General features: G+C 37.8%; 1 protein-coding gene across 1 annotated transcript; it reads right to left on the bottom strand.

Annotated features, from left to right (window-relative positions):
• Positions 1-89,229: 89,229 nt before the first annotated feature.
• On the bottom strand, positions 89,230-255,677 carry KCNK2 (potassium two pore domain channel subfamily K member 2). Its single transcript, XM_060088497.1, has 7 exons — positions 255,629-255,677; positions 252,403-252,713; positions 210,858-210,975; positions 179,493-179,653; positions 176,863-177,049; positions 158,787-158,926; positions 89,230-89,547 (listed from the first exon to the last, which is right to left on the bottom strand). Exons 1-7 carry the CDS (start codon positions 255,675-255,677, stop codon positions 89,230-89,232), a joined length of 1,284 nt encoding a protein of 427 aa, XP_059944480.1.
• Between the last annotated feature and the right edge of the window lie 32,681 nt (positions 255,678-288,358).

Raw genomic sequence — 288,358 nt, 5'->3', positions numbered from 1 at the left:
TGACGCAAAGACAACTCTTAAGAACAATTAAACCTTTAAAAATAATGAGAATAAAGGTGAATTGAGCCTTCTGTTTACATTTGTTTGAAGACTAAGGAGCTACAATTAAATAGCTTATAAATCACTTGAAATCTATGCAAAATATGATTGATTAATTGATTAATATGTGTGCAAAATGTAATAGCAATTAAGTCAAATGTTGAAAGAGGCCAGTTTAACATATACACATAATCTTAGTTTCTCAAGGGTCAGGGTTGTTTTTTTTTATACGGTAAATAAAATGCTTAGCATATTTTTTAGATTCTCGTAGTACAGCGATGAAATAAATATAGAGAGTATACAGTACATTTGGCTTGGACTTTGACAGTCCAAACGTTTATTGTAATGAGAATTTTATTTTATTGCTAGCTTTATAGAATATTTGTTTTAGAAACAATTTGAAGTTGGATTTTTTTGTTTTTAACATTTTTGTCAGTGTCTTGAAAATTTTTATTCACATACAGTAAAATTTACCAATGTGAGCATACAAATTGATGATTTTTAACAAATGTATACAGTTGTGTAACTACTACCACACTTATTATACAAAACACATCTATCATCTCAAAAACTTTCCTCATTGCCCTTTTCAGTCAGTCTTCTCCAGCCCCTCAACCTCCCTGTAACCACTAATTTACTTTCTATCATTATAGTTTTGCCTTTTCTAGAATTTTATATAAATGGAATCATATGGTATGGGGTATTTATTATTGGATTCTTTCACTGAGCACCATGATTTTGATAGACATTCATGCTATGGTGTATGTCAGTAGTTTACTCCTTTCATTACATGAAAATGTGAAAAAAAGGACTACAGGAAAATGTAAAAACATCATTCTTTCTGATGACAATAAATAGGAGTCCAAAAGTGTTAACTCATAAGTTCTACTTGCAACTAAATCATCGACAGAGAAATGAGCTCATTGTTATTTCAAGGAAATAACCAGAAAATTAATTGGGCCTAAGCAAATTCATCTTAACTTCTATTACTCCTCCAGCATAGACATATTTGTTTTCTGGCACTAAATTAATTTTGTTTCCAAATATATAAAACCTAGTTCCTCTCATTTAAAAATTATACACTAGAGACTGTCATATAGAGTGAAGTAAGTCAGAAAGAGAAAAACAAATATCATATATTAACGCATATATGTGGAATCTGAAAAAATTGGTATAGACGATCTTATTTACAAAGCAGAAATAGAGGCACAGACATAGAGAACAAACGTATGGATACCAAGAGGGAAGGGGGGATGGGATGTATTGGGAGTTTGGGGTTGGCATATATACACTTATTGATACTATGTATAAAATAGATAACTAATGAGAACCTATGCACAGGGAACTCTACTCAGTGCTCTGTGGTGACCTAAATGAGAAGGAAATCCAAAAAATGGGGGATATATGTATATGTATAGCTGATTCACTTTGCTGTACAGTATAAACTAACACAATATTGTAAAGCAACTATACTCCAATAAAAAAAATGCTACTACAAAGCCAATGAATAAATTTAAAATAAAATAATATATTCAAATATACCACAACAAGGAAGGAAATGGGGAACAGAGAAAGAAAAAACAGAGGGACAAACACAAAACAAATAATAAAATGGTGGACAAAATTCCAAACTTTTCAGTGTATTACAATAAATATTAATAGACTAAATACTCAAAGGCGGATATAATCAGATTAGCTAAAACTGAAAAATCCCACAGGTTGAAAGTAAATGATTAGAAAAACAATACGCTGTACAAATGTTAAGCATAAGAAGGCTTGAGTGGCTATGTTAATATCTTTAAAAATTGGTTTTAAGACAAAAATCATTACTAGAGATAAATAGGGACATTACAGAATGATAAAAATGTCAATTCATCAAAAATACATAAGTCATAAACATGTATGCACCAAATAAGACAACTTCAAAATACATGAAGCAAAAATTGACAAAATTAAATGGACAAGTAGGCAACTCTACAATTATAATATTGGAGTTTAATGTCATTGGCCTGAAATGAATGAGACAGCTAGACAAAAATTTGTAAAGGCGTAGATGATTTTTACATTAGTATTAACCACTTTGATCTAACTGATATTTATATAGCTGTATAACAATAGAATACAGAGCTTTTTCAAGTACATGTGACAGATTTACTAAGATAGACTATATGCTGGGATTCAGATCAAACAGGGTAAATTCTCTCTCCAAAACAGATTAATGTAATATATATATATATATATATATATATATATATCACCAAATATATACATATATCACCAAATATTACATACAGAATGATAATAAAAATACAGTATAACCAATTTTGTATAAACAGATAAAGCAATGTTTAGAGGAAATTTATATCATTAAATGCTTATTAGAAACAAAAAATAAAGGTCTCAAATTAGTGACCTAAATTTCAACCTCAAAATGATAGAAAAGAGGTAAAATTATATACAAAATAAAGAAGAAATAATAACAGAAATCAATCAAATATAAAATACACAAATAGTGAAAACTCATTCTCTGAAAATATCAACAAATTTCTAAACCCCTAGAGACCAATGATGAAAAAACATGGACAACAAAATCACCATAATCATAAGTGGGAAGGGGATTATTATTATAAATCTTGTAGACATTGAAAGCATATTAAAAGAATAAAGCAATAAAATTTATGCCACCAAATTTAACAACTTAGGTTAAATGGTGAGATTTCTTGAAAAATATAATTTACCAAAGTTGACACAATGCAAAACAAAATCTGTATTTCTCTAAATCTATCAAAGGCAGTGTACCTGTTAAAAAAATTTCAACCAAGGAAACTCCAGGCTGAATGATTTTATTGGTAAATTCTATTAAGCATTCAAAAAAAAGTAACAACAGTTTTATCCAAACTTTTTCAGAAAATATAGGAAGAAGGACCTTCCCAACTAATTTCATAAGGCCAGCAAAACCTTAGTACACAAACCTGAGAATCACATTTTATACATAAAAAAGAGCAATATGTTAATGTAAACAAAAATGCTTAAGAAAACTACTAATAAAATCTAACTATATAAAAAGGGTAAATTACCATAATCAGCAGAGTTTATCTCTGGAAGGCAAGTTTAGCTTGATATTTAAAAATCAACCAACTTAACTCACCATTTAACAGAACAAAGTGGAAAGATCATATCGTTTCAATAGATGCCAAAACACACAAGACAAACTTTGACACAAACCCATCAGTGATAACAACTCTCAGCAACTAATGACTAAAGAAGAATTTTCACAATTGGATGATGAGTGTTTACAAAAATAAATCTGTAGCTATAATCTTAATTAATGATAAAATATTGAACATTTTCCTCTCTAGATAGAGAACAAGGCAACGATGATGACTTTCACCAGTTCTACTCAACAATACACTAGAAACTGACGTCTTTACAATAGGTTAAGAAAAATCCAATGCATCCAGATTTGAAAGGAAGAAGTAAAACTGTCTTGCTTGGTAGATAAAGTGATTATGATCATGTATATCATGATCATTCCATTTACAAGAAAATCCTTGTTAAAACTTATAAAACTACTTAAAGTAATAGGCAAATTTAGCAAAGTCATAAGATTCAAAACTGTAATACAAAACTCAATTGTATTTTATATAGTAGCAGAAAACAATTAGAAAATAAAAATTTTAAAATAATTCCAGTTAAAACAATGCCAAACAAACTCTGAAAATATCTTGAAATAAATTAACAAAAACTTGCAAGATGTATACACTAAAAATTACAGAATAGTCCTTGGATAAACCATAGGAAACCCGCATAATTAAAGAGATACATCATATTTATGGACTTAATATTAAGGTGACAATTTTCCTCATATTTATCTGCCGATTCAGGAAAATCCCAAGCAAAACCCCAGCAGGTTTTGTTGTTGGTTTTGTTTTAAAGAAATTGATAAGTAATTACTTAAATTTACCTGGAAACACAAAAGCTCTAGATTAGATAAGTCAATTAGAAAAAAAGAGCAAAGTTCCTAAACCTCATTAGTCATAAAAATGAAAATTAGAACCATGAGATAGTACTTACACACCCATTAGAAGAGATAAAATTAAAAAGACAATACCAAGGTGAGGATGTTGAGCAGTTGGAACTTTCATACACTGCTGGTGGAAATGTTAAATGGTATAAGCACTTTAGAAAATTGTTTGGCATTAAATGTACATAAGAATTAAACATAAACCTACCATGCAAAACAGGCGTTCCACTCCTCAGCATTTACTCAAGAGGAGAAACAGTGGATGTTCACATAAAGACTTGAACATGATTGTTCCTAACATTTTTATTCATAATAGTCCCCAAATGGAAATGATGTAAATGTCCATCAATGGCTGAATAAATTTAAAAGATGCAAACACTACTCAGCAGTAAAAAGGAAAAGAAGTGAAAGTAATACGACACAAAAGAGTACATAGTACATGATTCTGTTTATACAAAATTCTAGAGAATTCAAACTAATTAATAGTAACAAAAAGCAGGTCAGTGATTGCCTGGGAAGGGGATAAAACAGAAAGGGATGGGTACAGAGGGCCATGAGGAATCTTGTATGTGTGATGGATATATATTTTGGGGGTTTTCTTGTTTATTTTATTTATTTATTTTGAATTTTGAATTTTATTTTTTTTTTATACAGCAGGTTCTTATTAGTCATTAATTTTATAAACATCAGTGTATACATGTCAATCCCAATCTCCCAATTAATCACACCACCAGACCCACCCACCCCGATGCTTCTCCCCCTTGGTGTCCATACATTTGTTCTCTCCATCTGTGTCTCAATTTCTGCCCTGCAAACTGGTTCATCTGTGCCATTTTTCCAGGTTCCACATATATGTGTTAATATACGATATTTGTTTTTCTCTTTCTGACTTAACTTCACTCTGTATGACAGTCTCTAGATCCATCCATGTCTCTAGAAATGACCCAATTTCGTTTCTTTGTATGGCTGAGTAATATTCCATTGTATATATGTACCACATCTTCTTTATCCATTCGTCTGTTGATGGGCATTTAGGTTGCTTCCATGACCTGGCTATTGTAAATAGTGCTGCAGTGAACATTGGGGTGCATGTGTCTTTTTGAATTATGGTTTTCTCTGGGTATATGACCAGTAGTGGGATTGCTGGGTCATATGGTAATTCTATTTTTAGTTTTTTAAGGAACTTCCATACTGTTCTCCATAGGGGCTGTATCAATTTACATTCCCACCAACAGTGCAAGAGGGTTCCCTGTTCTCCACACCCTCTCCAGCATTTGTTGTTTGTAGGTTTTCTGACGATGCCCATTCTAACTGGTGTGAGGTAATACCTCATTGTAGTTTTAATTTGCATTTCTCTAATAATTAATGATGTTGAGCAGCTTTTCATGTGCTTCTTGGCCATCTGTATGTCTTCTTTGGAGAAATGTCTATTTAGGTGTTCTGACCATTTTTGGATTGGGTTGTTTGTTTTTTAATATTGAGCTGCATGAGCTGTTTATATATTTTGGAGATTAATCCTTTGTCTGTTGATTCATTTGCAAATATTTGCTCCCATTCTGAGGGTTGTCTTTTCGTCTTGTTTATGGTTTCCTTTGCTGTGCAAAAGTATTTAAGTTTCATTAGGTCCCATTGGTTTGTTTTTGTTTTTATTTCCATTACTCTAGGAGGTGGATCAAAAGAGATCTTGCTGTGATTTATGTCAAAGAGTGTTCTTCCTATGTTTTCCTCTAAGAGTTTTATAGTGTCCAGTCTTACATTTAGGTCTCTAATCCATTTTGAGTTTATTTTTGTGTATGGTGTTAGGGAGTGTTCTAATTTCATTCTTTTACATGTAGCTGTCCAGTTTTCCCAGCACCATTTATTGAAGAGCCTGTCTTTTCTCCATTGTATATCCTTGCTTCCTTTGTCATAGATTAGTTGACCATAGGTGCGTGGGTTTATCTCTGGGCTTTCTATCTTGTTCCATTGATCTATATTTCTGTTTTTGTGCCAGTGCCATATTGTCTTGATTACTGTAGCTTTGTAGTATAGTCTGAAGTCAGGGAGTCTGATTCCTCCAGCTTCACTTTTTGCCCTCAAGACTGCTTTGGCTGTTCGGGGTCTTTTGGGTCTCCATACAAATTTTAAGATATTTTGTTCTAGTTCTGTACAAAATGCCATTGGTAATTTGATAGGGATTGCATTGAATCTGTAGATTGCTTTGGGTAGTATTGTCATTTTCACAATATTGATTCTTCCAATCCAAGAACACGGCATATCTCTCCATCTGTTGGTATCATCTTTAATTTCTTTCATGAGTGTCTTATAGTTTTCTGCATACCAGGTCTTTTGTATCCCTAGGTAGGTTTATTCCTAGGTATTTTATTCTTTTTGTTGCAGTGGTAAATGGGAGTGTTTCCTTAATTTCTCTTTCAGAGTTTCATCATTAGTATATAGGAATGCAGGAGATTTCTGTGCATTAATTTTGTATCCTGCAACTTGACCAAATTCACTGATTACCTCTTGTAGTTTTCTGGTGACATCTTTAGGATTCTCTATGTATAGCAGCATGTCATCTGCAAACAGAGTTTTACTTTTTCTTTTCCAAATTGTATTACTTTTATTTATTTTTCTTCTCTGATTGCCGTGGCCAGGATTTCCAAAACTGTGTTGAATAATAGTGGTGAGAGTGGACATCCTTGTCTTGTTCCTGATCGTAGAGGAAATGCTTTCAGTTTTTCGCCATTGAGAATGATGTTTGCTGTAGGTTTGTCGTGTATGGCCTTTATTACTGAGATAGGTTCCCTCTATGCCCAGTTTCTAGAGAATTTTTATGATGAATGGGTTTTGAATTTTGTCAAAAGCTCTTTCTGCATCTATTGAGATGATCATACGGTTTTCTTAAATTTGTTAATATGGTGTATCACATTGATTGATTGGCATATATAGAAGAATCCTTGCATCCCTGGGATAAATCCCACTTGATCATGGTGTATGATCTTTTAATGTGTTGTTGGATCCTGTTTGCTAGTATTTTGTTGAGGACTTTTGCATCTATATTCATCAGTGATATTGGTCTATAATTTTCTTTTTTTGGAGTATCTTTGTTTGGTTTTGGTATCAGGGTGATGGTGGCCTCATAGAATGAGTTTGGGAGTGTTCCTTCCTCTGCAATTTTTTGGAAGACTTTGAGAAGCATAGTCATTAGCTCTTCTCTAAATGTTTGATAGAATTCACCTGTGAAGCCATCTGGTCCTGGACTTTTGTTTGTTGGAAGATTTTTAATCACAGTTTCAATTTCACTACTTGTGATTGGTCTGTTCATATTTTCTATTTCTTTCTGCTTCAGTCTTGGAAGGTTATACCTTTCTAAGAATTTGTCCATTTCTTCCAGGTTGTCCATTTTATTGGCATAGAGTTGCTTGTGATAGTCTCTTAGGATGATTTGGATTTCTGTGGTGTCTGTTGTAACTTCTCCTTTTTCATTTCTAATTTTATTGATTTGAGTCCTCTCCCTCTTTTTCTTGATGAGTCTGGCTAATGGTTTATCACCTTTGTTTATCTTCTCAAAGAACCAGCTTTTAGTTTTATTGATCTTTGCTATTGTTTTCTTTGTTTCTATTTCATTTATTTCTGCTCTGATCTTTATGATTTCTTTCCTTCTGCTAAATTTTGGGTTTTGTTTGTTCTTCTTTCTCTGGTTCCTTTAGGTGTAAGGTTAGATTGTTTATTTGAGGTTTTTCTTGTTTCTTGAAGTAGGATTGTATAGCTATAAACTTCCCTCTTAGAACTGCCTTTGCTGCATTGCATAGGTTTTGGATCATCATGTTTTCATTGGCATTTGTCTCTAGGTATTTTTTTATTTCTTCTTTGATTTCTTCAGTGATCTCCTGGTTATTTAGTAACGTATTGTTCAGCCTCCACGTGTTTGTGTTTTTTACGGTTTTTTCCCTGCAATTGATTTCTAATCTCCTAGCATTGTGGTCAGAAAAGATGCTTGATATGATTCCAATTTTCTTAAGTTTACTGAGGCTTGATTTGTGACCCAAGGTGTGATGTATCCTGGAGAATATTCCATGCTCACTTGAGAAGAAAGTGTAATCTGGTTTTGGATAGAATGTCCTATAAATATCAATCTATCTGGTCTTTTGTGTCATTTAAAGCTTGTGTTTCCTTATTAATTTTCTGTTTGGATGATCTTTCCATTGGTGTAAGTGAGGTGTTAAAGTGCCCCACTATTATTGAGTTACTGTCAATTTCCTCTTTCATAGCTGTTAGCCGTTGCCTTATGTATTGAGATGCTCCTATGTTGGGTGCATATATATTTTTAATTGTTATATCTTCTTCTTGGATTGATCCCTTGGTCATTATGCAGTGTCCTTTTCACTTGTAACATTCTTTATTTTAAAGTCTATTTTATCTGCTATGAGTACTGTTAATCCAGCTTTCTTCTGATTTCCATTTGCATGGAATATCTTTTTCCATCCCCTCACTTTCAGTCTGTATGTGTCCCTAGGTCTGAAGTGGGTGTCTTGTAGACAGCATATATATGGGTCTTGTTTTTGTATCCATTCAGCAAGCCTGTGTCTTTTGTTTGGAGCATTTATTCCATTCATGTTTAAGGTAGTTATCAATATGTATGTTCCTATGACCATTTTCTTAATTGTTTTGGGTTTGTTTTTGTAGGTCCTTTTCTTCTCTTGTGTTTCCCACTTAGAGAAGTTCCTTTAGCATTTGTTGTAGAGCTGGTTTGGTCGTGCTGAATTCTCTTAGCTGTTCTTGTTTGTAAAGGTTTAATTTCTCCATGGAATCTGAAAGAGATCCTTAGAGTAATCTTGGTTGTAGGTTTTTCCCTTTCATCACTTTAAGTATATAATGCCACTCCCTTCTGGCTTGTAGAGTTTCTGCTGAGATCAGCTGTTAACCTTATGGAAGTTCCCTTGTATATTATTTGTCATTTTTCCCTTGCTGCTTTCAATAACTTTTGTCTTTAATTTTTGCCAATTTGATTACTATGTGTCTCGGCATGTTTCTCCTTAGGTTTATCCTGTATGGGACTCTCTGCGCTTCCTGGACTTGGGTGGCTATTTCCTTTCCCATGTTAGGGAAGTTTTCAATTAGAATCACTTCAAATATTTCCTTGGGTACTTTCTCTCTCTCTTCTCCTTCTGGGACTCCTATAATGAGAATGTTGTTGCATTTAATTTTTTACCACAAGTCTCTTAGGCTGTCTTCATTTCTTTTCATTCTTTTTTCTTTATTCTGTTCTAAAGCAGTGACTTCCACCATTCTGTCTTCCAGGTCTCTTATCCGGTCTTCTGCCTCAGTTATTCTGCTATTGATTCCTTCTAGTGTATTTTTTTTCATTTCAGTTATTGTATTGTTCATGTCTGTTTGTTTTTTTTTTAATTCTTCTAGGTCTTTGTTAAACAGTTCTTGCATCTTCTCAATCTTTGCCTCCATTCTCTTTCTGAGGTCCTGGATCATCTTCACTATCATTATTCTGAATTCTTTTATTGGAAGGTTGCCTATCTCCACTTCATTTAATTGTTTTTCTGGGTTTTTTTCTTGTTCTTTCATTTGGTACATAGCCCTCCGCCTTTTCCTCTTGTCTGTCTTTCTGTGAATGTGGGTTTTTTTTCCACAGCCTGCAGGATTGTAGTTCTTCTTGCTTCTGCTGTCTGCCCTCTGGTGGATGAGGCTATCTAAGAGGCTTGTGCAAGTTTCCTGATGGGAGGGACTGGTGGTGGGTAGAGTTGGCTGTTGCTGTGGTGCGCAGAGCTCAGTAAAACTTTAATCCTCTTCTATGCTGATAGGTGGGTCTGGGTTCCCTCCCTGTTGGTTGTTTGGCTTGAAGGGACCCAACACTGGAGCCTACCAGGACTGTTTGGTGGGGCTAATACTGGCAGACTCTGGGAGGGCTCACACCAAGGAGTACTTCCCAGAACTTCTGCTGCCAGTGTCCTTGTCCTCACGGTGAGACACAGCCACCCCCTGCCTCTGCAGGAGACCCTCCAACACTAGCAGTTATGTCTGGTTCAGTCCTCTATGGGGTCACTGCTCCTTCCCCTTCCCAATGTGCACACTACTTTGTATGTGCCCTCCAAGAGTGGAGTCTCTGTTTCCCCCCATCCTTTCGAAATCCTGCAATCAAATCCCGCTAGCCTTCAAAGTCTGATTCTCTAGGAATTCCTCCTCCTGTTGCTGGACCTCTAGGTTGGGAAGCCTGACATGGGGCTCAGAACCTTCACTCCAGTGGGTGGACTTCTGTGACATAAGTGTTCTCCAGTTTGTGTCACCCACCCAGCAGTTATGGGATTTGATTTTATTGTGATTGTGCCCCTCCTACCTTCTCATTGTGGCTTTTCCTTTGTCTTTGGATGTGGGATATCTTTTTTGGTGAGTTCCAGTGTTTTCCTGTCGATGATTGTTCAACAGTTAGTTGTGATTCCGGCATTCCCGCAGGAGGGAGTGAGAGCACGTCCTTCTACTCTGCCATCTTGAATCAATCTGCTGGATATATATTTTGACTGTCCGTGATTTCATGGGTGCATACATCTTTCAAAACTTATCTGATTGTACAATGTAAATGGATTCCGTTTATTGTTTGGAAATTATACCCCAATAAAATTGAATTTGAAGTGATAAAATAGGTGACTAAACACATACTGAAACCTCATTCATGGTTAAAAAAAAGTGAAGTTCAAAAACAAGAAAAGGGAGTCTTCTTATATTAGAAATGGAGAACTCTAAACAACAGACAAATAAAACCAGGACAGAAACAGCTGGAACCCATAATGGTAATCAACCGACAGGGACAGTGGTTCAAAGCCAGCAGGAACCTATACTTGATGAATGCCAATCCTGTAACATCAGGAGTCACTCTTTCTAGGCTGAGAATCAGATGAAGTGTGAATTTGTAACACCATGTGAAAAGGAGCCAGCAGTAGTTACCTGGGAACAACCACACCCAGCTACTCAAGTTTGCAGCAAGATATAAGGCTCCATTGTACTGCAGGGAGCAGGAGCAGTATCACCTATGCCTAAGTGGGACTCAGGGCTGTGCTGCAGGTGCAGATGTACGACCCAGAGTTGTATCACCAGCAAGGAGCTAGCACTGTAAGCAGGGATACCCAGAACATGTCTGGTTTGGATCAGTGTCCCAAGCAGACTACAAGACCCACTTATAGGACAGCTACAAATGTGGAGGGGATTTCCAAAATAACTATAATTTTTTTTTTTTTTCTTTTTGCGGTATGCGGGCCTCTCACTGTCGTGGCCTCTCCCGTTGCGGAGCACAGGCTCCGGATGCGCAGGCCCAGCGGCCATGGCTCACGGGCCCAGCCGCTCCGCGGCATATGGGATCCTCCCAGATCGGGGCACGAACCCGTATCCCCTGCATCGGCAGGCGGACTCTCAACCACTGCGCCACCAGGGAGGCCCGCAAAATAACTATAATTTTTAAAAGTACAGAATGAAAGTACACAAGATTATCCCTAGGTATAGGGATGGTAATGAAGTGGATCCCTTAAAGAAGAGGAAGAAATGACCCTCAAAAAATATGGAGGAAGTGAAAATACTAATGAGTTAAAAATAAACTAAAGAGAGAATTTGTTAAGAAAGAAAAGACTGGCCAGATTTTCGTGTTTTCCTGGGCTCAGAATTGAGTAATTTTCTGTATCTGATATCCATCTCTAAGGTATGTTCTCTATTAATATATCTTTATTACCATCTACATAATGAGGATGTACATATACATAAATTTATATATATATATGTTTATATATAAATAAATTCCCATATTTATATCTGGCTTTTCCTCTGAGCACTAGACATTATGTCTGACTGCTGACCTGTGAAGTACATGTGGATATCCTAGAGGTGTTTCACACTTGCTATGTTCAAGACTAAACACTTGAGTCCTCCTACCACCATTACCCCCACCATTCTTGCCCTTCCCTATCTTAGCATGTCACCACCACTTACAAGTTTTGGAGCCCAAAATGTAAGTGTCCTCCTTGATTCACCTCTTCATTTCACCACCACTGCTACATTAATTCAACCATAAGTGATTTGAATCTATCTGCAAAATGCATCCACATTCATCCATCTCCACTGCGCTGACCTGTTTTAAGCCACCATCTCTTGACTTGACTCTTAGTCTTCTCACTAGTCTTCCAGTTTCCACTCTTGTATCCTACAATTCTCAACACAGCAGCCAGAGAGGCCCTTTAACAACATTAATCAGATATTCTCTCTCACAGGCTTATGATCCTGTCTTATTTAGTGAACATTTCCTATGGAGAAGTAATTCATTTTGAGTGTAGGAAGTTACTAACTAGCTCTCAGAAGATTAAACAAAGTAAAATTATACAAAGTAAATCCATTAGATTGAACTCAAGACTTTGAAGTAATATTCTAAAATAGCCATTTTTATATGTATGAATAGCAATTGGGGGTTATGTGAGGTAACCAGTAGAATAGCTTTTTCTGCTGTCTCTTTTGGGATTTTGGATAGGATAGGGTGGTGGGGGTGGGTGTTGTATTACTACCATTGAGAGCCCAAGTTAGAGAGTGTAGGTGGCAGTTGATTTCCCATTTTCTCTTGGTGCCAAATTCCTCTGGGTTTGATTCAATCAAAAGAGCAAGTAACTTCATTTGAGTGATAAGGTTAGCTGAGGAGGAAAGAGAAAAGGGAAGGTAGAGGTACCATCAACTTGTGTGTTTTTGGTTTTGTCTTCTGGCAAATATAGCTGTCAGAATATTTATTAGACTAAATGTTTTATTTTTGGTGTTCTTATTATTTGTAGTGGCTCTATTAGATTCGCTTAGATCTCTAGGATTTTGTGAGAGCTTTTAGCTGTGATTTACTCCTTTACAAGTTCAAGAGTGATAGGTCAATATGTCATAAAGCAGAAGACAGTTTGGTCGAATTATTCGCTTTTTGTGTTGTGACATAAGAAAAGTGTCATTTAGGGGCAGTTCATTATCCAGGAGATGCTGTTATAGGAGATTGAAGGGGAAAAAAACTAAGTGTGTTGAACTGATTGCAATAAAGGCTCCAATTTTGTAACTCCCCCATGTAACCTTGCCCTTCGGCAGCACCCTCCTATAATGACGTATGTGACTTGTTTTGACCAACAGGACAGTAGAAAGTATGACACAAAAAAAGACTTGAAAAACACAGCCTTCCCGTTCTTAAATCCTGCCACCATATGAGCATGCCCAGGTTAGCTTCCTGGAGATCAAGAGATCTTGTGAAGGAGATTCCAAGTGCCCTAGCCAACAATTAGCCAGCCTCCAGCCTAACCAGAAACTAACAGCTGACTGCAAACACATGAGTGACGTAGATCGGCAAAATTGCAGAGCTGACCCCATCCCAAATTGTTGATCTGTAGAACTGTGCATGATGATAAATAGATGGTTTAGCTGTTTCTGTTTAATCTGGGGGTGGTTTGTTATGTAGCAAAACCTAGCTATTACACTAAGGTAAAGATAACAGATTCATTCTAAGGAGAGGAAAAGAAACCAAGATCCATAGAATGTTTCACCTAATATTGCAAACCGTCAGATTAGTAGCCATCCTGTGAGTTGGGAACCAGATTTGTCTTTAGGAACATTTCAGTGCTTAGGTATTATTGTACTTCCTTCTGCAGGAGTGCTCACTAAACACCTGTTATTGACTGTGCCTGATGCAAAGGAGCAGGATAATTTCAAGGCTGTTTTTAATTAAAGTGTCTTTGTTCTTTTGAAGTTTAGTGGAAGGCTATTTACCACCAGGCTCTTTCCATTGTGGTATAATTCTTGTGTGGCCTATTTTCCGTAACAGTATTAGAAAGACTCCCTAGGAGACCCACTACAGATTGAAGAGATAGCCTCTACTGAGAAGAGGAATTGTTGAATTATAGCTAAGAATTTGCTGCAGTATTTACCAAGGGCCATCACATTTTTTTAAATCCATTTTTTCTTGGTTGTCCAATTTGTTGGCATATAATTCTTCATATTAATTGCTTATGATCCTTTGTTATTTCTGTGGTGGAAGTTTAACTTCTCCCTTTTTCATTTTTGATTTTATTTATTTGGGCCCACTCTTTTTTCTTAATGAGTCTGGCTAAAAATTTATACATTTTGTTTATCTTTTCAAAGAATGAGCTCTAGTTTTATTGATCTTTTCTATTTTAAAAAAGTCTCTATTTATTTCCACTCTGGTCTTTGTTATTTCCTTACTTCTACTAAATTTGGGGTTAGTTTGTTCCTCTTTTTCTAGTTTCTTTAGACGTAACCTTAGATTGTTTATTTAAGATTTTTCTTGTTTCTTGAGGTAGGCCTGTATTGCTACCAAATTCCCCTGAGAAGTGCTCTTGCTGCAACCCGTAGATTTTGGACGTTGTGTTTTCATTTTCATTTGTCTCAAGGTATTTTTTAAATTTTCTCTTAGATTTCTTCAATTATCCATTAATTGTTCACTACCATGTTATTTAGCCTCCGTGTATTTGTGGGTGTTTTCAGTTTTCATCTTGTAATTGATTTTTAGCTTTCATACCATTGAAGTTGAAAAAGATGCTTGATATCACTTAAATCATCTTAAATTTATTGAGACTTGTTTTGTGTCCTAATACGTTGTGTCCTAACTTGTGATCTATTCTGGAGAATATTCCATGTGCATTTGAAATGAATGTGTATTCTGCTGCTTTTGGAAGGAATGTTCTGTAATAATCTATTAAGTCTATCTGGTCTAATGTGTTGTTTAAGGCCAATGTTTTCTTATTGATTTTCTTTAAAAAAAACATTAATTTTCTTAACCATTGATGTAAGTAGGGTGTTAAAGTCCCCTACTATTATTGTATTACTGTCAATGTCAATTCTCCCTTTATGTTTGTTAGTATTTCCTTTATGTGTTTAGGTTCTACTATGTTGGGTGCATAGATATTTATTGGATTGATCCCTTTATCATTCTATAATGACCTTCTTTGTCTTTTTTATAGACTTTATTTTAAAGTCTATTTTGTCTGGTATAAGTATCACTTCCCCAGCTTTCTTTTCATCTCCATTTTCATGAAATATGTACTCTCAGTCTGTGTGTCTTTAGATCTGAAATGAGTCTCTTGTAGGCAGAATATAATGAGTCTTTTTTTTAAAATCCATGTAGTTACACTATGTCTTTGATTGGAATATTTAGTCCATTTACACTTAAAGAGATTATTGACAGATATGCCCTTCCTGTGACTTTGTTAATTGTTTTATGGTTGTTTTTGTACTTCTTTGTTCCTTTCTTCTTCTCTTCCCTTGTGATTTGATGATTTTCTTTAGTGTTATGTATTCTTTTATCTTTATTTTTAATTTCATGTTCATAGTTTTTAATTTCTCCTTCTTTCCCCTATGCACAACCATTAGGGCCTTGAGTGGAAGATAGGTTACTCCACAATCTGTTGCCATAGAAGGTGCATACATGCCACAGTCATTAGTTCTTCCTGCACTCTTCTCTCTATTTGCATTTCATCTCATGTTACAATAGTAACACTTTGAGTAATTGGGAAGCTGATCTGGCAGTCAAGACTCTTGGGTAAGTTACTATAATAATTGTATAATCCAGCTACTTTCTGAGGTGTCCACCTGATCAATGGGATTTTCACAAATATAGAGGGGCTAAATTACCAAACTTAGAGTGCTATTCTTAAATTTAATCAAGAACGAAAAGGTGAAAATTTAATCTAATTATAAGATATTTTAATTTATTTACCCTGAACTATTTAATAGCAGCAGTGGGATCAAATAATTTTAAAATAAACATTTATAAACTATCTGAAATTTTGAACAGCTTGGTCTTATAAAAATAAGTTAAAAAGGAACACAGAAGGTGAGTGAAACAAAACATTTAGTAAGTAAAACATAGTTATACTTAACAGTCTTTCCCATCTCACTCCCAAGGAAAAATGATTCTGGACAACATGGATCATGAGATGATTCAGGCAGTGTCTTAAATGTTACTTCCATAGACAAATCTGGGGCTCCTTTAAAGCATTGTTACAATAAGGTCAACTGGAGATGAATGTCAGGAGGAAGCATTGCTTTCCAGAGTAATGAAAACAGAAACTCAAATCCCAGATGTTTCTGGAAAGCTAGATAAAGATCACAGATTTTGTGGTTATGAAAGTGTTGCTCAGCCTCTGGTTTTGTGCTTTGCTTGTAAAAAGAAGATATCCATGTGTTCAAACATACAACTTTAGTAACTGGCTCCAAATCAAAAGGAAATGTTTTCATTAATATGTGTTCTCACTGAAGGCAAAGATTAGGCCATCTTCTTCGGCTATGAGAATTCTCAAGATGCCTAGAATTTCATCAGGAATATAATGGGTTTTTAATAAATAATGACAGAGTTGATAAGGATGGCAGGTTGTGAGTAGAGAGAGAGTTCTTGGACTTGCACTTGAGAACTAGATAGTTCAAGTGACTGTGCTGACTCCTCATGTTTTCTCTATTATGTGCTTTCCCCTCCTGGTGTTCAGGTTTTTATGAGGGTCATTCATCTCCACCCGGCAAAGGAATTTAAGACACCTTTAAGTCCTTAGCACAAATTAGTTCACGATTATGTCTCTAGTCCAGTGAAAGCCTAATAAGGCTCACCCATCCCTCTCTCCCATCTACTCCCTTTCTGTCAGAACTTATTTAATTCATATACCCCTATAGTTTCTACTGCCTGTTGCTCATCCTGTTAGTCATGCCCTTCTACTTTCTCACCCACTTAGCATTTTCAATTTGATCTTCTACTTTCCATTATAAACTCTCTAACTCATTAAATGGGCCACAGTGGAGGAAGTTCACAGTCCTGACCTATATAACCTGCTACAGCTATTATTACCCACTTGATTTGAATTTAAAATGTGTTCATTGAATTATCTGGTCATTTCTTGACTTCTCTTAGATTTGGATCTGTGACATGTTACTCCTCTTCCATCTACTTTCTTTATCTTGGCACTTCTCAGACTACCATTTACTAGCTATGTATCTTGGGAATGCCACTGCAATCTCTGTAGCTTCATCAGTAAAATGGGGACAATAATACCATGTATCGCATAAAATTGTTTTGAGGATTAAATGAGTCAATACATGTAAAATTCTTAGAAAGTTGCTTGCTATAGAGTGCTATATAAATATTAACTACATGTAAAAAGTATAAAAACTAATATATGCATACACACACATCTATGTATATATACATAGATGTGCATATGTGTGTATCTGTCTACCATGTATCTATCCATCTACCCCTGTTTTATTTAGCCCCCTCATCTTGGATATTGGGGTTTTTTTCATTCTTTTTTCCCTTTGCATTTCAGTTTAAGAAGTTTCTACTAACATATCTTTAAACTAGCTAATTCTTTCTTCGGCCATGGCTAGCGTAAAGATGAGCCCATTAAAAGCATTCTTCATTTCAGTTATAATGTTTTTAAATTCCAGCATTTCTTTTTTGTTCTTTCTTAGAGTTTCCATTTCTCTGCTTCCATTACCTATCTGTTCTTGCATGTTGTCTACTTTTTCCATTAGAGCCCTTGACATGTTAATTATAGTTACCTTACATTTCCTGTCCAATAATTCCAAATTTTTGTCATATCTACATCTGGATATGACGCTTTCTTTGTCTCTTCATACTGTATTTTTACTTGCCTTTTAGTATGCCTTGTAAATTTTTACTGAAAACTGGACATGATTGATCAGGTAATATGGTAACTGAGGTAAACAGTCCTTTAATGTGAAGTTTTATGATAATCTGGCTAGGAATTGGGCTGTTTAATTTTTGTTGCAGCTGTAGATGTCTGAGACTTCAGATTGTTCTGGTGTTCTTGTGTTTTATTTCCCCTGTTGTTTTTGAGTTTCTCTAAAAACTCCTCCTTAGGTAATGTCTTGATGCTCTTTTAGCTGTAATCCACTGTTATTATAGTAGAGCCTTATTGATGTGGTATAAGGTGTGGGGAAGGGGAAGTGTTCTGGTCTATAATCTTGTAATTCAACCTCAGTCTTTCAGTGGGCCCGTGTCCCTGGGATGTGACCTCCAGAAGCTTTTTTTTTTTTTTTTTTTTTTTATCTCCCCCTCTTCCTTAGAAAAAACATGAAGGCCATAGGGAGCTGGAGTTGGGTAACTACCCTTCCCCCAGGTGGGATAAGACTCTCATAAAGTCTTTTCCCCTGCATGGTAGGCCTTGATTATGGCAAATGCTATGGGTGTATTTCAAATATGGGATTGATTTTCCCCTCCCCTTGCCAGAAACACAAGAGAATTTTTCTTGGATCTTCATCATGAGCTCCTAATGGGATTCCTGTATGTAAAACCCATGAAAATATGCAAGGCCCCTACAACTGTGGCCCCCAGGAGTTTCTCATTCTCACACCAGATTCTCATTCTCAGCCTCTAACAGCTCAGTAAAATTACCATTAAGGTATTTCTACCAGTTTATACCTCCTGTAGATTTTGCTCCAAGTATACAGATCTCAGCTGTGATCCTTTCTATTCTGTCTCCCCAGATTTCAGGATGGCAGGTTGTCCTGTGATCTCTGTTCTCTAGTAGGTCCAAGAAAAGACATTGATTGTTGGCTTGTTAATTTTTTACTAGTTGTAAGGACAGGAGTGACAACTTCCAAGCTATTGATGTGTCAGAACTTGGTAAATGAGAATACCATGTCAATAAAGCTTGGAGGGCTCGCTCCCTCCCCTTGTTCTCAGTTTAGTGCTTCAGTCTTTTGTGATCCCTCTTCAATAATAATACCATAGTCAGTCCAACCCAGGTTTGCTTTTTCTTTTTTTCCCCAGTAAGTATTTACTGAATGTCTACTGCATTCCAGGCACTGTACTAGGTTATGGAGATACAGTGTGAACAAATAGGTGAGATCATCTATTTTTCCTTTCAGTTAGAATTCTTGCATAGCCCTGCTCTCTACCAGCTCCTTCAGGTTAAGATCTTGCCACACTGTCACAAAAATATATCACTTGTTCCTGTAATCTCCCTCCACCACAGAAGTTCCTTTCCTATAATCTTTACATTCCACACATCCCTTGGTATGCAATTCAAAACCTACATTCTCCAAGAAAACAGAATTTTTCTATTTATACAGGCGTGCCTGTTTTATTGCACTTCACTTTATTGCACTTTGCAGGTATAATGTGTTTTATAAATTGAAAGTTTGTGGCAGCCCTGTGTTGTCAGATGATGGTTAGCATTTTTAGCAATAAAGCATTTTTTTAGTAAAGGAATATATCTTGTTTTTTTCCAACATAATGCTATTGCACACTTAATAGACTACAGTATCATGGAAATATAACTTCTATGTGCACTGGAAAACCAAAATATTTATTGTGATATTTGCTTTATTTCAGGGGTCTGGAACCAAATCCTCAGTATCTCTGAAGTATGCCTGTAGTGACATTTTCCCCCATTGAATTCTTACCACTTTGTGTTTATTTTAAGCACATCAGTGGGGGCAAGATAGAGGGATGTTTGTTGAGGGCTTAATAATGTAATACCTTGAATTGGAAGTTACCTTTTTTTAACATCACCTATATTTCAGTTTTCACATAATTTGTAATCAGTTAGGATTCAAGAACCTGGTTGTCTTGTTCCTTGTTCATTTATCAGTTGACAGCTTTCATTAGTACAGAGGACATGAAGAATTCAGTCACATCCATCACTACAACACACAAAGACCAAAAACAAGAGCAAATACTTACTCTAGTAGGATCTGTGCTGCATGCTGATGGGCATAAAAGGGTGTAGCCAATTTCTCAAACACATTTGATTTCTCCACAAGCATGAGTCTCTCATTTTTCTTTGAGAGCATGTACTTTTTCAGAAACCAAGTGTAAAAGATCTTTTTGTGCAATTCCTACTGCTTTGCCACATACAATAAGCAGTTGACGGTGAAGCTATCAGATAATATCTGAAAGTGTGGGTTGTGTTACAATCAGTCATTTCATTTGTAAGGCCATTTATGCATCTGCGCTAAACAACTTCAACTCTTTCTTGTTAAAAATAACTGCGTGTTTCATAGGCATTTCTATAAATACATCCAATTTTTACAATGCTTCCTGTAAATAACCAATGTGGTTTCTGTACTATCCACCATGGAGACACATATGTGTCCTATACCATTGGCTTGGATTTGCCAAGAAGTGTTCTTGATGCATGTGTGGAATGCCCTTTTTCCAGAGTCAAACATCTGGTTTTGGCACCAGTTTTCAAGCCAGCCCCATGCTCAGCACAAAAATGGAATGTACTGGATTTGCTTGGGTAGAAGGTGCTCACGCAACCCACATTTCCAAATGCCAAAACTATTGCAAAATTCATTTAAGTTGATTTTAGGTATGACCTGGAGTCAAGAACAACACTCCTTGCTTGCTCTAGATGTTTGCTAGTGCTACTGTCCCATATAAGTCATTGTGTTACAAGTTTCCGTGTTAAGGGGAAGACCTAGTTTACCAATAATATCAAATAAGAGCTAACCAGTAATTTCCACATCAACATTCAAGAGAATACCTACAGATTTTAAAAATTGCAGCAGCAGCTAAGTTTTAAAGTTGTTATTGTTGACCTGTGTTCAGAGGTAAACATAGCATAGGCAACATTTGGGGTTTATGCTATAATAGCCAATTGTTCACACAAACCCTAACATTATTAAACCTTTGGATTATACTGTATTATGGCACTGAACTTGAGTCTCTGGAGGAGAGCTTCTGTCATATTCTAGAGTCCTGCCATATCCATTAAGTGTCATCTTCTCTTTTTTTCACAAATATTTATTGAGGACTAACTATATGTCAGTCACTGTAGCAAGTGCTAAGAATATAGCCATGAATAGAAGAAAGCCCTTATAAAAAATGAACAGGAGTGGGTAGAGATGATAAAAAATACATGAACAGGTAAATATATAATAAAGAAGTAATGTGAATCAAATTAGAGTGAGAGGATAGTGACAGGTAGGGTGACTCCTGAGTACACCTCTGAATCAAGTGAGGGAGTGAGCCAGTCATGCAACTATCTGGGAGAAGTGTGATCTGGATGGAGAAGGGGAGAGAGTGCAGAACAAATGCCCTAAAGCAGAAGCTTGTCCAGCCTGTTCCAGCAGAGGCCAGGAGAGCAGTGAGGTTGCAGCAGAGTGAACAGGGGTAAAGGTGGTAATAAAAGAGGCAGCAGTGGTGAGATTCTTTTAGATCAAAGTAAGGACTTGGATTGTTCCTAAGTGTGATGGGAAGATATTGGGGGCTCCATCCCTAGAGCCTGGCAGAGCCTAGCAGAGTCAGCCTCATGGTAAATGTTTGTTGAATGAAAAAAAAGATGAAAGACTTAATTACACACTGTACTCAATTCAACAATCAACAAAGACTTTAGCAAAACAAAATGAATACGATTATAATATCTCATTCATTGCCCTAAATCCTCTGCATCTGTATTTTTTAACATCTTTATTGGAGTATAATTGCTTTACAATGGTGTGTTAGTTTCTGCTTTATATAACAAAGTGAATCAGCTATACATATACATATATCCCCATATCCCCTCCCTCTTGCTTCTCCCTCCCACCCTCCCTATCCCACCCTTCTAGGTGGACACAAAGCACGGAGCTGATCTCCCTGTGCTGTGCGGCTGCTTCCCACTAGCTATTTTATTTTGAATATGTTTTTGCTCCTTTTATATTTCTAGTAATTTTCCTTGTCTGAATAGTCACATTACTTATTCCATCAGCTACAACAGAAGGACACAGATTTCATCTGTACCCCTCTGACCGATTTGCTATGGAAGAGCTTGGACTCTATTTCCATGTATATGTGCTTGACACTGTCTTGTTGTTTGAGCCCATTATTCCTTGTTGTTCTCTAGGACACAGCAAAAGCTCTCTGGGGTCTAAGAGAGAGCAAGCTGTCCCCTTGCCTAAACCAGAGTGTTTGCCTGTTTCCTTCATGGAATCAAAGTTGGTTTTTGAGTTTTAATTTCATTCTGGGTCTCTGAAACAGAGCAGGTAGCCAAAACATATTTTGACATCCCTACCCAACCTAGAGGGAAAAACGTAGGCTTAGAATTTAGACAGACATAGGCTGTAGTTCTGAATCATGGCCCTGGTGTGTGGGGAGGCAGTAAATGTGCAGGATCTGCAGTTACACACTGCTGCTTGCTTTATGTGACTTTGGGAGCACTGCTTACATGCTCTGTGCTCTAGCTTCCCTACTGGCAAAACATGGAAAATAAAAGTATTTTCTTCACAGACTTAATGTAATGATTAATGAGCTAATGCTATACATATAAAGTGCTTAGGAAATGCCTGAAATACAGTAAGCACAAAATAAATATTAGTTATTACTCTTATTATACTCACTGTTTACCTATAGAAATTACTGTGTCTATGACCCTCATCTGAAAATAAGGAATTATTGATACCTACATTACAATAGTCATAAGAGAAACGAAAGAAATATGTAAAATACCTAGCATAGTACCTGACACATCATGGTAATGGTAATACTGAAATTGTTATTATTTGAGGTGCTTTTTTAGAGACTGATATTCAGAACATGGTTCTTGTGGCTCCATATACAACAGTAAAGTTCTTCTGACTTATGATTTCTGCTTTTGAATATGATTAAATACTAGATTCTACAACCCTCACCATGGTCCGTTGTCCCCTTTTAATAACATATATGTTGACATGGTGACCCCCAAAACATTTGTTTGCAATTTTAAAATATCTGCTTCAATAAAAAAGCTATTACCCTCCCCAAATTGGCCATCCACAGGGGAGGTGGGGTTCAGCATTACTGTATTCTCTAGTTAAGGAAATTATCAGAGATTCAGGGTCCTTCTCTGCTCCACTTGAGTTTTTGCCAGACTTGCCCTCAGGTCAGTTATCCTCATGGTTAGAAGAGGTGTCATTATCTAGGCCAGGCAATGTCCAGAGGCAAAAAAAACAGAGCTAGGAAATATGTCTCAGAAGTCCCCAACAGACTTTCCTTTACATCTCATTGGCTGGAACCAGGTCATATGCCCTCTTATAAACTCAACATGAGCAAAAGGAAAGGGCCCACCTTGACTGGTTTATACCAACCAGATTTACCTCTGAGGTAAGGGTAGGGTTATTCTTCACTGAGTTCTATGGGGAAGTTGTGACCCCCAGAACAAAACCAGGACTCTGCCCACAAAGAAGAAAGGAGAATAAGATGCAGGGTTGACAACAGTGTCTGCTATAAATGACCAGCAAACCATGCAAAACTACTTGTACTATCCTCTAAAATGCACTCATGCTTAGATCGTCTGTTTTTATGAGTTCTAAGGACTGACTGACTGCTCGGGCAGTAGCTACACTCATGTTTCTCACCCCAGACTATTACATAAGAGATGGTTTCCAAGCCTTGGATATTTTCAAAACAACCTTGTCTTTTTACATACTCAAAGACAACCAGAAGTTGCAAAAAATCTCCCATGAACATTTCAAGGGTTCTGGGTCAGAGACTTTCTTATTGCCAGTTGAGTTGAATTTTGCCCTCAAACCAAGTTTCCACATTCCAGGATGCCAGTGGAATGTGGGATGGCCAATGTAGAAGGGAGAATTTGTTCTGAAACTTGTCCTTTTTGTGTTTGTAGTAATACTGTTACTGCTTTAAGAGGGCAGGAAAATGCTAGCTTTGCTTCTTGTTTATTGAATACAGCCTGCCATAAACTTATTTTATTTTCCACATAGGTGTGTTTGATTTTCATCTGTGTTGATGCCTCAAATAAATGTCTGGCAGGACCAGCTGGCGAGGATTTGATACCAACAGGAATCACTTTCTAAAAAAGTAGTTGAATGTAGGAGCAATGAAAAAGTTAAAAATTAAACAGCAGGGAACTCTTTTTACTGAAAGTACAAACTGTACCGTCAGCACTGACCATGCACTGCCCACAAGGACAGATTTAGCAAGTGAGAGAGAACCTCTAGTTGAAATTTCCATTATAGAATCTTTTACAAAAGGTGTTAACAAAGATGCTGAAGAAAACCCACCTCAAATAAGTGAGTTTGAATACTTAATACTGAAGTATTGAGTAGTGGGTATTGACACTTAATACTTGCTTACATGGACTTAAATTCTGTAAAAGGAGAAACTCATTCTTCCTTATCTACTGTAACTTTTCTTCTGCTATCAACACTCTAGTGTCTCTAAACATCCATTATTCATTACCAAATGTAATAATCTTTTCCGTATTATCTTTCTCAACCTCTCTGTGGTATTTGATTTATTCATTCCATTTGTTAACTATTCTCCCCTCTTGGGATCCAGACTAAATATATTCAAACTAAAAATGTCAACTCTGCATTCTAAATGAAGTGCTGGAGCCGGTGGCCACCAGAAGCCAGTAGAGGGGCAGAAATAAAGGGTAATTGTTAACTTACATATAAGCATAAATAATGTGAGTCTGTCATTGTGTCCATGGTCCTAAGAGACAGACTCTCTTAGCTCAGAGATCTAGGCAGCTGGTCTGGAATTTTGTTGGGCTCAATCCAGAGAGAAACAAATGGATCAATGTATGGATCAAGTCACCAGAGTGAAGGGTTGGAGGATGGAGGGAACGAACAGTGTCCACCAAACTGAGAAGGCATCTTGAGACCTAAAAACAAGGCAGGCAGCTCCATATAATCAATGGATCAGTTTACTATAGGGTAACTTACAGGGTGTGATGGGTATTGGGCAGACAATGATCCAGAATCATTTGCAGCTGCACTCCACACTTCTGAGGGGCCACTGGGACAATTTTATAGTTACCCTAGTGTATGTAGGGGTAGGTGCTTGGAAACAGGATGTGCATTCCTAAGTCAAGATGTACAAATGGGTAACTAGTCTAGTGAGTGCCAGGAATACATCAGGGAAGATTTTCATCATTGGAGATTAACAGGGCATATAAGCTATCTGGTCCTACTGATTATTAAGCAATATCTATTAACTGCAAAGCCACTGATGACAGAGAAGCAATTCATTGTCCAGTATAGTCCTGGGTAGGGTCAGTGAAAGGACAGGAGAAACTGTTAGGACCCAAGATGGCACAAGTTATGCTAACAGTCATATGTGAAGACACAAGAAGGATGAGGAAAGTAGATGAACCAGGGGAACTAGAGGGTAATCAGTAAAAACAGAGAGCTCTCCCCATGCAACACAGCTAGAAAGAGACATTGGGGAATTATGGTCATAGTCCATTTAATCATCATCATAATTAATTTTCAAGGGCCAGAACCAGTCTGGTGTTTGAAAGAAAGAAAATCTTCCATCACAGTCCCAAGAGTGTCCTTTCTGTTTATAAAATTGATAGCTCAAGTGAATAGGAAAGATCTGAAGAGTCCTCTTCCTGGGAAGCATAACTGGTGGAGGGGAACAGGCACAGCCACAGGGGTCATGGGATACTGGCCTCTCCTATTTTACTCTTACCTTTCTTGAGGATTATTCATTTTCTATATCCTGATTTGTCTTGTCTCACCTTCTCTCTTCTATGTCATAACAGTTGGTCTTTTCCCATCTTCTCTCCTTGGCAATTTCATTCACTTTTCTGATTTCAGATCTACATCTCTGCTCCCAACCTCACACCTAAGCTCCTAAACCACACGTCAAATATCTCCACTGAATTGTATCTAGATGTCACCAGCATCTCAAGGTGAACCCCCCTTCTTTGTCAGAGCTAAACTTCCTGATTTCCCTTTTCTTTTGTGGGTATTGCCATCTCAGACACTGTGTCTTGAAACCTCACTAGTTTTGGAATATACCTTTATCCTTCCTCTTCACGAGATCCTGCTAAATTCTAGACATTCTAACTTTTTCCATTTTCCACATCCATTTTCTACTCCATTCCCATGGCCATTACCCTTATTCTAGCCCTTACTTCTCATGTAGTCTACTATTCCAGCTCCCATTTGCTTTCCTTTCCATTCTGTCCTATACAGTACTATGATATTAAATTTCCTAAAGTATATTTCTGTTCATTTCCACTACTGTTCAAAAACCTTCACTGTTTCTCCATCACCATTGCCAATACTGTAGTCCAGGCCATCATCAATTTCTCACCTAGATTACTGCAATAGACTTTTGATAGACTATTTACCATTCCAGTTACCCTGCCTCTAATCAAGTTGGTAATATGTTGCCAGAGTGATTGTTTCTAAAATCAAGTGTGAACTCATTAGTTCCCTGCTTACAGCACTTCAGTGGTTCCCTAGTCCTTTAAAATTGTTTTGAAGGCCTTTCAAGATCTAGCCCCTATTTTTATCTCTGATCTCACCTCTTGCTATCAGTTGCCAACCGCTCCACCCCTCCACCCCTCTACCCCTCTTAGGATACAAAACAAAGAAGTAATTAATAGCAGATTTTCCTCTTATCAGACAGGGCAGCTCATGTGGGTAGACACCAGTTTACTTTATAGCAATTGGCTTGAGGCCACTGTGTAAACAAAGCCTGATGCTTTTTTTCCATGATGCCAGAAACCATGTTGGTTGAAAATGAAAAATTCAGTCAATCATCTGGAGGCATCCCAAATATCCAGATGTTTGGCATCATGTAGACAAAATAGTCAGATGATTGAAAAAGAAATTTTCACTCTTCCACTTAGAGTATGTTTTGGTCTCCAGTAGTTATCAAAGGGGCAAACATGCATGCTCAAGTGACTTTCCTGAGAAAATGAGTTCCAGGTGGAATTAAAAACACCAAAAGACAAAGGAGGAGTAAGGACCGTGGTTATTGCACTTGTAAGACTCTAAGGACCATAAAATCGTTTGAATTTTTGCAAATTGTTGTTAACAATAATCTACCTTGTTATGACCTGATGCTTCCAACTTTAACTGTGGCAATGGCTTGCTTCCATATCAAGAACTTCCACAGATACTCTGATGTGCATTAGGCACGAGCCCACATATATTACTCTAAAATGACTTGAGTGTCTTTTGTGTACAAGCCAATTTAGTTACCTGAAAGAATTAGCATTATATTAAGGGTTTTTGTGACTGAAGCTAACATTTCTGAAGGTGTACCTCAGAGCCAAGACAACCTGAAGAACCGAAGAAAAACTAATCTAATGGCATAATTAATTATATAGGTTTTTCAGTCAATTGAAGAAAAATAAGCAATGATTTAATTTACCTATCAAATTAATAGCAAAGCAAGAGAATGTGCTTCCATTACTCTGAGTATTGTAGGGAAGAGGCTTAAAAATTGTATCAAGTGAATTTATCTAGCCCAGAAAACACTGAGAAGTTAAATGTGAACAACCCCAAGGAAAACCAAAGAAGACAGTTTAGAATTTGTGTCTGAATCTATTAAAAATAAAGTTCATTTAAAATTTAAGTCTACAAAGTCTGTTGGACATACTATAGATATTTGTTAGTGATTTAATTTTATCTAGGCAAATACACACTCATAAGGGAATCAGTTGTAACCATTTGTGACCTGGAGAGCCCTTGGTTTAAAAATGGCTACTGTCTTACATGCATGCTCTCCAGGCAATGTGTGTGCAATTACTCAATGTTTAAATATGAAAAATTTACATTGCAAAATTTATCACCAGTTGGTTGAAGTTCATGGAGAGATTATTTTTGTCAAGCAGCAAATTGATGGGAAAATCTTCAAGGTAGGAGGTTAGTGATGCACATAGTGTTGAAGATCAGCAAACATGACCAGAAGAACCTATATTGTAGTTGAACAGCAATGATAACAGCAGCAACAACAACCAAAAAAAATCTCATCTCAAAGTAGAATATAATCTAAGCAGAAAAGTGGTAACTCATTATATTTTTTCTACTGTATAAATGCTTTATCTTGTTAGGTTGTGCAGGAAGTCACATTATTGTGTTGTTTAAGGGAAATTAATATTTATTTCTCTCATAGGAAAATCGGTTGAGCAAAAATATCTTGTGTATTCATTGCACCAATTGAATTTGTAGCAACATTAGTCATCTATCTTTTGGCATTCACCTGGCTAATAACAAAGTACCTTTAAATATTCCTGCAGCTCTACAATTGCATAATATGGTGGAGAATTGTCAGGTGTGTCTAGTCAATATACAGGAAAGAGCTAGGCTTCATGGGAACAGAATCCTTGGTTTTTAAATCATGACAGCCTTGACAGTCTTGAAGAATTTTGTAAATTCTAGGAAACAATATGTGGCTCTGCTTCTTAGAGGCTGATGAGGGTATTTTATTATTTTAGAGGGAAGGCAAAAGTTGATGACTTCCTGTGGATATAAGTTATTCCTTGAGAATCAGGATGTAACCCAGAGCCCTGTTAATTTCCATAGCTATATACATCCTGTCCACTCATGCACATGCATAGGAGTAATTAAGGTTTTGAGTGGAAAACTTTTCACCACATGGGATGAAAATATGATGTTGAGACCAAGGATATGGAATGCACACTCCAACATTTGGTTATGATTAGCCCCAGCTAGTATACAATAAAAATACATTAAAAAAAACTAGGGTGCGTGCTGAGCAGAAGGCTGGTAGTTCTTTAAAGTTCTGTTCTATTATTAAATTTCTTCTGCTTTCATATTAAACTTCAGTTAAATAGTCTCATCGGTTCATTGGTGTAGGTTTCCATTCAAAATGAACATTTGTCAACAGATGCATTTATAAACAGCTGTGGTTTTCTTTGGGTATATACAGTGTTATTATCCAGACCATCTGGCCATTTTACTGATGGTGTTTCTTATTTGGGCTCTGTTTCTGACATAATAATTTATTATCTTTAATCTGCTTGATTTCTTCAGAGAGGACTTTTCCTTCTCTCACACCTCATGAACCAACCCCTGCCCCCGCAAAGAAAAACCAAAAATTAAAAAAAAAAGAAGTAAACTAACAAATGAAAAAGCTTACAGGGAGTGAATAGATCTTTCTAAAGGTCACAGCTTGGCCTAGTTATTTTCTTTTCTCTTTTTACTGTAAAATGTAGTCTGATTAGAAAGAAAGATCAATTTAAAAACAATAGTGCTGGGCCTCCCTGGTGGCGCAGTGGTTGAGAGTCCGCCTGCCGATGCAGGGGATGCGGGTTCGTGCCCCGGTCTGGGGGGATCCCGTGTGCCGCGGAGCGGCTGGGCCCGTGAGCCATGGCCGCTGGGCCTGCGCGTCCGGAGCCTGTGCTCCGCAACGGGAGAGGCCACAACAGTGAGAGGCCTGCATACCGCAAAAAGAAAAAAAAATAAAAATTAAAAAAAAAAATAAATAAATAAAAACAATAGTGCTACATTAATATTTTAAAAATTAATTGCTTCCAAATATAAATATTTTCTGGGATATATTTGTTTGATTTATTGTTTCTTTAATTTTAGAAACTTTGGCCACTTCACAAATGATTAAGAAACAACAGCTTTATTTTTCCAGGGCTTATCATGCTAGCCCATGCTTTTCTTACCAGCATTTTTAGTCAGAACAATACAATCATGGGGAAAAATAAAGAGGAGAATAAATGTGTTTGCTTTAAAATACATCCATCCATGAGCAGCATCGGAACCTAAAAATATGTACCCTTTTCTTATTCAGGTATAAGGTGTAAATTTTAAAAATTCAGAAAGGTATAAGGAAGTGGCACTTTGCATTATGTGAGCCAAATATGTAATGAGTATATTGGAAGTCAAAAAATGTAGAAAAAAATGTAAGACACATTTTTATAATTACCTTATTATAAATATATAAATTATTAAACTTTGATATTAAATTCATGTGTAAATTTTAGGCAAAACTATATTGGAAAGAAAAATATTGAATATGGAATAAGAATTTGTAATTTCCAAAGTAAGGACTGAGTCTATCAATGACCTAGAAAATGCAGCAGGATAGCTTGATATTGTAAAAAGAAAAAAAAATGTAAATAAGAACATTTATTCTCTATAGGCAAATCATTCTCTGACATAAATCACAGTAATGTTTTCTTAGGTCAGTCTCCCAAGGCAATAGAAATAAAAGCAAAAATAAACAAATGGGACCTAATCAAATGTATAAGCTTTTGCACAGCAAAGACAACCATAAACAAAAGAAGAAGACAACCAGCAGACTGGGAGAAAATATTTGTAAGTGATGCGACCAACAAGGGCTTAATTTCCAAAATAAACAAACAACTCATACAACTCAATATCAAAAAAGCAAACAACCCAATCAAAAAATGGGCAGAAGACTTAAATAGACATTTCTCCAAAGAAGACATACAGATGGCCAATAGACACATGGAAAGATGCTCAAAAAGTCTACAAATAATAAGAGAGTGTGCAGAAAAGGAAACCATCCTACACTGTTGGTGGGAATGTAAATTGGTGCAGCCACTGTGGAAAACAGTACAGAGGTTCCTTAAAAAACTAAAAATAGAGTTACCATATGATCTGCAATCCCACTCCTGGGCATGTATCTGGAGAAAACTCTAATTTGAAAAGATACATGCACCCCAGTGTTCATTGCAGCACTATTTAAAATAGCCAAGACATGGAAGCAACCTAAATGTCCATCAAAAGATGAATGGATAAAGAAGATATGGCATATATATATATATATATATATATATATATATATATATATATATAATGGAATACTACTCAGCCATAAAAAAGAATGAAATAATGCCATTTGCAGCAACATGGAAGGACCTAGAAATTATCATACTAAATATACTAAGTGAAGTAAGTCAGACAAAGACAAATAGCATATGATATCACTTATATGTGGAATCTAAACTATCATACAAATGAGCTTATTTACAAAACAGAAACAGACTTACAGACATAGAAAACAAACTTATGGTTACCAAAGCAGAAAGGGATGGGGAGGGATAAATTAGGAGTTTGGGATTAGCAAATACAAACTACTATATGTAAAATAGATAAAGAAAAAGGTCCTACTGTATAGCACAGGAAACTATATTCAATATTTTATAATAACCTATAATGTAAAAGAATGTATATATAACTTGCAAAAGAATATATATACAACTTGGACAAAACCATTTCTTAGAATTGACTGGTGTTAGACTTGTAGGCTGTTTAAGCTGTTTGAGCTGTTTAAGCTGTTTAAAACTTTTTCTTTTACTCTAGAGAAAAATCTCTAAGAAATGGGATCCCACTTACCTAAATATTTTGAGGGTGACTCCCCCCATAACCCCCCTCCCCCCAGGGACCCTAGCAGATTTTTTTTTTTTTTTTTTTTTTTTTTGCGGTACGCGGGCCTCTCACTGTTGTGGCCTCTCCCCCGTTGCGGAGCACAGGCTCCAGACACACAGGCTCAGCGGCCATGGCTCACGGGCCCAGCCGCTCCACGGCATGTGGGATCTTCCCGGACTGGGGCACGAACCCGTGTCCCCTGCATCGGCAGGCGGACTCTCAACCACTGCGCCACCAGGGAAGCCCTCCCTAGCAGATTTTATTGTGTAAGAATAACAGTCCTTTTTCATGAGCATTTCTAACTAAATGGACCAACCTCACCAAAGGCAATTTAGAACATCCATGGCCATTATGGGGAACTTTTGAAATCCCCCAAATTTTACTTTTCTTAAAACTGAATTGGGGGGGGGGGCTTCCCTGGTGGCGCAGTGGTTGAGAGTCTGCCTGCCGATGCAGGAGACACGGGTTCGTGCCCCGGTCCAGGAAGATCCCACATGCAGCAGAGCGGCTGGGCCCGTGAGCCATGGCCACTGAGCCTGCGCGTCTGGAGCCTGTGCTCCACAACGGGAGAGGCCACAACAGTGAGAGGCCTGTGTACCGCAAAAAAAAAAAAAAAAAAAAAAAAAAAAACTGAATTGGCAGAAGACCTAAATAGACATTTCTCCAAAGAAGACATACAGATGGCCAAGAAGCACATGAAAAGCTGCTCAACATCACTAATTATTAGAGAAATGTAAATCAAAACTACAATGAGGTATCACCTCACACCAGTTAGAATGGGCATCATCAGAAAACCTACAAACAACAAATGCTGGAGAGGGGGTGGAGAAAAGGGAACCCTCTTGCACTGTTGGTGGAAATGTAAATTGATAACAGCCACTATGGAGAACAGTATGGAAGTTCCTTAAAAAACTAAAAATAGAATTACCATATGACCCAGCAATCCCACTATTGGGCATATACCCAGAGAAAACCATAATTCAAAAAGACACATGCACCCCAGTGTTCATTGCAGCACTATTTACAATAGCCAAGACATGGAAGCAACCTAAATGCCCATCAACAGACGAATGTATAAAGAAGATGTGGTACATATATACAATGGAATATTACTCAGCCATAAAAAGGAACGAAGCTGGGTCATTTGTAGAGACGTGGATGGATCTAGAGACTGTCATACAGAGTGAAGTAAGTCAGAAAGAGAAAAACAAATATCGTATATTAATGCATGTATGTGGAACCTAGAAAAATGGTACAGATGAACTGGTTTGCAGGGCAGAAACTGAGACACAGATGTAGAGAACAAACGTATGGACACCAAGGGGGGAAAGTGGTGGGGGTGGTGGTAGTGTGATGAATTGGGAGATTGGGATTGAAATATGTACACTAATATGTATAAAATGGATAACTAATAAGAACCTGCTGCATAAAAAAATAAATAAAAATTCAAAAAAACAACTGAATTGGAAAATCATAGCTTTAAAATTTCCCAAACTGAATGAAGCACCTATTTCAATTGGTATTTTGTGGTTTCCAACTGTTGTCAGGAGCTTAAAATTACCTCTCTGCAAAATAAGATTTTAAGATTAACTGAGGCAAACACATGATTAAAGAAAGATAAAATGGCTTCTGAAACCTCACGCTCCTCTTGCCTGTCTTCTTTGTCTCAGGCTCTGCCTCTGGTGCCATCTTCATTGTTTCCTTAGATGCCACCTACACCTTCTTGGTACCCTCAGTTCCCCCATACTAATTCTCTCACCAAACTTCCCTTTTTGCCTGAAACTCTCCCCACCTCCTTTTCTTCTATCAGAACCTTGTCCTTTAAAATTAAGCCTTCTGAGGATCCAGAGGCTATACTCTTAATTTCTTATATTCCCTGGACTGAACTGTGAGCCATAAAGATTTTCCCAAACTAACTGAAGATCCTCACAGATTTTCTGAAGGAATTGGATGTAGTCATTCAGATTTATCACCTTGGTTTCCCTGACTTACATCAGCTAATTCACATGCTTATTGGTGAAGACCAGGCCCAACACTGGATGGAAATCACTAATTTGGAAAAACCTGACAAGTTTTCTAGGATTACAACTGGCCAGCCCTACACCCTATTATATGATCAGGATCCGGGAATCACTAGGTGACTTCATCAGGCAATTCCTAGGGCTTTTCCACAGCCTGTTGATTGGAACAAAATTTAGCCTTGCACACAAACATCTGATGAACCTGTTCATGACTATTACAATCAACTTCAGATTAGTTTAAAAGAAAATTCTGGTCTTCTTTGGATATTGATTTCCCCCGGGTAGCTTTTAACTCTGTGTTTATTAATGGGCTAATCTGAGACCTTTCTTTTCTAGTAAAAAGGACCAAAATGGAATGGGAAACTGTGTCCACTCCAGGTTTGGTTAATCTAGTAAACCAGCTCTCTCATACTCTAGATGAGCCACCTAAAAGGAAGACTGCTAACATTCTTAATCTTCAGCTCTACCAAATGAAGACCCCGAAATGAACCCCAAACCCTCCTATTTTCTGCTATTATTGCAAAGATGCAGGACATTGGAAAAGAGGTCGTTACAAATTTAAGTGCTTCAGGTGCCTCCAGTGCTCTAACCAGCCTTTCCAATGTCCTCCCAATTCTCAACTACAGAGGCTCTTCCCAATCCTCCCTCTTAATCAGCTGGAGAAATATTTCTCCAGATTGGGGATGAATCTCTTCCAGTCCTAACTGACACTGGAGCCACACTCTCAGTGGTCAACGCCACTACCATAAAGCAGCCCCTGACTCAGAGTACTGAAACAGTTCAAATATTCCCTTTTGTTTATGCCCTTTGAGAGATACGCTCTTGTCCCTAGTTCCTCTGCCCCTGTTCATTTACTAGGTTGAAACTTCTTCGAAAAGTATCATGTCAGAGATTCTTTCTCCCAAAAAGAAATAATTCTAGAATTTGACCATAAATATCAAAGCAGCCAACCTGGTGAACTAAATGACACTTTGACATCTTTTATTTGCTACGTCTCTGATGATACTAGAACCGATTCTGGAAACAGTGAACATTTGTCCATTTTGAATCAGGTACCACATTCCTTACAGGCAAAGTCTCCAATTGATATTGGCAAAATTCACAGCATACCTCCCATCAAGATTCAGATAGACCCCTGAAAGCATCTTCCTGGAATTAATCAATGACCTATAGGTAATGGAGCCCTTCAAGGTATAAAGCCCATAATAGAAGATAACAAGGCTCAAGGCTTTGTTATCCCTTGTACTAGTCCCTGCAATACTCCTATTTTACTGGTGAGAAAAACCTAAGGTCTTAGGGTGGAGGTTTGTCCTGGGCCTCTGAGCAATAAACAACATTTTTATCCCTCAATACCCTGTTGTTTCCAACCCTCATGTGCCACTAACATCCATTTTCACCAGAAGCAAATTCTTTATTGTAACTGATTTATGCAGTGCATTCTTTAGTATTCCAGTTGATGAAGCTAGCCAATACCTTCTGCCTTCACTTGCAAAGAAAAATCACCTGGACAGTACTGCCTCAGGATTTTACTGAGAGTCCTTCTTATTTCTCACAAATCCTGAAGGCTGATCTCATGATGTAAAGTTCCCTAGAGTTCTACTTTGTAATAATATATGGATCATTTGCTTCTTTGCTCCCCTTCTCAAGCCTCCTCATAGGAAGACAGCATCCACTTGCTAAAACTTTTAGAAATATAGGGTCACCACAGAACAATTGGAGTTTCCTCAAACACAGCTTCAGTATTTAGGGCATCTGATATTAGACCAAGGGCTACATTTATATTCATATAGGCTTCATGGTGTTCTAAGTTTCCCAAAACCCAAAACTAAGCATCAGCTGTGAGGTTTTCTCAAGCTAGCTGGATATTGCCAGCACTGGATTCCAAATTCCTCTCTTATGGCCAAAGTTTTGTATGTTTGACTGAAGAACAATGACCCCAACACAATTTTATGGAAAGAACTGGACAACACAGCTTTTAATAAGGCCTTAAAGAAGACTTTGATAAACCCACCTACCCTTGGGCATCGCAATGATTGGATTCTCTTTTTCCTTTTTGTATATAAAGATGAAGGGAATGCCCTTGGGGTACTCATCCAAAACATTGGGACCACTGTTGACCCATAGGTTGTTACAGCCAGCAACTGGATCTCCCTTGCCTTAGAGCCATTACTGTCACTGACCTTTTGGTTAAGACCATCAAGAAAATCTTTGTGGGATCCTCTTTAACCATTTTTGTACCTCATGAAATAAACGCCCTCCTGAATTCTCATTGCATTTGTCATTTCTCAGTCAGCCACCTCACATCGTATGAAGTTCTTTTGTTAACTGCTTTTCACATAACTTTTTTATGTTGTAATAGCCTTAAACCTGCTTCTCTTCTCCCCTCCATCTCCAATGAAGTCCCTCATGACTGCTTAAGGCTGACAGATCACCTCCTGACTCCTCATAATGATCTTCAGGAAATAGCTTTGGGTAACGCTGACCTCTTATGTTTCATTTCCCAATCTGTGCACTTTCCCTCCAACATGAGACACTACACACAGTAGAGGTCCTTTCTGACATGGAGGTACAAAAAGCAACTGCAACTAGAAAACCTGACTCTTCATCAGTGATGCTTTCAGAGAAAGATCGTGATCAAAAGGGGAAAATGTGAAATATTAATAAGCAGAAACCTCTCTTACATAGAATTGAGAAAACAGAAGGGCAATCTCTCACACTCTTTGATGATAACAGAGCCCAACGGGAAGTACAAAGACTCTTCTTCTTTCTTGGCAGACACTCAGCCAATGAGAGACTGTCACAACTCAGCCAATAGAAAACCAGTATACTTCAAACTCTTAATTCCTCCAATGGACTCTTTGTTTACTATACCCCTTCCTATTTTCTTTTCCCCTCTTTAAAAGATTTCTCCACTCCTATCTGCAGAGGGAATGGCACATGACTCTTCATGGCTGCAGACCCCAAATTTCAATTCTTTGCTCATTCTGAATAAACCCTTTCTTGCTGGAGAAATAACTGGCAGTCTATTTGTTATAGGTGAACAAAGCAAAAAGGAAACTATAATAAAATTATAAGATAATTGGGTATATAAGGATAATAAGGATTAATTAATTTTGTTAGATGCAGCAATAGCATTGATTATATATTTTTTAAAAGTCCATATTTTTTAGAGATGCATACTGAAGTATTTAGAGATAAAATAATATGATGTCTAAAATTTTCTTTAATTTGTGGTGGGGAAGAGATAAAAGAAGATTGGGCATAAGTTGATACTATTCTCTCTACTTTTATATATGGAAGACATTCTCTATTAATAAAATGTTTTATAAAAAAATGATTAGTCATATAAGAGAAATACTGTTATACCATATGCTCTTCAACATAGAGTATATTTTTAAATAATAATTTAATATACAGTTAAATTGTATTCTCTCAAAACAGTATTAACATTGTAATTTTAATGACCTTGTAGGAAGAGAATTAGCTCCCTTCCTTAGAAAACCAGTACATGACTTTTCTTCTATGTGCACCACAGTGGTTCAACAAGTAAGGCAAATGCCATGAATATGAAAGCTGCAGTTTGCAATATGTCACATCTAGAACCCAGGGAAGATGAATTAGACAAAAGTGGTAGTCATTCAATTACACAATCCTGACAAGTTGGTTTGCAACAACAAAACTGTCCATTTAAGTTTCTTTTTTCTTTTTTAAAGTTTTTTTAACATCTTGATTGGAGTATAATTGCTTTACAATGGTGTATTAGTTTCTGCTTTATAACAAAGTGAATCAGCTATACATATACATATATCCCCATATCTCTTCCCTCTTGTGTCTCCCTCCCTCCCACACTCCCTATCCCATCCCTCTAGGTGGTCACAAAGCACTGAGCTCACCTCCCTGTGCTATGTGGCTACTTCTCACTAGCTATCGGTTTTACATTTGGTAGTGTATATATGTCCATGCCACTCTCTCACTTAGGTTCCATGTTGTCTTCAGTCTTTTCATTGTGTTTTGCCTGAAATCCATCACAGAATGAGAACTTTGGACCTCCAACAATGTTAGTACAAAGCTTTATCTCCCAAATCCTCCATGTCAAAAGCATGTATTATCTTGGGGTTGTCTTTCTGGATGTGAAGGTTTACCATAGATTTGCTGTGATGATACTTAACCCAAAATCTTTTGTAAGTTAGATAACCAACTGCAGCTGTCCCAGCAGCAGTGGTCACTGCTGCAATCCATTTTACACTGAAATAATGACAAATACTAAAAATGTAAAAAAAATAATTGTTTTGTTGTTATTGATGTAAAAAAAATAATAGGAAGTTAACAAAAAGTAAAGTGACATGGAACCAGTAGTAAGTTAATTATCTTCTATTCAAACAATAAATCTTAAATGGAAGAAAAACTTTTTGCTCACTAAGGCTGTAACTCTGTACATAACTGAATCATTCTTGTCAGGTAAGGCTCTCTCCTGATATGAGGCAATCATGAGCTGAGGAAATGATCTGAAAACTTTTAAAATGTCTCCAGGATGTTTCCATCTAGACTCTTCGTGACATTGTGATTTATAATACAGAATATGTATGTAGTCTTTTTCCCATTTCTGGCACAGAACTCCTAAAACCTTTGGAATTTGCAAGTGATGAGAGCAATCAAGGTGTGTTATGTTAATGAGATGACTTTTGCGAAGCACCTCAGGATGGATGCCAGTTGCCAGGAGGAAAAGCCTTGTGATTAGAGGGTTGGAACTTTCAGTCCCACGTCCTGATCTCCGGGGAGAGGAGGAGGGGTGAAGATCAAGTTCAATCACAAATGGATGATGATCTAATCAATTTTGTCTGTGTAATGAAGCCTCTACAAAAATCCAAAAGGGAGGGGTTCAGAGAGCTTCTGGGTTGCTGAACATGTGGCGATTTGGGAAGAGTGGTGCACTCAGAGAGAGCATGGAAGCTCTGTGTCCTTTCCCAGTGCTTTGCCCTATGCATCATGTCCATCTGGCTGTTCCCAAGTTATACCCTTTTATAATACACCAGTAATCTAGTGAGTCAGTTGGTTTCTTGAGTCCTGTAAACCACTGTAGCCAATTAATTGAACCCAAGGAGGGGCTGTGGGAACCTTTGGTTTACAGCTGGTGGGTCAGAAGCATAGGTGACAGCCTGGGCTTTCAAGTGGCATCTGAAGTAGAGGGCAGGCTTGTAGGACTGAGCCCTTAACCTGGCAGAACCTCCAGGTAGATAGTGTCAGGATGGAGTTGAATTGTAGGTCTCCCAGATGCTGTCAGAGAAATCTCGGTGGTGTGGGGAACACCCCTGATCAGAACTGGAGTGAGAATCATTACTACTTAAAGCTCATTTCTAATGCTTCTGTTCTATCAGTGACACCATCATTCTCTTAGTCCCACACACTTCAAATTGCGCTATAATTTTTCATCCTTTCTTTCTTTCATTGCAGTTGCAGTCAGTTAACAAGTCTTGATGAATCTTGTTTGTCAATGTGTCATGTATTGCCTTCTCCCAACTTTAATTTCCAAACCTCACATCCGAGTCCTGCTTAATAGCTGAATTTTTATACTACTGACATACTACCTCCTAAACTGCTGATTTTGTCACATCATCCTATACTAAAGAACCTCCAATCATCCCTTATTGTTTCATGTCAACCTTTATTTCTTTGCCTAACAGTCTGCATTCTCCTTTGTCCCCACATAATCTATAGCTATTCCTTCCTTCCCACCATGAAGTTTTGCTCTGGACTCCAGCTCCATTCTTCAGCTGCCTCCACTCTGTCCTCAAAGACTACCTTACATAATTCCTTGTCCTCTAACTATTAGGCTTGGTCAATAGGGAGTACTATTAAGGGATTTATGGGTTGAATAAAACCTAAAGGAGTTTAAAAGAAATTTTTCTTTAAGATAAAGTGGGAAAAAATCCCAAACAAAATTATTTTCTCTCCATCTTAATCATAATCATAGTAAATTATATAGAATCTCAGAGTAAAAAGAGATCATAAAATTTATATACTCCAACCCCCTTCCAAAGCCAAAATATTCTATAGAGTAGTCCCTAGCTTATGTTCCCTCTTTTCCAAGAAATTCTTTCCAGCCTTTGAAAGCTTTCACTTTTAGAAAGTTCTTTCTTATATCAAACTTTCTATCTCCTCAGAGTTAACATCCATTGACCCTATCTACTACAATTGACCTTTAAAGATAAATGCCCAGTGTCCATCCATGATAGCACTTCAACTATTTTATGATAGCTATCACTTTGTCTACTCTTCCCTAAGCTGGAAATTTCCAATTTTAAAAACTGTGCATGAGAGAACACGTTTTTAAGACCCACAGAGCCTGTTGACTAAGTCTTCCTTTTGGCACTCACTACCTTAAGATAACTCATTTTTGGCAGGCACCTGTTCTACTGTCTTAAATGACTGACTTTTCTGTCATAGGTGAGCTCCCTAGAATCAGCGGCTGTGTCATATTCATCCTGTATTCCCAGTGCCTTGCCCAGTTATTACCACTTTCATTTTTAAACAAACAGATAGATGGATTCACTTATTCCCCTTTAATGCTTCAAGTGTGCCTCTCCCTCTCAGAAACAGACTCAATAGTTCAAACGAGGTCTGATTAATATAGAGAGGATTAAAGCCATACTTGTTCAAATAGAATATCATACTTCCTATAATGCAGCTTGAGATTACATTAGCATCGTTTTTCCCCCTCAACTGTATACACTATTGACTCATATCAAATGCATTTTAAATTAAACTCAAAATTTTTTACATATTACATCCAAATCATTTCTTCCTAGCAAGTATTGGTGCAGTACATTTCTTTTCCTTATCTAAATATAAGAATAGTGTTTATCCAATAAACATAATTTATTCTTGCCGAACCTACTTTGAGATCATCTGGGATTCTGATACTATCATCCATTATTTTTGTTATCCCTCCTACTTTTTCTTTGTTAATTATGATAATGTCTTCATAGTTCTTTCTTCCATGTATTGATAAAAGTATCAGTTTATTTATTCATTTATTCAGTGACTATTAATTGAGCATCTAATAAATGCAAGCACTTTTTCTAGGTGCTGGAGATGAAGCTTATATTCTAGGGCAGTGATTTTCCAAATTTAGCATACATCAGAATAACCGGGAGGGCTTCTTAAAATACAGATTATTTTAATGGTCTCCAACCCCAAAGTTTCTGACTTAATAGGTCTGTTGTATGTGTGGCAGGGGAGAGATTTTGCATTTCTAACAAGTTCCTAGATGGTGCTGATGCTGCTGTCCAGGGCCCACAGTTTGAGAATCACTCTTCTAAGGAGAGACACACATTTAAATGCTAAGGGCTTAATATTATGCAAATATGAGTTCACAGGACTGAGGCTAGATCCTTGCCTATAGAATGCTCCAAGGTTTATTTTATTTTATATGTTGCTTGTAAATATAACAAAACAATAGGTTGACAATTAATTATGGTAAAAGAGATTATCCAATATTTGGGGGATGAGTAAAGAGCATACTAATAGAAAGTCAAGCTGCTCTTTTATAAATTACTCAGTTAATTCATTTGAAATAAAATATTTAATATCATACTCAGAGTCCGTTTTTAAAATAGTTACTATTACATTATATTAAATAATATTCTCCCAGGTATTTTGTTCAGAAACTAGTAAATTTCTAACATTCTATTAATGTAACTGTGAATGAATGAATAAATGATAATCAGAATGTTAAGAGATTTTTCAGGTAAGTGATCCATAAATAAGTGGCAGAATCTGGACTTGAACTCAAATCTCCAAAGGGGAACAGAGTCAACAGTATATTTAGAGCAGTAAAAGCTTATTTCTAAGTCAGTGTCAATCCCAGATAAATATATGAGTTGCCTAAAGTTTGAGCACTTATTTTCATGTGTGATTATGCTTAGGCATCTTGTGAGATGTGGACAATGATTTGTCTGAACCTCTTGGGAATCTCCCCTAATCACAGATCCTTAACTATTTCTTGGAATAAAGCCAAAGAATTGTACAACCTATACTGTTAACAGCTGTGATCTGGCAGACTGACTTTAAGGAAAATTCAAGGGCTGGGACCTATTTGCCTATTGAATATATTTCCCCTCTGAATGTATTGAACCATCCAGACACTTTAAATTGTCTCAGTTAGTGGTGTAAAATACTCAACATAAAATCGATTGCAGTTCACTTTAATTTAAATAATATAAAATATGAAGCCTCATGGGACCTATTTGCCCCAGTTGAAATGTGTGCCGAATGCCCAGCTGGAATAGGGCATTGAAGAGATGGATCGTGACTTTTAAAGGTTGTAATACAGGGCTCTTCCTATAGCCTGTAACCAGGTACCCAGATTCCAAAGTGATAACTACACCATAGACCCACTACAATGGTTTATTTGAGCCACCCATTGTGCTGTTCTGGGAATAAACCTAATAATGGATAAATCATGCTTACTACTGAACTAAAACCTGCCTACACACTGTCAACATTTTTAGCATTTAAAATGGATAGTTTTATCAGATGGATAGTTCATCAGATGGATAGTTCAGCTCTCAAACACCCAAATGGTTTAGCTTTCATTGTGTCAATGACTCCAAACTTTTTGAGGTAGAAATATCATGTTTTTGTTTGTTTTAGTCCTTGCCTATTTTGAATCCACTAATAGCTCCTACTCTATTATTTTATAGGTATTTACCTACCATGTTAGTCATTAATTTCCACAAAGATGGAGGCTTCATATTTTATATTACTTAAATTAAAGTGAACTGCAATCGATTTTATGTTGAGAATTTTACACCACTAACTGAGACAATTTAAAGTGTCTGGATGGTTCAGTACATTCAGAGGGGAAAGTAATGGTTTATATGCACAGTGACAAAGGAGGCTGCTATGGACTGAATTATGTTCCTTCTAAATTCATATGTTGAAGTCCTATCCCCAGTATGGTGGTATTTGGAGATGGGGCCTTTGGAAGATAATTAGGTTTAGAGAAGTTCATGAGGCAGTAGGAGGGTGACCCTCATGATGAGATGAATCCTTTTATAAATGGAGACACCAAAGAGTTTGCTCTTTCCCTCTCCCCATCAAGTGAGGACACAGCAAGAAGATGGCTGTCTACAAGCCAGAAAGGGAGCTCTCACTAAAACCTGACCATGCTGGCACCTCGATCATAGGCGTCTAGCGTCCAGAACTGTGAAAATTCAAACTTGTGTTGTTTAAGCCACCCAGTCTGTGATATTTTGTTATGGCAGCCCAAGTTGACTAAGACACACAGTGTTTTAAATGCAACTTTTAAATGAATTAAACCATCTCCACTAATAACACTCAGAATTAGTCTGCAAATGAAACAGACTTAGTTGGAGTTTTTAAAGACTAATTGTACTGGAACTTTGAACATTACAAAGACATGACCTGATTGTTAATTTTCATTGTATATCATTGAAGATATAACCTGTCAGAAAATAACAAGATGACTCTTAAATGACTTTTGATGCAGTGTACAAACTCATCAGCTATGAAAAAACAGTGCAAAAATACACCTTTCTCCTTTCTTTTGCAAGAAAATCATTGACATTCAGAACAATGCCCAGAATCATAACTAATTAACTTGAACGTGCCATTCTTGGGGTATATAATTTGAAATGCCACATGCACCCTCTTGAACTACAACTGTATCTTAATAGAACATGATAGCAGGCTAAGTTGTATAAAAGATTTTGAGGGCTGAGGAGGATACTGATTGGTAGAGAACCAAACAAAGCCATCCTCTGAGTCAGTCAGATGTTCAGATTTCCAGTAAAGGTCCCACAAACAACTACCTCAAGTTCATTGACAGTCAACTGCCAAAACAACAGCTTCTCTGTTTTCCAAAGCAGTACATGTATACAATCCATAAACAAACTGTCAAGGACATTGTACATCTGGACAACACAGTTGCAAGGTTAATTTTGGTTGGAAGAAAACTGTGCCCCTGGTTTTAATTTGGATGGAATTTTGATGAGGGAAAGAATCCTATCGTGGACATTTCTGATGTTTCTGTGCTATGAGCTGCCAAACCTAGAAGATTCTGGTAAATAAAACTAGCACTTTGAGTGAAGTAAAGGAGTGTCTGAAGACTTTGTCTCATGGACCAGCAACCTGGGCATTCATTATCTTATTATAGGCTTGGAATTTCAAGATTCATACTATCCAAATAGCACCAAATAGTGAATAGTGAAAACCACTAAACAGTTTCTCGTGTCTCACAGGACTATGGTGAGTTTCCCACTATTAGAAAGGGGCACCAATCATCATCAAAATGGTCAAGGTCCTCTTATACCTTTACTTACTCAGAGCATTTGGAGTTGTCTACCCAATCTGTCTCTTTTTTCCAATATTTCTGAGGTCCATATAAATCAGTGTTTCTAGGCAGTAATATCAGAGAACCAAGTATCTCTTTTCATCCCAATCTTTTTTTAAAATAAGCATATTTGCAATGACAGGACTCATTGGAGAATCTTTGTAAGCACGAGTAAGGAAGAGGGAGTAGCTTTCATGATGTTGCATAAGTGAACCCATACAAAAGTCAGATTTCTTTTTACCATGCTCTCAATCTTTTCTACTTCTCCCCTGAGTAGGACATGGTCAGCTGCATCATACAGCTGCCTTCTGTTCTGTTGTCACAGTGGACTCTTGATAGTTTCCATCTGCGGTTAGGACCACCTCTGAAGTCTACTCAGTTCAGATTACCACTAGAGGAAGTGTCTGAGGAGCACTCAACACTCAACTATCAGGTGTCACCCCTGAACACCTGTCTTAGGAGCTTTCATCACCATTCTGACAGAAGTGGCCTTCCACTTGCATGTGACTAGGCTAAAATGTTTTAATAACCTGGGCTTAAGATGTTGGCTTTTTAAATTTAAGAAAAGCCAACATACAAAATTCAAAATTATAAATAGATGCATTTTTATGAGTTGAAAATTTGGCCAAAGGATTATCACAGTTACCCTAGATAATGACAGTTCCCAGTATTAAATGTACTAGTATATAGAACTTGTTTTACCTGCAACTGCACAGGAACACAAAAATATCATTTTTGTGTCAGTATTTCATACACTCCGTGTGTTGATTCATATTATCTTAATAACAATTTTATAAACAATATAGAACAAGAATGGTGTCAATTTTGTAGTTGCAGAACCTGAGAGAAATTAAATAAGTATAAGGTCGCATGGATTGGGAATTAAAATCAAAATTCAGATTTCAATTTCAAGCCCCATGTGCTTTCTACACTACAGTGTCTACCTCTGAACCTTTGCACCTAATAGAAACATTCAGGTATATTAACACATGGTATCTACTGCTATTTAAAGATTAAGGATCAGAAATCTGAAGTATTAAGTATTATGCATATTAATTTAAAATTAACAGTAATGGTGCATCTGTGATATACATATTTTTTCAACATCATCATAACTGTTTTTTGACGTCTACATGTCTTCACTGTACTTTAAGCACAGGGGCTGGCTCCATCCCCAAATACGAAATATAATAGCCTATAGATTTTATGGTGAATCAGGAGGCAAAATTTGCTGTTAATCTCATATCAACCTGCCACTCATTTCTGATAACTGGACTTCTTAATAAATTCCATTCCTAACCCATGTTCCAAATCTCTTCCCTCTTGCCTCAGTTTCTGTCTTAATTCAATGCCAGGCACTTTGGTTCCTTTGGTTTGAAGGATTTTTCCTGTCCTGTTAGGTCTTATTTCTTCAAACAGCACTCATCACCCCATGCCCAAGAACTTTCACTCTTGTAGCAACACTTTCTCAATACTGATGTTAGTCTGCCTTCTGGGATCAGGAGGGCTGCCTGGTGGAGATACCATGGACTTTGAAGTCTGACCGTGATGGGTCTGAATCACTCATTCTTCACTTTTAGCCATTAACTTTAATCTCTGCAACTACTCCATGAAGTCGTTTTTCAATTCGCATTTTATAAATTATAAAACAAAGGCAAGTCACTTAACCTCCTGAAGTCTCAGCTTCAAAATTCATAAAATGTGACCATTACTATTATTATTTAACCAGGGCCTCTCTAATATTGACCAGAAATTGAACTGCCCTCCATCATTGCTTTTCCGGCTTTGTGGATTCCCTACAGACCCTGAAGTATGTGTCAAGGCTCCAGGTCCCCTTTCTTCCTGGTCAGCTCTATTTTATGACAATCTGGGCTTCCAAATACCCCAGGAACAGATACAAATTGACAAAGCAAAGTACTGAAATTTAGATGAACACTTCTTGTTGTGAGTTTAAGACAGCAAGCAGATGTCATATACCGTGAAATCTGAAACTCTTATCCACTTAAGTTCAGTTCATCATTGTCCCCCTTTGTACTTGGAACAGTCACATATTCACTTTATCTTGTCTTGTTTTCCCTGCAAAATACTAATCCGTCTTTGCTCTCTGGTATTATGCTGTAGATCTGTTTGCTTATTGTCAGGTTACTCCTCATGAACAAAACCTCGTCTTCATGCAAGGAAGGTTGACTGTGTTGTTCATGTCTTTTTCTCTAGCACATAGAGGAGTGCTTGGCACACAATAGTTCCTCAATAATATTTGTTAGTAAGAAAGCAAAAAAGGAAAGAAGGAGGACAAGGAAAAAAGGAAAGAAGGAAGGGAATAAGGGAGGGAGGAAGGAAGGAAGGGAATAAGGGAGGGAGGAAGGAAAGGAGGAAGGGAGGAAGAAGCATACTTGGGGTAAGGTTGGAAAGATAAAATTTTAATACTTTTGATAATAATATCTAAGACTTATTGAGCGCTTACTCTGTGTCCTGTTCTAAGAAATTGATATGTGTTAATTACTGGTGCAAATACATATTAAGAGGTAGGTAAGATTGGGAAACTGGGACAAAGAGGTTAAATAACTCGTTCATGGCCACAAAGCTCGTAATAGTGGAGTTAGGCTTCAAACCCAGGAAATTTAAGTCCAGATTCTATGCTCTTAATCTCCATGACGTATTGCTTTTTTTTAGAGTGTATAATTGATTCATGGAATAAAAAAATAAGGCTGAACATTCACTGCTCTTAAAGCAAGTGACTTAAAGAAGGGGCTCTAAGAAGGTTCTCAGTTATTGGTATTAAATTTTGTAAACCCCCCAAAAAAAATCCTTCTTACTTAGGCAAATTTACAGCGAACAGTTGAGATAAGAGAACTTGGAGAGAGAGAAGAACCAGACTGGATCACACATTTCTTGTCCAGACTCAGTACAGATTAATAAATCACAAACAATTCAGAGAACATCTTCATGCAATTCCGAAGGTACTTCAAGGAACCTTCCCATCTGGAATCTGTGCTGATTCTTTTCATATTGTATTTCCCTAAGGATGATTCACAGGAAATTGAGGTTTCAGAAATATGTTGTGTTTTTTATGGCATTTCTCTACCTTCACTGCAGAAATTTCAAAGATAAGTGATTTTGTGGTTGTGTTTTTTCCCATTAAGTTTAAAGAAAGAAACTCACTACGTTTCAACTATTTTTTATAATTTCTCTAATCATAATAGCATTTATGCTTATGTGACAACAGTGATGATAGTGATGAAAATCCTGCTGACTGTGGTACAAATATTCCAGTAAGTGAGGGTATGAAGAGGGTGAAGAAAAAAAAAACCCTGGATAATATATAAAATTGCAGCCAAAAAATAGTTGTTGGATAACCACTATGTGTATTGAGCTATGCTACATATCATGAGGCGTATGATGATATATGGCCTCATCCCTGCCTCAAAGAATACAGTCTGTTAGAAGTGTCAGAGGTAGACCAAATGTCTCCAGCAGGGGATGAAGGCAGTGTGAAATAGACACAAAATACAATGATCACACATTTACTGGCATATGATTAATTCCAGCTGGAGGATCCTTAGAGCCTTGTGGAAGGGTGGTATTTGAAATAGGTCTTGAGAGATTGTAGAATTTCTTTAAAAACACCATGAAGAGTAAGGAAGAAATTTGTAAAGGTGGAGTTGGCAGAGGATGGTGTGGGGAGAAAGCAGCCAGCTCAGTGGTCTTTCTTCCTTCTTTTCTCCCTCCCTCCCTCCCTCCCTTCCTTCCTTCCTTCCTGTCTTCCTTCCAACAGCTATCCACCACTAAATAGGTAATAGTCCAGAGGAGAGGTTCACAAATCTTCCCCCAGTATGAGGGGCAATGCCTGATGCATGTGATACTTGATAAATGTTATTGAAAAAAACTGGATATATTGTGTACAAATGGGAGCTCAGATAGGCGAACAATTCTAATTTGCAGATTAAGGAAACAATTTTGTGCTATATCACTTATCACATGGAAGTCAATTTTAAAAATTTATGAGTGTCTATATGAACCACACATTGTATAACTTCAGGAGAGGTAAAAGAATGAACAAAAATTCAAAGAGTAAAGTTAGTTTTCTGACTATCTCTTAATAGACTCTGAGACATCTAGAATGAGAACCATATCTTTATTCATTTAATAGGTATTTTATTTGATACCTACGATGTGTCAACTGCTGTGTTAAATATTGTGGTACAAAAATGAAAGATATGGTCCCTGCCAGTGCTGTGCTTACAATTGATGGGGGAGAAAGATAGCAAATACAAGGCACATGCTGCTGCTGATTTTTAGATAATATCTACTGCCAGGCACTATGATGGGTAGTGAGGGCTAATACATTATTTATTTGGTGTACCCACCCTCTTGGGCAGATATTATCTCCATTTTACAGATGAGGATTTAAAGCTTAGATAGGATAAGTAACTTGCTTGAGGCTACATAGTTGTTGTAAGTGTTAGAGCTGAGATTAAGATGTTTGAACTCTAAAACCTGTGCTGTTATCTGTTTATTACACAACTTAAGGGGTTGGCAGTACAGTTGACCCTTGAACAATGTGGGGATTAATCCACATATAATTTATAGTCAGCCTCAGTAACTGGGACTCCTCCACATCTATGGATTTAACCAAGTACAGATTGTGTAGTACAGTAGTATTTACGATTGGAAAATATCCACATATAAGTGGACCCACACAGTTCAAACCCACGTTGTTCCAGGGTCAACTATAGTCACTTCCCAAATTGGTGTCTATGTTGAGTCTTAGAAAATGATTTTGGATTTGTAAGGAAGAGAAGTGGTGGGGAGAACATTAGAGGCAAGAAAGCAAGTGTTTATTAAGACTAGGGCAGGTGGTGTATTATGAGAAAGGTGTTGAACATGTGGTTAGAGAAATAGAAATGAGACAGTTTATAAGAAGCACTGGATACTTGGGCAGTAGCTCCCCTTGGCTGAACATTAGAATCAACTGGGGAATGTTTGAAACATATCAAAGCCTGGACACCTGTCCAGACCAGTTTAAATGAAGCCCTTAGAAGTAGGGGTCAGGCATCTGTAGTTTTAAAAGTTCCTCTGGTGATCCTAGCACAGTTTTGGGTGAAAACCACCCAGCTGAAGGAAACACTGAGGGACTTTATGCAGGGAAGTGGGGTGGATGGATGAGGGTAGAGACAGGGAAGTGAGTTAGAAGGGGGTGCTGAGTAATGATGATCGTCTACATAATGTTAGGGGCAAAATGAAAGGAAGTGAGGGAAGATATGTGAGAGAGAATGATGAGGGAGGAAGTAGAATACACAGATTTTGTTACCCTTCTGGATGCTCAGGCTGGATAAGATGGGGAATGACTTCAGTTTCTAGCTTGGGTGACGATATAGAAGTTAATGCCTTTTATTGAGGCAAATACAGGGGGAAGGGCAGGTTTGGGAAAGACACGGTGAAGCCAAGAGGCTGTGAATGAGATTTGATAGAAGTCAGAGAAGCCGTAGAAAAGCCAGGGGACAGTCATACCACAAAAGTCAGGAGAAGAGAAGCAGGTTGTCAGTAGTACCAAATGCCTCTGGAATAGGGAGCCACGTGATTTATCTACCTTCTAAACAGATTCCTGTTTTGGATTTACAAAGCCAATGGACATAAGAGCAGAACTAGAAGAATCCTGTGTCAGTTAAGTCATTGTCCTCAGCTCCAGACTCACCCTTCTCTACTCGGCTTTGCGATGCCAGGGCTGAACTCTGCAAACCACACTGGCTTTGCCAGCTGCTCCCTATTAAACCCTGCCAAGAAGGGGTGCTAGAGGGAGACTGCAAGGCTGCCGGAGGAACACGCAACGCTCTTTATTGCTCCTGAGGGCAGTAGCTATGAACATCACTTCAGACTTGTTTTTTCAGCCCGTAGCAAGTTTCTTTCTTTCCTGTGGCAGCAACTGAAACCAATTCATTGTTTTTCTTACACTTGCAGAAGCAGCTTCATCATGTCCTCCATCCAGAAACACCAGCAAGAACTGTCTGACGCACCTGCCCTCCAGAGACCTGGGTCCCAAGCCCACAGGTACCTTTCTCTGAGCTCAGATATACCAGCTCTAGCTGAACAACATCTCCTCCTCAAATGTCTGTATTTCATCTCCACAGAGCCCCTATCTAAGTTTTAAGTTTTAATAATTCCAACCTCTTCTCATTGCCTCCTCAGTCCTAAGGGTGGCAGCTACTTTCTGCAGCTGGTGTGTTAGATATCTTAGCATTATACTGTTATGCTTTTCTTTATCTATTTAAGAACTTTATAACTAGTTAATCATTACTTATATGGAAATTTTTGTTCAAATAGGTAGTGTCGTGTCCATTTTGAGACTGAGCTCTTACTTACACAGAAATTACTAGTTCCAGGGGTCATTTTATGACACAGATCCTCAAAGTTATTTTGGGATTAGTTTGGTCATGTTCTTGAGCTCCTTGCCAATGGGAAATGAGATTCTAATAACCCATGGCAAGTAGTCTCATTACAATTAATCAAGTTACTACTTACAATCAACCGTTATGAAGTATTTACTGAATCAAGGGTCTTAGGGACTCAAGTGGCTACTGCACTTGACTGTTGTGGGAATAAGGATGCCTATAAAGACTGTGGTATGGGTTGGGTTTTCATGTGTGTTGGAATGCTTATAGAATGGAAATGACACATACACATCTTTAAATTTCCAGTTCAAGTCATGGTCTCATTTAGAGAACCATGAAGCTTCCATGCCTACCCTAAATGAGTCTCTCTCTCTCTCTCTCTCTCTCTTTTTTGTGAGCACAGCACCAATATTTCAAAAAGCTAAACTCAAAATATTGTGTGTTGCAGAATTACAATATGTGTTGAATTCACAGCCTCACCAAGTGTCTCACAAGAAAGTTGGGGCCTTCAGGAAGAAGGGCTCAGATATTTGAAATGGACACACCAAGTTAGAGGCAGATGAAGCTGAGAATCTTAGACCCAAGTCACTCTGAGTATCCCTTGTCAGTAGGAGCTGATTGCCTATCTGTGTCTGAAAAGATAAGCCTTCCTTTGCTTGAAAACCTTGCAGATATCTAGCCAGGGGCTGTTGCTTTGCAAGTGGAGTTCACTTTGCTCACAATTAATCTCCACCATCTCTTGTTGCCACTAGACTTAAACTAGGGTCAGATCTCAGCACGCTCCATAGGTCAAGTACAAAATCTGACCCAGAGGGAAATAGTTTATACACCAAAATAATTGTAAGATTTTGCAAAAAATCTATTGATAGAAACCTAGGCAATATGTGTAGAAGTCAGTTCTAAGGGGGAGTTTGAATAAGGAAAATGGGATATAAAACAATATCAGACCTAACTTACTGATATCAGCACAATCTTACATTTAGTTTTTTAAAACTGTTAATATGATTTTTAAAGGTTACAGTCCATTTACAGATATTATAAAATATTGGCTATATTCCCTGTGTTATACAATACATCCCTGTAGCTTATCTTACACCCAATAGTTTGTACCTCCCACTCCACCACCCCTCTGTTGCCCCCAACACTGGTAACCACTAGTTTGTTCTCTATATCTCTGAGTCTGCTTCTTTTTTGTTATATTCACTAGTTTCTTGACTCTTTTAGATTCCACATATAAGTGATATCATACAGTAGTTGTCTTTCTTTGTGTGACTAATTTCACTTAGCATAATGCCCTCCAAGCCCATCCATGTTGTTGCAAATGGCAAAATTTCATTCTTTTTTTTATGACTGAGTAGTATTCTATTGTATATATACCACAGCTTCTTTTTGTTTTTTGTGTTATGTGGGCCTCTCACTGTTGTGGCCTCTCCCGTTGCGGAGCACAGGCTCCGGATGCGCAGGCTCAGCAGCCATGGCTCACGGGCCCAGCCGCTCCGCGGCATGTGGGATCTTCCCGGACCGGGGCACAGGGCACGTGTCCCCTGCATCAGCAGGTGGACTCTCAACCACTGCGCCACCAGGGAAGCCCCACCACAGCTTCTTTATTCATTCATCTGTTGATGGACACTTAGGTTGCTTGCATATCTTGGCAGTTGTAAATAATGCTGCTATGAACATTGGGAGGCAAATCTTTTCAAATGAGTATTTTTGGTTTTTTTTGGATATATACCCAAGAGTGGACTTGCTGGGTCATATGGTAGTTCTATTTTTAGTTTTTTACAAAACTCCATATAGTTTTCCAGAGTGGCTGCACCAATTTACATTCCCACCAACAGTGTACGATGGTTCCCTTTTCTCCACATGCTCCCCAACATTTGTTATTTGTGTTCTTTTTGATGATAGTCATTCTGACAGGTGTGAGGTGATACCTCATTGTATTATAGTTTTGATTTGCATTTCCCTGATGATTAGTGATGTTGGGCACCTTTTCATGTGCCTGTTGGCCATCTTCATTTCCTCTTTGGAAAAAAATGTCTATTCAGTTCTTCTGCCCATTTTTAAATTGGGTTGTTTATTTTTTTGATGTTGAGTTGTATGAGCTGTTTATATATGTTGAATATTAATCCCTTATCGGTCATATCATTTATCGGTCATATCATATTTTCTCCCATTCAGTAGGTTGTCTTTTCATTTTCTTGATGGTTTCCTTTGATGTGCAAAAGTTTTTAAGTTTAATTGGGTCCCATTTGTTTATTTTTGCCTTTATTTCCTTTACTTTAGGAAATGGACCCCAAAAAATATTGCTGTGATTTATGACAGAGTGTTCTGCCTATGTTTTCTCTAGGAGTTTTATAGTATATGGTCTTACATTTAAGTCTTTAATCTATTTTGAGTTTATTTTGTATATGGTTTTAGAGAATATTCTAATTTAATTCTTTTACATGTAGCTGTCCAGTTTTCCCAGCACCACTTATTGAAGAGGCTGTCTTTTCTCCATTGTATATTCTTGCTTCCTTTGTTGTAGATTAATTGACCATAAGGGAAGGGCGTGGGTTTATTTCTGGGCTTGATATGGGTACAGTTTTAAAAGATTCTGGATTTAGTGTGTTAAGCCATAAAGCTAGAACTGATTCTAGCAGTTTTTTTGGTTTGTTGACTGAATTTGAACTTAACAGTGCCATATATAATTAGGTGGAAATGGCAAAACTTTCATGGCAATATGTAGTGGAAGGAATTCAAAGGCTTCCACTACAAAGATGTAGTGGAAGGAATTCAAAGGCTTAGGGAGATATGAGTGTTGGTGAAATTATAGCATATGCAAACTGTACATCAGTACTTTAACAACATCTCACAACAGGGCTCAGAAGACAATCCCTTCACTAAACTATTGAGAAACACATGCATGTGTAAAGTACCTGTAACTTTGTAAAGCTCTGTGATGACTCTCTTCTGTAAACCAGGTATGAAAATAGGAAATACCATTTTTGAGATGGAATTCCTGATTTCATTGCCACTGATGGCATTTTGCTGATTGTATCTAATTTGCATAAGTAACAAGAATTTGAGATGCTTACTCATATGTGAACGTGAGAGTGGCAGATAAACGAAGTGAAATCAGGCATCTGCCACCTCAAGTGAAGTGGTCTGGAGACTATCAAGTTAGCTCTCGACCATGAAAATCAAGTTGCTGCTCTTTGTACACCTACCAGTAAAAATTAAAAGGCACAATACTTGATGACCTTGTTTGTTTGGTTTGTTTTTGAAGCAACATATATCAAATTTGAGTGTGTTAGTTTGAAGCTTAAAAGGGTGCCTTTTTTGGAGAAGGGACCAGAGTTAAGAGAAGCCTTGGTGCTGTGCAGTGCAAACCAGCTCTTCCACTTTTACCTCATGACCCAGCAGATCCAATGATACTTGAAGAATCAGGGCAAATAGGGATGCTGTATAGAGCCACTGATAAACACCAATAGGATAATTGCAGTGTTCACCTTAAGGATTTTGTAGAAAATCTATATCCTCTTTTGCTGATAACTATTCTTCTTTTGTGAAACAGCTTCTGACTTACTACTGAACCAGGGGTAGAGACTGAACATGGAACCATGGGACTCTGAGTGGCCATGCCACCTGAGATCTCCATTATAATGAGGTGCTACTTGACTCACTAAGACATAAGTGAAGCAATCAGTTGGTAATGGCATATATGAGATTGTTCTTGAGCGGGTCCAAAAGACAAGCAAGTTGCATGAGCAGGTGCTTCATGCTTCTTTGACACTGACTTCTGCTGCATTGTCTTCTCATTTAAGGTCCCATAATTTTATAACAAGTGAGTGAGGGAAAAAAAACACTTAGTCCTAGTCTACAGATAGTTCTACACAATATGCAGACCCCACTGAAAGTGGACAGATGCAGCATTATAGCATCATTCAAGAGGAGCCCTGAAAAACTGACAAAGCATAAACCACACAGTGGTCAAACATTTAGTGGTATATTTGGTTGTCCACTTTCTCTGGACTTAGAGATAATCAGAAGGATGGATCTACACTGATTCGTGGACAGTTGCTAATGGTTGAGTTGTATGGTCACAGCATTGAGGGAAAAAATCCCATAAAATTGGAATATGAATGACAAGTCTAGGAAAGAGGTCTGTAGATGAACTTCTCAGAATGGGCACAGAGTATAAAAATATTCATGTTACGTGTGACTACTCACCAAAGAACATCTATAACAAAGGTGAACAAAATGATACATTCTATGGATGTCATTCAGCCTCTATCCCAAGGACGACCATGGATGCACACAGCAGCCAATTAGCCAATTATGGCAATGCTGATAGGGATGGAGACAATGCATGGCCTCAACAGCATGGACTTCTCCTCACCAAGGCTAGATGCCTAACCTGCCCAAAGCAGAGACCAGAAGGACTATCTAGCTACCTGATAACAGACTCATGACATTTTACTTCTTCCTACATGGCTACAGATTTGTCCTTACTGGAACAGATGCATATTCTGAACATTGATTTTCTTTGCTGCACATCATGTTTTTCCCCGAACCACATTTCACGGACTTGCAAAAGGGTTTTTATTTTTTTCATCTGTCATCATATTTCATACAGCATTTCTACAGAAATAAAAGTTAATGGAAAATTACTGCAACAACAACAAAAGACAAACTCACTAAGGATTCAGATCCTTCAGGAATGAATTTGAGGGCCCTAGCCAGGTAAATAACCTTGACCAAATGAGCCGAAACAAACAAAAAAATATGGAATGGGTATTGCAAGAAGAAAGTTACCTATATATCTTCTGTGGCTTTTGACCAGTTACAAAATTTAAAACAGTAGCCAACATGCATATTTTCTTCTTTGCTTTACTTTGTGTGTGTGTGTATCTTTATATATATATATATATCTTTGTGTGTTTATGTGTTTGTACAGATTAACTATTCTCTCTCCTCCTTTGTCATTAATTTATACAAGTCCTGTTGGAGGTTAGCTTTACTATTTAGTCTTTAAGTAACAGAATATTTGGACATGATTGTGACTGAATTTAAGGAGTAATATATATAGCCCCAAGATGTATACACTGGTTATTAGACTTTGTAACTCCTCCTTTTTGGAGAGAGGGTAATAATGTCTTCATTTGTGAGGATAGTTGCATCATCTTAGGTGGAAACAGCATATTTTGTTGTACGAAAGTAAAAATATTTGTAGGAGACCCTGCATGGATGTTAAGTAGCCAAAAGGGCAGACTCTGCCAGTTATTACATTACTGCTCCCAACTCCAAATATACACTTGTGTAATCTGTTTTGTGACGCTGGGCATGGGCTTCTGTGGACCCCATTTTGGCTTTGCCAGCTGGATCTCTGCTAAGCTCTGCCAATAGAGGGCACCGGAGGTAGATTATACAATTGGATAACGAGATGGAAGAGACTTGCTCTTTCCCATCTGCTTCCTGTGGGCTATTTCTCTGCTTGCCATTTCTGTGAGAGTCACTGCAGCAAAATTCCTTATTTCAAAGAGGGAGTTCCTGCCTAGAGCAGTAGCTGAATGCAGTTTTCAGTTTTCTCGAGGCCTGCAGAACTGGTCATTAAACTCTAGCACCTGCCAACCAGCACTTCCTCCTCAGAGGTCAGAGTTTCAACTGCATGGAGCTCCTCCTCTGGGTTTCTAAATTTTAATAATTCCACCATGATCCCTTTTCTATGTCAGTGCTGGAGGAAGAGTGAATTTTTGTGGTTGCTATGTCTACAATATCCTAAAGTTCTCTTTTTACCCTTTCATTTTTTCCTAGTTAACAATTTAAATTCTTTTTGCTCTTGTTTTTTTCTCTTGAGTGGACCTCTGCTAATACAAAACCTTAAAACGTCTGCAGTGAATTCTATTAGGAAGGGCAGGGAACCATTGGAAGAAAAAAAAAAGAAAAAGAAAATAAGATAGGAGAAGCAGAGAGAGAGGAAGAAATGTATTGGGAGAAATTAGGATAGTTGGAAGAGAGAAAGAATTGTAGGCATGGCGGGGGGGTGGATGTCATACTGTGATAAAAAGACCTTTGAGGAAGTGGGTGAATTTATGTGGTTTTGCTGAATGGCATGACATGAAATTCCTCTCCTTTCCCTGTCACATAAGATTTAAATTGCTTTACATTCATTTTGGACATTTGGATGTATACTTCCTCTGAATGCAACACTTAGCTGAGACTGAACAGAAGGCACAGCTTTATACCAGTTATATTTTGGAGCTACTACGTGGAAGTTGAACCCCAAGTCTAGTGTCTGTAGCATCCCAGGCACAACAATGACTCCAGAACTGAGCCAAGAGGGAACTTTAACTTTCACTATGACTCTCTGGCTCCTTGCCTTTTGGTGTACGGAATCAAGAATTGACTCAGCATAAAATGGGATGGTCCTGTAAATGCTAGAGGCACATTGTAAAGGCTGAATTACTGCAAGTCAGCGGTTACATGACCCGGTAAGGGTGTACAGAGAATTTGACTTGTTTCATGTTATGTGTGAGTTCAGGAAATTAATCAACTTTCAAAAGTCTGATATAAATTTTGTGGTTAGTTTTTTCACCCAGGTTCAACAGATTTATCAATTTGTTAAGAAATCAGTCCTCTCTGGAGGGGAAGAGGAGGTTTGTGGCAAACATGTTTCAATTAAGTAATTCTGAGATTATTTTTTCCTTTTTCTACCAACTGAAAATGTATCCCCTTGATTTGTGCAGCTAGTTTAGAGCATGCTGTGGATCAAACTTTGGATTCACTGATAGAGGATACCTGTTACCAAAACCTGACAAATGTGGGAGGGATACAACATGAGATGTAAGCAAAAGATTGAAAAGTTAGCTAATGGTACTAGAACCATGAAGTTCTATTACCACAGCACTTCAGTGGAGTGTTTCAGTGTCCAGCATTAGGAATTATCTGAGCCTTCAAAGCCATAAAAATCTCTGTTTGTGGTGGCTGGTATGACTGTCTTTGGAAGAGCCTAGTGCTGAGTAGAGAGTTCATAATTACACGTTGAAAAAGGCAGACATGGTCTACAAATTTCTTCCAGCATAAAGGAATTTTGGAGAGGCACATGTAACAGGAAGCCAGTCATGATGGCCAGCATTGTGTAACATGGCCACATCGATGGAATATTCTGATTGGAGGCACAAACACAATCACTTGGAATGGGGGAGGAATATTTCTCCAAAGAAAGTTGGGGTGCTGTCATGAGAGGAAGGGTGGGAAAGTTGCAGAACAGACAAAATAATGGATAGCTCCCACAAAATTGCATTAAAGCAATTATAAAAGATTCCCAGTTGCCTTGCAGCAGACTTTTTCATACAAGCAACAAAGAAAAGTCATATATTATAGGTTTGTAAGCTTTTTTATTTATTTGTTTAATAAGTCATTAGAGAAGAGTAATTTCCGGAATATTTCTTAACTCAGTTAGTGCTGTATATTTAAAAATATACTAGTTTTACTGTATTCTTAATTGTTCTGACATTTTCTGAATAAATAGTGTATTACCAAAGTAACCCTCTTAGGCCCAACAGAACCTAGCCTAGAGTTAACTGTAACTAGTAATTCAGATTTTCAGGTGTAACCTTTGGAATAAACAAGAAGAAACCTAATTATTAGAATTTTGTTTATACATTGACTTACAGCAATAGTTTTTAAAAAGTCACACTCCTTGAGACCTTTTAAGATTAAACTTGTAAACAGAGTGGTTAAAGATTCCCTAACATCAGGCAGCTTCTGTGAGGAGGCACTCTAACCCGACTGCAGGACACCCGGCAGGGCAGAAAATATCCACTAGTGATAACCCTTAAGTATCCAGACACCTTTGGAGAGAGTAACTGTAAAACAAATTAAAGAGGAAACAAGGTGCCAGTAGTAGCCTGCTCACTTTCCAGACTCAGACCTCAAGCTAAACATAATTTGGAAAGAGAATTTGTCTGGAAATCTGGATGTCTGCACACATGCAGACAACCATAAGACTTCTGAGGTGCTCCAAGATGCAGAAAATAAATGATTATTTGTAAATACATTAAGGTGAGAGAAGAATGTAATACTGGTATCAGAGTTTAATAGTTCATTTCGAGTCTCTATTGAATGTGTAACTGAATGTCTTTAATTAAGTTATAATCATACATTCAGATAGGTCATGTGTATAAAATTGATTTCCTTTCTCCTTGAAGTGCTATATTAAGAAAACAACGATGGCCAAAATACCATTAAACATCAAACATTGTCTACTGAGCCCAAACTGGGGTCCACCCCACGGGGAGACCCTCATTAACAAAGTCTCTCTGTTCTTCAGAAATCACCCTCCTTTGGAGGAACTCCAGGATGGCTATTTATTCTTAAGTCTTTCTCTAATCAGAGTTTGCAGTATATTCTTCCTTAACTGAAGGCCTTATTTGTAAAAAGAAAAATGAGTCATGAGCATAGACAACAGACTTATGGTTGCCAAGGAGGAGGAGGAGCGCGGGAGGGATGGATTGGGAGTTTGGGATTAGCAGATGCAAACTATTATGTATATGTATAACTGAATCACTTTGCTGTACACCAGAAACTAACATAACATTGTAAATCAACTGTACTTCAAAAAAAAATAAGATTTTACAAAAAGAGAAAAAAAATGCTAAAAATGGGTCATGAGAAAGGGAGCTCCTGTCTTCTGCATACATTCCCCTACCCCAAACACACTACCCACAACTTGTCCTAAAACTAAGGTTGCTACAGTTGCCACCTACAGTGGTCACTAAGTATAATCCCAGGGAACAAAATGATGATATTGACCTCCTACTACACCCATGGAAACTGATGTGCTTTCCTCCAAAGAATCCCATGCAGTTGCCAATGGTGGCACATAGCAATCCTGGACATGGAGCACTTGGAGGTATCTGCAATTCTAGCTCCCAAAAAGTTACATTTAGATTGGTTCACAAAATACGCTTAGCTTCTGGGTGAGTCAAAGTATTTGGATATGCAAAAATAGATTGGCTCCAAGGTGATCAGAAGGGTGAGTTTGAAGTCACATATATCAGTGTAATAAGGAGAAATTGAGGACAACCTATGACAGGATCAGTTACAGAAAACTGGAAAATTGACATCATAATAGAACCAGGGAAGGACCAGACCTTAATAAAAAAGCATCTCATTAATGCTTCACTCTACATTTCTTCTTCCAGATTGCAATACTTAAAAAGTCTAAATTTCAGATAAATATATAATATATATGCATACACAAAATTAATAAGGAATAAAAATGGAGAAATACAATTCTTTTCTTTTTAGCAGAGAAAAGTTGAACAATTTTAACATAGAGATTACTTATACAGTAAGTAGAAACACTAAAACTCCAAAAGATAAATGGGGGAAAGCCATTAACCGAGAAGTCACAAGAAGCTAATGCAATGTAGATAAGCAGTGTGAACTCATGGAGCCAGGTTAACTTTTCAAATGTAGAAATTTTAACACCTTTAAAATGTACCACTTAAAAATGTACAAATAATGAGGCTCAGCTCTTCTGGCTGCACCAACCATCTTCATTGTCATCATCTCCTTATATTTGTTCGCTCTCCATGGATCCCCAAAGAAACGTGTTCTTTCTGCTCCTTCTCTGGCTCAGTTCCCAAAAGCTATCATTCCTAAGGCTCCACAAGGATGTTCTACTTACCGAATACCATGGCTTTTTTCTTCCTCAACCTCCTTAGTGAAATACAATTCTTATTAGCCTATGGGTAGTTAGTGGGCATAAAGTTGATTCTTATCTCAACCAATGCTCAAACTATATTTTGTTTGAAACACAGGGGGTAGTGAAAGGAGCACACATCTTACAGTCCAAGGGCACTGGGATGGAATCTCAGTTCTTTCATTTATTATGTATATTACCTTAAGTAAATTAATTAGGGTGACTAAGAGACATAGTTTCTTTATATGCAAAAGGAGAAAAATAAAATCCACCTTCTTGAATTCTCGGGATGCTTAAATGTCAATATTCATAAAGCCTCTGATAGTGCCTAATACATAAGTGACCAATAAAATTTACTGCCTCTCTCTGGGTACAGAGGGAAACAAATAAATCTAACATGTCCCAATCTTTCCAGGCAGCCTATTCACAAATTTTTGCAATTGGTCAAAGGAATAAGATTGTATATGTCTGCCAACTCACTGTGAAAACGCTATATGTAAGTTTGAGTCTTGGCTATAATCTAATTCTTCTATTACATGTGAGCTTCCTCAATATTTTTGGAACATAATTTAAATTTGAGTATAAATTAAAACACGGGGAAGGGGTTCCCTGGTGGCGCAGTGGTTGAGAGTCTGCCTGCCGATGCAGGGGACACGGGTTCAAGCCCTGGTCTGGGAGGATCCCACATGCTGTGGAGCAACTAGGCCTGTGAGTCACAATTACTGAGCCTGCGCGTCTGGAGCCTGTGCTCCGTAACAGGAGAGGCCGCGATAGTGAGAGGCCCGTGCACCATGATGAAGAGTGGCCCCCACTTGCCGCAACTAGAGAAAGCCCTCGCACAGAAACGAAGACCCAACACAGCCAAAAATAAATAAAAAATTTTTTAAAAAAATTTAAAAAAAAAGAAAAATAGCAGAGAGAGAAGGAAGGGGGGTTGGCAAGTACTGAGACTTCCTTAAAAAAAAAAACACGGGGAAAATGACAGTCAAAATGCATTTTCTACAAAATTGTTATCCCTCCTTAGTGTAACTGCTGAGACTGGTATCTGCTGGAAATGCAAGGTTTCAAAATTCAAGCAACTTTCATGTAATAATTGCTGTAAGCAAAGCAAATGCCTCACTATCGAGGTTAAACAACATGTAGCTTAGTATGTATACTCTTGAAAAAATATATTTTAATAATTAAGAGGTAACTAGTAACTTCACCTCTATTCAGTAGTTGTTAAAATCTTCCATCTGTTTTGTTTTCACTCATATTTATTCTCTGACAACCATTTGATTACTTGGGTCCAGTAGGACCTGCAGTCTTTCTTGACTCTAAACTTCTAATCTGCTTCTGAGACACTATGGTTAGAATTGCCTTGGAGACAGATAAATAGCTACTGTATGGGAAATTAGAGGAACAAATGTCCCACTTGGCAGCATGCCAGCATGCTTTCTAAAGCTCTTCTATAGGAAAGTGACAACTAAGACATGTCAAACATGTTTACAATTTCTACTGAATGGAATGCCACTCAAAATAGAACAAAAGTCATGACACCTTTTGTCCCAAATATTGATGATCAGAGTGCCCTGGATTTTTCTCTCACAGCCTTGAATGGAAGGATCTTGCTGGCCTGAAATAAGGTTTGAAATGAAAATAACTGAGTTCTCTGCTGTCAGGATGAACTAAGCACTCATTTCTTCCATGGGTGATAGGAGTCCATGCTACTTTTCATCTCTGAATGGCTGAATTGGTCTGCCTTTGGTCCTTTTTCATTTGCATTTCTAATTCTCATCATGAAAGGTAGATCTTAATGACTCAGGAGTTTACAAAAGAAGGCACCTTGACCTTGAAGGCATTATAATATCGGAAATTTTAATCTTAAAGGGATTAGTCAATCACAGCCCTGTATTTGCAGGATGGGGAAACGGAAGCTCACCTTGCTTGTCATCACCAAGTCAGGCAGTGGCAGGATTAAGACTAGAACCAAGACTAGGACACTTTCCATTCCACTATGAACCATCCTTCTTAAGTTTAACTTAAGTACCCATTTTTCTGTGCCAATATCCCATGTGACAAGTTCCAGCAAAGACTATCACTAGACAGATTTCCTAGATTAAAAGAAATAGTAACTTTCTAAAAGGCCCTTAATTCAATTCAATTTAATAAACATCGTTTAAAGACCAATATGTCAAGCATAACATACAGAGTCTGGTTCAGAAATGATTACCTTAATTATCTTTGACTAGATCCACATAAGAAGGTAACAGATTATCTTTGGCCAGTTAAAAGGCCTGGGGGTTGGTTTATTGTGTGCAAAGGGCCAGAACATGTGCTAGCCTCCATTCTGTGTCTTAAAATTGTGATGACATGCTATTATATTTGACTCCTTCAAGCAGTCAAAATACTTCCTAGGTCAGAAGCCTCTCCCAGCTCTTTAGTGTTCAGAAACAATCATCAGTCAAAAGCTGTATAGGTGTCAGCTTGCTGAGCCACCACAGATAGGCCTTGTACCTGCACAAAATAAAGAGTTTGGACAAAAATAGAGCAAAGAAGAAACTGCTATATAATTTAGATATTACTTCAACAGCCTTTTAATTTGAGGAGAAAGCTCAGTCTTTTTTTTTTTTTTTTTTTACAGAAATTCAAGGGTCTACCTATTCTGGCCTCCAATATATTTGCCAGAGTGTATTTCTGTTTGGGGGGGGTGGGTCGGAAGCTGGGTTGTGGGTGATGATGAGTTTGCAGGAGGAAGATCACACTTTGCTGCTCCCTAGATACACATCCTGGTTACTACTATGTCTGGTGATGATAGGTGATGAGATGGATCTGGGATTAAAAGAAAGGATGATCTTAGAGTTCAAGGCTGAGTTGAAAATTGGGCTTCTTCCTTGACCTAGGGCAGGATTAGAAAGTGGCAGTAAAGCCACATGATCTGTGTTGAGTGATCCTTACATATCTGGAAAAGCCAGAGCTACCCTCCAATGTTAGGTAGTACACAGTATGCTAACATAGAAGGAATCTTGGCTCAGAAAGGAGCTGGGTGTTTCCCCAGGATAGTTCCTCTGAGGCATTTTTGTAAGAAAAGTATTGCTGGCACCCACTGAGACTGTAACTTACCACAGCAGCCCTGTGACTCTAGGCAATAGGGCTTCCTAGGATATAGCTTACATAGTGGGAAAACCAGCTGCTGTGGAGTCTGACAGATCTGACTTTAGTATGTGGTTCTCCTGGTATATTTTAAGCATTAAGTGGCTCTTATGAATATGATGGTAGCTATTCTAATGATAGAATGTAGTCCTGGGTGAAGAGAGGCAAGATAGTCTTCACCCAGGTATGGCTTACCAAGGAACCTGACCTGTAGAATCTGATGCTCATTTGTAAACTGGAGTTTCTGAGAAAATACTAAACCTGGCAGGCACTTGAGGACAACATGGTGCAGACCCCTTCCAAAGCCTCTTAAGTATAACAAAATTACAAACTTGTGTCACAACCTTCTCCTGCCGCATTATTTTTCAAAAGTCTGCTCCTCCCTCCCTCCTCTACTTCCTCCACCTGCCTGTGTCCCTCTCTTCCATGCCCCCCACAAATGTACTTTCCACATGTAAAAGCTTAAGCCACTGTGCATTGTAAATGAACAGAGTAAAACAAAACAAAAAAGTACCTGTCTTCAAGGTACAATAATTCCACACCCTAAGAAAATATGTATTATAAAAATAATATATGAACTCCCAAGTAGAGAAAAATATGTTTTCTATGAGAAGATTAGAAGATATTCCTATCTCAGGCCATCACAGGATATATATCAGTAGACCACTATTGTCTAAGATCTTTTTTTTTCCTTTTCTCTTCGTATACCTCGAATAGAAATATCTCTTATTCCCAGCGATCAATGGCTTACACACAGGAAATGCAAGCAGTCTTTTGACTCTGTTCTTGGACAAGGTTTGAGGAGTCACTACTAAGTATACTAAGATCTTAAGGCTGACTCCAGGGCATTCTGATAAACACATCTCTTTGACTTGAAGATGGGGTCACTAACACGTAATTGCTATACTTATTTTTCGCTTACCAACTTTTCCATTCAACAGCCTTGGACCAGCTTTAGGTTTCTCCCTAAATTTTCAAAAAGATTTTAGGAAGTCTTGGGACCCTGAAAATCCATGAACGAAGATAAGTTGTTGCAGTTAATCAGAAGTACGCTTAGGGATTTTTCTCTTACTTTTCCCATCTGAACATTCATTGGAGATTGTGACTTAAGTCATACCTTTGTGGTTTACTCTAATGTTGTTTATTAAATATAATTGCATAATTGCCATATGCTGTACATCTGAGCATATGAGCATACAGGTGTTTTAAGGGAGAAGAGTTAAAGAATTGAGAAGCTCTGAGAGTTTAAATGAGTTCAGAGCAAGCACAAAAATCAATGTAGTTTTATAAGTTTGCTTTAGCTTCTGAATAAAGCCCCTGGACACTTCATAATGACACTCTAGGAAGAAACAAATATTGAAGCTCGAGTCAACCCAAAGCAAAAGCAAAAGGGAACTAATGTACCCCTGGCACCCTCCTTCCATGAGTCAAGATTTCAGCTGCCCCAGGGTCATACCCCAGTGTGATGCCCCAGGGTCATCTCCCACCTTGGCCACTGTGCCCCCCATTCTCTGGACCGGAATTTCTTTCCAGGCTCTGAGACCATTTCTTTCTGCCCTCCCTTTCTCTTGGGATCTTACTGAACTTTAGTGAACTGTTCAAGTGTCGGTGGGTTACTATACGTTTCTCTCTGCTCCACACAATAATTTTGAGAAGTGCATAATTTTTCTTATATATATAATATAGTATAATATAATATATATGTACAATATATATAATACATATGTACAATGCACTATATATGCTTTTGTATGGCTTGTTTTTTCACATATGCTTATTACTATAATCCTTGGGTATATAAAATGGGATTGCTAAGTATTTTTTTTATACCTAACATTAGAGTCTATACATTTCCATATTTCCCCATATATTTGCAATGCTTTAATATTTAGCATTTATAATATTCACATTTGACTGAATTTTTCATTTTATAATCTACTGAGAATTCACTTTGTTTCTAGTTTTTTGATAATGGAAATGTAGCAAAGGTTTAAATTTGAGCCTCAGTTGAAATTTAGATAGATCTAGTCATGTCTTGCTAACTGATATCCCATGCCCAACAGAAGCCTGTCTGGATGGGAACCTGGGAAAGAGGGACAGCGTGATGATTTTAGCATAGCAACAATACACCAGGATCAGAAAGGAATACTGATTTTCAGTTCAGCATGGCAGCTGCCACTCAAAATCCATACGCAGTTCAGCCACATGGACTCATTTCTATATATGGGAGGTAAAGGGCTGTAAGTAGAAACTAACATAATTTTTTAAAAATTCAATTTCTCAGTATTGAATTGAGTACTATTGAGGTCATGAAGCAAAATTGCTTTGGGATACTCTTCATTTTGCCACCATCAGTGGCCAAACTTAAGCAATGGAAGAGTCACAGATTTCTCAGATGGAGTGTTTCATAAGAGCAGTAGAGGTAACAGCTGATGGGAGAGGCAGTGCCTGGGGGGAGACACAAAGCAAGAATGATGCTCACAGGAGACTTGTTTGTGGGCATATGGGAGACACTTCTGGAGATGCCTAGGAATACCTGGGGGAAGAGCATTTGCCAGAAGGTGAGAAAAAGACCCAAGAACTTCAAGTTCTTACTAACAGTGTGACCCCATCAGTTCTTGTGATCTAATGATAACTGGGGAATCTAGTTGTATAATCAGCACTTCTAAAACATCTTCGAATTTATAGATGTTTTTCCTCCCTAAACTTACTTCCTCAAGACAATATCCCAGAAGTGAGAAGGATTTGTAAATACTGGGTAATATTTATATCTCTTTTGAAATTACATTTTATTTCTAATGGGGTTTTCAAGAGAGTTCCTTTAGGTGACTAGTGGGAAATATATTTGGGGGCAAATGAGACTTCTGAAATCCCTAATACTCCAGGCTATATTAATCTTCATATTCTTCATTCTCAGAGGGCTGGCACTAATTAAAGTTTCCCCTTAGTAACTTTAATTGATCAAAGAAAGAAATACTGCTTCCGAATAGATGTAATTGGATATGCTGTAATTATACCAACCCATTTGACATGATTACACCTACTCTAGTTTCAGAGTCATTTAAAGGTTTAAAAGGTAAAGGAAGATTTCCTGGTATATTTGGCTTATGGTCAGCATCATCCCTGGGATATTTCAGAAACTTTCCTGCCTCTGGGTCAGTCCTGACTTGTATAGTTTTTTTTTTTTTCCTTATCTAATAATCTACTCCCTTAAGATCTGAAAGGTAAACAATTCCTTTCTTGCAACTGGGCAATGAGATCGAATAGAATATGTTTACCTGGAGAAATGATTTTTGGCACCAGAAGCAAAACTCTACAAATAACACACAGAGATTTTCACCCAGATGCACTTTAAAAAACAGTAAATAATGAAAATATTTATATTTTCTTTCATATTTAGTATTCTTTTAAAAAACAGTAGACATCATTTGTACTTTTACTTCCACAGTGAGGAGCAGTTATGATTTCTTTTTTTTTTTAATTTTATTTATTTATTTATGGCTGTGTTGGGTCTTCGTTTCTGTGCGAGGGCTTTCCCTAGTTGCGGCAAGTGGGGGCCACTCCTCATGGCGGTGCGCGGACCTCTCACTATCGCGGCCTCTCTTGTTGCGGAGCACAGGCTCCAGACGCACAGGCTCAGTAATTGCGGCTCACGGGGCTAGCTGCTCCGTGACATGTGGGATCTTCCCAGACCAGGGCTCGAACCCGTGTCCCCTGCATCGGCAGGCAGATTCTCAACCAGTGCGCCACCAGGGAAGCCCCATGATTTCTTGCCTGTAGTAAAAGGACTCCTTTTCACTGAAACCATAATAAATATTCCATAACAATTTGTAAACAATTTGAATGAAAATCCAAGAACCACAGTCTTAAGGTGTCCATGATCTAGCCACAGTTATCTTTAAAACTTTCTCACTCACTTTTTTCCTTCATATCAAATTATTACCTTTGTCACAAATACATTTTGGATCATAGATGTCAAGACGAGTCTATATGGGATCGGGACTAAGGCCAGGTCAAAATAAAAGTGGGAGAGTCTGGATTTTCTAAGAATGAGAACACAAGTTCTTGTCACCATATTAACTACATTCAATTCAATAAGTCAGTGAAGATCTGGACAAAACCAAGGAACAGGGAACCATTTGATATCTTTATTGGTGCTTGTCCTCTTGCCCACTTTCCCACTCTCCCAGTTCCCCACAGGGTTTGTAAACTACCTGTGTCTGTCATGGAGGTGCCCCATTCGGATCTCACTTCAGGAAAACCTGCTGCACGGTGTATAGCTGATGGACAGCTTCTAGTTTACACATTTTTGGATCTACCCCATAGTTCACTCCAGGCTTTGCTTTTGTAGGGCTGCTCCCAGCCAGGAGCTGAAGACAATAGGGATATTAGGACCAGACCATTCCTTCCTGAAGTGGATTCCTCCAATGGTAGCAATGGTCCAGGGTCTCCTACTCCTACAAATATTCCCAGCCAATATCTGTACATAGTGGGGTTACTCGAACAAGGCCATTTCTGCCTGAGGTGGGATTTTTTAACAGTAAACTCTGGGAATTCCCCATCAGCGTGGCCAGAACTTTTGAAAAACTGTATTGTGACTTGAGGTTCTTCCTACCCGATTTGTCCTTCCTCCCTCCTTTCATAGGTATCAGACTCACATTGAAATCAGAAGACACTCTTTGAACACACTTGCTCCCTCTCCATTTATATTTCATAAGTGTTGTTATAGGTTGAACTGTGTCCCCTCAAAAGATATGTTGGAGTTCTAACCCCTGGTACCTGTAAATATGATCTTATTTTGAAATTGGGTCTTTGAAGGTATAATCAAGTTAGGATGAGGTCATTAGGGTGGGTCCTTAATCCAATAAGACTGCTGTCCTTATAAGAAGAGGGAAATTTGGAAGACAAAGAGGGAAGAAAGTCACATAAAGACAGAAGCAGGGATTTGAGTTATGATACCACAAGCTAAGGAAAGACTGGGGCCACCCGAAGCAGGAAGAGATGAGGAAGGATTCTCCCCTGAAGGCCTTGGAGGAAGCATGGCCTTACCAACGCCTTGATTTCAGATTTCTAGCCTTCAGAGCTGTGAGACAATGAATATGTTGTTTTAAGCCACCCAGTTTGTGATACTTCATTATGGGAGTCCTAGGAAACTAACACAAGTATTTCCCCCCAAATAAATGTCTTGCATATCTAGCCCTATTTGGGGGCTATATCTGATTCCTGGGGTTCCTTAACTGTGACACATATATTGTTAGGGGATAGAAACAGTCTGACATGATGACCCATGGAAGTGGGGGGAGAGGTAAGGGGGAGAAGTGAAAAGACTCCAAAGATTTTCACTTCTTCTTAATGTCAAAACTTGTTCTTCCATGAGGTCTTCTGTGAACCTTGAGATGAATGAGATCTTACCTCCACCAAATCTAGCCAGTGTCTTTATAACTCTGGAGGCATACACCATTTTATATCTTGAATTTTTTTGTACATATCTTAATGAAATTCCAATTCAAAACTTGTACATATTATTTCAAAAGTGATATTATGGGGCTTCCCTGGTGGCGCAGTGGTTGAGAGTCCACCTGCCGATGCAGGGGACACGGGTTCGTGCCCCAATCTGGGAAGATCCCACATGCCGCGGAGCGGCTAGGCCCGTGAGCCTGCACGTCCGGAGCCTGTGCTCCACAACGGGAGAGGCCACAACAGTGAGAGGCCCACATACCGCAAAAAAAAAAAAAAAAAAAAAAGTGATATTATGTACTTATGTGAATCAGTAGATCTGATTCTTTAAAATATTTGCTGTAGAACTTAATGTGTGACATCCAGCAAAAACTAGTTTTATCTGTTTTCAAATAAATGAGAATGGCATTAATATGGGGTTCTGAGATTCTGGGATGATGAGTTGTGAGATCTTGGAACAATCTATTTTAATTTGTGGTATGATGTAGTGCATTAGATACATTAGGATATGGGGTGATAAATTTATATAGATTCTTTAAAATAAAGCATAAAGAATACATAAAATTAATGTTTCTCTCTTATCCAGTCCAGTTACGACTTGTGGTTTTTTATTGAGCTATCTACATTCTCTCACATCATTTCTTAATTATTTCAAGCAAACATCTTTAAAATCACTGGTGAGGAACACTGGACTGTGCCCATGAAATAGAGGACAACTCTTTGGCAGTTAGGGACATTTGCATTGTCATCATTAGTATGCTTTGCAAGTGAGCAAATTCACCCAAACAAAAATTAGGCTAATCATTCTTGATTTTCTTCTCTCAAAAGCCATTGTCACATATTCACCTGTAACATATACTACTATTTGGATCTACAATAGATTTGTCAGGGTTTTCACTTAAGATGCATACTAATGTCATCCAACTCTCACAGGGCAATTGATACCCATTTCTTGTTAGAAATATTGTTCATATGAAAAATATTTTCTTCTAAGAAAGTATTTGTATATATTACCATATACCATATAGACATATTATATACCACATATATATAAGCATGTAATAAAGGCATATTTATATAATGTAATAAAGGCATACTTAATTGTGCATCAAGATGGAATGTACTTCACGTATGGAGAACCAGTATAACCTATATCTCTAATAACCAGTTTTTCTTTTTTTTTTTCAAGATTTACATTTTTAAGTATGCAGAACGGATTATGAATTATCTGAGAAATAATGATCTATCCAAAAATTATGTTATTACCTCACATTGTCAAAAAGCTTGAATTCCTATGCAAAACCAAAAATGATTTTCTTAAAAATAGAATGAGCTTCAGCTGGTTTAATCAAAAGTAACAGTATCTAAAAAAAAAAAAAATTAGAGTCCTTTGTTGTAACGTTGGTCATGTTCCATAGCTGATCATAAGAAATTAGCAAACTTCAAATGCTAAACCTTAAAAATTCAGCTCTGCCATGGGGAGAGCATTCACACATTAGTAGGAAATGCATTTATTTTATATATATATATATACATATTTTTTTTTTTTTTTGCCATACGCGGGCCTCTCACTGTTGTGGCCTCTCCCGTTGCAGAGCACAGGCTCCGGATGCGCAGGCTCAGCGGCCATAGCTCATGGGCCCAGCTGCTCCACGGCATGTGGGATCCTCCCAGACCGGGGCACGAACCCGTGTCCCCTGCATCAGCAGGCGGACCCTCAACCACTGCGCCACCAGGGAAGCCCAGGAAATGCATTTTTTAATTCCTACACTGAAACTCAAAGATCCTTGTTTTGCTGAAGGAAATTGCTACTGGGATTCAGATGAGAGTAAGACCTTTAAAAGGGAGTCTACACCACTGCAGTGGACTTCCTTAGACAACATGTGGAGGAAATGTTCAAAGAGGATTTACATGACTCTCGGGGGTAAAGGGTTTTGAGAAAGGCTTATTCCCAGGCCACTAACCCCCAAATTCAGACCTAGCTTATGCAGTTTTTGGCAAGCACAGCAGATGGAACTGCTTGCCACTTATCTGACCACTTCCCTTGGTTATAATGGCTGCCCATGGATAGGCAATGTGAGAATTTCAGACCACAATGTCAAAATGGTTTTAATTCCGCTTAATCTAAACCTAATCAAGGGAACTCTCTGTTTAGCACTTAAGTCAAGTAGACTCAGAAGGAATTGCAGGCAAAGTGGCTAGCTCCCTTCATTCATTGGTTTCACTCCTTTGCTTTGAACAAATTTTCAGTCTGAACCAGTTCTCTAACAACATTCCTTAGTTTGTATCTCTCATCTGCATATATTTAATTAGCTGTCCACCTATTTCTCTTGCTAGAGTATTTCTTTTCCTCTTGGTTGATGTTACTAAACTCCTTACTATAATATATACAACTGTGTAGTTCAGTGATTCTCAATTAGAAGTAATTTTGCTCCCAAGGAGACAACCTGTAACTGGGTAGGAACCTATGGGACCTTTCCAGGACAGAACCCCCCCACCAAGTCTTCCACCTGCCTCTTGTTTGTAGAAAAACTTTAGCCTCCTAGGCCTTCCCTGAGTTCCAAAGAACAATTTTAATGAGACAAATGAGAAAATGAAGAAACAAAGGAAAACAGTCAAGCAAGACAAAATAATAATAGTTTAGCCATTAAACAAAGTCAAGGACTTTTAGTTCCTTCCCAGGGGCTATAGATAATATTCTCAGCCATATCCTTTTTTGTTGTTGTTGTTGTTGTTGTTTTTGCGGTACGCGGGCCTCTCACTGTTGTGGCCTCTCCCGTTGTGGAGCACAGGCTCCAGACGCGCAGGCTCAGCGGCCATGGCTCACGGACCCAGCCACTCCGCGGCATGTGGGATCTTCCCAGACCGGGGCACGAACCCGTGTCCCCTGCATCGGCAGGTGGACTCTCAACCACTGCGCCACCAGGGAAGCCCTCTCAGCCATATCCTTGAGCTATTTTGCAGATACTGAAACACCCAGCAGGTGGAAGCTGACCACAAGCAAGTAGACCCCAGAATGATTGGAACCAGAAGGTTGATAATGTTGACTCTGATTACCTCACCACTAACCAATCAGAAGAATGTCCACTAGCTGATCATGTACCTGTAACCCTCTACCTCACCCTGTCTTTAAAAACCTTTCTGTGAAAGCCATCAGAGAGCTCAGGTCTTTTGAGCATTTGCCCCACCATACTCCTTGCTTGGCCCTGTAATAAAGGCTGCACTTTCCTTCACCACAACCCAGAGAGTGGACCCAAGTTTGGTTTGGTAACAATATGGCAATGTTCAAGGACATTTTTGGGTGTCACAATTTTGGGGATACTACTGGTATCTCGTGGGCAGAGGCCACTGATGCTGCCAAACATCCTACAATGTACAGAATAGCTCCCAAAACAAAGAAGCATTCAGTCTAAAATATCAAGAGCACAGAAGTTGAGAAACTCTGATCAATTAGAAGCCATATTGTTTTATTTTTCTAAGTTGTTGTATTTAGCTGTTAATCTCTCTCCCTCAATCACAGTTAAAATACATGGTTGAACTTCACTAATTTAGCTATTTTATGACTGGCTTATCCAGCTTACTTCACTTTTCAAACTCTGTTGAAGCTAAAAGAAAAACTTTAAATCTCGCCAGCCTATACCACAGCTATATCACTTCAACACATCTGATAATTCTGTCTTTTTTTTCTCCCATTTTAATTTTTATTTATTTTTAACATCTTTATTGGAGTATAATTGCTTTACAATGGTGTGTTAGCTTCTGCTTTATAACAAAGTGAATCAGTTATACATATACATATGTTCCCATATCTCTTCCCTCTTGTGTCTCCCTCCCTCACACCCTCCCTATCCAACCCCTCTAGGTGGTCACAAACCACCGAGCTGATCTCCCTGTGCTATGCGGCAGCTTACACTAGATATCTATTTTATGTTTGGTAGTGTATATATGTCCATGCCACACTCTCACTTTGTCACAGCTTACCCTTCCCCCTCCCCATATCCTCAAGTCCATTCTCTAGTAGATCTGTGTCTTTATTCCCATCTTACCCCTAGGTTCTTCATGACCTTTTTTTTTTTCTTCTTAGATTCCATATACATGTGTTAGCTATGGTATTTGTTTTTCTCTTTCTGACTTACTTCACTCTGTATGACAGACTCTAGGTCCATCCACCTCACTACAAATAACTCAATTTCGTTTCTTTTTATGGCTGAGTAATATTCCATTGTATATATGTGCCTCATCTTCTTTATCCATTCATCTGTTGATGGACACTTAGGTTGCTTCCATGTCCTGGCTTTTGTAAATAGAGCTGCAATGAACATTTTGTTAAATGACACTTTTTGAATTATGGTTTTCTCCAGTATATGCCCAGTAGTGGGATTGCTGGGTCATATGGTGGTTGTATTTGTAGTTTTCTAAGGAACCTCCATACTGTTCTCTATAGTGGCTGTATCAATTTATATTCCCACCAACAGTGCAAGAGGGTTCCCTTTTCTCCAACCCACTCCAGCATTTATTGCTTCCAGATTTTTTGATGATGACCATTCTGACTGGTGTGAGATGATACCTCATTGTAGTTTTGATTTGCGTTTCTCTAATGATTAATGATGTTGAGCATTCTTTCATGTGTTTGTTGGCAATCTGTATATCTTCTTTGGAGAGATGTCTACTTAGGTCTTTTGCCCATTTTTGGATTGGGTTGTTTGTTTTTTTGTTATTGAGCTGCATGAGCTGCTTGTAAATTTTGGAGATTAATCCTTTGTCAGTTGCTTCATTTGCACATATTTTCTCCCATTCTGAGGTTTGACTTGAGTTTTGTATTTTTTATGGTTTCCTTTGCTGTGCAAAAGCTTTTAAGTTTCATTAGGTCCCATTTGTTTATTTTTGTTTTTATTTCCATTTCTTTAGAAGGTGGGTCAAAAAGGATATTGCTGTGATTTATGTCATAGAGTATTCTGCCTATGTGTTCCTCTAAGTGTTTGATAGTGTCTGGCCTTACATTTAGGTCATTAATCCATTTTTAGTTTATTTTTGTGTATGGTGTTAGGGAGTGTTCTAATTTCATTCTTTTACATGTAGCTGTCCAGTTTTCCCAGCACCACTTATTGAAGAGGCTGTCTTTCTCCTTTGTGTATTCTTTTTTTTTTATTAGTTTCTGCTTTATAACAAAGTGAATCAGTCATACATATACATCTGTTCCCACATCCCTTCCCTCTTGCGTCTCCCTCCCTCCCACCCTCCCTATCCCACCCCTCCAGGCGGTCACAAAGCACCGAGCTGATCTCCCTGTGCTATGCGGCTGCTTCCCACTAGCTATCTACCTTACGTTTGGTACTGTATATATGTCCATGCCTCTCTTTTGCTTTGTCACAGCTTACCCTTCCCCCTCCCCATATCCTCAAGTCCATTCTCCAGTAGGTCTGTGTCTTTATTCCTGTTTTACCCCTAGGTTCTTCATGACATTTTTTTTCCTTAAATTCCATATATATGTGTTAGCATACGGTATTTGTCTTTATCTTTCTAACTTACTTCACTCTGTATGACACACTCTAGGTCTATCCACCTCATTACAAATAGCTCAATTTCGTTTCTTTTTATGGCTGAGTAATACTCCATTGTATATATATGTGCCACATCTTCAATATCCATTCATCCGATGATGGACACTTAGGTTGTTTCCATCTCCAGGCTATTGTGAATAGAGGTGCAATGAATATTTTGGTACATGTCTCTTTTTGAGTTATGATTTTCTCAGGGTATATGTCTAGTAGTGGGATTGCTGGGTCATATGGTAGTTCTATTTTTAGTTTTTTAAGGAACCTCCATACTGTTCTCCATAGTAGCTGTACCAAGTCACATTCCCACCAGCAGTGCAAGAGTGTTCCCTTTTCTCCACACCCTCTCTAGCATTTATTGTTTCTAGGTTTTTTGATGATGGCCATTCTGACTGGTGTGAGATGATACCTCATTGTAGTTTTGATTTGCATTTCTCTAATGATTACTGATGTTGAGCATTCTTTCATGTGTTTGTTGGCAGTCTGTATATCTTCTTTGGAGAAATGTCTATTTAGGTCTTCTGCCCATTTTTGGATTGGGTTGTTTGTTTTTTTGTTATTGAGCTGCATGAGCTGCTTATAAATTTTGGAGATTACTCCTTTGTCAGTTGCTTCATTTGCAAATATTTTCTCCCATTCTGAGGGTTGTCTTTTGGTCTTGTTTATGGTTTCCTTTGCTGTGCAAAAGATTTTAAGTTTCATTAGGTCCCATTTGTTTATTTTTGTTTTTATTTCCATTTCTCTAGGAGGTGGGTCCAAAAGGATCTTACTGTGATTTATATCATACAGTGTTCTGCCTGTGTTTTCCTCTAAGAGTTTGATAATTTCTGGCCTTACATTTAGGTCTTTAATCCATTTTGAGCTTATTTTTGTGTATGGTGTTAGGGAGTGATCTAATCTCATATTTTTACATGTCCCTGTCCAGTTTTCCCAGCACCACTTATTGAAGAGGCTGTCCTTTCTCCACTGTACATTCCTGCCTCCTTTATCAAAGATAAGTTGACCATATGTGCGTGGGTTTATCTCTGGGCTTTCTATCCTGTTCCATTGATCTATCTTTCTGTTTTTGTGCCAGTACCACACTGTCTTGATTACTGTAGCTTTGTAGTATAGTCTGAAGTCAGGGAGCCTAATTCCTCCAGCTCCGTTTTTCGTTCTCAAGATTGCTTTGGCTATTTGGGGTCTTTTGTTTTTCCAAACAAATTGTGAAATTTTTTGTTCTGGTTCTGTGAAAAATGCCAGTGGTAGTTTGATAGGCATTGCATTGAATCTGTAGATTGCTTTGGGTAGTAGAGTCATTTTCACAATATTGATTCTTCCAATCCAGGAACATGGTATATCTCTCCATCTATTTGCATCATCTTTAATTTTTTTCATCAGTGTCTTCTAATTTTCTGCATACAGTTCTTTTGTCTCCTTAGGTAAGTTTATTCCTAAGTATTTTATTCTTTTTGTTGCAGTGGTAAATGGGAGTGTTTTCTTGATTTCACCTTCAGATTTTTCATCATTAGTGTACAGGAATGCCAGAGATTTCTGTGCATTAATTTTGTATCCTGCTACTTTACCAAATTCATTGATTAGCTCTAGTAGTTTTCTGGTAGCATCTTTAGGATCCTCTATGTATAGTATCATGTCATCTGCAAACAGTGACAGCTTTACTTCTTCTTTTCCAATTTGGATTCCTTTTATTTCCTTTTCTTCTCTGATTGCTGTGGCTAAAACTTCCAAAACTCTGTTGAATAAGAGTGGTGAGAGTGGGCAGCCTTGTCTTGTTCCTGATCTTAGTGGAAATGGTTTCAGTTTTTCACCATTGAGGACGAGGTTGGCTGTGGGTTTGTCACATATGGCCTTTATTATGTTGAGGAAAGTTCCCTCTATGCCTACTTTCTGCAGGGTTTTTATCATAAATGGGTGTTGAATTTTGTCGAAAGCTTTCTCTGCATCTATTGAGATGATCATATGGTTTTTCTCCTTCAATTTGTTAATATGGTGTATCACGTTGATTGATTTGCATATATTGAGGAATCCTTGCATTCCTGGAATAAACCCCACTTGATCATGGTGTATGATCCTTTTAATGTGCTGTTGGATTCTGTTTGCTAGTATTTTGTTGAGGATTTTTGCATCTATGTTCATCAGTGATATTGGCCTGTAGTTTTCTTTCTTTGTGACATCCTTGTCGGGTTTTGGTATCAAGGTGATGGTGGCCTCATAGAATGAGTTTGGGAGTGTTCCTCCCTCTGCTATATTTTGGAAGAGTTTGAGAAGGATAGGTGTTATCTCTTCTCTAAATGTTTGATAGAATTCGCCTGTGAAGCCATCTGGTCCTGGGCTTTTGTTTTTTGGAAGATTTTTCATCACAGTTTCAATTTCAGTGCTTGTGATTGGTCTATTCATATTTTCTATTTCTTCCTGATTCAGTCTTGGCAGGTTGTGCATTTCTAAGAATTTGTCCATTTCTTCCAGGTTGTCCATTTTATTGGCATAGAGTTTCTTGTAGTATTCTCTCATGATCTTTTGTATTTCTGCAGTGTCAGTTGTTACTTCTCCTTTTTCATTTCTAATTCTATTGATTTGAGTCTTCTCCCTTTTTTTCTTGATGAGTCTGGCTAATGGTTTATCAATTTTGTTTATCTTCTCAAAGAACCAGCTTTTAGTTTTATTAATCTTTGCTATCGTTTCCTTCATTTCTTTTTCATTTATTTCTGATATGATCTTTATGATTTCTTTCCTTCTGCTAACTTTGGGGGATTTTTGTTCTTCTTTCTGTAATTGCTTTAGGTGCAGGGTCAGGTTGTTTACTCGAGATGTTTTCTGTTTCTTAAGGTGGGATTGTATTGCTATAAACTTCCCCCTTAGAACTGCTTTTGCTGCGTCCCATAGGTTTTGGGTCGTCGTGTCTCCTGTCATTTGTTTCTAGGTATTTTTTTATTTCCTCTTTGATTTCTTCAGTGATCACTTCGTTATTGAGTAGTGTATTGTTTAGCCTCCATGTGTTTGTATTTTTTACAGATCTTTTCCTGTAATTGATGTCTAATCTCATAGCATTGTGGTCGGAAAAGATACTTGATACAATTTCAATTTTCTTAAATTTACCAAGGCTTGATTTGTGACCCAAGATATGATCTATTCTGGAGAGTGTTCCATGAGCACTTGAGAAAAATGTGTATTCTGTTGTTTTTGGATGGAATGTTCTATAAATATCAATTAAGTCCATCTTGTTTAATGTATCATTTAAAGCTTGTGTTTCCTTATTTATTTTCATTTTGGATGATCTGTCCATTGGTGAAAGTGGGGTGTTGAAGTCCCCTACTGTGAGTGTGTTACTGTCGATTTCCCCTTTTATGGCTGTTACTATTTGCCTTATGTATTGAGGTGCTCCTATGTTGGGTGCATAAATATTTACAATTGTTATATCTTCTTCTTGGATTGATCCCTTAATTATTATGTAGTGTCCTTCTTTGTCTCTTCTAATAGTCTTTATTTTAAAGTCTATTTTGTCTGAATTAAGAATTACTTCTCCAGCTTTCTTTTGATGTCCATTTGCATGGAATATCTTTTTCCATCCCCTTACTTTCAATCTGTTTGTGTATCTAGGTCTGAAGTGGGTCTCTTGTTGACAGCATATATATGGGTCTTGTTTTTGTATACATTCAGCCAATCTGTGTCTTTTGGTGGAAGCATTTAGTCCATTTCCATTTAAGGTAATTATCGATATGTATGTTCCTATTCCCATTTCCTTAATTGTTTTCGGTTCGTTATTGTAGGTATTTTCCTTCTGTTGTGTTTCTTGCCTAGAGAAGTTCCTTTAGTATTTGTTGTAAAGCTGGTTTGGTGGTGCTGAACTCTCTCAGCTTTTGCTTGTCTGTAAACATTTTAATTTCTCCATCAAATCTGAATGAGATCCTTGCTGGGTAGAGTAATCTTGGTTGTAGGGTTTTCTCCTTCATCACTTTAAGTATGTCCTGCCACTCCCTTCTGGCTTGTAGAGTTTCTACTGAGAGATCAGCTGTTAACCTGATGGGGATTCCCTTGTGTGTTATTTGTTGTTTTTCCCTTGCTGCTTTTAATATGTTTTCTTTGTGTTTAATTTTTGACAGTTTGATTAATATGTGTCTTGGCATATTTCTACTTGGATTTATTCTGTATGGGACTCTCTGTGCCTCCTGGACTTGATTAACTATTTCCTTTCCTATAGTAGGGAAGTTTTCAACTATAATCTCTTCAAATATTTTCTCAGTCCCTTTCTTTTTCTCTTCTTCTTCTGGATCCCCTATAATTCAAATGTTGGTGTATTTAATGTTGTCCCAGAGGTCTCTGAGACTGTCCTCAATTCTTTTCATTCTTTTTTCTTTATTCTGCTTTGCAGTACGTATTTCCACTATTTTGTTTTCCAGGTCACTTATTCCTTCTTCTGCCTCAGTTATTCTGCTATTGATCCCTTCTAGAGAATTTTTAATTTCATTTATTGTGTTATTCATCATTGCTTGTTTCCTCTTTAGTTCTTCTAGGTCCTTGTTAAATGTTTCTTGCATTTTCTCTATTCTATTTCCAAGATTTTGGATCATCTTTACTATCATTATTCTGAATTCTTTTTCAGGTAGACTGCCTATTTCCTCTTTATTTGTTAGGTCTGGTGGGTTTTTACCTTGCTTCTTCATCTGCTGTGTGTTTTTCTGTCTTCTCATTTTGCTTATCTTACTGTGTTTGGGGTCTCCTTTTTGCAGGCTGCAGGTTCGTAGTTCCCATTGTTTTTGGTGTCTGTCTCCAGTGGCTAAGGTTGGTTCAATGGGTTGTGTAGGCTTCCTGCTGGAGGGGACTAGTGCCTGTATTCTGGTGCATGAGGCTGTATCTTGTCTTTCTGGTGGGCAGGTCCACGTCTTGTGGTGTGTTTTGGGGTGTCTGTGGCCTTATTATGATTTAAGGCAGTCTCTCTGCTAATGGATGGAGTTGTGTTCCTGTCTTGCTAGTTGTTTGGCATAGGTTGTCCTGCACTGTAGCTTGCTGGTCATTCAGTGAAGCTGTGTCTTGTTGTTGAGATGGAGATCTCTGCGAGATTTTTGCCATTTGATATTACTTGGAGCTGGGAGGTCTCTTGTGGATCAGTGTCTTGAACTTGGCTCTCCTACCTCAGTGGCACAGCCCTCACACCTGGCTGGAGCATCAAGAGCCTTTCATCCACATGGATTAGAATAAAAGGGAGAAAAAATAGCAATAAAGAAAGAAATAGGATAAAATAAAGTTATTAAAATAAAAAATAATTATTAAGAAAAAAAAATTTTAAGTAAAAAAAATAAAAGAAAAGAAAAGAATGGACAGAACCCTAGGACAAATGGTGAAAGCAAAGCTATGCAGACAAAATCTCACACAGAAGCATACACATAAACACTCACAAAAAGAGGAAAAGAGGAAAAAATAATATATCTTGCTCCCAAATTTCACCTCCTGAATTTGTGATGATTTGTTGTCTATTCAGGTATTCCACAGATGCAGGGTACATCACGTTGATTGTGGAGATTTAATCCGCCGCTCCTGAGGTTGCTGAGAGAGATTTCCCTTTCTCTTGTTTGTTCGCACAGCTCCTGGGGTTGAGCTTTGGATGTGGCCCTGCCTCTGCGTATAGGTCACCTGAGGGTGTCTGTTCTTCACTCAGACAGGATGGGGTTAAAGGAGCAGCTGGTTAGGGATCTCTGGCTCACTCAGGCCGGGGGGAGGGAGGGGTACGGATGCGGGACGAGCCTGCGGCAGAAGAGGCCAGCGGGATGTTGTACCAGCCTGAGGCGCGCCGTGCATTCTCCCAGGGAAGTTGTCCCTGGATTCTGGGACCCTGGCAATGGTGGGCTGCACAGGCTCTGGGGAGGGGAGATGGGGATAGTGACCTGTGTGTGCACACAGGCTTCTTGGTGGTGGCAGCAGCATCCTTAGCGTCCCACGCCCGTCTCTGGGGTCTGCGCTGATAGCCGCGGCTCGCGCCCATCTCTGGAGCTCCTTTAAGCGGCCCTCTTAATCCCCTCTCTTCACGTACCGGGAAACAAAGAGGGAAGAAAAAGTCTCTTGTCTTTTCGGCAGCTCCAGAGCTTTTCCCGGACTGCCTCCCGGCTAGCCGTGGTGCACTAACCCCTTCAGGCTGTGTTCACGCCGCCAACCGCAGTCCTCTGCCTGCGCTCCCACCGAAGCCTGAGCCTCAGCTCCCAACCCCACCCGCCCCGGCGGATGAGCAGACAAGCCTCTCAGGGTGGTGAGTGCTGGTCGGCACAGCTTCTCTGTGCGGGAATCTGTCCGCTTTGCCCTCCGCACCCCTGTGGCTGCGCTCTCCTCCACGGCCCCGAAGCTCTCCCCTCCGCCACCCGCAGTCCCCGCCCGCAAAGGGGCTTCCCAGTGTGTGGAAACCTTTCGTTCTTCACAGCTCCCTCCCACTGGTGCAGGTCCCGTCCCTATTCTTTTGTCTCTGTTTATTCTTTTTTCTTTTGCCCTACCCAGGTACGTGGGGAGTTTCTTGCTTTTTGGGAGGTCTGAAGTCTTCTGCCAGCGTTCAGTAGGTTTTCTGTAGGAGGTGTTCCATGTGTAAATGTATTTCTGATGTATCTGTGGGGTGGAAGGTGATCTCCACGTCCTACTCTTCCACCATCTTCTCCAAGTCTCCCTGTGTGTCTTATGTTGCTATTTTATAACTATCCTTTTCAGAATCCTGAAAAAATGTTCCAAATGGGATGCAGAAAAGTGATCAAACATGAAGGTGAAACTGGCTCTAGGGAAAAGTTCACTATTAATTATAAACTATTAATAATGAAGATTTAAAAAATTCCTACATGAATTGTAAATATATTCATTGCTTTTTGCTGAGCACACCTCCACAGAGGATTATCTTAATGACCAGCCTCCATGTGAGCTATGTCAAACTTGGCTGACTTCATTGTTCTCAAAGAAATTCTATACCTTCATCTGCATATTCAATCTATAAAGTTTATCAATCCATACTCAGTTTACAATGACACATGCCAGAATTTTGGTCAAATTATCAGAGAATAACACCACGAATTTTCTGCTATCCAATGCTTATTAAAAACTGTGCTGAAATAAAAATTTGGGAAACCATTTCTACCTAGTCTTCTACATTAGTTTCTCAAAGTGTGGATTCTGAACAATGAGCATATGTATGAAAGTGCAATTTTCTGGGCTTCACTTTAGACCTACTTTACAAGCTTCCCTAGTGATGGGACTCAGAAAATTACCCTTTAATCCAACTTTCTGGTTATTCTTAGAGACAGTGAAATTTTTAAAACACTGCTGTGGAAATTCAAAATATTACCAAGACAGGTATCAGAAAGATGTGCACTTGAATCATGTAATTTTGACTCATGCAGAAGAAATGCTTTCACTAAACTAAAATTGGTGATATTCCATTATCTTATATCTAGAACCAATATGAAAACAGTCGTAGAACATTTTTGGTTTGAATACTGTGTTCTGTTTCTCCTGCATCTCTCTGTGTTACCTATATGAAGGCCCATATAAAATGTCTATTTTTAGAACTCAGTGCTGGAAAGACTTTGTTTTCAATGAGATGTGGATACACTTTCTCATCATGGACAATGGGAAACAAGTCATTGGTTTACTGATAAATGTTTCAGTTTTCAATGTGGCTGCCTAGAAAATAGAAGTGGAATAAGTGCTCAGAGTTATCATCTCTGTATTAAAAATTTTATTTCTCCCCATCCTGCCCTTACCTTCTACTCCAATATGTAACTTCTATAGTTGTCTTCAAAAAAGAACCTGAGGCAGGGATTTGGGTGCACGTGATATTTGGAGACTTGCACTCAGGAGAAAGGGAGTGAGAAAAATGGGAGAGAATGGAGGAAGGTGCTAAGCAAGGATGTGGTCTCAGCTGGAATCTGGCCTCAGCCTGGCTCCACAGAGAGCTCTGGAGTGTAGCACAGAGTTAAGTGCCACCTAGGGCTAAGATGTCTGTGTTTTGTTATCCCCATGTCAATTACTGGCTGTGGGTCACCCATATTGGGGAAGGGCTGGAGCTGCATAAGGTTGAGGTGTCTTCTAATCTGCATAGGGTTGCTTTCTAGAGAAGCGGGTGGCTGTGAACTGGATCATCCAAAACTCAGAGCAGCTGGGGATGGGCCACTGGCCCACTAACAGCAATGGTGTCCACTAGAGTTGTCATGTATGTTTTCGTTTCTGTTTTTCTATTTTAATGGATGACTTAGTTATACTTCTCCTTTCCAGGAAGAGAAGATGTCCTGGGAACATACATTAAAATTAACAGAACCAAATGAAGTAGTGTAAGCAGGGCTAAAATAAAGTACACACACAGGGCTTCCCTGGTGGCGCAGTGGTTGAGAGTCCACTTGCCGATGCAGGGGACACGGGTTTGTGCCCCAGTCTGGGAAGATCCCACATGCCATGGAGCAGCTAGGCCTGTGAGCCATGGCCACTGAGCCTGCGCATCCGGAGCCTGTGCTCCGCAACGGGAGAGGCCACAACAGTGAGAGGCCCGCATACCGCAAAAAAAAAAAAAGAAAAAAAAAAGTACACACACAAACATATATATATATATATATATATATATATGCTTTGCTGATAAAAACTGTTTACCACAAAGAAAATGTACACAGTAATTACTAGAATACCAGCCCACAAGTAATGCTTGATTAACATTTAGGTTGAAAATGTTCTCAGATCTTCTTATTTAACTCATATGAGAGGATTGTTCTGACTTGCATCGAAATACACCTAATCTACGTAACATTTAAAACTGGGTTAATATTTAGAAGGGGAATTTTATTTAACAATATTGACTGTGGTGACATCATTTTCAACGTGCAGACTTCTAACGCCAGTGACTCCCACATTCATTTCTCTTCCCAGGGTCCCTGACCTGAACTCATTTGAGTATTCTAACTGCCCATGGAGGGTTTTCACTTCGGTGACCCAGCAGGTGCCTTCTATTCAAAACCTTCTCCCCCCTCCTCCTAGCCCGCATCTACCCAGTGCCCTCCTGTGGTTCAGACCCAAATCTCTCTCTCAGGGACTTCCTGACATACTTCTCATCTCATTCCCCTCAGCATCTATTCCACACTTTTGCCAGAGTGGTTGTTCTAGAAGTACACATCTATTCACATCGCTCCCTATTTTAAGGTTTGAAATGACTTTCCTACTGCCAAATGCAAAATACTTCTAAAGGGATCACAGTTCTTTCTGAGGAGTCTGGCTCCAGGCCAAGATGCTATGTGTGATCTTTCAGCCCCCAGCGTAGGCAATTTCATGGTTTTGTCTGGCAGTTGTCGTCGTGGAAGCTGCCCTTCCCCCAGCCAGAGCACTGTAATCTTCTGCAGAGAGTTGTAGTCAAACACTCAGATTCAGGCACCTCTTATTCAGAGGCCTCCTCCTTGGGGCCTCAACTGAGGTACTTTTTTTCTCTACTCTGACTCAGTAACTTTCCACTGCTAGCCCTTCTCCCTTCCCTTCTGCCTCAGCCTTCCAGGACCATAAACAGGCAAGAGCCTTTTTGTTCAGGGCTCCTCTGCACCGAGACATTCCCTCCATCTGTGCTGCATGTCCATGTCCTGCCATCTCCTAGAAAGCAGACATTTAATTGGCTTAGTATTTCTAGTGACTGGCGCATTAAAAGCTCTTGAAAAATGCTGACTTGGTAAACCATGAACAGAGTAATATTTTCTTTGCGCATACAAAGTAATCACTGAAGAGATTCATACACTTGGCTAATCTGTTTGCATAGATCTAGACCTTGGCAATATTAAACTTTCTCAATGCATGCATAACCTCTTAATTGTTGCACCTGAGAAACAAAATGGGTTAGATAGATATCCTAATAGTATCTGATGCTATCTTTCCACCTCTAAAATACTTGGGTAATGATAAAATTTGAATCTGCACCAGACATTACCACTTACTAATGCTCATTTAGAATTTTTAATAAAATGCCGAAAACATAGTCTAATATCAATAACATTTAAAAGTCTAAAATGTTTTTTAAACAAAATAGGTAGTATGATAAAAATTGTCTACACACTACTCTTTCTTAATTGTATAGTATAGAAACAGATACCATCTACGAAAGTCAGGCATCAATGGGATAAAAATTAATGTTTACTCTATGAGTTGATTTCAAAATTATACCATGTAAGTGACTAATGCTCTCAGTTGGATACAGTTCAAGATGTACCCAATAATGTATTTCTTCCCAGACTGCTTATAAATTTAAGCATGAAAAAGCTGAATTTTATTTGGCAAGGATAATAAATGTGCATTTAGCTTTCTACTAATAAAAGGCACCCATTTCCTAGTATTAGCAAATATGATTTACACTTAATTTCTAAACAAATTTTGAGGATTAAATTATAATTGAAAAGCTTTGATAGTATCTATTGGAAGCCAAAATTTGAAAGTGAAAATAATGAAACCCTTGTTTAGAACAAGTAAGAGTGTATAATGACAAACTGCAAGTCTCCTTAGTTGAAGAATTGGTTTTGATTTTTTTATATACAATGAGTAACTAGTACCAGCTTGTCAGTTAATAAGAGAAATATTTGTATCCCATTTACTACTAAGCCAGTAGAAGAGGACAGATAAATGTTTGCAGAGCTGAGAAAATGTGGGATATTTATACTTAAGATGGCTACAATACTTCAGATGGTTACAATAGTTAAGTCCCTATTTTTATCTCCATTCAGTTATTCATCATGTATTTTTTGAGTACCTACTATATGTACTTTGCTAGTATTTGGAAATAAAAGTACTTTAGTAAGCAAAAACAAATGAGTTAGATTCTAGTGGGAAAAATAGATAATCAAGAGGAATAGTGATGAATCTAATCATAAACAGGGAAATAAATAAACAGGGTTTTATAGAGTGTATTATAAAGTTACCTGAATTGGAGTCAGGGAAAGCTTATCAGAGAAAGTGATACTTAAGCTGAGTTATGAAGAATGAGGACGGTTTTGTTAAGTGAAAAAAAAGTTGAGGAAAAAGAGAGCAAGCATTCCAGGCATAACTTCATGGAAAAAGACAAATCCATTGGGGCTGGGATACAGAGAGGTAGAGAGTGATACAATATGAGCTCGGAGAGGATGGTATAAGGGAGGCCAAAAGAAGACCCATTTGAAGAATTCTGGTCTTATTCCTAAAGAAATGAAGGACAATTAGTGGATTTAAACTGGACAGTAACACAATCAGGTTTGCATATGAAAAAGATCACTCTTTCATCTGGAGCAGAGAATGAAACAAAAGCAGTTAGTAGAAGGGGGAGCTATGGCGGTGGCTTGGATAAAGGTTATGGCTTTGTATAAACTCAAGACACATTCAGGGTGCAAGTCAATATGTCTTGGTGATAGGTGGGTATGGGGTTGAAGGAGAGACGATGACATCAAAGATGACTTGCCCAACCAAATGGACGGTGATGCCATTTGCTGAAATAGGTGACACCTAAGGAGGCCCAGGTCTGGGGAAAGATAATGAGAGTCCTAGTTATGCTGAGGTGCCTTTGAGAAATGGAGAAATCCAACTGGAGTTAGCTAGATGAAGATGGAGCTCAGAGAGAAATCCAATCTGAGAGGGCAAAAAAAAAGAATAAAGATCAGGCAGTGAGTCTTTGGTGAATGTACGGAAGTACTTTGGAAAAGAATGACAGATAAAAAGAAAACAAAATAGCTGTAAACTGAGACAGGCATAACACAGTGAACATATTTTATAATGCTAATCCTAGGAAAATAACAAATGGTTTTATGAATATTAGAAATAGTAAAAACTGGGGCTTAGTGAACAAATGGTGTTGAGTCAAACAAAAGAGCAGAGTCAAAAGTCCTGGTTATTGGAAATAATCCCTGTCTTTTAGGAAGGGGTAGCTGAGATCTGGGAGGGGAAGTATCATGTGTGAAACAAAAGCTGTATAATCCTTTGAGGTGGGGTGGGATGAAGGAGGCCCGTGGAGTTATGAAGATTCCCCCTTATTAAGATAGCCACAGTAAGTTACCGCCAAAAGTTTCTACCAAAAGTAACCAGGTTACTCCATGCCATCTCAGAACCAACAGATGAGCATGTGCAAGACCAGTAAGCTTCTCTGGGAAAGAACATTTAAGTAAAGTCATGCTGAAGCAAAAATCATATATTAATTTTAATGCAGTTATGAGTATTCAAAGAGACATCTTTTACTTTACACAAAAGCAAATTTATACTCACACTTTGATAAGGAACACAAACCACAAATAAGTTATGATTTTACTAGAACAGCAAACATTTTTCTTTAATGGAAAACAAAAATAGTTCTTAGGCATAAATAGCTATCTCAAGTCTTCAGAATGTCTAAATATTTTTTTCTGGTGTTCCATGTACAATTTCTCTTAGTCTGAACTTCTGGCCTTCAGAATCAGTGAATTCTACAGAATTTTTTATACAAAGTGAGGTGGGGTTTATTTCTCCTTTTATGTCATCTGTTCCTTAGAATTTGAGAAAAAGACCAAGCCTTACACCCTTCTCTCATTTTTTTTGATGGCCAAGACAAATTATTCAATTCCTTCTTGGCTTTAAAAGTTTCACTTTTTCCTGTATTCCAAGGGTGAAATATTATTGAAAAAAAAGGCAGTGTGACATGAACTATGGTACCAAAGTACATAGATTTATGTAATAAATTAATAGAACTCCAAAACAGTCATTTTAAATTTACTAGTTGTAAGGTGGATAGAAAGCCTTGTCTAGAACCCATGTCTAAGATTCCAGATCAGACAGTTCCTGATCCTTGCTGGGTTTGGTACTTTTTATTTTCCCAAATATCCTTCAGGGCAAAACTACTCATTCTTAAACTGGTCCATTGAAAAAATAAACTCATAGACTATGTCAAAACCTTTGTCAATATTCTCTCCACAAGAGGTAAACAAAATGAAACGTGAAAAAATAAAATTGATATAATACTCACACGTTTCCTTAGATTTTCCCCAATCTTAAGGATAATGCTGGGGATCAGTTTTAGGATATTTACTGAGTATCAAGGTGACTGGGAATTAATAAATAAATTTATGTAAGATACTGACAAGATATGTAGTCCAAATATTTGGGGTACGAGGTTTAGAAGATTAGTTGGCAACTACCTTCTTTAGGCTTCAACACTGCCAGGATGTTTGACTTTGACTTTTCCTACAAAAACATTCAGGTGCCCATGTTCAGCATTCCAATTACTTCAGTGTCAAGACAAGGTCTAACAATGATTTGAGATATTGATATAATATAATTTAACAGAAACCATCTTGAATTTATATGCTCTTTAAAATATCATATTTTAAAAGTGAAATTTCAGGATTTTACTTTTGATTAACAGCCACCAAGAAGACATCTGCATGTATTTAACAAGGGTAGTAATACTGCATCAAAAATATTTCTTGAATACTGTGAACAAAGGAGCCACAAAAACTCAGCATGAAAAGTGGAGTTCTGGAGTTCTGCACAGCCAGAATCAGATCTAAATCCTCAGCAGCAAGCAGGAGACTCAGAAAATGCCAACTTTAATTACAAACTTTATTTGTCAATACAATTCACAGTTTATACATGGTGCATTCCACCATATGAACTTTCAGAACAGTTATTGAGGAAATGGGTGTAGCTTTCCTTCTAAAAGAGCCTGACTTTCTAAAATTTTGGTTAGAATTTTTTAAGTTTATAAAAGTACCTTCAACAAGTTAACTGAATATTTACATTTCTAGCTTAAATTTAAATTTTGGAAAATAAGCATCTATTAAGTTTTTTTTTTTAAGATCCTGGGTTTATTTTTTAAGACCCTAATCTGAATGCCCCGTATTCAGATACACCCCTGACCCCCAAGAATAAAAGTAATGTTTTGCAATTATATTTAGGGAAATCATTTTCTTTCTGCATTTTACAAATTATATTTACAATGTACAGCAGATCTGTGTATGAAAATAAAAGAAAGAGTAGCAATCTACTAGGTAGGTGCCTTTACTGAATTTCTTCTGAATCTTGAAAACATCCAAAGAGTTGCAAGATATAAAATTAAACTAAAGAGGATTAACAGCCTTTTCTATCTTTTAAAAAAAAATCTCAAGATTTAAATTGTGCTATAACAGCTTTTTCTCTAATGTCAGAGATGAATTATGCCTGCAATCTGCATTTTTCCATGTGCAAAATCACAGTGATCCCAGTTTCAACTCTGCTCTCACACTCAGCCACAACTCCAGAGGTATACCCACAGAAGGCTAGGACTGTGCCCAACTCTGCCTCCTACATTCCCTCCCCTCATCTGGCAAAAGTTACCCAAGGAAAGAAAATCATATGAGCTTTTCATACATCAAAAAGCAAATAGATGCTGGCAGTACAATGTTTATTAGCAAATGCTTGTAACACATTGTTTTACTATCTTCTTTTCATCCAAATGGCAATTCACACCAACTGTCTAAATTCGCCTTCAAGAATATCCATTTTCATTGTTTTGTCAGATCATTTATGTATATATATGGAGATATATATATATATATATATATATATATATATATATATATATATGGCTTTTCTTCTTCCACCATTAAAAGATGTATATATAGTTAGTCAAAAATGATAAATTTTAAATACTGCCAGGAAAAAAGGGACTGATTGAGAGCAGTCAATTTTACTGGCCTGGTAATAATTACACTGTATATATGTACCATTGGTACCTGAGTCAAATAAATACTCAAGAGGGGCCGTCTTTGCACCTCATTTCTCTGCAGTGCCTTTAACGCTAGGGTTTCTGAGTGTTGCTTCAATGTCCATCTAATTTGGCATCTATTCCTTCTTCGGGCATCATCACTCCGGTCATTTTACACACTGTTTCCAGCAAGGTATGGTATTCAAACAGGAGTTGTGGGGTAAAGGACTGCGGAGTTGAGCCTAGGGGTGGGGCGGGGAAGGAGAAACCACACATTAGCTAGAGAGGTTCTGTTTCTTCGTAAGATAAGGCACTGACAGAAAATTTCTTAGGTAAAAGGCTGCATAAGAATTTCTTGCCATTTACAAAAAGAAATCTTGTCATCCATAAATGGTCCATAATCTAGGCTCAGTTAGGTAGACCCTGAAAAGTTAAGGACTGATCCCTCAAAGCTACATTATTACCGGAAACAATTATAATTCATTCTGAGGCCTTTTGGCACATTTGGAAAAGAGAGAGGAAAACAGTCTGGGCACAAAAAGGCATCAGACATTGCTTGTTTTATTCCACTGGTCAAAGAAAGTGGACCATTCAACAAGAATCATCAAAAAGATAGTGCTGGCTCAGAATTCAAATTCTCTTGATGGTAGATGACCATGATAGGTGTATCTTTTTTTTTTTTTTTTTCCTTTTTGGAGCTCATGCACAATTTAAAAAACACTACCAACAACAGTCAAAAAGAGCATATAGAAGTCCTCACCTATGGCTATGCCTAGGGCTCTTCAAAGAGAGGGCTATTTAATGTTCTCAATAACAGCAATTTCCTCGCCTGCACAGTGTGGCGTCAATCCGTTCAAATAGATACTTTCAGTTTTCAGTAAGGGAGGCAAGACATCCCTCTCGCTGGCGAGGTGGTTCACTGACAGGGTCCTCCTACAGGGAGTCAGCTCCTGGTTGTGGTTTCCAGCCAGTTCTGCGGAGAGCTTCCGCTTTATGGAGGTGGCACGCTGGAACTTGTCGTAAATCTCCACGCTCAGCCGCCTCCTGGTTTCCTTGAATTCGGCCGTGACGTTGGCTGTCCACTCAGCAGCATGGGCTCTGAACTCTCCCACCTGGAACATGAACGCAGAGAAATGACAGAGACACCAACAGGACAGTCAATGTTTTGTGTGCTTTATCTTCTGATCACTGTATTTGGGGGTTTTGAAAAGAAGATTGTAGCCTTTTGTAATATGAGAGGTCTGAGAATTGAGGTGCTTAGGCAAGTTGTGAGGAACAAGCTTCCATTTTATATAGATATGACTCTAAAAATGAATCTGTGAGCTTAAACTCTATTAACCAAATTATATTACAGGTACTAGATGCCCTTGTTTTTGGAGACAAATCGTGTCATTGAAACTTCTGATCAAAAGGCAATCTCTAACTTTTTAAAGCTCTGTTTCTTTTTTAATCTGTAATTTAAAGAAGTATTTGAATGTAGAGAAGGCAATAATACATAGGAGAAGCAGCAAAACAGAGTAAAAGAGCCTGGAGTGTGAACCCAGGTGACGTGGTTGGTTCTCATAGCAGTGATGCTGTTTGTTCAGGATATAAACAGAGATTTTAGAGAGCAGAAACGGTGTGTGCAAGAACTTTGACTCCAGCCCCACACTGGTCATTTAGGAATCCTCTATTTACTAAATAAGCAATAAAATATTTTGTTTCTGATTCCAGGGAAAGCAAATAAAGAAGGCCTGGCAAGTTCATTTTGAGGCCCATTTGGAGAAGGATTAAGTCCAAGGAATAGTTTCTCAATGAATGTTTGTGGAATTAGTGAAGTTAACCTGTCTGAGATGCCATTTCCTCAGCTGTGGAACAGGCATCTTCACAGCACACACCTAGCAGGATGGCTGGGTAATGCACTTCAACTGCAAGAGCCTATCACTGTATAGTTATCATTGTGGCCTTTGTTTGAGGTTGAAGAAAAAGACATTGCCAAGTGCTAAGCATGTGCATAATGTTTTCTTCGACCTCTTTAAAATTATATCTGCACTTTAGTGACCTAAAACAGAATAATGACCCATCCCACGGGAAACTTTATAATCTTTTTCTTAACCAACTAGAATTTAATAATCTAGGATATCTCTTAGAATAATCTCCTAACGTGGAAGAACTCCCCCATTCCCTATTGCTAGCACTTCTGCTCTCGGATTAGGGAGCCCCACAGAACTCAATTTTTAAGTGAAATGGTCTCCTTTTTACCTGGCAAGCAAATAACTACTGCTTTGTTTTGTTTTGTTTTACCTCTGTCGCTTTTTGTTTTAAATTTTGATGTGCAAAATATAATGGATGGTTTCTGCTATAGTCTGAACGTTGGTGTCTCCTGAAAATTCATATGTTGAAATATTAACTGCAAAGGTGATTATATTAGGAGGTGAGGCCTTAGGGAGGTGCTTAAGTCATGAAGTGAAGCCTTCATGCATGAGATCAGCACTCTTACAAAAGAGGTTCCAGAGAGATCCCTCACCCCTTCCACCATGTGAGGACACAGTAAGAAAGCTCTGTCTACAAACCAGGAAGAGTCCTCACTCCGTCATGTTGGCACTGTGATCTTGAATCTCTAGAACTGTGAGAAATAAATGCTGTTTCTAAGATCCCCAGGGTGTGGTATTTTGTTATAGCAGCTTGATCAGACAAAGTCTGGTTCTAAATATTTATACTGAAAATCTGATTTATAAGAGAGCATATGTATGTACCTCTACTTCAACATGATGTATACATGCACTTGGATGGTCATAGATATGTTTGTGTGTGTGTGTATGGAAACTGTTCAAATACCCTTAGAAGGTGGCACATGGCAGACCAACTCTTCCTCATCCATCCATAATCACATACATGCACACATTTGATGATCTACTTTTATTTTATAAAGGTCTTTTATTTCCCATTTGTATTGACCTAGCAAGAAATAATTGCTTGTTTTCTGGGTCTGGTTCTGAAAAAAGCAAACTGGAAAAATGAGAACTTTGTGGCACACATAACTGGCAAGATCAAGCATTCCTTAATCACTGAGGCAACTTAAAGGGAACTTGCAGGGAAAGAAGTACTAAATTTGTAGTGATTCAGCCTGAAGATTCTTACTGTTCCCATAAGGGACTGTGTCTGAATGTACTTAGCTCTAAAAGCAATTATTGAATTTTTAATTCTGCTTTGGGGGGACTCTCTGGTTAGAGAAGTATAGGCAGTATCAATCAGTGGTAAAAAATGCTGAATCACTCCAAATGTACTTATAAATAAACCCTCCAATTGTTGATATTCTTTTTCTATTTACCTAGCTGTCTTTTTGATTAGACTAAGCATTCTTGAGTTCGGAGTCTATAGTACATTCAGTGGTGTATATAAAACATCTAGTGTCTGGAATAGAGAAGGCACTGAGTAGAAACTTGATAAACTGCACTGAATTAATAAGTAAATACTATCAAGACAGTTGCAAAATAATATTTTAACATAAACAGTTAAGAGATTCAGTTGTTTCTCTACCAGTTTCAACTTAATTTTAAAGACGGAAAATTGCAGCCTGCTTAAAGATGGTGCACAAGCACAAAGAGAAAACCTGATTAATATGGTCTTGAACAATACAGTTAATCATTGTCCAACATGTTATTAAATTCTTCTACAGTACAGATAATCCTGAGCAGTGTGAAATTTGCTATTTAAAATAAAACAGTAGGAGATCTTCAAGGTGGCAGAGGAGTAAGATGTAGAGATCATCTTCCTCCCCACAATACATCAGAAATACATCTACAGGTGGAACAACTCCTACAGAACAGCTACTGAACACTGGCAGAAGACCTCAGACTTCCCAAAAGGTAAGAAACTCCCCACGTACCTGGGTAGGGCAAAAGAAAAGAGAAAAAACAGAGACAGAAGAATAGGGATGGGACCTGGACCTCTGGGAGGGAGCTGTGAAGGAGGGAAAGTTTCCACACACTAGGAAGCCCCTTCTTGGGCGGAGATGGGGGGCAGAGGGGGAGCTTCGGAGCCACAGAGGAGAGCACAGCAACAGGGGTGTGGAGGGCAAAGCGGAGAGATTCCCACACAGAGGATCAGTGCTGACCAGCACTCACCAGCCCGAGAGGCTTGTCTGCTCACCCGCTGGGGTGGGTGGGGGCTGGAAGCTGAGGCTCAGGCTTCAGAGGTCGGATCCCAGGGAGAGGACTGCGGTTGGCCACGTGAACACAGCCTGAAGAGGGCTAATGCGCCACAGCTGGCCAGGAGGGAGTCCGGGAAACAGTCGGACATGCCTAAGAGGCAAGAGACCATTGTTTTGGGGTGCATGAGGAGGGGGGATTCAGAGCACCACCTAAACGAGATCCAGAGATGGGCGTGAGCCACAGCTATCCGCGCGGACACCAGAGACAGGCATGGGATGCTAAGGCTGCTGCTGCAGCCACCAAGAAGTCTGTGTGCAAGCACAGGTCACTATCCACACCTCCCCTCCCGGGAGCCTGTGCAACCCGCCACTGCCAGGGTCCCGATCCAGAGACAACTTCTCAGGGAGAACACACGGCGCGCCTCAGGCTGTTGCAACGTCACACCGGCCTCGGCTGCTGCAAGCACACCTCACATTCCGTACCCCTCCCTCCCCACGGCCTGAGTGAGCCAGAGCCCCTGAATCAGCTGCTCCTTTAACCCCGTCCTGTCTGAGTGAAGAACAGATGCCCTCACGTGACCTACATGCAGAGGTGGGGCCAATCCAAAGCTGAAACCCAGGAGCTGTGAGAACAAAGAAAAGAAAGGGAAATTTCTCCCAGCAGCCTCAGGAGCAGTAGATTAAATCTGCACAATCAAATTGATGTGCCCTGCATCACTGGAATACCTGAATAGACAACGAATTATCCCAAAATTGAGGCAGTGGACTTTGGGAGCACTGTAGACTTGGGGTTTGCTTTCTGTATCTAATTTTTTTTGGTTTTATGTTTATCTTGGTTTACTATTTAGAGTTTAGTATCCTTGGTAGATTTGTTTATTGATTTGGTTGCTCCCTTCCTTTATATATATATATATATATATTTCCCTTTTTTCTTTTTGTGAGTGTTTTTATGTATACTTCTTTGTGTAATTCTGCCTGTATAGCTTTGCTTTTACCATTTGTCCTAGGATTCTGTCTGTCCGTTTTTGTTTTTAGTATACTTTTTAGCGCTGGTTATCATTGGTGGATTTGTTTTTGGTTTGGTTGCTCTCTTTTTTTTTATTACTTTTTAATTTTTTTTACTTTTAATAATTTTTTTATTTTAATAACTTTATTTTATTTTTTCCTTTCATCTTTCATTCATTTCTTCTCACTTTTTCTCTGAGCCATGTGGCTGACAGGGTCTTGGTGCTCCAGCCAGGTGTCAGGCCTGTGCCACTGAGGTGGGAGAGCCAAGTTCAGGACATTGGTCTACCAGAGACCTCCCAGCTCCACATAATATTAAACGGCGAAAGCTCTCCCACAGATCTCCATCTCAGTGCTAAGACCCAGCTCCACTCAACAACCAGCAAGCTACAGTGCTGGACACCCTATGCCAAACAACTAGCAAGACAGGAACACAAAACCACCCATTAGCAGAGAGGCTGCCTAAAATCGTAATAAGGTCACAGGCACCCCAAAACACACCACCAGACGCAGTCCTGCCCACCAGAAAGACGAGATCCAGCCTCATCCACCACAACACAGGAACCAGTCCCCTCCACCAGGAAGCCTACACAACCCACTAAACCAACCTTAGGCACTGAGGGCAGACACCATAAACAACAGGAACTATGAACCAGCAGCCTGCGAAAAGGAGACCTCAAACATAGTAAGATAAGCAAAATGAGAAGACAGAGAAGCACACAGCAGATGAAGGAGCAAGGTAAAAACCCATCAGACCAAACAAATGCAGAGGAAATAGGAAGTCTACCTGAAAAAGAATTCAGAGTAATGAGAGTAAAGATGATCCAAAATCTTGGAAATAGAATGGAGAAAACACAAGAAACATTTAACAAGGAACTAGAAGAACTAAAGAGCAAACAACCAACAATGAATAACGCAATAAATGAAATTAAAATTTCTATAGAAGGAATCAATAGCAGAATAACTGAGGCAGAAGAACGGATAAGTGACCTGGAAGATAAAATAGAGGAAATAGGGCTTCCCTGGTGGCGCAGTGGTTGTGAATCTGCCTGCCAATGCAGGGGACATGGGTTCGAGCCCTGGTCTGGGAAGATCCCACATGCCGCAGAGCAACTGGGCCCGTGAGCCACAACTACTGAGCCTGCGCGTCTGGAGCTTGCGCTCTGCAACAAAAGCAGCCACGATACTGAGAGACCCACGCACCGTGATGGAGTGCCCCCAATTGCCGCAACTAGAGAAAGCCCTCGCACAGAAACGAAGACCCAACAGAGCCAAAAATAAATAAATTAATTAATTAATTTTAAAAAATAGTGGAAATAACTACGGCAGAGCAGAATAAAGAAAAAAGAATGAAAAGAATTCAGAACAGCTCAGAGACCTCTGGGACAACATTAAATGCACTAACATTTGAATTATAGGGGTCCCAGAAGAAGAAGAGAAAAAGAAAGGGACTGAGAAGAGATTATAGTTGAAAACTTCCATAATATGGGAAAGGAGATAATCAAGTCCAGGAAGCACAGAGATTCCCATACAGGATAAATCCAAGGAGAAAAATGCCAAGACACATATGAATCAAACTACCAAAAATTAAATATAAAGAAAAAATATTAAAAGCAGCAAGGGAAAAGAAAATAATAACATACAAGGGAATCCCCATAAGGTTAACAGCTGATCTTTCAGCAGAAACTCTGCAAGCCAGAGGGAGTGGCAGGACATATTTAAAGTGATGAAAGGGAAAAACCTACAACCAAGATTACTCTGCCCAGCAAGGATCTAATTCAGATTCAACAGAGAAATTAAAAACTTTACAGACAAGCAAAAGTTAAGAGAATTCAGCACCACCAAACAAGCTTTACAGCAAATGCTAAAGGAACTTCTCTAGGCAGGAAACACAAAAGAAGGAAAAGACCTATAATAACAAACCCAAAACAATTAAGAAAATGGGAATAGGAACATACATATCGATAATTACCTTAAATGGAAATGGATTAAATGCTCCCACCAGAAGACATAGACTGGCTGAATGGATACAAAAACACGACCCATACATATGCTGTCTACATGAGACCCACTTCAGACCTAGGGACACATACAGACTGAAAGTGAGGGGATGGAAAAAGATATTCCATGCAAATGGAAATCAAAAGAAAGTGGGAGTAGCAATTCTCATATCAGACAAAATAGACTTTAAAACAGAATATTACAAGAGACAAAGAAGGACACTACATAATGATCAAGGGATCAATCCAAGAAGAAGATATAACAATTGTAGATATTTATGCACCCCAATATAGGAGCACCTCCATACATAAGGCAATGGCTAACAGCCATAAAAAAGGAAATCGAAAGTAACACAATCATAGTAGGGGACTTTAATACCCCACGTTCACCAATGGACAGATATCCAAAATGAAAATAAATAAGGAAACACAAGCTTTAAATGATACATTAAACAAGATGGACTTAATTGATATTTATAGGACATTCCATCCAAAAACAACAGAATACACTTTCTTCTCAAGTGCTCATGGAACATTCTCCAGGATAGATCATATCTTGGGTCACAAATGAAGCTCTGGTAAATTTAAGAAAATTTAAATCATGTCAAGTATCTTTTCTGACCACAATGCTATGAGACTAGGTATCAATTACAGGAAAAAATCTGTAAAATATACAAACACATGGAGGCTAAAAAACACACTATTACAAAGCCAAGAGATCACTGAAGATATCCAAGAGGAAGTAAAAAAATACCTAGTAACAAATGACAATGAAAACAGGATGACCCAAAATCTATGGGATGCAGCAAAAGCAGTTCTAAAAGGGAAGTTTATAGCAAAACAATCCTACCTCAAGAGACAAGAAACATCTCAAACAACCTAACCTTACACCTAAAGCAATTAGAGAAAGAAGAAAAAATAAAACCCAAAGTTAGCAGAAGGAAAGAAATCATAAAGATCAGATCAGAAATAAATGGAAAAGAAATGAAGGAAACAACAGCAAAGGTCATTAAAACTAAAAACTGGTTCTTTGAGAAGATAAACAAAATTGATAAGCCATTAGCCAGACTCATCAAGAAAAAAAGGGAGAAGACTCAATAGAATTAGAAACGAAAAAGGAGAAGTAACAACTGACATGGCAGAAATACAAAGGATCATGAGAGATTACTACAAGCAATTATGCCAATAAAATGGACGACCTGGAAGAAAAGGACAAATTCTTAGAAATGCACAACCTGCCGAGACTGAACAAGGAAGAAATAGAAAATACAAACAGACCAATCACAAGCACTGAAATTGAGACTGATTAAAAATCTTCCAACAAACAAAAGCCCAGGACCAGATGGCTTCATAGGCGAATTCTATCAAACATTTAGAGAAGAGCTAACACCTATCCTTCTCAAACTTTTCCAAAGTATAGCAGAGGGAGGATCACTCCCAAACTCATTCTACGAGGCCACCATTACTCTGATACCAAAATCAAAGATGTCACAAAGAAAGAAAACTACAGGCCAATATCACTGATGAACGTAGATGAAAAAATCCTCAACAAAATACTAACAAACAGAATCCAACAGCACATGAAAAGGATCATACAACATGATCAAGTGGGGTTTATCCCAGGAGTGCAAGCATTCTTCAATATATGCAAATCAATCAATATATGTGAATCAATCAATTAACAAACAAAGGAGAAAAACCATATGATCATCTCAATAGATAAGAGGAATAGCTTTCAACAGAATTCAACACCCATTTATGATAAAAAACCCTCCAGAAAGTACACATAGAGGGAACTTACCTCAACATAATAAAGGCCATATATGACAAACCCACAGCCAACTTCATTCTCAATGGTGAAAAACTGAAACCATTTCCTCTAAGATCAGGAACAAGACAAGGTTGTGCACTCTAACCACTAATATTTAACATAGTTTTGGAAGTTTTAGCTATAGCAATCAGAGAAGAAAAAGAAATAAAAGGAATACAAATCAGAAAAGAAGTAGTAAAGCTGTCACTCTTTGCAGATAACATGATACTATACATAGAGAATCCTAAAGAGGCTGCCAGAGAACTACTAGAGCTAATCAATGAATTTGGTAAAGTAGTAGCATACAAAAATAATTCACAGAAATCTCTTGCATTCCTATACACTAATGATGAAAAATCTGAAAGAGAAATTAAGGAAACACTCCCATTTACCACTGCAACAGAAAATAAAATACCTTGGAATAAACCTACCTAAGGAGGCAAAAGACCTGTATGCAGAAAACTATAAGACACTGATGAAAGAAATTAAAGATGATACAAAGAGATGGAGAGATATACCCTGTTCTATGGATTGGAAGAATCAACATTGTGAAAATGACTCTAGTACCCAAAGCAATCTACAGATTCAATGCAATCCCTATCAACTACCACTGGCATTTTTCACAGAACTAGAAAAAATATTTCACAATTTGTATGGAAACACAAAAGACCCTGAATAGCCAAAGCAATCTTGAGAAAGAAAAATGGAGCTGGAGGAATCAGGCTCACTGATTTCAGACTCTACCACAAAGCTACAGTAATCAAGATAGTATGGTACTGGCACAAAAACAGAAATACAGATCAATGGAACAGGATAGAAAGCCCAGGGATAAACCCACACACATATGGTCAGCTTATTTTTGATAAAGGAGGCAAGAATATACAATGGAGAAAAGACAGCCTCTTCAATAAGTGCCACTGTGAAAACTGGACAGCTACATGTAAAAGAATGAAATTAGAACACTCCCTAACAGCATACAGAAAAACAAACTCACAATGGATTAAAGACCTAAATTTAAGGCCAGACAGTATAAAACTCTTAGAGGAAAACACAGCAGAAAACTCTTTGACATAAATCACAGCAAGATCCTTTTTGACTCATCTCCTAGAAAAATGGAAATAAAAACAAAAATAAACAAATGGGACCTAATGAAATTTAAAAGCTTTTGCACAGCAAAGGAAACCATAAACGAGACCAAAAGACAACCCTCAGAATTGGAGAAAATATTTGCAAACGAAGCAAGTGACAAAGGATTAATCTCCAAAATTTACAAGAAGCTAATGCAGCACAATATCAAAAAAACAAATAACCCAATCCAAAAATGGGCAGAAGACCTAAATAGACATTTCTCCACAGAAGATATACAGACTGCCAACAAACACATGAAAGGATGCTCAACATCTTTACTCATTAGAGAAATGCAAATCAAAACTACAATGAGATATCATCTCACACCAGTCAGAATGGCCATCATCAAAAAATCTAGAAACAATGCTGGAGGGTGTGGAGAAAAGGCAACCCTCTTGCACTGTTGGTGGGAATGTAAATTGATACAGCCACTATGGAGAACAGTATGGAGGTTCCTTTAAAAACTAAAAATAGAACTACCATATCACCCAGCAATCCCACTACTGGGCATATACCCTGAGAAAACCATAATTCAAAAAGAGTCATGTACCATAATGTTCATTGCAGCTCTATTTACAATGGCCAGGACATGGAAGCAACCTAAGTGTCCATCGACCAATGAATGGATAAAGAAGATGTGGCGCATATATACAATGGAATATTATTCAGCCATAAAAAGAAACGAAATTCAGTTATGTGTAGTGAGATGGATTGACCTACAGTCTGTCATACAAAGTGAACTAAATCAGAAAGAGAAAAACAAATACTGTATGCTAACACATATATATGGAATCTAAAAAAAAAAAAAAAAAAAGGTTCAGAAGAACCTAGGGGCAGGACCGGAATAAGGACACAGATGTAGAGAATGGACTTTAGTACACGGGGAGTGGGAAGGGTAAGCTGGGACGAAGTGAGAGAGTGGCATAGACATATATACGCTGCCAAATGTAAAATAGGTTGCTAGTGGGAAGCAGCCGCATAGCACAGGGAGATCAGCTCGGTGCTTTGTGACCACCTAGAGGCATGGGATAGGGAGGGTGGGAGGGAGATGCAAGAGGGAGGAGATATGGGGATATATGTATATGTATAGCTGATTCCCTTTTTTATAAATAAGAAACTAACACACCATTGTAAAGCAATTATACTCCAATAAAGATGTTAAAAAAATAAAACAGTAACTATTGATGAAAACTAAACATTTCTATCTGACTTTTATTCCCACCTTACCAATGATCTTATTAAAGAGGAATTAATCTGTTACATTTGAGAATTTATAATTTTCTAAGTGAAAGAAAAACAAATACTAATATACTGTTTTCTATGATGAGCTTTTCTTAGTAGTAAGGTTAATATTATAAAGGGAACAGCTAAGAATCTACATTTTTGTTTAAATAAATTACTATGAAAAGTATAAGAATCAACAACTATATTCAGTTTCCTCCCATATACAAGTGGGTAATGAGAAATAATCACTTACTTAAAGGACATCCATCTGAGCAAGCCGCTCAATCATGCTTCAAGTCTGGAGGCACTGTCAGAACTTATGGACCTAAAATTAGGTCTATTATTTTTTTAAATTGATTTTTATTGGGTATAGTTGATTTACAACGTTGTGTTAGTTTCTGCTGTACAGAAAAGTGAATCAGTTATACATATACATATATCCACTCTTTTTTAGATTCTTTTCCCATATAGGTCATTACACAGTATTGAGTAGGGTTCCCTGTGCTACACAGCAGGTTCTTATTAGTTATCTGTTTTATATATCGTAGTGTGTATATGTCAATCCCAAACTCCCAATTTATCCCTCCCCCCCTTCTCCCTTGGTAAGCATAAGTTTGTTTTCTACATCTGTGACTCTATTTCTGTTTTGTAAATAAGTTCATTTTTACCATTTCTTTAAGATTCCACATATAAGCGAAATCATATGATATTTGTCTTTCTCTGTTGACTTACTTTACTCAGTATGACAATCTCTACGTCCAGCCATGTTTCTGCAAATGGCATTATTTCATTCTTTTTTATGGCTGAGTAATATTCCATTGAATATACGTACCACATCTTTATCCATTCCTCTGTTGATGGACATTTAGGTTGCTTCCATGTCTTGGCTATTGTAAATAGTTCTGCAATGAACACTGGGGTCATGTATTTTTTCGAATTATGGTTTTCTCCAGATATATGCCCAGGAGTGGGATTGCTGAATCATATGGTAACTCTATTTTTAGTTTTTCAAGGAACCTCCATACTGTTCTCCATAGTGGCTGCACCAATTTACATTCCCACCAACAGTGTAGGAGGGTTCCCTTTTATCCACACCCTCTCCAGCATTTATTGTTTGTAGAGTTTTTGATGATGGCCATTCTGACTGGTGTGAGGTGATACCTCATTGTAGTTTTGATTTGCCTTTCTCTAATAATTAGTGAAGTTGAGCCTCTTTTCATGTCCTTTTTAGCTATCTTTATATCTTCTTTGGAGAAATGTTTCTTTAGCTCTTCTGCCCATTTTTGATTGTGTTGTTTGCTTTTTTGATATTGAGTGCATGAGCTGTTTGTATATTTTGGAGATCAACCACTTGTTGAGTTGCTTCCATTAGCTTTGTTTTGGTTACCAAACTTTTACCTCCAGTAAGGCCACTGACCTTCATAGTATCTGCCTCCCCTTTTCTTTGGTAATGGTCTTCTCATATTTTTATCTTAAAAATATCATCTTATTAGATGTGGTGTGTGTGTGTGTGTGTGTGTATATATACACACACATATACATATATACACATACGTGTACATGTATATACATATATACACACATATATACAATGGAATATTAGCTATAAAAATTAACTAAATAATGCTATTTTCAGCAATATGAATGGACCTAGAGGTTATCATGCTAAGTAAAGTAAGCCAAAGACAAATTCATATGGTATCGCTTAAGTGAAATCTTAAAAAATGATACAAATGAACTTATTTATAAAACAGCAATAGACCCACAGACATAGAAAACAAGAAGGTGGGGAGGATAAATTAGGAGTTTGGGATTAACAGATACACACTACTATATATGAAATAGATAACCAACAAGGACTTATTATATAGCACAGGGAATTATACTCAATATTTTGTTATAACCTATAAAAGAAAAGAATCTGTAAAAGAATATATATGTGTATGTACAACTGGATCATTTTGCTGTACACCTGAAACTAACACAACATTGTAAATCAACTATACTTCAATAATAAAATCTTCTTATTGTTAATAATAATAGACTTTGCTTATCCAAAATTCAAATGTACATTTATTTGCTAATTTTCTATCCCCTCCAATTAGGAATGTAAGGTCTATGAATATCCTCAGCACCTAGACAGTACCTGGTATGTAGCTGACTTCTAAGAAATACCTGTGAAATGAATTAATATATCCCCCCAAATTCAAGTTCTCTGTAATCTCAATGATAACAATGAGACACAGTGTAGCACACATAACTGCCACTTGTTTTTCTTCTCTGTGCTAACCTTACTTTATTCCTCTTCCATTTTGATGATCATTAATATTTTTGCAAAAGTGGTCTTATATTAACCACATTGTTTTGTAAATGGATTTTTTTCCCACTTAACCAATTTTAGTCATTTTTCCCTTTTAGTACTCATTATACTACCTCATAGTTTCTACCAGCTGCCTAGCATTCCACAGGACGATGGATGTGGCATGCCCCTATTGATAAATATGGATTTGGTTTTTGTTTGTTTTCGCTACGGAAAATAATACTTCAGTGAACATTCTTATAACCATACCTTTGCTGATGTGTTCAAGTATTACTAGAAGTGGAAACACCAGGTCAAAAGACATGTATATTTTCAGATTTTGAGGACACTGTGAAATTTCCATCTAATCCCTACTGTTTTCAGACTCTGGGTTCCCAGTCACCCCACTATTTCCTCTTTCTGCACACTTAGGTAACCTCTGTCTTTCACAGCAAAAAGCACTAGATCATGGCACCTGCACAGAAAATTGTTTAGAAATTTTAATCATCTCTGTGTTGCGATTTGAAATTTAACTGGTCATGATAAATTGGAGGAAGAATGAAAACCTTCCTTAGACTTGATCTGATTTTTCTCCAGACACAGGTTTCACGAAGTCACCATGATCTCTCAGGTTGCACTAATGACACACACACAGCATTGTGTAGAGCCAGGTGTTTACACAAATTAGTGATTCCTGCAAATTAGGAAAAGGCTAAATGCAAGGAAAGCTCAGACTTGTCTTAATCATAACTCTTTACTTTCTTATTTTTAATTGCACTCAATTTCTGGCAGAGGCTGGTAGAATACCACTTTTGGGGACACGTTTTTTTCTAATTTCTCTGGAGTTTCCAAAGGTGGAAAGGCAGTCTCTGGAGGTCATAGGGCTGCAGCTGAAGATGTCAGAAGACAGAGGGAAGAGGGGTTAGCAGGAGGTGGGAAGAAGCCTCCAGTTCCAGCTCTGTCACTTACCTGTGTGCTTACAGGCAAGCAATTTAACCTTTTTTGAGTTTCAGATTCCTTATCTATAAAATAAGGTCGTAATAATCTATTTCACAGGAGAAACAAGTATTGTGTGTATGCATGTGTGTGTACATGTGTGTGTACATGTGTGGGGGTCTGTGTTCTTAAAATATAAAGGACTATACAATTAGTAATTATGATGATGAGGCTGGTGATGATGATATGGCTTGCCAAAGGTACTTAAAGAGCTGACAGGAGAATACCAGATACAGAATAAGTGATATAAAATTGAAAAAATGGGACACTTCTCTCTCGAATATAACTCACAGGTTCTAGGCACCCAGTGGCAGCATGGCCTGAGGTCTCTGAAATTCTCACCAGAAGTGCTACAGATTGCCTAAACTCAGAGTTCTGGTGATCTTTAAAGCATGAGGTGTTTTGAGAATGCTGAAGACATACATTAAAAATACAGCTGAACAATCATCCTGGCCAGATACATTGAATGATGTATTTCCTCAGTCAAATGAAGGTCAACGCAAGACAGTGTTTATGTTTACTCATTATTACAACTGGAATAATACTGTAAAATATAATAATGAATTCATTGTACCACTCAATAAACATATAACTCATAATAAAAAGGATTCTCATTATTAATACAGGTCTGTGTAATGAGACTGAGTAAAATCTTGTATGTATAGATAGTGCTTACTATGTGCTAGGCATTGCTCTTTTAAAAATATTAACTTATTTAATCTTTACAACAACTCTCTGGGGAAGATTCTATTTTTCACAGAAGAAACTGAGACTAGAGAGGTTAAAAAACTTAAGACACACAATGCATATGTGGTAGAGCCAGGAGCCAGGATTCAAACTTGTAGGTTTAACTATGACATATTATTTTTCCTCACCAGTAAAATCTTATTAATTCTAAAGACTAAATATCTTTAGGAGGAGTGTAAGGCAAATTCACATTATGTGGAAATCCACCCTATAGCAGGTTATATTAGGGTGAGGATCCACTGCCATAATTTCCTAAAGATACTGGAAAGAATGAAAATTTACTCATAAAAATATGCACTAGGACTACTTACCTAAATCAATAATGCTGTCTATTCACTCTCTATTGTGCCTTATTTTTCTACTATCTTTCATGATACAAGACTTCAGGAACATAGCCACTCAAACTCAAAGCTTGAAAAAAAAAAGAGAAAAATAAAGAAGAGTCCCTCAAAAACTAAACCAAGGCCATCAAAGTAAAGAAGAATTATTTATTCCCATTTCTTAAAAAAATTCATGACCTTAGAAAATTGCCTATACCAATGTAGTCATTATTCATCAAATAGCACATAGTATCCTAAAGTACAGACTCGTATCTTTGAATGGTGACAAAACTGTACATTCAAACTCTGAAGGTGCTTTTTTGTTTTCTAAGACACTAAAACATAAGGTCCAGAAAACATCAAATTTATATAAGTAAATATTTTTCTCGATTGAAACATTAATGCTTGTGGATAATTAAAATGAATCCTTATGCATTAAAACATGTTTGTTTTGTTGGATTTAAAAAAAATCTTTCAACAGTTTATTCAAATAGTATGTCATCTCCCTAAAACTAAGCAAATCGACACCACTTAGCAATAACAAAGCTGAGGACTCCAAAGTGAGCAGAAATAGCTCCTAAAGGATCACCATGAATGTGATGGTGATAGCTATGCACTTGACTCAAAGAAGAGGTCTTCCTCTGTATTCCATGTATTCTTAACTTTCACATAATTCTCACAGCCCAGTGATCTGATTTACAAGAAAAGGAAGAAAATGGAGTACTACAAACAGTCACTTGCCTTCTGAACGCTACTGGAAATGCTCTCATCCTTGTCACTAAATTCAGTGCACCATTCTCTGTCCTTCTTTTGCCTGATCTTTACAGCTGCAAATGGCATTGATGATGACTCCCAATCAGTCTCTGCTTTTAATTTCCAAATCAGTACATTTTCATGATGGCTTTTTTTTTTTAACCATTCAAGTTAATTCTTTTCCATCAACCTAATGGGATCATTTTCTTTCACCCTCTTCTTAACTACCTTTGTCCCTCAGGCTTCTATTCTTCTCATGTTCCCTGGATAGCCATATCCCTTCAATTATTTCTATTACTATTTGCTGATGACTCTCAAATACATATTTCTAGGTCAAGTCTCCCTACTGAATTCTGTATCTATACAACTGACTGCTTATGAAACATCTTCAGTTAAGATGACTCCTGGCCATCTCAAACTCAGCACTTCTCCAAATGAAATCCTTTAACTTCTTAAACCTATTCTTACTTAATTTTTTATCACAGTGAATAACACCATTAACCACTAAGTTTCCCAAGTGGAACTTCAGTATAATCCTTTATTCTTCCTCTCACCCAATCTTATCAAATCAACCCTAAGTCTTGATGATATACCTTTTTTCTCTCAATTCCTTTCACTTCTCTCCATTCACATTGCTAAAACTATAGTCCAGTCCACCATTTTGTCTCATCTATATTATTTCAGCAGCTTCCTAACCAGTCTTGCTGACTTAAGTCCATCTCCCTTAAATGCATTCACACAGCAGCCAGAGTGCCCCTTAATAAACATAAATCAAGTATTTTCCACTGCATAAAACTATTCAATTGATTCCCATTTCACTTAGTCCAGACTCTTTAAAGTGGCTCGTATGTTCTAGGGCTTACCTACTGTTTCAGCTTCATTTCTAACCCCCAACCCTCTCAAAGTCTACTCTTGGGGCCCATCCTGAACATTTATTTCCTCAAATACACCATTTCTTCTTTTCCTTCTTTCATTCATTAGTTATTATTTGCTCTGTCCAGAATACTGATTCCCTGTCCTTCTCTGGGATACTTTTTTTTTTTTTTTTCTTTTTGCGGTATGTGGGCCTCTCACTGTTGTGGCCTCTCCCATTGCGGAGCACAGGCTCCGGATGCGCAGGCCCAGCGGCCATGGCTCACGGGCCCAGCCGCTCCGCGGCATATGGGATCCTCCCAGACCGGGGCACGAACCCGTATCCCCTGCATCGGCAGGCGGACTCTTAACCACTGCGCCACCAGGGAGGCCCCCTCTGGGATACTTTTTACTCATCCTAAATTAGACATCCTTATGGAGCCATTTCCTGATCCCCTCGACAACATCAGGATCACCTGATATTTGTAGCTACATCATCCTGTACTTCCCTAGCATTACTCTCATCACAAACTTATTACAACAATTAGTTTAAATGTCTTCATGGTAATAGAAAGGGTTTGTCTGCCATGTCCCATTCGGTATTCTCAGAACCTAGAAGAGTGTACGTGTGGGAATTCAATAAGCATTTGTTAGACAAATGAATGAATGGCAGGCAAATCAATCATGTTTTGGGTACATACTCCAGTAAAAAGAGTCTGCTTCTTAGTTGACTCTGCTGGGATCATCTTGTTTCTCTCTGGAGGGAGACTTGGCCAGGCCTATTTATAGTAAAGGTTTAAAGTATGTTTCCTCAAGGTTTTTAGTCTTTGCAGAGCCTCCTCAGCATTCTAAGAAGCCTATGATGCTACTAATGCCTCATCTCAAGGTGAAGAACATCATGCCTCTTGTATAGACCCCTTAAATCAACTTCCTTTTCTTTCCCTTCTCCTTACCAGCTCCCTAACCTTTGCTATTGTTCTTACAACTCAGCATGACAATAGCTGAATAGGCTATTCCAGAACCTGGGCTTCCCCATCCTTACTGGATGTAACCTTTTAAAACTTAAAGAAAGTTTAACCCTTTCACTTTAGAAGAATCACTAACATCTTCGTCACCAACTAGGAACACTTATTAAGCATCTGATAGCTTTTCAAGGTAGCAAGACCTCATGGTTACAGAGGCCCAGTATTTTCCTCCCCAATAGTGATTCCAAACCCAAATTTAAGGGAATTTTCCTTAATCAGATAAGATCAATAGGATGGCCTAAGAAAGATGAAAGTTCACTATCTTGGAAAGTTGCAATTTAGGAAGTTTACAGGAAGCTCACTTGAAACCATAAGGAATATTTATCACTCCATTGATCCACTTAACCAACTACATGGCAGATTCCTTACGGCTAAGGATCACTGCCCTATTTCTTATCAAGCTCACCCTTACTTCCCACCCACTCCACATTGCAGAATCATGGACAGTGCTTTGAGTAGAGTCATTTAATAAAATAAGTTTGGTCTTCCCAACAAGATGGTAATGACAGAGACTATGCATCCTAGTTATTTCTTCTCATTAAAGTACCCAACATGGTAATTTGAATAATCTAGATTCCCACATCCTTTCTGACTAACTAATGAGAAATCTGTTACCACTGACTGACAGCACTCTCCCTGCACAAACACTCTCAGGGCCTTTATATGAAGCTGATATTTGCCTAAGTTCTATATCAGTGTGTTTTGGTATAGCCTGAACAGAAAGCAATTTATAAATCGATTTTTAAAATCACTAAAATGTTCATATCCTTAGATAAAAGTCAATAATTCATAGAAATTTAACCTGGGAGAGGAGGAGCTTCAAGATGGCGGACGAGTAAGACCCGAAGATCATCTTCCTCCCCACAAATACATCAGAAATACATCTACGTGTGGAGCAACTCCTACAGAACACCTACTCAATGCTGGCAGAAGACCTCAGACCTCCAAAAGGCAAGAAACTCCCCACATACCTGGGTAGGGCAAAAGAAAAAAGCAAAAACAGAGACAAAAGAATAGGGACGGGACCTGCACCAGTGGGAGGGAGCCGTGAAGGAGGAGAGGTTTCCACACACTAGGAAGTGCCTTCGCAGGTGGAGACTGCGGGTGGTGGAGGTGGGGAGCTTCAGAGCCACGGAGGAGAGCACAGCAACAGGGGTGCGGAGGGCAAAGGAGAGAGATTCCCGCACAGAGGATCGGTGCCAACCGGCACTCACCAGCCCGAGAGGCTTGTCTGCTCAGCCGCCGGGGCGGGTGGAGCTGGGAACTGAGGCTCGGGCTTCGGTCGGAGCGCAGGGAGAGGAATGGGGTTGGTGGCATGAACACAGCCTGAAGGGGCTTGTGCACCATGGCTAGCCGGGAGGGAGTCCGGGGAAAAGTCTGGAGCTGACTAAGAGACAAGAGACTTTTTCTTCCTTCTTTGTTTCCTGGTGCACGAGGAGAGAGGATTAAGAGCGCTGCTTAAAGGAGCTCCAGAGATGGGCGCGAGCTGCGGCTATCAGCGCGGACCCCAGAGACGGGTATGAGACTCTAAGGCTGCTGCTGCCGCCACCAAGAAGCCTGTGTGCAAGCACAGGTCACTCTCCACACCTCTCCTGCTGGGAGCCTGTGCAGCCCGCCACTGACAGGGTCCTGTTATCCAGGGACAACTTCCCTGAGAGAACGCACTGCATGCCTCGGGCCGGTGCAATGTCACGCCGGCCTCTGCCGCCACAGACTCGCCCTGCGCTCCGTACACCTCCCTCCCGCTGGCCTGAGTGAGCCAGAGCCCCCGAATCAGCGGTTCCTTTAATCCCGTCCTGTCTGACCAAAGAACAGACGCCCTCAGGCGACCTACACGCAGAGGCGGGGCCAAATCCAAAGCTGAACCCCCGGGAGCTGTGCGAACAAAGAAGAGAAAGGAAAATCTCTCCCAGCAGACTCAGGAGCACCAGATTAAATCTCCAGAATCAACTCGATGTACCCTGCATCTGTGGAATACCTGAATAGACAACGAATCATCCCAAATTGAGGAGGTTGACTTTGGGAGCAACGATATATATAGATTTTTTTCCCTTTTTTTCTTTTTGTGAGTATGTGTATGCTCCTGTGTGTGATTTTGTCTGTATAGCTTTGCTTTTACCATTTGTCCTAGGATTCTGTCTGTCCATTTTTGTTGTTGTTTTTGATTACTTTTCAAAAATTTACCTTAATAATTATTTTTTATTTTATTTTATTTTATCTTCTTCCTTCTTTCTTTCTTTTTTTTTCTCCCTTTTATTCTGAGCCATCTGGAGGACAGGCTCTTGATGCTCCAGGCTTCAGGGCTGTGCCACTGAGGTGGGAGAGCCAAGTTCAAGACACAGGTCCAAAAGAGACCTCCCAGCTCCACGTAATATCAAACGGTGAAAATGTCCCAGAGATCTCCATCTCAACGCCAAGACCCAGCTCCACTCAACGAACAGCAAACTACAGTGCAGGACACCCTATGCCAAACAACTACCAAGACAGGAACACAACCCCATCCATTAGCAGACAGGCTGCCTAAAATCATAATAAAGCCATAGACACCTCAAAAAACACCATCAGATGTGGACCTGCCCAACACAAAGACAAGATCCAGCCTCATCCACCAGAACACAGGCACTAGTCCCCTCTACCAGGAAGCCTACAGAACCTACTGAACCAACCTTAGCCACTGGGGGCAGACACCATAAAAAATGGGAACTACGAACCTGCAGCCTGCAAAAAGGAGACCACAAACACAGTAAGTGAAGCAAAATGAGAAGACAGAGAAACACACAGCAGATGAAGAAGCAAGGAAAAAACCCACCAGACTAACAAATGAAAAGGAAATAGGCAGTGTATCTGAAAAGGAATTCAAAATAATGATGGTAAACATGATCCAATATCTTGGAAATAGAATGGAGAAAATAGAAGAAACGTTTAGCAATGATATGCAGGAACTAAAGAGTAAACAAACAGAGATGAACAACACAATAAATGAAATTAAAAATTCTCTAGAAGGGATCAACAGCAGAAGAACTGAGGCAGAAGAACCGATAAGTGACAGGGAAGATAAAATAGTGGAAATAACTACTGCAGAGCAGAATAAAGAAAAAAGAATGAAAAGAATTGAGGACGGTCTCAGAGACCTCTGGGACATTAAACGCACCAACATTTGAATTATAGGGGTTCCAGAAGAAGAACAGAAAAAGAAAGGGACTGAGAAAGTATTTGAAGAGATTATAGTTGAAAACTTCCCTAACATGGGAAAGGAAATAGTTAACCAAGTCCAGGAAGCAAAGAGAGTCCCATACAGGATAAATCCAAGGAGAAACACACCAAGACACATATTAATCAAACTATCAAAAATTAAATACAAAGAACAAATATTAGAAGCAGCAAGGGAAAAACAACAAATAACACATAAGGGAATCCCCATACGGTTAACAGCTGATCTTTCAGCGGAAACTCTGCAAGCCAGAGGGAGTGGCAGGACATATTTAAAGTGATGAAAGAAAAAAACCTACAACCAAGATTACCCAGCAACAATCTCATTCAGATTTGATGGAGAAATTAAAAGCTTTATAGGCAAGCAAAAGCTAACATAATTCACAAGCACCAATCCAGCTTTACAACAAATGCTAAAGAAACTTCTCTAGGCAGGAAACACAAGAGGAAGAAAAGACCTACAATAATAAACCCAAAACAATTAAGAAAATGGTAATAGAAACATACATATTGATAATAACCTCAAATGTAAATGGATCAAATGCTCCCACCAAAAGACATAGACTGGCTGAATGGATCCAAAAACAAGACCCGTATACATGCTGTCTGCAAGAGACCCTCTCACACCTATGGACACATACAGACTGAAAGTGAGGGGATGGAAAAAGATATTCCATGCAAATGGAAATCAAAAGAAAGCTGGAGAAGCAATTCTCATATCAGTCAAAACAGACTTTAAAACAAAGACTATGGGCTTCCCTCGTGCTGCAGTGGTTGAGAGTCTGCCTGCCGATGCCGGGGACATGAGTTCGTGCCCCGGTCTGGGAGGATCCCACATGCCGTGGAGCGGCTGGGCACGTGAGCCATGGCCGCTGAGCCTGCACGTCTGGAGCCTGTGCTCCACAACGGGAGAGGCCAAAACAGTGAGAGGACCACGTACTGAAAAAAAAAAAAACCCAAACAAACAAAAACAAAGACTATTATAAGAGACAAAAAAGGACACTAAATAATGATCGAGGAATCCATCCAAGAAGAAGATATAACAATTGTAAATATTTATGCACCCAACATAGGAGCACCTCAATACATAAGGCAATACTAACAGCCATAAAAGGGGAAATCGACAGTAACACAATCATACTAGGGGACTTTAACACCCCACTTTCACCAATGGACAGATCATCCAAAATGAAAATAAATAAGAAAACACAAGCTTTAAATGATACATTAATCAAGAAGGACTTAATTGATATTTATAGGACATTCCATCCAAAAACAACAGAATACACTTTCTTCTCAAGTGCTCATGGAACATTCTCCAGGATAGATCATACCAAGAGTCACAAATCAAACCTTGGTAAATTTAAGAAAATTGAAATCATATGAAGTATCTTTTCCTACCACAACACTATGAGACTAGATATCAAATACAGGAGAAAATCTAAGAAATACAAATACATGGAGGCTAAACAACACACTACTTAATAACCAAGAGATCACTGAAGAAACCAAAGAGGAAGTAAAAAAAATACCTAGAAACAAATGACAAAAACACAATGACCCCAAACCTATGGGATGCAGCGAAAGCAGTTCTAAGAGGGAAGTTTATAGCTATACAAGCCTACCTAAAGGAACAAGAAACATCTCAAATAAACAACCTAACCTTACACCTAAAGCACTTAGAGAAAGAAGAACAAAAAATCCCCAATGTTAGCAGAAGGAAAGAAATCATAAAGATCAGATCAGAAATAAATGAAAAAGAAATGAAGGAAATGATACCAAAGATCAATAAAACTAAAAGCTGGTTTTTGAGAAGATAAACAAAATTGATAAGCCATTAGCCAGACTCATCAAGCAAAAAAGGGAGAAGACTCAAATCAATAGAATTAGAAATTAAAAAGGAGAAGTTACAACAGACACTGCAGAAATGCAAAGCATCCTAAGAGACTACTACAAGCAACTCTATGCCAATAAAATGCACAAACTGGAAGAAATGAACACATTCTTAGAAAGGTATTACCTTCCAAGACTGAATCAGGAAGAAATATAAAATATGAACAGAGCAATCACAAGCACTGAAATTGAAACTGTGATTAAAAGTCTTCCAACAAACAAAAGCCCAGGACCAGATGGCTTCACAGGCGAATACTATCAAATATTTAGAGAAGAGCTAATACCTATCCTTCTCAAACTCTTCCAAAATATAGCAGAGGGAGGAACACTCCCAAACTCATTGTATGAGGCCACCATCACCTTGATATCAAAACCAGACAAGGATGTCACAAAGAAAGAAAACTACAGTTCAATATCACTGGTGAACATAGATGCAAAAATCCTGAACAAAATACTAGCAAGCAGAATCCAACAGCACATTAAAAGGATCATACACCATGATCAAGTGGGGTTTATTCCAGGAATGCAAGGATTCTTCAATATATGCAAATTAATCAACGTGATACACCATGTTAACAAATTGAAGGAGAAAAACCATATGATCATCTCAATAGATGCAGAGAAAGCTTTTGACAAAATTCAACACCCATTTATGATAAAAACCCTGCAGAAAGTAGGCATAGAGGGAACTTTCCTCAACATAATAAAGGCCATATATGACAAACCCACAGCCAACCTCGTCCTCAATGGTGAAAAACTGAAACCATTTCCACTAAGATCAGGAACAAGACAAGGCTGCCCACTCTCACCACTCTTATTCAACATAGTTTTGGAAGTTTTAGCCACAGCAATCAGAGAAGAAAAGGAAATAAAAGGAATCCAAATTGGAAAAGAAGAAGTAAAGCTGTCACTGTTTGCAAATGACATGATACTATACATAGAGAATCCTAAAGATGCTACCAGAAAACTACTAGAGCTAATCAATGAATTTGGTAAAGTAGCAGGATACAAAATTAATGGACAGAAGTCTCTGGAATTCCTGAACACTAATGATGAAAAATCTGAAAGTGAAATCAAGAAAACACTCCCATTTACCACTGCAACAAAAAGAATAAAATATCTAGGAATAAACCTACCTAAGGAGACAAAAGACCTATATTCAGAAAATTATAAGACACTGATGAAAGAAATTAAAGATGATACAAATAGATGGAGAGATATACCATGCTCCTGGATTGGAAGAATCAATATTATGAAAATGACTCTACTACCCAAAGCAATCTACAGATTCAGTGCAATCCCTATCAAACTACCACTGGCATTTTTCACAGAACGAGAACAAAAAATTTTAAAATTTGTATGGACACACAAAAGACCCCGAATAGCCAAAGCAATCTTGAGAATGAAAAACGGAGCTGGAGGAATCAGGCTCCCTGACTTCAGACTATTCTACAAAGCTACAGTAATCAAGACAGTATGGTACTGGCACAAAAACAGAAAGATAGATCAGTGGAACAGGATAGAAAGCCCAGAGATAAACCCACGCACATATGGTCAACTTATCTTTGACAAAGGAGGCAGGAATATACAGTGGAAAAAGGACAGCCTCTTCAATAAGTGGTGCTGGGAAAACTGGACAGGGACATGTAAAAGTATGAGATTAGATCACTCCCTAACACCATACATAAAAATAAGCTCAAAATGGATTAAAGACCTAAATGTAAGCCCAGAAACTATCAAACTCTTAGAGGAGAACATGGGCAGAACACTCTATGACATAAATCACAGCAAGATCCTTTTTGACCCACCTCCTAGAGAAATGGAAATATAAACAAAAATAAACAAATGGGACCTAATTAAATTTCAAAGCTTCTGCACAGCAAAGGAAACCATAAACAAGACCAAAAGACAGCCCTCAGAATGGGAGAAAATATTTGCAAATGAAGCAACTGACAAAGGATTAATCTCCAAAATTTATAAGCAGCTCATGCAGCTCAATAACAAAAAATCAAACCCAATCCAAAAATGGGCAGAAGACCTAAATAGACATTTCTCCAAAGAAGATATACAGACTGCCAACAAACACATGAAAGAATGCTCAACATCATTAAACATTAGAGAAATGCAAATCAAAACTACAATGAGATATCATCTCACACCAGTCAGAATGGCCATCATCAAGAAATCTAGAAACAATAAATGCTGGAGAGGGTGTAGAGAAAAGGGAACACTCTTGCACTGCTGGTGGGAATGTGACTTGGTACAGCCACTATGGAGAACAGTATGGAGGTTCCTTAAAAAACTATAAATAGAACCACCATATGACCCAGGAATCCCACTACTGGGCATATACCCTGAGAAAACCATAATTCAAAAAGAGACATGTACCAAAATATTCTTGCAGCCCTATTTACAATAGCCTGGAGATGGAAACAACCTAAGTGTCCATCATCGGATGAAAGGATATTGAAGATGTGGCACATATATATACAATGGAGTATTACTCAGCCATAAAAGGAAACGAAATTGAGCTATTTGTAATGAGGTGGATAGACCTAGAGTCTGTCATACAGAGTGAAGTAAGTTAGAAAGATAAAGACAAATACCGTATGCTAACACATATATATGGAATTTAAGAAAAAAAATGTCATGAAGAACCTAGGAGTAAAACAGGAATAAAGACACAGACCTACTTGAGAATGGACTTGAGGATATAGGGAGGGGGAAGGGTAAGCTGTGACAAAGCGAGAGAGAGGCCTGGACATATATACAGTACCAAACGTAAGGTAGATAGCTAGTGGGAAGCAGCCGCATAGTACAGGAGATCAGCTCGGTGCTTTGTCACAGCCTGGAGGGGTGGGATTGGGAGGGTGGGAGGGAGGGAGAGGCAAGAGGGAAGGGATATGGGAACAGATGTAGATATATAACTGATTCACTGTGCTATAAAGCACAAACTAATACACCATTGTGAAGCAATTATACTCCAATAAAGTTTAAAAAAAAACATAGAGGGCAGTAGTACAAGTTGAAAAAAATAAAAATAAAAAGGAGAAGTAACAACTGACATGGCAGAAATACAAAGGATCATGAGAGAGTACTACAAGCAATTATATGCCAATAAAATGGACAACCTGGAAGAAATGGACGAATTCTTAGAAATGCACAACTGCTGAGACAGAACCAGAAAGAAAGAGAAAATATGAACAGACCAATCACAGGTACTGAAATTGAAATTGTGATTAAAAATCTTCCAACAAACAAAAGCCCAGGACCAGATGGCTTCACAGGCGAAATCTATGAAACATTTACAGAGGAGCTAAACCTATCCTTCTCAAACTATTCCAAAATATAGCAGAGGGATGATCACTTCCAAACTCATTCTACGAGGCCACCATCACTCCGATAAGAAAAACAGACAAAGATGTCACAAAGAAAGAAAACTACAGGCCAATATCACTGATGAACATAGATGCAAAAATCCTCAACAGAATACTAGCAAACAGAATCCAACAGCACATTAAAAGGATCATACACTATGATCAAGAGGGGTTTATCCCAGGAATGCAAGGTTCCTCGATATACACAAATCAATCAATTTGATACACCATATTAACAAATTGAAGGAGAAAAACCATATGATCATCTCAATAGATTCAGAGAAAGCTTTCAAAAGAATTCAGCACCCATTTATGATAAAAACCCTGCAGAAAGTAGGCATAGAGGGAACTTTCCTCAACATAATAAAGGACATATATGACAAATCCACAGCCAACATCATCCTCAATGGTGAAAAACAAACCATTTCCACTAAGATCAGGAACAAGACAAGGTTGCCCACTCTCACCACTTTTATTCAACAGACTTTGGAATTTTTAGCCACAGAAATCAGGAAAAAGAAGTAAAAGGAATCCAAATCGGAAAAGAAGAAGTAAAGCTGTCACTGTTTGCAGATGACATGATACTATACATAGAGAATCCTAAAGATTCTACCAGAAAACTACTAGAGGTAATCAATGAATTTGGTAAAGTAGCAGGATACAAAATTAATGCACAGAAATCTCTTATGATGAAACATCTTAAGGTGAAATTAAGAAAACACTCCCATTTACCACTCCAAGAGAAAGAATAAAGTATCTAGGAATAAACCTACCTGAGGAGACAAAAGACCTGTATTCAGAAAATTATAAGACACTGCTCAAAGAAATTAAAGATGATATAAATAGATGGAGAGATATACCATGTGGTTGGATTGGAAGAATCAACATTGTGAAAATGACTCTACTACCCAAAGCAATCTACAGATTCAATGCAATCCCTATCAAACTACCACTGGTATTTTTCACAGAAGTAGAACAAAAACATTCACAATTTGTATGGAAACACAAAAGACCCCGAACAGCCAAAGCAATCTTGAGAAAGAAAAACAGAGCTGGAGGAACCAGGCTCCCTGACTTCAGACTATACTACAAAGCTACAGTAATCAAGATAGTATGGTACCGACACAAAAACAGAAATATAGATCAATGGAATAGGATAGAAAGCCCAGAGATAAACCCATGCACATATGGTCACCTTATCTTTGATAAAGGAGGCAAGAGTATACAGTGGAGGATAGACTGCCTCTTCAGTAAGTGGTGCTGGGAAAACTGGACAGCTACATGTAAAAGAATGAAATTAGAACACTCCCTAACACCATACACAAAAATAAACTCAAAATGGATTAAAGACCTAAATTTAAGGCCAGACACCATCAAACTGTTAGAGGAAAACATAGGCAGAACACTCTACGACATAAATCATAGCAAGATACTTTTTGACCCACCTACTAGAGAAATGGAAATAAAAACACAAACAAATGGGACCTCATGAAAGTTAAAAGCTTTTGCACAGTAAAGTAACCATAAACAAGATGAAAAAACAATCCTCAGAATGGGAGAAAATATTTGCAAATGAAGCAACTGACAAAGGATTAATCTCCAAAACATACAAGCAACTCATTCAGCTCAATATCAAAATAACAAAGAACCCAATCCAAAAATGGGGAGAAGACCTAAATAGACATTTCTCCAAAGAAGATATACAGATTGCCAACAAACATATGAAAGAACGCTCAACATATTAATCGTTAGATAAATGCAAATCAAAATTACAATGAGATAACATCTCACACCAGTCAGAATGGCCATCATCAAAAAATCTACAAAAAATAAATGCTGGTGAGGGTGTGGTGAAAAGGGAACCCTCTTACACTGTTGGTGGGAATGTAAATTGATACAGCCACTATAGAGAACAGTATGGAGGTTCCTTTAAAAACTAAAAATAGAACTACCATATCACCCAGCAATCCCACTAATGGGCATATACCCTGAGAAAACCATAATTCAAAAAGAGTCATGTACCAAAATGTTCATTGCATCTCTATTCACAATAGCCAGGATATGGAAGCAACCTAAGTGTTCACCAAAAGATGAATTGATAAAGAGGATGTGACACATACATACAATGGAACATTACTCAGCCATAAAAAAGGAATGAAAGTTAGTTATTTGTAGTGAGGTGGATGGACCTAAAGACTGTCATACAGAGTGAAGTAAGTCAGAAAGCGAAAAACAAATACCGTATGCTAACACATATATATGGAATCTAAAAAAAAAAAAAAAAAGGTCAGAAGAACCTAGGGACAAGACGGGAATAAAGATGCAGACCTACTAGAGAATGGACCTGAGGATACGGAGAGGGGGAAGGGTGATCTGGGACAAAGTGAGAGAATGGCATGGACATATATACACTACCAAACGTAAAACAGATAGCTAGTTGGAAGCAGCCGCATAGCACAGGAAGGTCAGCTCGGTGCTTTGTGACCGCCTGGAGGGGTGGGATGGGAAGGGTGGATGGGAGGGAGATGCGGGATGGAGGAGATATGGGGACATGTGTGTATGTATGGCTGATTCGCTTTGTTGTAGAGCAGAAACTGACACACCATTGTAAAGCAATTATACTCTAGTAAAGATGTTAAAAAAATTAAAGAAAAAAAGAAGAAATTTAACCTCGGCAAGAATTTCTAGCAAAGGAAGAAGTCAGTATGAAAGAAAATATTTTCTGAACCATATTTAGAATAGCACAATATTGAGAGAAATAAATATCATTTAAGAAGTCAGTGTTTATGTGAAGTCAGTCAACTCTACTATTATGATTGTGCTACGTAAAGTGAAAGAGAAAACAAAATTGTCTTTATTCTGATTACAACTATATAAAATAATGAATATATATATAGGCAAGGATATTAAAGGTAAAAGTATGTAAACATGGAAACTGTGGATTTCAACAATCACCTAGTGAATATCTACCATGTACCAGACCTTGAGCTTACTGCTAACCTTCTGGAGGTGCAGAAATTTTGAGTAGTTTTTTTCCTTTTAACTCTCCCCTTACTGATGTTGTAACATTGCCTGCATAGATTCAGCATATAGCATACCAGCCCTGAATAAACTCTGTGAGGGCAGAGATCTCTCAGGAATACTATTTATTTGATAAATGCACATGTCAAAATTGGACAGCAATTGCCAATGGGAATCTTTGTAAATATTATCTAAATATCAAAGTAAAAAATATCTTGAAGGCCTGTAATTTTTAATGTTATAAAGAAAATAAAAAATGATTGAGAATGTTTGAGTCAATATTTCTGAACCATAACTCTGTTTACTAAAGTATAATTTTTTATACCTTACTATACACTGTGGTGTGATGAAGGATAATTCTCTGCCCTGTTTTTCATATTTGTTAATGATTCCACTTCTGAAAGTATCCTTGTCTTTATGCTTGGTCAGTCTTCATTGGGGTAGTCATTCTTAGTAACGGAAAGTATTGGGTTGGCCAAAAAGTTTGTTTGGGTTTTCATGTTCCAGAAAAACCTGAATGAATTTTTTGGCCAACCCAATACAATATGAACTTAAGAGAATTTTCAGGGTTCTCAGTTTGAAAAGTATATTTTAAATTGCAGGTCTTTTAAATGCTTGGTCTTTATCAACTGCATTTCTAAGATTATTTTCCTCCAAACAACTCTACAAAATGTCAGCGACATGTGTTTCCAAGAGAGTAAAGCTGATTTGTGAGGAGCAGTACTTCCTTATACTTTTTTCCCCTCTGATCTATTTCTGAGCCATGCTTCTGTGACAGGAAGTCTTAATCCTCCTCTGACTCTTGATAAGAGAACAGAATCCAGATGCATGTCATCTAAAATCATTCTCTCCACATGGCAAAAGTCACCATCTCCCCACCAGCTGGGGTTACCTGAAATATCATGGTCGAATATTAGCTAATGTAAAAAAGGCTTTACAATTTTAAGCCATGCTATCCCATGAGTCCTGTTTTCTACAAAATTCAACAGTCACCAAGAGGCTGAACATTATTTCATTATTTCATTTTAGATATGTTGCTTGATTTATCTAGAAGAGCCTGTGAAATTCCTCAAATTTAGAACAATTCTAACCCAAATTATTTGTTCATTCACATTAATGCTCTAGTTCACTATGACCTTCAGAACCACCCAAAACTTTGTCCTCTTGAACAAGTCTTTAGCCCTCTGTACATTTCCATTAAATCAGAAAACTGTATTTTCTGCTTCAGCTTTCCACCCAAGATCATGACTACCCCAATTTCCCTAACTACTTATTAGCTTTGAAATTCTACAATACTGTTTATAGAGTTTTGGGTTTTGATCATTTATAGATAAATAATAATCAAAAATTGCTAATATCTTAATTGTCCATTTCCAAAGATGAATATCTCAGCAATTATTTGCAGGAAGCTACTTCAGAGTGGAAATTTGTGGTGTAATTTGGAAATCTGGCAACAGCAACTCTGCTGGTCCTCCATGATAAGATAACAATTTGGATTTTCTTTCTCTCAAAGCCCCTCCCACCAGTCATTTTCCTTGAATCACTCCCTTCCCATTCTTCATGTACAAGGCCATGTTTTTGCAGAGCTAGTCTTTTCTAGTGATTTTTCCCTACAGATCTTACCCTGCCTTACCCATATTTTCTATTCTAATAGGCTTTATTTTTTCTTCTCTTGTTCACTCAATTAACTATAGATAATAATCACTCGTTACAGGTAAGCCAGCCCCTTTCATGGAGTCATAACTGGATGAGGAATTTTTACCTGAAACGCTGTAAGGTTTTTGTAAAGTTTTCACAATTACCAACAGCCAACTCAAGTACTGGATAATACTTAGAAGAGCCTCAACTTTTCTTTAAAGTAAATATTCTATTTACGTGCCGATCTAATCATTGTTTCCAGTGTGGGCAGAGTAACATGGATAGAGAACATTTCCCCAAGGAGCTAAAGCAAAGCTGAACATTTAGGATTTAATGGCCATTAAGTAACTTTCTTCACCAGGCATAGGACTACTGAGGTTCTTGTCTTTGACCACTGCTTTTTCCTGTCCCTTTTGACAATGGGATTTTAATTTACTTTTCTCAGTGCTCAGATGCTTATCTACCTTAATGACTTGAGGAAAGTTAAATATTAAAAGCAGGTAGCTGAAAGAAAAAAAAAAAAGCAGGTAGCTGAGTTGAAATCATCCCTCTGGTTAAATCTGTGAAAATAATTTGAAGCCTACTTTGCATTCCAATTTCAGAGGTTGCCTAGACTATAATTCCTGACAATTATCATTAATTCATTTTCTGAAGTATTGCCATTTCGTTGTATTGTTGAACTGTACTATTAAAAGAACAATTCAAATTATTCTCTTTACCGACCAGGTTAAAAAAAAAAAAACAACTAAAAGGATTACAAAGTGTCACATTATCTTGACAGAACAGTACATGATGTTTTTCTCTGATTTTCAGGAAAGTATATATAATATTCATACGGTCTCCTTAATCTAAACTACTATTTTTAGTTAGCAATTTCTTCACTTCTTAATACCACACATTTTAACATAACTGTGTAAAGATTAAGTACAATAGTGTCAATAAAAACAATGTCAAGAAAGATAATAATATCAATACCATGATTTAAATATCTTTAATCTAAAATTACAAAAGGATAATATATAATATTAACTGCACTAATAATGAGGTGGGGCTGCAAAATCAGACATTCACTTGTAAACTCAGCTTCTTAATTTTTGTCATTGTAGTGACATATTGGCTTTGTGTCACTGAGCACCTTTGAAATTCTCCCCCTGGAGTCAGAGCGCAGGGAGAGGACTGGGGCTGGCGGCAGGAAGAGAGCCTGAAGGGGTTAGTGCACCACGGCTAGCCCGGAGGGGAGTCCGGGGAAAAAGTCTGGAGCTGCCGAAGAGGCAAGAGACTTTTTCTTCCCCTTTGTTTCCTGGTGCACGAGGAGAGGGCATTAAGAGCGCTGCTTAAAGAAGCTTCAGAGATGGGCGCGAGCCGCGGCTAAAGGCGCGGACCCCGGAGACGGGCGTGGGACGCTGGGGCTGCTGCTGCCGCCGCCGCCACCACAAGGCCTGTGTGCGAGCGCAGGTCACTGTCTACCCCCCCTTCCGGGGAGCCTGTGCAGCCCGCCACTGCCGGGGTCCCGGGACCCAGGGATGGCTTCCCCAGGAAAGCGCACGGAGCGCCTCGGGCTGGTGCAACGTCACGCTGGCCTCTGCCGCCGCAGGCCCGCCCCGCACTGCGTGCCCCTCCCTCCCTTCGGCCTGAGTGAACCAGAGCCACTGAATCAACGGCTCCTTTAAACCCGTCCTGTCTGAGCGAAGAACGGACGCCCTCCGGCGACCTACGCGCAGAGGCGGGGCCAGGTCCAAGGCTGAGACCCGGGAGCTGTGAGAGCAGAGAAGAGACAGGGAAATCTCTCTGTGCAGCCTCGGAGGCAGCGGATTAAAGCTCCACGGTCCGCTTGATGTGCCCTGCGTCTGTGGAGTGCATGAATGGACAGCGAATCATCCCAAATTGAGGAGGTGGACTTTGAGGACAAGATTTAAGAGTTTTTCCCCTTTTCACAACGAATTTTCCCAAACTAAGGAGGTGGACTTTGAGAGCAAGATTTTCGATTTTTTTCCCTCTGTTCTCTTTTTGTGAATGTGTATGTGTATGCTTCTGTGTGAGATTTTCTCTGTAGAGATTTGCTTCCACCATATGTCCCAGGGTTCTATCTGTACGTTTTTTTTCAATAATTACTTTTTAATTTTAATAACGCTACTATATTTTATATTTTATTCTATTTTACTTTATCTTCTCTCTTTGTTTTTTTCCTACCTTCCCTTCCTCCCTCCCTCCCTCCGCCCCTCCTTTCTTTCTTTCCTTCCTTCCTCCCTCCCTTCTTCCTTTCACTTTCTTTTTCTTTCCTCCCTCCCTCCCTTCTTCCTTCCACTCTTTTTCTTTCCTTCCTCCCTCCCTCCCTCCTTTCTTTCCGTCCTCCCTCCCTCCCTCCTTTCTTTCTTTCTTTCTTCCTTCCTTTCTTTCCTTCTTCCTTTCTTTCTTTCCTTCTTCCTTTCTTTCTCTCTTTCTTTCTTTCTTCTACTAATTCCTTCTTTCTACTTTTTCTCCCTTTTATTCTGAGCCAGGTAGATGAAAGGCTCTTGGTGCTACAGCCAGGAGTCAGTGCTGTGCCTCTGAAGTGGGAGAGCCAACTTCAGGACACGGGTCCACAAGAGACCTCCCAGCTCCACATAGTATCAAGAGGCAAAAATCTCCCAGAGATCTCCATCTCAACACCAGCACCCAGCTTCAGTCAACGACCAGCAAGCTACAGTGCTGGTCATCCTATGCCAAGCAACTAGCAAGACAGGAACACAACCCCACCCATTAGCAGAGAGGCTGCCTAAAAACATAATAAGGCCACAGGCACCCCAAAATACACCACCAGACGTGGACCTGTCCACCAGAAAGACAAGATCGAGCCTCAACCACCAGAAAGAACACAGGCATTAGTCCCCCCCAACAGGGAGCCTACACAACCTACTGAAACAACCTTAGCCACTGGGGACAGACACCAAAAACAACGGGAACTACGAATCTGCAGCCTGCAAAAAGGAGAACCCAAACACAGTAAGATAAGCAAAATGAGAAGACAGAAAAACACACAGCAGGTGAAGAGCAAGATAAAAACCTACCAGACCTAACAAATGAAGAGGTAATAGGCAGTCTACCTGAAAAAGAATTCAGAATAATGATAGTAAAGATGATCCAAGATTCTATTTCCAAGATACAAAATCTTGGAAATAGAATAGACAAAATGCAAGAAACAGTTAACAAGGACCTAGAAGAACTAAAGATGAATCAAGCAACAATTAAAAACACAATAAATGAAATGAAAAATAGTGTACATGGGATCAATAGCAGAATAACTGAGGCAGAAGAACGGATAAGTAAGGTGGAAGATAAAATAGTGGAAATAACTGATGCAGAGCAAAATAAAGAAAAAAGAATGAAAAGAACAGAGGACAGTCTCAGAGACCTCTGGGACAACATTAAACACACCAACATTAGAATTATAGGGGTTTCAGAAGAAGAAGAGAAAAAGAAAGGGACTGAGAAAATATTTGAAGAGATTATAGTTAAAAACTTCCCTAATATGGGAAAGGAAATAGTTAATCAAGGCCAGGAGGCACAGAGAGTCCCATACAGAATAAATCCAAGTAGAAATATGCCAAGACACATATTAATCAAACTGTCAAAAATTAAACACAAAGAAAACATATTAAAAGCAGCAAGGGAAAAACAACAAATAACACACAAGGGAATCCCATCAGGTTAACAGCTGATCTCTGAGTAGAAACTCTACAAGCCAGAAGGGAGTGGCAGGACATACTTAAAGTGATGAAGGAGAAAAACCTGCAACCAAGATTACTCTACCCAGCAAGGATCTCATTCAGATTTGATGGAGAAATTAAATTGTTTACAGACAAGCAAAAGCTGAGAGAGTTCAGCACCACCAAACCAGCTTTACAACAAATACTAAAGGAACTTCTCTAGGCAAGAAACACAACAGAAGGAAAATACCTACAATAATGAACCCCAAACAATTAAGGAAATGGGAAGAGGAACATACATATCAATAATTACCTTAAATGTAAATGGACTAAATGCTCCCACCAAAAGACACAGACTGGCTGAATGGATACAAAAACAAGACCCATATATATGCTGTCTACAAGAGACCCACTTCAGACCTAGAGACACATACAGATTGAAAGCAAGGGGATGGAAAAAGATATTCCATGCAAATGGAAATCAAAAGAGAGCTGGACAGGCTTCCCTGGTGGCGCAGTGGTTGAGAGTCTGCCTGCCAATGCAGGGGACACGGGTTCGTGCCCCGATCCCGGAGGATCCCACATGCCGCGGAGCGGCTGGGCCCGCGAGCCATGGCCGCGGAGCCTGTGTGTCCGGAGCCTGTGCTCCGCAACGGGAGAGGCCACAGCAGTGAGAGGCCCGCGTACAGCAAAAAAAAAAAAAAAAAAAAAGAGAGCTGGAGTAGCAATTCTTATATCAGACAAAATAGACTTTAAAATAAAGACTATTAGAAGAGACAAAGAAGGACACTACATAATGATAAAGGGATCGATCCAAGAAGAAGATATAACAATTGTAAATATTTATGCACCCAACATAGGAGCACCTCAATACATAAGGCAAATGCTAACAGCCATAAAAGGGGAAATCGACAGTAACACAATCATAGTAGGGGACTTTAACACCCCACTTTCACCAATGGACAGATCATCCAAAATGAAAATAAATAAGGAAACACAAGCTTTAAATGATATATTAAACAAGATGGACTTAATTGATATTTATAGAACATTCCATCCAAAAACAACAGAATACACATTTTTCTCAAGTGCTCATGGAACATTCTCCAGGATAGATCATATCTTGGGTCACGAATCAAGCCTTGGTAAATTTAAGAAAATTGTAATTGTATCAAGTATCTTTTCCGACCACAATGCTATGAGATTAGACATCAATTACAGGAAAAGATCTGTAAAAAATACAAACACATGGAGGCTAAACAATACACTACTCAATAACGAAGTGATCACTGAAGAAATCAAAGAGGAAATAAAAAAATACCTAGAAACAAATGACAGGAGACACGACGACCCAAAACCTATGGGACGCAGCAAAAGCAGTTCTAAGGGGGAAGTTTATAGCAATACAATCCCACCTTAAGAAACAGGAAACATCTCGAGTAAACAACCTGACCCTGCACCTAAAGCAATTAGAGAAAGAAGAACAAAAAACCCCCAAAGTTAGCAGAAGGAAAGAAATCATAAAGATCAGATCAGAAATAAATGAAAAAGAAATGAAGGAAACGATAGCAAAGATCAATAAAACTAAAAGCTGGTTCTTTGAGAAGATAAACAAAATTGATAAACCATTAGCCAGACTCATCAAGAAAAAAAGGGAGAAGACTCAAATCAATAGAATTAGAAATGAAAAAGGAGAAGTAACAACTGACACTGAAGAAATACAAAAGATCATGAGAGAATACTACAAGAAATTCTATGCCAGTAAAATGGACAACCTGGAAGAAATGGACAAATTCTTAGAAATGCACAACCTGCCAAGACTGAATCAGGAAGAAATAGAAAATATGAATAGACCAGTCACAAGCACTGAAATTGAAACTGTGATTTAAAATCTTCCAACAAACAAAAGCCCAGGACCAGATGGCTTCACAGGCAAATTCTATCAAACATTTAGAGAAGAGCTAACACCTATCATTTCTCAAACTCTTCCAAAATATAGCAGAGGGAGGAACACTCCCAAACTCATTCTACGAGGCCACCATCACCTTGATACCAAAACCAGGCAAGGATGTCACAAAGAAAGAAAACTACAGGCCAATATCACTGATGAACATAGATGCAAAAATCCTCAACAAAATACTAGCAAACAGAATCCAACAGCACATTAAAAGGATCATACACCATGATCAAGTGGGGTTTATTCCAGGAATGCAAGGATTCTTCAATATACGCAAATCAACAATGTGATACACCATATTAACAAACTGAAGAAGAAAAACCATATGATCATCTCAATAGATGCAGAGAAAGCTTTCGACAAAATTCAACACCCATTTATGATAAAAACCCTGCAGAAAGTAGGCATAGAGGGAACTTTCCTCAACATAATAAAGGCCATATATGACAAACCCACAGCCAACCTCGTCCTCAATGGTGAAAAACTGAAACCATTTCCACTAAGATCAGGAACAAGACAAGGCTGCCCACTCTCACCACTCTTATCCAACTTAGTTTTGGAAGTTTTAGCCACAGCAATCAGAGAAGAAAAAGGAAATAAAAGGAATCCGAATTGGAAACGAAGAAGTAAAGCTGTCACTGTTTGCAAATGACATGATACTATACATAGAGAATCCTAAAGATGCTACCAGAAAACTACTAGAGCTAATCAATGAATTTGGTAAAGTAGCAGAATACAAAATTAATGGACAGATGTCTCTGGCATTCCTGTACGCTAATGATGAAAAATCTGAAAGTGAAATCAAGAAAACACTCCCTTTTACCATTGCAACAAAAAGAATAAAATATCTAGGAATAAACCTACCTAAGGAGACAAAAGACTTGTATGCAGAAAATTATAAGACACTGATGAAAGAAATTAAAGATGATAGAAATAGATGGAGAGATATACCATGCTCCTGGATTGGAAGAATCAATATTGTGAAAATGACTCTACTACCCAAAGCAATCTACAGATTCAATGCAATCCCTATCAAACTATCACTGGCATTTTTCACAGAACGAGAACCAAAAATTTCAAAATTTGTTTGGAAAAACAAAAGACCCCGAATAGCCAAAGCAATCTTGAGAACGAAAAACGGAGCTGGAGGAATCAGGCTCCCTGACTTCAGACTATACTACAAAGCTACAGTAATCAAGACAGTGTGGTACTGGCACAAAAACAGAAAGATAGATCAATGGAACAGGACAGAAAGCCCAGAGATAAACCCATGCACATATGGTCAACTTATCTTTGATAAAGGAGGTAGGAATGTACAGTGGAGAAAGGACAGCCTCTTCAATAAGTGGTGCTGGGAAAACTGGACAGGGACATGTAAAAGTATGAGATTAGATCATTCCCTAACACCATACACAAAAATAAGCTCAAAATGGATTAAAGACGTAAATGTAAGGCCAGAAACTATCAAACTCTTAGAGGAAAACATAGGCAGAACACTCTATTACATAAATCACAGCAAGATCCTTTTGGACCCACCTCCTAGAGAAATGGAAATATAAACAAAGATAAACAAATGGGACCTAATGAAACTTCATGAAACTTCAAAGCTTTTGCACAGCAAAGGAAACCATAAACAAGACCAAAAGACAACCCTCACAATGGGAGAAAATATTTGCAAATGAAACAACTGACAAAGGATTAATCTCCAAAATTTATAAGCAGCTCATGCAGCTCAATAGCAAAAAAACAAACAACCCAATCCAAAAATGGGTAGAAGACTTAAATAGGCATTTCTCCAAAGATGTACAGACTGCTAACAAACACATAAAAGAATGCTCAACATCATTAATCATTAGAGAAATGCAAATCAAAACTACAATGAGATATCATCTCACACCAGTCAGAATGGCCATCATCAAGAAATCTAGAAACAATAAATGCTGGAGAGGGTGTGGAGAAAAGGGAACACTCTTGCATTGCTGGTGGGAATGTGACTTGGTACAGCCACTATGGAGAACAGTATGGAGGTTCCTTAAAAAACTAAAAATAGTACTACCATATGACCCAGCAATCCCACTACTCGGCATATACCCTGAGAAAACCATAACTCAAAAAGAGTCATATACCAAAATGTTCACTGCAGCTCTATTTACAATAGCCCGGAGATGGAAACAACCTAAGTGTCCATCATCCGATGAATGGATAAAGAAGATGTGGCACATATATACAATGGAATATTACTCAGCCATAAAAAGAAATGAAATTGAGCTATGTGTAATGAGGTGGATAGACCTAGAGTCTGTCATACAGAGTGAAGTAAGTCAGAAAGAGAAAGACAAATACCGTATGCTAACACATATATATGGAATTTAAGAAAAAAAAATGTCATGAAGAACCTAGGGGTAAAACAGGAATAAAGACACAGACCTACTGGAGAATGGACTTGAGGATATGGGGAGGGGGAAGGGTAAGCTGTGACAAAGCAAAAGAGAGGCATGGACATATATACAGTACCAAACGTAAGGTAGATAGTGGGAAGGAGCCGCATAGCACAGGGAGATCAGCTCGGTGCTTTGTGACCGCCTGGAGGGGTGGGATAGGGAGGGTGGGAGGGAGGGAGACACAAGAGGGAAGGGATGTGGGAACACATGTATATGTATGACTGATTCACTTTGTTATAAAGCAGAAACTAATTAAAAAAAAAAAAAAGAAGTTCTTCCCCTGGTCTGGGGTCACTTTAACAATCCATATTATGGAGCTTATCCAATTTATACAACATTTTACTGTGTTGTAACGATGGGGGTATTAAAACTCATGAAGCAAAATAGTTTATATACTTTTTAATAAAATAAAATTCTCCACATTTCTATATGACTGAGTTATAGTAACTAGATATTTGTCAGTACAATGTGGAGCCTCTATGATGGGGTGGGGTGATGTTGGGATAACTGTGCAAAAAATACCAATTATACATTGATCCTGCAACATCTTACTGTGCCATAAGTAAAGAATTTCTCAAAGATTCATGGGGATATGCCAAAAGACACAGAAGACAGTTTGTCCCAAGACTGGGACAATTTGACGATAAAAATAAATGATATTTGTAATGGACTGTAACTCACTGATTAGAGCAGAAATCCATGAAGCTGTACTGATAATAAATAAATAAATAAATAAATAAATAAATAAATAAATAAATGAGAGCTTGATGATGAAAGAGACAATCATAAACTCTCACAATACCTCCCTACAATATATATATTAATTACATAGTGAAAAGAGTAACTTTATACTGGAGAAGCCTGGCAACCACTACTTTATATAATTGTGTACCATCTAAGAGGATGCAATGAGAAATTTTTCATGTGTTATTTAGATTTATGGTGGGTTTCAATCACTGTGATTGTCATATTTCACTGGCACATTTAAAAAGATATATAATAGTCATAGTTAAGTGTCAGTGTTTCTGTTCACTGATAATTATATCCTTTGCGATTATTTAATCTAAAGTGGAATATTTTAGATTTTAACTGAAAAATATGCATGGATAGACCTCACTTTTCAAAATACTTTCAAGGAATTCACACACAGAATTGTGGAGACCGCTGTTCTGGACCAGTGTTTTGTAACTATGGTATCAGGCAGCAACGAGAAAAGGTTTTCTCCTATAATCCACTCCCTTCCCTTCCTCCAGAGACAGAAGTTGTGGCACACTTCTTTATTCTCCATTTCACCTTTATATCTTTCTATATCCCAGAGTTTTAGGAAGAGAATGTAAATATTTTGGTTCCCAAGATGATTGATTTAAGAAGTGTCACCCAACTGTGAGCTTCAGGGGCTACATGAACCTGTTAAAACTGTATATACACTGTTAAGATTTGTGCATTTTTCACTGTGAAAGGGGATCAGAGCTCTTAACAAACTCAGAGGATGAGACCCAGTAAAGATCATGAACTTCTGCTATATTAAGTGAATGCAACACTGATGTTTATAAGTGGAGTCTTCCTTTTTAAAAGTGGAAGACCATTCAAAGCAATATATTTCTAAGTTTCATGGCGTGTACTGTTTTATCTCAACTGCCTAGCACAGTACAGGCACATTGTTGACACTTATAAATCTTTGTTGAATAAATGTCCCAGAAGCCAAATGAATTTTCGGGTGTCACAAGGAGGTGGGTAGATAACAGAGAAGAGGATGGTAAAGAGTATTATGGAGAATGCCATAAATTTCAAACAAGGAGTGTCATGATATAAAGGCCCATTGGAATGGGTTGGGAGAAAAGCTACTGCCCTCTTGGTGCTTCCTGAGTGAGACAGACAAATAACTTCATGAATAAACACATAATTACAAATCATGATTAAGTGCAGTTAAGCCAAAGTAAGATATGCGATGAGTGCATATAAGGAGGAGGAATAATTTAGATTGAAGGGGTCAGATGGGATGTCTGGAGAGATGTGACATCCCATCACATTTGATGAGAAATTTGATGTGAGATCCAAAGGATCTCTGTGGTCAGCAAGGTGATGGGTATGGAGAACATTCAAGGCCAGGGCATAGAGCATGGGAAGGGAAGGGACCGGTGTGAAAATGAGCTTGGTGCAATCAGGGAACTGAAAGAAGGCCCATGTAGCATGATTCTAGTGAATCCACAAGATGAGTGTGAGAGGTAGGCAGGGTCCAAATTATGCATGAATACAGAAATCATGGTAATTAAAAGATTTTAAACTTTATTCTCAGATCAATGGGAGGCAAATGAATGGGCAGCAGATTTGGGTTTTAATTTCTGTGCATGCACTACATGTGTTGACAAAAAACTCCTGGGAATGCAGAGAGAAGAAACACAATTCTAGTTTCATTTATTTTTATTAAACTGCTACTAACATTTACTGTATGGAATGACCCTAGTGCCTTCACTTGGACCCTGTTCTCTAGAAGAATGCTGAGGGAAGAAAACGATCTCCACGATGGGCAGGAGGACAGGGGCTCCCTCGTTCCACTGCTGTCAGCATATTCTGGTGCATTAGAATTTATGGGGCTATTGGATATCAGCAGTGTGATTACTTTTATAAAACCAAGATCTTTAAATCATAGAGTTTTTGTAAAAGTAAGTAATAAGATGGGGTGTGGCCATGAAAATCTTAGGCACCAACATACTGGTGGCACATGCTGCATGGTGTAATACTTAAAGATCATCTATGCATTTTTCTTTTTTAAAGTTTGATGACCTGCTTCATGATGAGAAAGGTTTGCTGTTGGATGCTACTTGGCAGATATTTTGAAACAAACAAACTCATTTAGTCTACCCCTTTAAAGGATATAAGATATATAAGAGGGCAACTGCTGTTCAAAAAAAGTTTTTTAATGCATACAATGGAAGAAAAATTGTAAATGGGTGTTTGCAGATATTGTCACTGTTATATATGTTCCCGGAAATGGGGTGCCACTTATCAAATCACATGTCTTAATACTTAGCAAACTTGGAAGAAGGATTTTACCAACTGTAGAAAAGTCTCCCAAACAAAGGGTTTCAGTGGATATTGAACATGGGCTAACCTTAAAAACAATGGCTTGGCATTAGAGAAGATGGATACTTCCTAACTCAAGAAAATAATTTTCACAACTAGTGAATAATATGTAAAAATGAGTACGATGTTTAAAAGGCAAAATTTAAACATGTACTTCTTTCATTTGTGTCTACATGAGTTACCTTTTTATGACATGACAGCCATTAAATGAAGAATCAAAATAAACTGCACTATGAAGTGGAATTGGGAATTACCATAATATGGAGTGCTAAATCCAGATCTGGAAAAGTAATGGGACATACAAATTGTACTGTTCTCATTATTTACTTTTAGTGACAGCAAAAAGGTTTTGTATTATCAGTAGGCACAATTAAAACATTTAAAACGACTTCCATTTTCATCTTTTAACATTTCTCCCTTTGCATACGTTTTAAATATATATCTAGTATATTGGTACAGGAACACAGTAGTGTGTGTATGTAATTTATAACTAAATATGCATACTGTAAAGGCACATGCTCAAAATGTTTTTACTAATAATGATTCACAGTAAAAATTTTGGAGACCACTAAAGAAAGGAAAGGAATTGATGGGAGGTGAGGAGGGAAGGAAGACATCTAGTTAGGATGCTAATTGTGATGGATCAGGCAAACTAATACAGTAGTTTTGGGGTATGGAGACAGAGTGTACAGGATAGCGTTTAAAAGTGCTTTTGTGGGCTTCCCTGGTGGCGCAGTGGTTGAGAGTCCGCCTGCCGATGCAGGGGACACGGGTTCGTGCCCCAGTCCGGGAAGAGCCCACATGCCGCAGAGCGGCTGGGCCCGTGAGCCATGGCCGCTGAGCCTGCGCATCCGGAGCCTGTGCTCCGCAACGGGAGAGGCCACGGCGGTGAGAGGCCCACATACCACACACACACAAAAAAAAGTGCTTTTGTGACATTATCACTAGAACGTGTGACGTATGAACCATGGAGGTGAGGAAAAGAAAGTATCAAGAATGACTGCTAAGATTTTGGCATGAGCAAATGAATACATGTTAAGTGACATTTACTGAGGACTGGAACCTGAGAGGAGGAGAATATTTGGGGGTGGGGCTATCATCATCCCATGCGGGTCATGTTAAGTTAGAGACAATAAATAAGTGGTTGATTATAAAGTATCCCCTGCACAGCAGCTCCTGCCATCATCTTGGGGGAATTTCCACCTCCACTGAGCACAAGAGCCCCATCAGCCTCTACCTCTAGCATCTCCAGAACTTTAACCTTTGCTGTACGTCAGCACCCACTCGCATGTCCCAATCCTGGTCTTAATCTCTGACCGTAACTCCATTCCCTCTAGCTCTTTTACTCTTAACTACCAATATCCTATACAGTGACTGCACTGAGCTCGTAGGCACTTGGTCCATTAGTGTCTTAGTCCACTGGTCTCTCTCGACTCCTTCCTTCACTATTCTAGCTACTCTCCACGAAGCATCACCTCTATACTCTCCCAACACCCCATAAATTCCCTCAAACACTATTTGTGTACGTACTTTGATAGTCATATATTGTATCTTGGCTACTGGTTCACTTCTATTATGTTTCCTATTGGACACTCATCACTGAGGCCAGAGACTGTGTCTAACTGCGTCATCTTTTTATCTCCAGCATCAACCTCACTGCCTGAAACATAGAGGCTGCCCCATAAAGCTTTAAAACGACTGAACTATGAAGATAAAATTAACTGCTTTTTCTTTCAACCATTTACCTTAAATCTATCAAAATAGTTAAATCACACCTATCAATGCTCAAAAATCCAGTTCAGTCGATAAACTAAAGGTGATTGTTTTAAATTTTAAAGCCATTAAATCCAGTTTGTATTCATGAAATTTAAGCATACTGGAAATTCTATTCCAAGCAGTGCCAGCCATGTATTCTATTTTTTTCTATGAAAGTTAAAAAACAAGTTACTTAGGCTTCCAGGGATAAACCAGTGTCTGATCAGGTGCATTTCCAGAATCAGTGTCAGTGCAAGTTATAGATGAGCAGCTGGAGGGTTTCAGGGTGTGAAAAAGAAGATGAGAAGTGGGTAATAAAGAAGTAAGAGAGGAACAAGTCTCCATTTTGTTGTTGTCTGTTGCTCTTATTTTCAGAGGTTAATGCATTTATCTCTGAATACATGCTCTATCAGTTTAAAAATAACTTTGTCATATTTAAACTTTTCATAAAGGAATGTGAAGACAATAGACAATATGGTCTAAGCAGATAGATCCAGGAAAATCATATTTCCAACTTCATTTTCAAAGGGGAAATTGCTTCCAGAAAATCGCTCTTACAAAGTAAACTCTCCCATGTACAACTGCAGGGGTGTGGGTGGTCGACATTTACAGCAATCCTTTGAAATAACTGGTGATCCACGTATAGCTGTTCACCTTGACACATTAGATGAAATGCAGAGGCGGCAACAGTAATCCTAATACTAAACTAAAGATATTCTCCAAGAACTGCTTCAAATAGGGACAAGAGTAAGTAAGGTGAATTGACACATTTATGTCACTGCCTTTGCAAATTGCCTTTTACCCTTCTCCTTTCTAACTCCTTGAAATGATATCAATTAAGGCCAATAAAATTTCTAGAAGGAAAAATACAATCTATATCATTAGCACAGAAGAAGCAGCTGTTTTATTTATTTTATTTATTTATTTTTTTTATTTTTTAGCTGTACGCGGGCCTCTCACTGTTGTGGCCTCTCCCATTGCGGAGCACAGGCTCCAGACGCACAGGCCCAGCGGCCATGGCTCACGGGCCCAGCCTCTCCGCGGCATGTGGGATCTTCCAAGACCGGGGCACGAACCCGTATCCCCTGCATCGGCAGGCGGACTCTCAACCACTGCGCCACCAGGGAAGCCCGAAGCAGCTGTTTTAAAACAGGTTATTGCCAGAGATTCTTAGTCTATATTCTGTAATATAGGCTACAGTCTGTATTCTCATCTTACTCTATAGCTGTGCTGTCCACTTAAGTGGCAACTGTCATTCTGGCTATTGGACACTTTAAACGTGGTCAGTCTGATTTGAGATGCACTGTAAGTATAAAATACATGCCGGATAATGAAATTTTATTACAAAGACTATAAAGTATCTCACTTCTAAGTTTTCTATTTTCAACACTTACACATCACTATGACAGTAGTTGAATATATTAGGTTAACGAAAATGTATTATTAAAATTAATTTCATATGTTTCTTTTTACTTTTTTAAAGAGGTTATGAGAAAATTTAAAGTTACATATGTGGCTTGCATTTGTGCTTTGCATTATATTTCTATATGGCAGCACTGGTCCATAGAATGCCCTTCCGCTGCCATCTTTAAACTGGACTCAAAAAATCATGCTTTTATTCTTTAATGAATGTATAAAAAAACTTTCAGAAAAAAAGTAAAATTGGTCATGTACTTTTAGAAAATAATACAAAATCAGAAATGTCCCCCCACTCTTTTACAACAAGTAAAAGTAGCAGAGAAGGTCTAATAATGCAGTGTTCACTGCACACGAAACCAGTGTTCACAGCTGCTTTTCCTAAACCGACTGTAGTGCTGCCAAGATAGTCGACGGAAAGGCTGCTCACTGTGTGGGACAGGCCCTGTCTTACAAGCATACCACTGTATTCTGATTAAGTTGGCCAAACTGTGATGAGGCTGCCTAAGAAACAGGAAGGAAATACAGAAAATTAAAGACGGGGCAATGGAAATACTGAGGATGGGACAGCAAGACACAGCTAGTTTTCTGCCCCAGAAGAGTGCAGGGGATTTCCCTCGGTGATGTATATACATCAGAAATGCCATGAACCTATGTCCCCATCTGTGTCTACTGATGGCTTATGGATTTAGAATTCAGGGAAAAACAATGCTACTGAATGTAAGGCTAAAACATAGGAAGCCTCCATTGTGAAAGAAAAACCAACAAGCTATATATCAATCTCCCTCAATAGATGCTTCTAAATAATATCTGGAAAGGCAGCACAATGGACACGCACGCTCCTTGCCTGTGGCAGTCAGAGCGTCCAAAGCATCTACTCATACTACACAAATAGTAAAGAATTCTACCGAGAGAGAATGAAATGGAACCTCTTCACTTTCGCCGCTAACCTCCTCCAGGCTGACTTTCCTGTATAGCATGTATGATATCACTTCATGCTTTTGAGAACACGATTTGACCTATTTTTGCTTGTATCCATTTAACAGAGAGTTGTGTTATAGTGGGTCTCTATTATACTTTGGTCTGGTCATTTTATGAAGCTTGTATTACATCAAGTCCTAAAGGGGCAAGGAATATTCAGGAATGTGAGAAAAGGCAGGAAGAAGCAAGGACAAATCCAAATGTCTCTCCAGGTATCATGCCAGAGTTACCTATTGTTTTTGATTTGATACTGACTAAATAAACCCAGATTCATTATCTTTCATATTAAACCAATAGTTAGAGAGGGTGGAGTGAGATGCAACTTTTGCCTGGGTCTGATTTTATTTAACATGTTCTGGGCTCATGACAAAGCTCTCAAAAGCTTTAACTATTCCCAAGTTCCCCTCTCACTAGCCTCCTTATCTTCTTTTCCTTCAGATGTAAAAGTTGGCTGCTTATGCATTTTGCATAATGGCAGGTGGAAACTTCCAGGGAAAGAGAAAAGAAGAGGGAAATAACCATTTCATTTTCCTCTAGTTAAAAAAAAATCTCTTTAAATTGTCAGACTGTCCAACAGGGACAAGCCACACATATGATTGCTTTGTGAGAGAAAACACCCAGCTATCTGAGAGCTTTTAAATACAAGAATGTCCTGCTATTCGTGGATACCAAATGTGGACAAATACAGCACATCTGTAATAATAAACAGGTTCAAAGAGGTGATAATATAGACATATACATTTAAAGTTGTTCTGGCTCAGCTGGTAGTGTCAAATTCGGGATGCGTGCAAAGACCCCCAGACAGACAACAGGAGAGATGGGTGGAATACAGAATATTTATCAAATATTAAATTCTAGAACTTTGACATTTTCCAAGAATTTCTGAAATAACACTTTTGAGTTTTATGCTTTCAACTATGGAACTTACACGTTTGATCATTAGAACCTAGGGATTATTTGGCAGGTAGGGGTTCTAGAGGCAACTTCACATTTATATTCCTAACACTTATTCTGTTTATTTTAAGGAAGTACTGCTTTATGAGATCCAGCTTTAGTGTATTACTATTTAACAATAGCTATCATTTCTAATAATTCTATACCTTAAGATGATTGTAAAATTGGGGAGAACTTTTCTATAAGTTTGAATCTGCTTATTTAAAATAAGAAGAGTGGGCCTCCCTGGTGGCGCAGTGGTTAAGAGTCCGCCTGCCGATGCAGGGGATACGGGTTCGTGCCCCGGTCTGGGAGGATCCCATATGCCGCGGAGCGGCTGGGCCCGTGAGCCATGGCCGCTGGGCCTGCGCATCCGGAGCCTGTGCTCCGCAACGGGAGAGGCCACAACAGTGAGAGGCCCACATACCGCAAAAAGAAGAAAAAAAAAAAAAAAAAAAAAAAAATAAAATAAGAAGAGTGTTCTAACTTGTTCATATTTCATTTCATTAAGCCTCCTTCAATAAAACATGGATGATGGCATCTCCCTCCACTACATGAAAAGAACTCCATGAACGGGGACTTCCCTGGCAGTCCAGTGGTTAAGACTTCACCTTCCAATACGGGAGTGCAGGTTTGACCCCTGGTTGGGGAGCTAAGATCCCACATACCTCGTGGCCAAAAAACCAAAACAGAAGCAATATTGTCACAAATTCAATAAATACTTTAAAAACGGTCCACATCAAAAAAAAAAAAAAAGAACGCCATGAAGCATGTGAGCTTTCCCATTGGTCAAATGTAGGAAAACAAAACTTTTGTCTATCTTGGATATAAGACTGTATAAAATATTTTCACTTTTGATAGGCTTTAAACTACATGACATCTCAAGCCAGGAATACTTTTCTTCCAGCCACGCATAAGCATCCCCATATGTTTCCCCCTCAAATTATGAAAAGCATAGAGACTTTATTTTATATATAGTCATTAACGCAGCACAAATATAGATTATCTAATTTAGCATTTAAGTGCTAAATGTTCCGAGGATCTTTAGTGTGTAAATTGGTCAAGGGGAGGGGAGATAGTACAACTTCTTTCCCTAAACTGCTCATTCAGAATTCGCAAGGAGATCTAACTGAATCTCAGACACACCATTCCCAATAAAGGACACTCCTGCTAAGTGCCAGAGGGAGAAGAAAACCTGTACTATTTGAAATTAACAACTATTGTGAAATCAGCATTTCTGAGCAAAAGATCTCTCATTAAAAAAAACAAGCAGCAGATTATTCAGCATTCTGTGTTGGAGGTAACTATATTTTCTAATTGGAGATCTTGGAAAAATACTGACTCTTCATTTGGAATTTCATACTGATTTAATTTCACATTAAGAAAACAACTTCTCTAAACCCCTTCTTTACTTTACCCAATACTATTATTATGTGTACTGTTCTTTAGAAACAGGTCAGTTATATACAAGTCACCCTTCCTGCCTGCATTTTTCTTCTCTCATGCAAACATTCTACTTTTCAAATAAAATAAATGCCCTTCAAATTAGAAAATGTGCAATTTTACAGAGCCTAGAAAGTTTAAAAGCATTAAAACCTTCTGAAAAATGTTCTTAAATGCTTAAAATAGTATCAGCTGCCACAAACAATATTTCACATGGGGTGTGGGGGGATACTCTTTAACATAGCAGCAAGAAATAATAAGAACAAATTATTTTATTTTTAAAATAAAATAAAACAAAAAAATATTAAAATTGTCAAGAAATCAGCACATCAGAAATAAAAATGAAATTTTCCTGACATTTGGTTGCAGCGAGAGACTAACTTTCGAATTTGCTTCTAGCTTGATGGTATCAAATTTCATATGATGTCTTACAGTAATGACTCAAGCTTTTTTAATTGAAACATGAATTGTTTTAGCCTATGGAAAATTCTAACCAGCTTAAATGTCAAGCTATTTCATTATGAAATTAGTCATCTCTTAAATATTAATTATAATTTATTTTGTTTCTGTAAGCAATAATAGAATGAATTAAAGGCACCAAAGTAAGTACCCTTGAGTTCTACTGAAAATGTTAAAAAAATGAACAAAATTAAAATCATCTCTCTGATTTGACAGAGAGGAAAACTAGCCCTTTCTTTCCTCTTTTATCACTGAAGAAGTACAAGATATGCTAAAATTGAAAATAAGCGTGAAAAAGTAACTCCCTATGTTATTTTAGATCTCTCCAAATTTTTCCAAATTCCAAATTATACCCCTTCCTCTGAATTCTGGATCATTTTATCTCTACACTTTTTCATTCATTCAGCTCAGCAAGCATTTATTGAGTGTCTATTATATGCCAAGGGCTGTTTTACCTCATTTCGATAGAGTAAAATAGCAAAAATCCATTCCCTATGAACAATACCTTCTGGAAAGAGAAATAGGCAATAAACAATGAAACGATCAATGAATAAACCACGTAGAATGTTAGAAGTTGGCAGATATGATGAAAAAATAGAGCAGGGCAAGGAGAATCAAGACAGCTGGGGGGAGAGGGGTTTCAGCTTTAAATAGGATGGTCAGATGTGGCCTCATTGACAAAATAGCAGGTGATGAGGATGTTCTCTTCCACACGGGTTACTGCAGCAGCACTTTTAATGTAAAAGAAGGAAAGCCACTGAGGCCAAAGGTTTTTAAAAAATCATTGTACAAATTCTTATGGTTAAATTAAACTGTCAAGCTCTGCTGTAATACTGTTTCTCTTCAATATGTGATGGTACAGGACAGATGTTGAATGGAGGGGTAGAACTGCAGGGGAGCATTTTAAACTGAAGAAGTAAAAACTTCTTATACTATTTATAATTTTGATGAGTTTGTTTTTATAGAGAAGAGTTTTCTCCCCAAAGTTGTTTCTGAAATGGCAAATCATTTTCATTATTAAAAATTAAATTTTTTTAAAAAAAACTAGAAGATATTAGGAAGTGAGTCAGGCAGATAGATACCCTGCAAAAGAGTATTCCTGATGCAGGGAATGATCAGTGCAAAGGAACAGGTGTGCCTAGTGTGGGGAGGAATAGTAAGAGAAGAGGTCAGGATAACGGGGACTAGATCATATAGAACCTTTTCTGCTATTTTACAGACTTTAATTTTTACTCTGAGAACAATGGGGAGACACTGGGAAACTTCTAAGCAAAGAAATTACGATATGACTTGTTTCAAAGGATTACTCTGGCATCTTAGTTGAGTATAAACTTTACAGAGAGCAAAGGTGGAAGCAGGGAGACTGGTTAGGAGGCTTCTGGAATAATCCAGGTGTGAGCTAATGATGGCCCAGGAAAGGATGATGAGAAAGTGAGAAGTGGTTTGAGTCTGGATATGTTTTCAGATCAATCCCATAGGACTGAATGTAAAATGGGAAAGAAAGAGAGGTCAAGGATATCACCTTCTTTAGGTAATTTTCTCCAATTCACCCAACTAGATTTAGTAATTCTATTTCTGTACACCATTGAACACAAAGCATCTTTTTTATATCTCTATCATAGCTCCTACCCTGGAGTAGTTATTAGTAGTTATATACCCCCACATACCTGGAAATTTCTCCTTGAGGGCAAATGCTATCTCTTTTCTATGCCTCTATTCCCAATACCCACACCATGGACAATCAAAGCATGTTTGATGAACAAACCAGTCAATGAGTCCTCGTGGAATGAAGCCACTTGTGCTACGCATCTTTTGTGGGGTGGCATAACAGTCCCCAACTTGCATATTAGAAGCACACCTCAGTGAAATCCTTATTTCTCCTCTACTCAGACTCTACTGCCTTTTGATCACTTCACCTTTATGACAAAGTTTGCATGTTGCTGTCCACGTGGCTTCAAAATAGGAAAGTAATTTTTATCCTGCCCTGCTTATATATGTCCTTACAGACTTTATTGCTCCTTTGGAAATGCATATGGAACGCAAAACAGTAGTCCTTAAACTGAACTTATATTTAGGCAAAATCTGTCCAGCAGGCTCTGAAAGCACGGTAGAAATGGCACAAATTGGAGTAAAGATGAATATATAATATATATAGTATCCATATATTTTTGTATAAAGATGAATATAGACGTGTATATATAAAGCACTGGATAACATAAAAATGCCCTCACTAATAGAAATGTTTTAGCTTCTCACAAATAGGCGCCAGGAAACTGAAGGGGCCATCAACATATTCCAAGTCGTGGCAATTATGAGAAAGACCATGAAAAAGTCATCATATTTATACACATAGCTTCCAATTTTGTAAATAAATTGCTTTGTATAGTAAGATTTCCCAACATGATTGATTTTCTACCTAGAAAGAAAACTAAGTGCTTGTTGATACAGAGAGATTATGAAACAGTAAAACCAGAGTGGTTATGAACAACTAGGTATAGTAGTGATAAACAGCTGTAAGATGTGAGAAGCTTTTTGTTTTGTTTTGTTTTGTTTTGTTTTAATTCTAAAGGTGAAAAAACAGACATTTCAGAGATCATGTGCAGCCTGATATTCTGGAGCTAGAGTTTATCCTTGTAGTGGGACCCCCTTCATTATACACGTGACTATTTTGGTGACCATGTCTGTTTGTTTGTTCAATCACAGAAATGTAAGTCAAGTACACATCCACAGTTACTAAGAACTACCTTACCTGAAGAGGCATTCCAAATGGAGTCACTTTAGACTGAGATATCCAGTATCACATTTAAGAATTTAAACAGCCATCTCCATTTGTGGGAGAGTATATTTGCATATATTGTGTGTGTGCATGTATATGTCTATATACCTATACATCTATACATCTATATGTGTATAGCATATATTGTATTATTATTGTGTCAACTTGTCTTCTGCTGGTTTGGCCCCTGCACTCAGGATAAGGAACACCCAATAGCATGAACAGGTCTAGAGTGATATATAGCAATATGCTACAGAGCCAGGGCTTGAGGAGTAAGATCACCAAGAGGGGACCCTTTGATAAGATGACCAATGAATTCTACAAGCAATATTGTCTAATTGCCCAAGCATAAATTTTCCCCTTTTCTGCTCTGTAATTCCCTTAAGTTATCCTCAAGCTTTCCTCAAAGTTTTATAAATTGTTTCAGCCTCATATTAGCTGCCTTACGGGAAATAAATTGAGGAGTCTATATAACTATGAATGCAGTTAAGTAGCCCCAGTGAGAGCTTCCGCAGTTATGACATGGCTGGGTGAGAAAAGAAGAGGGAAGTCCAGAGCTACAGTTTGACAAGTGATAAGTGACAGGGATAGATTTATGAAACATGCAAGTACAACAAATTAGTCTGTCTTCGAGTTGAGATGAGATAATCAGTCTATAGTCTATACATAATAAAACAGAATTTGGAAAAGTTTTAGCCAAGTACTGAATAAAGAAAGTATACCAGAAATGTCTAGCCATATATGATTTTGCATAATGCACAGGTCATAATCTAATGATAGATTATAATATGAAAATTATATTATTTGTAGAAACTGGTGTGTAAATATAGTTGAATATTAGAATATTAGGTTCAACCATATGAAATTGTAATTCTTAAGGTCAAAACTAGTTGAATGTCAACAATTTCATACAGTTCAACCTAATAAATTGCAAAAATAGTATTATATAAGGAGACCTTGCTCTTTTATATCCATGATTACTCTGGTATTATGCATTGGTTTTATGAAACTTAACATCAGATCAAATTTCTTTATTTCAGAAAGTTTACGTATACAACAGATTTAATATCATTGAACCCAATTTTGAATGGGTATATAATCCCGAATGAGCGGAGAGACTGCTTTTTTATAGGAACAGGAATATTTGGTCTCTGGACAATTTAAAGCCCATCTATACTTTCTTTAAAAAGCAGGTTGCTCTATTTTACTTCAACTCTTACCTTGATGTTTGTATTTTAATAAAACCATTAGCGAGTCTTAAATAAGATAAATACAGATAATATATCTTAAATAATATAAATGCAGATAATAAATCTAATCCTATCCGAGATTTGGAAACTAATACAAAATTCACCAAATACGAGTATGGCACGTAACATTTAAAATCTTCTAAATTATTATTGTTACTTTAACTCTTTCCTCAAGTTAGAGCAAGTGTATCTTACTGGATTAGTCAGGACAGAGAAGGTTATAACCTAGAACAAACAGCTCCTTAATATCAGTGGCTTAAAGCAACAAAGGTTAATGCCTCACTCCTGCTGAATGCCCATGACACGTCAGAAGCAGGCTGTGCTCATTGCGGTTACTCAGGGACCCAGGCTGAAACAGCACCGTGATCTTTATGGTCACTGAGCCAGAGGCAAGTAAGCACTTGAGGGGTTCACAGGTGCAATTAAATCTTCTTCCCATTCTGCCCACAACTGTTGGCCAGAACTATTCCTATGGCTCACCACCCACAAGGGAAAGAGAAAGTGCAATCCTACCATATTATGTCTGGATGGAGAGACAAATGAAAATATTTGTATAATAGATAATGTATAGTATTTGTGTAATAAATGAATAGCACTGATGACGAACCCTTTTACTGGAGGAAAAACAGGGGTTCTTCCTTGTTCAGAAACAGGAGATTTTGTGTACCTGTGTACGCACATACGCACACATATCATTAATTAGAAACCATTCTTTTGGTTCAAATCAAGATTGAGGCAGGAAGATGAAATTCCCTTACTAAAATTAGGGTGCCATCCACTAAACACTGAACAATTCACCATATTTTGTTGCTAAAGATGATTAAATAATCCCTGATTAAACTTCAAAATGTTCTACCTACTCTCAACTCTGACTGACCACAAACTAATATTCTTTCAGAAAGCCATCTACAGAGGAAATTTTAAAAATTGTGCCGATCCATCTTTGAAAACACAGTTGCTTGTGTTTTCAGAAAACACAGGTTTGATTTTTTTGTAAAATGTGATTGATTTTAGCCCTGAATACAGGCGAGCACAATACTTTGGTTTGATGAAGAAAGTCCGAAAATAATTTTGCAAGCCAAGTTCATGGCGGTCACTCTTCCTAATACAAATTCTCAGAACAGATGACATTATCAAAACAGTCAAAAGAGACAGATAATATTGTATCTTGATGCATTAAATCCCCATAATGTGCTCTCTAGCTAAAGAAAACTAAATTACTTATAAAGTGCTTTGAGGCAAAAACTATTATCTTAAGTTATTTTCCTATTGTGTACAAATGAATAGAAAAAAGTACTCTGAATTTCCATTACCAGATGACATTCTGTGAAATACCTGAAGCAAAAAGAAGCTACAGAAATAGTGAGGGTTCAATCTAAAATCTAAAACAGAAAAAGAGGAATATTCCTTCATGTTTTTATTTTTTAATGTAACAGCTGAGCTACTCACTCTCAGTTTAATAAAAGGAAAAATAAAGGTGGATTCTACCTCAGTCCACACATCAGGACACCAGAAAATCTGTGGCTCTAAATCAAGAGAGGAATTAAGATAACAGTGATCTAGGTATATTAAAGGAACATTTAATGCAAAATCTAGTTTTCAAATCCATAGAACATCCAACATACTTGAAATCCTTGAACCCACTTTTTTTTCCTAGGCTATTTTGGACCCTGGGTTTATGATCAAATTCTAGCAATGTACATAATCTTAATGTTTTCTTTTTTATCTTTTCTTTTGTGTTTATTTATCATTTCAACCATATAAGACGTTTAGACATATAAGCACGCACAGCATTTTATATTCTATATAGAACAATATACGATGACATATAGATGATAGTCTTAGAACTTTACAGGTCATTTGATTTGGGACAATACTTTGATACTAATTCCTTCCGAAAACCCAAGAGGAAAAGAACAAGCATTCAGTAAGCATTTAGCCACATCCCACACTACCCACTGAATCTTTACAGCAACCTCATAAAGGAGGTTAAATCTCACTTTATAAGAAAATGGAGACTCAGAGATGAGGTGTTTTGGTGAAGTCTGCAGAGCTAGTAAATAGTTAAGATAGAATTAAGTCTCAGTTTTAAGGGTTCCAAAGCCCATGAACTTTTTAGAAATGATACAAATCATTTCCACTCATTTAAAAGAATGTCAGAACTTTAGATTTCAAGATTTCACTGATCTATACCATAACACAACCAGTGACCCAACTAAATTCACAAAGCTCTTCTTTGTAGCTACAGATGGGTATCTGTTCTTTGTAGTAACAGAAGCATCAGATTTGGGTACTTATTTCTAATGTGTCGCTATTACCTACATATAAAATAATAAGAAAAAAAGAAAAGTAACAAAAATACATGACCAACTCTTGACCACTTGGGAGGCAGCACAGGAAAAAAAAGCTAGTTTAACAAAAAGGCTGGGCCATGCAGTCAAGCCATCTGGGTTGACTACTGATTCTATCACGTACTAGCTGTATAACCTTAAGTAAGTCACCTTACCTCCCTGTGTTTCAGTTTCCTTATTAGCAATTCTTATTTGACAGCTGAACACTTTATCTCATTTAAGATTTAAAAAAGAAATAAAGCATATTCTAGAAGCAAAGTATTTCCATTTTCACCACTCTCAAACCCTGTTTTGGTTTTAACATATATTTTGCCTTCTAAGAACTTCCTAACATTAAGACTCACAGAGGTTCACGGTATGCAACACAATAGTGAGATGATACAGAGACACAATTTGGCGTCTGGGTTCTACAGAAATGACTGTCCATAAAATTGATTTAGAAACTAGATACACCCCGTTGTGTGAGAGTTACTACTGTCTCAAAGCATAACTTAAGTCATATTGTTATTCGTTCTTTTCTTCTCCTTTCCAATTGCCTATTTACTAAATAGGTAAGAATTTGATGAGCTGAGGGTGGGACTAAAAAAGAGAAGCAACTTCCTTTCTCCTTGGCACTACTAGGCAAAGTGAAATATAAACCAGCAGACAAAGCTCGAAGTCTGCTCTGATCTTTTCCCCAAAGCAATAGCGAGGGACACCGCCTTCCTCATGGGACAGAAAACAAGGGCCCTTTAAATATGCCTTATTTTAACAACACATTGTGATACTGCTTCTATTTTATTCTATTCCTACCCTTTAATCAAAGAAGAGTTATATGCATTAAAAAATAAACCCGAGAAGTCTTATGATCATTGTATATTGTGCCCATAGTCCAACTTCAGTCATTCATAACTACTTTAGTATCTCAACAGAGGAAAACAAAAATATACCACCCCTCCCCCAAATGTGTTAGAAATCAAAGCAACAACTATAAAGTCTGATAGGCTGTCTGAGGATTAAAGGAAGGAAAGGAGAGAAGAAGGGAAGGAGGAAGAGAAAAGAAAAAAAGTAAAAGTAGGCTATTTTGAGAATTAATCAAAGACTAAGTGCCTCCTTTTTCAAAATTCCTTTTTCCATCTCTAGAAGAAGAAAAGTAAAAGCAAACATTATAAAGATCCATAAGGAAATGCACCACCTATGGAATCTTCCCAATAAAGAGATCAGCCTCAAACTCCCACAGATGGAAAGTTACTCCCAGAACCTAATATAGTGCTCATCAGATAGTACTTAGTAAATCTTTTTTTTTTCATGAATGAATAAATGAATGATTTAGGAGTAAATTAGACAGTAAATAGTCTCCTAACTGGCCTTGGTGAGATCAGCTTTCCTTTTCCTGCCATCTGACACTGTCATTGCACAGCTCACCTCCCACACCACCACTGTCCATATTTACCAGGTATGCATGCCCAACAGCACCCAGGATCGGGACTGCACACTGCTCAATCTCTGGGGACACTATTCATACAGGTTTTTTATTATTATTATTATTACTTGTGCTCCAAGGGTCCCATTTTCATAAAACATTCTGTGACTATTACGCTTTGGAATTGTGCTTGATGTGCCCAAAGAACTATCTTAGGATATACCCAGTGTATTGCACAATTCCAAGGGGCAATATTTACATTTTTTGCTACAGGAATGGCACCCTTGGAGCACAACCTTATAGAGAATTCTAGTTTATTTATCTATTTTATGTTAGTGTGTCAATCTTTCCTTGGATTCCTTTTCTTCCCCATTGTCTTTAGCCAGTCTGATCCATCATTTGTTTTCTTTTCTTACCTTTTAAAAAATATATTTATTTTATAGGTTCTATTGAACAGCCATAGAAAATTTTATTTATTATTGAATTTATTATTTTCATTTGAGTTTTTAAAATTTAATTTTTATTGGAGTATAGTTGCTTTACAATGTTGTGTTAGTTTCTACTGTACAGCAAAATGCATCAGCTATACATATACATATATCTCCTCTTTTTTGGATTTCCTTCCCATTTAGGTTACCACAGTGCATTAGGTAGAGTTCCTTGTGCTATACAGCATGTTCTCATTAGTTATCTATTTTATACACAGTATTAATAGTGTATATATATCAATCCCTATCTCCCAATTCCTCCCACCCATCCCTTCCCCCTTGGTACCCATACATTTGTTCTCTACGACTATGTCTCTATTTCTGCTTTGCAAATAAGATCATCTGTACCATTTTTCTAGATTCCACATATATGCATTAATATACGATATTTGTTTTTCTCTTTCTGACTTCCTTCACTCTGTATGACACTCTCTGTGTCCATCCACATCTCTACAAATGACCCAATTTTGTTCCTTTTTATGGCTAAGTAATATTCCATTGTATATAGGTACCACATCTTCTTTATCCATTCCTCTGCTGATGGACATTCACTTCCATGTCTTGGCTATTGTAAATAGTGCTGCAATGAACATTGGGGTGCATGTGTCTTTTTGGATTATAGTTTTCTCTGGGTATATGCCCAGTAGTGGGATTGCTAGGTCATATGGTACTTCTATTTTTAGTTTTTTAAGGAACCTCAATACTGTTTTCCATAGTGGCTATATCAGTTTACATTCCTACCAACAGTGCAAGAGGGTTCCCTTTTCTCCATACCCTCTCCAGCATTTATTATTTGTAGATTTTTTGATGATGGCCATTCTGACCAGTGTGAGGTGATACCTCATTGTAGTTTTGATTTGCATTTATCTAATAATAAGTGATGTTGAGCATCTTTTCATGTGTTTGTCGGTCATCTGTATGTCTTCTTTGGAGAAATGTCTATTTAGGTCTTCTGCCCATCTTTTGATTGGGTTGTCTGTTTTTTTGATATTGAGCTGCATGAGCTGTTTGTATATTATGGAGATTAATCCTATGTCAGTTGCTTCATTTGCAAATATTTTCTCCTATTCTGAGGGTTGTCTTTTCATCTTGTTTATCGATAATTTGGACCATCCTCTCTTCAAAACCTCAACGTCTTTGCCCTTCCAAGAATCAGTTTCTTTGACTATATTATTTGCTTTCCAGTTCGTTACAGTCTCTATGTCCACCCCCTTAAATGTGTTACTCTGGGTTCCACTGTTAGCTTTATTGTTGGCTTACTTTACAAATCTTCACTAGGTGAATTCATCTATACTCACAACTTCCATTGTCATGTATGTTGTGATGAGCACCCCCCCACCCCGCCACTCTCTCTCCAGCTCCCATCCTTCCTACATTCCAGGCTTGCATATCCAATTATCTACACTTGAATTAGCCACCTGGATATCCAACACAGCCCTCAATCACAATATGTCCAAAATGACATTCTCATTCCTTCTCTCAACTGAGAATCTCTCATTCTCCTGTGTTTTGTAATCCCATCCGAAGCTAGAATCATGAATGTCATCCTCTCTTTCTCTTTATTGCCCATGGCTAAAGGATTACCTATCTCTTCTATGCCCCAAGTCATTTTGAAATCCGTACTTTCATCTCTAGCCCACTGCCACCATAGACTTCATTCTGTATTACCTGGATTCCTGCAATAAACTCTCCCAACTGATTTCCCAGCATCAGGCTTTGTTTCTAATCCATCTTCCTCACCGTTGACAAGATATTTCATTCCACTTCTTTAAAACTCTTCAATGGCTCCCTGAGGTTTTCAGAATAAAGCCTAAACTGTTTCAAAGGGCATATAAAGCCTTTCATATTAAAAGTACTTCTCCCATAAGAAATAATGATAATGTACTCTACTGTAACCTTTCCAGGGCTCAGGCTGCAACTGCTCTTTAATGCCCCATCTCCAGACAAGATAAAGAGCCATTAAGTCCCAGCTCTTTTCATTAAAGGGAGGCATTACCACCCTGAATGAAGTTCAGAGAAGAACAATTGCTCTCGCCAGGTCATCAGCAGGAGAAAACTATGTATCTCCATATTCTCAGGTCCCTGCACAATGCTGGGGCCAAATACAAGTTCCAGGGACAATCTTTCAAGGTTTCTAGGCACTAGAGCTTCCCAATCAAAGGGAGTTTTCTTAATATGATGTAAGGCCAACTTACTAAAGTGAGCATCTCCATTTGCATGAATACCTTCAGAGGCTAAAGAAATTATATTGGTAAAGAAGTGATGCTTGGCTATCCACTCATTGTGGTCAGCTGTAGTGCCACAAGGCCTGAGAACACTGGGATGTTGATGTAGGGGCTGAGGTAGTGTTTGTCTCACATATGGACAGGAATATCCCAAACACTGTGGTACATGTACACTGATACAAGAACTATATAGAAATCACAGGTCTTTCAAACTCAAGGAATGTCAACAATAGCAAAATGAACTATGTCTATACATAATAAGGATGCACTACTCCCTGCTTGTTTAGGAATTTACTTTCTGAATTCTGTGGTCACATCTTATTTTTATTCTACCTGCCTCAGATATCAGTAGTATTGTATTATTTAGAATACATAAATAATATTTATTTTCTAAATGGAAACATCATTTCCTCAGAAGAGGGTACATGGCTTCATAGAAAAGGATAATTAGTCATATCAATTCTTAATATTGAACATGTGTTATTCTCCATTAGAGCTTAAAAAATAATGACACAAATAAATGCTTTTACAGAAGCTCATATGTCTCCATGGAAAAATTATTGAGGTCATTATTCTTTCCCTTGAGGGATGCAGATCAACTCTAATTATATGTGACACTTCTGAAACTATGCAGTGTTGCTCCAGCTAACCCTTTCCTTTCAAATATTTCAGATAGATTAGCTATACCAACATGTTTTATTTCAGCATGTTCATCAAAAACTATTCTTCTTACTCCAAAACATAATATTTTCATTGACATTAGTCTTCACTGGAAACAGAATAGATTTTAACATGAAAAACAGAAATAAGGCCACATATGATTAGAGCTCTATGTTTACACTTAACCAATATCATTTAAGAAGATTAGTTTTTGAAAAAATAATGTCAGACTGGAACTTACTATTAGCCAGGATCTTTTCATTGGGGGAAATCTTGTGTTTTTGTATCACCACTTGTAAATTTGATACTATATATTATTTTGTATTTGTTATATTTTGTACTAGTTACACTTTTAATAGTGAGAACTCCAAGTTATCAAAAAAATTTAGCATTTTTATGGAATTGAGAACTAGAAATATTCTTGTTGCTTCTGAACATTCAGGTAGTTTTTAAAAGTTAGAGCATCTGGAATGGTTTAGGTACAAAAGGTAAGGAATATATTGTGAACAGTCACCCACCATGGTTCATGTGTGTAAAGATGACAACTAGAATGTATTTAGTTGATTTTATTTAATTATGTCCTTTAGTAAGTTATTTCAAGACTAAAATTATCGAATAATTTTTTTCCCACTGCTGTAGAAATGTTAGTAGAATTTCATTTATAAAAATTTTGGCCTTATTAATCTATAGATAAATTATAAATTGTCTTTCCCTTTCTTTCTTCATGTTCTCTGTTGAATTTGTGACCCAATTTTGTCATTCCCCTGAACTGCATTATAAATTAGAAAATGCACATCTGCTCAAAGTGACAGTTCCATTGTAACTGGCTCAACTGTCCGGAGCAGCTGCAGCTCCAGAGGGTTCCCATAAACTTGCTCAGGGCCTTTACTCAAATGAGCTTTGCCCAGGTGCAGTCAGCAGAAAGTACATGTCACACACACAAAAGGCTAGGGAGGACACAGCCGCCAAAGTATCCAGCACAGCGTCTCTATGCTGGGAATGCTAATCCAACATGTTAGGTGCAAGACTTCCGCACATGGCTTCTACAGACAAGTGAAACTAGACTAAGCACAAAAGAAGGTAGACCTTATAACCTAGATTCCATTGTATTTTTCCCAGGGACCCTGGGGGCTTTGCCAGCGACACCATGGATGCCATGGATTTTCCTCTTTCTCACTGCCCTTGACTCAGAACAGGGGAACTGGAACACCATAATGACATCTACTGTCACAGCATCTTCCTCTGGACTATGACACACAAGAGAAAGCCATGTGGCTGACAGGGTCTTGGTGTTCCAGCCGGGTGTGAGGCCTGTGTGTTGGAGGTGGGAGAGCCGAATTCAGGACACTGATCCACCAGAGACCTCCCAGCTCCAAGTAATATCAAATGGCAAAAGCTCTCCCAGAGATCTCCATCTCAATGCTAAGACCCAGCTCCACTAAACGACCAGCAAGCTACAGTGCTGGATACCCTAAGCCAAACAACTAGCAAGACAGGAACACAACCCATCCATTAGCAGAGAGGCTGCCTAAAATCATAATAAGGTCACAGACATGCCAACACACACCACCGGATGCAGTCCTGCCCACCGGAAAGACAAGATCCAGCATCATCCACCAGAACACAGGCACTAGTCCCATTGACCAGGAAACCTACACAACCCACTAAACCAACCTTAGGCACTGGGGGCAGACAGCAAAAACAATGGGAACTACAAACCTGCAGCCTGCAAAAAGGTGACCCCAAACACAGTAAGTTAAGCAAAATGAGAAGACAGAGAAACACACAGCAGATGAAGGAGCAAGGTAAAAACCCAACAGACCAAACAAATGAAGAGGAAATAGGCAGTCTACCTGCAAAAGAATTCAGAGTAATGATAGTAAAGATGATCCAAAATCTTGGAAATAGAATGGAGAAAATACAAGACACATTTAACAAGGACCTAGAAGAACTAAAGAGCAAACAAACAAAGATGAACAACACAATAAATGAAATTTAGAATTCTCTAGAAGGATTCAATAGCAGAATAACTGAGGCAGAAGAACCGATAAGTGACCTGGAAGACAAAATAGTGGAAATAACTACTGCAGAGCAGAAAAAAGAAAAAAGAATGAAAAGAATTGAGGACAGTGTTAGAGACCTCTGGGACAACATTAAACACACCAACATTCGAATTATAGGGGTCCCAGAAGAAGAAGAGAAAAAGAAAGGGACAGAGAAAGTATCTGAAGAGATTATAGTTGAAAACTTCTCTAATATGGGAAAGGAAAAGGTCAATCAAGTCCAGGAAGCACAAGAGAGACCCATACAGGATAAATTCAAGGAGAAACATGCCAAGACACATATTATTCAAGCTATCAAAAATTAAACACAAAGGGCCTCCCTGGTGGCGCAGTGGTTGAGAGTCCACCTGCCGATGCAGGGGATACGGGTTCGTGCCCCGGTCTGGGAGGATCCCATATGCCGCGGAGCGGCTGGGCCCGTGAGCCATGGCCGCTGAGCCTACGCGTCCAGAGCCTGTGCTCCGCAACGGGAGAGGCCACAACAGTGAGAGGCCCGCATACCGCAAAAAGAAAAAAAAAAAAAATTAAACACAAAGAAAAAATATTAAAAGCAGCAAGGGAAAAACAACAAATAACATACAAGGAATCCCCATAAGGTTAACAGCTCATCCTTCAGCAGAAACTCTGCAAGCCAAAAAGGAGTAGCAAGATGTATTTAAAGTGACGAAAGGGAAAAACCTACAACCAAGATTACTCTACCCAGCAAGCAATTCATTCAGATTTGACAAAGAAATTAAAACCTTTCAGACAAGCAAAAGGTAAGAGAATTCAGCACCACCAAACCAGCTTTACAACAAATGCTAAAGGAACCTCTCTAGGCAGGAAACACAAGAGAAGGAAAACACCTACAAGAACAAACCCAAAACAATTAAGAAAATGGTAATAGGAACATATATATCAATAATTACCTTAAATGGAAATGGATTAAATGCTCCAACCAAAAGACAAAGACTGGCTGAATAGATATGAAAACAAGACATGTATATATGCTGTCTACAAGAGACCCACTTCAGACCTAGGGGCACATACAGACTGGAAGTGAGGGGACAGAAAAAGATATTCCATGCAAATGGAAATCAAAAGAAAGTGGGAGTAGCAATTCTCATACCAGACAAAATAGACTTTAAAACAAAGACTATTACAAGCAACGAAGAAGGACATTACATAATGATCAAGGGATCAATCCAAGAAGAAGATATAACAATTGTAAATATTTATGCACACAGCATAGAAGCACCTTAATACATAAGGCAAATGCTAACAGCCCTAAAAGGGGAAATCGACAGTAACATAATCACAGTAGGGGACTTTAACACCCCACTTGCACCAATGGACAGATCATCCAAAATGAAAATAAATAAGGAAACACAAGTATTAAATGATACGTTAAACAAGATTGATTTAATTGATATTTATAGGGCATTCCATCCAAAAACAATAGAATACACTTTCTTCTCAAGTGTTAATGGAAAATTCTCCAGGATAGATCATATCTTGGGTTACAAATCAAGCCCCAGTAAACTTAAGAAAATTGAAATCGTATCAAGTATCTTTTCTGACCACAACACTATGAGACTAGATATCAATTACAGGAAAAAATCTGTAAAAAATACAAACACATGGAGGCTAAACAACACACTACTTAATAAACAAGAGACCACTGAAGAAATCAAAGAGAAAATAAAAAAATACCTAGAAACAAATGACAATGAAAACATATGACCCAAAACCTATGGGACGCAGCAAAAGCAGTTCTAAGAGGGAAGTTTATAGCAATACAATCCTACCTCAAGAAACAAAAAACAACTCAAATAAACCACCTAACCATATACCTAAAACAATGAGAGAAAGAAGAATAAAAAATCCCCAAAGTTAGCAAAAGGAAAGAAATCACAAAGATCAGATCAGAAATAAATGAAAAAGAAATGAAGGAAACAATAGCAAACGTCAATAAAACTAAAAGCTGGCTCTTTGAGAAGGTAAACAAAATTCATAAACAATTAGCCAGACTCATCAAGAAAAAAAGGGAGAAGACTCCAATCAATAGAATTAGAAATGAAAAAGGAGAAGTAACAACTGACACTGCAGAAATACAAAGGATCATAAGAGATTACTACAAGCAACTATATGCCGATAAACTGGACAACGTGGAAGAAATGGACAAATTTTTAGAAAAGCACAACCTTCCGAGACTGAAGCAGGAAGGAACAGAAAATATTAATTGACCAATCACAAGCACTGAAATTGAGACTGTGATTAAAAATCTTCCAACAAAGAGAAGCCCAGGACCAGATGGTTTCACAGGCGAATTCTATCAAACATTTAGAGAAGAGCTAACAGCTATCCTTCTCAAACTCTTCCAAACTATACCAGAGGGAGGAACACTCCCAAACTCATTCTATGAGGCCACCATCACCCTGATACCAAAACCAAACAAAGATGTCACAAAGAAAGAAAACTACAGGCCAATATCACTGATGAACACAAATGCAAAAATCCTCAACAAAATACTAGCAAAGAGAATCCAACAGCATATTAAAAGGATCATACACCATGATCAAGTGGGGTTTATCCCAGGAAGGCAAGGATTCATAAATATATGCAAATCAATCAATGTGATAAACAATATTAACAAATGAAGGAGAAAAACCTTATGATCATCTCAATAGATGCAGAAAAAGCTTCTGACAAATTCAACACCCATTTATGATAAAAACCCTCCAGATAACAGGCATAGCGGGAACTTACCTCAACATAATAAAGGCCATATATGACAAACCCACAGCCAACATCGTTCTCAATGGTGAAAAACTGAAACCATTTCCTCTAAGATCAGAAACAAGACAAGGGTGTCCAGTCTCACCACTATTATTCAACATAGTTTTGGAAGTTTTAGCAACAACAATCAGAGAAGAAAAAGAAATAAAAGGAATGCAAATTGGAAAAGAAGAAGCAAAGCTGTCACTGTTTGAAGATAGCATGATACTATACATAGAGAATCCTAAAGATGCTACCAGAAAACTACTAGAGTTAATCAATGAATTTGGTAAAGTAACAGGATACAAAATTAATGCAGAGAAATCTCTTGCATTTCTATGCACAAACGATGAAAAATCAGAAAGAGAAAATAAGGAAACACTCCCATTTACCACTGCAACAAAAAGAATAAAATGCCTAGGAATAAACCTACCTAAGGAGACAGAAACCTGTATGCAGAAAACTGTAAGACACTGATGAAAGAAATTAAAGATGATACAAACAGATGGAAAGATAGACCAGATTCTAGGATTGGAAGAATCGACATTGTGAAAATGACTGTACCACCCAAAGCAATCTACAGATTCAGTGCAATCCCTATCAAACTACCAAGGGCATTTTTCACAGAACTAGAACAAAATATTTCATAGTTTGTATGGAAACACAAAAGACCCTGAATAACCAAAGCAATCTTAAGAAAAAAAAATGGAGCCAGAGGAATCAGGCTCCCTGATTTCAGACTCTATTACAAAGCTACAGTAATCAGGACAGTATGGTACTGGCACAAAAACAGAAATATAGATCAATGGAACAGTATAGAAAGCCCAGAGATAAACTCATGCACATATGGTCACCTTATCTTTGACAAAGGAGGCAAGAATATACAGTGGAGAAAAGACAGCCTCTTCAATAAGTGAAGCTGGGGAAACTAGATAGCTACATGTAAAAGAATGAAATTAGAACACTCCCTAACACCATACACAAAAATAAACTCAAAATGGATTAAAGACCTAAATGTAAGGCCGGACAGTATAAAACTCTTAGAGGAAAACATAGGCAGAACACTCCATTACATAAATCACAGCAAGATCGTTTTTGACCCACCTCCTACAGAAATGGAAATAAAAACAAAAAGAAACAAATGGGACCTAATGAAACTCCAAAGCTTTTGCACAGCAAAGGAAACCATAAGCAAGACGAAAAGACAACCCTCAGAATGGGAGAAAATATTTGCAAATGAAGCAACTGACAAGGGATTAATCTCCAAAATTCACAAGCAGCTCATGCAGCTTAATATCAAAAAAACAAACAACCCAATCCAAAAATGGGCAGAAGACCTAAATAGACATTTCTACAAAGAAGATAAACAGATTGCCAAGAAACACATGAAAGGATGCTCAACATCACTAATCATTAGAGAAATGCAAATCAAAACTACAATGAGGTATCACCTCACACTGGTCAGAATGGCCATCATCAAAAAACGTACAAACAAAAAATGCTGGAGAGAGTGTGGAAAAAAGGGAACCCTCTTGCACTGTTGGTGGGAATGTAAACTGATACAGCCACTATAGAGAAGAGTATGGAGGTTTCTTAAATAACTAAAATTAGAAGTACCATATGACCCAGCAATCCCACTACTGGGCATATACCCTGAGAAAACCATAATTCAAAAAGGGTCGTGTATCACAATGTTTATTGCAGCTCTATTTACAATAGCCAGGACATGGAAGCAACCTAAGTGTCCAGCGACAGATGAATGGATAAAGGAGATGTGGCACATATATACAATGGAATATTACTCAGCCATAAAAAGAAACAAAATTGAGTTATTTGTTGTGAGGCAGATGGACCTAGAGACTGTCATACAGAGTGAAGTAAGTCAGAAAGAGAAAAATAAATACCATATTCTAACACATATATATGGAATCTAAAAAAAAAAAAGTTCTGAAGAACCTAGGGGCGGAACCGGAATAAAGATGCAGATGTAGAGAATGGACTTGAGGACATGGGAAGGGGGAAGGGTAAACTGGGATGAAGTGAGATAGTGGCATGGACATATATACACTACCAAATATAAAATAGATAGCTAGTGGGAAGCAGCTGCATAGCACAGGGAGATCAGCTTGGTGCTTTGTGACCACCTAGAGGGGTGGGATAGGGATGGTGGGAGGGAGTCACAAGAGGAACGGTATATGGGGATATATGTATATGCATAGCTGATTCACTTTGTTATACAGCAGAAACTAACACACCTTTTTAAAGCAATTATAGTCGGATAAAATGTTAAAAAAAAAAAAAAAGGGGCTACGGAGAAGCCGAAAGACTTATGTTAGGAAAAAAGAATAGCTTTCTACTTTTCAGTGTTGAAAACACAATGATACATCTCATATTTGGCTGAGAATCATGAAGATCACTCATAAGTAGGCAAACAAACTTGTCTTTCTTATTAAATAAGCCAGTTAATGTAGAAGTTAAAATTTTTGAAAGGATTCTATTATAGCCTGAATTGGGTCCTCCAGCAAGTCATATGTTGAAGCCCTAATCCCCATTATGACTTTAGTTGGAGATAGAGCCTTTAAGGAGATAATTAAGGTTAAATGAGGTCATAAGGGTCAAGCCCTAATCCAATAGGACTGGTGTCCCTATATGAGGAAGGGCCTAGAGCCCCCCCTCTCTCCAGGCACATGTGCAGATACAAGGCCCTGTGAAGACACAGCAAGAAGGCACCATCTACAAGCCAAAGAGAGAGACCTCATCAGAAACCAGTGCCTTAATCTGGTACTTCCAGCTTCCTGAATTGTGAGAAAATAAATTTCTGTTGTTTAAGCCACACAGTCTGTGGTATTTTGTTATGGCAGTCCAAGCAGACAGATATTATCTCACTACTCTGGAAAAAATGTGCTAGTGCTTTGTACGAGCTAATCCTATCAAAAAAGCACTGGTTTTTAACAATACAAGTTTTTAAACTTTAATCAAATATATCAATGGCATAAAGATAAAATTTCCCCCTGTTCTATATATGCCTTGGTCGCTTTCCAACTTTTGGACTGTGATCCATAATAATATTAGTATATATATGCACATATGTATGTAATATATATTTATTGTATATATGTGGGTGGAAATATATATATATATTTCCAAAAAACAACTTTTTAAACTATCTAACAGCGATGTGCTCTGTTCAGTTCTATTTTACTTTAAAAAAATGGTCTGTGTGTGTTCTTAAAATGCATTTCAATGCCAGTTTATGACTGGAAGTTTGAGAAGTTCCCTTTTTCGCTATGTTATCCAGAATATTTCCTAGTTACAATTTCCTTTGTTCCCCTTAGCATCTCAAGACCCTTAAAAGTATACAGAAGTTAAAATAACCATAATTCTCTCCCTCCCCTACCTCATTCTCTCCCTGTCTCTGTCACTCACACTCACACACACACACACACACACACACACACACACACACACACACACACAATATGAGCCTAACTAAGACTGGGGCAAATCAGTTGAAGTCCTATTCAAAGCTGTACTTTTCACATGATTTAAACTAGAATGTCAAGCATATTGTCTTGCTGATTTGTTTATAATAATGTTTTTGGTTTTATGGTATAACTAAGATATAGATTAATATACACAACCTGAATATATGAATTACTAGTTGAGAAATAGGGTATTCATGAAGAGAAATGTTGGATAACTTATGCTCCTAATTACCATAGGCATCTTGGGTATTAATAAGAAATTATATGGCTTGATGTGTTTCAAAGCAAATATTTGTTTGTAGAGAGAAATTAATTTTATCATTTCCTATCTTATTCTATTTCTTTTGGGTGTATGTTTAAAGAATCATGCTTGTTGTATCAATCAAAGATTTTGACACTGATGTCTCTTGGTGTATGAATGCCAGATAATGAAATGGAGGGATAATTAAAGGAAGACAGTGGGTACTATAGTTTCAGGTCTTACAGATTTGTTGTGCTCTGAAAAAATGAGTGAAGTTGGCTAAGACCCAGAAGCAAAAAACACAGAAATCATAATAAAACACTACTTTGTCACACTCAAACTAAAAGTACTTCTGGACCCTTCAATATAAAAATCAAAAGTTAATTTCTAAACTATAAAAAATTTCAAAATCAAGATTTAAATTTCAAACTTTCCAAACTTTCATGAGTCAAAATTCTAATGGTCATTTCTGTATATACAGTTGCACAAAATAGATAACAAGACATCTTTTTGAACAGCCGAAGTCAGTACACAGGGAAATTGGTCATAATGCAAAGTAGCTTTGGGGAATACATGTGTGTGTATACTTGTGCACTTGCACACACTTATACAGACCTAAGAAAAAGGGAAATAACTGAATACAATAAAAATTCAATATTATATAATACATTCACTTTTTCATGCTACTGGTATCTTGACACATATTTCCTATTGTCTCTTTATGGAATAAAAGTTACTCTGTGTCCTTGAGGAAATAAAGAAATAAAAGAAAAAAAGAAAAAGAAAGAATGAAGAAAATGTTTTTAATTGCATCTTTTTTCATTACAAATTACCCTCAGCACCAAGGTATCATCTGGCATGTAGAGATACTTAGTAAGCTTTGGTTAAATCAATAAATTATACTTCATATGATTGATAGCCTCACACAGCAAATTCACACCAAACAAACATTAAAATTTTTAAGTAATGTTTAAATATTTTAAAAAATAAATGTTAAAAAAAACGTTTAAAAATAACCTTACTGAATTAGCTAAATAACATTGTTTTTGCACACTTCTTATTTCTTACCTCTTCTTTTGTCTTTTTTGATATCACTCGGAGCCAGTCTCCAATCATGCTCAGGACAGCAGCAAAGTAAGCAAGCCCTACAAGGATCCAAAACCATACGACAGGCTTATAGAAGTCTAGATATTCAATATCTGATCCACCTGTGAGAGAAAAACAAAGTAGGACAAAATAACTTCATATTCATAAAAGTAAACAACATAGATTCCTGCTAAAATTATCAACTAAATTTTGGTTTTCTAAACACAGAAATCGTCTTGTCAGTTGATCCATGTTATTTTGTTCATATGGAATTCCTTGTTTTCACTCAATTAATCCTTATCTATTTTTCAAGAACCAGTTAATTCTTTTTTAAATTGAAGTACAGTTGATTTACAATATTTTATTAGTTTCAGGTCTTAGGAAGTTCTTAATAAGACCTTTCATTACTTCTCCAGATAATAACACTTTTTCCTTGTTCCCATGTTTCTTTTTTGTTTATTATAATTGATCTCAACTAGTGTAGCACTTAATTATTCCATGCGTATTAGTTTCTCTTTCCACCTCTATTGCAACAAATGGGAAACAGAGATGATACTTTTTTGGCATGCATTTAACTTTGTATCTTTATCTTATTGCCCATCAATTCATGCTAACCAATCAATACATGCAAACCAATCAATTCGAAGTCAACTTGGACAGAAAGTAGTTCTTATTTTAAAACATCAATACAATGGATAACAAATGCCAGAGACAATGCCTTGGTGGGTCTACTTTGAATAAATAGTAACTTGCAGGTGATACTGCCATTCATTATTCGCTGACTTTTCAGAGGAATTCCCATGCTTGTCATAAATTTAAATCCCTAGCTCTCAAGAAAAAATTGGCAAAGGAGTTCTTTTGCTTTAAACTATGCTACTTCTCCATTCATTTGGTATAGTAACTGCACCTATGAGAATCTGAATACATTTCAATACATCCCAACTTTAGCACATATTAATAGGGCACTTAAATTAAGTTTCAAACACTGAAACAGTTATGGGTTTTTTTCACAACAGAAGAAAGCATGTCTCTCTCTTGAGAAATTCATAATTTAGCCTGAGAAAGCCTCACATAGATAATTAACCACAATGGGGTATATCAAGTGATAGGGAAAAAGAAGAAAAAGTACTATGAGAGGACACAGAAGAAATGATTTTTATTTCTGGAAGGGTGAAAATGAGAAGACAGAAGGTGAATCTTAAATAATGAGTATCAAAACAGAAAAGTTCAGTGTGAAAATATCTGATATATTCAAAGGACTGTTAGTATCGACTAAAGCTACATTTGGAAGGGGGTCAAGGGAGCAGACAAGTAGAAGAGGAGAATCTAGAAAAAATAAGTTGTATCAGGTTGTAAAGACTTGCTCCTAAAGTAATGGGGAGTAGGTAAAAGTTTATAGGCAGATTCATGTTTGACTATATGCACAGAAAGATCTGGTGGCAGAGAGAGGAGGATTGACAGAGAAGCCCCATGAGAAACTTTGTTCTAAACTAGCTAAGCAATGATTGTGCCTGAGTTAGACTGGGATGGAAAGAAGAGATATTTGAGGCAGAATTTCAGGGATTGACGACCAGATAGTTGGTGTGATAAGTGAAAGGAAGGGTATAGGATGACCAGAGACCACAGACCCTCATTGGGAGATGGTACCAGCAACTGAACAGGAAACACAGGGGAAGGAACAGTGACAATAAAAGGAAAAGTCATTCAAACTGGGACATAATAAATTTGAAGTGCTTGAGGTACCAACAGGCAAGATAGCCAGCAGGATCCTTAAATATTAATCTAACACTTAATAGGGCAGAGCAGGAGATAAAGATTTTAGGATCAACAGCACAGAGACTAGGGCTGCTTAAACAGGGGTGATGGACATACTCAATTCACAAAATTTAACCTGTACCTTCAGAAGAACAGCTAATAAACAGCAAATACACATTAAAATCAAATATAAAATTTTCAATATAACATTACTCTCTAATTATAAATTAGACCATGAGTTGCCCACAGTGACATTTTCAAATTACTAAAGGGTCAGAGTAAAAAGAGAACCTTTTTCTATCAGGCAAATAATATGAACAGATACAAGGTCAGCTTTCTTTTGGGACAAAGAATAACTTTCAAGATTCAGTTTATAAAGTCAATAATATTACCCTCAAAATATTGTAAAAATTTTTACCTTGTGCAGCATTTATTAAAATGTAATTTCTGGGAAGAACTACAAAGGCTAAATGCATACTGTGATGGTTAACACTTGGCCCATGGGGGATGCAGCTCTACAAATTCACAAAGTGACTTAAGAAATATGTGTGGAAATTTGTTATATGATAGGCTCACTAGCGAATTCCATTTTTAAAATGTTTCCATTTCAATGAAACCAGAATGACATTTTTTCCCAAGTACTTTCTCTTTCAAAACCAGAAAATCCTCATCCAAATAGTTGTGACTCACTTAACACATAAGTTCACCAAAATGTTGATTTTAGAAGTTAGTTCATGCTCAAGATGACTTTTTATAAGTCTTCTTTCTTATAAACAGGATGTCACAGTTTGAAAAGAGTAAATTAACTTAATCACAAAAAGGTCTATATTTGGGTAAAATGTTCATCCCAGAAGTTTTAGTGGATTCTAAGCCTGGGGAAGGGTGGGAAGGGGGATGTTTTCCCATTCTTAATTGCCACTCTTAAGATGAAATACTGGCAGTCAAGTGATCCAGGAAAAGGTAATGTATATAAATAGAAGTATTATCCAACAACTCACAAATTCTTTTCACTTTCTGATATCTAAGATTTATGAATTAATTTTCACATTATTCATTTGATTCAAGAGTCTTAACCAAATTAAAATACCTGTAATGTTAAGATAACTTACTAAAAAGTTATTAGTCTTATTTTTAAATTAGGAAATATTTTTTTAAGGTATCGGTTATTATAAGCATTACTCTTAGTCTAGCACATTCAAGAAACCTGTGCATGGGTCCTCTTACTTGTTAAAAACCTAGGGCAATTTCTCTGTCCTGGATTCCCTCCCTATGTGCCCCCTAACCCCATACCAGGCTTTACACTCATTGCAGCTGATTTACAAAATATTCAAACTCTGATGGAGAGAGAAGAGTGAAAGCTAAGACTTACCGATGGCCTACCTAAATGAAATCATGCCATCCTAAAGCCCTGAGGGGGTAGGTATTGAGGGGAGTTGTATTCCTACTCCTATTTCCACTGATTTAGGACAAGACTATTAGCAAGACCATTTGGTCAGAGAGTTAAGCCATATCTCCAGCTGCCTTATCAGATGCCTTTTAAGCTGACATTTCAATGGCCATCATTCTTACAGCCCGTTCAGAACTCATGGGTGAAAGACTGGTATTGGCTCCCTGAAATCCCAATAGTAAATATCCCCATTTTACAATAGAGAAACCATACTCTCAGTAGGTAAAATAACAGTGGTCAGGTTACACAGGAAAGAGGGCATTAGAGCTAGAATTCAAAGCCAGGCCTGCCTAGCTTCAGATCACAGGCTCTTTTCATTGAACCAGGCTGTCTATGTCATCTATGATCTCTGCTGATGTCCTTCCCATCATTTATCCACTATCCATTTTTTGTCCATACTGTATGGTAGACACTTAGCTAGGGCTGGAAACACTAAGTCAAACAAAGTGTTCCTCTTCCCCTCAAGGTTCCTACCTAGAAATCAGGTGGGTCTGAAGGTCAGCACTGTTTTGCCAGGAGCCTCCTTACCTTGCTTATGTCCTTATTCCAACAGTTTCCAGAAGTTGGCCCTATTCTGCTGTATAGAACTTGAATACACAATGAATACACTCTCCTCCTTAAATTTAATTTTCTTTCTCTTGATACTGCTGAACCACAGAATATAAAGAAAAAAAGATATAACCTGGATTTAAAGAATCATCTAGCCATTTTGGACTAAACTTACCAACTCCATGCCCCTCTTCTGGTTTTCTAAAATGTGTATTATAGAATACACATATACACAAATGTGTATACACATACAACTTTGTTCTAAAGAAAATAAAGGTCACTTCTTTACATGGGTCTGTATTTTAGTTTAGATATCAAATATGGATTTCAACTTTTTTTGGTTTGTTTGACTTTCTTTTTATTAATGAAAGCTATTCTGTCTTAATGTGATGGGGAAAAACATATTTTGCTTTAGTATATTTTTCTTTTTTTATAGTAAAGCAATTTAACTGAATGAAGTGTTGTTTTTTTTAACATCTTTATTGGACTATAATTGCTTTACAATGGTGTGTTAGTTTCTGCTTTATAACAACGTGAATCAGCTATACATATACATATACCCCCATATCTCTTCCCTCTTGCATCTCCCTCTCTCCCACCCTCCCTATCCCACCCCTCTAGGTGGTCACAAAGCACCGAGCTGATCTCCCTGTGCTATGCGGCTGCTTCCCGCTAGCTATCTATTTTACGTTTGGTAGTGTATATATGCCCATGCCACTCTCTCACTTTGTCCCAGCTTACCCTTCCCCCTCCTCAGGTCCTCAAGTTCATTCTCTAGTAGGTCTGCGTCTTTATTCCTGTCCTGCCCCTAGGTTCTTCAGAACATTTTTTTTTTTTTTTTAGATTCCACATATATGTGTTAGCATACAGTATTTGTTTTTCTCTTTCTGACTTACTTCACTCTGTATGACAGTCTCTAGGTCCATCCACCTCATTACAAATAACTCAATTTTGTTTCTTTTTATGGCTGAGTAATATTCCATTGTATATATGTGCCACATCTCCTTTATCCATTCATCTGTCGATGGACACTTAGGTTGCTTCCATGTCCTGGCTATTGTGAATAGTGCTGCAGAAACTAACACAACACTGCAAAGCAATTATACTCCAATAAAGATGTTAAAAAAAAAAAAAGAAGTAGTTGTCCACTTCCTGCTAGGTACTTGGTCTAAGGTTAGGAAAACTGCCATTAGAAGAACGGCAGTCTCAATGATCATAAAGAAAGAAAGATCAACACATTGTCTTGCTCATCCTCATGGAAATCTATAGGATATAGGATGTACATTATTGTTACCCTTAGAAATTACCTTTAAGTCTCAATATAGAGTAATTCGGAGGCTTTTTCATTAAACTTAGTATAATTTACTGCCTGTCTCACTGACTTAACTGTCAATCACTAAATGTTTTCCTTGTCATTTTTTTCTCCACGTGCTTCTACAATTCTTCTATATATCCATTCTGAATCCTAGAAGTTAAATAACTTCTTGGTTTGCCCACAGTCCCTAGGACTTCTGAACAGTTTGGGTCAAATCCCATTTAATTAATTACACAGATAACTCTCAGTTCTCTGATGAGTTCTCTGAGAGTCACCAGCTGAATCAGGGGGTGACCAGATGCCTTGCAGAATTTTCCCATATTAACACAGAACCACCAAGAAGAGAAGACAATTTCTTATGTAATTGTTACTCTTGGATTTCAAACATTCTGTCCCATAGGAACAGGAACTAGAGCAATCATTATCACTAAGTGCTAAGCACAGTATGTATTATAAAATATGTGCTCACTAAACAGAATGAATGAATATATGAATGATGAATATAAGACATCTCCCTAACAGTCACATAAACCCTCTCTTTTCAATCAAAGCAATTTTTCTGAGCCATTGTGGTGGTGGTGGTACTGACTGTTCTTCAGTTGACCTCACTTCTTTCTCATCAGGTAGTTTCCTTGTTATTTGTTAAATTCCTGGCAAATTTTTGCACAGTGTTCAGCTCAATAATAGCAATTTTAATACCTGGGCTTTGACATAGTTGCAAAATTTAGGCCACATCAGGAACTGTTTTCTCCAGGTGCTCTATAAGGACAAACTGTTTCGAACAAAAAAAACTTACCATGGTATTTCAATGGAGATTTATATGTTTTCATGATAAAATCTCCTTCCATTAAGCAAGCCCTGAGCACTCCATGACTAAATGAGTCATGGCTTTGGTTATAAGAGAAATAAATAGTTTGGTTACTAAAACTGCATTTCCATTAATGACTATGAAAACATAACTCCAAGAAAACTTAATTCCTGTTTTAAAATTTAGTTAGTTAGTTAGTTATTTTTGGCTGAGTTAGGTCTTTGTTGCTGCGTGCAGGCTTCCTCTAGTTGCAGCGAGGGGGGGCTACTCTTTGTTGCGGTGCACGGGCTTCTTATTGTGGTGGCTTCTCTTGTTGCAGAGCATGGGCTCTAGGTGTGCTGGCTTCAGTAGTTGTGGCTCGTGGGCTCTAGAGCGCAGGCTCAGTAGTTGTGGCGCATGGGCTTAGCTGCTCCATGGCATGTGGGATCCTCCCGGACCAAGGCTTGAACCCATGTCCCCTGCATTGGCAGGCGGATTCTTAACCACTGCACCACTAGGGAAACCCGAAAACTTAATTCTTAATATGAGATATACAAAAATGTTTTTTCTAAAGTCAAAAATATGAAGATAAATGATTCTATAACTGTGAAAACCGTAAAAGTTTAGTAAACATACCAGAAGGGGAATTTTACCTGTACAAAGTCCCAAATTATATTTTCTATATAGAGGAGCATAAGGCATTAAGCATAAAGCCTGACTAACCCAGTAAGTATTCAAAATTACACGTGAGATGAAGAAAATTTCATTATTGAACTAAATATACTAAATTTCACTGATCGAAATTCCAAGAAGATATATTTGGATGGCAAAGTAAATTTATGCTCAGAAGGAAAATGTGTTTTCATAATATCAATCATAAGGGTTTCTTACAATACATCCAAACTTTTGGCTAAAATTTTTGTTTTTTATTAAAAAAGTAGGTAATGTGAGAACACTGCTTTGTGAAACTATATATTTGTATCTGGCTTCCACTCAATCATATTATCTCTTATGAACTAACCTGGTTTACAAAAAGGAGTGTTTCTAAAGACTTCTTTGGGCAGCTTCTAAACAATGACTCACTGTAATCCTAACAGTATATATGTGTGTGTGTGTGTGTGTGTGTGTGTGTGTGTGTGTATATATATATATATATATATATATATTGTTGAGGATTTTTGCATCAATATTCATCAGTGATATTGGTCTGTAATTTTCTTTTTTTGTAGTATCTTTGTCTGGTTTTGGTATCAGGGTGATGGTGGCCTCATAGAATAAGTTTGGGAGTGTTCCTTCCTCTGCAATTTTTTGGAAGAGTTTGAGAAGGATGGGTGTTAGCTCTTCTCTAAATGTTTGATAGAATTCACCTGTGAAGCCATCTGGTCCTGGACTTTTGTTTGTTGGAAGATATTTATCACAGTTTCAATTTCATTACTTGTGATTGGTCTGTTCATATTTTCTATTTCTTCCTGGTTCAGTCGTGGAAGGTTATACCTTTCTATGAATTTGTCCATTTCTTCCAGGTTATCCATTTTATTGGCACAGAGTTTCTTGTAGTAGTCTCTTAGCATGCTTTGTATTTCTGCAGTGTCTGTTGTAAATTTTCCTTTTTCATTTCTAATTTTATTGATTGGAGTCCTCTCCTTCTTTTTCTTGATGAGTCTGACAAATGGTTATCAATTTTTTTATCTTCTCAAAGAACCAGCTTTTAGTTTTATTGATCTTTGCTATTGTTTTCTTTGTTTCTATTTCATTTATTTCTGCTCTGAGCTTTATGATTTCTTTTCTTCTGCTAACTGGGTTTTGTTTGTTCTTCTTTCTGTAGTTCCTTTAGGTGTAACATTAGATTGTTTATTTGAGGTTTTTCTTGTTTCTTGAGGTAGGCTTGTATAGCTATAAACTTCCCTCTTAGAACTGCTTTTGCTGCATCCCATAGGTTTTGGATCATCGTGTTTTCATTGTCATTTGTCTCTAGGTATTTTTTGATTTCCTCTTTGATTTTTTCAGTGATCTCTTGGTTATTTAATAATGTATTCTTTAGCCTCCATGTGCTTGTGTTTTTTATGTTTTTTTCCCTGTAATTCAGTTCTAATCTCATAGCATTGTGGTCAAAAAAGATTCTTGATATGATTTCAATTTTCTTCAATTTACTGAGGCTTGATTTGTGACCCAAGATGTGATCTATCGGGGAGAATGTTCCGTGCGCACTTGAGAAGAAAGTGTAATCTGCTGTTTTGGGATGGAATGTCCTATAAATATCAATTAGATCTATCTGGTCTATTGTGTCATTTAAAGCTTCTGTTTCCTTATTAATTTTTGGTTTGGATGATCTGTCCATTGGTATAAGTGAGGTGTTAAAGTCCCCCACTATTGTTGTGTTACTGTCAATTTCCTCTTTCATAGCTGTTAGCAGTTGCCTTATGTATTGAGATGCTCCTATGTTGGGTGCATATATATATATTTATAATTGTCATATCTTCTTCTTGGATTGATCCCTTGATCATTATGTAGTGTCCTTCCTTGTCTCTTGTAACATTCTTTATTTTAAAGTCTATTTTATCTGATATGAGTACTGCTACTCCAGCTTTCTTTTGATTTTCATTTGCATGGAATATCTTTTTCCATCCCCTCACTTCCAGTCTGTATGTGTCCCTAGGTCTGAAGTGGGTCTCTTCTAGACAGCATATATATGGGTCTTGTTTTTGTATTCATTCAGCAAGCCTATGTCTTTTGTTTGGAGCATTTAATTCATTCACGTTTAAGGTAATTATCAATATGTATGTTCCTATGACCATTTTCTTAACTGTTTTGGGTTTGTTTTTGTAGGCCCTTTTCTTCTCTTGTGTTTCCCACTTGGAGAAGTTCCTTCAGCATTTGTTGTAGAGCTGGTTTGGTGGTGCTGAATTCTCTTAGCTTTTGCTTGTCTGTAAATCTTTTGATTTCTCCATCGAATCTGAATGAGATCCTTGCTGGGTAGAGTAATCTTGGTTGTAGGTTCTTCCCTTTCATCACTTTAAGTATATCATGCCACTCCCTTCTGGCTTGTAGAGTTTCTGCTGAGAAATCAGCTGTTAACCTTATGGGAGTTCCCTTGTATGTTATTTGTCATTTTTCCCTTACTGCTTTTAATAATTTTTCTTTGTCTTTAATTTTTGCCAATTTGATTACTATGTGTCTCGTCATGTGTCTCCTTGGGTTTATCCTGTGTGGGACTCTCTGTGCTCCCTGGACTTGGGTGGCTATTTCCTTTCCCATGTTAGGGAAGTTTTCAACTGTAATCTCTTCAAATATTTTCTCAGGTCCTTTCTGTGTCTCTTCTCCTCCTGGGACCCCTATAATTCGAATGTTGTTGCGTTTAATGTTGTCCCAGAGGTCTCTTAGGCTGTCTTCATTTCTTTTCATTCTTTTTTCTTTATTCTGTTCCTCAGCAGTGAATTCCACCACTCTGTCTTCCAGGTCACTTATCCGTTCTAATGCCTCAGTTATTCTGCTATTGATTCATTCTACTGTAGTTTTCATTTCAGTTATTGTATTGTTCATCTCTGTTTGTTTGTTCTTTAATTCTTCTAGGTCTTTGTTAAACATTTCTTGCATCTTCTCGATCTTTGCCTCCATTCTTTTTCCGAGGTCCTGGATCATCTTCACTATCATTATTCTGAATTCTTTTTCTGGAAGTTTGCCTATCTCCACTTCATTTGGTTGTTTTTCTGGGGTTTTATCTTGTTCCTTCATCTGGTACATAGCCCTCTGCCTTTTCATCTTGTCTATCTTTCTGTGAATGTGGTTTTTGTTCCACAGGCTGAAGTATTGTAGTTCTTCTTGCTTCTGATGTCTGTCTGCCCTCTCCTAACAGTATATATTAAAGAGGACACTAACTTTGAAAAATAATGTTAAATTCTGTTAAATTAGGTAATTATTTGACTTCACTTCTGAAGAATCATCAACTAATCCTTTTTATTGACACATAACTGACATATGTAACATTAGTTTCAGGTGTACAATATAGTGATTCGACATTTATATATATTATGAGATGATCACCACAGTAAGTCTAGTTATCATCTGTCACTATTTAAAGTTATAAAATATTAATGACTATATTCCCTATTCTGTACATTATATCCCCATGACTTATTTATTTTATAACTGGAGGTTTGTGCCTCAATCCCCTTCACCTATTTTGCCCATCCCCCCAACCCCTAGTAACTTTTTTAAAGCATGGATTTAGAAGACTAGTTTTAAAAGCAAGCCTAATTAAGTAGAACTCAATCTTTCACACATTTCCATATAATTAATATACCTTCTTAGATTTTAATAAAGAAGGGCTGATCTAGCTCTCAGCCTATAATAGGAAGCATGACTTAACAATTTATCAAGTCAGACTTCTCATCAAATAAAAAATAAAATGACAAAAGTTAAGAAACAAAACATAGGAAGCCAGCAGTAAGTTGTCAAATATGACATTTACCATTAACTTTAACTTACCTCTACAAATTTGACTATAAATTATTATAGCCATTGCTAAAATCAAGTAAATGAACTTTCCTAAATAGTTTATTTTCTCTTCTCACCTCTATGTGAACCACAGTTAGCAATAGGGGGTCTGTTTATTCATATGTAAAATAAAAGTGCTCCAGTGGACCTGTGGCTCCCAGGCCTTTCTTAGCTCTAGAACACTGAGCACCAGTAAAAGAACACAAAGGGCCATCAGGAAGGAGTACATAAGAATTACTAAGGTAAAATCAGATCAGAAATAAATGAAAAAGAAATGAAGGAAACGATAGCAAAGATCAATAAAACTAAAAGCTGGTTCTTTGAGAAGACAAACAAAATTGATAAACCATTAGCCAGACTCATCAAGAAAAAAAGGGAGAATACTCCAATCAGTAGATTTCGAAATGAAAAAGGAGAAGTAACAACTGACACTGCAGAAATACAAAAGATCATGAGAGATTACTACAAGCAACTCTATGCCAATAAAATGGACAACATGGAAAAAATGGACAAATTCTTAGGAATGCACAACCTGCCAAGACTGAAGCAGGAAGAAATAGAAAATATGAACAGACCAATCACAAGCACTGAAATTGAAACTGTGATTAAAAATCTTCCAACAAACAGAAGCCCACGACCAGATGGCTTCACAGGCGAATTCTATCAAACATTTAGAGAAGAGATAACATCTATCCTTCTCAAACTCTTCCAAAATAGATCAGAGGGTGGAACACTCCGAAACTCATTCTATGAGACCACCTTCACCTTGATACCAAAAACAGACAAGGAAGTCACAAAGAAAGAAAACTACAGGCCAATATCACTGATGAACATAGATGCAAAAATCCTCAACAAAATACTAGCAAACAGAATCCAACAGCACATTAAAAGGATCATATACCATGATCAAGTGGGGTTTATTCCAGGAATGCAAGGTTCTTCAATATACGCAAATCAATCAACATGATACATGATATTAACAAATTGAAAGAGAAAAACCATATGATCATCTCAAGACATTCAGAGAAAGCTTTTGAAAAAATTCAACACACATTTATGATAAAAACCCTGCAGAAAGTAGGCATAGAGGGAACTTTCCTCAACATAATAAAAGCCATATATGACAAACCCACAATGAACATCATCCTCAATGGTGAAAAACTGAAACCATTTCCACTAAGATCAGCAACAAGACAAGGCTCCCCACTCTCACCACTCTTATTCAACAGAGTTTTGGAAGTTTTAGCCACAGCAATCAGAGAAGAAAAGGAAATAAAAGGAATCCAAATTGGAAAAGAAGAAGTAAAGCTGTCACTGTTTGCAGATGACATGATACTATACATAGAGAATCCTAAGGATGCTACCAGAAAACTACTAGAGCTAATCAATAAATTTGGTAAAGTAGCAGGATACAAAATTAATGCACAGAAATCTCTGGCATTCCTGTACACTAATGATGAAAAATCTGAAGGTGAAATCAAGAAAACACTCCCATTTACCATTGCAACAAAAAGAATAAAATATCTAGGAATAAACCTACCTAAGGAGACAAAAGACCTGTATGCAGAAAATTGTAAGACACTGATGAAAGAAATTAAAGATGATACAAATAGATGGAGAGATATACCATGTTCTTGGATTGGAAGAATCAACATTGTGAAAATGACTCTACTACCCAAAGCAATCTACAGATTCAATGCAATGCCTATCAAACTACCACTGGCATTTTTCACAGAACCAGAACAAAAAATTTCACAATTTGTATGGAAACACAAAAGACCCCAAATAGCCAAAGCAATCTTGAGAAGGAAAAATGGAGCTGGAGAAATCAAGCTCCCTGACTTCAGACTATACTACAAAGCTACAGTAATCAAGACAGTATGGTACTGGCACAAAACAGAAATATAGATCAATGGAACAGGATAGAAAGCCCAAAGATAAACCCATGAATATATGGTCACCTTATCTTTGATAAAGGAGGCAAGAATATACGCTGGAGAAAAGACAGCCTCTTCAATAAGTGATGCTGGGAAAACTGGACAGGGACATGTAAAAGTATGAGATTAGATCACTCCCTAACACCATACACAAAAATAAGCTCAAAATGGATTAAAGACCTAAATGTAAGGCCAGAAACAATGAAACTCTTAGAGGAAAACATAGGCAGAACACTCTATGACATAAATCACAGCAAGATCCATTTTGACCCACCTCCTAGAGAAATGGAAATAAAAACAAAAATAAACAAATGGGATCTAATGAAACATCAAAGTTTTGCATAGCCAAGGAAACCATAAACAAGACCAAAAGACAACCCTCAGAATGGGAGAAAATATTTGCAAATGAAGCAACCGACAAAGGATTAATCTCCAAAATTTATAAGCAGCTCATGCAGCTCAATAACAAAAAAACAAACAACCCAATCCAAAAATGGGCAGAAGACCTAAACAGACATTTCTCCAAAGAAGATATACAGACTGCCAACAAATACATGAAAGAATGCTAAACATCATTAATCATTAGAGAAATGCAAATCAAAACTACAATGAGATATCATCTCACACTGGTCAGAATAGCCATCATCAAAAAATCTAGAAACAATAAATGCTGGAGAGGGTGTGGAGAAAAGGGAGCACTCTTGTACTGCTGGTGGGAATGTGAATTGGTACAGCCACTATGGAGAACAGTACGGAGGTTCCTTAAAAAACTAAAAATAGTACTACCATATGACCCAGCAATCCCACTACTGGGCATATACCCTGAGAAAACCATAACTCAAAAAGAGTCATATACCAAAATGTTCACTGCAGCTCTATTTACAATAGCCCGGAGATGGAAACAACCTAAGTGTCCATCATCCGATGAATGGATAAAGAAGATGTGGCACATATATACAATGGAATATTACTCAGCCATAAAAAGAAATGAAATTGAGCTATGTGTAATGAGGTGGATAGACCTAGAGTCTGTCATACAGAGTGAAGTAAGTCAGAAAGAGAAAGACAAATACCGTATGCTAACACATATATATGGAATTTAAGAAAAAAAAAATGTCATGAAGAACCTAGGGGTAAAACAGGAATAAAGACACAGACCTACTAGAGAATGGACTTGAGGATATGGGGAGGGGGAACGGTAAGCTGTGACAAAGCGAAAGAGAGGCATGGACATATATACACTACCAAACGTAAGGTAGATAGCTAGTGGGAAGCAGCCGCATAGCACAGGGAGGTCAGCTCGGTGCTTTGTGACTGCCTGGAGGGGTGGGATAGGGAGGGTGGGAGGGAGGGAGACGCAAGAGGGAAGGGATGTGGGAACAGATGTATATGTATAACTGATTCACTTTGTTATAATGCAGAAACTAATACCAAAAAAAAAAAGAATTACTAAAGTAACCAACCAGCCAGTAAAACATATCTTTTGCATAAATATTAATATAAAATTAAAATTTGCTTGGGAGAGCTCTTCCTGCCAAAAAACTACTAAATGTTGAATTCTTATGTTCAGTCACATACACAGAGAAACCTGAACCCTTGTACCTATTTGTCTTTTCAAATTTGTCCCTAAATGCTTTTGATCCAGTATTGCCAACAGTGAAAAGGATTTGCTCATGCAAATGTAAATTTATATTTATTTATGAGTTAGAAATCTATTTTGCTCTAATATATTATATCATGAACATTATGACATATAAAAATAAAAAGTAAGAAATGAGGTTTAAAAATACAAAGCAACAAGAGTTGTCCTGTTTTCTTCCTATGGCAGAAGGTCTACCTGCATGGATTGTCTTGCTCATCCCCTGGGGATGAGCACACTGCTTCAGAGTTCTGGTCTAAACTACCACATCCTCACTTGCTGATTTTGAGATGCTCCTAATAATTACACCAAGGTTACAACCTGTGTCCTAAACATTTATATATCACTTTCCAAAATTTACTCCTTTTCCTTTAATAACACCACAGTTTGAAGAATATGTTTTTTAATTTGTCTTCAAAGAAGTTCAGTACAGCAGTGTAACTTAACTCTAATCCCATTCAGAGTAGGGTTTGCAGGCTTGAGAATGGCATCAGACAATTAGTGTCTATTATGGGAAGTACACCTCTCTTTTCTTTGGAGATTTATAGCCTAATAGAAAGATGAGAAAGTTCAAGCTAGAGCAGTGCCTCTTGCTTTTTCCTGGCAAAAATATCAAAATTAAGTGAGAATACTATCTGTCAGGACATCTAATAGCAAGAGAAAAAGTTCTAAAAAATAAACAAATGATATTTCCCAGATGGGGTAGTCGTCTTAACTTAGTGGCTAATTTTTACTTTATTGTCACAAGGTACCCAGAGGGAAAGACTATTTTTATGTACTCTACTTAACTATAAGAGGCAGTTATTTTCTAAGATCCTTAAAAAAAAAAAAACCTCATAATTTTTGTTTTTCCAAAGACTCTTGCAAAGGGCATGCATTTTCTAGCCAGCCTTTGCCACATCTGCCCCCTTGTCCACATTTTCATTCCAAAAATGCTCCCTGGCCACAAAGATCTAGCATGTAAAGACTATCGTACTAGGAATAGGGTTCTACAGTTTCACAAAGACCAAAACAGCTACAAAATGCATAAATTAAGGAGAGAAAGGTAAGTCAACAAATGTGGTATCCATCTACTTCTCTAATTTTCTCAGCATTTGTCACTTTGAACACATCAAATTCCTTTGCAAGTTATTAGCAAAGTGTATTTCTACCAGTTTTCATTATTCCTCTGTAAAACACAAATACAATTAAAATAATGGGTTTAAAGAGGGGTATAATAAAAATAAATTCCTAGTAATAATAAAGATGTTTATTAGACTACACTTAATGCCACACAAATATTTTGTTTCCCTGTTCCCTACAGTACTGTGACCATGACTCTGTATTCAGGGTGCCTACTGATATACAAGATGTTTTCATTGAACTTAAGTGCTCAGGCAGCTGAGAGTGGCTACTAATAGACTCACATAATCTAACCAGTGTCAGAGTGTGGATCTCCTAAAGGAAATTAAAAAAGAAATTTTTCTTCTTCTTCTACAAAACCATAAGTAAAACTATTTGTTCATTTTTTTCTAAGCCAGTTTATACTGTGGTCAAAAATAAACACTATTTTAAGATTCTACCCACCTTTTTTTAATTTATAATTTTTGTTTTTTTAGAGAGTCTCAGATTATGAGGGTCATGCACCAGACTGACACATATTTAAAATAACATGCACTGTATTATATCATTGAAATTTGCTAAGATAACAGAACTTAAATGTTCTCACTAAAGAAACAAATAAATGAATAAAGTGAGGTAAGGGATGTATTAATTAATTGGATCCTTTCACAATGTATATGTATATGAAAATACCACAGTGTGCCTTTTAAATATCTTACAATTTTGTCAACTGTACCTCAATAAAGCTGAAAAATAAATACATTAATAAATAAACATACCTATGCATTACCATAAAACATTAAAAATTAAATTGAATACAATAACATGTGTAATACAAGGCTGTTGGCCTGAAAATGAAAGACTCGTCACCTAATACCTATATATTCCACAGTAATTATAAGACCTTGTTAATTATATTTATAAAGTGGTACAAGAGCCTAAGATTAACATGCCACATTATAAATTTTGTTAGCATCACTGTGTCTCACTTTCTGCTACATTAAAGCACTTTCAACTTCTACTTAAGCGAATTATATCTATGTCGTCAATAAAAGGTAGAAAAATGGGTATTTTAGGACAGAAGCTCATCGTCCTACGTGCTGCAAATCTCTGACATTCTTCTCTCTGCATTTTGCTAATTAGAAAACTAAAAAATCCCCATCGGCATGATGTACCCTCCTTTCTCAGGGCCTCCATCCAGCACAGAGATGTGTACTTAGTGTTTTTGACCAAAAGCAAAGCTTTGCTTGTAAAAATATCCCCATCTTCAAGGGTATTATACATTCCCCAGAAAGAAGGGCTTTGCCAGGTTAAACTGTAATTAACAAATAATAAAAACAGATGCCTTCTCTGAGATTTTTATAAAACTACACAACATATTTTCTTTTCTGATAATATTTAAGAAGAAGTTTGAGTCAAGAAAGAACAGTAAACAACCAGAAAGTATAAAACCCTCAAAACTGAATTAGCCTAGTAAGTTTATTCTGGGAAGTTTAATAGCACATTCCTACTATAATGTTTATCAGCATGTTTTTCTAACACTTCAAACTGATTTTTTTTTAAAAAGAATGGTTTAGATTTTCAGGAGCTGGTCAAACTGATTCATGTTAGAGCATTATTATATTACTTTTACCACTATTACCACAATTTGTTTAATATTGGAGTTAGAACAGTAATAATAATTGGATAACATAAGCAGAAAAGAGAGAGGTGAAATGACAGGAGTGTAAGACCTAAGAGATACAACAATAAAGCAAACAGCAACTGAAATAACATATATAGAGAAGGAAAAATTTTTTAAAAACCATATATTTAAAAATGTGGACAAAATATTAAAATGGTCAGAACATTGACATTAGAATTGAAAATTAAAGGAGAGAAATATCTTAGAGAAGGTCTTAAGTAGCTAAGAACATCTTCTAAAGTTTGCACGTGTTTCTAAAACTAAAGCATAAGAGAGTGATGTCACCAAGATGGTGACATAGCTTGTTCCTGACTTTTCTCCCCCTCATGAGAAGAACAACTAACAACTATTCGAGGACAAGACACCACTGAGAGAATCCTAGGACATGGAAGTGAGGCTGAAGCACCCTCGGCACCCCAGAGATCAAGGCAGACTGCATTAGAAGAATGGATGTTACCTGAATCTATTATGGTAATCATTTCATTTCATGATCAAACCATCCTGCTGTACACCTTAAACCTATGCAATGAAGTATGTCAATTATTTCTCAATAAAACTGGGGGAAAAAACCCTAAGACATGAAAAGTCCTAGTGAAAAGAACAAAGATGGTTTAAACTTGAATTCTTGTACCACTAAAAAATAAATAAATAAGAGGCAGATAAATGGTTTCTGAAATTAGGGTGGGACTATAAATTCTGAACAACCAGCAATTTAAATTTCTTTTATAGAATGAAAAATAAATATTCAACTGTACCATTTTGTTTACCTTCACTGTCACGGAATGACTCCCCCCCCCTTTTTTTTGGCTCTGTCACTGTTATGGATGAAATTGTGTCTTCCAAAAATATGGGTCGAAGTCCCTGGTACCTTGGAACATGACCTTATTTGGAAACAAGGCCCTTGCAGATGTAATTAGTTAAGATAAATTCATACTGGAGTAGAGTGGGCTTTTAATTCAATATGACTGGCGTCTTTATAAGAAGAGGGAAATTTGGGCACAGCGACAGGAAGACAGGGAGAATGCCATGTGATGACAGAAGCAGAGATGGGAATGACGCAGCTGCAAGCCAAGGACCAGCAAGGACTGATGGTCTCCTCCTCCAGAAGCTGGGAAGAAGCAAGGAAGGATTCTACCAGTCTCAGAAGGATCCTGCCCCTGCTGGCATCTTGATTTTGAACTTCTATTAGAGAATGACTTTCTTTTGTTTAAAGCCACCCAGTCTGTGGTACTTTGTTATGACAGCCCTGGGAAACAAAGACAGTCACTGTGTTGTCCTGCAAACCCAAGAGAAAAGTCTAACTAAAGGAGAAGGGTTAGGAGAGCAGTGTCAGTACCAGCAAAAACTTACCTGCAACGTAGTCGCCAAAGCCAATGGTTGTTAAAGTGATAACCACAAAATAAATGGCGTCCAGGGCACTCCAGCCTTCTATGTGCTTGAATATGATTGCAGGCAGAGCAACAAAGAGTACACAGCCAAACAGTATAAATATGATTGTTGAGATGATTCGAATCTTGGTTTGACTAACATTCCACTTCTAAGGATGAGAGAGAGAGGGAGAAATCGATTGAGATAGATTATCAATGTACCTGTGAAGTTGACCTATATATCAATACACTGTTATCAGCAAATTAGTAAATTAGTAAATGGTATTTTATTCCCTCTTATAATTTTAATTGTCTTTACTTACAAATAATGGGTATAACATGAATAACTGAAAACAACCAATGCTAATAATGATGCTACTTTACCCTTACATAGCTTTACAATGGTAAATTACTTTCTAAAGTAAATTACATTTGCTCTGAGAATAAAATTTCAGACTTACATTGTTCTTTGTTTACCTGAACTACTTTTGAAATATTTCTATTCTATAGGCATACAACTCATTGCATGCCAAAGATAATCTAGAAATATATGAAATGGAGAAAACTGAACCATGAATTAAATATCTACTGTTGATAATTGATAAAATTCTTAATTTCATGAAGACTTTTCCCTCTCACTCCTACCACATTTTCCTATCATTCTTCGATTGGTTAAGGTGAAATACTAACAGACTTAAAAGTACACAGTTGATTCCCATGTGAACCAGATGAACTACCTCTCTGTTCTATGGCCTTAAGCTGTACAACTAAATATACCAGACATGATATGTAGGCAAGGATAAGTCTTCAGCACCCCTAAGCTACAGCTGCCCTCAGAGGGCCCATATTTTTTCACTCCTTCCCTTCTCAGAAATCTCTACAGCATAACATAGTAAGTGAAGTATGTACATACAGCCATTTATCTCCATATCTCTTTTTGTCATTATCACTATATTTTTTCATCTCCCTGAATCTGTCTTATCTACCATGACAATTATACGTCACATCCCCACCATATAAAAATCACTGAATTTTAGAGCTTGAACATTTTCTAGAGATAAAGATCTTTAAAACCATTGAATGGAAAGTGGAAATAAAAGTTTCTCTAGTCTATCACCCTTATCATATACGTGAGAGTTAAATGAATTCATGTTTGTAATGTTCTCAGAACAGAGCTTAGTACTAAATGTTGAATCTTGACTACTGGGATGTATTCACTACCAGAGCATGAGATTTATTTTATGCACTGATGTGTATACAGCATGAAAAACATTCTCCAGCATCCTGTAGTCACTCAAACATCTGTTGAATGAATGAATGAAGAACAATTCAGCATTATCAAGTTCATGCCACTAACCTGCCCTCTAAGTTAATGTAATACAAGATACTTTTAATATCAATATAAGAAAAGTATAACACCCAAAAAAGGATAAAACAACTAGTTTGGAAGAACTATGCCTTCTTTACTCTAACGTAAAAATATTTGAGAATGAACTTTGAGCTTAATATGAAACATATCTAATTCTAAAACTGGAATTATAATTTAAATTGAAAAACTAATACTCAGTGGTCTTATTTCATCAATAGAGTTAAATACTTTGTCGAATTTTTTATGAAAAGATAAATTATTGAATAAATAAAATGTATTGTAATAGTAGTGATAGTACTAACAAACCATTTATAATCTCATTCTCTAACACAATTATTTTCTTTATTCATAATTTTTTTTCAAGAATAGAAGCTTGGGGGCCTCCCTGGTGGCGCAGTGGTTGAGAGTCCGCCTGCCGATGCAGGGGATACGGGTTCGTGCCCCGGTCTGGGAGGATCCCATATGCCGCGGAGCGGCTGGGCCCGTGAGCCATGGCCGCTGGGCCTGCGCATCCGGAGCCTGTGCTCCGCAACGGGAGAGGCCACAACAGTGAGAGGCCCACATACCAGAAAAAAAAAAAAAAAAAAAGAATAGAAGCTTGTCATCATGATATTATTTTTCACTTAAAATCTAATTAGAGCATTTTCATTTTATTTTATTTTTTCTATTGAATATAATATACCCATGAACATCTTCATGTGTATTATTTTGGTTCTACTAAATTACATCCCTTAGTTAAATCTCTATCAATAACATTACTAAATTAAGTTATATGATCCCCTTTATCGTGTTTGCTATGTATTATTTGATCCTTCACAAAAGGGCTATTTGAAGTTTACTAGCTATGTTAGGCTTTCACTTATAATATCTCTAACTCTCAGAGTAATGCCTCATCATCAGTACCATTATTCACATTATATAAATGGGAAAATGGAGATTTAAGGGTAAAATAACTAGCTTAAGTGAATATAGCTAGGAGACAATACAACTGGAATTTGAACCCAGAACTGTCACGTTTCTACTTCTTTTCCATATATTTTGCTTTTTCTCATTCATTAATGTATTCATTTGAAGAAGTATAAAAATAACTATACAGTGAGTTACTTACAAATAGAGGTACATATAAATTGTTATAGAAAACCCAGTAACTGTACGTCTAACTGTATCTGAGGTGAATAGAAAAGTTATAATATTTTTAAAATTTAAATGATTAACATATGTAGTTAAAAGGCTATTGTACTCACAATAAATGTATCTTCCACTTTTGCAATTCCTTTTCCAAATATGGTTCCTAGTTGATCTCCAACTCCAGCCAACAGAAAACCAAAGAGGGGAATTCCCAGTAAGGCATAGATGATACAGAATATTTTTCCCCCTTCTGTGCGTGGTGAGATGTTTCCAAATCCTAAAAAACACAAAGAAGAAGAAGAATTCAGCTGTTTATAAATGAGTAATAGTTTAAAACATAAGACCTCAAGATTGATTCAGAAATTCCCAAATATTATAAGATATCAATCCTAGATTTCAACTAATTAAGAATCGCTTTAGGGCTTCCCTGGTGGCACAGTGGTTGAGAGTCCGCCTGCCAATGCAGGGGACGCGGGTTCATGCCCCGGTCCAGGAAGATCCCACGTGCCGTGGAGCAGCTGGGCCTGTGAGCCATGGCCGCTGAGCCTGTGCGTCCAGAGCCTGTGCTCCGCAACGGGAGAGGCCACAACAGTGAGAGGCCCGCGTACCGCAAAAAAAAAAAAAAAAAAAAAAAGAATCGCTTTATACCACATAAGTTTTAATGTAAAATCCTCTTATAAACAAATATTTTAACAATCTGCAAAATATAGCTAGTGTTCCAATTAAACTAGATGATGAAAACTGAGGGAGTAACACATGTAATAAAGTCAGTGTTTTCATTAAATTTACCTCCACCTCCCTATACTGCTAATCCTGTTGACTACAAAGTTTTTGTTGCCATTTACTAAGAGTGTATTGCCTTCATTTAAGAGTATTCAAATATGCTTAAATTGTTTAGTTTAAAGTTTAATAACAACTTTTAAATTTTGTTTCCATTCAAGTACCTACCAAAAAGCAATAAATAAAAACTTAAAATTACCAAACCTTGTTAAAGTTCTGAGGATTCTGAAGGCTTTTCAATTTTGTGCAAGGATGGCTCTACTTGTTATGATTAAATCAGCTCAATTTATTCCCCCCCCCCTTTTAAGAACAAAAGCAATGTCTACAAACATGTTTGAGGTAAAGAATGCATGTTGGGCTTCCATGCATGGTGGCACAGTGGTTGACAGTCCGCCTGCCGATGCAGGGGACATGGGTTCGTGCCCCGGTCCGGGAAGATCCCACATGCCGCGGAGCGGCTGGGCCCGTGAGCCGTGTCTGCTGAGCCTGCGCGTCCAGAGCCTGTGCTCCGCGACGGGAGAGGCCACAACAGTGAGAGGCCCGCGTACCGCAAAAAAAAAAAAAAAAAAAAAAAAGAACGCATGTTCTCTAGAAGTACACAGAGTATCTTTTTTGATATGTAATCCTCTCATTGTCTTTCACATTAAATTAATCTGGAATTTTAGTTTTAATTTCCTCTTTTACTCAAGAATGTGGATCGGGATTTTAAGATTGGCATTTTGTTGCTACTTTCTAGTTTTATGACTATTACTGTCAAAGAGTATGGCCTGTATGATTTTTACTTTGGGGAATCTATTGAGATTTTCTTTGTGGCTTTATAACGGCCAATTTTTTAATTTGTTTCATTGTTTTTTTGAAAATAATCTGGATGTTCTATTTGTTGGAAATAAAAAGGGTATATATTATCAAAGGGATTCATATCATCCCCCCAAATCCAGTCCTAATGTGGTTCCCTCACAAAACTTGCCCTGGGGGAGGAGGGGATGGGCTAATATTTGGTCATTTTAGTGCATACATTTTTCTCCCCATAATATTTCCATCTTTCTCTTCTTCCTATTCAGTCAATTTGGTATTCATTGCTAGTCAATTCATCTATTGAGAGTTGTGGGTTTTTTCAAATGTATTTAATTTTCAAGAACTTTGCCTGTTTTCATTAGTCAGTTCTTATGCCATGAAAATAATAATTACATTCATTTCTTTGCTTTAACAATGTTGTACTATATATTAACTCTATTCCTTGAGAGAAATCCTATACTTCCTTTATTTTGGTGACTTTCTTCAAGTGTCTGAGAATTCCTGGTCATATCTTCATACTTGTAAGCACAGTATAATAGTAGTTTGGTTAGTTTTTGTGGCTGAAATGTATTTCCCAGCCTCAGTGAGAATCGTGGTTGATCTGGTGGTGCATGTAAGATTCTCTTCAAAGGAGTGTGGTTCAAGTAGTGTTGGCCGGAAAGAAGAGGGCTGGCATCTGACTGGCCTTTCACATAGATGTGCACCTCACAGAACTTGATAGCAAGGTTTCCTAATTCCTCATGGCAGCCTCCAGTTCACAGCTGCCTTTCTGCTTCTCAGACCTGCTGACTGCTTGGGGAACATGATGTAAGCTGTCTACACATTTAACTCATTTACCTTCCATCTGCTCTTATCTACTAATGCCTTGGAACACTGAACATCAGGGCAATATGTACAAAGGTCCATCCAGGGCAAGTGTGAAAAAGGCTGAGAAGCCTTGTATCAAAGTAACTTGAAGAAGAAAAAGCCCATCACAAGGGTTAGACAGAATGCTTAAATTGGACTATTTGGGATGGTGCACCATTTCTGTACACTATCCAAGATGGAACTCAACAATTTCAACCCTGTCCTCTATTCTAGCATCAATAAGCAGAATACCAATAACAAGAGAGCCTTGCTAAATCAGCAGTGTGGACTGTTTTGACCTGGGTTCTCTGATTATTCCAGAGAGTCCTGCTAAGATCCAACACTATTTTATTGCCTCTCCAGATGAATAACCATGTGACCTGAAGTAGGGCAGGCATCTGAGTTATCCCATACCATCCCATTTTCTCTTTTTGCATAAGAGGACGAATGTCTTCAAAGTTATATCCATAAGAAGTAACATACCTCCAGAAAGGGTCAAGAATCAAAAAGAAAAGATACAACTTTTTTTTTAATACTGACTGTGGCATTGCTATAAATAGGCTCTGCAGTTTGTTTAAAAAATAAAAGCCTAAGTATCAGAGGGCTCAATTTGATCTGCCCCACACAAGTTAAAAGGGCATAGGAAAAAAGGGCTCCAACTTTTCATCCATCACTGACTCAGATTCGGCCCAGAAGCCACTGGGACATCTTCAGAAAAGGGGACAGGATTTCCTCAGAAAGTCTGTTTATATCACAAATGAAATGGCCCCAAATCCAAAGAATTCTAGATGTAAGGAAAAAGTGAATCACCTTTCATTGTTCAAAAAACAGAAACCAGTTCCTTGTGGCATCTCTGTACTTCCTCTTTATCATCTCCAAAGTTAGCAGAAGGGAGAATGAAGGGAGTAGGGTTGAAGGATCCTGATATGATTCTTCTCTGAGTCTCTTCCTGCTTCACCTTCCACATGTTTCTCTCGACACCGTTACTCTGAGCTCTCCAGCTGAATCTGTGCCTCAGAGGTGGCTGCCCTCACACAGTCACCCAGTGCACACACACAAAGTCACCTAGCCATTTTCTGACATAAAGGGCATGCCAATGACACCCTAAACATTTGCCCAGGTGACAGGATCACGTGGCTGTTCAGGGGATGTTCCTCACGTTTTCTCCTCTTCCCTGCATAAAATAAGAGTGGTCTTCTCTCCATGGATATACCACAGGGTCTAACCCAAGAACAGACCCCGGTTAAATGACTTGATAGCATTAATGGACTTACAAAAAGTACCCATTGACTCTAAGCAATACAGTATGCCAAGCTTTTAAACTATTAATCTTAGTGGTTGTCTGGAGTTCCTCCTGACCCTTTCCCATGGTTAGTCAGCAGCACCTTCCTTGCCTCAGGGTGAAACAGACTGTTTTGGCAAGAAGAAAATGGAAAAGAAACAATATTAAATTTTGTTTTCTTTTAACTCCTAAATTAAGGTGTTCACACTCAAAATGCTTTGCCTGAGGAGAGCAGCTGTCAGTTTATAGCATCACATATGCTTGGCAAGAAAGTTATAAGAGCGGCAGTCAATCCAGCTTCCAAAGAGCTTAAGGGAACAGACAAGACTGAAGATTGATGGGGCCTGACCTTGGAGGAGGCGGGGTGAGGCAGAAACCAGAGGATAGGACCTGGGAGGAGGAGGGCATTTCAAAGATACCCTGAAGCTGTCTTGAGAGATCAGTGGTTAAATTCTCAGGAATTCTGCAAGTCAGCTGACTTCACATTGATAGTATGAAATCAACTGTAGCAGGAATACTTACACCTCAGAAATTGGCAAGCGCTACAGTTTAGGGCTCCCCCCCACCCCCAGCTACCTAATATTGACCAATACACTACAGAATAAGACAGTCAAATTTGAGAGACCGTACATAGTCTGTGCTAGACATCTGGATGGAAGCCTGTAGGCTAACCCCTGACATTTGTATAAATACAGCACCAGAACAGCTATCATCTTGTCTTCACATCACTTTAAGGGAAGGGCTTTCCGTGAAAAGCTATTGCAGGTCCACTGTAACTGGATTACCTAGCAGGAGGCCCATATATGTCACCCCATCTGAACAGCCCCAAGTGGACAGGCCACTTTTCTGGCAGAATTTATTAATACTACAAATAAATAATAACCCTTCAAACACTGTGCACACTTGCAATTATTTAATTATTTGCAACAACTGATTTAATACCTATATTCCTCACTTGACTATGAGTGCCATGAGTGTAGAGACTGATTTATTGTTTACTTATATGTTGTTAAAACTATAATTCCAAAACCTTACTGGCTTATTAACTAGTGCATTAATTGACAATCAATAAATATTTCTTGACTGGTTGACTGACATATAAACCTAATAAAATCACAAAACTTTAGAAAGAGGGTAGAGAAAAATAAAAGCATACAGAGAAATACAATGTTTCTGTATGAGAACTCATAAAAAAACTAAATTTCTCTCCCACTAGTTACTAAATTTACTATCTTTGCAATCAAAATTCCATAGTTTTTAAAATTTTTACAACCTAATGAAATGATCCTAAAATTCATCTGGGATAAAATTAACAATAAGTCAATAAATATTTAGAAGCATGACTAATATGAGGCAAAATTTACTTCCAAATTAAAACTACATTATCTATAGTTTTAATAATTAAAACGATGTAGAAAATTAATGAATGAAAACAACAGAAAGCATAGAAAAGACCCAGCATATAACTGAATGTACTGTTTGATAAATATGACATTTCATATCAATATAGAGTTAGAGAATCAATTAGAATTGATTATTAAGTAAACAATGATGGGGTAAATAGTAAGCCACTTAGAAATAAATTATGTCCTTGCCTCAGGATATACACTAAATATTACCAAATAGATTAAATAATCAAATATAAAGAAAATGTGACCATAAAATATATATGAAAGGACAGGAGAATGATTCTCTAAATATAACTCCTAGGGCAGAACCATAAAGAAATGAAGGATAAATACAACTACACAACAATATAACAATGCTGTATGTCAAAAGAAGAACACAAATTCTATGTAGAGACAAAGTGTTTTTACCGAGAGGCAGTGCAGAAAAGACCCAATCGCCTCTGCTACTGATCCTACCAGGGCTCTTCTTGACCAAACAGGCAAACTTTCACTTCACTTTCAGGGCTGAACTTGTCCTGAACCTAACATGTCTGCATTTGTGATCTGAGATGTTCAAATTTAGACTTCTGCCTTTCGTCTCCAGTCTTAATATGTAGACCTTGGGTTGTTACTTACAAATATACCCATTACTGGGAAATATCAAATATCCATAACGATACATTGATAAACTCCAAATACATTATTGGTTATGAGTACTTGGAATATTTACTGAAAGACTGTCAAGTGGCCAACTTTCACAAACAAGTTCACCTCTATTGAAAAACGTCAGACTAAACTTGTAATAAGCAACACTATTGGATAATAGCAGCCTTTCTACCCTCTGCCTCAGACTGCCTGAAATTAACATAGTTAAACTGTTTAGACTTGTTGGCTGCAGCATACGTACTCTAGATTTAAGAGCACTATTTGACTAATAGGCAGTTCATGCAGATCTTTAATCTCTTAGCCAGCTTCCAATGTAGAAACAGTAGTTTATGATTACATTTATTGACAACAGCAAGGATGAAAGCAACAATAAATTGAAATTACATTCATATAGTTCATTCTAAAGTTAAACCCAGCTTAAAATACACATCTAAGTAATTCTGACCAAAAATTTAGGAAGTAGATTCTATTACCCCAATCTCACGGAGAAGAAATTTAGATAAGAAAAAACGCATTACTATTATTTTACTTTTGATAAATTTTATATCATAAGGTAGCAAGCTCTACACAGAAAAGTAATCAAATATCACCACAGCAATAAGTATGATTTAATTCTGTTTGATGAAAAAGTATTCAATAAATATTACATGCCAAACACTGTGCAAGGTACTGCAGACACAAAGATGAAGAAAGCACTGCTTCAAAAAATTCCAAGTTATTAATAAAATCAACTAAATACGATATCTACCAACTTTTCTTTAAACATTAATGAAGGTACACAAATAGACAAAGATTTGCTACACTGAAAACCAAAAATAGCAATGTGTGTGTGTGAGGAATACTCCCATTAAAACACTGCACTTGGGCTTCCCTGGTGGTGCAGTGGTTGAGAGTCCGCCTGCCGATGCAGGGGACACAGGTTCGTGCCCCAGTCCGGGAAGATCCCACATGCCAAGGAGCGGCTGGGCCCGTGAGCCATGGCCGCTGAGCCTGCGCGTCCGGAGCCTGTGCTCCACAACAGGAGAGGCCACAACAGTGAGAGGCCCATGTACCGTGCAAAAAAAAAAAAAAAAAAGAGGGACCTATTTTAGCAATTTTCAGACATACAAAATCCAAGAAACCTTACCATCCAGGGAGCTCCTACTAAAATAACTATCTAGGTGTGCTTGAGAAATTATATACTTCAGAAGAAAGAAAGGAGCCTAGTAGGAAAACATAGCACAGGAGAAACAAAAGTGGGCAGAGAAATGGGGAAAAAAAAAGTCAAAAATTTAATCAACTACTAACTGCAAAACATGTGCACACACAGAAACACACACATGCAAACACTAAAAGTAAACAATGGACAACAGTAAACACAATGGATGGGGAAATAGAGGTTTAATAAGTAAGTTAAGTATTGTTTGGCTAACATATAGAATTAAAAGTATTAGCTAAAAATGTGTTAAAGAATAATAGCAACCACTATCAATCCAACAAAAGGGTAGAAAAATAGGGAAAGAAGAAACAAAGAGGATGACAAAAATAACACAAATAGAAGAAAACCCAAATATATCAACAATCACAATTTATGTAAATAGACTAAAGGCAAAGACAGGGATTATTAGAGTTTATAAAAATATCACAGTTCAGATAAAAACAAAGGGATAGAAAAAGATTTGTTAGCAAATTCTTATCCAAAGAAAATCAGCATAGCAATATTAATATCGATCAAATAGATTTAAAGGCTACACATATTTCTAGTAATAATGAGAGTGACTATGTACTCTAATAGTAGAGACGTTATAGTAATCATGATTCTGTATGTGCCAAACACCATAACTTTGTAAACTATTAAAGCACAAGCTGACAAAATTATAAGAAAGTGACAAATCTACATTCATTCAACATCAGAAAAGCAGCTAAAGCAATATACCACATTTGCAGACTGAAAGGGAAAACAATATGGCTATCTCAACAGATTCACTCATTCAACTTGTTCAAGTAACATTTATTGACTGCCGTGTGTTAATCATTATAAATACAATAAGTGAACAAAAGAAGAAAGTCTTCTTTGTTCAAATGGAGCTACTCTAGTTTTGGACAGTAAAGAAAATAAACAGAATAAATTGTAATTGTTAGAAATCATTACATGGTGTAACAAATAGAAAAGAATGGGAGTTATTAGGAATATGACATGTAGGATTGTAATTTTAAATGGTGTGGTCAGAGTGGGCTCCACGGAGAAGGCGACAGTTGAGGAAAGATTTGAAAGAGGTGAAGGCACAGGGCCATGGAAATATCTGGGGGAAGAGAGGAATGAGCTGGTGCAATGGACCTGAGGCAGAAGTGAGCCTGGCACATGTGAGGGAGACTGAGGAGGCCAGTGAGGCTTGAATGACAGGGGACGGTGGTAGGACCTGCCAGGGCCTGATTATAGGGGTCTAGTGTAACCTCAAAGGCCTCATAGGTATAAGGATGCAGAAAAGCATTTGATAAAATTGATCACTCTAAAACAGAACTAGAAACAGAAGGAAATTTATTAACCTGGTTTTTGTTTTTAAACTCATTTATTTTTTGGCCACACCATGTAGCATACAGGATCTTAGTTCCCTGACCAGGGATCGAACCTGTGCCCCCTTCAGTGGAAGCATGAAGTCTTAACCACTGGGCCGCCAGAGAAGTCCTTAACCTGGTTTTTAATCAAAAAACTAATAGCCAGGGCTTCCCTGGTGGCGCAGCGGTTGAGAGTCCGCCTGCCGATGCAGGGGATGTGGGTTCATGCCCTGGCCTGGGAGGATCCCACGTGCCGCGGAGCGGCTGGGCCCGTGAGCCACGGCCGCTGGGCCTGCGCGTCCGGAGCCTGTGTTCCGCAACGGGAGGGGCCACAACGGTGAGAGGCCTGCGTACCGCAAAAAAAAAAAAAAAAAAAAAAAACTAATAGCCAACATATACTTAAGGTGAAAATTCCAGGCACTGGCTTTAAGATCAGGAACATGAAAAATACATCATCATTATGACTTCTCCGCTATATAGTATTGTGAGTCAATGCTATAGAATTAGGGAAAAAAAAGGTATAAAATGAGAAAGTACAAGTTGAAGCTATTACTATTTTTTGTACAACATGCTTGTCTATGTAATAAAGCCAAGAACAGGTATACTGGATTCAAAGTCAAGAAAACAACAACCCAATAATAATAAATACTCATATGTGCTTATTATGTGCCAGACACTCTTATAATCCATTAAACATATTGATTTGTTTACTTCTCACAATAACCAAATAACATACGTACTCCTATTCTCATTTTTCAAATGGAGAAACTGAAGCACAGAGAGGTTAAATAATTTTCCCAAGATTACACAGCTAATAAAGTAGGGGAGCTGGGATTTAAACCCAGGTATTTTAGGTCCAGTGTCTGGCCATTTATCATCCACAACACAACATTCCTATACCCCCAGAAAAACCAACCAGCAAATGCAATACAAAATCAAAATATCGCTATAACAATATTAATAAATATATCTAAGAATATAATAATTTATATATAAGTATTTTCTAGATAAAATTACCAAAAAAGTTACAAAATGAATGACATAAAAGGCCTGAAGAAATGAAGAGAGCTACAGATATCAGTTTTACCAAATGTATGTTAAGTATAATGCAACTGCAATAAATATTTTGAAGGATTTTCAGTGCAAGTTGATGGAATTTTATAAAAGTAATAAAAGAAAGTAAAGGACCAATAGCTAAGAATATTTGGGGAAAAAGTGAGGTGGGAAGATTTGCTCTACATGATATCAAGACTTACTATAGCTATTAGAAAGCAATCTGATTAACCATCTGTACCATTTATTATAGTTCTTAAAAGCTAGAAACAGAAAATTACTGTCTTATCAAGACAAAGAATATCTATCTCAAAACATTTAATATCATACTTAGTATTAAAGGTCAACAAGAGGAATCCCCTTAAAATCAGGGGGAAAAAGATATCCATTTTACAACTATTATTTTTTATTATTCTGAAAGTTCTAGCAGGTTTAATGGCAGTGAACATATAAACGGAATAATTATTATAAAGAAGACAAATATTCATTGTGGATGGAATTAAATGTCTAGTAAATACAGGAGAATATTGAAAATTGTTGAATAGAGAAAAGCTCAGCAAAATAGCTGAATGCATGATAAATATGCAGAAACCAACAGCATTATTCTATTTTAGCACAATCTCAGATGTGCTAAATGAGATGGAAAAATACCTTATTTTCAATATTTAGGGAAATATGAAATACCTAAAAGTAATCTTATCAAGACATATGGAAGAGCTTTAGAGAACAGCTTGGGCTAGTGTAGAATGGGATGTAACAAAACATAAAAGAACAGAAAAGACTAGAATAAGGTCAGAAACAGCACATTCTTTTTTTTTAAAGCATCATGAATAAGTTGGAAATTGAATAATTATGCAATTAATAATGCTGAGCAAATTGGTTACTATTTTGAAGAAAAAAATTCACTCTATGTGAAAAGTAAGTACCATGTAAATGAAAGATACAAATAAATTAACTAAACTACTTCCTTATTGATCCCCTCTGATTATGTTTCCTCCTTTACCTCAAATGCACACCCTCCCCCTCCCACCACTCTTCACCTGGCTGATCCCTAAAATTCCATCATTACTTAGGTTAGAAATTAATTTCTCCAACAAGCCTTCCTTGAGCCCTCACTACATACCCCCAAGATTGGGCTTGGTCCCCCTCCTGTGTACACATTTCCTTTAACCTAAGACTTACCTCACTAGATTGTAATCATCAGTTCTGCAATTAGAAGCTCTGTGAGGGACCATGTTTTAGTTCTCACTGTAGCCCTAGTGCATTTCCACTGGACATCTAAATAAATATATTCTTCCTAAAACTCCCTTTCTACTCTCTGCCCCTCACTGCAGCCCTCTCTCCATTCTACTGAGGCAGTTTCTCATTTTTCAAGTGTTGAGAATTTCAAGAGTACCTGATTCACTTTTAGAGCTTGGACCTAAAATGTTTTCAAACAGCTGGTTCGCTGTGGCTCTCGTGAAACCGTGGGGTTATGGAAAGATGCTCATAAAGGTATCCCTCTACTAACTCTCTTGTTATCCTTAAAAATCTCTTCTGTGCACAGGTTGGGATTTGAGATTTCTCTATATTGTGTTGACTTCTGAATAGTACTTTTCCTTTTGAAATAATCAGATTAGCATATTTCATCTCCCTCCATCCAGTAATTCAGGATTTTGCTCTTAGTGGATGACTAGCAGATAACTATCATGTTAATTCACTTTGCCTTGCCACTCTTTTTTAGTGACCCTTTTCTTGAATAACTTATGGATTGTCTGATAAAGACTTTCTTTAAGGAACATTTTTTCATAGAAGCCTGCCCCTTCCCCAGCCCTGACATCCCCATATCAGGTGTGCTGAGGAGGCTCCTGAATTCTGTGTCATGGAGACAATACCCTGACCCAACACGTATGGCCTCACCACCACCATCTTGTTAGATTTAAATCAGTCACCAAAGGGCCAGAGTCCTCAAGTCTTCCTCAAGCCCACATCCCAAAGCCATATGGCTCTGTAGGCAATGAAGCAGATTCCCTCTCCATCACAACCCTCCCATTCTCCTTCCCTGCTTCTCAGTGGTTACAATGCCACTACTTCAGGGCATCAAAATAGACTGACTGTGGTCTTTTCTCACCCAAATCCATCTCAGCACAGTCCATTCTCCCTAAAGCACTGTTTCAGTCTTTATAATCCATAGTTTGTAAAACCCTTAGGTGTTCCAAGGCCTTTACTTGCAAACCACCATTCCTATTTCCCCAAAACTCCCTGTTACGCAATTGTTCTATCAATACCTTCTGGTAACACCAGAGTCATCATTACTCGCTGAAAAAAATAATCTAGACTCTTCTGATTCCTTACATTTTTTATGTTGCTTGCTCCTTCTAACTGGTACAAATGTGGCCCCTCAATTGTCATTTGCAATCGTTTCTGTCCTTTCTGCCCCCACCCCGCCCCATACACCACTTTCAACACACAGTCATTCCTTTCCCTTTCAACCAGCTGTGATCTTGCCTTCTTTCAACACACATAGTATTTTCTATTTCCTTTGGAGGGATTATGTATGACCCTAACATGAATTCTTACCATTTGGTTACATGCTTTTTTCTCTCTTCTGGATGACAAATTTCTTGGGAGCAAAGACACTGTTTTAGTCATTTTTCTTTCCTCTACATACAGTGTGTGGTGCTTTGCTCGTAACAGATGTTCAAGAAAATAAGTTGAATTAAAAAGAAATGCCTATGGATTTTATTAATATCCTATATTTTATTTAATAGACATGCTCAGATCTAAGTGGTTCTGCTATAATAATTTTTTTCCTCCTTTTAATTTTATTCAGGACTGACAAGAAAAAAGAAAGTTATTGATTTGTGCAAATATTATTTTTTTAAAAAACCCTAAAAGTAACAATCAAAATATTATTTTAATATAAAACAATTTAAATTACTTTAGATGCAGAAAAACATTAATATTGTAGGGCGTAAGAATAAAATGTTGGAGGTGGGGTGAGGAGAACAACATAAGTTCAGAGTGTACTCCATTAGCAACCTAAGAAAAAGAGGCAGCTGTTCAGAAAACACAGTGAAATGATAATCACACCTGGTCTTTTTTAAAAAGCTAGTCAAACCCACATCTCTGCCATATAAGCAAAGAAGCTAATCGAACACTGAAGAAGAAATATAGTTCCAGAAAAGTATGATTCTAATGAAGAGACAACTAAACAATGTCTTGATAAAAAGATGCACCCATTTCAGAACTTTCACAAAGTAGTGAATTGTTCTTCTAGATCATTGGTTTTAAACCAAGGGTGCACATTAGAATCACATAGGAAATTTTAAAAATCCACCCTGGAACACCAAAATTATTGTCTTTCACTGGGAGAGGAGGGGAGTGTGCATATGTATTTTAAAATATCTACAGAAGTGATTCTGATTTACACCCTATGACAGAGGCAGGGTTTTATGGGCCTAAAGCTATACAATATGGGGGGAGAGTCTCTTCAGGAGAAAAGGATACAAAATTAGGAAGCAAACGGTATGTAGGATGACCTTGATTAGAGTTCCTCTTTTATCCCAGCTATGGTATTGCTTTATTATTATATTTTCATTACCAAAAATAAAATAATTGTCATTACCAATAATAAAAATAATGGCCAACACTATTATTTATTGAACATTCTCTCTCTCTGTCTCTCTCTCACTACATGACAGATACAATGCTAGTCCCTTCATATGTACGCTTAATTCAACTTTCACAATCCTATGAGATGAAGTACAACTAATTATCTTCACTCTGAATGTTGAAACTGTTTATTGAAGCAATGTGTTCAAGGTTAAACACTTACTAAACATTAAGGCTGAGATTTAAACTATTAACTCAATCACTTAGAGCACATACTTGGGATCAAGGCTACAAATACCGTTCCTCAAACTTATGGGCTCAGTTGTTGAATAACCTGAGTATGAACTATACACTGGACATACTATTCTGCAGGTACTTGCTGTTGTACCTAGTCAGGCTGGGAAAGAATGTATAGGTGCATCAAAACAAATATGTCAGTTAAAGGAATTAAATCAAAGGGTTGTTCTGACCTTTTGTTTCACCATTAACATCACCAGCCTTCCTCTTGGCCCAGAAGCCACTGGCCTGCAGTTCAAACAGTATTTCACAAGATGGCTCCCTTGCTATTTTTAGCTGCAACTTACATCATAAAATCCTACATCACAGTTGAATAATGGCAAATCTATAGGAAGTTACATATTTCTTAAGTTGCTTTTTGATTTTTTTTGTTCACAAGATACAGTTATAAAATCTACAACTGCAGCTACATGTTGAAGGAAAATTCTCCCACAAAAGAACTGTGCCAAAGAACAACAATAATAATCTACCTGCATACTGTTTCCAGCTTTTTATTTAATACATTGGAACTGCGTCCTATCCTCTTTTCAGCTATGAAAACATGTGGGAGGAAGGAGAGAGATCCAGTGAGGGAAGCAGGAGTAAGAGAGCACATTTAAGTAGCACTAGAGCTTCACCCACCACCCCACTGGTGAGAACATCCTAGAGTGCACAGGACAAGGTAAAACAGCTGACTTCAAAGTCCTTCTCAGGCCCCACATGCCTCTCACAGTGAGAGCATCTAACTGTTCTGGACTGGATTCTAAGTGTTTAAGATGTGCATTTTAATAAAACATGACCACTAAATGTTGGCCAACTATTTCATCTGAAGCTCAAGCCAATAAACAGAGATCTGTTCAAGGTGTAATTAAATGATATTTCTATAAATGGTAGCAAATTCATGTGCCATTTAACTGCCTCTTATTATCTGTTTCTCCTCTTATCCCAAGAGGGGAGAAAAATGATCCAACAGCATCAGGAAGTGGGGAACTATTTCTTAGCAAGAAATCTGGATAACTTACATTTTCCCATATATATATAGAGATTATAATCAGGGATCTGAACTGTGATAACGCATTTTCTGGAAATCACACCTTAAAGGTTATTGGTAAAAGAATCTTCCTATAAGAACTTCAACATAATTTGATCTTATCTTTCTGATCATACATGATGTCAAACAATAAAATAGCAATAAAGAAAAACAATAAAGAAAACCATACTACCTACTGGAAAACATTCTGTCTTTGACCAAACTTTGGTCTGGCTCTTCTGAGCTCTTGCTCTGACTGAGCCTTGGGTTCCCGTGTCCTTTTTTGTAAAGTCCAGTTCTAATAAGAATCCTGTTGAGTCAGTTTAGCCAGAATCCCCCATCCTCAGTATTTGATCACCCTCGAAATCTGATCAGTTTCCTTATCCTCCCATCATCGTCGCCCAGGTGATATCTGATTACCTCTGATAGGCCTTTAGCAAGAATCCTGTTAGGTCGGTTTGGCTAAAATCACCCCTTACTCCCTGTGTTTCCTTTTAGTAATTTTCTATCCACTGATTCCCCACCCTGCTCCTTGGCTATAAATCCCTACTTTGCCTTGTTGTATTCAGAGTTAAGTCCAATCTCTCTCCCCCACTACAAAACTCTATTGCAGTGTTTCCTACACCTATTACAGTGGCCCTGAATAAAGTCTACCTTACTATTCTTTAATGAGTGTCATTAATTTTTTTCCTTAACACTGTAAACAGTCAAATGATAAAACTATACAATTCCTTTAAAAGGAATATATTAGACATAATAAATGCAATTTTTTTTTCTTTTTTCATTTTAGAAAGTTGGATCTTGGAGGACATTCATAATCTGAATTGCCAAGAAAGCTACACTATCTTTGATATGCAATAATTTTCCTCAATTGCAAACAGACTTACTCAAATCTACCTTCAAGGATACTGAGGGTGGTATAGCATAGTGACTAAAACTGTAGGCTCTAGAGCCCAAATATCTGGGATTGAATCCTAGCTTTGCTACTCTGTCACCGAGAAAACTACTAAAACCAAACAAAAAAAACCTGTGCCTCAGTTTCCCCAATTGTAAAGAGTAATGAGGATTATGTGACATACTACACATAAAGGACATGGTATGGTGCTTGGCACATGGCAAGGAGTCAGTGAGTATCAGCCGGCTAATGTTACTTTTCCGGCCATAAAGAATAGCTCAGGTACTGCCAGTGGTGCTCTGAAGAAATGTCCACTGTTGATGAAACCAATGGTGGTAAAAATGGTGATGCTCATGCTGACACTACTTTTCCCACTGAAACATGATTAGAGTAAGGAGGAGTTGAGCCAATATTCTTTTTCACGCTTTTCATTGTGCAGATTATGCCATGGAACAAAAACAGCTATTTGATACCAACCAAATAATAGACGAAGCGCTCTATGTTACTGCAATTCACCGTTTACTGTCACAGCCAAGCAGGCATTGGCAGCTATCGGATATTTCAACCTTTATTAGCAAGTGGTAAACATAATAATTGTATTATGGCAAAGCCTGTTATTTTGGAGGAACTACTTCAACATCTCTCACAGGACTGATGGGAAGTATCTTGTCTGAGATGGCCTAGTATTTTTCTATATTCACAATATAAAGAACCACAAATTGAGAGGGAAAAGGCACCTGAAGTTTTTAAACAAAATCATAAAATGTAAGAATTGAAATGGCCAATAGAATTCTAACCCCATCATTACACAAATATGGAAAGCTGAGACTAAGAAAATTGAAGTATTGGTAGTAATTAGGTAGCAGAGGTTGAAGAGAAAAAATGCAAAGTTTTCAAGTGTTGAATGTCCATATTTAATACAATTTAACATGAAATTATGGTGTAAGGAACTCTTCTTGTCTTGGCTATTATCTTGGGGCAGTAATTCAAAACTCATCAACTACTGTCAGTGTCAGAAAGGAAAAGAGAGAGAATGTGACAGCTAACCTACCTGAAAAATGTATAATTATCCAGATACTGAACTTGAGTGATGACAGCTGAAGTTGGGTCATTTAGATGAAAGAATACATCACCCAAACCATTAAAGGACATTGGTTAAACTCAATTTAAATTTAACATCCAACATCTTTTAAGATTCACCTCAGATATGAGATTAAATTTCCATGCGTTCTTTGATTTTGACAAATTATATATCTTAAAACTAATTTATTTGTGTATCTTATTTTTTAAAAAATACACTAAAAAAGAAAATTAAGGAGGTACATTTTCATATTTAAAAGCTTCATATCCTCAACATCAAGACAGTAAGGCCATTCAGTCTAAGTATCATACAAGGTCTTCTCACACATGGTAAAGGTAGATATACCTTGCTCAATTCAATATTTACAAGTAAAAAGTGTTGGAGGATCCATCAGAGCCCAGTGCTTTTCAAGCTGATTTTCTGCAAATTACTTGTACATTTTCCAAAGGTAACAATGGCATCATCCTTTCACCGAGAAAGGTAGAGTCTTGAAACTAAGTCCTTAACCATTAGGAGGGAGAGATGAACAAATACCATCAGTACACAAAAAAGTTATGGTAAAACACATATACCTTGCTTTTCTCAACATATGACACAATACAGGTCAGAGGGTATGAATGCTGACCCTGCAGCCAAGCTCTGTGGGTTTAAAACCCCACTAATGCCATGTACTCACTGCATGACTCAGGCATGTTATTTAAACTTCCCAATGCCTCCCTTTGCTTATCCCAAAATGGGAAGAATGACAGCAACTCCCTTATAGGGTCGTGGCAAGGGTGACAATGTTTGAATACGTACATAAAGTACTGAAAACAGTACCTGATACATACTGAATGTTATTTTTTTTTGCTATTATTATATTATTACACAAGGGACCATACAAAAGACAAACCTTTCAGTCCAATGCCACAATTTTCCTGACTTCTCAATGTCTCTTGGGTTTTATAGGTCTTACCAATCTACACCTCTTATATATTTCTGTCAAGGAAAGAACCATCAGAAGCTCAAATAATCCACCTCATAATAGTTGGTGACTCACTGATCATGTGCTATTAATTTTTATTGGTTCTGTCCTACCTAATGGAAATCTTTGCTTTATGTGGGTAATTTCCTTTGCTGTCTAGAATTTATTTTCCACAATTTCCCACAGATAGTAGAATATGTGCTCTAAGCCTTGGGACTAGGAGAAGATGGTGGGGAAAAGCCCATCCCCCAAACTCTGGGAACATTTGAACTGGAAAGGTGTATAAAAGGAAATTAACACTGACTGAGAATCTACTATAAGGGCGGGACTGTGGTATCCTAGGCACTTTGGGTATATTTTCCTCAATTAATTCCCAAAGTAAAATTCTGGAAAAGATGTCTCAAAACTTTTTTCTACTAAGGCTCAGAAATGTTAAGTAAAACACACGTGAGCAATTGAAAGTGACACGTTTAAAGTGTCAATTGAAAGTCAGCGTTTAAATGCACACCTATCTGACCTCCAAGCCTTGTCCTACTACGGAAACAGGCTGCCTGCTCTTGGATACATCCCACTACTCCTGCCCCGCCATGGACAGACACGTACACGCACAAATAGTTCCATTTTCTGTTTTATATATTTGATATTCATAAGGTTTAATTTAAATGAAGTATTCCAGGGGTGGGGGACAGGGAAGGAGTACAAACATCACTGTTCCACACTACCTTGTATCCTTACTTAATTCCTTACACAGTCTCACTTGAGCCTGAAATGAAACACGAACACAAAAAAAGATAATTACGAGAAGGCCTGATCGTGCCCTAAATGTGAACCCTTAATACATTTTTCTTTTCTGTAATCTCTTCACAGCTATGAAGACTATCTCAGATTAAGTCCTTTACCCTAATTTCAGTCTATTAGAAAACCTAATCCTGGAATGCAAGTAAGAAATCAACAAGACACTCCTAAAGATAGCTCAGGACCACAGCTATAAAAATACTGTTTCCTTGTTTCCGTAACAATCCAGAGCCTATAGATAGAGAATATGGGAGGATTTTCCACTCAGTAGAAGGAAGTGAACTGAAATGAACTAAATGGTAGCTAACTATACTTATGTTATCCTGCTACTAAGCCTGCCCACATTGAATCAAGTGGAAAGAACTTCTGAGGCCCCCATTCACACTCTATGTTCACAGTTTAGAAACACAAATCCAAAGTGAAAACAAGTAATATAAAAAACTGGAAAAGAAATATCATCCTTTAAACTCCTTTAAAATTGTGCCTTCCCATTCCCAGCCTATTTTCCTGGTCTAGTTTTTTTCCTTTATCCAGGACCACTTTTTAAATTCTTATACTTACATTTGCATGCTTTTCTTGTTTTTGTTATGTTTAATTTTTATTGAAATATAGTTGATTTACAATGTTGTGTTAGTTTCAGGTATACAGCAAAGTGACTCAGTTATACACATATGTGTGTGTGTGTGTATGTGTGTGTGTGTGTATATATATATATATATATATATATATATATATATATATATATATATATAGTCTTTTCCAGATTCTGGCTTTGCAGGCCATATAGCCTCTGTTGTACTATTCAACTCTGACATTATAGCGTGAAGGTAGCCAAAGACAATACTAAAACAAATTGATGTAGCTATATTCTAATAATTATATAATAGGAGGAAGGCTGAATTTTTAAAACCCAGAATATCAGGAATGGGGATGGTAATACTCTAGTTTTCTAAAATATAACATTTCTTATCATGTTTACAGAAAACAATTCAGAATCTGCAGGAGTTTGGAAGAACTGAAAATATTTGACACTATAATATCACTCAGAGCTCAGCAGAAACATAAGATTTTCTTATTTTTAGAAATGTATCTTCACATGGTTTCTTTCTGAGCACTATACTCAGTTCTCTAAGCAGTTATTTAGTCGGCCAGCATCTACATGAGCATATTGCTATGATGTTTCTAATATGACATTTTTTTCTCAATTTTTGAAGTGCTACAAAATGTTACTATCAGTCTGAAAATTAAAACAGAAGTTATTCAAGCTAATGGCTTTAAACCCTTTTGAGAATGACAGGCCATTTTGAGAATCCGAAATACATTATGGGCCCTCTCTCCAGAAAACAAGATTATAAGCCCTTGAGGGTTACCCTTCCAGAGGTTCATAGAAATTGAATCACAAACCTCACTTCAGTCTTTATCAGACAATGAGGAAAAATGGAGAAATACAGAATATTCTTTTTAAATGATCAATTTTAACTGCACAGTAGTTAATTAAGCATTATGAAATATATTATCCTTTGAGTTTTCATAAAATCCTGGGAGATGGCAAGCACAGCTATTATTATTCACCTACTAGGAAGTCATTTGGACTATTCATGTGAGGAAATAATTCAGAGAAGTTCAATGATCTGGTCAAAATCACACAGTGAATAATGTTAGAATCAAGACAAATCCAGGTCTTCTATTTACAAATTGTATTTTTTTCCTTGCTTTACACTCTTTTCTTTAGTCCAGTGGTTGGCAAACTTCTTCTGCAAAGGGCCAGATAGTAAAAATTTCAGCTTTGCATGCCATATAGCCTCTGTTGTACTATTCAGCTCTGCCATTATAGCATGAAGGTAGCCAAAGATGATACTAAAATAAATGGATGCAGCTGTGTTCTAATAATTATACTATACAACAGAAAGAAGGCGGGATTTTGCCCATAGGGTCATAGTTTGCTGACCCCTGCATTATTTTGCTTCTACATCAAAAGTAAACTCAGTTGTTTAACTTACTTTCCTAAATGGTTTGACTGTTTTTGTATCATCATGATAAGTGATCACTACTAAAATGCAGTTGGCCCTCCATATCCTTGGGTTCCATATCAGTAGAGTCAACCAACCATGGATCAAAAATACTCAAAAGAAAAATTCCAGAAAGTTCCAAAAAGCAAAGCTTGAATTTGCTGCATGCTGGCAACTATTTCCATATCATTTACGTTGTATTTACAATTATTTACATAGCATTTACATTGCGTTAGGTATTGTAATTAATCTAGAGATGATTTAAAGTAAATGGGAGGATATTCGTAGGTTATATACAATCACTATGCCATTTTATTTTTTTAACATCTTTATTGGAGTATAATTGCTTTACAATGGTGTGTTAGTTTCTGCTTTATAACAAAGTGAATCAGCTATACATATACATATATCCCCATATCTCCTCCCTCTTGCATCTCCCTCCCACTATGCCATTTTATATGACTTGAGCATCCATGGATTTGGATATCTGTGAGGGTTCTGGAATCAATTCGCCCTTGGATACCAAGGGGTGACTGTACTCTAAATGCTAATGGAATCCCTATATAATATCACCAGTGACAGCAAAATCTCTGCCAAGAAGCTAAAATTAGAATTTTATATATTGATTTTTATTTTCATTTTGAGATAGTTTCACTGATGAAACCACTGTATAGGGAGATAATTTTGGAACACAATCTCCTTCACTAGCAGAACATTAGATGTGAAAAATGAAAATCCTATTGCAGTGATGGAGTTAAGGAGACATAGTTTGAGAAAGCAAATTAAAATATAAACTATTTTACTTTATTTTATTATAATGTTTAATTTATATTATATATTGCCTTAAAATATAAATTATATGTTGCCTTAAAATCTAAGAGATATATGTATTCCACAAAATATTATATTTTATTATAATGTTAATTACTTATTTTATTGTAATATTTAATTACTTTGCATATCAAATAACATTCAAGGAGGTATCTAATTAGTATATTTGTTTATGGAAGTTATTAGAGCTGTCACAAAATATCTTGGTTCTTCTGAGCATAAGGTAGGATAGCATCTCCCCACCTACACTCTTGAAGTTGGTCTGACCAATGTCACGTGAGTAAAAACAATGTGTGCACATATATGAAGCATGATTAGCCAGTGTTCAGTTTCCCATGGTCTCCTTCTTATGAGCAAGAACAATGGGCAGGGCCCTCCTGTTGACCCACACAGGACGTACAATGTGATCAGGAAATAAACTTTTTATTTTGTAAAGTCACCAAGATGTGCGGATCGTTTACTATAGAAAATAACTTAGCAGATCCTAATATAGAGGCGTAGATTTTTTAAAAATCATATAGAAAAATGATTTATAAAAATATTAATTTTTATTCTACTCAACTAAGAGTAACACCTGTTTCATTATATATTATTCTGATGATCACATTTTGGATTATCTAGATATCATTAAAATCAACTCGTTTCATTAGATCAAAACAAATTAACTAGATGAAGAAACTAGTCAAATCTAACACTTAGCATTGTGAGAATAACTGGTTTGAGCATACCTTAATTATGTGAAGGCAACATTATATATATTATAAGAATTAAAATGTGTGGATTAAAGCTTTAGGAAAGAATGTATTTTCTTTCTTTGTTAACATTAGTAATAGAAATAAATGTAGTATAAACTTTAATAAAAATTACTTTAGTAACAAAATTAGCTTACTTTAAATTAGTATACTGCAATTCAGTGTACAAGCTCTTTTTACATACATAACTTGATTTAACCTGCACAACAGTTCTGATTGTGAGAAACACCAGCCCCATGTGACAAATAAGAAAATTAAGGATAATAGAAGAACTGTGATTTGCTCAAGAATATAACCCTAGCTAGTAGCAAAGGCAGAAACCTAAACTTAAATTTTATGAAATGAAATCTGATGTTCCTACTGACTCACTCCTTTGAAAAAAATAGGGAGCAATATTTTCGTTCTAAGCTGTACTATGTAAGTATAACTAGGTTAAGTGTCTGCGTGAATATGTACAGCACTTTATTTACTTGCAGTATAATATTTATTAGGAGGTCATGTCTACATCTATTTTTTATGCATCAAATGATATTAAAACAGAGTTTCCCAACAGTTAAAAAGATGATGCATGACATCTTTGTTAGTTTTATTAAGTAAGTAGGACATGAGCTGATCTCACAGACGAGGATTTACCATGAGAAGGAAATGTTAGTACAAATGAGTTATAATACTCACTATTTTATATTCATGTACATTCCATTTAGTGAATCGACCATAATTTACTAAAGCATAGCTTTTATGTGGGACAGTTTGAGTGGTTTCCATTTTTATATAGTATAAATTACACTGGGATAAACATTGTCAGGTATACGGCATTTTTTAACATTTTGGATTATTTCCTTAGGATAGATTCCCAGAAGTAGAATTACTAGGTTAAAGGGTATGAACATTTTTATGACTCTTGAAACACATTGCCAAATTGCTTTCCAAAAAAACGTTATATCAATTTACAATGCCACCAGCAATATAGGAAAGTGCCCTTCTCATAATATGCTCACAAGTATTTGGCATCATACAGCTTTTAGATTCATAAATTTTGTAGAATTATATATATATAATATATATATATCTTAGATTTTTAAGGCAACATATAGTTTAAATAACCTCCAATTTCTAATCTGTCCTTTAACTGTCTATGACGATTTGATAGTTTTATAAGTCTATTTAGAATAATATGTGATGTATATTAATCTTTTTTCATAGTACAAACTGCTTTGTCTATTTTGATGTTTCAGCTTGGTGACTGCATGTGTATGTGTGTCAGGAAACATACAGAGGATTCAATTTTTGTACCTGGTCAAATGCATATTTTCTTCCGTGATTTTTTTTTCTGTTGGTTTTTAGCATAGCTTATCATAACTCATCTCTATCTATATTAAGTAATCAAATTATTCTAACTTTCCCAAGGAGTGATTTTTTTTTTTTTTTTTTTTTTTTTGCGTTACACGGGCCTCTCACTGTTGTGGCCTCTTCCGTTGCAGAGCACAGGCTCCGGACGCGCAGGCTCAGCGGCCATGGCTCACAGGCCCAGCCGCTCCGCGGCATGTGGGATCCTCCAGGACTGGGGCACGAACCCGTGTCCCCTGCATCGGCAGGCAGACTCCCAACCACTGTGCCACCAGGGAAGCCCCCAAGGAGTGATTTTTGAAAAACTTAACTCTTGAATTCAACTGTAATTTATGTTGATGTATAAGGCATGGTCCTAAGTGATCTTTTCCATATTGGGAACTAGTTACCTCAATATCATAATTGAATAATCCTTTATTTTTCTATGTTTTAGATGAAGTCTCATTTGTTATATATTAAATCACCTAATTCTTATTCAAAAAACAAACAAAGAACAAAAAAAACAGAGTTTTCATTAAGTTATCTACAGGTACCACTGAAATTACCTATTAAAACCTACACTCTTTAAACAGGAGCTACTTAGGCTGATTATGATTTATTCCATACCCTTTCTTTCTTTTTCCTTCTCTTGCTGCTTGCCTTTGGGAATTTCACTCTTTGTTAGCATCTCCAGTAAGGGAAACTTAAGCTTAAAGAGGAGAGGTACAACACATCAACCAAATTTGCCCATGTTTGCTGTTTTTGCTTTAAAAATAAAGTTAGAAGGGGAAGAAGTTTAAGATTAGTAATTAACATGCATTTTTTGATGACCTGTGACTTTCAAAAGTTCATAATATCAATATTTTCCCCAGTGGTACTTTAGAACCAAGAGATGGCTGCATGGAATTCCTTTGTGTTTAGAATTAGTCATTATCTGCATCGTACCTTATGTGCACACAAACCACAATACTTACACATGGACCTAATTTGGCACAGGTACTTCTTTTGTAAATACCATGTTATTTTTACAGTACCACATAAATAACAATGCCAATTTTCCAAGAGTAAGATTGCACAAGTCTAGATTTTTTTTTTTTAAAGGATTGGGAAGAAAACAAATATGTAGCATAATTACTAGCTTAAAGTAGACAGGCCCAGACAAATGTTATTACGTTTCTTCCCTATCAAATGCAATACTTGAGACAATTACAAAAATATTTCTCTGATAATCATCTCACCTAGTTTTAATCACATTCCGAGCAATACTTGCATATCTAGTGGTCAATCAGATGCTCTATAAAATCTATAATCTATGACAAATGTGCTGCATTTCATATAGTGGTTGGGAAGGGGGAAATGACAAGATTAAAAATAGATTCTGTATTTATTCAGGGCATGAACTTCATGACAATTCTTTGCTTCCAATTTTGGGGTAATTTCATGATCACATCATTTGACAGTGACTGATTTCCCGAAGATTAAAAATATGTTATCGCAAACTTTTCCAAAGTAGGCAAAAATATATAAAAGTAGATTTTGTTACAGAATACAAGCAGTTCCTGCCTTGAACACACCCAAGATGTGGATGACTACTATGCAGATACCATAGCCAGCCCTCCTCTCACTGGCACTTCTGGTTTCTTTTATATCTATACTTTCTTGCTCTGCGTTCTACTACCAAATGATAATAATAATAATAAAAACACTGCCTCACTCCTGGGAAGATTACATCCTTAATGCTCCCAAATCCCTTTCCAACTAGCACAGGATTCTGAGTACTAGGTGCTCTGAATTAGACCTCTTCGTGCTGATTAACATACATACGTAATGAGAAAAGATTTGGAGTCTATAATACTATTTATGCAATAATTCTGCTTTATTGCCTATCAAATATAATTTTGCACTCTGCAATCTTAACTACTGTTCAGAAGGCATTTTCTCTGAAGAATAAATGCATTTTAACTTAGAAAATAAACCTATGTGAAGGTTCTGAATGGTAGGAATTGATGTTAATATCCTGAGATAGGTTTTATTTTCATTAAGTTTAGTGGATGGGAAGAGAAACAGAGCATCAAAGACCCAAAACAATTTATTAATTTCAACTTCTGTATTTCAACTGCACAACACCAGAAGTACAGATTTTGGAAAAAGAATTATCTACTTTAACAAACTGGCATAAAGAAAAATGCAATGAGATTGTGGAGTCAGAGCTGGAAGTCACCTTGCAAGATTATCTGCCTTTTAAGCTGCCTGAAGGAAGCTCAATGTTTCCAAAATCCAATATGCAGTTCTCAAGGAACAGCCAAGAGACTAGTGAAATGCCATAGAATTATGAGTGTACCAAATTAATAAGATAGCACCCAACACCCAAAGCTGCAATGACATCATCCCCTGGGAAAATGCTGACTGTCAAATTCTACACCACTGCTTCAAGTCTGTTCATTTCCAAGTTCAGACAGTGGTTTCATGAGATTACAAAACTGAACAAAAAAGATATTACACCTTTTCCCTCACCTTTTAAGTTATAGCTTTTTTACCAACAGAAAGGTCCTAGACTCTCTGCTAAAGATATGCATAGGCTTTACAGTTTTCAATATAGTCTTGGCATTTCCAAAACTGACCTCTTCTTTTTATCTGGAACTGTTTGTTAAAACTTTCTTTAGGGCTTCCCTGCTGGCGCAGTGGTTGAGAGTCCGCCTGCTGATGCAGGGGACACGGGTTCGTGCCCCGGTCCGGGAAGATCCCACATGCCGCGGAACGGCTGGGCCCGTGAGCCATGGCCACTGAGCCTGCGCGTCTGGAGCCTGTGCTCCGCAACGGGAGAGGCCACAATAGTGAGAGGCTCAGGTACCGCAAAAAATAAGAGTTGGCAGAAAATCTGTGACCATTGTCATAACAGCTTCAGCAATTCAATAATTCAATCTAGGTAAAAGGAAATTGAAAGTCCCAGTGGCTGGTTCAAAATACAGAAAAACTAAACATAGAAACTATATACCTGAATCCAATCTCTATAACTCAAGGAGTGGAAAACAAGAGTGCTTTGTAAATACGAGAAATGTTACTCCAAGGAAATGTTTTCCATAAGACCTAACATGATGCTTTGGGATCTTAAAGTTGCTGTAGACCATAGTGGTGTCTTGTTATTTGCATTCTGACACTCAGAGATCAGGATGATTCAGTGATAAGCTTGGGCAAATCCGGTCCCTGGCATTCTGATTTACTTTCCACTGGGGAAAATTTTATTATATTTTAATGCCTTCAGGGAATAAAATCACCTTACATCTTATTCTAATCTTTAAACTGACCTCAAAATAGAATACACTTTTCCATTACATCATTTTTGCCAACAGCCTTTCCTAGAGTTTAAGTGATTCCTTATTAGCTTTAAAATAAAATTTAAAACACTAACCCCGCCCCCACCCACAGCCCCATTCTCAGAGATGAGTGCATCTCCATCCATAAACTCTCTTTTTAAGATCATGCATCCGTCCACTTTTCAGCCTCCTCACTGCCACCTCCGTAGTTCAAGTCAACATCTTCTCCCATATGGAGTAATAAAATAACCTTCTCATTCGCCTTCCTGCTTTCCCTTTTGCCCTCCGAACAGCAGCCTGAGTCACATCAGGACTCCCTTCTGCTTAAATCTTTCAGTGGCTTCTCACTGAATTGAAGATATTGTCATGACCTACCAAGTCCTACACCCGCTGGCCCCTGTTCATCTTGCTAACCTCGCTTCTTCTTTTCCATGCTGTGCCCTCTGCCTGAACTCATCTTGGCACTCTTCTTTCCCTGGCTGATTTCTTTTCATCCTTTAGGCTTCTGCTTAACTGTCACCTGCTCTGAGAGCTCTTTAATCAGTTTGCTTTAGAGCACCTGGCACCTGCCACTCCCTGCCACTACCTGCCACTCCCTGCTCTGGCTCCACTACCTACTCTTTTTTTTTTTTTGCAGTACATAGGCCTCTCACTGTTGTGGCCTCTCCCGTTGCGGAGCACAGGCCCCGGACGCGCAGGCTCAGTGGCCATGGCTCACGGGCCCAGCCGCTCCACGGCATATGGGATCTTCCCGGACCAGGGCACGAACCCATGTCCCCGGCATCGGCAGGCGGACTCTCAACCACTGCGCCACCAGGGAAGCCCTCCACTACCTACTCTTGATCACGTACATGAACTTCTTGTAGAGCATTTACTGCCATTGATAATGGTCTTGTTTTTCAGTGCACTGACTGATTGTTGGGTCTCCTCAACCCCAATGTGAGCTCCAGAGGGAGCCTGTCCACCTTGTCTTTCTAGTCTGTCTGAATTAAAGAATAAACCAACAAAAAAAAATTGAGGTGGGAAAATGACTAAAATGAAGCTTCCTAATATAACACCATGTATAAAATCTTGGCCATTTTTTTAAACTCCTTTTTCTTCACAGGATCAACTAGGACTGCTTATGAACTACCAGCCTGCTGCCTAGATATTCATTTCATTTCAATAGTCAACATTTAGATGCCTCTCTCTTTGTTGTATTAGTCACCAAGGCCTGTTGATTCCCGCATCTAATTATTTCAACCTTTTGTCCTAATCTCATCTTTCAACACCAACTCCAATCCTCCCAGTCCATACTCTCACTCCCCTTCTGTGGATCACAGAAATGGTCTCCTAACTGTTCCCTCACCGTCAGTCTCCACGTATCCTCTTCCTGACAGATGTATCTTCTGATGTCACTTTTAACCTGTTACTTCGCTTTGCAAATCCATGTTCTTAGTACAGTAGGTCCAAAATTCTCAAAATCCAAATTATATTCAACTGTATTCTTCCCACGTGAATCAGTCAATAATATTTCCCATTACTCCCTTAAACAATTCCTCTGGTCTACTCAAATACTTACTTTTCTATCCTTGAAATAAGTCAGGCTCATTCTCCCTTGGTGCTTTTGCTTAGCTATCTCACAGACTGGGAGGCTTCTTCCCCTCCATCAATCTAAACCAAAACATTTTCTTCAAAGCATAGTTCAAATCCAACTTCCCTAATTAAGCCTTTCCTCCCCGTTCCAGCCCACATGTTCTTTCCTTTTTCTCAATTCTTATAGCACTGAAACCACTGTTCCATGTAATATTTGATTATACAAGACCTATTTTTGTTATTATTCCATTATTTCCTAATTGTAAATTTTATCTCCCGAATTTGACTGCAAACAAGGACTGTGTTATTTCCTTTTATACTCTCAGCAGTGGCAAAAGTAGCATAGATCCAATAGGAGCTACTACGTTGACTTAATGATTTACAGGGTTCTAAAGATGAATCCCTTCAACTACAAACAACAATTTTAGATGACCTGTAATTCCTAAACAGACCATATTCTCTCTTACCCCTAATCTTTCCCACGTGAACTCCTGATGCCTGGAATGCTCCCATTCTACCTTTATTCATCTGGGAAATTCCTAATTCTTTTTCCAATCTCAAATCGGACATTTATCAAGGAAAGGGAAGTACTCCTTGCTCCCTTTTTACCCACCCATCTACCCCAGTATCTATGTACAGTGTCACTCCTATACATTCCCACCGAATGCTCTTAAGCCATAGCACCTGGCATGCTATATTGTAAATGACTATCTGCCCGCGGGCCTCCCTGACGGGTCTGTGTGCCACCCGGGCTCAAGTAATTTATCTTTTATCTTTATAGTAGCAGACTGATCATGTTTTATTATTTTTTGAATAAGTAAATGAACAAACAAAAAAGTTAGTAATGAAGCCTGTTTAAAGAGCTAAGAATTTAGTGTAATAAGTTATCAATTTAGTGTTATGTAATTTCCAACAAGGTAGAGTTCGTATCATTTAGAATCCCCATTTGTTTTTAAGTCCAAAAATAATTATTAAGCACCCACTATGTGTCAGGCACTGGGGATACAGAAAAGACTCAAACACATAAAAATCCCAGAACTTGCATCTTATTAGGTGCGATAAGCAGTGGGGTATGGTGTTTGCTCTGAATGAGTTGGAATCCAGAGAATATTTCTGAGCAGAAGGTTTCTTTCTACATGGATGCTGGCACTGAGATGATGCTGGCTTGGACCAAAATGGTGGCAGTTTGAATGGTGAGCAGTAGTTAAATTATAGATCTACTTTAAAGGCAGAGCCAATAGGACTGACTGGTGAACTGGAAGCAAGGAATAAGAGAAAAAGAATAGTCAGGAATGGATGTTAGTCTGTGCAACTGTGAAATGGAATTTGTGAAGGGCTTGGAAGGGTTTCATTTTGAAAACAGTGTGTAGATATATGAAGAGATTCTCTAAAATTAGGTCTTAAATTTTAATATTCTATTTTGTATAACTGAACTTCTCTTGGGCATGTTTCTAATGAATAATAAGGGTCACTTTGGCTTCTTAGACAAATTGTTAACACTAAGTAGAAAAATCTGGGACAGTTCAGCCAATGCAGCTCCATGAAGCACTGCCTATATCAGGCACCCTACAAGAGCAACTGCAACTTTTTCTCCCAGACTGTCTCAAGTTCTATTTTTTAAACAACTAATACAGTGTAGCTTAGTGCTAGAGGTTGCAATTTCTATGATTTCTAAAAACCACTTCAAAGATCATACAATTATTATCATTAGCAATATTAATAATTACACTTTGAATTTTATTAAATAATGACTTGGATATCTCTCAAATGGAGACTTATGAAAGAGGCCAAAATTTTTACCTTGCCCTAGACCATAATCTAGTCCAAGGTCTGAGGAGATGGCCTTGACCTAGGAGTAGAAGACCATGGAGTAAATGTCGGTGACCTAGAATGACTTAATCCACCTAAGACTGAGATAGAACAGTAAGAGACTTGGGCTGTCAGGCAGCTAACTAAACAACCTAAATAATCAGCTACTGTGCTTAATGGCTATAATTTTGGGGTAAGGCTGGTAATAATGGTTTATTTTTTTCATGTGTTGAAGTATATGTCTGCAAAACTTACTGAATTTGGGATTCAAAAAATGAGACTGTTTATAAACATAGGATGCAACACTAAGTCTGTATAATGACTAAGTCTCTTGGAGAATAATTTAGTGGTGGTCATGATGAGTTATAACGTGGACATTTGAGTTTTCATTGGGCAGAAACAAACCATTCTCACTCAGTCTGTGAGCTTTTTTTCCTTCCAGACTCTAAGTAGTATACACAATAAACAGTTATTTCCATAGTAGAAATGGCCAAGATGTCTAAGCTCCAAAGTTAACCTGTTATTATGGTTAGATATCAAGGTTGCCATTCTTCCAGATTTTCGCAGCCACACAACTTTTGACCTAGCTGATGGAGATGTAAGAGTAAACATAGCTCTTTGACTTCTTAACAAAGGCAAAAATCAACATGCTAAGGTATTTATTTCACTGTCAAGTGTTCCAGCACAAAGAGGCATTACAGTGGATTCACATAATGACAGGACACTACAAATTCCTCTCAAAGGAAAATTCTAAGCAAGAGTTCGTCCATAAACTGTCCATGTTCACTTATTTAGGACTTTGATATAAGGTATTCATTTGAAAACTGTATACACTTCATAATCTATCAATGACATCAAAGAATAAAATTAAAACTTTTAGAATCGTAATTCACACACTCAAATCAGAGGTCAAGCCCATGAGAGGAAATCTCATCACAAGCATGCATGGAAGGGGAGAATTCCCTTTGCACACATATTTCCTTCATAATTGTGATGAGTCCATTTCCTTCTCTTTATTGAAAATTATGCTTTAAACCCACCTCCTTCCATGAAACAAGCAGCTGTAATTCCTCCCAATCCTCACGGCATGGCAAGCATGGCTTTCACTATGGGGTCTGCATTTATATCCTCTGGATATTTCTTGGGCACTGAAGGACTAACTAACAGAAGAGAAGTCATCTACATGTACCCATTCTGCTGCCTAGTGGATGCACAGTCAATCCCCAAAAAGAGACCACGTTCCACTGTGACCCTTTTTAACAGTATGACATGCAACATGATTAAAAGGTAAAAGGGCAAGGGCTTAAACTTTCATGCTTTTGTAATCTTAATGTTTCAGTGTTAATTTTTTATACATTTGTGTTATTAGAAAAACATAATGCATGAAAAAGGCCTGAAATAATCATAATAGACAAGTATGTAAGAATAGGAACAATCTGTTCAAATGTAGAGTTAAATTTTATAAGTTGAAGAACATGATATCAAATAAGAACTTCATGAAAAGAATGTCAAAATTGTACTCAAATCGTTTCTTTCTGTACTAAAGAATCAAAGATGCAGGAAAATTTTAAACTACTTGTCCCCCCCAAAAAATCACCATTTCAAGCTATTTCCTGATGTTCTTATCCTTTAGTCAAATGACTCAAATGAACTGCTCTCGAGTTTCATATGGATTTTAAACAACTCAGTATTCTGAAATAATAACTAATTCATTTCCATCATTCCTTTGTTCAAACCTTTAAACTCTCTTTTCAAAATCAATTTACTGAAATCTAGCTTTCTACCTTAAGTCGACCATTTTGACCAACTGTAAAAAAATTCAAACAAGTGAATTTTAGCTCACAAGCTGTACCAAAATTAAAAAACAAAATAAGTTGTCTCCTACCTATGGTTGTAATAACAGTGCCAGCAAAGAAGAAGGAACTTCCCAAATCCCAGTGACTGATTTGATTGGAGGTGTTTCCTAAAGGTATAATCCCTGCATTTATTGCTGCCACTATTTGCTGCAAGTTTAAAAAGAAATTTATCAGTACACATGAATCACATGGAGGCATCAAACAGTATATATTCCACCCCACACGACCAATTAGACAAAGAGCATCAATTCTGAGGTTTGCTTTTCCATTTAAAATATACAATATAGGTTAAAACTTTACACTAAAGAATTTAATACATTAAATTATAAGAAAATTATATTTGATATCGAGTGAATGAATCTGCATAAAGCTTATCATATTGTGTTATGATATGCATTCATATCATCATCCAGTACCATATTTAGCAACTTATTTGAATTAACAACTAAATATAGCAATAATTTTTGGTAAGCACCACAGAGTTAAAATATCAGATTGCAAACTACAATTTAAATACTATACAATAGCTTCATCAAAAAAACAAGTATTTCCAAAGTGCTAGTCATTTTGAATGGTAAACATAGGTATCCAAGCCTGGGTTGTGTACAGCAGTAGAGAGTATAATATCAGTAAGATCCAACAAAACAGGCTAAAATGACAAGGAACAGACAACAGCACTTCATCATCAAGCTTGAGTCAGTTCATTTATATCGAGATTCTTAGAATCTCTACAGATTTTTATAAATTCTATGACAGTGAGTATCATCAATGACCTGTAGATGACAGTCAACAGTATTCATATAGGAACACTAGAATCTGGATGCTGCTTTGAGTATTACTGGGAGACAGACAGAAAGATGATATTATAATCCCTTCTTAATCATCAGATGGTAGGGAGGGAAGAGGGAGCTCCAGAAACACAAACATAGAAGAGAATAAGTTAGGAGGAAATGTGTAGTAAAAGAGAGACATATAGATGGTGGCAAAAGACATTTCTGTTGGAAATACAGTTTTTAAATCTTTATCACTTAATTTCCAGATTTTAAAATTGGAAGGACCTTCATTTGATAGGCAAGGAAATTAGAGACCAAGAAAGATAAAGTGACTTGTTTAAAGTTATATAGTTTATTGGCAAATGGACAAAAACTACACTGTGAAAATGGAGGCACTATCTGAAGTTAATGACATATAAATGACATGTAAGTTAATGACAATAACTATCTGAAGTTACTGTCAGATGTAAAAGAACAGGTAATCCAGAGCTGAAATGCAATATAAAATCTGTTGTCTGACTCATCTTAAACTATAAATTGAAACTTCAATAGTTAATTGAACTGTAATGTTTTTATTTACTTTAACAATGATATATATTCATTATTTTAAAAACTTAGGAAAATACATCAAGGCATAAAGAGGATAATAAAAATTTTTCATAATTCCAGAATTCAGAGACAACCACTGTTAATGTATTAAGGTATCTACTCCTGGCATTCTGCTACACATTTTACATATATGGATTTATGAACTATATGAAATGTATTCTCTATTTTTATTTAATATTATTCTATATGCGGTTTTCCTTGTCATTGCCATATTTACTTAATCATTGCCCAACATGTAGACATAAATGCTGTTCTAAAATTTGTCTTATTATAATAAGTGCTGCTATGAACACATTTGCATATAAATATTTTTTCATTTCTGAATATTTTTGTGGGAGAGATTGCTAGAAATAAATTTGCCACATTGAAAATTATGAATATTTTAAAGCACTTGATGTATAGTAGCAAGTAGCTATCCAAGAAGGTTGTTATAACTTATAATTGCCCCCCAGCAATTTACAGATGCTTAGCAATACTATTACCTCTGATATTAATATTTTATCTTTACTGAACTGATAAGAATTGTTTACATTTACGTATCCTTTAGTGAGTGAAGTTGAACACTAATGTTTCCTTTATCATATATTAAATGCACACAAATACACATATATAGACATATATGCACAACACACAATGAAGCTGGTTTTGAGGTAACTGATTATCTGACTCTCTACTGTAAATATAATATCAGATAAGGCAGGTCTCCCTGATTATCCTTCTTTGAAAAATGTTTTTTTGCAGTTACTAACCTATTATTCTTGCATAAACTTAGGAATCATATAGTTAAATTTTATAGAAATTTTCATTTTCACAGGTTTAATATATTTCTGTTGTTTGGATATATGTGAAATCTATAAATTAATTAAGAAAAATGAGCACTATTATAATAGTGAAACTTCCCATCAAAGAACATGGTGTGAATTTCCATTTACTGAGTCTCCTTTCATATTCTGAAATAGACCATTTTTTGTTATACTCCACATAGGACTATAAGGTTATTTTTAGATATTTTACTTTTTTTTTCCATTTTATATTATAACTGGTTATTGCTGTTGTATACACAAGTATATATTGCCCATTCTTTGAGCCAGCAACTTTCAAATTTTTTAAATCTCAGAACCACTTTACGGTCTCAAAAATTATTGTAGACATCAAGGAGCATCGGAATGTGAGTTATAACTATTGATATTTATATTTTTGAATTTCTAACTTTCAAAATGTTTTCATTAATTCATGTAAAAATTACAATAAGCCCATTATATGTTAAAATAAGTTAACATACTTTTATGAAAAATAATTATGTTTTCCAATGCAAAGATTTAGTGAGAAGAGAGGCATTGTTTTAGAATTTTATAAATCTCTTAAATGCCAGGCTTAATAGAAAACAGATTCTAATATATGCTTCTGCAACCAATCTGGAAAACAGTATGGCGGGTCCTCAAAAAATTAAAAACAGAACTACCATACAATCCAGCAACTCCACTTCTTGGTATTTATCCAAATAACATGAAAAACATTAATTTAAAAAGATACATACCCCTATGTTCAGTGCTACATTATTTATAATAGCCAAGACATGGAAGCAACCTAAGGATCCATCAATAGATGAATACATATATAATGGAATATTGCTCAGCCATCAAAAAGAATGAAATCTTGCCATTTGTAACATGAATGGACCTAAAGGGTATTATGTTAAGTGAAATAAGTCAGACAGAAAAAGACAAAAACCATACGATTTCACTTATATATGAAGTCTAAAAAACAAAACAAACAAAGCAAAATATAAACTCATAGATACAGAGAACTAGTGGTTGTCAGAGGGGAAAGGGCAGGCAGCTGGGTGAAATAAATAAAGGAGATTAAGAGTACAAACTTCCTCATAAAATAAATAAGTCATAGGGATGTGATACATGGCAAAAGGAATATAGTCAATAACACTGAAATAATTTTGTATGGTACAGAAGGTTACTAGCTTTATCATGACGATTATTCTGTAATGTATTTAAATGTTGAATCACTCTGTTGTATACCTGAAAATAACATAATACTGTATGTCAACTGTACTTTAATTAAAACGTATATTTTTATATTTTATAGACATTTCTTCAACACATTCATTTATTCAAAAAAATATTTATCAATTTTTTATGGTGCTAGACAATAGGGAAACAACAGAGAAGTGAAAACATGGGTGGTATAGATGAGAAAAGATAAGGCATGTCTTTAGATTCCACCCAATTAAGTAAAATTATTTTATTTAGTAGAAGCAAGCTAATTCCTCCAACAATTGACCTAATATAGCCTCCATAGCTAGCATCATCATTTTAGCCTATTCTTTTGCTTGTCAGTGACGAGGTTCAGCATTACCCAGACATTTGGATAAGTTCCACAAATTATTTAAACCCAAAAGAAGCAAATGGAGACTTAGAGACAGTAATGTCTGGCAATGTGTGGGTCGTAAATAGTTATCACAGAGCTGTGATTATTGCAACAGAGGCTTGAGATGGAACCAGGACTATGTCACATCACTATGAGAATGAGTCTAGCGTGAGGTCCTTTCTCTGGAAGATTCTTGTAAGTTTATATTTTTAAAGAGGACTATTTATCTATCTATCTATCTATTTATTTATTTGGCTGCATTGGGTCTTCCTTGCTGTGAGCAGGTTTTTCTCTAGTTGCGGAGAGCAGGGACTACTCTTCATTGTGGTGCACGGGCTTCTCATTGCGGTGGCTTCTCTTCTTGTGGAGCACGGGCTCTAGGCACGCGGGCTTCAGTAGTTGAGGCACATGGGCTCAGTGGTTGTGGCTCATGGGCTCTAGAGCACAGGCTCAGTAGTTGTGGCACACGGACTTAGTTGCTTCATGGCATGTGGGATCTTCCCAGACCAGGGCTTGAACCTGTGTCCCATGCATGGGCAGGCGGATTCTTAACCACTGCGTCACCAGGGAAGCCCTATTTTATATTTTTGTACGAGGTCCCCTGGTCAACATCCACAGGAAACTGGATGCCCTTGACAAGTGCACTGACAGTTCTAAGAGTCCCTACAATTTCAACGTCAATTCAGGCCATCAGAGCACTTAAAAAATGTCTTCATGAGAACTGTTTCTGTATGTGCCATATTATGTGATTAAAGTAACAATCACTTCATCTGTAATAAAAATTCACTTTTCCACTAACTGTAACTTTTGTGGACAATCAAGTCATGTTCACAATTTATGAATAAGTTGAATTTTTTAGGTTAGGGTAAAGAGAATGTGGGATCCTAGGCATTTAATCCCGAAGTACTGATTAAGGGAGGACTTCCAAATTTAACATACAATAGAAATAGTACAAAATACCCTTGATTGGATTCACACTCAATTTTTGCTTTTCAGTTAACTGACAATCATAGAATATGCATTAAGGAAAGGCAATTGCAAACACGATTCTAGTCAAGAATAGGAGCTTAAACTTAAGAAATAGAGCTCTGAGAGGCTTATAGTCCTAGAGAGGATAAAGGCTAAATTACTCATAAAGTAATTATAAAAAATCTTGGGTTTCCATGACAATGATGGCTTTAGAATCAAAGTTCACTGAGTTCTAATGTGAATTTGTGTATTCTTGAATTGTAAGAAGTTTCTGTCTCAATGTCATCTGGTGTTTTGGAACTATATCAAGCTTTAACACCGAACAACAATAAAACACACTTACTTGTAATTGTAAGAGACTAGTATACCCTTGGAACTCAAGGCAATCACTGACAACCATGAAAATGTTCCTGTGTGTCCGATGCCTAGGAACAACTTTAGCATGTGTTATAAAGTGCTTGACTAGCTGTTTTTTCATTGAAGGAAAAGATATTATAAAGTAAGTAACCCCGGGGAAGGCCTGAAGAATATATTATTTTCAGAGTAGGTTATATTGTGGATCTTAAAATACAAGTTCTGATTTCACATTTGTTTTTCCCTTTGCTCAGATGCTCAGATGTTCATGTTCACCAGAACAATATAGACTGTTACGAATGCCTTCCATGAATTCCTCCTCTGTTAACATCATAACCAAGATTTCATTAAAATATGCTATCATACCTATAATCCTAAAAGTAGGGTCACATTAATAATTTGAAAATTTTAAGTGATATAAGAATTCTAAACTGCAGGTACAAGGCACTGGCATCTAACTGGGCTACATCAAAGATGTATGTGTAACTGGTTCAATGACAACTTCTTTTAACTGGATATTTAAGATTGATCTCATTTCTTCTCCTCTGAAAAAGGACATTATTTCAAATAAATTGATATAGTAGCTAAATCCAATTATAATTATACTGATATCTGTATAATTATACAGTTCCTCAAAGGGGAACAAGTATTCTCTTGCCAAGTTTCTGTAAGACACAATTTTGTATCTTTTTTGGTCACTATTTCCTTGTGGAAGAACTAATTTCAACCTGAGTGGAGGCTAGCCTTTAGGACAGAAGTCAAATCACACATTCACAACACTGCATCTGACCATTTCAACCATATAAACAAGACTATCTTGACTTGAAGAATGCATAATAAGGAAAGAAAAATAATGATGCTCTTATTGCCAGATGACTTTGCGGGAAGATGTTATGTAGGTATCATTGCTATTTATTGTTACACCACAAAAAATCATCATCAACCATCAATAATATGCAGCAATGTTTGAAGACTGATGCTAAAGGCTGCAGGATCCTTATGCATCTTATCCTTAACCTTCTGGCTATGCAGCAACATCATGATTACCTAATGCCAGATGATGTGAACTGCTCTGAAAAGTGCTGCTAATAAAACCAGAGAGTATTTCAAGACGGCCCGTATTCTTACAGGCTCAGAATTCAAATACAGCACTGGGAGATCCTAGGCAACCTCAATCGGCGTATTTGAATCAATGAGTAGTCACATTTGTTTATCCATTTCCTAGGTGCTTTTCAGAAAATCATTATTAGCCAAATATATTTGTCTTAAATGTTATTTATAGACATCTTTTGCATAAGAAGCTCCTCTTCTAATGTCAGTGACATATTGTAGTCCTAATCACTGGGGCCGCTTCTTGGGCCATTATACATATTAAATTAAGTTCAGCCAAGAAGTAGCATTATAGGGCTTCACTGCAAACTTACATACAAAGGCAGCCCATAACATCCTTTGTACCACTGAGAAAAATCCCCAGAAACCAAAACCATCTTCTTCACATTTGTGTCCTTTCTTGGTATTCTGGAGACTAAAGCAGTGCCATAGGCTTCCTTGCATGAGACAATAATTCTGTCAAATATTTCCATCAGTGTAACAACTGGGACTGTTGACAATCTAACGAGGAAGCAAAGAACTTCCTAAAAACCATACCATATTAGCATACTGCCCCACAAAAATATTCCAGTAGCAGCTCTCAGCTAATGATAATACTGGTTGAACCATGTAAAATTGCCAATATCCAAGCACTTTTTGGCCTATAAAATAGCAATTCCATATTAGCATACAAGAGAATGGTATTTATGTTTTTGTTAACACTGTGTAAAAACATGCTGACTTTCACTGAGTGTAACACTTACTACTGCAGAATTAAAGTCAATATGAAGAGGACCTTCAAGATGGCAGAGGAGTAAGACGTGGAGATCAATTTCCTCCCCACAAATACATAAAAAATACATCTACATGGGGAACAACTCCTACAGAACACCTACTGAACGCTGGCAGAAGACCTCAGACTTCCCAAAAGGCAAGAAACTCCACACGTACCTTGGTAGGGCAAAAGAAAAAAGAAAAAACAGGGACAAAAGAATAGGGACAGGACCTGCACCTCTGGGAGGGAGCTGTGAAGGAGGAAATGTTTCCACACACTAGGAAGCCCCTTCACTGGTGGAGACGGGGGGTGGCGGGGGGAAAGCTTCGGAGCCACAGAGGAGAGCACAGCAACAGGGGTGCAGAGGGCAAAGCAGAGAGATTCCCACAGAGAGGATCGGTGCCAACCAGCATTCACCAGCCTGAGAGGCCTGTCTGCTCACCAGCTGGGACATGTGGGGGCTGGGAGCTGAGGCTCGGGCTTCGGAGATCAGAGCCCTGGGAGAGGACTGGGGTTGGCTGGGTGAACACGACCTGAAGGGGGCTAGTCCGCCACAGGTAGACAGGAGGGAGTCCAGGAAAAAGTCTGGAACTGCCTTAGAGGCAAGAGACCATTGTTTCGGGGTGCGTGGAGAGTGGGGATTCAGGGCACCACCTAAATGAGCTCTGGAGACGGGCACAAGCCGCAGCTATCAGCCCAGACACCAGAGACGGGCATGAGATGCTAAGGCTGCTGCTGCAGCCACCAAGAAGCCTGTGTGCAAGCACAGGTCACTATCCACACCTCCCCTCCCGGGAGCCTGTGCAGCCCACTCCTGCCAGGGTCCTGTTTTCCAGGGACAACTTCCCCGGGAAACCACACGGCGCACCTCAGGTTCTTGCAACATCACGCTGGCCTCTGTGGCCGCAGGCTCACCCTGCATTCCGTACCCCTCCCTTTCCCGGCCTGAGTGAGCCAGAGTCCCCTGATCAGCTGCTCCTTTAACCTCCTCCTTTCTGGGCAAAGAACAGAAGCCAGAGGGTGATCTACATGCAAAGGCGGGTCCAAATCGAAAGCTGAACCCCAGGAGATGTACAAACAAAGAAGAGAAAGGGAAATTTCTCCTTGCAGCCTCAGGAGCAGTGGATTAAACCTCCACAATCAACTTGATGTTCCCTGCACCTGTGGAATACCTGAAGAGACAACGAATCATCCCAAAATTGCTGCGGTGGACTTTGGGAGCAACTGTAGACTTGGGGTTTGCTGTATGTGACTGACTAGTTTCCATTTTTATATTAATCTTAGTATACTTTTTAGCACTCCTTATCATTGGTGTATTTGCTTATTGGTTTAGTTGCTCTTTTCTGTTTTTTAAATTACTTTTACTTTTTTATTTAAATGATTTTTTAATATTTAAATAACTTTATTTACTTAATTTTATTTGATATATTTATTTTTCTTTCTTTCTTTTTCTCCATTGTCTCCTGAGCTGTGTAACCACACATTCTTTTTAAGTGCACATGCAACATTCCACAGGAGGGATCACATACTAGGCCACAAAACAAGCCTCGGTATATTTAAGAAAACTGAAATTATATCAAGTATCTTTCCTGACTACAGTGCTATGAGACTAGGTATCAATTACAGGAAAAATATTGTAAAAAATACAAACACATGGAGGCTAAACAATACGCTACTAAATAAACAAGAGATCACTGAATAAATCAAACAGGAAATCAAAAAATACCTAGAAACAAATGACAGTGAAAACACGATGACCCAAAACTTATGGGATGTAGCAAAAGCAGTTCTAAGAGGGAAGTTTATAGCAATACAATCCTACCTCAAGAAACAAGAAACATTGAAAATAAACACCCGAAATTTACACCTCAAGCAACTAGACAGAGAAGAACAAAAAAAAACCCAAAGTTAGCAGAAGAAAAAAATTATAAAGATCAGATCAAAAATAAGTGAAAAAGAAATGAAGGAAATGATAGCAAAGATCAATAACGCTAAAAGTGAGTTCTATGAGAAGAAAAACAAAATTGATAGACCATTAGCCAGACTCACCAAGAAAAAAAAGAAGACTCAAATCAACAGAATTAGAAATGAAAAAGGAGAAGTAACAACTGACACTGCAGAAATACAAAGGATCATGAGAGATTACTACAAGCAACTCTATGCCAATAAAATGGACAACCTGGAAGAAATGGACAAATTCTTAGAAAAGCACAACCTTCTGAGACTGAACCAGGAAGAAACAGAAAATATAAACAGACCAATCACAAGCACTGAAATTGAGACTGTGATTAAAAATCTTCCAACAGGGCCTCCCTGGTGGCGCAAGTGGTTGAGAGTCCGCCTGCCGATGCAGGGGATACGGGTTCGTGCCCCGGTCTGGGAGGATCCCATGTGCCGCGGGGCGGCTGGGCCCGTGGGCCATGGCCGCTGAGCCTGCGCGTCCGGAGCCTGCGCGTCCGGAGCCTGTGCTCCGCAACGGGGGAGGCCACGGCGGTGAGAGGCCCGCATACCGCAAAAAAAAAAAAAAAAAAAAAAAAAAAAAATCTTCCAACAAACAAAAGCCCAGGACCAGATGGTTTCACAGGCGAATTCTATCGAACATTTAGAGAAGAGCTAACACCTATCCTTCTCAAACTCTTCCAAAATATAGCAGAGAGAGGAACACTCCCAAACACATTCTACAAGGCCACCACGATCCTGATACCAAACCCAGACAAAGATGTCACAAGGAAAGAAAACTTCAGGCCAATATCACTGATGAACATAGATGCAAAGATCCTCAACAAAATACTAGCAAACAGAATCCAAAGGCATATTAAAAGGATCATACACCATGATCAAGTGGGGTTTATCCCAGGAATGCAAGGATTCTTCAATATATGCAAATCAGTCAATGTGATAAAACATACTAACAAATTGAAGGATAAACACCATGTGATCATCTCAATAGATGCAGCAAAAGCTTTCAACAAAATTCAACACCCATTTATGATAAAAACCCTCCAGAAAGCAGGCACAGAGGGAACTTACCTCAATATAATAAAGGCCATATATGACAAACCCACAGCCAACACGTTCTCAATGGTGAAAAATTGAAACCATTTCCTCTAAGCTCAGGAACAAGACAAGGTTGTCCACTCTCAGCGCTATTATTCAACATAGTTTTGGAAGTTTTTGGCACGGCAATCAGAGAAGAAAAAGAAATAAAAGGACCACAAATTGGAAAAGAAGAAGTAAAGCTGTGACTGTTTGCAGATGACATGATAATATACATAGAGAATCCTAAACATGCTACCAGAAACCTATTAGAGTTAATCAATGAAGCTGGTAAAGTAGCAGGGTACAAAATTAATGCACAGAAATCTCCTGCATTCCTATACATTAATGATGAAAAATCTGAAAGAGAAATTAAGGAAACACTCCCATTTACCACTGCAACAAAAAGAATAAAATACCTAGGCATAAACCTAACTAAGGAGACAAAAGACCTGTATGCAGAAAACTGTAAGACACTGATGAAAGAAATTAAAGATGATACAAGCAGATGGAGAGATATACCATGTTCCTGGATTGGAAGAGTCAACATTGTGAAAGTGACTCTACTACCCAAAGCAATCTACAGATTCAGAGCAAGCCCTATCAAACTACCAATGGCATTTTTCACAGAACTGGAACAAAAATTTTCACAATTTGTATGGAAACACAAAAGACCCCGAATACCAAAGCAATCTTGAGAAAGAAAAATGGAGCTAGAGGAATTAGGCTTCCTATTCCTCCAGCTCCCTGACTTCAGGCTATATTACAAAACTACAGTAATCAAGACAGTATGGTACTGGCACAAAAACAGAAATATAGATCAATGGAACAGGATAGAAAGCCCAGAGATAAAGCCACACACATATGGTGACCCCATCTTTGATAAAGGAGGCAAGAATATACAATGGAGAAAAGACAGCCTCTTCAATAAGTGGTGCTGGGAAAACTGGACAGCTACATGTAAAAGAATGAAATTAGAACATTCCCTAACACCATACAGAAAAATAAACTCAAAATGGATTAAAGACCTAAATGTAAGCCCAGACACTATAAAACTCTTAGAGGAAAACATAGGAAGAACACTCTGACATAAATCACAGCAAGATCTTTTGTGACCCACCTCCTAGAGAAAAGGAAATAAAAACAAAAATAAACAAATGGGACCTAATGAAACTTCAAAGCTTTTGCACAGCAAAGGAAACCATAAGCAAGACCAAAAGACAACCCTCAGAATGGGAGAAAATATTTGCAAATATAGCATCTGACAAGCAATTAATCTCCAAAATTTCCAAGCAGCTCATGCAGCTCAATATCAAAAAAACAAACAACCCAATCCAAAAATGGGCAGGAGACCTAAATAGACATTTCTCCAAAGAAGATATACAGATTGCCAACAAACATATGAAAGGATGCTCAACATCACTAATTATTAGAGAATTGCAAATCAAAACTACAATGAGGTATCGCCTCACACTGGTCAGAATGGCCATCATCAAAAAATCTACAAACAACAAATGCTGGAGAGAGTGTGCAGAAAAGGGAACCCTCTTGCACTGTTGGTGGCAATGTAAATTGATACAGTCACTATGGAGAACAGTATGGAGGCTCCTTAAAACACTAAAAATAGAACTACCATACGACCCAGCAATCCCACTACTGGGCATATACCCTGAGAAAACCATAATTCCAAAGGAGTCATGTACCACAGTGTTCATTGCAGCACTATTTACAATAGGCAGGACATGGAAGCAACCTAAGTGTCCATCAACAGATGAATGGATAAAGACAATGTGGCACATATATACAATGGAATATTACTCAGCCCAAAAAAATGAAATTGAGTTATTTGTAGTGAGGTGGAGGGACCTAGACTCTGCAAACAGAGTGAAGTAAGTCCAAAAGAGAAAAGCAAATGCTGTATGCTAACACATGTATATGGAATCTAAAAAAAAAAAACCAAACAGTTCTGAAGAACCTATGGGCAGGACAGGAATAAAGACGAAGATGTAGAGAATGGACTTGTGGACACGGGGAGGGGGAAGGGTAAGCTGGGACGAAGTGAGAGAGTGGCATGGACATATATACACTACCAAATGTAAAACAGATAGCTAGTGGGAAGCACCCGCATAGCACAGGGAGATCAGCTCTGTGCTTTGTGACCACCTAGAGGGGTGGGATAGGGAGGGTGGGATGGAGACACAAGAGGGAGGGGATATGGGGATATATGTATACATATAGCTGATTCACTTTGCTATACAGCAGAAACTAACACAACATTGTAAAGAGATTATACTCCAATAAAGATGTTAAAAAGAATAATAAAATTAACAAAATAAAGTTAATGCCCATAAGCAGGAAACTGTTAATAGCAAATTAATCTACTATTGTCTTGCTTACAGTGAAGGACATACATGTGTTAGTTTAAGTAAAACCCTGTATGGTTGAGATTGCTTTTGTGAGAAAACATGGACTAACCACTGCATCCTTATTGGAAATTCAAGTCATGTCCAACATTTGCACGTATCTCAGAAATCAAGGGCTATTATCTACTATTTAAGATGATTACATTTGGTAGAAGTAAATTTGTATATTCATCATTTGATATCCAGTATTTCATACATTCTAGCCTGCAGTTTGATAAATGAACTTAGTTTTTCAGAAATTCTATAGTTATACAGAGATGGCATTTTTTGGGTTTTTTTTTTTTTTTTTGTCTAGGAATATTAGAGGCACCACATAAATTCAAAATAGAAAAATAAATCCCCAACTTTTATTCCACAATTAAATGAACTGTAATAAGTATTGGCAAAGGTCAGATTTCTAAATCTAACATCAATAACCTTTTCCTTTTTAAAAGATATATTTCTGATTTCATGTGTAGAAAAGTGATGGAGCAGTACATTTGCATATTTTATACAGAACACAGGTGATTACATCATTCTGTATTTAGAGTCTGGTAAAGAAGGAAGTTTTCAAGGTTTCCCCAGAGTATATCTTTTAAGTCCAAAAGGTAATATGCAGTACATTTTTAATGTTTTGTCTTTGTTGGAAACAGTTTGAATCAAAACACATTTCCTATCTTCTTAAATAGTCTTTCAAAGTCCTTAGAGTGTGTTTCCAAATAATGCATGACCTAAGTTTAACCACACATTAATTAGAAACTTCTTATAAAGAAGAATCCCTTTTGTAAAAAACACAAAAAGCTTAATTCTTATAGCTTAGAAAGAATAGTATTACCTACAGGAAGCAGTTTCCACATACCAGATTTTAGAAAGCACCTCTAAAAGTAAACATCTCGCTTACCTTCCCAAGACTTCCCTTCTATTTAGGGATAATGCCATGGCATGTCAAAGCTATTTTTATGCAGACTAATGAAGTTTACAGCTTTTTTCTTGCTCTTTTGAAAGTGTAAATTTATTTCCTATTAGTAGAAACAAAAGCTTAAAATCCAAAGTCGGAACCAACAGAGAGCTGGAGGTGAACGTTATCACCAGGGCCAGAAGCAAGAGACACACCGCAGGGTGTGAGGTTCATCTTCCCTGTTTTATCCACTCTGGAAGCTTTTATTAATCATAAAAGTTATATATATATATATATATATATATATATAGAACATTTGGGAAAAAAAGAATAAAAAAAAATCACTCGCAGTTCCTAAAACAGTTTTTACAACATGCATATATTCAATGTTTGGTTTTAATAGTTATCATAATAAATGTGCTTTCAACTATTTTCATCTAACATAAGCATGTTCTAAGGCATTTTGAAGTCATCAATATCTCGCTGAGTAGCTACATGTAAAACAGTTTATACACCACTTTTCTATCATTAAACGAATTTGTATAAGAGAATCCAAGATCAAGTGACCATTTGCAAGGTGATTATAGAGATGATTTATACATCAGACAAGCATCGAACTGGAAACAGTGAAATTCTGTTATTCTTTGAGGCCTGTATGAAACGACACTGTGCTGTAGAAAGGATAAAACATGGTCAAGACCACTGAGTCCTTGCAACTCAGAAGGAGTCAAAAAAGATACATGTAAAGCAAGCAGACTGAAACCTGCATTCTCCCAGCTGTGCTATTTTCCATGAATTTTCCTAAGTCCCATATTATTACACTGTGTATTAATATTCTATCAGAATGTTCATTTCTATCCATCCACCTCATCTCAGCATAAGTCGGGGGTGGGGAGAGGTTAATAAAGGTAAAGGAAACTTTGGAGAGAAAAGGAGATAGAACAAGAAGTCAGAAAGAAACAAAAGGGCAAGTAGAAAAGAAAAAAGATAAAGGCTATTTAGATAACAAAGAGACAGTTCTGGAAGAATAAGATAGGAACTTAGCGAGTTATAGTCACTCTGTCTAGGAAGTTCTTTTGAAAGAAGGTATCCTTAAAATAGGATTTGAGTAGGTGGAAGAGTGAGATCAAGGAGACATAGCACTAGGCAATATTTTTACACCAGTTTGCCCAGGCACACCACACTAACCAACATTTATTCATGCTCTGTTTTTAAGGCCTGAAGTTCTAAACTGATGAGAAAACAAAATAGCCCAAAAGAGAACAAAGGGAGTTTTACAGTGTCAATTACACGCATCCATAGAATTCCCAAATTTGGAGATTCTGTTGGCCTTTTCAATAGAATGTCACTGGTTTCTACTCATTTGATTTTCCAATACACTTAAGTGTATATTCCATAACAGATACCAGTTTAAACAAAAATATGCTTTATACCAATATAAAATTAATCATAGGTGAAATAGTTAGGGAAACTATTCAGGTTTCCACAGAAAGGCAATCTCATTTTTATTAGGGGTTTTGAAAACAAGTGAATTTTTTTCCTGCCTTTCCTGAATATATAGTAAAAGATCATGACAAGGATTGAAAATCTTACGGTCTGTATACACACTCACAACCAACAAAGTAAGCTGTTAACTCCACCTGTATTGAAGGTAAACCAAACTTCCCCCACCCCAAATTAGTCACCAATAAAGGCAAAGTATCACAATACTAAAACATTCCAATAATATTCTGATAAACAGTTCCTCTGTTTCAGGCCCCGTAAAATTTACGTATTTCTCACTGCAGCTGAATTGACTCATTGCCATTAATAAACCTACAAGAAATGTCTGCACTTTTGGGATCAAGGTAAAATTTCTTAATACACTGCAGAGTAAATTTACTAATGACTTGCTAACATTATGCAGAGAAAAGGAAGTCATCCAAAACTGCTTAATATGTTTATATTTCTTGGCCCTTAAGGTCACAGAATCAAGACAGAAAAAACAATATATGAATAACTTCCCAAAATGTAGTGATTCGTACTCATCCTGTCTTAGCTTCTTAGCTTTTAAAACTCCAAGTTTCCCCCATCTTTCTCAATTACACACCCATATACTTACCAGTTACAGCAAATTTGAACTGGTTGAAATCCATTTTGTTGAAAAATAGGAACCTGATAGAATTTCTTATACTTTTTCAAGCCAACTGGAATGATTGAGCTACCCTTTGACACCTGTCCAGTAGTTACTGCACAAAAATGCAATTAAATCCTTCCCTTGGGCACCTCTCAGCCTGACTTAACAGTGTCACACCACACTTCAGCACTGAAAACGAGCCTGCATCTCTCCTCATGTTTTCTACATTCGTCATTCACATATGCAGCATTGTTCCTCTTCATTCACACAAAGATACCAATCCCAAGAGCATTTCAGAGCACAGCAACCTATGAAAGGAAAGATGCCCCAAAATTTACATGATAAGCACAAGACTAGAGAATCTCCTCTGCTCAGAGGCTGAAAATGTGAAGATGCCATTAGCAGGGCAGTCTTTGCCGGAGGATGGGTCTAATGCCTGGAAAGGTACCAAGATGGACTAACCATCCTTAGTGATCTTCACTTCTCCTGCCCCCAAACTCCCTCGAATCAAGAATGTGTTTATGCTGGTAGAATAAGCAGGATGGGCTATGTTTAAACTGGGCAGAGAGAGAGAGGAATGAAAAGTCACAGTAAAGCAACACAGAGTCTCTTGAGGATCCAGAGGGGGCATGGGAGGGGCAAGAGTGCTGGCATCAAGAGATGATTGAATACACCTGAGCCTCACTTTTTCATTTTTAATCACCTGCTGTGCATCTACTGTATATCCTCTAGACAGCTACCTCTCCTTAAGTAACTATTGGGAACCAGCAGTGCAAGACCTGAGGTGCTTCACCATCTCACAAAAATAACCCTGTGACCACTATCAGTAATGGTATCATTTGAGAGGAATCAGATACATTTAATTTATCTTCCAAAAGAGCTGAGGCATAGAGAATCTAAATGGATCACTAGTTCAAAGTAAGTAAAAACAATAATAAAATAACCTGGAAAATCAGTCACAGGTCTTGGTGTTACTGTTTAGCTGTATTACATTTTTCGTTGCCTAGCTTTAGACATAGTTATTATTTATAATATTATTTCTATGTGATAACACTTTGAAAGTTCCAAGTAGTAAATATATTTATAAATGAATTTTTTTAAAAAAATAGTCCATTCATAAGTTTGAAGCTGGGTGAACATCTTGTTTATTTTGTCCACATGTATATAATGTATCCCAAATGATCATCAGGCCTTGTCTTATATCTTTGTGTCACATATGGCCTATATGTCTAGCATAATGCTAACTGCTCAAGAATTACTTGTGGCATATGCTGTGCTTACTGATTTCTAAGTACAGATAAAATCACTAACATGAGCTGACTGACTAGAGTACTAATTGCACATTACAGGTCATGGTAAAGAGAGTAAGACTTTGCAGGAGCATGTGACACAGCTAATCTCTCCCCACTGGCAACATGTCTTAACTCACAGAACACCACACTCTAGCTTTCCTCCAATCTCCCTGACTGCTGCCTCATCCCCCTCACCTTTGAGCCCATGGTTCTGTTCTCTATCCATCCACACTCTTAGGTGATTTTATTTAAACTCAAGGCCTTAAATATTGTCAATATGCTGATAACTCCCAAAGGTATTCTTCATCCTGGACTGTTCCCTGCTTGGCTGTCTGAAAGGCAGTTCAAACCAATCATAGGCCAAATTGAACTCCTAAGCTCCTTCCTGAAACTGTTCCACATGAGTTCTTCCCATCTCAATAGTTGGCAACTTTATTTTTCTAGTTCCTCAGGCCCCAAACCTATGAATCATTCTAGACTTCTTTCTCTCACAACTCACATCAAATTCTGTTAGCTTTACCCTCAAAAGATCCCAATTTGACCACATCTCATCACATTCACTGATTCTGTTCTCACCCAGGCCACCACTGTCTCCCTACTGGGCTCTTGCAGTGGATTCTCAACTTCATCCACCTACATTCTCCTCCTCACAGGGCAACTGCAGTGATCCCTTTAAGTTACAAGTCAGATCATGTCCCTGCTCTGCTACAAGTCCTTTCATGGTCCTGCAACTCACTCTGAGTAAAATCTAAGATCCCAAACACCAATTTACAAGGCCCTGTACGATCTGAACCCCTGTTACTCCTCTAACCTTTTTAAATATAAATTTCCCCTTCATTCATCCCCTGTAACCAGATGGCCTCTCTGCCAAGAATGTGCCTTCCTCTGGGCCTTTGTTTTTGCTCTCCTCTCTACCTGGAATGCCTTCCTCCAGTTATTCACATGTCTATGTATAGCTATTTATTACCTTCCAGATCCATGCTAAAATATCTGAGTTCCCTGATCTGCCAATTTAATCAGCCCAGACAGTGACTCCCTATTTTTTCAAAACACTTAGAATTGTGGTTTTTCATTTGTAATTACCTTATATGTTTATTAGTTTACTTATTTATTGCTGCTATAATTTAAAAAATCTCACTTGAGTTGTTCATGGCTTTAAAGTCCATGGCTTCCAGTGGGGTGACATCAGCAAGATGGTGAAATAGAAATCTCAAGACCCTCTCCCCCTCCCCCAGAAAGAGGTACCAATTCAACAATGCACAGACTAGCTTCCTTAGTGAGAAATCCAGAAATCAGTTAAGAGGCTCCTAAACCTCAAATGAGCATGAAACCAACCACATCAAAGCTTGTAGAAAAATTCATGGCACTCGCCAGTCCAGTGTGGTGCAACTGGAAGAAAACCCAGCCTCTGGCTTCTCCTTAGAGAGGAAAGAAACTGGAACATGCATCTAATGTTCTGGATTTTGGGGTACCACCCAAGGGACAGATTTCTGTCTTGCCTATCTTAGAGCACTTACAGGACTCTGTACACTCTAGATGCCTGGAGAACACTGAGAACCAAAGTGAGCTGGGCAGCTTGCAGCTTGCTTCTGCCCCAAAGGATGCATGATACAGGTGACAGAGTCTATCACAGCTTAATGCTCTCTACCTCAGGGGAGAGCAAAGAGTGGAGCATGTGTCTGACAGTCCAGCTTTTTGGGACTAGCTACCCAAAGGACTGGTTTCTATCTCATCCATCCAACTCAAAGCACTGATGGGATGCAGCATATTCTAGAAACATTAGGACCACTGAGAATAAAAGAGACCTGGAAGGGTTGCAATAGCTCTAGAAAACCTGCAGTACTAGACTCCAGAGGTAGCAAGAGATTACAAACAGACAAATCCATCTAATTGGAAATTTATATGCACAAGTCCAGAGAGTACGTAACCACAGAAAAGGTTTGAGAGGCCCACCAAATCTCATGCTGGGCAGACTGGTGAAAGTCTTTTCCTGTACATAATCAGTCTGTAAAGAATGAGAGAGGTGGCTGTTTTTCCAAATGTGTAGATCACAACACAAAGTAATACCACACACAAAGAAACAGGGAAGCATGGCTCAATCAACGGAACAACATAAATCCCCAGAAACAAACACTAAAGAAACAAAGGTATATGAATTACCTCAAGGAATACGAAGTAACTATCATAAAGATGATCAATGAGCTCAGGGAAACAATGCATGAACAAAATGAGAATGTACACAAAAAGAAAGTATAAAAAAAGAACCAAACAGAAATTTTGGAGCTGAAGAATACAATAACTGAATGGAAAATTCTCTAGAAGCATTCAACACCAGACCCAATCAAGCAGAAAAAAAGAATCAGGGAATAGAAAGACAAGAGATTTGATATTATCCAGTCAAAGGAACAAAAAGAAAAAGAATGAAAAAGAGTAAAGAGAGGGAATTCTCTGGTGGCCCAGTGGTTACTACTGGGTGCTTTCACTGCTGGGGCCTGGCTTCAATCCCTGGTCAGGGAACTAAGATCCTGCAAGCTGTGCAATGTGGAAAAAAAAAAAAAAAAAGAGTAAAGAGAGCCTAAGGGATTTAGGGACCACCATCAAGCAGACCAGTATACATCCAAAGACCCAGAAGTAGAAGAAAGAAAGAGGCAGAGAGCTTATTTGAATAAATAATGGCCAAAAACATCCCAATTCTGGGGAAGACAATAAACATACAGATTCAAGAAGCCCAAAAGATTCTCAATAGGATGAAAGTACTCAAAAGTCAAAGACAAAGGGAGAATTTTGAAAGCAGCAAGAGAAAGTAACTTATCACATACAAGGGACCACACATAAGACTATTAGTAGATTTCTCAGCAGAAAACCTGCAGGGCAGAAAAATATATTCAAAGTGCTAAAAAAAAAAAAAAAAAATGCCACCCAGGTACACTATACCTGGTAAAACTGTCCTTCAAAAATGAAAGATAAATAAAGACTTTGCCAGATTAAACAAAAATTAATGGAGTTCATTACCACTCAGGCTGCCTTACAAGAAATGTTAAGGGAGTCTTTCACGTTGAAATGAAAGGACATTAGAGAGCAACAAGAAAGCACATAAAAGTATAAACTTCACTCTTAAAGGTAAATATATAAACAAATATAGAATATTTGAAGGTGGTGCATACTTATTTTAATTCTGATATAGAAGTTAAAATACAAGAGTATAAAAATAACTATAACCACAAAAACGTTAATGCACACAAAATAAAAAAGATGTAATTTGTGACATCAATATATAAAGCATGTGTGTGTGAGAAGAAGTAAAAGAGTAGAGTATTGGTACATAATTGAGGTTAAGTTGTTATCACCCTGAAATAGACTATTATAACTATAAGATGTTTTGTACAAGCCCCATAGAAACTACAAAGAAAATATGTCTAGAAGATATACAAAAGAAAAAGAGAAAGAAATCAAAACATATCACAAAAAAACACCAAAAAGAAAAAAAGACAGCAAAGAGGAAAGAGTGACAAAAAGCTACAAGACAAACAGAAAGCAATGAACAAAACAGTAACAGTAAGTTCTCACCTAAGATGTAGAGTGGCTGAATTGATTTTTTTAAAAAAAGGGATTCAACAATATGTTGTCTACAAGAAACTAGTTTAGATTTAAGGTGATACATAGACTGAAAAATAAAAGAATAGAAAAATATTCTCACGTGAATGGTAAAGAGAGTAGGGGTGGCCATACTTATATAGAAAAATAGACTTTAAGTCAAAAACTGTAACAAGAGACAAGGGTATTATATAATGATAAAAGGGTTAATTCACCAGTAAGATATAACAATTATAAGTATGTATGAATCTAACATCAGAGCATCCAAATACATGAAACAAACACTAACGTAACTAAAGGGAGAAATAAACAGCAACCACAATTATAGTAGTAGAGTTCAATGCCCCACATTCAATAACTGATTGAGCATCCAGACAGAAGATCAATAAGGAAACAGAGGACATGAACAACACTATAAACCAAAGACCCTAACAGACATGCCCCTCAATTGCAGCAGAATACATATTTTTCTCAAGTGCCCAAAGAACCTTCTCCAGGAAAGATCACATGTTAGGTCACAAAAAAGGTGTTAACAAAATTTAAGAAGGCTGAAATCATACCAAGTATCTTTGCCAACTAAAATGTAATGAAACTAGAGATCAGTAGCAGAAAAAAAAACTAGAAAATTCACAAATTGTGGAAATTAAACAACATACTCCCGAACAACAAATGGTTCAAGGAAGAATCAAAAGGGAAATCAGAAAATATCTTGAGCCAAATAAAAATGAAAACACACATAACAAAGCATACGGAATGCAGCAAAAGCAGTACTAAAAGGGAAGTCAATAGTGGTAAACACCTTTATTAAAAAAGAAAGCTCTCAAATAAAGAACCTAACTTTATACCTCAAGGAACTAGAAAAAACAAAGCTCGACATTAGCAGAAGGACAGAAATAATAAAGATCAGAGCAGAAATAAGCAAAATAGAGAATAGAAAAACAGAAAAAATCAGCAAAAACAAGAGTCAGTGTTTTGAAAAGATAAACAAAATTGACAAACCTTTAGCTAATTGACTAAGAAAAAAAGTAAGAAGCTTCAAATAAATAAAATCAGAAATGAAAGAGGAGACGTTACAACCAATGCCACAGAAACAAAAATGATTATAAGAGACTATGATAAACAATTACACCCAACAAATTGGATAACCTAGAAGAAATGAGTAACTTCCTAGAAACAATCTACAAAGACTGAGTCATGAAAAAAACAGAAAATTAAACATACCTAAACTAGTAAGAAGACTGAATCAGTAATTGAAAACCTCCCAACAAAGAAAAGCCCAGGCCCAGAGGATTCACTGATGAATGCTACCAAACATTTAAAGAAGAATTAACACCAATCTTTCCCAACCGTTTCGAAAAAATTGAAAAGGACATTTCCAAACTTATTTTACAGAGTCAGCATTACCCTGATACCAAAGCCAGAAAAAGATACTACAATAAAAGAAAATTATACGCCCATATCTGTGATGAATATAGATGCAAAAGTCATCAACAAAATACTATCAAACTGAATTTAATAGCACATTAAATGGATCATACACATGACCAAGTGAGATTTATCCCTGGGATGCAAGGACGATTCAATAAACAAAAATTAATCAATATGATAACATTAAGAGAACAAAGAATAAAAATCATATATTCATCTCAATAAAGAAAAACCATTTGAAAACATTCAACACCCTGTCATGACAAAAAGTTTTCAGCAAACTAGAAATAGAAGGAAATTACTTCAATAAAGTATTTTTATTACTTTATTACTTCAATAAAGGCCATATATGAAAAACCCACTGCTAGCATCATATTCAACAATGAAAAAAAAGTTTTTCCTCAAAGATCAGGAACAAGGCAAGGATGCTCACTCTCACCACTTCTATTCAACATAGTACTGGAAGTCCTAAATAAAGCAATTAAGCAACAAAGAGAAATAAAGGCATCCAAACTGAAAAGAAAGAAGTAAAAGTATTTCTGTCCAGATTACATGACCTTATATGTAGAAAATCCTAAAGATTACACACACAAAAAAACTGTTAGTACTAATAAACAAATACAACAAAGTGGCAGAATACAAAATCAACAGAAGAAACAGTTGTGTTTCTACACTAACAGTGAACAATCAAAAAAATTAAGAAAACATTCTCATTTATAATAGCATCAAAAATGAATAAATACTTAGAAATAAACTTAACCAAGGAGGTGAATGACTTGGATAATGAAAAATACAAAATTTGCTGAAAGAAATTAAAGAAAACAGAAATAAATGGAAACATGTCCTGTGTTCATATACTGGAAGACTTAATATCATTGAAATGTCTATACTACCCAAAATGATTTGCTGAGTCAATGAAATCCCTATTGAACTCTGAATGTTATACTTTGCAGAAATAAAAAAGAATTCTAAAATTCATATCTTATTACTCTAGGAGGTGGGTCAAAAAGGATCTTGCTGCGATTTATGTCAAAGACTGTTCTGCCTATGTTTTCTTCTAAGTTTTACAGTGTCTGGCCTTACATTTAGGTTTTTAATCCATTTGGAGTTTATTTTTGTGTATGGTGTTAGGAAGTGTTCTAATTTCATTCTTTTACGTGTAGCTGTCCAGTTTTCCCAGCACCACTTATTGAAGAGACTGTCATTTCCCCAGTGTATATTCTTGCCTTCTTTGTCCAAGATAAGGTGACTAATGAAAATAAAAACAAAAATAGATAAATGGGACTTAATTAAACTTAAAAGCTTTTGCACAGCAAAGGAAACCATAAATAAGCCAAAAAGACAACCCTCAGAATGGGAGAAAATATTTGCAAACGAAGCAACTGACAAAGGATTAATCTCCAAAATATACAAGCAGCTCATGCAGCTCAATATCAAAAAAAACAAACAATCCAATCAAAAAATGGGCGGAAGACATAAATAGACATTTCTCCAGTGAAGACATACAGATGGCCGACAACACATGAAAAGATGCTCAACATCACTAATTATTAGAGAAATGCAAATCAAAACTACAATGAGGTATCAGCTCGCACTGGTCAGAATGGCCATCATCAAAAAATCTACAAACAATAAATGCTGGAGAGGTGTGGACAAAAGGAAACCCTCTTGCACTGTTGGTGAGAATGTAAATTGATACAGCCACTTTGGAGAACAGTATGGAGGTTCCTTAAAAAACTAAAAATAGAACTACCATATGACCCAGCAATCCCACTACTGGATGTATACCTTGAGAAAGACATAATTTAAAAAGATACGTGTACCCCAGTGTTCATTGCAGCACAATTTACAATAGCCAGGACATGGAAGCAACCTAAATGTCCATCAACAGATGAATAGATAAAGAAGGTGTGGTGCATATATACAATGGAATATTACTCAGCCATGAAAAGGAACAAAATTGGGTCATTTGTAGTGATGTGGATGAACCCAGAGTCTGTCATACAGAATGAAGTAAGTCAGAAAAACAAATATCGTATATTAATGCATATATATGGAATCTAGAAAAATGGTACTGATGAACCTATATGCAGGACAGGAAAAGAGACACAGACATAGAGAACATACTTGTGGACACCATGGGGGAAGGGGAGGGTGGGACAAAGTGAGAGAGTTGCATTGACATATATACACTACCATGTGTAAAACAGATAGCTAGTGGGAAGCTGCTGTATAGCACTAGGAACTCAGCTCGGTGCTCTGTGATGACCTACAGGCGTGGGATGGAGGGGTGAGAGGGAGGCTCAAGATGGAGGGGATATATGTATACATAGAGCTGATTCACTTCACTGTACAGCAGAAACTAACACAACATTGTAAAGCAATTATACTCAAAAAAAAAAAATTCGTATGCAACTACAAAGGACCCCGCATAGCCAAAACAATTTTGAGAAAGAACAAAGCTGGAGGTCTCACACTTCCTAACTTCAAAACATATTACAAAGCTACATTAATCAAAACAGTATGATATTGGCACATAGACAGACATATAGACAATAGAAGAGAAGAGAGAGCCCAGAAATAAAACCATGCGTACATGATCAAATGATCTTCAACAAGAGTATCAAGACCACAAACAGGGAAAATACAGTCTCTTCAACAAATGATGTGGAAAACCGACATCCACATGCAAAAGAATGAAAGGGAACCCTCATCTTACATCATACACAAAAATCAACTTGAAATGGATTAAAGACTTAAACATAAGATCTGAAACTATAAAACTGTTAGAAGAAAACGTAGGAGACGATTTCTTGGAAATGTTGTCAAAAGCACTGGCAACAAAACAAAAATAGACAAGTGGGACTTCATCAAACTTAAAATCTTCTGCACAGCAAAGGAAACAATCAACAGAGTGAAAAGGCAACCTACAGAATGGGAGAAAATAACGGAAAACCATATATCTGATAAGGGGTTAATATCCAAAATACATAAGGAACTCCTAGAAGTCAAGAGCAAAAAAAATTAATAAAATTAATATTTTTTAAATGAGCAAAAGACTTAAGTAGACATTTATTCAAAAATGATATACAAATGCCCAACAGGTACATGAATAATGCTCACCATCACTAGTCATGGAAATGCAAATCAAAACCACAATGAGATATAACCTCACATCATTAGGATGGCCATTATAAAAACAAAACAAAACAAAACAACAAAAAATAGAACATAACAAGTGTTGCCAATGATGTGGAGAAATTTGAACGCTTGGGCACTTTGGTGGGAATGTAAAATGGTGCAGCCACTATAGGAAATAGTATGATGGTCCTCAAAAATTAAAGATAGAACTAACTTATGACCCAGCTATTCCATCTCTGAATATTTAACCAAAAGAATCAAAAACAGATTCTCAAAGAAATATCTACATTCTATGATCACTGCAGCACTGTTCACATTAGTCAAGAGGTGAAAACAATCTAAATGTCAATCAATGGAGGAATGGATAGAGAAAAAAGCAGTATATGCATACAATGAAATATTATTCAGCCTTAAAAAAAAAGGCATCATTTTCACATGCTACAACTTGAATAAACCTTGAGGACATTATGCTAAGTGAAATAAGCTAGTCACAGAAGGTCAAATACTTCATGATTCCATTTACATGTGGTATCTAAAGTGGTCAAACTCAACAGAAGCAGAAAGTAGAATGGTGGTTACCAGGGTTTGGGTGGGGGCAGGGAAGTGCAGTTGCTTTCTCAATGGATATAGAGCCTCAGTCCCGCAAGATGCAAAAGTTCAAGAGATCTGCTGTACAACATTGTGCTTACAGTTAACAATACTGCACTTAACACCTAAGAATTTGTTAACAGGGTAGATCTCATGCTATGCACATTTTTTTTTTTTTGGTTCATTTGAAAATTGGAATATTCTTTCTTTTTTTTTTTATTAGTTTCTGCTTTATAACAAAGTGAATCAGTCATACATATACATCTGTTCCCACATCCCTTCCCTCATGCATCTCCCTCCCTCCCACCCTCCCCATCCCACCCCTCCAGGCGGTCACAAAGCACCGAGCTGATCTCCCTGTGCTCTGCGGCTGCTTCCCACTATCTATCTACCTTACGTTTGGTAGTGTATATATGTCCATGCCTCTCTTTCGCTTTGTCACAGCTTACCCTTCCCCCTCCCCATATCCTCAAGTCCATTCTCAAGTAGGTCTGTGTCTTTATTCCCGTTTTACCCCTAGGTTCTTCATGACATGCTATGCACTTTTTACCGCAATAAAAAGATAATAATAAAAGGTTAAGTCCCTGACATAGGAGAATTGTCTTAAAAGACTATGGTATATCCATAAAATGGCATACTATAAAGCCATTAAAAAGGATTTCATAAATCTATAGTTAAAGATATAGATATAGATTCATAATATATTGTGAAGTGAGACAATTAGGATATAAAATAATATGTATTATAAAGTACAGTTTTGAGAGAAAAAGAAACCATAGTCTCATACAGTACCAGGTACATAATAGGTATTCAATAAATATTCACTTAACATGTAAACATTCATGGAATTTTCTTTCATTTATCAGATAAAATTTTTTTAAATTCTAAGTTGTCTCACTTCTCCTTCCTAGTTCATTTTGATTTATCATCCCCTAATTAAAAGGATTAATCCTTTTAAAAATCTATTTATAACTTTATCTGGCAATTTTGGTGGCAAGAACCTTCAAAAGGACACTACTCACTTTAATTTTTCTCAAGATTCAGGATTCTCCCTAATCCTAAAATTCTGAGATTTTTTTTCATTCAATCACCCATCCAGCCAGCCATCCAGCCAGCCAGCCAGCCAGCCATTCATTCATTCACCATAAGAGGCAGCAAGCAATGGATAGATGCAAAATAATGAGTCATCTATATGGGTATACAGACTGTATACAGACTGCAGCTCTGGAGGGCAGAAAACAAAATATCTGCACTACTTATTTCAACAAAATAAAAAAATGTTAGAATGCAGCTCTGATCTTGGAAAGATGCTTATATTTATAAGAGAAAGAAAAAGGAGAAATTGGGAGGTGGGGGATAAAGTATAGGGAGCTAGAACTCACGGATCCAATAGTGTTCTTTTACTAACTGGTAGCAGGCTCTTAGAAAAATTACTGAACTGTTTATTTTCTTAGCTCTAAAATGACAGAGTTTGACTAGGCACTGTAGATTCCAAGTTCCAAATTCAATTAGTTTATTCCTTAAAATGTTGTATGCAATTAATACAAAATACATTATGATAAAATTTTGCTGACACTTTTCAGAAATTCCCTGACTTTCAGATATAGTTACCACTTTTGCTTGCTCTTTGCATTTTCCTTGAGACTCAAAGACACATATCCCAGTTCAGTTTATATATGAGATTAACTTATTTTTTTCTTTTCCTCAAGAAAGGAATCTCATTAGGTCCCTAACAAGAAGGCTATCTGAAACAATTTATTCCTGCATAAGGAAAGGATCACAGAGGATAAAACACAGACACAAACACACAAACATACACACAAGTTCTCTATGGATCAAGAAATAAGGCTATGAGGTACTGACTAAAGAGAATAAAGCAGGAAGTCTTGTCCTATCAAAAAATAGTTTCGCATCATTTTTGCATAACAGCACCATATAGTTGTCCATGAAAAATATGTCTCAGGAATGATATCATTATCATAAAATAAGATTATTTACAATTTTAATTAAGACAACTTATTTAAAACTAGCCTCATGTAATAGATCTTTCAGGCCTGCTCAAATCAAGAGCCAAATGTCATTATCTGATAAAACATCTTCCAGAAATGAACACTGCTGTGAAGCTTTGGAACTTGTTAACCAGAGAGAAAAAAAAGGAAATTGTTATTTATCAAGGAAAAACTAATTACACAATTATTTACGGTAACATGTAAGCTGTAACATGCCTAGAAATATCACTATTGTGGAAGATTTTAAATAAAAAATAATTTTTAAAGGTAATAAAATGTACATCTTGTATCCTAAAATGGATACTAGAATGTATTTTGATAAAATAAAGGGCTTCTGCCACACAGAGCCTGTGCAAATCATCTAGCAATTATCTATGCTCATTAAAATGATCTTCTTTTCAATGAATCTTAGACACATTAAGTTGAATATCTAGTATCAGCTTCAGAACACTCAGCCATCTCCCCTCTCCCTTATATCTTCCCCAAAAGACACACACATTTCCAGGATCATCGCCCTTGAGCACATCTTCCTGAAGGGCTCCTATCCTACAAGCCCAAACCCTGTTTGTCCCCCTTATTTAAAATTCTTCACAAAATCAACTTTCATTAAAATTTCTCCAACTAATCTTTCTAATCCCCCTAACTCACCACCTTATTTGCCTAGCACAATTATGATATAATTATGTTTGTTTCTTTCTAAACTTCCTATTTGTCAATTTCCATTGCATGTAAAACCTAGACCACTAATGAAGACCTATGATGCTTTGGCCTGTTTCCCTCAACTCATGAATGATGGGCCAACCACACCGGTGTTTGCATAGGCCCTAGGACACACCAAGAATGCTCCCACCTTTGCATTTGCTGCCTACTCCTCCTCAAACGCTTCCTCCCAAGATCTCTACATGACTGACTCCCTCATTCAAACCTCATCCCAAGGTCACCAGCTCAGAGAAAACACAGCCCTTCTAGAGGAGCCCTGCTCCCATCATTCCATCTCACTGGGTCATTCTTTAGTCTTCAGAACATTTGTACTTCCTGAAATTATCTTGTTCAGCTACTTCTTAGTTTATTTTTAGTCACTTCCCACTAGGATAGAAGCTTCATGAGAGCAGGACTCTGTCAGTATAGTTCTATGTTGATGACTCCCCTTGCTTAAAACTACACCTCTTAAAAAACATTACATGCAGAATGAATAAATGAATGAATGTGCATTTTAACTACCTCTTCCTTTAGATGAGTATGTCTTTACACCGTCTTACCTCAGGTCTCTCTAATATCTGATATGCTACCTGAATGTGATAGATGAATGCAAAAATGTTTCTGAGTGAGGATGCAGAAAGAGAACTCAGGATGTCCAGTGTGTGTCCAAATGCCCCAAAAAAATTCAGATTCACAAAACTATGCTGCAAATCAATTTTGTTTTCCTGTACAATTGATAAGTTACTTTGACTTATCAAAATGTAATTTTGTCTTATAAAATTTTATTTAATAAGAACTGGGAATAAATCATTTGATGATTTGTTCATGGACTAGGACAAATGGCAAACAGCAGCAGCCTGCCTACCTCCTGAGAAGCAAGATAAAAACAGGTGTTCAAAGAAACCCTCACTAACCCCTCCCTCATGCAACAGGGACTTCAGAACTGCACCCAGCAACATTTAAGTTTCCTTACAGACTGGTAGGTAATTAACATCGTAAATTCTACTTTCCTAGAAAAAGCACAAGCGCCAGAGTAAGCTTTAAAGTCAAAGCTAAGAAGACCTCTGCCATATTCACTAGCTGCTTCTTTGCTCAACAAACACCTGGGTCCCGATCATCTGAGATGCTGCTATGTGAAAATATGCTGCCCACTAAAGAACATAATTTGTATGCATCTCCGTGGCTATTTTAAGGAAAATAAGACCTTCCCTTTACTTCCCCTGCAAAATAAAAGACAAGAATCCTAAATCCATCTAATAAGGATGTTTCTCCTTTCTAGTCCATTTGGGCTTGCCTTGCTTGGAAATCTGTTAGTGAATCCTGACCACACTATCACTCTGTTGGAAACACACAGCACCACAGACCCATGGGGTGGTGACTTGGGTTAACACAAAACCTCCCTAAGGACTCCCCTTCAAATACGGAGGAGAAGTGAGGTACCTCTGCTCTCGGGGTTAACACCAAAATGTCTAAATGGACACAAACCAGTGTCTCTTCACCCATAAATCTCAGAATCTGCTTCTCTGGTACCATTAGTTTCACTCTTGTGCTGATCGCACATATGTCCAAGGAGAGTGGAGTTCATTTTATTGTACCTGTCACTTAAATCAAATGTTTTCAAATCACCCTCTATAGTATATGAATAACAGTGATAGAAAAGGAGAACTTTTCATTTGCCCAAAAGGAACATGTCCTGTTTTAGCAATTACGAGTTTCTGATGACTCCCCATACTCCTCTAAGTGAGCTTTAGCAAAATAAGAAGAGATGCATAACTGTAAAAGAGGGACTTTACAACAGCCAAGAAACTATTTTGGGACCCTAAAAATGGAAAATTTAAGAATTAAAGATTCTTTTTCCTGAAATATGCATCACTGCAACCCACGTGGCCATGTAACGGTGTCTACTGAGATTCTTCTCCCTTTTCACAGTACTCATTCATTGCTTTACTTATTTCCCAAAGTTTCCTTAAATGCTACATCACTAGAGGACGCATTTTACTTCTACAAGCCTCTGGTAAATTTTGATTCCTTAGGTACCCCTGAAAAAATACATACTTTTAACAGTCTGCAAATATTGGCACTTTCACTTAACATTACTGTAAACCGAGGACTAATTACAGACTAATTGGAGCTCTCTCACTTATACGTAACAGTAAGTTCTAAATAAACTGGAGTTTTCTGAGAAAAACTAAAAGCAAAACAGAGTGAAAGCACGTAAAGAATATTTCTGAACACATATGCAAGTTGACTGATCACAGGGTAAAAATAAAGCACTACTGCGCAGAGAAAGTAGGCTTCGCCAATCCAAAAGCTATTATAAGGGAGCACGTAAGGACATAGAGAAAAATTAATTAGCAAAATGTAAGCAGTCATAAAAAGAAAAGTATGTACCAAAGACTGAGAAAAAATGTTCTTTGTAAAAATGGGAAAATAAAAAAAAATGGGTATGTTTGGTTACAGGTCTAAAAGAAAAGGTTTTAATAGTTTAAAAAACGTAGGTATAATAAACATATATTTGAAGGGATAAATGTAAATCTAAGTATCTGTTCTGCAGTTTTAATTTTACACTAAAAAGGGAAATATCAAAGTGTGGAAATACTACCATGATCTGTGAAATGCCTGATGTTCAATTAAATTTTTAAAATCTCACATGCCTGGGTAAAGAGACACACAAATGAGAACTGAGGCTCATCTTTGTCAAGTGAAAACTAATGGATTTGGGAGAAAATAACCCAGGCTACCCTCTTCAAATAGTGTTTTCAGTAACCTAGAAGAAGCCTCAAGTCACTGCAATTCTTTGCCTGAGGACATCATTCAACAACAACAACATACAAAACACTAGGCATCATCAGAGTGTAATAGAAATAAAACGGGGGAAAAAAGGACAAGGGAAGAATTAAAACAGAAAGCCACTCTTGTGCTACATTATGATTCCTCCTCTTCTGGAATACTGCCCACAGCTCTAATTGACACTTCTCAAAATGTTAACTGAGCAGAAAGCAGTTCAAAAAAGGATGGGTAAAATAATCATGAAGACACTGTAAGTGCTAAGGAAGAGATGAAAAAACAAGACTACCAGAAAGGCAAAGACCCAAGACACACAATATCACGGATTACGAAGGCATACAGAGCTCAGGAAGAATGAATTCTACACGCGGTAGGGGATGAAGATAAAAAAGACAGTGTCCCTCTCCGCAGACGGGAATTTCATGACTTTGTTTGCTAAATTCGCTAAGCAAATGGCTCAAAACCTAAAGGATGTAATTTTATAAAAGAGCAAATAAAAAGAAAAACTTTATTGAGTAGAATGTAAGACGCTTATCTCAAGAGAAGGTACAAGGTGAAATGTGGTTATATTCGAACAGTTTAGATAAATTAAGCTTATGAATATTAGATCCATGACAGATTTTTCATAATGTCATGAGGCACTGGGTAAAGTTGTCCTTTTTAAAGCTGGCTTTATAAAGGGAAGTGAGGCACTGTTTTTATATGTTCCTTAGATAGTTAAGAGTAAGAAATACTAAGCGAGATGAACTACTATTCTTGATTCAGCCAAGATATTCAAATGTTCATAAAAATGAAAGGCAGGGAAATAGCTGAAAAAGTTAGAAAACGTCATCTCATTCCCTTACTGAAAAGGATATTACCTAACCTATGTGAATACTTAATAAATAACAAAATAGGAGGATCCCAATAGCATAACTGAAAGGAACCATCATTTATTTTCTGAAATGAAAACATTTCAGGATGTAGCAGTTCAACTACTACAAGATCTACAAGTAGATGAGTACTTCTCCTCTTTTGCAGTGCCACAGGTTCTATTCTTCTATACTCTTCAATACTCCATACTTAAACTCTTCAGTCAATACTTCGGTTTCCTCTATTCATCACTTATTAAGAGAATGAACCTTTTCAACCAAAGGACCATAAGGGAATCTAAATCCCCCACCACAAGGGATGTGGGGAGTGCTAGTACTCTGTGTCAGGTCCTCTATGTCAAAACCCTTCAGACAATAGCTAACATGAAGACTTGGAATATTCCTGAATCATACCCTACACAATGGTGAGCAAAAAATGGAGATGGCAAAATGGCATGCATATGTGATCCCATGTGTGAACAATTCTGTACACACATGGGACATATGCATATGTGTGTGTATACACCAACACACACACACACACCCTTCAGTCTATTCCATTTGTGTATAATGCCTAAAGAGAGGTCTTGGCCAACACTGGAGGGAAGGATTTCAGATGTTACTTTCTTCTTGATACCTTCTGGTATCACCTGGATTTTGTACAAGATACTATTAATACTTTGTGAATGTTAGAAACCAAGAAAGGAGTAAAAGTGCTATAATCCTATAGATAGAATGTTAACTTAGTGTGTTCTTATAACTATTTCCTTCTGCTCTTCCTCTTTCCACTCCTGTCCACCTCTTCCATTCAGGTAAGAATCCTCCAGCTTTAAATCACCTTCCCTGACCTCACCTGCTCAGGCTTTCCTCAACTGCTCAGGCTTCAGCATGACTAATGCCCAACCACACACGTTTCTGCATAATATTTTAGTTGCTCACTGTGGCCTTATAATTGTACTCTCATTCTCCACAAGTATATATTTTGCCTTCACATTGACAGACCTGCTGCATCTTCAGCTGCTGATTTTTGCTTCTACAGCATGGATGTACCAGCATGCTGGTACAGCACGGATGTGCCAGATGCACCAGCAACTTAAAATGAAGAAAGTGTACCCTAGGTGCACAAGTCAGAAATCTGATTTAGTTTGTGGGGTTAGATAAAAGGGGATTCCAGGGAGAAAATACAACAAAATAATGTCACTCCTAAAAAAGCCTTTTGGAACAATGGAAACGAGCTATAGAGTCACCTGGATGACAGCTCTGCAACTCTAATGCTCGTTGCGCCACTTTCAGCATCTCAAGCCAAAAAAGGCTGAGTGACCTGGGGTTAAACATTCTGTGCCTCAGTTCCCTTATCTACAGAAGGGGGATGCTGAAGAATAAACTCTCTGTTTCCTGACCAAACAAAATAGAATACATATATAAGTACTTTCTAAAGAGATATAGCCTTGAACTAAATATTTATTGGGTATTTACTATCACTAGACATTGTGGTACACACATTCCTGTGTAAGTATCTAAACAAAAGGTCCTGGAGATGGAGTCACAAGGAAGAATCTAATCAAGGTACCATTTTGTCTCTTTCTGAACTGCAAGGCACCTATCTGTCTGTGCCTCAGTTTCCTCACTTTGCAAATGTGAATTAATATATATATGTCAGGGGATGTGTGAATTAAATAATATAATATACCTTAACATGCAAAATGGTATTCAAATATATGATAAAATGAAAATATGGAATGTACAACTCTAAGAATTTTAGAGCCACCATCATAATTGCTATGGACAGATCTATACTAGTCAAACTTCACACTGAGCTTTACATTTAAGTCATGTTTTAAGTTTAGACCAAAGAAATTGTCAGCCAAAAAATATTTTTAAATGTATTACAATGTATATGCAGAATAATTTTGCTCATTCTGTAATAACCATTCCAGCTATCAAATAGTGTCCTAGCCATTATTTTAAAATAATATTCCTTTTTAATCATATCAGTTTGGGTGATATTTTATTGATATATAATATTCATATAGCACTTTATTATTTTTTTTTACCAATATTAACTAGTTAAGTTTCATATATCCTTTGGAGATAAAATCATTTTCTGACAACTACTTTTATGTTTTATAATAAAAACCTAAGTATAATTAGAAAACAGTGAATGAAACTATCTCAATTGTTACTGGATGTACTTACACATGGAAAAAGTGTTTCCCTTTTCATCCTTTCACTCTGAAAGTCAAGATTGCATGAAAATAGGGGCTGGGATGGGAGGCAAACATAAGTTATCCTACTAAGAAAGTAGCAAATGGGAGAGTCCCAGGAAAACTGGAAACTGACAAGGTTTTCTTTAAGATTTCTGTATCACCCTTGATACCTAACTCCCTCTTCTAACTATGAAAACAGCACTCTTGAGAAATCCTCACCTTTGAAGCCCATTCCTTTAAGTGACTCCTAGATAATCTGCTAAAATAATCCAAGCTACTAGAAGTTTACACATTACGCCATCTAAAAATGCTTTTTCCAGAGATTAACCCAAAGGACGTAAAGTATTTATGGGATGTTTAAATATTTTTCAGGCAATTTTATTGTTAGAATCGGGTTCCTAAGGTCTAAATTCATCCAAAATATTGAACAGGAAAAGTAAAATCACTGATAAGACAGCCCTTTTAGATGCTTTCTGGACAACATGATTTTGTGTCCATAAATAAAATGATCAAAGATGAACATACGCTTTCCAAAAGTGAAGCCAAATATTTAATATACCTCGATGCTTGTACAAACTAGAATAACAGCCACCAAACCATTGTATACAGAATCTGATAGTATCACTCACCACCATATACAACCAGTTCTAAGCACGCTTTTCATATGCTAAACCATCCCATTTGCCATTAAGAGAGCCATAATCCAAAACATAATCGGGCTCCCCTATTCAAACACTTTCAGTGGCTCCCATGCCTAGAGACATACTTTTTAAATGTTTCTTTTAAAGGGTTCCTACAGGCAAAGAAAAAAGAAACCTTAAGATGTCTGGGGGCATAGAGTGATACAGCTTGCTAAAACAAGAGGAACATCCTTGAAATCTTAGGTTGTAAATCAGTCATTCATGCAGACTTTGGATCTGTTCCTCAGCAACCTCTACATGTTGAAGTGCTTCTGGGGTCATACTAGAATCTCTGCTCATCTCAACCTGCACTCATTCTCCAGGTGATTTCATCCAACATCTTGACTTTAAATGCTTTCTGTATAATGATGACTTCCAAAAGTATATCTTGGGCTTCCCTGGTGGCGCAGTGGTTGGGAGTCTGCCTGCAAATGCAGGGGACGTGGGTTCAAGCCCTGGTCTGGGAAGATCCCACATGCCGCAGAGTGACTGGGCCCGTGCACCACAACTACTGAGCCTGTGCATCTGGAGCCTATGCTCCACAGCAAGAGAGGCCGTGACAGTGAGAAGCCCGCACATCACTGTGAAGAGTGGCCCCTGCTCGCCGCAACTAGGGAAAGCCCCTTGCACAGAAGCAAAGACATGACACAGCCATAAATAAATAATTAAATAAATAAATATTTTAAATTTCAAAAAAAAAAAAGTATATCTTTAGCTTGACCCCTCCCCCAAAGACCAAACTCACATTTCCAGCTTCCTACTCAACTTCTACCCTTGGATGTCCTCACAGGCATCTCGAATTTAACTTGACTGTGCTGGCCTAGAATTGGCCTGAGCCGTTGGGCTAAAGTACCCACACAACACTGTCCCTTAGTAAAGGCATGAGACACTCTGATCAAGAGTATTGTTTTATAACCATGACCTGAGGGGCTTCAGGGAGGTTAGCATCAGCTTGTCAGCGTTATTTATGGATAACATTGTGATGGATGATTTGCACCTGGTCTCAGAGAGACTCCTGGAAAGCTCTGCCACTGAGGCTGGTTATATAGCAAGAAAATGCCTATGTCACCAGCGAGGGATCAGAAACTCCAACCAAGATGCCATTTTGGTCTCCCTGGCCCGCAATGTTCTGTGCACACACTGGTGGTTCTTGATCCAAGAGAGGAGTATGGCCTGGCATGGCCTTACAGAGGGAGGACAAGTCCAGCTGGCTCCTGGCCCCGCCAGACCCCATGCTGCGATACGACCCTTGCCTGTGGTGCAGATCCTTATTTGGGTGCTGTTGTTGTACTGCACCATGTTCCTACATTATACTATAGATCTGTAAGCACTGTTATGTGGGGTCCTGTGAATCTTCTTCAATAATCGAAGCCCGTCTAATGGACACGATTAGTGCCCCAAACTAAGCTCCTGACATCACCCCCAATCCATGTCCCCCTGCACTCCTCCTCATCTCAGAAAAATGGGAACTGTATTCTTTTAGTTTCTTAGGGCAAAAATGTTGGGGTTATCTTTGACTCCTCACCTTTGCCCTGCCCATCCTGTCCGTCATAAGTCTCATTGGCTCTCCTTCCAAGATATATCCAGAATCTGACCATATCTCACAACTTTCTCCACAACAACCTTACTTCAAGCTCCCCTTATCTATAACCAGGATTATTACAACAGCCTCATAACTGCTCCCTCTGTTTCTGCCCGTGGCCTCCTGCAGTCTATTCTGAACTCAGCAGCCAGAGTGATCCTGGTGAAACATAAGCCAGAATAGAACACTCATCTGTACAAAAAAGCCAAACTCCTGATTCTCACTTACAAGGCCCTACAGGACTTGGCCCTCATTACCTGCCTGACATAATCTTCTACCACGCCCTCCCAGCATCCTTGCTGTTCCTCTGCAGGCCAGGAATGCTCTCATCTTTGGGATATGCTGGGCCCTCTGCTGAGTGTTATTCCCCAGACTGCCCCTTGGCTAATTCCCTCACGTCCTTCATTTAGTAGTCACCTTGTCAGTGACCTTATCTAAAATTAATCACCAAGACCATCCAACGTTTCCCACCCCACTTCACTACTTTATTTTTTTCTCCTGAGACTTACCACTAACATACTATCTTCCCCCAGTAAAATGCAAGCTCGCCAAGGGCAAGAATTTTCATGTGTTTTATTCTCTACTGTATTTTAGTGCCTGCGACAATGCACAGGGAATCCAACAAGAATTCAATAAATATCTATGAATGAATACATGCTTATACAATTAGTAAAAAATAATGTTTTTCTCTTTTTTTTTTTTAAGTCTAGTTCGTTGGCATTCTAAGAAGGCATGTAGCTCCAAGTACCCCCTGGTATACAACCAATGCCCTCAATGGCGCATCTACTCTAGCTGGAGGGGAATAGGCCTAGGGTGAAGCCCACCTCCTTCCTGTGGAATAAGAGGCCTTGCTCTACTCTGTTAGACTTGCTCATGCCACTGCCCCTCACACCCAGACAATTCAGTTACGCCATGCCCTCTGCCTAGAACATCTACTGATTCCAATTTTTCCTCCAGAGAGCACTGATTCCACACTTAAAATCCAGTTTCCCTTTCACCTCTTCTTCTGTGTCTTCCCAACTCTCACTGGGTGGTTAATTTCTTCTTCAGTAGCCCAGCTCCAATCTGCAAGTAGTTCTATTATAACTAAGTTTATAGCAGTCTCCTCCATTGACTCTGAAGGAGAGAGTACATTAAGAGAAGCCATGTTTTCCCCCATCAGTTTACTTGGCTCAATACCCAGCACAAAGGTCAACACACTGGAAGTGCTCAATAAATGTCACTGAATGAAGCAGTAAGAAAAAAATTGAGAAGAGGGAACAGTGCAGAGAATATAATCCCCTCAACTGGAAGACTCCAAAGATCTAGACCTGAGGCCACCACATGACCTTGTGAAATGTGTCAGTTTCTTCACCCAAAAAGTGGATAGAATACCTTCCCCACCTGCCTCACAGGGGCATAGAGCTCAAACGATAAAACAAAAGTCAAATCTCCCATAAGATGTTTTTATTATCAATGTATAGATCATAGATTTTTGCCCCATTTTTTTAATCTCAGAATTGACTCAGCAAACATGGAAATAACTAGATTAAAACCAGGTATATCTAATATAACCATGCCTCTACTGGTTTATGACATTCAAACAGGATAAAACCAGGAAGTGTTGTCCAAAAACAATATTAAAATCCAGGTTATATACTCTCCATATATATGGAGAGAGAGATATGTTATATAATGTAAATCACGATGTACAGAGGACTATAATTTGATATTCATTACACTCTAATATACAGAATAATAGGGAACTTGACAGCAAATTTTAATGTTTATTAAATTTTTTTAGAGGCAATAAATATAGGAGCTAAAATAATAAGCTCTGGAGTCTGTCCATTTAGCTTTGAATAACAGTGCACTCTACCTTTTAGAAAATTAGCTCTTGGAAAATTAGCTCCCTCTGACTCAGTTTCCACCTAAGTTAAATATAGATAATAAGGCACATACCTCATAGGGTTAAGAGAATTAAAGGAGCTAACACATGGAAAGGGTTAAAATAGTGCCTCGCACATAGTAAGTGCTCATTAAAATTTGGCTATTGTTAATGGTATTCATGACTCTTGAAACTTAAAAATGTTTCCATATATTTTTCTATACCGGCATCACACTAACAAACATAATGGAAGTTGAAAAGTCAAAGTTTTCAAAATATTTCACTCCAGAAAAGATCTCTTTGTCTTGATATCTCTGCCACCACCTCAATCTTGCCTTAGAGGGTCTTTGTCAAAGACAGCACTTAGGGACTTCCCTGGCGGTCCAGTGGTTAAGACTCCATGCTCCCAAAGCAGGGGGCCCAGGTTCAATCCCTGGTCAGGGAACTAGATCCCGTGTGCCGCAACTAAGAGCCCACATGCCGCAACAAAGATCCCGCGTGCCGCAACTATGACCGGTGCAACCAAATAAATATTTTAAAAAAACAAACAGCACTTAGATGGAACACACACGATGGGACTCGATAGTAGAAAAGGAAGTTGCTCTCATGTGCCTTAATGCTCCATTTCCCAATCTCCCCCCCAACCCCGCCCACCCTGCCCCCAAGCCTAGGCTACACTGTGATAGAACCACAGCATGGAATGAGGTGACCATCACCCACCCAGAGGTGTAATTAATAACTGGAGGCCAGATTAGGTTAACTGTACCTGACGTTGGCCTTAACTGCCTGACTACCCACTTCCTCCTCTTTGCCCACTATTCACAAAAGGAATTCAGAATTCCTTCTCCACCAACAGGAGGGCTGAACTTCTAACTTCTCCAACTGTTTTCCCCTCAGCACTGAAAGCCCTGGAAGAGTGGAGACTCCTAGGAATAAAGCCAGACCAAGATTCTGAAGACCTGAACTCTCATCCTAAAGATACTATCTGGGGTAAATCATTCGGTTTCTTAGCCTCCTAATCCTTAATGCTGCGATATTTCTGCCTAATATACCCGCTCATGAGGTTTTAAGGGAGGATTAAAAGGGAAAAGAAACACGGGAAAAACACTTGGAAATTTATGAGAACCATACAAATGAAATGTAATTCTAATATATGATTCCTGGCTCATTTGCTTTCCTCCCTATTTAGACACTGATCTTGATCCTTGGAGCCATGCCATTATAAAGATTTCTTGTACAAGAAAAATTATGTTCAAAGAGAAAAAAACAATTTATTAAAACCATAGGGTTTAAAGGTGAGTGATATGACAATAAATAACAGGCAAACCTCTGCATTTAAAAACACTCAATAAGCACCAAAATCCTTAAGATTTTTTAAGAAGCAAAGATACTCAATCGGCAATGAATATTAATAAAGCTAAAATGAATTGTCTGTGTAGAGCAAAAAGAAAAATAATTAGGTCATATATTGAGCTCTGTTTGTGTTCATTCCAAAAACAATGTAGCATTTTTTTTTCCTGCCCAAGACAAACAACCTCACTTGAGACGGTAAGTATGCAATTACCTGAATCAGATGCTTCCACCCAATTAAGAGATAAGCAGAGAAAGAAAAATAACAACAGCAAATAAACCTAACACATCTTGAGCACCTAAATGCCTTCCACGGATTATCTCTTTACTCCTTACAGCAACCTTACTTGATAGGTATTCTTCCCTCACTCTACATAGACCTAAAGCGTAGAGAGGAAAATTACTTGTTCAAGATGACACCTCTAGGAAAGTACTCAAATGGAATTTAAAATGTCCTATCCGATCCCACAGTTTAGGCTTTTACCATGACTCCATGTTCCCTCCACCAAAATAACATAGAGCTCTTCTTCTAAAACCCAAGGGAAGTGGGGATTCTTTAAAGATTTTTAGTACCTCTAAGGATGATGGGCACAAATCACGAGTGAAGTGGAAGTGATCTTATGCAGGAACAGACAATGGGGTGGCTGGACTGATAATATTTGGCAGGTTCACTGTCAATACTGAAAATGGCACCATCAGCTACAAATAGTAGGGAATTCAGTATCTAATTATCTGAAAGACCTTTCCAAAATTTAAGTCAAACAGGTGAGATGCAGAAGTGTCTGAATGTGGTAGGAACTAAATGAGGATCAGAGAATACTAGCTTTGATAGTTTTCAGTAAGACTTGAACTAGAACTTGCATGTGTATTCTATAAATAGAGAGGGCTATGGAGGACAGAGGTAGTACTTGGGGATCCATGGCAAGAGGGGATAAAAGAGGAAAGGCCGTAGAACAAGAAACTGGATAAAAATCAATAATAAGTTCTTCCCTCAATCGACTATTCCAACTCACTCAAATGATGTAAAACCAAACATAAGATGAGGAAGAAACTGCTCAGTTGATGACGCACAGATGATTTTCAATCCCATTTGACATAAGTCTGGTAAGAAAAATAGGCTCTATAGGAAAATGAATATATGTACAATTAAAATGTTTTCATCAGTCAGATTGCTCCTTGAAAGAAAATTCTAGGGCTTTCTTCTTGACGAAGATTCTTGGTTGGACCAATGATTTGTTTTAAACAAAAGAAATCTACAACAAAAATATAGCCATCTCCAAGGAGCCTAACTGAAATTTTTAAATCATTTTGGGATTAAATTGTTTTAAATGTTTTTCCATAAGGATACTGTTCTGCTATTAGAGAGAACAGTATTATTAAATTAAAACTAAATTAGTTTTTATTCAGAAACTCCATTTTTCTGTGTTACTAGTAAATTGCTTTCAGTTGGGACTCCATTTTTCTGTTACTAGTAAATTGCTTTCAGTTGGGGCTTAGAGAAGCAATGATTAATGACTTCTCCCCAGACACCTAAAAAAGGCAGCTATCAGAGTTATACTTTAGCTAGATTAAAGAAGTGAGCTATGGCTTGTTAGCCATGAGATGTATCCACCACAAACTCATCTTTTCTATCTTATGATAGCCACGGCCATGATTACTGCACTTTTTCTGCCTTATATTTTCCCCTCATTTGCCACAGCAAAGTTTCTCAGTCGGCAGTGGTCCTCTAACCCTGAGGGCCTCCAACAAGGTAACCCTGTGTTCACAGAACTGTCCACTGGCAGTTCTAAGACAAGGCAAAGGAAAAGAAAGCAGGGTGACAACAGGACGGAAATAGAGAAACACAACAGCAGAAGAGGATGAGAAGCAGCAGGGAGCAGGAGAAATAAAGAAGAAAAGATGGCAGAAGTAAGAAAAGAGGGAGGGAGTGCAATAAAGAGAAAAAGAAACTGTGGCCAAGAGGTCTACGCTAAGGAGAAAAGTGGGAGAGGACCCCACAGGCACATCGGGGGGCCTAATACTGAGTTATTGCCTCTTATTCTTACTTGTCTTTTCCCACAGAGGAAACGGAATAACAACTCCTGGGTGCCAGTTACCTGGATGAGTTCGTCCAGCTCAGTCGAATTGACACAGGAGTGCTGGGAAATGAACGTCTGCTTCTGGATCACAATGGTGGTCCTCTGGGAAATCTCGTGAGGCTGCTCCAACGCTTTGAACACTGTGGCTCCGATGATCAGATAGAGGACGACCACCAGGAAAATCGTGGAGACCGTCTTCCATTTCATAACATTAATGGTCGTGTCAGTCTCCACCCGGGAAGCAAGCACGGTGGGTTTCGTGGAGAACGAGAGCCTCGGTTTAGAGTTCTGAGCGGCAGATTTAGGATCCAGCAAGTCAGGGGCCGCCACTGACAACAAGAGAGAATGGAGGTTAGGTTGAAGGAGGTTAGAGGGGGATGGCTCGGCTTCTTTCAGGGGTCAGCAAAGGTGGACTGAACTCTGCTTACTCTCCTGGTGGAAGCTCCAGAGCCTAAACCAGAAGTATATAAGGGTTCAAGGAAAAGGGGCTGGGTCTTAGCTCTCTGCTGCTATTGGGGCTTCCGATGGGAGGAACAAAACAGGAAGCGGACTAAGAACCTTAAAAAAAAAAAAGAATGCCTGAGGACTTCTTAACTAATTTCAAAATTTATATCTGTCCAACATGCTAGTCAACACATTTACAGAACTCCTAAGAGTTGATGGTACTAAGCTAGATATTTGAGTGCTCATAAAGAAGGCTAATGGATTATTCCTGTTCTCAAGAACTTAACACTCTATACCACAAGCAATCAGTGTAAAGAACGTCATCTATTTTTATTTAAAAATTCATTATAATAAAGGAATTGTATTGTAAGTGAATTTGCGATCCAAACATTGTTGCTCGAAGTAGAACGTTAGTAATTATCTGGTAAAACATGATGGCAAATAAACCATTCAGTATCTCAATCATTTCTTTTTGCTGTCCTCCAAAGTGGGCTCATGATTAATCATTCTCTGTATTTTGTTATTCAATCTCGGACATCTTTAAAAAAAAACAAAAGTATTGCTACCCATTCTGGCACACAATCATAGGTGCAGCCAAGAGATGACAAGTTCCTTCCATTTCAACAGTGTATATTATCAAGAAAAAAAATTAAAAACATTCTCACACCTGAGACCCTACATGCTCTGTACAGAGCTAATTGTTCCATTAGAGTGGATTTATGTGTTCTCTTACAAATTCCCATATATTCTGAGGTGACTCTAAATCCATTTATTATTCATCTCAGCTGTTCAAAAATATCATTAATGGATTTCCTTTTAGAAAATTCAAGAGATACTAGACCTCCACTTGCTAAGGGGAAAATAAGCCATCTACTACAGAATTGGAAAGGCAACACTGAACCAAAAGGGGTAATAGAATGGCTGAAAGATGGGAGATTTAAAAAAACAAATCAACTCAACCATAATAATCAATTTAACATCCATAATTGTTAGAGATAAGTAAAATTACTTTAGTGTATATAATACAGATTTAATAAAATGATAACCTAATCTAAAAGACACTTTTAAGTAAGTATATAAGAAATAATCTATGAAATTGCACCCAAATACCCTACAGGAACCTGAAATTACTTGTAAATAAGAAGTGTCAATTTTCACCTGGCTACATACCCTGCCCTCTTGACTACCACTGTGAGTTAAATGTAGGCCTACCACAGCTGGAGTTCATAAAATAAATCATCTGTTGCCCATCGGAAAGAAGTTTTGCAAGCAAAGCTATGTGAAGCATCAGACCTAAGTAAGCAGTGTTGTATAATGATGACAGATAACAGAGGGCTCCTCAATCAGCAAAACTCTGAATGGTTCTGACTTTGAGGAGAAGTTGGAGCTCTGATGACTTAACTGAACCCCTGGCTCCAAGCGGAGACTCCACATACCTACAGCTCATTTCAGCAGTTTCCAATGGTTCAACCTGCTATAACAGGTATGTACACATTTTCCTCCTGATACAGTCAGCTGCTCCAAATAAAGCCACAAACTAGCAGACGCCTTTAACACGTGATATTCATAAAGGCAACTTCACCCAAAATTAGCACCTGATAAGTGTTTAATGTTTTAATTTTTTGAAACATGTTAACAGAAATGTTGATAACAGCTAAAATCACTGTCATCTGCTGTCTAGCCACTCCACCCCACCTGCAAGCTGCTTAGTGAGTCTCAGTGAAAAATAAAGGTCATAATCTAAAATTAAGCCATCTTTGGAATAAAAATAACAGAAAATCACATAGAAGCTCCATATTATCTCTCTGAAGGAAGCTTTCCAAGTGTTCTCTGAGCTCTCATATTTCTGATTTTTCACATCACTGGTTTCTGGTCTGCGGAACTCGAAAACACCAAAAGACTGTTTACCCTGATGCTCCCAAATCCTACTCCTAGATTGAAGTGCTAAACTAAGGTATTATTGATATAACATGCTTTGGGGGAAAGGGGACAGATTTTATTTTTTAAGATTGTGTCTGTGTGCTACTAAGCTAATACATTTCCTGATGGATTTTAATTCTTGTAAGCTACTGCCTTATTTTTTAATTAGCAAAAATATATATAATGCACATTTGGCAGGCAGAATGGGCAGAAACTAGTGAAATACCAAAATAAAAAACAACAGACTTTCCCCTCGGTCTAATATGGGGAACCCTCTGGGTTTCCATCTCCACGTCGTTTGATGTATGATCATGAAGAGACGCTCCTTAGAACAAGGAATCAAAGATTCACCCCTTCCACACACTCTCCCGGCACCATCACTACCTCCCTTCTCTGCCCCCAGCACCTCACAGCGTCCTCTTAATCCTGGTCTCCCATCCTCACCCAGGTATGTCTTCTTCGTTCCCGGCCACAACTGACGACTCAATACCAGGAGAAATGAGCTTTTTTCAGCACCACTGCCTATACCACCACGCAACGGGCAACAAGTGTGACCAGGGTCAACATGCGTCCTGTCCGTCGGCTACTCCCAAGAGCTGACCCTCCTCCTCCTTCGGAAACTCCCCCAAGTGTCCCAAACCCATACCCAAGGCAGATGCAAAACCCCCAGGCACCAGCGGGAGAGTGGGGAGAAGCAGCCAGGAGAGGATCCGGGGATAGATTTGCCTCCAACCCCAGATTATGACCCAACACCTTGGACGGGAAACGAAGGTGGAAAACGTCCGCTTGCTGCCGGCGGGGCTTTTGCAGCCCTCCCCGGACTGGCTGGGGCTGAAAGCCCGCGGCGGGAGGTGGGGAAGGGGGTACCTGGGGGTCTCACCTTCTCCTGCTCTATGGCCGGGTCTCTCCCGCGAGGCGCTGGGAAGCATGAGGCATGCAGCATTCACAATGTTTTTGGGGGTTTTTTGTTTTGGTTTTTTGGTTTTTTTTTTTTAAAGACGGACTTGAAGCTTTTACAAACACGCCATTGTACTCACTTCTTATTCAGAGACGGGCTGCGCGCTCCGAGCTGCATGGGCAGGCATTTTCCCCGGCTTTGTTTTACAAGGTGGGGAGAGCGGGGCTGGACGCGGGAGGGAGGGTGGGGGGAGCGTGAGAAGAAACGGAATCGCGGGAAGGAGGGGACACCGGCGGTCCGGGCACAGGGCGAGGCCGAGGCCAAGTTGGGCTGGGGCGCCGCCGCCCCCGCGCGCGCCTGCGGCCGGGCCCGGGTCACCAGGAGAGCGCTGGCGACCCGGGTCCCGCACCGGCCAGCAGCCGCCGCCGCCGCCGCGCTCTCCGCCCCGGGCTCCGCGCTGGCCGGGCCCCTGCGCTGCGCGGCGCGGGGGTGGTGGGTGCAGCCCGAGCCGCAGTGCGCCCCGGCGTCTTTGTGCGCGAGCCTCGTTCAGCCCCTCTTCGCATGTCTTTGTGCGTCTCCCAGGCAGAGCCCTCCGTGCCCCGGGGGTGGAGGTGGGGTGGAGGTGGCACGGTCTCAGCGCGCCCGGCGCCCTCCAGCCCGCAGCTCGGCCGCCCCCCGCCGCTCTCCCTTCCAGGCTCGCTCCTCTCGCCCCTCGCTAGTTCCTTTCCCTCCTTTCGGAACTCCCTCCCCTTCGCACCCCTCCCACACCCCACCCCGTCTCACCGCCTGGGCTCTCCTGGCCGCACCCCCTGCGAGCCCAACCCTCGCCTGCGTCTCCCTCGCCTCTTCCAAAGTACCCCTCAAGCCGCCTCCCCGCCTGGGGGCATAGCCAGTGGATTCACCTGCAGTCTCTCCTCCTTTCGGCCCCTTCCACTAACCCTGCCCCCTCCCTAGATTCTCACTCACGTTATCTGGCACAACAGGCTCCAGCCCATCTCCTTCCAAGTCGGGTCGCGGGGGTGTGGGACCGAGCTTTGGGGAGCGGGTTACTGGACCCCAGCACGTGGGCATCCTGTCCTCCCTCCGACCCCCCCGCCCCAGGGTTGTACAAAGACGTACACCTGAAACCCTTGGAGTGGGGGCGGTAATGAGGGTGCTGATTTCTTCCAGTCTGCGCTTGGATAAGGGTTATCAAGTCTCCGCCAACCACCACCCCATCTCCAAGGGTGCTCGACCTAGGCAGCGAGCTCTGATGGGCAGAGTGTTGCACGAATGGGGAAAGCACCGGGAGCCAGAGTGAAGACATTTAGGGAGGCAAAGGGAACGGAAGAAAAATCTATTCGGTCCCAGGGCAAGACCCCTTTTGCTGGGAACAGAGGTTGCGAATGTGGTCGGTAAAGCAGCGGGGTGGGAGACCTCAGACCTCAGTCTGAACCCGGCGCTCCCCGCACACCTCCGCATCAGGATCCCAGCTTGGCAGGTACCAGACCCCGCCCAGACTAGCAGACGGCCGCGCGGGGACAGCTGAACTCCTGGCGACCCTGGTGCGGGAACCGAACCCGCAGAGGAAGGGGAGAAAGCGCACAGAGGATGGGTTGCAGCTGTAATGAGCGAGTCTTCTCACCGCACACATGATGTAGTGGAACTTCAGCTGGTTTGTAAGCTCTTTTCTTCCTTTCCACTTTCACAGCGGCAATCCCCTGCTGACCTCCACCCTCCCACCTCCACCGCTGTGTGAGTTTATCTTCCAGAACCGCTGCTCGGTCAGACTGGAGTCTTTCCCCACTTAACAGGAGAATTTCGTAGCGAAAGCTATAGACGTGAAGGAGGTAAGGTAGAACAGAAAGACTGTCGATTGTAAAAAGAACGTTGTAAACCTTTCGCGAGGCTGTGGCCGTCTACGATTTGAAATGCCAAATTACTTTTTAAATTCCAGAATAGATTCAGCCGGCTGTCTCCTTCTTTCTCCTATTAAAAATGTCCTCCTTATTAGGAATTCCTTCCTGCTGGAATTGAAACATGTTTTTCTCAACTTCTGCTCTCAATAATAGTATAATCGGATGTCCTTTCTAAAATGTGAATCTGATCCTCTCACTTGCTGACTTAAAACCGTTTTAGACTCTCTGGGTCACAGGTAATGTGCTTCCTGATCTGGCTTCTCTTTTTCATTCCTGACCTCCCTGGCTACTGTCATCTTCCGTCACACACCTTCCGCAGTCCTCTCTCCAACTTTACAGGACTAAGACTGCATCAGTAGGGTTCTCCAGAAAAACAGAACAGATAAGATGTATTCGTGTGTATATAAATTTTATTTTAAGGAATTGGCTCACACAACCACGGGGGCTGTCAAGTCCATCTGAAATCCCTAGGGTAGTTCTGGAAAATCAGGCAAGAGTTAATGCTTCAGTCTTGAATTTCTTTTCTGGGAAACCTCAGTTTTTGCTCATAAGAACTTCAACTAATTATATGTGCGCTACCCACATCATCAAGGGTGATCTTTCCTTAAAGTCTGATTGTAGATGTTAACCACATCTACAAAATACCTCCACAGCAACACCTAGGTAAGTGTCTGATTAGATAATTGGGTGCTATAGCCTAGCCAAGTTGACACATCAAACTAACCATCACAGGTATTATCTTCCAGATCACCCAGCAGTTAAAGTTTCTCCTGAATCCTAGTCAGGTGTCTCACTATTTGCTTTCCAGGACAACTTATGCTTCTATTTTTGCACTTGTCACATTGTGTTGTGCTTCTTTAAACTAGACTGTAAGCTCAGTTAGGACATAAACCATGTCTTTCTGTTCCCCGTAGTATCCACAGTAACCAGTGACTAGCGCTAAATAGATGTTTGATAAACACCTGAATGAAAGTGAGATTGCAGACATCATTTATCTGGCCTCCTTCTAGATATTTGGAACTAGGTATCTTACCTTTATAGGAAATGAGATAAATCCACCACTTACAGAATCATTTTCTACCCTATCACAGGCTTTTTGTTCTCCGAGTAAAATGATCCCAAACACTTTGAGTATTCTTTTTTTTTTTTTCACTTTTCCCCTTTTGCTCGGTGATTCTTTTTTGTTCCATCTGGGTCTTTTGCAAATTTAGCCATACCTTGCTAAGCACTGGTCCTCTGTCCAACTGGCTAATACTTACTGAAGTGTGGGATTAACTCATAGTTTAAATATGCCTGTGTAGTGCATCCCTTCCTCATGGGATGTAAGACTCACCACCAATCCCAAATACTCATTTGCCATTTTCCCTCCTTTTCTCTATCAAGTCATGTGCGGCAGTGGCCCTCCATGTTCCCCTTGCATTATTCTCACATTAGGCACACATATATGTAGAGGGCTGAGAGTAGGGGGCCATGGATTTACTTTACAGAGACATTAAAATAAGATTTGAAAAAGAAACAAACAAAATTCCAAACTGTAGCATTAGCAGGAATCATTCCAACAAGCTAGCCTCAACCTCACAAATTATTCAAAAGAACCAAGAAACTAGTCCCCACACTGACTCTAGCCCTGCTTTCTACTGCAGCCCCTCACAGCCCCCTCAATTAAAGACCCCTACCCCTTTAAGAGCCACCTTGCACTTACTCACTGTGTTTGAAGTAAGAGGGAAAAAAGGGGATAGACTAGTTTGTGTATCGTTGCAACTGGAGAAACAAGAAAATGGGATGGTTTATCCTGTTTAATTTTATGTCTGCATTTCTCATACATATAAATCCCACCAAACTGTCACAGAAAAACTAGATGGACACTTATTTCTTTCATGCTGCCAGACCCAGGCTACTCAACACCCATTAATTTTATTTTAATGGACAGGAAAACCTGAAATATGTAATAAAAAGATTTAGCGCCCCCAAATTCTATACTCCCCTCCTTCCAGTGCTTTCAGAGTTGCTGTTATGCTCCAACTAGCAGCAAGAAATCTACAGGACTTCACTTTCATGTTCAGTTTCTTTTTTGACCTTGGCCTACTCATAGTTAAAACAAAAAGTAAAGAAAAAAAGAGCATGCCACTCTTTTCCATAATTCCATTCACACCTAGAATTTTGGAGTTAAGGTGACTTCTGTGGGTATCCTAACTCTGCCATTTATGAACAATGTGTGTTTGAGGGAGTCCCTTTGCCTGACCATCAGTTTCGTCATCTACCAAACAGGGATACTACACTGAACCCATAAGAGGTTGTTGTAAGAATTAAACACATATATGTTTAACATTGTAGGTCCTCAAAAGAATTTCATTCTCTCTTGTGCTTGACCTAACCCAACGAACCAGGGGGCTCCCGGCCTAGCAAGACCACCAACAAATTCCAACTCTATAATAAATCTTGGCATTTATTTAATCTTCTGGATAACACAATTGCACAGGTCTAAGATGAGGAAGAATGAATCACTTTTGTCAAATCTCTATTGAGTGCCTACCCAGTACCAAACAGGAGCTCTGTGGATATAGCAAGGTTGCTGCCTTCATTAAGCTTATGGTCTAGAGAGGGAAGGTGCTAAACAAACCTAAAATTAAAATTCTAATCAATGCAATAAGTAGAAGGTACAGCGTACAAGAGTATATAATGTTGGAGGGTCCGAAGGCCTGTCAAAAGAAGTGACATGACAGTTGAGCCCTGAAGATGAGCGTGGGTGGAGAGGAAGAGGCATAATGTAAGGAAAGAGCTTCCTCGGGAGAAGGAAGAACGTGTGGCAGGAAGAAGCTTGGAGAATTTGGGGAGCTCAGAGAGTGAGGGGTGGTGATAGACAGTGATCAAGCTAGAAAGGCAGGCAGAGACCAGGTCATAAGGCCTTGGATTTTAGTTAATGGGACTTTGATGAATTTTCAGCAGAGCACTGACTTCATCAGATGACATTTAAAAGAAATCACTCTGGTTGCTACGTGGAGAACAGACAGAAGGTGAACACAAATGAAAGCATGTAGACAGCGAGTTTAGATGCTATTGCTTTAGTCCAGGTGAGAGATTCATGGTGACTTGTATGGGAGTGGAAGAGAGGATATGAGAGGTGGCAGCATTAAATCAACAGGCCTCTGTGATCCACCGGGTGTGGGGAGTGAATGCTGAGGGAGAGGGTGGGCATTTTCCAAGAGGTTCTAGTTCATGCAAACTTAGAGAAGACAACAGTATAGGCAGTACTTCAGCGAAATGCCTGCTTGATGTGGTCCCTCCAGGGACACTTACCTTCCCCTCTTATGGCTGTTATGTTTCTTGTGGGACTCATCCCTGATTGTCGGTGTCACGTGTGTCCTGGGTCTCAGCCAATACAGTCATGATTCCTCAGCCTTTCAATTGGTTTAGGCACAGGGCTGTGACCCACTCAGCCAATGGAACTTATGCCAGGGTTTCTGAGGAAAGAGACTTTCATGCTACATCACTGATCTTGAACCTGAAAGTCTTGGAGACTATTATGACAATAAGAGAAGAGAAGCTACCCGAGAATGGAGCCAGTACAGAGCAAATAGAACCAAAATGACCAGTTCTTTGTGACTACATTTTATCAATCACCTGTATCAAACTACACCATAAGCCATCCAAATTTTCTTTTTGTATAAGCCAAATTTGTCTTGAGATTTCTGATACTAGAAAGTCCTAATCAAAACATTACAAAGCAAGGAACTAGAGAAACTGAGAAATGATTTACCTATATGGGGTCTCTAAGTTGACCTCCAATGATTCCTGCCGCCTGGTATTCATGCCCTGTGTTATGAAACCCTCCAGCCCCCTTGAATGTGAGCTGCTAATGAACAGAATACATCGCAAGCAATGGGATGTCCCTTCCAAGGTTAGGTTATAAAAAGACTGTGGCTTCCCTCTTGTGTGTGCTCTCTCACTCTCTCTTGGATCTCTCACTCTGGTGGCAGCCAGCTGCCATGTCATAAGGCAGCCTTGAGGAGAGGCCCAGGTGAACCTGAAAGTGGATCTCCTGAGGTCTTCTAATAGCCATGTAAGTGAGCTTGGAGGCTTCCTTCCCCACTCGAGCCATGAGATCACTAGAGTCCTAGATAACTGCTTGAGTGCAGCCTCTTGAGAGACCCTGAGCCAAAACCACCCAAGTAAGTTCCTTCCAAATTCTTGAGCCTCAAAAACTGTGAAATCACCTGGAGGAAAACACAGGCAGAACACTCTTTGACATAAATCATAGCAGTATTTTTTTGGATCCATCTCCTAGAGTAATGGAAATAAAAATAAACAAATGGTACCTAATTAAACTTAAAAGCTTTTGAGTAACAAAGGAAACCATAAACAAAATGAAAAAACAACCTGCAGAATGGGAGAAAATATTTGCAAAACAATGCAACCAACAAGGGATTAATTTCCAAAATATACAGACAGCTCATACAACTCAATATCAAAAAAACAAACAACCCAATCAAAAAATGGGTGGAAGACCTAAACAGACATTTCTCCAGGGAAGACATACATATGGCCAAGAAACACATGAGAAGATGCTCAACATCGCTAATTATTAGAGAAATGCAAATCAAAACTACAATGAGGTATCTCCTCACTCTGGTCAGAATGGCCATCATCAAAAGTCTACAAATAATAAATGCTGGAGAGTGTGTGGAGAAAAGGGAACCCTCCTACACTGTTCCCGGGAATATAAACTGGTGCAGCCACTATGAAGAACAGTATGAAGGGTCCTTAAAAGACTAAAAATAGAGCTACCACATGATCCAGCAATCCCATTCCTGGGCATATATCCAGAAAAGATGAAAACTCTAATTCGAAAAACTACATACACCCCAGTGTTCACTGCAGTAACCAAGCTAGAGAAGCAACTTAAATGTCCGTGAACAGATGAATGGATAGAGAAAATGTGGTGTATATATACACAATGGAATACTACTCAGCCATAAAAAAGAGTGAAATAACACCATTTGCAGCAACATGGATGGACCTAGAGGTTATCATACTAAGTGAAGTAAGTCAGAGAATGACAAATATCATACGATATCACTTATATATGGAATCTAAAAAAAGTGAAACAAATGAATTTATTTATATAATAGAAATAGACTCACGGACATAGAAAGCAAATTTATGGTTACCAAAGGGGAAAGGTGAGGAGGAATAAATTAGGAGTTTGGGATTAACAGATACACACTACTATATATAAAATGACAAACAACAAGGACCTATTGTATAGCACAGGGAACTATGTTCAATATCTTGTAATAACCTATAATAGAAAAGAATCTGAAAATAACTGAATCACTTTGCTGTACACCTAAAACTAATGCAACATTGTAAATCAACTGTACTTCAATTTAAAAAAATTTTTAAAAAACTGTAAGACCAAAAATGTTTCTTGTTCTCAGGTGCTAAGTTTTGGGGTAATTTGCTATACAGCAATAGATAATAATACAACCTCTAAGAGTTAAATTCCAAGTAAGCTTATAAAGTGTCAGTCAGACCTGAGTTATGCAAGTTACTTTAATAAGGCAATTCCTCAAAGGCCAAAATGCATTCATTTTGAAGTATTCATAAACCTAAAATTAGAATATGTCAGTCAGAAGGGAAGTTGGACATCATTAGAAGAATAGCAAAGGAAGCAAAGAGGTAGGTGTTAGAAGCGCCCATACAAGCATTGTCTCAAGCAGTAGGTTTCAAGCTTGAGTGTGCATCAGAATTGTGTGGAGTGCCTATAGGACACAGATTGTTGAGCCCAGTGCCAGAGTTTCTGAGGCATTATTTCTGGGGTGAGGCCTAAGAATTGGCATGAATAACAAGTTCCCAGGTGATGCTAATGCTGCTAGTCCAGGGAGCACACTTTACGAACCCTGGAGGAAAAGGAGAATTTGGGTTCACTCTGCTCTGATAGCTCACAGTCACAGAGGTGGTTTTTGCAGTGGTAAGAGATTGGGATAGATGACAACTCAGGCCCTCTGCCACCGTGGTTGGCAATCACAGCAGGCACTGGTACATATCACCATTCACTCTCACTATTAAGCACCTTTTGTGCATCAGAAAGGCATTTTTCTAGCATTTGGGGATATACAGTAGCAAAGAAGACACACCAAATCTTTGTAATAATGGAGTTAAAATAAGGAAAGAATGACACTAGTAAAACCATGTACATGTCTATTTGTAAAACATCATTGAATTACTGAGTAGGTTTCAGATTAAAGTACCTCACCCTGAAAAATTTTTTTTTATTTCATTTTTTTCATAAAACTTTGCAAAATCAATCAAAATCAAGAGGTTCATTTTGTGAAAATTAAAGTCACTCTAAAATATATAACACTCTGCAATATCTTTTTTAATGGCTTTATATATTTGCTTACTTTAAAGTAAACACATATGCAAAAATATGAAGAAAGATAAGATTTTTAAATGTAAATAAGAATCTCTTTTATAATGGTAATTCTTTGTCCCATGTGACTTCAGTTTTAAAAATTTATGTAAGTCAAAACACCCAACTTTTGCATATAAACATCAGTTCTTTAATCAGTGTACACTTAAGTGTTAATTATTAAAGTAAGCTAATATTCATATATAATTTTGCTCAACAGGGAATAAGATTGACTAAGGGTGTTGTAAAGTAAAGAAATCCTCATAAAATGGTACTCTGTTATAATAGATTAAATTCAGAAAACATCAGAATTTACTTAGTTTAAAAAGAGGAAATTCTACTCCAGATTTTCTTTCTCCTTTCAAAGTTGAGTATCATAAACTATCACTAGGAAATGAACATTTTGCTAATATGTATCTAGACTAACAATGAATTCATTAGATAATTTTTTAAGTCTGCCAGTATTAGGCGAACAAATTATATCAAATGTGGTGCTTTTTATTAAAATCAGGCATAAAATCCAGAGAGAACTAGCATTAAAATTTTTATTGATGGCTTTCATTACCTCCTGAATTTTCAGCACATCCAGTACCTTATTTAAAACTTATATTTGTTGTGAAGGTTTGCCAATCCAGCATTTTGCCTTCACCTGAGACTACAAATTCTGACACCAATGAAGAATAAATCAATTCAATTTCTCTTCTAAAATTAAGTCACAAGATATAAAGGCAATAAAAAAGCAGATGGAGAATGTGAGGATTTGGAATCGCCTAAAGATATTTGTTAATGTGTTCAATAACCAAAGATCTTAATTTCACCATTTATGTATAGAATCTAGCTTTCCCTCATACCTTTTTGTGTCTATGATTACATGAGCACATACAAGCCTCACTCAAGGCCATCTACTAAGTTTATGGAAGAACTGAGATTAAAAACACATGCATCGGGGCCTCCCTGGTGGCGCAGTGGTTAAGAGTCCACCTGCCGATGCAGGGGATACGGGTTCGTGCCCCGGTCTGGGAGGATCCCATATGCCGCGGAGCGGCTGGGCCCGTGAGCCATGGCCGCTGGGCCTGCGCGTCCGGAGCCTGTGCTCCGCAACGGGAGAGGCCACAACAGTGAGAGGCCCACATACCGCAAAAAAAAAGAAAAAAAAAAAAAAAAAAGAAAAAAAAAACACATGCATCACCCAAGGCAGGTTTGTTCTATAAGAAAGCGCTAAAACAAAGAAGACAGCAGCTTTTGGTAGAATTTTTTAAGTTGTTAAGATGACCGTGTGATCTCTCCAAATTCTACAAAGTGATCAAGGCGAGAAGACTACCACCACCACCACCACCCGCCCCCAGGACCTTCACCAGTGGCCTCAACTCCACTGATCTCTGATCCATTCTCCATACTGCAGCCAGATGAAGTTTTTAAAATAAAATCTGGTTAAACTGAAGCCCTGATTAAAAGCATACACTAACTTCCCACTGCCTTCACCATAGAGACTAATAGGCTAAGGGCATTCCCAGGGTCTCAAAAATCCTTGCCCTGTGAATAATACCAGTAACAATAAGAACAGGAATCCTAACAATAGGTAACATCTAATGAATGAGGCATTTGTGCCAGCCCTTCTTTCAAGACCATTTCATTTACCACTTCGTTTACTCCTCTTAACAACCATATGAGGTTATTATCCTCAGAGTAGTTAAAGTAACTTCCCCAAAGTAACATAGCTGGTAAATCGATACAACTACTATATAGGGCCCAGCTCACCAGCTTTTCTTCTCATTTCCAGTTTCTTGAGTATCCCCTACTCCTTCTTTCCTTAGAGCCTTAACACATACCAGTCCTTCTAGCCTAGACTGTGCCTGTTTCCCTCACTACTAGAAAATAACATACTATTTCTCTAGACCTCAGCTAAAGCATACCTTCCTCAGAAAATGCTCCATCACTTCCTAACAAGATCAGCCCACCACCCCAACATATACACTCTCATAGCACTCTGTACTCTCCCCTCATTATCCTGGTCACAAGTGTTATTAAACTACTTCTTCAGATTATTATTTAGTCACTGCCTGTATTAGTTTTCTAGGGCTGCCGTAACAATGTTCCAAAAACTCGGGTGGCTGAGAACACCAGAAATTTTGATCTCAGTTCTTGAGGCTAGAAATCAGAAATCAAGGGGTCAGCAGGGCCATGCCCCCTCTGACAGAACTAGGGGAGGATCCTTCCTTGCTGCTTCTAGCTTCTGGTATTTGCCGGTGATCCTTGGCATTCCCTGGCTTGTGTATACATCACCAATCCCATGGCCATCTTCTCCTTGTATGTCTTCACATTGTTTTCCCTGTTTGTGTCTGTCTCTCTGTCCCAATTTCTCCTTTTTTTAAAGGACACCTGTCATACTGGATTAGGGCCCATCCTAATAAGCTCATTTCAACTTAATTACCTCTGTAAAGACCCCTTTTCCCAATAATGTCACATTCTCAGGTACTAGGGTTAGGACTTCAATATACCTTTTGGTGGGGACACAATTCAACCTGTAACATTGCCTATGAGACTAAAACAAGCTCCAAAAGAGAAGGGATCTTGTCATCTTATTCCTTAGCACAATATCTTACATATAGTAGGCACAAAAATCAATATTGATTAAATGAATGAAAGCCCATTATTAAGAGGTATTATTGAAAGAATCCTGCAGTTAATTAGGGCTCAGAATCCCTATGCCTATAGCATCAGGCAGGAACATACATCTACAAAGTGGGTCTAGTGAACCAGTGAACTGGAGGAGATATTCTAGTCATCTTTAGTTGATTACTGCCATGAAAGAACATAGATCAAGTGTGTTAGACCTTCCAATTTTCCAAGAGAAGTCAGATATCCAAATTGTTTTAGAAGAAACCTTTCAATTTCAAAATGGGGGCCACTAAATCAATTTTCAAAAATAAACGGTGATAATGGCAAATAAAACATATCTGTAGGCTTCACATGGTCCTGAGGCTCTCTGATTTCAGCCTCTGGGTTCAGGTAACATTAGATGCCCTGTGAGGTCATATCTGCAATGAAATGCAATGATTCCATTTTCTAGGCTATGGTAAGTGTTGAAACATCTCACTTCAATTGTAGTCATGTGGGGCTGGCACTAGGGTAAGGCTAGTGAGGCACTCCCCTGGGGCACAAAATTTAAAGGGGCATCAAAAACACAGCTAAATACTATTTTAATACAATAGTTTTTAAAATCAATATTAATGTGAAAAATTCATGATGAACAAAAAGTTCAAAATTTTAAATAAAGAGGATCCAACCCTGCACTGGCACAAGTTGGCCTCACTAGCCTCACCCTAGTCCTGGCTCTGCTGCCTTGTTTCACTGATACCCTCTCTGCTAGATCACACATGGGAATTCTCTTCTGTTGCATAAGCTCCCCTTTCCTGGAGCTCCAGGTACCATGCTATATTACAGAAGAAGCAACCCCTCACTCACCCAAAATTCTGTGCCCAAACATGCATTACTACACTGCACTGCACATAAGATGAAGTAACTTACACTTCCTGTGGATTCTCAAGTTTATCTCCCTCCTTTGAAAGAATGTATCTTGAACGCTGTTGTTTCTTCTCCTCTGAGATGGTGTAACTCACTTCTGATGAAATTTCCTTAATTATACTTTTCTCTCAAGTTTCAGCTTAATACCTGTTTACTTCTGCCACATGGCTAGATGCTTCAGATTGGGATCTGGCTCTAGCCCTACAACAGCTTGCTAGTGGAGTCCAACAGATGCAGGTTAGTTACCATGGAATGTTCTTATGTTGGTTCAGCTTTCAGCTTGGAAATCACATCTGAAATGTTTTAAAGCTTGACAATACAGAGAGCACCATGACCTTTCCTAAGGAGCCACTCAAAATACAGACCTTCTCATCCATCATCACCACAAACCCCGCCATGAGATAATTAATGTGCACAATTGGGTAATAAATGAGGGCAAAATGTTAATTCCAGGTTGTCACAATCTCTATAAAGCTTTTCTCAAACCTTGACAGTCACAACATGTCAACATCACACCAGGACTAACACAGCCAATTATGCAAATATATTTATAAGCTGTCAAAGCACCCATTGGGAAAACAACTGGAACCAGCATAGAAACTTCACTACTACATAATCCCTGTAACTATAATTTGAATAAGAACAAGATATGATAAAGTCCCAAGTTCCTGTGAAATCTAGGTCTTTAGATATTAGAAAATAAAAAATATAGTTAGACAATTAATTTAATTTGATCAGGACAGTTGCCTGATCATATACCCTGACTATTCTTCTCTGTGAAACCTTCCCTGTTCTTTACCTCTGATAAATTTTATCACAATTGCTTATGGATCATTATATAAATTCATAGCACCTCTTACTCTTGTGTATACATTTGTCTCTATGTCCTGCTTTCTCTACTAGACTAAAGGCTCTCTGAAGACAACTATCTCATCTGAATTCTTTTTGATTTCTTAGAACACACAGTAGGTATGCAAATGTTTTTTGAATCGGTATGAATAAAAGACCACCACCATCCCAACACACACAAATCACCAGCTCTTATGACTTTCAAAGAAGGATTTCATAACTGTGACATTTATCATCGAAAAGCATTTAATTCACATGAAGGTATTTTCAGTACATTGAAAGTCACTGTATTTCTTCCATGTCCTTTATTATCCCATATAATTCTATTATCACACAGATTCACATGAAGGTCAGCCTAGTCACTGGTAAAGACTGTGAGCTGCCTAGTTTCAAATCCAGGCCCAGCCACTTATTAGCCGTGCCTTATTTCCTCATCTGTGAAATGGGGGTGAAAAGTAGTCATCCTCAACTTGTTAATGAGACCTAAAAGAGTTAATGCTTGAAAAGTATTTAGAGCAGTGCCCTAAATAGAGTAAGAACTCAGTAAACAATGATCGCTATTAATAGTATTATTCCCAGTGATAACACTAAATCATGGAGAGAGGGAAAGAAGATGGATCTGAGGTAAGAAGTGAAACAAAAAGGAAGAGGTCATTAATCTTCTGGGGCTTGGCCAGCAAACACCTGGAAGCTGGCTTTTAGGAACCAAATGAGCAATTGGGATTCAGGAAGGAAAAGACAGCTGCAAAAGATGGAGTCAAAGTCCAGCACTTCTGTTCTAGAAAGAAGAGAACTCTGCAACTCAGGCAGCTTCTTCCCAGGCAGGAAGCCTTTCCCCTTCCACCTGATGGGAGAGAAGTCCGTACCAGGATGTAGCCAACAAAGGTGGATAAGTGAGATCCAGCTGGATTAGGAAGGGAATAGTAGGTGGGTTCATAAGGCTGTACTGGGAGCCCAGAAACAGACTTAAAGGTCTCTTCTCATCGTTATAGATGTGGTGTTGCCACTTTCTTTATCATGCACATACTCAGATCTCCCTTTGGCTATGGCCCCAACGTTTTGGACTGTTGCTATCTGAAACTGGCCCTTAAATTGTGTTGACTTTACTTTCTATCTCCTTAGCAACTATGATTGCTTTAAATGCTTCCAGGTTTGCTTGATTTTTTTTTTCCCTTTCAATTGTTATCAATGTTTTTTTCTGGACACAAATAAAATTCTTCTTTTCCACAAACAGGTTTTTGGTTCAGGTACAACTTTTGGAACCCCAAGTTGTTTGGTTGCTAAGGGGACCAATGTATGCAAATAATATATAAATACAATAAGGGTCCTGGGAATGGAGTTTGCTATTGAGCCAACAGGTGTCATGTGTATTTACTCCTGTGACTCAGATATTGTACCTGTTCCCTCTTTGCAAATTTATCAGGGATCTCTCTTATTTTTCTCACCCTGGTATCATGTTATGCTCATTTTAATTAAAATTGAGATGTCAAACATTTACTGTTCTATTTTTAACAATTTTTGATGAAAATCTGTTAGTCACCAAGCACAGCTATGAATAGAACAAACTGCCTTTTTTTCCTGTTTTTATATCTACCCCAACAGCAGAATGCTGTTTTGTGGTAGTTTTTCTTTGGATGAAAGTTGGGTAGAAAAAAACTTTATTGTTTTCCATTAATATTTTCTCAAGAAGGGGAACCAACAGTGCGCTGTTCAGATTCCAAAATGCCTTGCCAACCTTCTTGGTAATTAACTATAGTGTTTCCTTTGCCTGAAGTGATGGATGTCATTTGCACCATCTTCATATGTGGCATTACATTCTTCATATATTGTATCCACATATTTTGGGCAATATAGATTTTAACTCCCCATGTCTTTCCTGCTACCCTTGACCCTGAACTCTGAGTTTAGGGTAAGTACTCTTTTACTATGCTCCTATAACATACAGTAGGCATTCAGTAAAAATTGAACCATTGTTATTGTTTATATAGGGTTATACTTAAAGCTCTAGGGATTGGGTGGTAAAAATACAAAAACCTCTCTGTAGAGATTTATCTAGTTAGGAAAACAACATTTCCATGAAAAAAAAATGAATCATAAAGACAGACCTAGAAGGGAATACAAAGGAAACATCTGCTAAGGTACATAGTAAATATTTATTTCAATATTGGCTTGGCCAAAAAGTTTGTTCAGGTTTTCCACAAGATGTTATGGAAAAACCTGAACGAATATTTTGGCCAATCCAATAAATTACATGGGAGCATATGCCAGTTATAGTTGAGGACCTCTCTTTGAGAATATTTTGTTAGCAATCCATTTGAAATATTAAATATGAAAATAAGTTATTTTAAAATTCAATTCATAATGACTTTTTGTGTGTGTCATTAACCTGGTCTAGATTTTCTCAACGTTCAGCTAGTAAAGTCATCTCAGAGTCAGTCATTCCATTTAGAAACCATTATGTATAACATGATTGTGATTACCACAGACTACTGTGGGTATTTATTACATCTCTCTTTCTCCCTTGCCAGTGAGTTCCTTAGGGTAGGGACTGAGTCATCCTCATGTCACCCTCCCTAATGCCTAAAAGATAGTAGATTCTCAATAAAGGCTTGTTAAAATGAACTCAAGTACTTCAGCAACCTCAGAGACATTTTATTTATAAAAATTTTGCAAATTTTTAAGTATTAAATATTCCAAGAGAACCTAAAATAGCATAAACCTGGATTTTAAAAGTACTAACATTTTGCCATATATGCTTCCGATATATTTTTCTCCTTTTTTGAAGAAAAACAGATTACAACCACAGTCCCAATTCACCCCAGCCCACTCCGTTCTTCTTTCTCCTTCCCTTAAAATAACTGCCTTCCTGGAGTTGGTGCTCATCCGTCTTGTGACTGTAAATGTATCCTTCTCATGTGCCTACGTAGCCATAAAAATATAAAGTATTTTAAAATTTACATAATTGGTATCATATTAAATGAATTATTTTCAACTGGCTTTTTTTTTCATTTAAAACTTACATTGACAAGATTTATCATGTTGAGATATGCAGAGCTTTTTCAGAATGATCCATTTTCCCTGATCAAATTTAGAGTAAAATTCTTTATCATTTAAAATCTAATATTTGCCTTAGGTTATAAAAATGAAAGAAAGTCTTATGAATATGAAGCAAAGAGTCTCTTTGATGTCTTTTCACTCTGTCCAACTACCTTGGCCAGACCTCTCTACTGACTGCTTTGTCAAAGCAAAAAATCCTGAGTTAAGAGCCAGGGATTAGAAATAATAAGCAAGGCATGAACTGTGCACACTGACCCAAAGATCCACTCCAAAAACTGCCCAGCAGTCACCAAATTCATACCCAGTTTAGAGCACTAGCAAGAAAAGGAAGTGGGGATTTCTCTTTTGAAATTTCAGAAGAGATATCTTTCTTTCCTTTCCTCTCAATTTTTCTTTCAAAGACATTTAACTTATTAATAGACAGACATGGCTATTAACTCAGGACATGGGTTGCTAATGCAAGTTGTCCAAATTTTCCCATCAAATAAGGATGTATAGAGTTTGTGAAAACAAAGCAGCGGCTTAGAAGAAGAGACTTGCTAGTTAATTACATGCACTATTTCCTAAAAGCATTTTCTAGACAAAGTCCCTTTTATCATTTGGCTCCTGGGTACTTAATTCTCATTTAATATGAAACTGAAACATTGAGTCATAATTTAACTCTAGTCAATAACCAGATGACTACTGCTAAGGAAAGAACTTTAGTTTTGAGGTCCTAAATGTTCCTATAAATATATTTAATATATTTCAATTCATGAATTAGATACTTGAGTTCATTTCTCACTTTTCATTCTTTTTTTTCCCCTAAAAATCTAGCTATGACTAAGGACCAATAAAAAGTCTTCTGGAAAAAACTTAAAGGACACACTAAGTTTCTGTGTAACTTCTGGTTCATAGGTATGTGTACTTAAAGATACCCAAGTACAAAATCCAAACTTTGAAGACAGATAAAATAGATGGCAGCCCCTGGCTTTGTAAGAGGATTTATCTGAGCACCTCTTCAAATTAGAGTACCTCTAAAAATCTTGTTCCATTTTCAAAGTTTTGTTTACACAAAATTTTAAAAATACTTGCTTAAAGCATTAGATAAATATCTATGGGTAAGAATGCAAAGCCTTGATAATATAATATCTAATCCCCCAAGTTAAAACTACTTTAAATAAGTGGTATATTGCAATACCTGCAAATTTATAATCCTTTATCACCTTTCATTTCCAAAGTTTCCCCACATAAAATAATAACCTAATCTGTTTGATAAAACACAGCTAATATTTAAACACTGAACCACAATATTGACAACCCACAAACACAATAAATAAAGAGGGTATATGGGGGGGGAGCAATAGCAGAAAGAGGAAGATAGAACTTTTCTATTTTAAATTGCAAAGGAATTTAAATATAATTAATACAATTACCAGAGATGGACTTCAGCCTGAACTCTTGAATATTAAACTACCCTGCCCCCAGTGAAGCTTGGCCTTGATGTTTAAGAAAAGCAAAGTGGCCTCTGTTTTCCAGCTCCTGGAAGACCAGACTCAGCGGTAGTTTTTGGGGTTTTTTTTTAACATCTTTATTGGAGTATAATTGCTTTACAATGGTGTGTTAGTTTCTGCTTTACAACAAAGTGAATCAGGAACATATACATATGTTCCCATATCTCTTCCCTCTTGCGTCTCCCTCCCTCCCACCCTCCCTATCCCACCGTTCTAGGTGGTCACAAAGCACCGAGCTGATCTCCCTGTTCAGCAGTAGTTTTGTTCTTCTTCCCTGACCCAAGTTCCAGTTGTACCTAGAGCAAGCCATGGCTTTCCCAGTTACCTGCATCCCTTTACGGAGCAGCTCAGTATCTGAGCAGTGAGGTCCCTAAAAGATAGTGAGCAAGTCCAAGCCTGTTGGAATCACCCAAGGAAGCAAACACTGTTCTAAACACTGGATTCTGCAGCCTCATCACCAAGGTGATGCAGCCAAATGTACTGTGTCTAGGACTTGGGCAGTTTCTGAATTTTCTGAACTATGTGAAATCCAGTTATTTATTTTCTTTGTTTGGATCCATCCATATTAAATACATACATAAGCTTTTAAAAATGCAAATTTGACACTTTATGTCTCATTTATCAGGATAGTTCAGGTATTTCAGATAAATGTGGTATTTTAACTGTAATGAATCATGTAGAATCTCATTTCTCTAATTCTCTTTGCATGAGCACATGTGAATCTACATTGCTTACTTAGATTACCAAAAGAATGCTTAATAACATGATAGAGAGAGAGATAATAGATGATAGATGATAGATGATAGATGATGATAGATAGATGATAGATGATAGAAAGATGATAGATAGATGATAGATAGAAAGATGATAGATGATAGATAGATAGATAGGTAATAGATAGATAGATGATAGACAGATGATAGATAGATGATAGAAAGATGATAGATAGATGATAGATAGAAAGATGATAGATGATAGATAGATAGATAGATGACAGATAAATAACAATGATTTTTTTTTCTCAGTCATGTTACCCCCACATCATGTTACTTTTCCTACTTTAGAACTCTGCTCAAAGGGACTTATCCATAAAACCTCCCTAGATACATTCTATGGGGCTCCTGCCACTCTGGTTACTTTTAAATTCTTACTTTTACAGATCCAACCAGCTGTTAATTTTGCTTTTCCTCTGAAAATATTGTGAAGGGAGGATTGTTCTAGTGGCTCTGTTTCTTTGTGTTCTTTCTCCATTTCCACATGGCACCCTATCCCCCAGGTTCCTAATGCATCCCAGGACCCTCAGTTATGATACTCCATTAGGGAAATGAAGGCTAGTATACCATTATATATGTTTCCTCTACTCTCTTCCCAATCAAAAGAGACCTGTTCTGCACGCCATTCTTTCAGAGGATCCGGATTAAGAGATGACTAGCTAACATGATATTTTAATTGATGATGGGTAATTCTTTCAGGCAACATAGGTGCATCTAAAGGAAGTTTTCTACACAGAGCCTAATGGTAAAAATTTCGGTCATTATGGCAAGTTAGTAAAATAATTTCACCATCTGTAAAGGTGATTTTTAGAGTCTTACAAATTTTAAAGTATATGGTGACAGTCATAGTTTATAGGATTGGTCCAAATGTTTACTAATTGTTCATGAAGAAAAGTCTCACTAATCCCAACAAATTGGGAGGAAATACAAAACAAATTAAAGAAGAGCCAGTACTATTTTTCAGATAGTTTGAAGAAATGCTCCCTTCCCTTACTTAGCTCTCAGAATGGTGACAGCAGGCTTAAGTCACTTCCCCAGGCCAAGAATTAGGTAATTCCTCTATGGAGAAGTTAACACTCCCAAGAAGAAAAGTCAGTAGCTCACTGCCTGCCTGATCCCTAAAATAAGGCTCCCACTCAGAAACTCACCACTCCACAGGCACTCCCCACCACACACACATCGTTATCAGTTCTCATAAATACAAATGGACCACCAGGGATCATCAAACGTAAGAGGAAATCCTTTAACACAAAAAAGAGCAAAACAATTTTTAAAAAATCTCAGGCAAACAGATAATCCAGAGACCAAAAGAAAATTTCGGAGAAACTGTAAGTATTATTCTGAGAGCTAAGAGAAGTAACTAGGTGAGGTAACAGATGTGATAATTAGCTTGATTGTGGTAATCATTTCCAATATACACTTATATAAAATCATGATTTTATACACCTTAAATATATTCAATTTTTATTCACCAATTATACATCAATAAAATAAAATAAAGAAATAAACCTATCTTTTTAAGTGAAAATTCAATAAAATTAGTTATTCATCAAAAAAGGTAAGATTGCATCCACAAAATAACAGGAGGTTATAAAATAGGAACATACAGAGAACAAAAAGAAACTCTTGGAAATCAAAATCAAAATCAACTCTTGGAAAGCAGAAATTAAAAATTGCACAGCGGGCTTCCCTGGTGGCGCAGTGGTTGAGAATCTGCCTGCTAATGCAGGGGACATGGGTTCGAGCCCTGGTCTGGATCCCATATGCCACGGAGCAACTAGGCCCGTGAGCCACTACTACTGAGCCTGCGCGTCTGGAGCCTGTGCTCTGCAACAAGAGAGGCCACGACAGTGAGAGGCCCGCGCACCGCGACGAAGAGTGGCCCCCGCTTGCCACAACTAGAGAAAGCCCTCGCACAGAAACGAAGACCCAACACAGCACAAATTTTAAAAAAATTTAAAAAATTGCACAGAAGTTTGAGCAGATACATTTGAGGATATTCCCTGGAAAGTATAACAAAAAAACACAAAGAATAGAAAAGAGGAAAGAAAATATAAGATAGAGGATTAGTTCAGGGGTTCTAGTTTAAAATAATAGTAGTTCCAGAAAAAGAGACTAGATAAAATTTTAACAGAGAAAATTGTCAGGAAATAATAGAAGAAAAATTTCCAGAACTGAAGATCAAAAGTCATCAAACTGAAATACTTCACAGAGTATATACAGCTCAATAAATGAAAAAAAAACTAGAAACTGCCAGAGCAATGGAGATAAAAAGAAGACCCATAACACTTCAAAAGAGAGAAAATAGGTCACTTACTACAAATCAGGATTTAGAGTAATTTTGGACGTATGAATACTAACACCAGAATTTGAAGACAATTTAGCAATAACTGCAAATTTCTAAGTAAAAATGATGTCCAAATGAGAATTCCATGCCTACCAAACTAATCCTATGTGGTATAGAATACAGTTATTTTCAGACATGTAAATTCTCAAAATATTTACCTCCTGTGCTGACATGAAATTCAAAATACTTAAAATCAATCAGGACAGAAGACCAGCATCAGAATGCATATCTATCACTAACATGTGGGGCATAATGTAAACTCTGCCCAGTTTCCATGAACTTTCTCAGCAACTGCGGGATAATATGCTCCAACAAAGCTAAGAAACAGAATAAGAAATTGGAAGACATGCGATACAGGATATAGAAGTGAGGCAAAACAAGTCATAGGAAGATGGTAAAGGGAAGCCCCAGGACCTCAGAGATCAGACAACCTTAAAGAGCAAATGATCTGATTCAGAGAGGATGTAAGGAAGGCTGGAGAGATGTCTGCAAGTAAAAAATGAACTTGAGAGATTTCCTCATGGGTGATGCAGTGAGAAAAGATTTATACTTCTGTCAGAGACTTGAGGAACAAAATAATGATAGGTACATGGGAGACAGCAAATTAAAAAATAAGGCAATTATTAATCCCAGAGAAAAGACAAGTAGTACTAGAAAGGAGATACATCCACATTTCCCTATATAGGTCACAGTGAATGATATGATTTAACCTACATAATGTAAACATTGAGAATTGACAACCAATAATTACAGTATAACACCCTTGTGCCTGTTCTCTTCCTAACCCAATACATTTATTTAGTCAACAAATCCCACAAATTCTAATTTGTGAATAGGTTACACCCTTTCTTCTCCATCCCACTGTTTATGCAGCCACGCCTTACGTGGAGGCAGGTGACCCCAGCTGAGGGGTCAACGCAGGGTCCTGCCACCGTCGAGTCTAGGTGCAGAAACTAAAACACTGGTGGGTGTGGGTGACTGAAAGCTCACTAAGCCAAAACAAAATCAAAATAAAACTGAGGGGAGTAATCAGGACAAAGGAGAGAAATTAACCAAATAATTATGTTATTGAAGACAGTAATGAGCAAATTGGTTAAAAACAGACTCTGAAAAAAGTTCCTGTCACTTATTTGTTTTGTGACTGCCTTGTTCCTTTTTTTTTTTCTTTCTGTAAAAGGGAGATAATGATAGTACTTTCCTCACAGGGCTGTTCTGAGAATTATATCATTTGTGACCTGTAAAGGTGTAGAATTGTCTGGCACACAGTAAGAACTCAACAGATATAAGTTACTATCATTAGCATAGTTACTCACTGAAGAGTCAGGAAAAGCATCTTTCAAGTGTGAGAGCATGCGTGGAGATATGGACGGGGAAGGGTTAGGCAAGTTGGACCCGTTACCTTATCATTTTGCACCTGGATCCCTGCTGTAGGCTGCGAGTTGGTGCCCTTGCCTCCACCATATCTCTTTCTAATCTTTTCTCCCTGCTGTGGTCAGAATCCAACCCTCCTGAAAACCTTCCAGTGGCTTCCCACAGCTTTCCACAGCCTTCAGAATAAAATTCCAGCAACTGGCAAGATATAGAGGCTCTTCAATTGCATGTTTCTTCAGGTTCATGTTCTATCTTGCTTCCACATGTTATGAGTCTAGTTTCCAGCCTTTTACTTCCGTGTTCCCCCAAACAGGGCAAGCTCTCCAATGCTGCCATCTCTTTGCACAAGATCTTGCTCCTTGACCCAAGTCCATCTGGCTAACTTCCGCTCATCCTTCAGAACTCTTTCCAAGACTGAGCATTACCTTCTCTCTCTTTTCTTCTCTCAGAGGAACCTCTCTGAACTCCTTCCAGCACCAAGTTCATCCTTTTATAATTCTTATTTCACTGTATTACACTCATTGGTTTTCTGGCATGTTCATTCTCCTTTGAAATCAGGGTCTATATCTTTCACTTCCTAGATTCCAAAGTTTTGGACCATGTCCCAATATATAGCAGATGTTTTAATAAATGTTTGAAGAGTGCATAAATGAGTTTGGGATCAGCAAAATTTACTCCTAAAAATACTAAAGGATTTTCAAAGCAGGCCTTTGGTTTAAACAAGCTTTCTGTGATCTTATTTGCACAAATACCCAACTAGCTATCACTTAATAGTGCTGAATCAAACTTCCACCCATCCCACATCTAAGGATCATGAGTACTGGCTTAAAGATTTTATTTTGTATTTCAGGCTTAGGGTTCTTGTAGATTCTATGTTTGTCCTCCCTTCCTTCTTAGAGTTGGCCTTTTTGAAGCTTGATACCATATTAATTTTCCCACTGTGTCCCACCTACAGGTAAATACCAGATGTTGTAGAATTGCTAAGGTACTAGCCACACAATTTAGTGAGTTTGGCTCATGAGTTGATCATGTGTCTTGTTTATAACTCAAAGGATTTAAACTGATCTGAAGTGGTACTTAAAAAAAAAAGGTTGTAGCTTTTAAAACCAATAGAGTATCTTTGTTTATTGCACAGGATTCATCTTTCCTCTTTAAAGTCCACACTCTTATCTGTGTCTTTGGTTTCCGGCATAATGCTTTGATTCCCTGAAAGAAATTTCTAGCCTTTTGAATGGGCTTAGACAATTAACTCTGTCAGAGACCTGTGTAGTACTTAATGAAAGCCACGTATTGGCTAGAGCAGAAAGGAAGAACGTTACCATTAAAATCATAATATCCTGTTGAAGATGGTTAGCATCTATTATTATAGTCTGAAATTACTTTAAACTGCTAATAATTTATAAATAAGTTTTTAGAGTTTAAAATCAGTGCTTACAAAGTGAATCAGCTATACATATTCTAACACACAATGTAAAGCAATTATACTCCAATAAATATGTTAAAAAAAATCAGTGTTTACTGAAAGCTTCTATAACTTTAAGATTATTTTCTTCTAAAAATAAAACAAACACTAATAAATCCTTCTTTATCCCAATTATCTCTTGACTATTTCCTAAATAATATGTCCCCAAAGAAACAGGCTGAGCCACTGTTAGTTAATTACTTAAAACTAATTACAAGGACAACTATTTTTTATTAGAGAAAGATAGTACTTTTGGAATATTTTTAAAGAAATCCACTTCCCTTTTAAATCCACTCAGTTATCCAAACTAACTCTTAAAATATTTTTTGAAGGCCTCAAGATTTAACACCAGTGAATTAATTAACTTTTAATTCACAGACTACTTGCATATTTGACAGACTATCATAAATTTTTTTAAGCTGCATGAATGGTTTTCAAATCACAAAAATCCTACATCAATAATACAATTAAAAAACTTGTTCTTTGGAGGTTTTTTCTTTTAAAAGGAACATTGAAACTTAATTTGGAAAATAAACTATAAAAATACTCGAGAGACTCATTTAAAACTAATTTCAGGGCTTCCCTGGTGGCGCAGTGGTTGAGAGTCCGCCTGCCAATGCAGGGGACACGGGTTCGTGCCCCGGTCCAGGAGGATCCCACATGCCAAGGAGCGGCTGGGCCCGTGAGCAATGGCCGCTGAGCCTGCGCGTCCGGAGCCTGTGCTCTGCAACGGGAGAAGCCACAGCAGTGAGAGGCCAGTGTACCGCAAAAAAACAAACAAAAAAAACCCTAATTTAAAGTATCTCAAATCTCATTCATTTTACATGGATACTTAAAGCAGATGCTTCAAAACATTTTGAGAATATGCAGAGGCCATATTGTTTGAAGGTGGTAACAGATGAATCCATTAATAGTAAACTTTCACTCTCATACAAGCTAGTTAACATGTTACCACATCTTCAATGACTGGGTGATATACACAAAGTTTTATGTATAAACAGAATTATTTCTAACAGAAGAAATAAGTTTATTGCCCATCATCAGAGCTGTGGTGTAATAAATCATAATATATATATGCATTGTTGAATATTACATACAAATTAAAAACTGTTTTTGAAGATATTTCAATGGTATGGTAAGATGTTCTCAATCTGATTAATGAATACTTAAAGGGCTTAGAAATTGAGCATGGTGCATAGCATGATATACAAATCAACTACTATAATATCAATGTTTTAAAGGATGGTAAATCAGAATATACAACATGCTACTGATTTTGTACTAGATCTATTTCTATTAATATATGGTTGTGTGATCCAAATTTTCCTAATATTCATGTCTTCTGTAATCAGAAAACTTATTTAGAATTTAAAAAAAATTTATATCTACAAATATATCACCTTCTAGTTGCACAATCATATATATATATATATATTTTTTTTTTTTTGGTCGGTGGGTATGCGGGCCTCTCACTGTTGTGGCCTCTCCCGTTGCGGAGCACAGGCTCTGGATGCACAGGCCCAGCGGCCATGGCTCACAGGCCCAGCCGCTCCGCAGCATGTGGGATCCTCCCAGACCGGGGCACAAACCCGTGTCCCCTGCATCGGCGGGCAGACTCTCAACCACTGCGCCACCAGGGGAGCCCACAATCATATATTCTTAAACTTAATATTTAGCTTAAATAGCTAAATGTCTCTCTAAATTTATTCCTTCATATTTTTATATCCACACAAATAGTGATAAACTTAAGAAATCAGATTCTGTGTTAATATTATTAGTCTCAGATTGATCAGGTAATTTGTATTCAGTAAACATCTAAGGCATCAGAATGAAGAATGAGTTTCCATTCAACATGGTAGAATGGGTTACAAAAGCAACTTACATGACACATATGTAGAGAAAATGTACATTCATAATTTTGTCTAAAACTGCTCTAATCTTCCTCAAATTCCTTACCTGCTACATGGCATGAGAAAGAAGAAGGAAGGAAGGAGGGAAGGAAGGAAGGAAGGGAGGGAGAGAGGGAGGGAGGGAGAGAGGGAGGAATGAATTGAGTTCAAGTCAGTTTAAAAGTCCATCTGAGCCAATAATTTATACCAGACACCTAGATATTACTAGTCCTTTGGGAATATTTGCTCTGTCCTTCAGACACTTATCTTCTCCTTGCTTCTTTCTGAGATGGTGTCTAGGGCACAGGAAAATGTTTACCTCATCTCTTGGTTTGGGGAGGAAGGAGGCCATGGAAGAGGGCAGGCCTCTCCTTTGTTGTGAATTAGTTGATCCCCTGAAGTATCATTAGGCTGGTCTCCACCAGAGCATTCTGCTGGTATCAGCTCTTGACTCCTCTGGTCAATACACCTAGAGTCTCTATTCTTTCTGTCAGTTGGGGCCCAGCCCCTCCCTGCTTACTCAGTCTCACCTCAGCTCCGGCTGGCTGGCACTGCAGACCCTCTGAGTCTTGGCCAAGTCTCCAGGCCCCAGGCTGGGTCTGCCGGCTCTCACCTCAGAACCCATGCTTCAGGGAAACTGAAGCCAGGCTGTCCCCTGCAATCTACATAAATATCTAGATTACAGAGTCCCAAGGCATACTGACCACACTGATTTGTCCTGTCAACTGTGTTGGGCCCTAAGCCCACCCCTCCGTGTTGCCTCAGCACCTCCGTGCATGAGGATCAACCTATCACAGAAGGGGAGCAGGCCCAGAGGTCATCTGCCGTGGGTGTTCCCTAGGCTTCTGCAACACACACGCCTACAGGACGCATAGTTCAGACCAAAAGGGTGCATTTCTGACTTTCTACCTCCCATATCTTCTATTTTTCTTCCCCTTCTCTAGGGCTAGATTAGATGGATTTTTCTTTTACTTCATCTTTTGTCTGTCACAGATTGCCTATATATAAAATTCTGTGATCTAGTTTGGCCAGGCCTGGCATTTTGGACTGTTAAATGGGAGCTGTAGACATTTAGAGAATCCTTTTTCTTTCAACAGCCTCTGGCTTTTAAAGCTACTGATTTGCCGCAACACTGTTTTGAAAGTCATAAAATAAATGATATTTTTTTTTGTTCCTTAATAATCTTAATCCTCACTTCACCCCAAGGCAGGTAGATGCCTTGACTTTTTTGTACATTGAAAGTAAAACATAAAATAAAATCATATTAATTTTTTTCTAAGTACTATTTCTTATTATTTTTATCACTACTGACTTAGCAAATTTTACTCATTATTAACTTATCAAGTTAGAAGAGGGATGGAAAAGCTTTCTGAATTAACAGCTTGATTGGAATGCTGATTACCTGTAAAGAGTTTCAAATACTGGCAAGGATTCTGTATTCAGAGGCTGAATCATTAATTTAACAGATTATGTATTGGGTTCCTATTATATACTAGACATAACTCTTGGCACCAGGAGAGATTTTGTAAACAAGACAGGCATGGCCTCTGTACTCTTGGAGCTGAAATTCTTGAGACAAGGAGACATACATATATAAATACATGATACATACATACACACACACAAACCAGTAAAACAGAAGTGAGAAGGGCCTATGTGAAGAAATAAAGTAGTGTACTGTGACCCAAGAGACTGGGTGACTTTTACGTGGAGTGGCAATCTAAAGCTGCTCAGAGAGTGATTTTTAAGCAAAAATCAGAATGACAAGAAGGAGTCTGGCAAGTGAAGATAAGAAAGAAAAGACAGAGCCATTTGAAAGGCCCAAAAGGGAAAATCACAGCTTGGCAAGTTCAAGAAACAGGGAGAAAAACATCTTCAGTGTGGCTTGAGGGTAAATGGCAAGGAGAAAAATAGAATGAAAATTGGAATGGTCAATGGAGGTGATTATGTAGGGTCTTGTAAACAAGGAGAAAGGATTTGGATTTTATACATGCACAAAGGGAGGCCATCAGATGGTTTTAATGGGGAGAATGATTTTATCTTTGGAGAAAGATTGAGGGAGGCAAAAGCAGAAGCAAAGCTTATTTTAGAAAACCTAGTGATTGCCAGAGGTGGCTCGGGCTACTGAGAAATAGTATAAATACTACTATTGCATTACTAAAGTATAGCATTACTAAAGTACTACTAAAGTAGTAGTCTTTATACTACTATACTTGGGCTAGTAGTATAAAGAAAGTGGATGAATTTAGTACAAGTTTTGGAGGTAAAATTAACAGGACTTATTGAAGAATGAGAGAAAGAGGAATCAAGAATAATTTCTTTGCTTTTGGCATTTTCTGAAAAGATATACAGAGTGAGCATATATCCATTTCCAATCTGCATAACTAATGGTCCTGAATTCTGTCTTTAGTTCAGTTAAGTAAGATGCAATTCTGTCCCTCCTAGAAGGGAAAGAAGGTGGTAAATATCACAGACATGAGGAATGAGTACCTCTGGCAGCCTGTGAATAGGTAAATGACAAGTATCTATCTGGTGGAGGGGCAAGGAGGCCATCATGGGGAAGAGAAAGAGATGCTATTCCTTGAAGAGGGTTGGAGCAAGCTTCAACTGAGTCCACCTGGCATTTGAAAAATCAATCTCTTTCATGTTTGCTTTTTCCCTTTTTACTCCCCATATTCTACTTTCATTTTCCCCAGGCTTCTTCTCCATCTCTTTATTTTTCTTACTTCTTAAACTCTGCTAATTTTGCCCTTCATCATCATCATCATATCGTAATCATCCTCACCATCATTGCCACCATTATTTATTATTAAACCAGCACACACTTATGATCTGAATTACTTCTTGAAACCTCCCTGGGGGAGATGTGATAGCCCCCTTGAAAGGTACCCTGGGCTTGGCAAGACAAAGCAGTTTTCCCAAGGTTAGGTTACCAGGCCAGGAAGTGGCAGAGTCGTGTGTGAAAACAGGTTCGTCTGCCTCTGTGTCCTCGGCCTGAGCTCTCTTGCTCTGTGGCTCCTCCCTCTTTCCTTCACACTCACTGCCCTTTCTCTCCTGTCCCTCTCTCCACCTCTTTCTCCCCTTCCGCTTGTCATCCCCTGGCCTTCCCCTGGCCTGTCTGTCTCCCTTTCTTCTGTCTCCTCTCCTGTTTCCTTCTTCTACTCTAGTCAGACTGCCTTGCCCATTCCCTCTGTCCTATCTGGCTATTACTAATCTGAAATTTGGTATTATTACAAATAGAAAATAGAAGTCAAGGACTATTAGAGCTGAAAGAACTTCAGGAGCAGAGCCAAGACTTAAAAGCAGGTCAATGTAGCTTCTATTCCACAAAACCACTGCTCCTAACATATACAGGCCAAGGCAGGAACCATCTTCTTTCATTGTCAGCTGTGTGGGTCCTGCCTTGGCTCTCACACCCAGGGTCGTGCCATTTGTGGAGACTATTCTCTCTGCCCTGATCTCTAGTCCAGTCCCTCTGCACATGAGGGACCTTTGTCACATACCCAACCAGGGTTATAAGCACTTAAAAGTTCACTTTTCATCTCACCCACCATGTATAATTCAAAATGAGAATAATACTAAGCCAAAAAGAAAGGGCAAGAATGTTCAAAAAACTGTGATTATCCTATAATATTCCTATGCTTAAATACACAAAGCTCAAATTCACTCCAAAAATATTTGTACCTCTGCTTTGCTATTGCCCCAAGCACAGGCTTATTCTGACTATGGGGTAATCCAACTACATAATGCAGATAGATGGCTGGCTAAGAACAGGTTAGGAAATGAGCAACAGTGTAGAAATCCAAAAAGGAGTTATATAGACAAGTAACGAACTTAATTATCACCCACTCTGTGATAGACAAGTGATACACTGTTAACATTCAGTTCTTCCAGCAAACATTTTAGATAATTACTAATATGATTCCTATTCTACTGATGAGTCTCTAGGATAGCAGGTTTTCCAGGAGTTGGATCTGGTTCTATTGACTCCACAGCCTGAGTGAGAGTTTAAGGCACATCCTGCATTACAAACCTAGTACGGATGCTACTTGTTTACTAATGTTTATGCATTAAAACATTAAAATAACTATGGTATTATCTTAACCTCCATCTCTTTTTCTAAACAAACTTTCAGAAGATCATATGTCAGCACTTCATCTCAAGTCAGCACTTTGGATACACACTAGTAATAAATATAGTTGCTATGAAACAACTATTCTAGATATCCTTATGCTCCTAGCTTTCCATGTTTTTTTTTAGTATTTCATAAGCCATTCCTTCAGGTAATATGACACATTTTAAGAAATTAAACACAGAGTAATTTATCTTTGATGTGGTCTTAGGCTTTAAATGCATGCTTTAGGATTTGTAACCCATAAGCCATTGTATATAAAACAGAAATTTCTAGTAATTTGCTATGCCACCAGATAGGAATTCTTCAAGGACAGTGCAATGTTTGATCACTGAATTTACAGTTCCATGGGAATGGACTGTAGCCATTCCTCAGGTAGGTCAGTAGGTCAATGAAGGTGACAAGAACGCCTACTATAGGCCCAATGAACATTCCTACCAGATACAGAAATCCAGCCAGAAAGTAGTTTAAACCACAATGCAGGGAGGATGGGAGGGAAGTTTGGAGAGAAGAAAGGCTAGAAATCTTGTCTCTCTTCCCCATTCAAGTGAGGAAAAGTAAGACCCAAAAGAAATAGGAAACTGCAGAGGGCATTCTGGGGGCCTGTTTTTACTTCCTCATAATAAAATCAAAGCTCTTCAAATAGTAACTGGAAGAGCATGTCCCTTTCCTCTGCTGTCCCACCCAAGCTTCTGAGAATATCCCTGTAACTACGGAAGCAGTTCTTTAGGAATGCCTTCTTGTATCTTGTTGAAAACCAACAAGAAGTGCAATATTCATTTGTTAGTCCTTTTTCATGGCTTGTGGAAATATGTGTCTTATTCTTTCTGAAATGGGAAAATATTCTGAGCACGTAGTGCATATTTCTAATCCCAGACAGTTATTGGGAAATATAAAACACTTGTCTGAAGGTGGTATAAAGACACCCAGACACAGACAAATCTTAAGTATTTTGTTCTTCTGTTTACTCAGGAATAATGGTAATATTCTTTAAGAGACAGAGGGCCATAGACATTTCTTAACATAATATGAACTAATTATTCAAGGTCAAACTTGCAGAATTCTGATGGATTTTAGATTTAATGATAAATTAGGATATTCACATAATATGCTGAAATAAGCAGTTCATCCAATCCTATTACCATGGAATTTCAATTCTATGTTCATTGTTTAAAAGAGTGATCTTACACTTGAATCACTCAACATTCAAATTAGTGCTTTCAAGATACGATTTCATGAACAGTCATAGTATTTGGTAAAGACAAGTAAAAACAAACCTAGAGGAAAGAACACACTAGAAAAAATGAAAAATGGTTTAAAGTACGTGTGCACTGAGAATCATCTTTCTGAGCAAGCTCTGATTGGTTTGTATGGAAAAAGGCTAAAAAGCCCTCTCTTATAACTCAAAAAATGTCCCCAGTCAGGCAATAGTTTGTCTTTGCATATTTTTGTGGTTTGCATTATCGCTTGCTATTTATACAAAGACATGCTAGTGACCTTGACACAAAAATTGCAGACTTTTCCTCGTGCACAGTAACTCATGGTTGGTGCCTTCTTGGCCCTGGCAAATCTCAGAACACTGGGCGTGCAATGTAGCCTATAGCAGAACCAACCATCTCCAGTGGGCATTTGGTACATGTCTGGGGAAGCTAAGTTACACTGAACAGAATATAGCACATTTTATACTCATGTGATGAATTACGGTTTCCTGGTGGAGGGATGGTGCCGAAAACAAAGCAGCCTTTGAGACCTCTCAAAAGTTTTTCAAATTGGCCTGGGGGTTTCAGCAGTCAGAGCTAAAAATAAGAAGCTGTGTATAAGCCTTTCTGACTTGGAGGAGAAAGACTCAAAACTCCCTTTAACAGTCTCCTAACTATCCAATTCCCCTCCACCAAGGAAAGTGACATTGACAACTCTTAATTAAGGGAAATCTCAGCAACCATTGAGTTCTTTAATCATGGAATTAATACTAACAAATTGAAAAGCTCAAAAAATATAATTGCAGCTCAAAAATTATAGATTTTACGGTATCTATGCTATCATTTATTTAAGGTGGAGGGCCATTTTGATTTACTAAGGAAAGACAGCTTTGAAAAGTAGCAATAAAACAAAGAAATCAAAGCACAACAGCTAGGGCTGTACTTAGTTCACAAATATCTATCTAACACTTTATTTCTACCTTTGTAATCTAGAAGCACAATGAAGAAGAGAGAAAGTATTCATTTATATTTCCATTGTCTCTTTACTAGAATTTCCTAGTTGTAATTGTGATTTGAGTTCAAGCATGGAAACATCACTTTTTCAGGTGAATTTCTGTCCAAAAAAAGTACATTTAACATCTTCCACAAGTTGTTATAATTTGCTTTGTCCACTTAATCTCTTCCTGCTTGTTTGTTCATTCATTCACTGCTTATTCAACAAACTTTCCAATGTCTAACCTCACGTCCTCATACACACTAGGACCTCAAACATTTTTCAGGTGATTGATTTCTGATACCCTCCTACCTATTTCAGGAGACAGGTAGCCAGCATCCTGCTTGAGAGGAGTTTAGTTTTCCACGTCTCTCCATGGATATATTCTTCATTCCTCTGTTGTATAGATGGGAGCCTCAAGCTCATCATTAAATGGCTAAACCCAGAAATACAAACATCAAAAACTCTGCAAGTGGAAACATGAGAAGCTTGCATCCCTCTGGGCTGGGAGGAAACAAGTAACCTATCACTCATTTCTTGCATCTACCCAGCCGACTATAACATACCTACCATTTAGAGAAAAGAGAGGAATCTAGCACATTGGCAAAAACTCAGAGAAATACCTACACTACAGAGTATGCTACTTAATTCTACGTGATGGTCACAATGCAAAACTGTTCCTCCTCCCTTCCTTCTCATCACAAAACTAATGACTAATGAACACCATTCATGGTTGATGCCCCAAACCTAGGAATCATCATTGATTCCTCTCCCACAACATCTAATCCAGGATTTCTCAGCCTTGGCCCCAATGATATTTTGGGTTGAATAAGTCCTGTTGTGGGGTTGCTGTCCTGTTCATGGCAGGATATTTAGCAGCATCCCTGGCCTCTACATGCTAATAGCACTTCCCCAGCCATCACAACCAAAAATGTCCTCAAACATTTTCAAATATCCCCTGGGAGAGGGGTGTGAAAATCATTCCCAATTGGGCACCACTGAACCTAAAAGCAAATCCTGAAAGCTGAAATTCCAAAATTTATCTTGAATCTACATCTACCATCTGACCCAGATCTAAGCTCTCACCACCCACCTGGACCACTGCAATAGCTTTTCACTGCAACCCCTTCAGTCCATTTTCTGCTCTATTGTCAGCGTGATCTTTTTAAAATCTCAATCACATTATATCGTTTCTCTTCTTAAAATCTTCTAATGGCTTCTCGCCATTCTGGGAACTGCTCACCATATTATCTCTCAGCACTCTCCCCTTATTCATGGTTCTCTAGTTCCATTGGCTTTTATACTATTTTT

The sequence above is a fragment of the Mesoplodon densirostris genome, chromosome 2, assembly GCF_025265405.1.
Source record: "Mesoplodon densirostris isolate mMesDen1 chromosome 2, mMesDen1 primary haplotype, whole genome shotgun sequence".
NCBI classification, from domain to species: domain Eukaryota; kingdom Metazoa; phylum Chordata; class Mammalia; order Artiodactyla; family Ziphiidae; genus Mesoplodon; species Mesoplodon densirostris.
Note: the sequence above shows the minus strand (reverse complement) of the source record. Positions and strands in the feature narration are given on the sequence as shown.

What these genes read in the sequence shown, in the direction of transcription:
- KCNK2 (XM_060088497.1), bottom strand. Translation starts at nt 255,677, where the DNA reads ATGCTTCCCAGCGCCTCGCGGGAGAGACCCGGCCATAGAGCAGGAGAA. An exon ending in AGCTGGACGAACTCATCCAG is followed by an intron (nt 210,976 to 252,402) that starts GTAACTGGCACC and finishes TTAAACTTGCAG; the next exon opens with CAAATAGTGGCAGCAATAAA. An exon ending in CACTGTTATTACAACCATAG is followed by an intron (nt 179,654 to 210,857) that starts GTAGGAGACAAC and finishes TGTGTTTTTTAG; the next exon opens with GATTTGGAAACATCTCACCA.